A 275,161-nucleotide genomic window follows, 5' to 3' on the forward strand; every position below is an offset into this window, starting at 1 on the left:
AAAGGTAGGAACAAAGAGATCAGGGACCTACTGGCCTGGGAAAGAGACAACCCAGAAAGGTGGGGTGGAGGGGTGGCAGTTTGGGTGGATGGGGACGAGGAGTGAGGGCAGAGGGGGTTGTGCTCGCTGAGCCCAGAAGGACCCAGGCCGAGGGGTCGGTCACTGTAACACAAGCTGTTTAGACCCTGTCATGTCATCGAAAAACTGTGTTATGGCTGGCCGAGAGTCAAGTCTGATGGAGCAGTGGGGGGCAGGACCGGTGGCTTCCCAGGACCTCGCGGGCGGATTCCCTGTGGGAAGCGTAGGGAGGGGCAGAGGATGCTGAATGCTCCAAGGAGAGACCCAGGAGGTGAAGCCGTGGGAGCTTCTTGCCCTGAACAAGTCTGCTCCAAGGGAGAGGAGGCTCCCCAGAGTCCCGCTGGGCTTTGTGGGGAGCAGGTCCGGAGCATCGCCCGGTGACTCCGTGACAACTGGCCGTTCCCCTGCTGGGCTCCGGGCTCCACTGCTCTGCCCACTGATGCCAGACTTGATCCCTGGCTGGCTATTCTCCACAAAACACCATCCCTGGGCTGGCAGGCAACCCCAGCTGGATCATCCTACCCTGCAGCTCCCTTACAATAGCCCTCTGCCCCCTGCGGTGCACTCGGCGTACTGACATGCTCCGCTCCCAACGCCGGGGCACGTGGGAACCTAGTCTAGACGCTCCCCTGGGCAGGGAGCCGGGGTTAGCCGCTTGGGGAGACGTCTACAGCACTCATGAAATACAAAGTGCCAGGTGCCCTCCCTGCCCCCCTGGAGAGAGCAGCCTTTCCCTCCCCCAGGGCTGCGCCTCGCCTGACCCCACATGCTTCCAGTTCTCCTTGTGGTGAACTCAGAGGCTGGAGAACGGCGTCCGATAGCCACACTCTGAACAGGCCCAGCCCAGAGGGCAACATGAGCTTCCTGAGGTGCCTGAGCCCCTGGCCTGCCGGAGCCCAGCTGGGGCAGAAAGGGGCCGGTTCCCAGGACATCTTTGCTGAGATGGTCAGTTAGTGCCAGACGCGAGGCTGGTATGTTCTACTTCCCACCAAAGCCTTCCCCGCTTTGCCCGACACCTTCGCAATGGCGACTACTTGCCATAGCTTGACCCCGCGGGCCTGGGACTGCTGTCAGCCAGGCAAAGCTCCCTACACCCCGCAGCCAGCCGGCCCATGCTGGAGGGAAGCAGTGCTGGAATTCCCTCCGAAGGCAGCAGGCAAATCATGTCCTGCCCAGAAACCAGCTTGGCGTTCCAGCTGCCCTAGCGCCTCCAGCCACGGACAAGCTCCAGCATCCCCACCTTGTGTGGCCACGCGAAGCCCCGACTCTGCTCCTGCCTGATCCTCGCTGGACTGGAAACGTTCGCAGACGAACCCTTTCCACAGGCCGCAGCAGCTGTGCACAGCCTGCTTTCCACAGGGTTAAAACCACAACCATGAGCTAGCACAAAACGAAGTGAATCCTCCTGCCCGGAGATCCACCATCTCAATGCACTGGGGGAGAGGGGGGTGTCCAGCTGGTCCAACATCCCACCTGGAAAGGAGCAGCAGGGCACAGCTCACTGCCAGCACCCCAGGAGCCTGCCTGTCTGTGCCAGCTTCCAGCTTGGGCTGCACTCTGCTTGCAGCAAAGCTGCCGTTTCGTTACCTCCTAATTCACTCAGGAGATTTCTGCAAATTCATCCTAATGCCACAGTTCATCTCAGCTGCTCCAGCTGAGGGCCCTGAATCTCTCCTGGTGAGGCCAGGGCAACCGTGTGCAGAGCCATAGCCTGGCTCTCTGCACCCCCAGCTCTGCAGCACACTCCTTGCAAAGGCTTCCCTCCTCTCCAGCCAGAGGCACAATGGTCGACAATTCCCAGGGCCCCCTCTGCTTTGAGGGGCAGTGGAGTTCTGCAGGGAGAACCCTCCTTGTCCGGCGGAGCCTGGGCTGCACAGGCAGCCCTGCAGGAAGAGCCGGCCCAGTGGGTCTGACACCCCCCCACACCTACAGGAGAGCAGGAAGAGGATGCTGCCATCATCTGGGACAGGACCTGAGCCCTCCTGGAGCAGGGTGTACGCTGCATGGCTCCAGCCCCCTCCCACCCCCAAAGGGAGCAGCTGGGGAAAGCTGCTCCATGCACCGGCTGGGGGTGAGTGTCCTGCAGGATAGGCTGTGGCTGCTGGATTGGGGGGGGGCATGCTAGGTGGGTGCGCATGCAGAGCAGACGGCTGGCAGAGGAGCAGGCTAGGTGGTAAGGCCCTGGAGACAGGGCTAGGCACGCATGGTTCTGCACCTAGGCAGGGAGGAAACAGGAAGGGTGATGCAGGGTGAAGGAAGGGGATACCAAGCTCAATGTACAGAGACTTTGAGGGAGGGCTGGAGAAGGGAAAAAGGAGGGTGCTGCCTGCAGGGGGTGGGACACTGGACTCTGCATACTGGGGGAGGTCTAGTCATGGGGTCAGATGCATGGGTGCTGCATGCGGGGGCGGGGTGCATGTGCTGGGTGAGATCGGGGCAGGAGCTGTGCAGGGGGGCAGGGATCGGGGTACAGGATCAGGGTGCAGGGGATGGGGATCGGGGTGCAGGGGGTGCGGATCAGGGGTGCTGGATCAGGGAGCAGGGGGCTGCCAAGGGATTGGGGTGTGGGGAGCAGAGATTGGGGTGCAGGGGGCTGCTTGGGGATCAGGGTGCAGAGGGGCAGGGGGCTGCCAGAGAATTGAGAGTGCAGGGGGCGGGGATCGGGGTACAGGATTGGGGTGCAGGGGGCTGCAAGGAGATTGGGGGCAGGGATTGGGGGGCAGGGTGCTGCCTGGGGATTGGGGGGCAGGATCGGGGGGCGGGGGCAGCGATCTGGGGCTGCTGGGGGTCGGTATCCAGGATCGGAGGTTCAGGGGGGCAGGGATCGGGGGTGCGGGATCGGGGTGCAGCGGGGCAGGGATCGGGGGGCTGCCAGGGGTCGGGGACAGGGGGTCAGGAGGTGGGGATCGGGGTGCTGGGGGCAGAGATTGAGGGCTGCCGGGGATCGGGGTGCAGGGGGATGGGGATCAGGGTCCAGGGGGTCAGGGTGCAAGGGGCAGGGACGGGGGTCTGCCAGGGGTTGGGGTGCAGGATCGGGGTGCAGGATCGAGGATGGGGGGGCTGCAAGGAACAGGGGATCAGGGTACAGGGGGTTGGGGATGGGAGGCTGCCGGGGGTTGGAGTGGAGGGGAGTGCAGGATCAGGGTGCAGGGGAGCGGGGATGGGAGGCTGCTGGGGGTTGGGGTGCAGGGGGTGGGGATGGGGGGGCTGCCAGAGATCGGGGTGCAGGGGGTGGGGATCAGGGTCTGGGGGTCGGGGTGCAGGGGATGGGGGCCTGCTGGGGGTCGGGATGTAGAATCAGAGAATGGGGGGCGGGGTGCAGGATTGGAGGATGGGGCGCTGCTGGAGGACAGGGGGTCGGGGTGCAGGGGGCAGGTGCAGGATCGGGGTGCAGGGGGCGGGGATGGAAGGCTTCCAGGGGTTGGGGTGCAGGGGGCACGGGTCGAAGTGCAGGATCAGGGTGCAGGGGGTCAACATGCCGGATCGGGGTGCAGGATCAGGGGTGCTGTGGCTGCCAGGAGTCAGGGTGCAGGGGGTTGGGGATCGCGGGACAGGAGGTGGATGCAGGGGGTTGGGGATGGGGCGCTGCCGGGGGTCGGGGTGCAGGGAGTCGGGGGACAGGCGGAGGTGCAGGATCAGGGTGCAGGGGGTCGGGGATGGTGGGTTGCCAGGGGGCAGGATCGGAGGACAGGATCAGGGTGCAGGGGTCGGGGATGGGACACTGCTGGGAGTTGGGGTACAGGATCAGGGTGCAGGGGGGCGGGTGCAGGATCGGGAGTGCTGTGGCTGCTGGGAGTTGAGGTGCAGGGGGGCGGGGATCGCAGGACGGGGGCAGGTGCAGGATCAGGGTACAGGGGGTCGGGAATGGGGGGTTGCCGGGGATCGGGGTGCCGGGGGCAGGGATGGGAGGCTGCCGGAGGTCGGGGTGCAGGATCGGGGTGCAGAGGGGAGGGGTGCAGGATCGGAGTGCGGGGGGGCAAGGGTCAGGGTGCAGGGGTGCAGGATCAGGGTGCGGGGGGGCACGGGTTGGGGTGCAAGGGGTGCAGGATCAGGGTGCAGGGGGGCACGGGGGGCACGGGTCGGTATGCAGCGGGAGGGGTGCAGGATTGGGGTGCAGGGGCAGGGATGGGAGGCTGCCGGGGGTCGGGGTGCAGGGGCAGGGACCGGAGTACAGGGGGAAGGGTGCAGGATCGGCGTGCAGGGGGTCGGGGTGCAGGGTCGAGGTGCAGAGCGGGCACGGGTCGGTGTGCAGCGGGGAGCGGTGCATGATCGGGGTGCAAGGGGTCGGTGTGCAGCGGGGATGGGTGCAGGATCAGGGTGCAGGGGCAGGGATGGGAGGCTGCCGGGGGTCGGGGTGCAGGATCGGGGATTGGGGTGCAGGGGGGAGGGGTGCAGGATCAGGGTGCAGAGGGGGCACGGGTCGGGGTGCAGGGGGGAGGGGTGCAGGATCAGGGTGCAGAGGGGGCACGGGTCGGGGTGCAGAGGGGAGGGGTGCAGGATCAGGGTGCAGAGGGATGGGAGGCTGCCGGGGGTTGGGGTCCAGAGGGGGCACGGGTTAGGGTGCAGAGGGGAGGGGTGCAGGGTCAGGGTGCAGGGGGATGGGAGGCTGCTGGGGGTCAGGGTGCAGGGGCGGGGATCGGGGTGCAGGGGGTGGGGTGCAGGATCGGGGTGCAGAGGGGGCACAGGTCGGTGTGCAGCGGGGAGGGGTGCAGGATCGGAGTGCAGGGGCAGGGATGGGAGGCTGCCGGGGGGAGGGGTGCAGGATCAGGGTTCAGAGGGGGCACAGGTCAGGGTGCACAGGGGAGGGGTGCAGGATCGGGGTGCAGAGGGGGCACGGGACAGGGCGCAGGAGCAGGGATGGGAGTCTGCTGGGGGTCGGTGTGCACTGGGGAGGAGTGCAGGGGCGGGGATGGGAGGCTGCCGGGGGTTGGGGTGCAGAGGGAAGGGGTGCAGGGGCGGGCATCGGGCTGCCGGGGGGCAGGGTGCAGAGGGGAGGGGGGCAGGATCGGGGTGCAGGGGGATGGGAGGCTGCCGGGGGTCGGGGTGCAGGGGGAGGGGTGCAGGATCGGAGTGCAGGGGGATGGGAGGCTGCCAGGGGTCGGGGTGCAGGGTTGGGGTGCATGGTCGGGGATGGGAGGCTGCCGGGGATCGGGGTGCAGGGTCGGGGATCGGGGTGCAGAGGGGGCATGGGTCGAGATGCAGGGTCAGGGTGCAGGGGGATGGGAGGCTGGCGGGGGTCGGGGTGCCAGGGGCGGGGATCAGGGTGCCGGGGGTCGGGGTGGGGGGCGGGGATGGGAGGCTGCCGGGGGTTGCGGTGCAGGGGGGCAGGGTGGAGGGGCGGGGTGCAGGGGCGGGGATCGGGGTGCCGGGGGTCAGGGTGAAGGGGCGGGGATGGGAGGCTGCCGGGGGTTGGGGGTGCAGGGGGCCGGGGTGAAGGGGCGGGGTGCAGGGGCGGGGATGGGAGGCTGCCGGGGGTCGGGGTGCAGGGGGTCGGGATGCAGGGGGGGCACGGGTTGGGGTGCAGGGGCGGGGAGGCTGCTGGGGGTCGGGGTGCAGGGGTTGGGGTGCAGGAGAGGCACGGGTCGGTGTGCAGCGGGGAGGGGTGCAGGGTTGGGGTGCAGGGGCAGGGATGGGAGGCTGCCGGGGATCAGGGTGCAGGGTCGGGGATCGGGGTGCCGGGGTGCAGAGGGGGCACGGGTCGGGGTGTAGGGGCGGGGTGCAGGGGCGGGGATGGGAGGCTGCCAGGGGTCTGGGTGGAGGGGCGGGGTGCAGGGGCTGGGATGGGAGGCTGCCTGGGGTCGAGGTGCAGGGTCGGGGTGCCGGGGCGGTGTGCAGGATCAGGGCGCAGAGGGGTGCAGGGGCGGGGTGCCGGGGTGCAGGATCAGGGCGCAGAGGGGTGCAGGGGCGGGGTGCCGGGGCGGGGATGGGAGGCTGCCGCGGGTCGGGGTGCAGGATCAGGGCGCAGAGGGGTGCAGGGAGGCTGCAGGGGGCGGGGATCGAGGTGCCGGGGGCGGGGTGCAGGGGGCGAGGTGCAGGGTCGGGGTGCCGGGGCGGGGATCGGGGTGCCGGGGCGGGGTGCAGGATCAGGGCGCAAAGGGGTGCAGGGGCGGGGTGCAGGGGCGGGGATCGGGGTGCAGTGGCGGGGATAGGGGTGCAGGGGGCGGGGTGCCGGGGGGCGGGGTGCAGGATCAGGGCGCAGAGGGGTGCAGGGTCGGGGTGCCGGGGTCGGGGATCGGGGTGCAGGGGGCGGGGTGCAGGGGCGGTGTGCGGGATCAGGGGGCAGAGGGGTGCAGGGGCAGGGTGCAGGAGGATGGGAGGCTGCCGGGGGCGGGGATAGGGGTGCAGGGGTCGGGGTGCCGGGGTGCAGGGGCGGGGTGCAGGGGCGGGGATCGGGGTGCAGGATCAGGGCGCAGAGGGGTGCAGGGTCGGGGTGCAGGAGGATGGGAAGCTGCCGGGGAGCGGGGTGCCGGGGTGCAGAGGGGGCATGGGTCGGGGCAGGGGCGGTGTGCAGGGGCTGGGATGGGAGGCTGTCGGGGGTCGGGGTGCAGAGGGTCGGGGTGCAGAGAGGGCACAGATCGGGGTGCAGGGGCGGGGACGGGAGGCTGCAGGGGGTCGGGGTGGAGGGCGGGGTGCAGGGGCGGGGATGGGAGGCTGCCGGGGGTCGAGGTGCAGGTCGGGGTGAAGGGTCGGGGATTGGGGTGCCGGGGCGGGGATCGGGGTGCCGGGGCGGGGATTGGGGTGCAGTGATCGGGGTGCCGGGGGTCGGGATGCAGGATCAGAGCGCAGAGGGGTGCAGGGTCGGGGTGCAGGGTCAGGGATTGGGGTGCCGGGGCGGGGATCGGGGTGCCGGGGCTCAGGGTGCAGGATCAGGGCGCAGAGGGGTGCAGGGTCGGGGTGCAGGGTCAGGGATTGGGGTGTCGGGGCGGGGATCGGGGTGCCGGGGGCGGGGTGCAGGGGGCGAGGTGCAGGGTCGGGGTGCCGGGGTGTGGATCGGGGTGCAGGGGTCGGGGTGCTAGGGGTCGGGGTGCAGGATCAGGGCGCAGAGGGGTGCAGGGATCGGGGTGCCGGGGTCAGGGTGCCGGGTCGGGGATTGGGGTGCAGGGGGCGGGGTGCCGGGGCGGGGATCGGGGTGCTGGGGAGCGAGATCAGGGTGCAGGGGCGGGGATCAGGGTGCCGGGGTTGGGATGCAGTATCAGGGAGCAGGGGCGGGGATCAGGGTGCCGGGGGCGGGGATCGGGGTGCCGGAGGTCGAGGTGCAGGATCAGGGCGCAGAGGGGTGCAGAGATCGGGGTGCCGGGGGGCGGTGTGCCGGGTCGGGGATTGGGGTGCAGGGGGCGGGGTGACGTGGGGCGGGGTGCCGGGTCGGGGATCGGGGTGCCGGGGGGCGGGGTGCCGGGTCGGGGATCGGGGTGCAGGGATCGGGGTGCAGGGGGCGAGGTGCAGGGTCGGGGTGCCGGGGGCGGGGATCGGGGTGCAGGATCAGGGAGCAGAGGGGTGCAGGGTCAGGGTGCCGGGGGGCGGGGTGCCGGGTCGGGGATCGGGGTGCAGGGGGGCGGGGTGCCGGGTCGGGGATCGGGGTGCAGGGGGGCGGGGTGCCGGGTCAGGGATCGGGGTGCCGGGGTGCCGGGGATTGGGGTGCAGGATCAGGGCGCAGAGGGGTGCTGGGTCGGGGTGCAGGGGGCGGGGTGCCGGGGGTTGGGGATTGGGGTGCCGGGGGCTGGGATCGGGGTGCAGGGATTGGGGTGCCGGGGGGCGGGGTGCCGGGTCGGGGATTGGGGTGCAGGGATCGGGGTGCCGGGTCGGGGTGCAGGGGGCGGGGTGCCGGGGGTCGGGGTGCAGGGGGCGGGGTGGCGGGGGCGGGGATCGGGGTGCCGGGGGGCGGGGTGCCGGGGATTGGGGTGCAGGTTCAGGGCGCAGAGGGGTGCCGGGTCGGGGTGCAGGGGGCGGGGTGCCGGGGGTCGGGGATTGGGTTGCGGGGGCTGGGATCGGGGTGCAGGGATCGGGGTGCCGGGGGGGCGGGGTGCCGGGGCGGGGATTGGGGTGCAGGGATCGGGGTGCAGGGGGCGGGGTGCCGGGGGTCGGGGTGCAGGGGGGCGGGGATAGGGGTGCCGGGGGGGGGGGGTGCCGGGGATTGGGTTGCAGGATCAGGGCGCAGAGGGGTGCCGGGGGTCGGGGTGCAGGGGGCGGGGTGCCGGGGTGCCGGGGGCGGGGATCGGGGTGCCGGGGATTGGGGTGCAGGATCAGGGCGCAGAGGGGTGCCGGGTCGGGGTGCAGGGGGCGGGGTGCCGGGGGTCGGGGATTGGGGTGCCGGGGGCTGGGATCGGGGTGCAGGGATCAGGGTGCCGGGGGGTCGGGGTGCAGGATCAGGGCGCAGAGGGGTGCCGGGTCGGGGTGCAGGGGGCGGGGTGCCGGGGGTCGGGGTGCAGGGGGCGGGGTGCCGGGGATTGGGGTGCAGGATCAGGGCGCAGAGGGGTGCCGGGTCGGGGTGCAGGGGGCGGGGTGTCGGGGATTGGGGTGCCGGGGGCTGGGATCGGGGTGCAAGGATCGGGGTGCCGGGGGTCGGGGTGCAGGATCAGGGCGCAGAGGGGTGCCGGGTCGGGGTGCAGGGGGCGGGGTGCCGGGGGTCGGGGTGCAGGGGGCAGGGTGGCGGGGTGCCGGGGGCGGGGATCGGGGGGGGCCGGGGGTCGGGGTGCAGGATCAGGGCGCAGAGGGGTGCCGGGGCGGGGATCGGGGTGCAGGGATCGGGGTGCCGGGGGTCGGGGTGCAGGATCAGGGCACAGAGGGGTGCCGGGGCTGGGATCGGGGTGCAGGGATCGGGGTGCTGGGGGTCGGGGTGCAGGATCAGGGCGCAGAGGGGTGCAGGGATCGGGGTGCCGGGGTCGGGGTGCCGGGTCGGGGATTGGGGTGCCGGGGGGCGGGGTGCAGGATCAGGGCGCAGAGGGGTGCCGGGGCAGGGTGCCAGGGGGCGGGGTGCAGGGGGCGGGGTGGCGGGGTGCCGGGGGCGGGGATCGGGGTGCCAGGGGTCGGGGTGCAGGATCAGGGCGCAGAGGGGTGCCGGGGCGGGGATCGGGGTGCAGGGATCGGGGTGCCGGGGGTCGGGGTGCAGGATCAGGGCGCAGAGGGGTGCCGGGGCTGGGATCGGGGTGCAGGGATCGGGGTGCTGGGGGTCGGGGTGCAGGATCAGGGCGCAGAGGGGTGCAGGGATCGGGGTGCAAGATCAGGGCGCAGGGGCGGGGATCGGGGTGCCAGGGGCGGGGATTGGGGTGCAGTGATCGGGGTGCCGGGGGTCGGGGTGCAGGATCAGGGCGCAGAGGGGTGCAGGGTCAGGATCCAGGGTCAGGGATTGGGGTGTTGGGGCGGGGATCGGGGTGCCGGGGGCGGGGTGCAGGGGGCGAGGTGCAGGGTCGGGGTGCCGGGGTGGGGATCGGGGTGCAGGGGTCGGGGTGCCAGGGGTCGGGGTGCAGGATCAGGGCGCAGAGGGGTGCAGGGATCGGGGTGCCGGGGTCGGGGTGCCGGGTCGGGGATTGGGGTGCAGGGGGGGGGTGCCGGGGCGGGGATCGGGGTGCCGGGGGGCGGGATCAGGGTGCAGGGGCGGGGATCAGGGTGCCGGGGGCGGGGATCGGGGTGCAGGGATCAGGGCGCAGAGGGGTGCAGGGATCGGGGTGTCGGGGGGCGGGGTGCCGGGTCGGGGATTGGGGTGCAGGGGGCGGGGTGCCGTGGGGCAGGGTGCCGGGGTCAGGGATCGGGGTGCAGGGGGCGGGGTGCCGGGTCGGGGATCGGGGTGCAGGGGGCGGGGTGCCGGGGGCGGGGATTGGTGTGCAGGGTCGGGGTGCCGGGGGGCGGGGTGCCGGGTCGGGGATCGGGGTGCAGGGGGCGGGGTGCCGGGGGTCGGGGTGCAGGATCAGGGCGCAGAGGGGTGCCAGGTCGGGGTGCAGGGGGCGGGGATCGGGGTGCCGGGGGGCGGGGAGCAGAGGGGTGCAGGGGGCGGGGTGCCGGGTCGGGGATTGGGGTGCCGGGTCGGGGTGCAGGGGGCGAGGTGCAGGGGCGGGGTGCCGGGGGCAGGGATCGGGGTGCAGGGGGCGGGGTGCCGGGGTTCGGGGTGCAGGATCAGGGAGCAGAGGGGTGCAGGGGGCGGGGTGCCGGGGGGCGGGGATCGAGGTGCCGGGGGGCGGGGTGCAGGATCAGGGAGCAGAGGGGTGCAGGGTCGGGGTGCCGGGGGGCGGGGTGCTGGGTCGGGGATCGGGGTGCAGGGATCGGGGTGCAGGGGGTGGGGTGCCGGGGGTCGGGGTGCAGGATCAGGGAGCAGAGGGGTGCCGGGTCGGGGTGCAGGGGGCGGGGATCGGGGTGCCGGGGGTCGGGGTGCAGGATCAGGGAGCAGAGGGGTGCAGGGGGCGGGGTGCTGGGGATTGGGGTGCAGGATCAGGGAGCAGAGGGGTGCCGGGTCGGGGTGCAGGGGGCGGGGATCGGGGTGCCGGGGGTCGGGGTGCAGGATCAGGGAGCAGAGGGGTGCAGGGGACGGGGTGCCGGGTCGGGGATTGGGGTGCAGGGATCGGGGTGCCGGGTCGGGGATCGGGGTGCCGGGGGGCGGGGTGCCGGGGGCGGGGATCGGGGTGCAGGGATCGGGGTGCCGGGTCGGGGATCGGGGTGCCGGGGGGCGGGGTGCAGGGATCGGGGTGCCGGGGGGCGGGGTGCCGGGGGCGGGGATCGGGGTGCAGGGATCGGGGTGCCGGGTCGGGGATCGGGGTGCAGGGGGCGGGGTGCCGGGGGTCGGGGTGCAGGATCAGGGCACAGAGGGGTGCCGGGTCGGGGTGCAGGGGGCGGGGATCGGGGTGCCGGGGGGCGGGGGGGCGGGGTGCAGGATCAGGGAGCAGAGGGGTGCAGGGGGCGGGGTGCCGGGTCGGGGATTGGGGTGCCGGGTCGGGGTGCAGGGGGCGAGGTGCAGGGGCGGGGTGCCGGGGGCGGGGATCGGGGTGCAGGGGGCGGGGTGCCGGGGGTCGGGGTGCAGGATCAGGGAGCAGAGGGTGCCGGGTCGGGGTGCAGGGGGCGGGGATCGGGGTGCCGGGGGTCGGGGTGCAGGATCAGGGAGCAGAGGGGTGCAGGGGGCGGGGTGCCGGGTCGGGGATTGGGGTGCAGGGGGCGGGGTGCCGGATCGGGGATCGGGGTGCCGGGGGGGCGGGGTGCCGGGGGCGGGGATCGGGGTGCAGGGATCGGGGTGCCGGGTCGGGGATCAGGGTGCCGGGGCGGGGATCAGGGTGCAGGGATCGGGGTGCAGGGGGCGGGGTGCCGGGTCGGGGATCGGGGTGCAGGGATCGGGGTGCCGGGTCGGGGATTGGGGTGCAGGGGGTGGGGTGCAGGGGGCGGGGTGCAGGATCTGGGAGCAGAGGGGTGCCGGGTCGGGGTGCAGGGGGCGGGGATCGGGGTGCCGGGGGTCGGGGTGCAGGATCAGGGAGCAGAGGGGTCTAGGGGGCGGGGTGCCGGGTCGGGGATTGGGGTGCAGGGGGCGGGGTGCCGGATCGGGGATCGGGGTGCCGGGGGGCGGGGTGCCGGGGGCGGGGATCGGGGTGCAGGGATCGGGGTGCCGGGTCGGGGATCAGGGTGCCGGGGCGGGGATCAGGGTGCAGGGGGCGGGGTGCCGGGTCGGGGATCGGGGTGCAGGGATCGGGGTGCAGGGGGCGGGGTGCTGGGTCGGGGATTGGGGTGCAGGGGGTGGGGTGCAGGGGTCGGGGTGCAGGATCAGGGAGCAGAGGGGTGCAGGGGGCGGGGTGCCGGGTCGGGGATTGGGGTGCAAGGGGCGGGGTGCCGGATCGGGGATCGGGGTGCCGGGGGGCGGGGTGCCGGGGGCGGGGATCGGGGTGCAGGGATCGGGGTGCCGGGTCGGGGATCAGGGTGCAGGGAACGGGGTGCAGGGGGCGGGGTGCCGGGTCGGGGATCGGGGTGCAGGGATCGGAGTGCAGGGGGCGGGGTGCCGGGTCGGGGATTGGGGTGCAGGGATCGGGGTGCAGGGGGCGGGGTGCAGGATCTGGGAGCAGAGGGGTGCAGGGGGCTGGGTGCCGGGGGGCGGTGTGCCGGGTCGGGGATCGGGTCGGGGATTGGGGTGCCGGGTCGGGGTGCCGGGGGCGGGGTGCCGGGGTGCCGGATCAGGGAGCAGAGGTGTGCAGGGGGCGGGGTGCCGGGTCGGGGATTGGGGTGCAAGGGGCGGGGTGCCGGATCGGGGATCGGGGTGCCGGGGGGCGGGGTGCCGGGGGCGGGGATCGGGGTGCAGGGATCGGGGTGCCGGGACGGGGATCAGGGTGCAGGGATCGGGGTGCAGGGGGCGGGGTGCCGGGTCGGGGATCGGGGTGCAGGGATCGGGGTGCAGGGGGCGGGGTGCCGGGTCGGGGATTGGGGTGCAGGGATCGGGGTGCAGGATCTGGGAGCAGAGGGGTGCAGGGGGCTGGGTGCCGGGGGGCGGTGTGCCGGGTCGGGGATCGGGTCGGGGATTGGGGTGCCGGGTCGGGGTGCCGGGGGCGGGGTGCCGGGGTGCCGGATCAGGGCGCAGAGGGGTGCCGGGTCGGGGTGCAGGGGGCGGGGTGCCGGGGTGCAGGGGGCGGGGTGGCGGGGTGCCGGGGGCGGGGATCGGGGTGCCGGGGGCGGGGATCGGGGTGCAGGGATCGGGGTGCCGGGGGTCGGGGTGCAGGATCAGGGCGCAGAGGGGTGCCGGGTCGGGGATCGGGGTGCAGGGATCGGGGTGCAGGGGGCTGGGTGCCGGGGGGCGGGGTGCCGGGTCGGGGATCGGGGTGCCGGGGGCTGGGATCGGGGTGCAGGGATCGGGGGGTGCCGGGGGCGGGGATCGGGGGGGGCCGGGGGTCGGGGTGCAGGATCAGGGCGCAGAGGGGTGCCGGGGCGGGGATCGGGGTGCAGGGATCGGGGTGCCGGGGGGCGGGGGGGCAGGATCAGGGCGCAGAGGGGTGCCGGGGCTGGGATCGGGGTGCAGGGATCGGGGTGCTGGGGGTCGGGGTGCAGGATCAGGGCGCAGAGGGGTGCAGGGATCGGGGTGCCGGGTCGGGGATTGGGGTGCCGGGGGGGCGGGGTGCAGGATCAGGGCGCAGAGGGGTGCCGGGGCAGGGTGCCGGGGGGGCGGGGTGCAGGGGGCGGGGTGGCGGGGGCGGGGATCGGGGTGCCGGGGGTCGGGGTGCAGGATCAGGGCGCAGAGGGGTGCCGGGTCGGGGATCGGGGTGCAGGGATCGGGGTGCAGGGATCGGGGTGCAGGATCTGGGAGCAGAGGGGTGCAGGGGGCTGGGTGCCGGGGGGCGGTGTGCCGGGTCGGGGATCGGGTCGGGGATTGGGGTGCCGGGTCGGGGTGCCGGGGGCGGGGTGCCGGGGTGCCGGATCAGGGCGCAGAGGGGTGCCGGGTCGGGGTGCAGGGGGCGGGGTGCCGGGGTGCAGGGGGCGGGGTGGCGGGGTGCTGGGGGCGGGGATCGGGGTGCCGGGGGCTGGGATCGGGGTGCAGGGATCGGGGGGTGCCGGGGGCGGGGATCGGGGGGGGCCGGGGGTCGGGGTGCAGGATCAGGGCGCAGAGGGGTGCCGGGGCTGGGATCGGGGTGCAGGGATCGGGGTGCTGGGGGTCGGGGTGCAGGATCAGGGCGCAGAGGGGTGCAGGGATCGGGGTGCCGGGTCGGGGATTGGGGTGCCGGGGGGCGGGGTGCAGGATCAGGGCGCAGAGGGGTGCCGGGGCAGGGTGCCGGGGGGCGGGGTGCAGGGGGCGGGGTGGCGGGGTGCCGGGGGCGGGGATCGGGGTGCCGGGGGTCGGGGTGCAGGATCAGGGCGCAGAGGGGTGCCGGGTCGGGGATCGGGGTGCAGGGATCGGGGTGCCGGGTCGGGGATTGGGGTGCCGGGGGGGCGGGGTGCAGGATCAGGGCGCAGAGGGGTGCCGGGGCAGGGTGCCGGGGGGCGGGGTGCAGGGGGCGGGGTGGCGGGGTGCCGGGGGCGGGGATCGGGGTGCCGGGGGTCGGGGTGCAGGATCAGGGCGCAGAGGGGTGCCGGGTCGGGGATCGGGGTGCAGGGATCGGGGTGCAGGGGGCGGGGTGCCGGGTCGGGGATCGGGGTGCCGGGTCGGGGATTGGGGTGCAGGGGGCGGGGTGCCGGGGGGCGGGGTGCCCGGTACCTGCGGGGCTCTGTCCGGCTCCGCGCTGCTGCCCGGCGCCGCCTCGGGGGGCTCTGCGGGGCCGGGCCCGGGGGGGGGCGCGGCCGGCCGGGGGGGGGCGGCTCCCCCCGCCCGCTCCCTGCGCGCCCCGGTCCCGGCCGCCGCCGCCGCCTTGTTCCGCCTGCGAGTCATGCCCGGCCCGGCCCGGCCGCGCCGCTCCCCACAGGACAACAGCCAATATGGCGGCGCGGCCCGTCCGGGCCCTGCCCGGGGGCGGCCCGGCGCGGGGAAGCCGCCGCCGCCATCGCGGGAGCGGGCAGCGCCCGGGCAGCGCCCCCAGCGGGCGGAGGGGGAAGCGCGGGGGGGCGGGGAACGGCGGAGCCTGGCGGGTGGGGGGAAGTTGGGGGGGAACAGGGGAGCCCGGCGGGAGAGTTGGCAGGAAGGGGGGGGGAACAGGGAGCCTGGCGGGGAGGAGGGAGGGAAGTTGGGGGGGAACAGGGGAGCCTGGCGGGGAGGGAGGGAGGGAAGTTGGGGGGGAACAGGGGAGCCTGGCGGGAGAGTTGGCAGGAAGGGGGGGGAAACAGGGGAGCCTGGCGGGGAGGGAGGGAGGGAAGTTGGGGGGGAACAGGGGAGCCTGGCGGGAGAGTTGGCAGGAAGGGGGGGGAACAGGGGAGCCTGGCGGGGGAGTTGGCGGGGAACAGGGGAGCCTGGCGGGGGAGTTGGCAGGGAGGGGGGGGGAACAGGGGGAGCCTGGCGGGGAGGGAGGAAGTTCGGGGGGAACAGGGGAGCCTGGCGGGGAGGGAGGGAGGGAGGGAAGTTGGGGGGGAACAGGGGAGCCTGGCAGGGGAGTTGGCAGGAAGGGGGGGGAACAGGGGAGCCTGGCGGGGGGGGAGGGAAGTTCGGGGGGAACAGGGGAGCCTGGCGGGGAGGGAGGGAGGGAGGGAAGTTGGGGGGGAACAGGGGAGCCTGGCGGGGGAGTTGGCGGGGAACAGGGGAGCCTGGCGGGGGAGTTGGCAGGGAGGGGGCGGGGAACAGGGGAGCCTGGCGGGGAGGTAGGGAGGGAAGTTGGGGGGGAACAGGGGAGCCTGGCAGGGGAGTTGGCAGGGAGGGGGCGGGGAACAGGGGAACATGGCGGGGAGGGAGGGAGGGAAGTTGGGGGGGAACAGGGGAGCCTGGCGGGGAGGGAGGGAGGGAAGTTGGCGGGGAACAAGGGAGCCTGGCGGGGGAGTTGGCAGGGAGGGGGCGGGGAACAGGGGAGCCTGGTGGGGAGGGAGGGAGGGAAGTTGGGGGGGAACGGGGAGCCTGGCAGGGGAGTTGGCAGGCAGTGGGGTGGAACAGGGGAGCCTGGCAGGGAGGGAGGGAGGGAAGTTGGGGGGGAACAGGGGAGCCTGGCGGGGGAGTTGGCAGGAAGGAGGGGGGGAACAGGGGAGCCTGGCGGGGAGGGAGGGAGGGAGGGAAGTTGGGGGGGAACAGGGGAGCCTGGCAGGGGAGTTGGCAGGAAGGGGGGGGAACAGGGGAGCCTGGCGGGGAGGGAGGGAGGGAAGTTGGGGGGGAACAGGGGAGCCTGGCGGGGGAGTTGGCGGGGAACAGGGGAGCCTGGCGGGGAGGGGGGGAGGGAAGTTGGGGGGAACAGGGGAGCCTGGCGGGGGAGTTGGCAGGAAGGAGGGGGGGAACAGGGGAGCCTGGCGGGGAGGGAGGGAGGGAAGTTGGGGGGGGAACAGGGGAGCCTGGCAGGGGAGTTGGCAGGAAGGGGGGGGGAACAGGGGAGCCTGGCGGGGAGGGAGGGAGGGAAGTTGGGGGGGAACAGGGGAGCCTAGCGGGGGAGTTGGCAGGAAGGGGGGGGGGAACAGGGGAGCCTGGCGGAGAGGGAGGGAGGGAAGTTGGGGGGAACAGGGGAGCCTGGCAGGGGAGTTGGCAGGAAGGGGGGGGGAACAGGGGAGCCTGGCGGGGTGGGAGGGATGGAAGTTGGGGGGGAACAGGGGAGCCTGGCGGGGAGGGAGGGTGGCAGGGAGGGAAGTTGGCGGGGAGTGGGAGGAACAGGGGAGCTTGATGGGTGGTTGAGCTACAGGGAGGGGGCGGGGAACAGGAGAGCCTGGCCGGGGAGTTGGTGGAGGGGCAGGGAACAGGGGAGCCTGGTGTGGGCGGGGGGAGAGGATCCCCACCCAGGCCTGGGGGGCATGAGGGGGCACTCAGGCAGGGTACTGTTTTTTCCCTATGTGTGTACACTGCTTACCCCGTGGAGGCCTGGGGTCTGCTCTTGCTTTGCTCTGCCTGTCCCAGACCCATTCCGCTTTCGAAGGACTGCAGCTGGGCAGGGTTCAGCCACATGCTGGCCCCGGCTCAGCAGACCAGAGACTGTGCGCCATGGTCTGCCTTGGCAGCGGTCCTCTCCCAGGGACACAGAACCTGCATGTGCTGCAGGATCAGTTTCCCCTGGTGCCTGGGGGCTGGGCCTGGCCCCGCTGGGTGCCCCTGCATTCATCCTTTCCCTGAAGCAGAAGCCTCCCAGGGTATCCTTAGCACCAGGAGCCCTGTCCCATCCTGGAGCCGCCAGCAAGGCAGCGGCAGTTGCATTAAGCCAGAGAGGGCACTTGGCTGGCACTGCAGAGGGGAGCTGGGTGGGCCTTTGCCACCTTGCTGTGTCCCCCCATTCCCCTCGCTGCTTGTCCCCGTCACCAGAGCACCAAGCTCCTGTGCTGGGTGGAGAAGACACAGCCACAGTGTTCACAGGGCCAGCATTCCTCGCCTGCGCCAAGCCAGCTGCTTAGCTCCCTGGGCTGGGGCTGATTGACTAGGCAGCCAGGGCACTGGTGGGAATGAAAGCGCTTTCACACAAGGTGCCCCGCTCCTGAGCGCCTCTGGCTCCTGCCCGTGCTGATCAGCTGCGAGCAGTCAGGAAAGGGGCTGCCACTCCCTCGCACTGGCTTCAGCCCTACGTCCTGCCAGGTCATGGGTGAAACAAACAAGGTCAACCCTCTGCCAAGGCCACCCGCCTTTCCTCCAAGCTTGTGAGGAGCTGATATGGGGAGCCGGCAATGGGAATGCACACAGGCTGCAGGCACCCTCACAGCTGTGCAGGCTCTTGACCTGGGCCATCTGGGAACCCGAGCAGAAAGCTCCAATCCAAGGATGTGGAAAATCAAGTGTTTCTGTAGTAACCGAACCCCCAGGGAGAAAGGGGCCAGGAAGGAGAGAGAGCACTCTAATTGCACTGCGGCTCCCCCAGCCTTGAGAGCAGTCCCAGAGCAATACTTCAAGATTGCCCCGAGTTCCTGGGGTGCAGCTGTGTGCGGGGAGCGCACCTGCTGCCTGGCCGAGCCCTGTCACAGAAGGAAGTCACACTTACCTGTCTGCGCTATGGTAGAGATTCAATGGTCTCTGTAGGCAACAGCTCGGTGGCTTCCCTCACTACAGAGCTCACGGTGTCTGTAAGATGGGGGCACCAGGACGAACAGAGGATTGTTCCCTGCTTCTGTGTGTGGGTTGAAAGCAGACCCCTTGTGCAGTGAGAACCCAGCCTCCTCTAGCGGGCACTGGTTCAGCAGGAATCAGGCCTGCCTGTGAGTCCATCAGCATGGCCCTGAAGCAGCCACCTGAGGTGCCATGCTGGGCACCTGGCTCGCTACAGGAGAGCTCTGCTCAGGCCTCATTTTTATTCACCAACCAGACCAAGCTCACCTGACCCAAGCCAAAGAGGGTTGTCATTTTCTAGCCCCCCCCAAACCTGAGTCAGTGCCACCCCCAGCTCCTGCCTGGGCATTGCTGCAGTGTCTGTGTGCACTAGCAGCTGCATGCCCTGCTCCTGGCAGCCACCCCCACCCCCACATGCTCCGGGGTGAGCGGCACTCTGACTGCTCGGCACACTCACTTTGCAGATGAGCAAGGTGGCTGTGGCTGGCAGGGCCAGGGCCTGAGCTCCCACTGCACTGAGCATGCAGGCAGCAGGAGACGACCCAACTCACCCCTGAGAGGGACTGGCTTTTTTCTGACCCAGACTCGATGCTTGTAGTCCAGTCCCCTGATGTTCGGCTGCAGGGCTCTGCAGTGCTTCCCACACAGCCTGGGCATGGACTACATGACAAGGGTACGTGAATAGACCAGGGTGACTAGAAAATCCCATTTCATTACATAAGAATGGGGGTAGGGGGATTCAACCATTGCAAGGCAGCATGTTTAAAACTGACCTTTTCCATGCAGTGCACAAGTGTCCTGTGGCTCTCACTGCCACAAGCTAGCACTGTGACGGAGCAGGAAGTGGGGTGGATTTGCCCTGGGAATGTCGCAGGGGGGTTATATTGGGGATGGGGCACTTCCCTTGTAGGAAGCTACCTGAGCTGTACCCTGAGCCCTGAGGGGGGGTGGAGAGAAGTGACACCTTCTGCTGGGAGACTGGACAAAGGAGAGGAGGAGCTGGGGGGAGGGGGAGAAAGCTGCTGGAGGAGTTTTTGGTTTTCTGTCTTGGGCTGGGGGGTGCAATGCAGGGAACCCCAAGCTGGGGTCTAAGCTCCCTGAACCCCCCAGAAGGACTTGATTGAGGGGTCCTGGTTGTACCTACACGCTCCGCTTGGCACTGTGTTCCTGTGACTGGCTGGCTGAGAGTCAGGGTGAATGGCAGGACGAGGGGTGCAGGGCCAGACTCCCCCCCACGCCGTAACAATCACCAAGACAAAGACATTTGCGTGATTCCAAGAAAAACGGCGTGACCTTTATGTGGACAACAGGAACATCCAACATGGAATAGCAAGGGTTAAAAACAAACCAACATGAGCTGGGAAGGGGATCAAACCCCCAGCTTCAGTTCAGGAATCCCCACTAGCTAATGGGGATTTGCACAAAGCTTCCCAGGAGCAGGCTGCCCTAGCCCTGCCAGCTGCTGGGTTTCTTGACCTTCCTCTGAAGGAGTGGATGGTGGTCAGTGTCAGAGTATAATGGTGCAGTGGGACCCCCATCTGCTCTGGTATGGTAGGTCCTAGATTTCTACACGCACAATCCTATCAATCCCTGCGTGAGACGGATATTTTCTATTTTTCCCTCGGTGCCATCCCCACTTAGCATTCCTGAGGGTGAAACCACTGCCTTTGTCTTACCAATGCTCCCCCAGCCCAGGCCTTCCCCCAGGTCCCCTTGTCAGGCACCCATTGGGCTCCCGCTCAGAGCTGCATCATCTCTCCTCTCCCCTCTGGGTGTCCTGGGGCGAGACCCCTTCCCAGGTAGCACCCCAAGTCCAAATGAAAGGCCAAAGAAAAATCTTCAGACAAACAGCTCTTCCCTGACCTCAGGCTTCACAGGAGTTCCCTTGTGGCGCTACCTCAGGCTTCCCCTGCAGGAGCCTAACCTGCTCCAGTGGCATTCTGCCTCTTCTGTGCGCTGTCAAGCCTTACACCAGGGCTTCACGGCAGGCTGCCTCTGCCCGAGGTGCCCGTGGCCGGCCTAGCTCCACCCTTTCTCACCAGGAGGCAGTTCATCGGCCCCAGGCGCAGCCCATGACTGACTAGGGTTCTTTCTCTTGCTGGGCGGGGGTGCAGATGCAGAGAAGGGCAACAAAAATTATTAGAGGGATGCAGGAGCGGCACCGGGGTTTTTGGCGCCCTTGGCAGCGGTCTTTCCGCGCTCCCAGTCTTCGGGGCACTTCAGCGGCGGGTCCCGGAGCGAGTGAAGGACCTGCTGCAGAAGTGACGATGATGACCCAGAGCGCGGAAGGACCCCCCTGCTGCCGAATTGCCACCACAGGTGGCAAAATGCCACCCCCCCAAATCCTGGTGCCCTAGGCAACCGCCTAGGTCGGCTAAATGGAAGCGCCAGCCCCGGAGGGATGGAACAACTTCTGTACAAGGAGAGATTAAGAAGACTGGAACTGTTCAGCTTGGACAAGAGATGGCTAAGGGGGGATATGAAGATAGAGGTCTATAAAATGGTGCCTGGTGTGGAGGAAGTGACGAGGGCCGTGTTATTTACCCCTTCCCATAACGCAAGAACCAGGGGTCACCCAAGGAATTACTAGGCAGAAGGTTTAAAGCAAACAGAAGGAAGTATTTCTTCACACAGCGCACAGTCAACCTGTGGAACTCCTTGCCAGAGGATGTTGTAAAGGCCAGAAGTATAACTGGGTACAAAAAAAGGAGATAAGTTCCTGGAGGACAGGTCCATCAATGGCTGTTAGCCAGTAGGGGCAGGGACACAACCCCAAGCTCTGAGTGATGCTAACCTCTGTTTGCCAGAAGCTGGAAGTGGCTGTCAGGGATATTAATAATATATGGAGATATACCTAGCTCATAGTACTGGAAGATCATTGAGTCCAGCCCCCTGCCTTCACTAGCAGGACCAAATACTGATTTTGCCCCAGATCCCAAAGTGGCCCCCTCAGGGATTGAGCTCACAACCCTAGATTTAGGAGGCCAGTGCTCAAACCACTGAGCTATCCCTCCCCTGATTCCAGGACTTAAATTCTTATAGAGTATTTCCTGGAGCCCCCACATACCCCTCCCACCCCAAACATGCTATGAAAACTCCAGGGGGGTTGAAAATATTTACCAGAGTGCAGCTCCAGACAGCCCCAGCTGAATGTAAGCCCTGTATCACTCGCTAATGGCCCTGTTCTGTTCACTCCCTCTGGGGCACCTGGCACTGGCCACTGTCAGCAGACAGGACACTGGGCTGGACAGGCCATCGGGCTGACCCAGGCTGGCTGTTCTTACACAGACATCTAGGCTGCATGGCTCAGAAGGAGGCAGTCTCCTACTAGCAGGGCACCAATGTCCTTCACAGCACTTATATGTACTTGCAAGGGGCCTTCCCTGTCACTGCTGGTGCCAGAGGCTGGTAGGAAGGGAAGCTTCCTTGTGTACTGTGGTGCAAAGACCCAAGCAGGCCAGGAGTTGTCCTTGCCTCCTGGGAGTGGCACTGGCATCATGCAGGGCCAGCACATGGCTCGCTGCAGATTAATCACATTCTTGCTCTTGGAGCCACCAGCTGGTGTCAGAGGCGGCCCTGGCTTGGCTGTGCCCACAGCCTGTGCTGGGATGAACGAGCTCCGCCAGGCTCAGCAAGTCCTGACAAACTTCAGAAAACCAAAGAACTGCTCTGGGCTACAGTCCAGCCCACTGCAACACTCAGCCCTGCCCAGGGGCTGTCTCTCGTCTAGGGAAAGGTGCAGCGCAGCCACCCCACCTGGGCCTGCTCCCAGCGTAAGCTTGCTCCTGGGCGTGGGAGACGCTCCAAGTCCTCTGGCTCAGCCCCCACAGAGCCAAGCAGGCAGGGGCGGCTCCAGGCCCCAGCACGCCAAGCGCGTGCTTGGGGCGGCAAGCCGATAGGGGCGCTCTGCCGGCGCCGCGGGGGCGACAGGCAGGGTGCCTTCGGTGGCTTGCCTGCAGGAGGTCCGCTGGTCCCGTGGCTTCTGGACCTCCTGCAGGCAAGCTGCCGAGTGCAGCCTGCCTGCCCTGCTTGGGGCGGCGAAATGCCGAGCCGCCCCTGCAAGCAGGGGGGAGGCTATTGCCAGGGAAGGGACAGTGGTTACGGCTGTCGCACAGGCTGATGCCAGCTGACTGCATGAGTAACAGACATGACTAGACCGTGGCTCATGAGTGAAATCCCCATTCCCAGCTACGCTGCGGTTACACAACACCCAGGCCACCAGCACCCCCACTGCTCCCTGTCACCCAAAGGCAAGGAGTGTGTGTGTGTGTGTGTGTCACCTAAAGGGCTGTGTGTGTGTGTCTGTGTGTGTGCATGTCACCCAAAGGGGTGTGTGTGTGTCTGTGTGCGTGTCACCCAAAGGCAAGGGGTGTGTGTGTGTCTGTGTGCGTGTCACCCAAAGGCAAGGGGTGTGTGTGTGTGTGTGTGTCACCTAAAGGGCTGTGTGTGTGTGTCTGTGTGTGTGCATGTCACCCAAAGGCAAGGTGTGTGTGTGTGTGTGTGTGTCACCTAAAGGGGTGTGTGTGTGTGTCTGTGTGCGTGTCACCCAAAGGCAAGGGGTGTGTGTGTGTGTGTGTGTCACCCAAAGGCAAGGTGTGTGTGTGTGTGTGTGTCACCTAAAGGGCTGTGTGTGTGTGTGTGCGTGTCACCCAAAGGCAAGGGGAGTGTGTGTGTGTGTGTCACCCAAAGGGGTGTGTGTGTGTGTCTGTGTGCGTGTCACCCAAAGGCAAGGGGTGTGTGTGTGTGTGTGTCACCTAAAGGGCTGTGTGTGTGTGTGTGCGTGTCACCCAAAGGCAAGGGGTGTGTGTGTGTGTGTGTCACCCAAAGGGGTGTGTGTGTGTGTGTGCGTGTCACCCAAAGGCAAGGGGTGTGTGTGTGTGTGTGTGTCACCCAAAGGGGTGTGTGTGTGTGTGTGCGTGTCACCCAAAGGCAAGGGGTGTGTGTGTGTGTGTGTGCGTGCGTGTCACCCAAAGGCAAGGGCTGTGTGTGTGTGTGTCACCCAAAGGGGTGTGTGTGTGTGTCTGTGTGCGTGTCACCCAAAGGCAAGGGGTGTGTGTGTGTGTGTGTGTCACCCAAAGGGGTGTGTGTGTGTCTGTGTGCGTGTCACCCAAAGGCAAGGGGTGTGTGTGTGTGTGTGTGTCACCCAAAGGTGTGTGTGTGTGTGTGTGTGTGTCACCTAAAGGGCTGTGTGTGTGTGTCTGTGTGTGTGCGTGTCACCCAAAGGCAAGGGGTGTGTGTGTGTGTGTGTCACCTAAAGGGGTGTGTGTGTGTGTCTGTGTGTGTGCGTGTCACCCAAAGGCAAGGGGTGTGTGTGTGTGTGTGTCACCCAAAGGGGTGTGTGTGTGTGTCTGTGTGTGTGCGTGTCACCCAAAGGCAAGGAGTGTGTGTGTGTGTGTGTGTGTCACCCAAAGGGGTGTGTGTGTGTGTCTGTGTGTGTGCGTGTCACCCAAAGGCAAGGGGTGTGTGTGTGTGTGTGTCACCCAAAGGGGTGTGTGTGTGTGTCTGTGTGCGTGTCACCCAAAGGCAAGGGGTGTGTGTGTGTGTGTGTCACCTAAAGGGCTGTGTGTGTGTGTCTGTGTGTGTGCGTGTCACCCAAAGGCAAGGGGTGTGTGTGTGTGTGTGTCACCCAAAGGGGTGTGTGTGTGTGTCTGTGTGCGTGTCACCCAAAGGCAAGGGGTGTGTGTGTGTGTGTGCGTGTCACCCAAAGGCAAGGAGTGTGTGTGTGTGTGTCACCCAAAGGCAAGGGCTGTGTGTGTGTGTCTGTGTGTGTGTCACCCAAAGGCAAGAGGTGTGTGTGTGATCCAAAGGCAAGGGTGTGTGTGTGTGTGATCCAAAGGCAAGGGGTGTGTGTGTGCGTGTCACCCAAAGGCAAGGGGTGTGTGTGTGTGTGCGTGTCACCCAAAGGCAAGGAGTGTGTGTGTGTGTGTCACCCAAAGGTGTGTGTGTGTGTGTGTGTGTGTGTGTGTGTGTGTGTGTGTCACCCAAAGGCAAGGGCTGTGTGTGTGTCTGTGTCACCCAAAGGGGGTGTGTGTGTGTCTGTGTGTGTGTCACCCAAAGGCAAGAGGTGTGTGTGTGATCCAAAGGCAAGGGTGTGTCTGTGTGTGTGATCCAAAGGCAAGGGGTGTGTGTGTGCGTGTCACCCAAAGGCAAGGGGTGTGTGTGTGCGTGTCACCCAAAGGCAAGGGGTGTGTGTGTGTGTGTGTGTCACTCTCTCTCCTCCCAGGCCCTCCCTAGGGACCCATAACAACACTGCTCCCCAGTGGGTCAGTCTGAGGCAGGCTCTGTCCCACCCCACAGGCACGGCCCCTAGGGAGCTCCTGCCCCCAGCACCCACTCCCGGGCGAAGGGCCTGGCTCTGGGGCACGCGGGGACCTGCCCCGCTCTGCCGGAGTCATGCTCCGAGGGGGCTGGTCTCCTCCTGCCCGGCGGAGTGTGGGGCACGCTGGGCTCGGGCTGGCCCCGGCAGGCACCGCCCCTGTTCCCCGCCGGGCGGTGCCAGCTGCGGGCCCGCCCCGTGACAGCGGGCGGCGGCGGGGAGCCGGGAGTCCGGGACCGGGAGCCGGGACCGCCTCGCCATGCTGCCCGCGGCCGTCAGGAAGTGGCTGCACCGGCCCAAGGTGAGACCGGGAGTCCAGCCCCTCTGCCCCGGGGGGGGGGCTGCTAGAGCCCCCGGTCCCACCCCCGGGCTCCCTTCCCTCTGCCCCCGGGGGGGGCTGCCAGAGCCCCCCCGTCCGACCCCTGGGTCTCCCTCCCCTCTGCCTCGGGGGGGGCTACCAGAGCCCCCGGTCCCACCCCCGGGCTCCCTCCCCTCTGCCCCGGGGGGGCTGCCAGAGCCCCCGGTCCCACCCCCGGGCTCCCTCCCCTCTGCCCCGGGGGGGGCTGCCAGAGCCCCCGGTCCCACCCCCGGGCTCCCTCCCCTCTGCCCCGGGGGGGGGCTGCCAGAGCCCCCGGTCCCACCCCCGGGATCCCTCCCCTCTGCCCCGGGGGGGGGGGGCTGCCAGAGCCCCCGGTCCCACCCCCGGGCTCCCTCCCCTCTGCCCCGGGGGGGGCTGCCAGAGCCCCCGGTCCCACCCCCGGGCTCCCTCCCCTCTGCCCCGGGGGGGGGCTGCCAGAGCCCCCGGTCCCACCCCCGGGCTCCCTCCCCTCTGCCCCCGGGGGGGGCTGCCAGAGCCCCCGGTCCCACCCCCGGGTTCCCTCCCCTCTGCCACGGGTGGGGCTGCCAGAGCCCCCGGTCCCACCCCCGGGCTCCCTCCCCTCTGCCCCGGGGGGGGCTGCCAGAGCCCCCGGTCCCACCCCCGGGTTCCCTCCCCTCTGCCCCGGGGGGGGCTGCCAGAGCCCCCGGTCCCACCCCCGGGCTCCCTCCCCTCTGCCCCGGAGGGGGCTGCCAGAGCCCCCGGTCCCACCCCCGGGCTCCCTCCCCTCTGCCCCGGGGGGGGCTGCCAGAGCCCCCGGTCCCACCCCCGGGCTCCCTCCCCTCTGCCCCGGGGGGGGGCTGCCAGAGCCCCCGGTCCCACCCCCGGGCTCCCTCCCCTCTGCCCCGGGGGGGGCTGCCAGAGCCCCCGGTCCCACCCCCGGGCTCCGGTCCCACCCCCGGGCTCCCTCCCCTCTGCCCCGGGGGAGGCTGCCAGAGCCCCCGGTCCCACCCCCGGGCTCCCTCCCCTCTGCCCCGGGGGGGGCTGCCAGAGCCCCCGGTCCCACCCCCGGGCTCCCTCCCCTCTGCCCCGGGGGGGGCTGCCAGAGCCCCCCGTCCGACCCCTGGGTCTCCCTCCCCTCTGCCCCGGGGGGGGGCTGCCAGAGCCCCCGGTCCCACCCCCGGGACTTCCTCCCCTCTGCCCCGGGGAGGGCTGCCAGAGCCCCCGGTCCCACCCCCGGGTTCCCTCCCCTCTGCCCCTGGGGGGGCTGCCAGAGCCCCCAGTCCCACCCCCGGGCTCCCTCCCCTCTGCCCCGGAGGGGGCTGCCAGAGCCCCCGGTCCCACCCCCGGGCTCCCTCCCCTCTGCCCCGGAGGGGGCTGCCAGAGCCCCCGGTCCCACCCCCGGGTTCCCTCCTCTCTGCCCCGGGGGGGGGCTGCCAGAGCCCCCGGTCCCACCCCCGGGACTCCCTCCCCTCTGCCTTTGGGGGGGCTGCCAGAGCCCCCGGTCCCACCCCTGGGTCTCCCTCCCCTCTGCCTCTGGGGGGGCTCCCAGAGCCCCCATCCTACCCGTGGGACTCCCCTCTGCCCCGCAGGGGGTCTAGCAGAGCCCCCATCCCACCCCCGTGACTCTGGTCTGCCCCCAGGGGGACTCTGGCAGGGACCCCCCTGCCCGTTCTCTCCCCAGGGATGGCAGGGAACTCATCCCTGGGTCCTGTGGGGCAGCCAAGCCAAGGATCAGATGCCCCTGTGGCTGGCAGCGATTCTCTGAGGTGGAGGGGGCAGCCTGGACTGGCAATGCTGGGGTGGACTTGGCTCTAGGGCCCTTTGCCCCAAGTTTTGCCCTGTGGCACAGTGCCCTGTCCTGGCCAGGAGGTACTGCAGCCCCACACGGCTCCCTGGCGTAAGTGCCCTGGTCTGAACCAGGCCCCTGGCACTGCCAAGAAGCCTGTCTGCTTACTCCAGGTGCCCCTGTCCAGCCACCTCCTAGCCCCCATGCGTGGATCTCCGGGCAGCCCCAGCCCTGTGCAGGGCAGAGAGGGCGGAAGTGTCCCATCGACTCCTGGGGTCTGGCCCCTGTGAGTTCCCAGGGACACCCGTGGCCTGCATAGCTCTGGAGTGCGGGGGGCTCTGTCCCGGGCCGGAGAAGAGGGGCTTAGGCTCAGCACAGCCCGTGCTCCAGGGGCTGGACAGGCTTGGCCTGGCGCTGACCCAGTGGGAACCGTCCGTCCCACCGTTGCTGCGCTGCCAGCGGGGCTGGGCCAGGCCAGGGTGTGGGGAAGATGGTACAAGAGCATGTCTAAGAGGTGACTAAGGCAGGTGGGGGAGGGTCACGGCCACGGCCTACACATGCCTGAAGGGTGTAAACAGGCAGGAGCTGTTTGCGGGAGTCCCAGGCCTTCGACTCGGGGCCGGGGGAAGGGGGTTCTCTTCCCCCACCCAGGACTGGGTGGGGCCTGGCGCCCGGGGTCACGAGCCCCAGACTGGAACAGCGCCAAGCCAGGCCCAGGAGGGAAGAGCCCTGCCCTGGCCCTGGGGCCCAGCTCGGTGGGTGACCCACCAGCAGCGGCTGCGTCTCTCTTGGGGGCTGCGGGAAGGAACAGGAGGGCACAGCCGACCTGGCCGGCCGAGAGTTCCCTTTCCCTGAAGTAAAGCTCCAGGGAAGCCCCAGGCTGGGATTCCCCATGGCCAGCCCCAGGGGGGCCCAGTGTGCTTCGCCAGCCTCCGTTACCTGCAGCAGAGGCGCTGGAGGCAGGGGCTGTCCACGGGCAGCTCAGCTCGGCAGGTGGATCCAGGCCCTGCGCTCCTAGTACGTGGGCAAAGGAGCAGCAAGGTGTCCTGAGGGCGGGAGGGGCTGGCTTCCTGGGGAAGGGAAGAGCTGCAGGTGGCTGTGGCCACTGCCAGGCTTCTCTCTGCTTCTCCCCACAGGGAGGGCAGGGAGGGGATGGGATGGGGGCTGCAGTAGGCTGAGTGCTGGGTGGGTTTGCCTCCTCCAGAGCGATGCTTTGAGCCTCTCTTGCTGTCTCTGAACAGCGTAACTGGCACCTCCTCTCCCCCCAGCACGCGGCCGTTGTGGGCTGCGACTCTCTCCCACGTGGGGCAAAGCAGGGTGGGATGCCGCCCTCGCCTCGCTGGCAGCGTCACAGCAGGTTTGGGGGCTCTGGAGAGGCGAGCTGGTCCAGTGCCCGAGGTGCAGGAGTGAGGGTCTTGGCGCCAGGTGACCCCCTGCGTGCACGGCCCTGGGAGCCGTGTCTGTGTGATGGGGACAGAGGAGCTCCAGGGCTCTGTTCTCCTCTCCATGCCGTGGACCCTGGATACCGGTGGGGGAGAAGGGCCATGTCACCCCAGCGGCAACACGCGTGTGTGGAGCTCTGCTCCCAGCCACTCTACAAGGCTTCTGGTCCCAAACCTTAACGGTACAGCAGCCTGGGCTTTCCCCGAGTCTGACTGACTGCACTGGGCCCATCTCCTGCCCTCCCCACACCCAGCTCTACCCTCCCTCCTTCTTCATCCTCTTGAAGGGACATACCGCAGGCCAGGGGCTGACTGACCACCAGCCCTCACTACCCCCGGGGCACAGTCACCCTGTCACAAAGGCTGCTCTCTCCGGCTCTTGTGCCTGAGTGTGACATGCGCACACATCCAGCCCACCCCTACTGGGAGCCAACTTGAGCTCATTAACCCTGTTCTACACCAGGGGAAACTGAGGCACAGACAGGGGATGTGGGACTTGCCCAGGCCAGAGTGTGGTGTTTGGGTGGAGCCAAAATGAGAGTTCCAGGATTCCTGATCCCAGTTCTGTTCCTGAGCCACTCGCACAATCCAGTCCAGTTGTGGTATAAACACTGCAGGGTGGTTAGCTAATTGTGGAATGGCCTGGATTGAGGAAGTGTGTGAGCGGCCAGGCGTGCTGCATGGGTGTGACTGAGACTACTTGGCCTCTTACCTAGTTAGCTCCGTCATGCCTGCCTGGGGGTTTATGTGACCTCATGGCCAAGGCAGGGGCCTGCTGTGGCCATGACTCCATCCCTGAATGGCTCTGCACACGTGCACCGGTGCAGGGGTTACAGGTGAGCGTCAACTGACCCTGCAGCCCTCCCGCTACATCAGTCCTGCCCCAAACCCCACTGCAGCACCCCCGGCTGGTCATGGGTGACCCTGAGAAAACTCCACTCCAGAGCTGTAGCTCCTGCTGGGCTCGGATGGACGGATGAATGTTCCTGGGAGCGTCAGCGACAGTTGGGATCTGTTGTGCTGCCCTCAGGGCAGGGGCCCCTGGTTCCTCTGACAGCGGAAAATCTGCAGGAATGCTCCGGGCATTCCTGGCGGCATTCGCCATGCAACCCCTTCCCTCTCTGGAGGGTTCTGTGGGTTCTGGCTGGCGCCCGTGCTAGGAACCCAGCTGTCCGGTCTGCTCTGGGCCTTTGTGGCCAGGAGTGGCGGAGCACTGGTGCATTCTGCTCTCCTGGGCCCAGAGACCCTGGAGGGAGGTCGACAGCCCCAACGGCCCTAGAGGGCTGTTTGTCACGGCCTGGGACATGTTCACCCCAGGGCCAGGTGGGGGCTAGGGGCTGCTCTGAACTCAGCCTCCTGCTGATGGAACAGCTGCGGCCTGCAGCTTTGCACAGAGCTCTGCTGGCCCGAGGCTGCCTGGAGATGGTGTTGGCATGAAGCTCTCCTTGGGAGCAGCCTGGGGGGCTGAGACCCCGACCGAGGACAGCAGCTGGGTGCTCCTGGCCAGGCAGTCGGCAGTAACGAGGCCACCTGGCAGTCCATGTTGCACAAGATTGTATCTAGCTGTTAGGGCAGGGCCTTGGGAGCCAGGACTCCTGGATTCTGTCCCGGTTCGGGGGACACACGAGTGAGTTGCCGGCGCTCTGAGTGAAGGGCTGGGAGCACCTTTTGACAAGCGGGTTCTGTGGCGCGGTGTCACTCTTGCCACCCTGTCCCCACGCCATGATCTAGCCCCCCAGTAACGGGGAGGGAAAGGACACGGTGCCCCTTGGGAATTTCTGGCTCGAGGCCCATGGTTGGTTCACCAGAACATGCTGCCGCTGGTGCTGCTGCCTGGCCTGAGGAGAGCCCAGCTCATCTCACGCCCCCAGCTCTGCATCGCTTCCCTGTGCTCCCATACTTGGCAGCAGTGCCCAGAGTACCGCCCCACCCAGACCCCACCGCCTGTCCCTGAAGCAGCTTCCTGCCCGGGGGGGGTGGTGGTCCAGGGTGCTGTGCAGAGTCCTGGCCCCTTGTGCGATGGACTCGGAAAAGGCAGGTGCTGTCAGTCCTCCCTGTGCCCCTCCTCTGCTCACTGCCCTGCCGCCGGACACCCCTCTGGCCACGCGGTGCATGTCGTGCTGGCTCCACCAGAGCTCTTGGGCTGAACACTGCAGCGCGTCAGCCCAGCAGGACGGGGGCTGGAGCTGGGCCTGTCCCTGCCCCCCCGGGGTCCCCACAGTGCCTCCGGCTGGGGCAGGCTGGAGCCACAGCGCTCTGCTCCTTGGGGTGCCACAGTGACTAACGGAGGGTCCTCTTCTCCCTGTGCCTCTCGCCAGCGATCCGACCCCAGGCTGCTGTCCCAGTTCTTCTATGCTGACGAGAGGGTGACCCGCGTGGTGATGGAAATAAACGGGCTGGACGTGGAGACGGACCCTCAGCAATACTTGGTGCTGCTAAACCAGCTGCACCTCAGCCAGGTACCCTGTGAGCCAGGGCCCTGCCTCCTGCATGGGGCCCAAGGAGCGTGTCCTGCCCTCAGCGGGCTCTGGGGAGTGCAGGGAGCCCGTGCTCAGCGAGGGCGGAGGAGCTGGGAGAGATGGTGTGTGGCTCGGCAGGGACCTGCCAGCGACCAGCACCCCTCGCGGGTGAGCCAGCAATCTCAACGGAACGTCTCCTGCTCCCCTGCCCAGGCTCATCTGCTGACCCTCATCGAGCGGCTCATGGACGAGTGCATCCCCAAGGAGAGGCACTGCCGTGACTACCTGGCCAAGTTCCCGGAGGAGCTCCTGGTGGACAATCTGGGGACCCACGTGCTGTTTGCAGCTGAGGTCAGCCTGCGGTGAGCCCTGGGGAGCAGTCCGGGAGCTCCCCAACCCCAGAAATGCAGTTCCTGGTGCTGGCTGGACCCTCAGAACCCCCTTTTGGGGGGCGCAGGAAGGGTGCTGGGATACTTTGCACTGTCTCCCTCATGCTAGACTGGATTATACCCCGGAGAGGCATTGGCTAAAAACACGTACAGTCCCCAGATACCTTGAGGGGAGGTGCCATGCACGTGCTCCCCCACCATGGCCAGCTGTCACCCCCTGGGCTCCCCCAAAGCAGACTACGTGCAGTGCCACACTCCGAGGAGGCCGTCATTCCCCTGAGCCTGTGCTGAGCCCACGACTCCTGTCACATGTTCCCGGGTGGTGGGGTTCGGGGAGGAGGGCAGGGGAGGGGCTGCACTGGGCCGGCTCCGTCAGCTGCTCCTGTGCTCTCCGCAGTGTCTGGTGGCAGGCACCGTCCTGGAGCTGGAAGAGGCGGATGGGATGCAGCTGCGTCCCCTGGCCAGGAACCTGGTGTGCAGCTTGCAGCTGGTGCGGAAGGTGCTGCGGGAGCAGAGCCTGAGCCAGGCCAGCAGCTGCTCCGAGCCCGTGCGCATGGCGCTGCTCCGCTTTGACACGCTCTTCGCTGAATTCGAACTCAGGTACGTGCCAGGCACAGAACTCAGCTAGCCAGGTGCAAGCATTTGGGCAGGGCAGGGCAGGCCATTCGCCAGCAGCCCAGAGAGCGTCAGGCTGGGCATGGCGGGTCCAGGACGCCGGTAGCTGCTCGTCCCTGGTAGTGTGGGGTCTGTACCCTGCTGGGACAAGCTGCTCTGGAGGGAGCCAAGCAGGGCTCGAGGTGCCGTCGGGAGCCCTGGGCACAATCTGGGCCGCTGGCTGCAGGCCAGAGCGTTCCGTGGCACCCCGCTGGGTGCCCTGGGGAGCAGGACAGGGCCAGGGCTGCCTGCGGCTGAGCTGGGATTCATGGCCGGCCTGTCTCTTCTAGCTACGTGGCCTCGCTGGTCTCGGTGAAGTCCCCAGAGGAGCTCTACAAGCAGCAGGAGATCGTGGTGCTCTTCTGTGAGACAGTGGAGAGGTGAGGGGCTGTGTGGCTGGCAGGACACCCTGAGGGGAGAGGCTCTGGGCAAGAATTGCTAATCCCACCCCTTGGGGTGCAGTTCCCCGGGGGTGCTGGAGCCGGGGGTGAATGGGAGCCGAATGCCAATCGCCCAGCCCCAGCACCCCACTCCGTCGGGGGAGGGGAGCTCTCACCTCCACCACGCCAAGAGCTGAGCGGCTGCAGTGTCCCCCTGGCCGTCCTGGAAACAGGGTGCTTGGACTCCCAGTGTGGGGCTGCTGCCTCGGGGTGACGCTCACAGCCTGCTGGGGAATGAGAGGCGTCGGGTACGCTGGGACCCCCCAGCCTGTCTCAAGCCCGCTGCTTCTGCCCTCCCTAAGCAGAGCCTTGAAACTCGGCTACCTGACCCAGGACATGATTGATGGGTGTGAGCCGCTGCTGATGTTCACCATCCCCCGCCTGGCCATCATCAGGTGAGCGGGCAGCTCCATGCAGGGGCTGGGGGGCTGAGGCTGCACAAGCCAGGGCATCCCCCCAGGCGCTGGGCTGCCGGCTGTGGCCCAGGAGTTCCCTGGTGCGGGGCAGTGGCTGCTTGACTCCAGGCTGCCCCAGGTCGTCTCCCCTGCTGGTTCCTGCTCCCTGCCCGCCCTGGGCGCTGGGCAGTGCAGCTGCACTGGTACAGGCGCTTCCTTGCCCTGCTGCTGCAGAAGGGTCCCTGGCCTGCGGCAGCTGGAGCTGAGCCCCTCTCCCATTACCTTGGCTGCCCCAGGTGTGTTCTGAGCGCACCTGGAACCTGCTTCCCAAACCCAGGGCCTGCACAGCTCCTTGCCCCTTCCAGCCGCTCGCTGACCCTTTGGCTGCACCTCCGGCCTGGGCACTGGTGGGAGGGGAGCTGGGGAGCTGGGCTGGGTTTGCTTTGAGACAGGGCTGGGAGGGGGCAGCCCAGGGCAGAGCTGATCAGGCTGCGCCCTCTCCCTGCATGCAGTGGGCTCCTCATCTATCCCGAGGGGCCCCTCAGCCTGGAACGGACGCCTGAGGAGATGTCCAGAGTCTTCAGCCCCTTTCACAGCATGCTGAAAAAAATCAGGTAGGTGCACTGTCACGGAGCGTGGAGGAGTCCGGCCCTGCACCCCTCTTCCTGGGACTCACGGTGACTCTCCGCCAGCCAGTAAAACAGAAGGTTTATTGGACAACAGGAACACAGGTTACAGCAGAACTTGCAGGCACAGTCAGGACCCCTCCATCAAGTCCTGCTGGGGTTCAGGAAGCTTCATCCCCTGAATTCCAACCACCCAGCCCCAAACCAAAACTGAACTCAACCCCCTGCAGCCGGCCTCTTCCTTTGTCCAGCTTCCCGAGCAAAGGTGCTGACCCCCTCCCTGCTCCCTGGCTCAGGTTACAGGCCTAGGTCCTGTCCCTCACCGAAAGTCCTCCCGGCTTTCCCATCGCCCACACAGACAGCCCCTACTCCATCACATGCACTGGGCAGTGGGGAGCAGGGTGGAGAGGGGGAGCACCATGGGGCAGAGAAGGGCTGGACCATGGGGAGCAGAGTGGGGAAGGGGAACACCATGGGGCCTGGGAGGGCTGGACAGTGGGGAGCAGAGTGGGGGGGGAGCGCTGTGGGGCAGGGGATGGCTGAGCTGTGGGAAGTAGGGTGGGGGGAGAGCTGTGGGCTTTGAGAGGGCCAAGCCGTGGGGAGCAGGGTGGGGAGGGGGAGGGCTGGGCAGTGGGGAGTAGGGTGGAGAGGGGGAGTGCTGTGGGGCAGGGGAGGGCTGGGGAGTGCAGAGCTCCAGGGGGATTACAAAGCTTGTGTGTGGTGCCCTCTGGCGGCACGACCCTGGGCCGGTGCAGACTGCCTCGCTGGTGAGCGCCTGGTACTGGTGCCTGGGAAGGGGCCCAGCTTAAGCTGCTCTGGGGCCCCAAGTGGCCTGTGGCTGCCCTCTGGCTCCTCTCGTGCCCGGCCCAGCCCCCCAGCTGTGGGAGACCCATCCTGGCAAAGTCTCATGCCCGTCTCTGGCAGGGACCTGCTCCGCGTGCTGTCAGAGGAGGAGCTCGCCCTGCTGGAGAAGATCCTGTGCGCCGCCGAATTGGAGGGTCCTTGCAGCGCAGCCTCTCCAGAGCCCAGGGGCGAAGCGGCTCCGGACATTCGTCTCCCTGCCTCCTGGTGGTCCCTGGAGCCTGCCTGTAACTGCTCTCGGCACCGGCCTGCCTGCAGCTCCGAAACAGCTGCTAACGCAGACGCTGGAGCCCCAGGAACTGCCACTGGAGCCACACAAAGGGGCGTGGAGGAGGCAAAGGAGCCTGTGACCCCTGGCACGGACCCTCTCCCCGAAAGGCCCCTGAACATGAGAACTAGTGATGTGGATGCGGCCTACACTGGGTCAGCCTCGTCAGGCCTGTGGCCACCTGCTAAGGCTGTGCCCTTGGGGGAACCTGGCAGAGCTGGCGATCCCAGCAGGGACATGTGGCTGCAGGTGCACTCTGCCGTGCCAGCGGGAGCAGGGCACATGGGCAGTGTGGGGCCTCCCTGGGACAGAGGCCAGCAGTCCTGGGCATGCTCCACTGGCCATGGCCAGCTGGCACTAGTGGCTTCTGTGCCATGGGAGCCAACTCTGCCAGGAGGGTGTGTGGAGGCCTGTGTGCAGAACAGGTGGGCGAGGCCAAGCCAGGGCCAGGGTCTCCCCCCACTCCTGCCTGGTGACAGCAGCAGGTAAGTGGTGCTGAATGACACGGCCTAGAGCAGGTGCCCAGGCGAGGTTCCCCAGTGAGCAGTTCCCCAGGCAAACCGGAGCCTCCTCTAGGCCAAGCCTAGGAGCCCCCCTGGGTACAAGTCACCAGGGTGACCAGACCCAGTTTAGTGTCTGAGCTAGGGGCTTGTGTGCCAGGGGGTCAGGTGGGGAAGGCCCCGCAGGAGCAGCCCTGCTTTCGGACCAGACGGGAGGCTCGTCTGGGGGGCAGGGAAGGGGGACCAGCCTCTTCCCTCTTGTGTGACTGGCTCCTCTCTTCTGAGCAGGCCTCTGGGGCAACAGGCAGGCAGTGCCCGGGGCAGAGCGCTCCGCGGGGCTGTGCTGAGCGTGCGCCGGCCAGAGCTCCGCTCCCGTTACCACAGCGCCCAGGACATGATCCACACGCTCTTCGTCTGCATCTCTGGTAGGTGCTGGGCCCCACGGGCCAGGTGAGAACACTGGCCTCCTGCGCTGTCCCGCGCCGCTGTGGGGGAGCCATGGGACCACAGCACGGGGCTGGCCTGGGGGTGCTGTGGGCAGCGGCAGGCCATGTGAGGGGAGGTTGTGCCCGGTGCACAGAAAGCTCCAGCTAGAGTCAGCTCCTGCCATGTGGCAGCAATGGCTCTTGCTGGCAGGTGTGCCTGGAGGAGGTGTGTCGGGCAGTTCGGAGTGGCTCATCAGCGGGCACCATCTGCCCCCACCCGCTGGACCCTGCGAAGGGCCGGTGGAGCAGCAGGGGAGGCCACGGCACGCACCCACGCTCGCATGCGCTGGGCACCAGCGGACACTGCAGGCTGAGTGCCAGCACTGGCGCGGTGCCCAGGCTGTGGCGTGCCCAAGATGGAGTCAGAGGGTCACGCTGCCCAAAACAGCAGCTCCGCCTCTGTGCACAGGAGACTACATATCCCGTCCTGCACTGCCTCCCAACGGTTGGATTCAGCCTGCGCATTGCTGCTGGATCTGCAGTCTCTGCAGGCTGCATCCTTGGCCACCAGGTTGGCTCCAAGGTTTTTGCCGCCCCAAGCAGCGAAGCCAAAAAAAAAAAAAAAACAAACCTGCAATCGGCAGCGCTTCGGCGGCTGCTCTACCGCACCACTTCCCTCTTCAGCGGCGGGACCTTCCCGCCGAGAGGGACTGAGGGACCCACCGCTGAATTGCCACTGCAGAGCCGGACGCGTCGCCCCTTCCCATTGGCTGCCCCAAGCACCTGCTTCTTGCGCTAGTACCTGGAGCCGGCCCTGCAGGCCTGGGGGAGCCGAGCTCTGCAAGCACATCGCTGATGTCCATATAAAGTCCATTGTCGTCTGGGAGATGCTGGCATTTCTAAGTCACCCTGTGGTGAGCATGGGGCTAAATCCCACGGAGCTGCCTGCAGGCACAGTGCTGGCCAGCCCTTAGTGCAGTGTCCTTTGGTGCTGTTTGCATCCCACCCTGCTGCCTGTGGGGCCAGGCCACCAGCGCCTCTCGGGGGGCAGCTGCAGGCCCCTTGGCCCTGACTCTGCTGCTCTCTCTTGGGCAGGGGTGGCAGACCAGCTGCAGACCAACTTTGCCAGTGACCTGCGGAGCATCCTGAAGACGGTGTTCCACATCATGACATCCCAGCCCGAGGCCCCAGTGGTGACAGATACCAGCCGTGAGTGATCCTCCTCCTCCGTCAGCTGCAGCCTCTTGGGAGCGGGTGGCAGTGAGGGGCTGGCACAGAACACGCTCTTCCTGTCAGTCTTGTCTGTCACTCGCTGGTTACTCAGCTTGGTGTCGGTGCCAAGGAGGGAGCCCCTTGCATGATGCTGGCACCCAAATCTGCCCCTGGGGAGGGTACAGGGCTGGGGAGGCGCGATGGCCATACACACGGCTTAGGATGGGGTGGGATCTGAGCTACTGCAGAGAATTCTTTCCTGGGTGCTGGCTGGTGAGTCTTGCCCACATGCTCAGGGTTTAGCTGATCGCCATATCTGGGGTTGGGAAGGAATTTTCCTCCAGGGCAGATTGGCAGAGGCCCTGGTGGGGTTTTGCCTTCCTCTGCAGCGTGGGGCATGGGTCACTTGCTGGAGGATTCTCTGCACCTTGAAGTCTTTAAACCACGAGTTGAGGACTTTAGTGGATCAGACACAGATCAGGGTTTTTTGCAGGTGTGGGTGGGTGAGATTCTGGGGCCTGCGTTGTGCAGGAGGTCAGATTTGGTCCCTTCTGACCTTAAAGCCTGTGAGCCTCTGGTGACACCCCAGGCTGTGTTGCTGGAGACTGCCCAGGTGGGGCAGAGCAATTGCCCCGGAGCATGTGCCTGGCATCTAAATCTGCTGGACTGTCTGGGAGCCAAGGTGCAGCACCAGCACACACCATGCAGGACTAAGAGCAGCCTTGTGCCGTGGGGCCCCAGCCCCCTCTGCCTGTGGGGCGTGCGCCTGCTGGCACACTGCGGGGTTGTGAAGCAGGGAGCTGAGCAGCAGAAACCAGCCCCTCCCTGCAGCCAGGGGCGCTGCGAGCAGCTCCTGTGGGCAAGGCGCTAACGGTTCCCCTTGCACCCCAGAGGAGGAAGAGGCGGGAGAAGCTTCCCCTGTGGCAGACTGTGCTCTGTGCTCCAGCCACGGGGAGGGGAACGGGACCGGGACCAGGCAAGGAGACGGTAAGAGGGGTAGGATGTGACTGGGGTCCCTGCTGCCCTGAATTGGTGGCTAAACAAACTCTTGCTCGGTCTCTGCTGTCAGCTAGCAGGGTCCTGCTCCCGGCACCCCCCAAGGCCTGATCCCAGCCCAGCCTCCTACTCCAGACAGGTCCAGGGCTGGGTTTGCATATTCCAGTGAGGGGAGATCTGCCACAGCTCTAGTTATCCGTGGGTCCCCGAGCGCGCCCCCAGCACAGACTCTGACCTCACTTGCACCCTGCAGAACTGATCCAGGCCCCCTTCCTTTCAGGGGACAGGGCCTTAATGCCCCCTCAACGTAGCACCCCCCAGGCTCCCCTCCTGCACCTCTGCCAGCACAGTCCCCCTGCCCTTCCCCGAGTGCACCTGCTCTCCCGAGCCAGACCCCAGGTTCTGTTAGCCTCACCTCAGCCAGGCCAGCAGGGCCACCCCTCCCCAGCAAACCCCTTCTCCTGCCCCCAGGGACCTGCCTTGGGCTGCTTCTCCTTGAGCTTTTATCGCCCCCAGGTGCTGCCCCACTCTCCTAACTGGCCAAGCCGAGAGCACCTGTTCTGGCCCGGGGCCGGCACCCTGGGATGTCCTCACTGTGAAAGGTATCAAAGCCTTGGAGCAGGACCTGGCTCTCCAGCATGCTCCCCTCCCAGCTCTGGGCAGCCCTGGCTCCCTCGCCTGAGGATTGGTGCAGTGAGGCTCCTTCCCCTGGGCTCTCTCTGGCTGCCTTTCCCTCAGCCTGGCGCAGTGCTTAGGGTGTTAGCCTGGGACCCTGGAGCCCTGGCCTGAGTTCCCTGTGATGGTGGGCAAGTGGCCCAGTCCCATCAGCAACATGGAGACATGGCACTGCAGTGAGGAGCAAGCCAGCCTGGGAGGTGCTCGGGGGTCCCGTGATGGGGGCCGTCAGTACCGTGAGAGCTGCTCCACCTGCCCCCTGCTCTGCGGGTGGCCCTTGTTGCTGTCATGCAGCGGGATTTGATTTCATCATGCGTCTCCTTGGGGCCTGGCTCGTCTCACCAGCCGCCGTTCTCCTGTCCCTCTGCAGGCACCTCCAGGCTGCCCGAGTGGGTGCCGGACGGCACATGCAGCCAGTGCACAGCGTGTCAGTCACCCTTCACTGTGCTCCGCCGACGGCACCACTGCCGCAGCTGTGGGAAGGTAGGAAGCTGGGCTCTGGGCAGGGAGCTGTCCGTGCTGCAGGCCTGCGCTGGGTGAGGTCTGTGGTGCAGCAAGGAGGGTAAATGAAGCCCCACTCAGAGAGGGTCCTCCCCAGCCTTTGAGCGGGTAGTGGGGCCCATGTTGGGAAGGGCTCCGTTGATTCGCTGATGCAGGAACAGGCGAGTGCTCACAGCTGCTGCCCTTGGGCGCACTGGCTGCCCCTGCAGTGGGCCAGAGCTGGATTCGCAGGCGGTGCCCCTCACCCATGGTTTGGTTTCTTTCCCTGGCAGATCTTCTGCTCTCGCTGCTCCCAGCATACAGCGCCGCTCCCTCACTACGGCCTCCTGAAGCCAGTGCGTGTCTGCACTCACTGCTACACCACGCACCTCCCTGCCAGCCCCCAGCCCCTCAGCCGCCCCTGAGCTGCTCTCGGCTGTGTGCGTTGGCGGCCCCAGTGGAGTGGCTCATCACAACCCCTCTGCCTCAGAAAGCTACCAAAGCCTGCTCAGGGATTCCAGCAGCCTGCACCGCCTGCAGAGACCTTGTGGGGAGCTCCTGGAAGGGCTCTCGCTACTTCTTGCCACGGGGTTTTGAGCTTTGAGTCAAGGAATCCCTGTCTGAGCTGGAGGGTGGGCTGTGGAGACAGCAGATCCTCGTGTGGATCTGAGCCAGGCAGCTGCACTCCAGCTGCCATCTCGGCAGGAAAGGGAGCCCGCAGGGATGGTGCCTGGGCCGGTGTGCGCTGCACTCCAGCCAATCCTGCTGCTTCCTCTGACCAACCGCAGCCGATCCCACTGCTCCACGGTGACCCAGCTGGACTGCACTGAGCCATTCCTCCCAGGTCCTAGTTAGAGGCGTTGAGACAGGCAGGGTCTGCTGCCTGAAGTGATTGTAGCGACGGCCTGGTGCTGGCCACTAGCTTTGCCCAGCCTCTCATGCCACACACCCGAAGCTGGATGGGTTCAGCAGCTTGGTTAGTGTCCTAAGGAAGCTCTGGGCCCGGCAGAGCTGATGCTGTGGGGACTTGGCTCTGGGCCTGCCCAGCAGGGTGCGAAGTGCTGGCTCTGGTGCCAGTGGCCAGCCTCCTCTACAGCAGCAAGGCAGGGCGGGGGCTTAGGAACAGGGGGATGCCTCCTCCTCCCTTCTCTCCATCCCCCCCCCGTGCTGTGGGAGGGGGGTGCTGAACAGCTCAGATCGGCCCCTTGGGCCCTGCGGTCACTGGGACTGGTGCCAGGAGCTGGCCTGGCCTGGCCTTGCACACGCTGTTTAAAGCAGGGCCTGGGAAAACCTCAGTGTTATATCTCGAGCGCTGCCCAGCCTTCCCTGGGGCCAAGAGGGGCTCTGGGTGCTGCAGGGTCTGGCACCAGCAGTGACTAAACCCGGAGCACTTAGACTGCCCAGCTGAGGGCAGCAGCTACCAGGCGCAGAGAATAGACTCCAGGCCCCAGCATGCACAGGGGCCTAGCTGGGGGGTGGTCCTGCTGGCTGGCATTTGGCCTGGCTCCAGGGGCTGCAGGTGGTTCCTGAGCTGTACCTTGTCCCCTGCCAGGGTGTGGGGAGCGTTTCTCTTCCTTTTTCCAACCAAAGTGTTCACACTTACCCCTCCCAAGCCCCGGGGTGGGACAGGTGCCTCTGTCCTTGCGTAGTTCTGCTGCAGAGCAGGCTGGAGGGGCAGCTCGTGGCTCTGAGCTCCTGCCTGGGCTTGGGAAGCTGCAGTTGTCCTGGGCCCAGGCTGTAGCCTGCACCTGGGTAGGGGTTGTAGAAAGCTCTGCCAGCAAGAAGCCCCAGGCTGGATGAAGGCTAGTGCCCCGTGGAAGAGTGGCCACAACCACCCGTGGCTGGCGCAGTGTCACAGGCCCTCGGGCCAGCTCCCAGTCAGGCCCATGCCTGCCAACGTAGAGTCTAGTAACCGAAACGCAATCCAACGTCCCCCGTCGTCCCTGCCTGCATGCGCTGCGGCCTCCCCCGCCCCAGCACTCAGCCCTGCCTCATGATCACAAGGGACACCCAAGCTTTTATTAAAAAAGTGTAGCCAAGCCCCCGAGCTAGGCTGGAACATAGGCCAATGAGTGTCTCTAACGCGCATACTTAAAACAAACTTTGGCCTTTGTGTCTTGTTTCAGTGGCTCTTGTCCCTGTAACGACTGGCAGGTGGCGGGAGCTGGTTACCTGCACCCATGAATGGCCCAGGTTGTGACAAAGCAGTTGGTGATGGTGTCAAGTACTGCAGTAAACTGGGAACATTTGCTGCAGCTGGTCAGTTAGGCTTAAGCCCTGACTTGTGGCATCAGGTGACTGCGGGGGGTGGGATGTTATTACAACACCTCTTTTCAGGATCCAAGTTTGCCACCCAGAGAAAGGTGGGGAGGTTGGCTGAATGCAGCACCCCTCAGTTCCTAGGCTGGGCCCTGGAGGAAGCCAGGCACTGGCAAGCCCAGAAAACATCCCTTGTGCCGCATGCTTGTGGAAGTGGGACGTGGCCCTGTGAGATGACTGTACAACTGGGGGCCAGGTGCGGGGCAGTCCAAGGTATGCAGGTCCCTTGAGCTGTATGGTCCCGCTCAGCCTGGGTGACAGCAGCCTGGAGGCCTGGCTTGAAACGTAGGTGGTCACCAGTTGTCTGGATTTTGACCAGAAAGTTTAGTTACCACAGGCAGCGGGAGGCACCGGCTCAGTAACCCTTGCCCGCCGTGGGCCTAGTCTGGGGGGGCTTTGCCCCCGACCCTGATTTCTGTAAACACTGAGCAGGGCTTGCTTTGCTCAGCCTGTGTGGGGGAGGAAAGGGGGGGGCTCTGTCCTGCCTGTGCTGCGCTGGCTGCCTCAGCCCCACCCCCAAGCTGAGGCAGGCAGCGCTGGGATGCTGCCTCCTGCTGCCCACAGGCATGCCCGTCTAGCTGCGCTGTCCTGTTGCTGTACAGCAGTGAGTGCCTGGCCAGGGGACAGCGGAGAGAGGAAGGGGATGGGCAGGGGGAGGTTTTGGCTTCTGTGTCCAGTTTCTGGTCATTATCCTGCACCAGCCCCTGCTCAGCCTGGGTGTCTCCTACCTGCAGGTGTCAGGTGGGCTCCTTGGGGGATCCAGCAAGTGATGGGAGCGGGGCCTTGGGGGAAGAGGCAGGGCCTCAGGGGTCGTTATCAGCAAGGCCTGCAGGGTTTGTGCCATGGCGGGCGCAGCAGGTGCCGGGGGAGCCAGCTGGGCTTACTCAGGTTCCGCTCTGGCTCCTCCCATGAGCCAGGTAGCGGCCAGACCCGGGGCAGGGGTAAGTGAGGAAGGGCACGTGGCTGCCCCATACCGCCCTGCCCTGCCCTGTCTGGCTGGGCCCTGAGCCTGCATCGCCTCCACTCCTGCACTGGAGAGGCCAGCGCAGCGGCAGGCTGGAAATTGCCTGCCTCAGTGGGCTGCTGACCCTCCACTGGAGAAACCCAGGCACCATTCCCAGGGCGCAGGGCCTGGGGACACCTCCTTTTGGCTGTTGGAGAGAGCCGGGGCCAGCCGCAGGGAGCCAGCTCACAGGAGTTAGATTCCCAACAAGCCTGCCTTGGCTCCCGCAGCTGGGATGGCTGAGGAGGGATGTGAGGGCTTGTGGCAGGAACGGCTGGGGAGAGAGGTGGAGGGCAGGGAACTCACCTGTGGCTCCCCAGAGGGCTCTGCTCGTTGGCTCTCGGCTGAGCTTGGGACACTTGGGCTGGCAGAGTTCCCATTACACTACCCTCAGCCTCCTGTGCTGGCCCAGCTGCACATCAGGGTGAGCCCACAGGGAGCTGGGCTATGCCTGGCCCGGTGGCACAGCAGCAGCAGTGATGAGCTGTGAAGCCCAGGAGGCTCCTAGACGTGGCCTAGCAGCAAAGGCCAAATGTGAGGGTGTTTGCTCCCAGCAGCCCCGCCTGGTGCCTTGAAGCTGGAGGCCAAGGTCCAGAGGGCATGGAGGTTAGACAGTCTGAGATGTGAGCAGCTGCTGTCCACTCCCAGCAGCCAGGGAATCAGGGCCAAGGGCCTGGACTCCTTCAGGCTCTCTCACAAGCACTGACCAAGGTCAATGCCACAGAAGCCCAGGGCTGGGCCAGCCCCTCCCCTTGCAGCAGCCAGTAAAACCCCTCAGCTATGGCTGGTGGCAAATCCTCTGCCCCACAGCCCAAGCTGGGGCAGACAGGCCCATAGCCTGCATCTCCCAGGGATGATTCTTTACCCTTCACCTCAGAATCCCACAGCAGCTTCCATGCGTCTGAGGCTGGGACCGGCAGGGGGCTGTGAATGGCTTGGCTAGCTGGGCCAAGGCCGAGACAGATGTGGAAGGACTGGCGTTAGGAGGCAGTGACAGGTCAATTTCAGCACCGGCTCCCGCACATCTTGGTAATGCCAGATAGTGTCCTGAGTAAGGGCTCCCCCCTGACCTCTCTGGGCAGGTCCTGCAGGAGCTCACCACCCCTGCTCTCCTCCCAGGATTGTTTCTTCTGCAGTGCCTGCCCTAGCAGGGTATGCCCCCCCTCACTCCAGCTGCAGAGCCTCCTGCAGGAAAGCCCCCATGGGTCACAGGCAAGGGGTGTGCAGCACCTGGCATTCATCTTTCCAGATGAACCCCAGGCTGAGGCCCCCTGGGGCGCAGCCTGGCAGCACCTAGCCAGCTTCAAGGGAGCCTAAACCTCACTAGCTGACATGGGGAGGGAGCTGCTTGGCCTGGCTGCCAATAGCTACCAGGAGCTGCCAGGATGGGGCCTGTGGGAGAGGGGACAGTCACCCTTGGCCATGGGGAGCAGCCTGCTGCTGCAGGGGGGCTGCAGACTTGTGCCTGGGCGCCTTGCTCTGCCGCTGGGGCAATAAATACTGCACTGGGGGAGGAGCAGACAACCCAGCTCTCCCTCTGGACGGAGAGAAGCCTTCATTGTAAATAGGGAAGCAAGTGTGCTGCTCACCGTCCAGTGGGGAAGGGGGCTGCTCCTGCTTTGCAGACAGCCCTGGTAGGGGCCTGCCCATCACAGGTGCTTCAAGGGAGCATCTGTCTTTGGAGTCTCTGCAGCCCTAGAGAGCCTGCTCCTCAGCAAAGCAGCAGCCCCAGGAAGCTGCTGTGGGTCCCAGCATGAGCTAGCTGGCCAGAGCTCCAGGCAGGACTACAAGGTTGTCCCTCAGCACTCTGCTGACACGTGGTCCCTCTCTGGCCAGGTCAGTAGGCCTAGGGGCCAGGCACACCCATTTCAAGGCCACTACTGGGACCTGTGCTGAGCACCACTAGCCCATCACTGTCCAGCCCAGCCCCTGAGGGAAGTGGATTCTTTAATGATAGTTACATCTTAGAAAGGATCTAGCTGCAGCTGATTGTCAGACTCGTACAGTTTCAATTAAAAAATATAAACTCTAAAGAGGCTCCTGTCCGCTGTGAGGTGCGGGATGGAGCTGGCCAGTGCTACTCTGGACTCCTGCCAGCAGCAGAGGTGGCTGGCTTCTCACACATACTGCTGCTTCTTCTTGGTGGCCGCTTTGCTGGCCAGGTCCTTGGCTTTCTCTGTGGCTGCTAAGGCCGTCTCCTTGGCCTTCTCAGTGGCCTCCTTCGCTGTCTCCACCAAGGTCTTGGAGGGAGCTTCTCCTACAATGAGCAAGTGTAAGCCAGCTGTGTAGCCCAGCAGGTCTCCTCCCCTGCACTCCCCGCTGCCCAGGATCTCGGAGGGCTGCAGAACTGCCCACGGCCCAGATGGAAAGGTTCCTCTTGCTCTTGGGTAACAGGCTGATACAAGCAGTCACAGCCTCCTTGGGGCTGGAGCCAGTGTCCCTGCATAGCAGGCTGTGTGCATCACCACTGCCTTTATTGGCTTCAACAGCGTCTGCTTAGAGCGCACCCTTTATAGCCGCAGGATTTGCAGCAGCGAGGAGACCCAGCGGCACAGACAAGTGCCTCACTCGGCTGTGGATGGCAGGGGCTGAGTCTCCCTGCTGGATAGTGGGTGCAGCACACGCCCACTCTGACACTGCGGGAACCTCTCACCCACCTCCTGAGCACAGGGAGCCCTTTTAAGCACCCTCCCACACCTTGCTGCAGGCCAGCAGAGCCCCCCAAACCGTGGGATGTGCCTCCCCAGGGGGCACAGAGAAATGGGCGAGGGTGTGGTTGCAACCCAGGCTAGCTCCCATGGGGGCAAGGAGGGAGCACCGCCTACCACTGCTCCTGGCCCCACCCCCGGCTGTGGCCCCAACCTCGGCCCTCTTACCGCTGTCCACATCCCAATGCAGAGGGAGGGAGGGAGGGAGGGGAAACATTTGGGGATCACTGCACTAGAGGAATGCAGAGAGCAGGTCCAAGTTGGTCCTCCTGGCCACTCAGCCTAACACATCAGCGTGTGCTGCTGCCTGCCGGGTCCACAGGCCATGCCTGGGGTTTCCAGTGAGGCCAAAGGGAGTTGGGTGCCCACGTTAAAGGTGAGGTGGATGCAGGGCTGTGACATCAACCACCACCCTTGGCTGGAAAATCACGTTGCCATCCCCAGTCCCAGGCCCCGCCGGTCCGCAGAGGCCAAGGCACTCACCTTGCATTTTCGCTAGCACGTATTCAAACCCCTTGGTGCTCTTGGTCACGTTGCTCTTGAACCTGGCCAGGCCGAACTCCTGTAACGAGAGATCGGAGCTGCAAGCCTCAGCTGAGGAGTCCCGGCAGCTGGTGATCTGCTTAAGCTGCCTTTTTGAACCCAGCGATGCGTAAGTGCTGCTCCCTTCTTCCCTGTGCTCTGGAGATCCCTTTGGGCTGCCAGCTAAGCACCCTCCGGAATCAGGGCTGGTGTATCAGGCTGCCTGGGATGCGCTGAACATGGCAGCCACTCACCTGGATGGCCCGGGAGACGCCAAACAGACTGGAGGAGATCCACGCTTCCCGTCTGACTTGAGTCCAGCTGCTGTTCTCTGGGTTCACACAGTAAACACAGCGCTCCTCCACCACCTGCAGGAGACGACAGCAGCATCAGCCCAGGGCTCCCACTGCCCACGCGCCCTGGACATCGGGACCAGATGGTCCTGGGGTTACCTCAGGCAGCAGCGTTTCTGGTCCAATTGACTGCTTGCTGCCCTTGCCACTCACCATAAGACGTGCATGATTAATGTTCCAGGTGTACGTGGTCATGGTTCGGTTCTTCGGGTCCACAATGGAATCTTCCAGGATGTACACAGAGTGGGCGACATTAGCAGGAAAGAAGCGCTCTGCCCACCGCGGCATCCTGTTGGTCTTGGTCAGAAGCCGCCTGGAGAGCAGCTTCTGGTCTGCTGTCACCTCCCGGTGCACAATGTCTTCTGTCAGGACATGCTTGCTGGGAGAGAAAGGCAGAAGAGGAGGGTGGACGTCAGCCTGATGTCTGTGCCTCTGGGATCCACGCAGCCCTAGGAGTCAGTACTGGCCCCAAAGCAGCACTAGATGTAGCAGTGTGGGTGCTTCAGAGGCACACTCTCCTCCTACGCAGTACTGACGCCATGTCCCAGAACGGGGCCAGGTGTGCTGTCCTGCCAGAGGTGCTCTTTGCTAATGAAGAGAGACCCTGGACAGTTAATCATCTGAGATATCATTGGGTTTTCATGGGAAAGTAAAGCTGTGTCAGCGTCCCTAATTCCACCTCCCTGCTAACGCAGCTCGTGGGAGGAGAGGGGTTATCAGATGGGGGTAACGGACCTGGTGGGTGTCTCAGCAATGGCTGGCCCAGGGCAGGGATGGGACCCGGCTCACTCTGTGCTCAGTTCCAGCCCCAGCTGTGTGTGGGGAGACCACAGAGGGGGGACAGTGCTGACAGTGCATGACTAGGGGGCTTGGCCTGGCCTAGCCCACCTTGCAGCAGCCCCCAGCCCAGGGGAGATACTGCAGTGCTGGCAGGTGAGGAACCGTGACAAGACAGGGTGCATGCAAAGCACCATAACGATGACACCCCTAGATGCTACGGCCTAGCGTAACGAATCTACACATGTGCTCAGAGTTCCTGCATCTCCCGCCAAAACACACCCCAGACACTGGGCCACGGACACTTTGGAAAATGACAATAAGAAGCTGGCCACGCTGTCTCAGTTCACTTCCTGGCCCCAGGAGCTTTGTAACCTTGATGTGCAGCTATTCAACAGCTACTGCACACCACCCCAGAAATGGCTGCATGTCAGCGGTGGGCAGAGCAGCAGCTGGGTTTAAAGGCTAATGCACATTAGGATCCTTTGGGATGCAAGCTGATGGCCTCCCCCATGGAGGGTAGGAGGACCCCCCAGGGAACCTGCAGGAGGAGCCAGAGAGGCGGCCAGTGATGCTCAGGTGAGCAATGGAAGGAATTTATGACGCATGTGATGTGAGCAGCAGGAGGGGTCCCGCGGCAGGACAGGCTTGACCTTAGCCTCATGCTCAGTGACAGACGCGTCAGTTTCCATGTTCAGTGGGAGCGGCTGCCTGGAACGCGGTGCAATGCGAGAGCCCTGTGGTTCTGGCTGGTCACACCTTGGAAACAGGCAGGGGATCCCACAGAACCAGCTTCTGCTGGTTAGACACACCAAGCCAACTCTAGGGCGGATGGTCCTGGGAGCCCACACCTGTGTACGTGTGTGCGCCCCCCCTCGGTCACAAGCAGGACAAGGGCTGGGGAGAAATGTCTCAGACAGACCCAGCACCCCTCCCTCTTCAGGGAAGGGCCGGCGCACAGCACAGATAACCCCTCCCTGCCAGGAGCCTGCCAACAGAACTAGGCAGCAGACACTTCTGTGACTGGAAAGGTCGCAGGACGGCACCTCCAGTGCCCTAAGAACTATTGGGGGGCAGGTGTCGGGCCTGTTATACAGGGGCTCAGGCTAGATGACCACACTGGGACCTTCCACTGCCCCTTGCAGTCACTCCTTGGGGTCAGGCACAGCAAGCTGGGCAGGGCACCGCACGAGCGCTCACTGCCCAGGGCCAACTGAGCAGCAGCAGGACGAGGCCACAGCTCCAACCCGCCACGCAGGCCCCTCCCGCCCGTGACACGAGGGGCTCAGGCCCAGAGAAAACACGGCCAGCAAACAGCCCTGGAAACCTGCCCCCAGCTGTTTGGGGAGCGGGCTCCTTGTACCCACCCCCCTACCTCCACCCTCCCCAGGGGTGTGCGGGGTGGGTCCTGGTGGCAGAGACACGTGTGGGGGGAAGTGGGGCACCAGAGGGGTGTGCAGGGCAGGGTGATGCCAAAGGAGTGTGGGGGAGAAGGGACGCGATGGGGGGGGGGGGAGATGAGTGGCCAGTGCAGGGGATAGGAGAGAGATGGGGGTGATGTGTGTGGGCGGGTGCCAGGATGGAGGATGTCTCGATGTGTGTGGGGGTGCAGCGGGGGGGGGGAGGCTGTCCCGGTGTGGGGGGAGGCAGGAAGGAGCCAGGGGGCGCCTGTCCTGGGGGCTGGCCTGGGGGGGAGGAGCCAGGGGGGATGGAGGGGAGGAGCCGGGGGCGGTCTGACCCGGGGGAGGAGCCGGGGGAGGGGTGCTGGGGTCGGTCCCGGGGGAGCTGTGGGGAGGAGCCTGGGGGGGAAGGTCCCAGGGGGGGCCAGTCCCGGGGGGGGTGGTTGCTGGGGTCGGTCCTGTGGGGGCCGGTCCCGGAGGGTTTGTGGGGGAAGGTCCCGTGGGGGCCGGTCCCGAGGGGGGTGCGAGGGAAGGTCCCGAGGGGGGTGTTGCGGGGAGGAGCCGGGGGGGGCGAGTCCCATGGGGGGGTTGCAGGGGAAGGTCCAGGGGGGTGTCCGGGGGAAGGAGCCGGGGGAGCCGGTCCCGGGGGGGTTGTTGGGGGAGGAGCCGGGGGGGCCGGTCCTGGGGGGAGTTGCGGGGGAAGGAGCCGGGGGGGGCTGGTCCCGGGGGGGTTGCTGGGGGAGGAGCCGGGGGGGCCGGTCCCGGGGGGGTTGCTGGGGGAGGTCCCGGGGTGGGGCCGGTCCCGGGGGGGGTTGCTGGGGGAGGAGCCGGGGGGGGCCGGTCCCGGGGGGGTTGCTGGGGGAGGAGCCGGGGGGAGCCGGTCCCGGGGGGGTTGCTGGGGGAGGAGCCGGGGGGGCCCGGTCCCGGGGGGGGGTTGCGGGGGGGAGGAGCCGTGGGGGCCGGTCCGGGGGGGTTGTTGGGGGAGGAGCCGGGGGGGTCGGTGGGGGGAAGGTCCCGGGGGGGGTTGGGGGAGGAGCCGGGGGGGTCGGGGGTCGGGGCCCCCCCCCGCTCACCTGTAGGGGTTCGGGTACCGGGGGGGGTCGGTGGGGGAACGTCCCGGGGGGGGTCGGGGCCCCCCCGCTCACCTGTAGGGGTTCGGGTCCCGGGGGGGGTGGCGGGGGAAGGTCCCGGGGGGGCCGGTCCCGGGGGGGTCGGGTCCCCCCGCTCACCTGTAGGGGTTCGGGTACCGGGGGGGGTTCGGGGGGAGGAGCCGGGGGGTCGGGTCCCCCCTCCCGCTCACCTGTAGGGGTTCGGGTACCGGGGGGGGTCGGTGGGGGGAAGGTCCCGGGGGGGCCGGTCCCGGGGGGGGTTCGGGGGAAGGTCCCGGGGAGGGTTGGGGGAGGAGCCGGGGGGGGTCGGGGCCCCCCGCTCACCTGTAGGGGTTCGGGTACCGGGGGGGGGTTGGGGAAGGTCCCGGGGGGGGTCGGGTCCCCCCCCCGCTCACCTGTAGGGGTTCGGGTACCGGGGGGGGTTCGGGGGGAGGAGCCGGGGGGTCGGGTCCCCCCTCCCGCTCACCTGTAGGGGTTCGGGTACCGGGGGGGGTCGGTGGGGGGAAGGTCCCGGGGGGGCCGGTCCCGGGGGGGGTTCGGGGGAAGGTCCCGGGGAGTGTTGGGGGAGGAGCCGGGGGGGGTCGGGGCCCCCCGCTCACCTGTAGGGGTTCGGGTACCGGGGGGGGTTGGGGAAGGTCCCGGGGGGGGTCGGGTCCCCCCCCCGCTCACCTGTAGGGGTTCGGGTACCGGGGGGGGTTGCGGGGGGGGGGTCGGGGGGGTCGGGTCCCCCCCCGCTCACCTGTAGGGGTTCGGGTACCGGGGGGGGCCGGTGGGGGAAGGTCCCGGGGGGGGTCGGGTCCCCCCCCCGCTCACCTGTAGGGGTTCGGGTAGCGCTGCCAGAAGGCGGCGAACACCTGGTCCCAGGGCCCGCGCAGCAGCCCCAGGCTCGCGCAGTGTTTCCCCATCGGCTCCCGCCAGGGCCCCCCCCGCCCCGCGGCTCGGCCGCGCGCCCCTCGCTTCCGGCTTCTGCCCCGCACGCACTTCCGGCCCCGCCTCCGCCGCCCACGCACTTCCGGTCGCCGGAGCCCCGCCCCCTCCCAGTGCAGCCGGGACCGAGCCGGGCCGGGAGTGCGGGGCGCCGCGGGCACCATGCGGCCGAGGTGAGGCGGGGCCCGCCCCCCCCGGGACCCCCCCGCCCTGCCCCTGGGACCCCCTGTGACCCCCCCGTCCGGCTCCCCCCGCCCCAGGACCCTGTGAGGCTCCTGTCCCCCCCCGGCTCGCCCCCCCCGGCTCACCCCGCCCCCCGTGACACCCCCCCGGCTCCCCCCGCCCTGCCCCTGGGACCCCCCGGGACTCCCCCGGTCCGGCTCGCCCCGCCCCCCGTGACCCCCCCGTCCGGCTCCCCCCGCCCCAGGACCCTGTGAGGCTCCTGTCCCCCCCGGCTCGCCCCCCTCGGGACCCCCCCCGCCCCGGCCCCCCCCGGCTCGACCCCCGTGCCCCCTGCCCCAGGACCCTGTGAGGCTCCTGTCCTCCCCCGGCTCGCCCAGCCCCCCGTGACCCCCCCCGTCCGGCTCCCCCCGCCCCGCCCCCTGTGACATCCCCCCGGCTCCCCCCGCCCCGCCCCCCTGTGACACCCCCCGGCTCGACCCCCGTGCCCCCCCTGCCCCAGGACCCTGTGAGGCTCCTGTCCCCCCCCGGCTCCCCCACACCCCGTGTTGCTCCCTGTGCCCCCCCCCCCCCGGGTCCTGCCCCGCTTCTCCCCCGCGGTCTGGTTGTTGCTCCCCAGCAGCTTCTGGGCCGCAGGATTCCGGCCTCCCACGAGCTGCCCGGTGCCCTGCTCTGCACAGCTCCTCACCCTTGGGTGAGTGTGTCCTCGGCTGCCCGGCCCGGGGCCCGGGGCTGTCACCGGGGGAGGCTGGATCTGGCTTGGCAAAGGCAGCGGTTCCCTGACCACGGTGTAGTGTCAGCCTATCCCTCCCTTGGTGTCTCCCTGCTGCAGGTGAAATCCTCCGCGAGACTCCTTCTTTCCTTGGCTGCGTGCGGTGCCCGTCTCGCTCGGGCAGCTGGAGTGAGCCCAGGGCTGGCACTGCTCACACAAAGGGCCTGGACCCAGCGGGAAGCCCTGGTCGGGCACAGGCTGCCAGTGGCAGGAGAATGAGCGGGCAGCGCGTGGATGTCAAAGTAGTAATGCTGGGAAAGGAATATGTGGGCAAGACCAGCCTGGTGGAGAGATACGTCCACAACCGCTTCCTCGTTGGACCCTACCAGAACGTAAGCAGGGCCTCTGCCCCGGCTGCCCCTGGGACCCCCGGGGGGGCAGGCTGCCGCCCCCTCGTGGGGGACTTGAACTGCTAAAGGGGACCTTGATTATTATCACAAGGCAGCTGGGATGCCAGCAGAAGACTGGCCGGGTCCCTGGCTGCATCGGGCCTGTCATCCCACAGCCTGGCTTGTCTCGCCTATGCATACTGAGCTTTGCAAAGACTTGTTTGTAATGCCAGCTGAAGGTTTTGTTTACAGCCAAGCCCTTTGGGTCAGTGCTTGAGAATCAGTGACCATGGCTAGAAACAAAGTGGAACTGTCCAAAGAGCGCCACAAGAGGGTTAGTGCAAATGAGTTTGGGCGAGGGAATTGGCTAGGAGGGAGATTGGACGGGACTCCTAAAACCTACTGTCCCTCAAAGAGGCTCTTGGGATTGGCAAGCTGAGAGGCGAAGTCTGGGGGACCAGGAATACTGAGCAAACTGCTGCTTCCATCTCTATTTCTGTTTAGACGATCGGGGCTGCATTTGTGGCCAAAGTGATGTCAGTCGGGGGCCGGACAGTAACCTTGGGGATCTGGGTAAGTCTGATCTGAAATGGCTTCATGACCTTGCCAGCAGTTCTAGGTACTTTTAAAGTGGGGAAATCCCCACAGGTTTCTGATGGGAACTGCTGCTGCTTGTGGCAGCAAGGGGCCTGGAAGCTGGGGGCTCTGCATGGAGCGCTGCTGAGCAGCTGGCTTCTCACAGGGCCATCTCTAAGTCCTAGCTAGGGTGAACTTCCCTGGTCTCTTGTTGCTGGGGCCTCGGCTTGGCTGGGCGGCAGGCGGAGAGCAAGGCTGTGGGATCTCTCCAATGGGGCACAGAAAGTGATGGCTTTTCTATTGTTCTTCCTAGGACACAGCTGGGTCGGAGCGGTACGAGGCCATGAGTCGGATATACTACCGAGGGGCAAGGGCTGCCATTGTGTGTTACGGTAAGGGCTCTGCCCAGGGCGCCTGGCTGTCCCTGCAGCCACGCTGTTCTCAGTGCCTATGATCCTCACCCCAAGCATGCGCTGGTCACCGGTCTGTAGTGGGGAGCCATGCCCCGAGGGAGCTCCCTCTGAAGGAAATGAGCCCTCTGAGCAGGGAAGGCGGAGGCCCCTGGCAGTGTGCTGCTAGCTCCCGTCTATTTCTTTAATCCCTGGAAGGGGAGAATTTTCAGTGTTCCACCAAGACGGGGCTCAGCTAGAGGGTGGCACCTGCCCCCACCCTCAGCACCAAGGCAGCTTTCTGGCTGCTTGAGGGTCCCCAGTGCAGCTGCAGAGTGTTCACCCCTTAGCTGAACTCCTGCACTAGCCATCTGTTCATGCTGGCTGGGGGTCTTACTGTGCTCCCTGCAGGCATGGGGCAGGCCATGGCTTGGGGAGGGGCCAGCTGTGGAGAATGCATGGAGGCAGGGCAGGGCCTGACTGCTCCCATCTCATAGATCTCACAGATAGCAGCAGCTTCCAGCGAGCTAAGTTCTGGGTGACCGAGCTGCAGAACTTTGAGGAGGTGAGTCACTCTCTGCTCTCAGTCTGGGACCGTGGGCAGGGAAGAAGGGAGAGGTTCTGGAGCTGCTGTGGGGAGGGGGGTTAGTTCACACTTTCCTTCTGGAGCCTCTGAGCCGGTCGAACAGTTGGAGGAGGGATTTTTCTTCCTTTGAGGAGCTGTTTCCAGAAGCTGCCAGGGCACTGAGCCCCTGACACACTCAGCCAGCATGCAGCAGCCAACCCCATTCCTACCCAGCATAAAGCTTGGGGCTTCCCCCCATCCTGCTGCTGGCAGGGGTGTGTGCCCCAGGCCAAGTGTGCAGTGAGTCTCGCCCAGGTGCTGTGCTCCAGGCAGTGGGTGTGCGGCTGTATGGAACTAGGGGGGCAGGGCCATGTGGTGCAGAGAAATGATTGTGGGAAGCATGCTTGGGGAGTGTGTATGCGGGGGGGGGGGGCGGCGAAGCTGTTCTCTCTGAGCAGTCTCTGCACAGACAACTGTCCTGTTCTCTCCTTGCTCCAGAACTGCCGGATCTATCTGTGTGGCACCAAAAGCGACCTGTTAGAGGAGGACAGGAAGAAGCGGGGCATTGACTTCCATGATGTGCAGGATTACGCAGACGGTACGTCTCTGCCTTTCCTCTGAGCACTCAGAGCTGCCCTGCCGCTCGCTCTCCAGGGGAGGTAGAGCTCTGGAGTCCCAGGGACCCACCCCAGTGCTCTGCTCTTAGCTTCGTTAGTCCCAGCTCAGCAGGCAGACAGGAGCTGGGGCTCACCTGCAGAGCAGGAGCTGAAAGGGAAGGTCTTGGCTTGATTTGCCATTAGTTTCATGCACACTTGGGAGGGGGAGGAGTTAAGCAGGAGCTGCTAATGTCACAATGGGAGCCTGTGCCCTGCCACCAAGTCCCCACACACAGAAGAGTCTTGGGCTGGTCAGGGCCCTGGCTGGTGGGAGATGGTGCTGAGTGGTGAGGAGCCAGGCAGAAGCAGCACTTCCTGTCCTGGGGGGGGCTATGGGGGGGGAGCCCTTGCTTCAGGGTGGTTACCAGGAGGAATCCTGGGGGGCTGGCAGGCAGTGGTGGGGAACCTGCCCTCACCCTGCTGCAGACAGCACAGGCACCCTCTGGCATTAACCTCTTTGTGTTTCAGAGATTAAGGCTGAGCTCTTTGAAACCTCCAGTAAGACAGGCCAGAGCGTGGGTGAGTTACCCCTTGGCCCCTGGCGGGTGCTTGGAGAACAGCAGGCTGGCAGGGGGGCGACCGTACAGGTTAGGGGGGTCGCTGTCTTGGCCATCTTCCTACCTAAACATGCCCTGCACATCCACCCCCAGGTGTGCCCCAGAGCTGGCTGCTGCCAGGTTTTGTGGCACAGCAGTGCCAGTGTGGTAGGGGAGGGAGGGCAGTTCAGCAGAATTACTTGTCTGTCCTGTCAGGGCTAACGCAGGGAGCAGTCTGGGGAGATCCCCAGTCCCATAATGCCACGCTCTGGCTTGGCTCCGTTGGCTGCACCTAGGCATTGTAGGAGGCGGCCTGTGTGTGTCACAGCTGCCCGTTGGGTCTCGCCCCTTTGGCTGCCTCTGCAGTGAAGCAGATTCTGCCCCACTCCCCTAGTGCTGGAGGGTGAGTGCAGTTTATCAAGTGAAGGTCCCTGCAGCGGGTTGTCTGCCCAGCCCCTGCCCAGGGCTGCGGATTAGTGCCCCACACTGGGGATTTGTCTGTTCCTGGGAGCTCGAGGGCCCCGCCCCACTACAGCTTGTGCTAGGAGTGCAGAGGAGACGCTCATTCTCCCCTTCCTGTCCCAGACGAGCTGTTTCAGAAGGTGGCTGAGGATTATGTCCAGCTCATGGCCTTCCAGGTGATGACAGGTGAGTGGCAGGAGAGGACCCTCTGCCTTGAGTCCCACGCACCAGCCGAGTCAGTGGCAGTGCGAACCTTTTCCACTTGCTCTCCGGGTGGTGTAGGTTTGTCATGCTGCCTGAGGGGAACATACTCACGTAGTGGAGCAATCGGGTGTCACTTCCCCTTCGTTAATACTCCCAGTTCAGCCCAGGCCTATGTTCAGGGCATTTGCTTCCTCGCAGGGGAAGGGGTGGTTCAGAGATTGGGTGTTGCTTGAGCTCCCAGTGTGCAGGGAGTCCATGAGTCCCTGTTCTGTTCCCATGGTTCTGTTCTCAGTGCCGCAGCAGGTCCCTGCTGATCCAGATCCTTCATTTGCTGTTCTGCTGAGGCTCCGAGGTGAGATGCACCCAGCCAAAGCTGAGAGGAGAGGCTGGAACTAAGCCCAGTGAACGTGCGGAAAGCTACAGCCTTCAGTGCACCATCAGCACAGCTCACAGCAGTGGTGCTGGCTCGCAGGGAGATGGGTCTGGGGGTGCTGGCTCCCCCTTCACCTCCATTTGTCAGCAGGGACTAATGTCCCCACAGGCTGCTTTGAGGTGCACACGAGAGCAAGACTCCTGTGTGCTGGGGTGCAGGGAATGCTGGATTCCCCAAGGGCCTGCGCCAGGAAGAACAGGTTGATGTCTGGTGATGGTAAAGGGGGCATATGCCATGGCAGACTACGCTAGCAGGATGAGCTCCTAGTTCACTGGAATTTTAAGGGGCTGCTGTCAACCTAAAAATCCCATTTCCATCTGCACACACTGCACCTGCTGCTGTTCCAGGGTGACTAGAGCAGAAAGGCTGGAGAGAAACACTCTGTAGTTGTCACTGCGTGTTGCATTTCCTATCCCATGCTCTACTGGCAGGTCTGGCTCCTGCCATGTGTTCCTCAGCCCTGGGAGGGGGACTGGTGTGGAAGAGGCAGCAGTCAGGCATGTTCCTGGGCTTGGGCCCACAGGGGCCTAACCCAGAAGATCAGCAGGAAACCCGGCAGGAATTATTCTTTAGGTTGAGGGCTCCCTGATTCAAGGGGCTGTGATCAGAGAAGTGGATTCTAAGAACTGGTCCACTTGTGACTCTTCCCTAAGCTCTGTCTGCTGCAGTCTGGCACCCACCTTCATGTCCTTAGTTTAGTCAGAGGCTGGCATGGTGGTTACAGAGCCGGTCACAGGGGCTGGCTCTACGGGCTGAAACCAAGCATCCTGCTGAGCTGGACACAGAAGAGGCAGCAGCCCCCTTTCACTCGTGTTCTCTTTTCAGAGGATGAAGGCGTAGACCTGAGTCAGAAGAACAGCACCTACTTCTACAGCTGCTGCCACCATTGAACACGCCCCCTGCTGCCAACAAAAACCAGCTCGCTGGGTTTGCAGTTCCTGCTCTTTGGCCTGTTTGTTTTCTGCCTGCTGTACGTAAGCTGTAGGGAATGCCTGGCCCCTGGCAGCATGGAGTACGGGATCCCTCGTGCCTGGCTCTCCCCTCCACGGGACTTGACAAGCAAAGGAGACTCAGACTCTGTTCCACTTTCGGCAGGACTCAGCTGCCTTGTGATGGACACCAGGTGCCTGCACATTAGTGAAGAGTGTTTGGAATAGCTGCTTTCCCCAGCTGGTCCTTGCAGCTCAGGTCACGTCTAGCTGTGGCCGATGTGTTCCCTGGGATATGCTGCCTGATTCTTTGTAGGTTATTTAAATGGCTTCTATTAAGTTATATAAATGTAAATAAAGTGCACTGTGATCCATGAGGCTAGCTGGGTGTTCTTGGGGAAGCCAGGACAGACAGAGCTGGTGCTTTGGGACCTGTGGCGATGTTCTGCCTGCCACAGAAGGGAGGAATGTGTCCTTTCAGCAGCAGCTGGCCAGGAACCTGTGGGCCCCCCCAGGAGGCATGAAGGCATGGCCCCCAGGCCCATGGTTTTCACCTCCTCCAGCTCCCTCTCTGGGCGTTACCGTCGTGCCTTGCTAACCTCCTCGAGTCCTGGCGCCTCTGCACTTGTAGGTGAGCCTGGCTGGTGCCTCTAGGAACTGGCTCTCAGTTTCTCACTGGGTAAGTGCAGTGGAGAATAAAATGAGCTCAGGCACAAAGCTCTGGGGTTGAAGCAAAGCTAGAGATAGGATCAGGTCACCTCATTTATCCCAAGCTCTGCCTGTTTCTTCTCCAGTTCCACAGATAAGACGTTCTTGACTGATTTCCAGGACAGGCCCTTAGCTGAAGGCACGCTGAAGCTTGTGAGCCAATTCAAACCTTTGATGGCTCCCCCTAGCCACAGGGACCTCTGCCGCTTCTTGGCTCTGGGGAGCAAGTGGGGAGATTACAGCAGTCCATGCTTCCTTCAGCGCACACCCCAGGATCTCAATTCTTTTCCACATACCCAGCACTGTTCTTGATCAGCCAATCTTCCAGAAAAAGGCCAATATACCCTCCCATGATGCTGCTTTGTAAACACTGCAGCACGGCCACCCCGCCAAATGGGTAATGGTGTTCTCACTACCAACCTGAGCTGTCTTCTCATAGACACGTGAACGGCTGCAGACACCACTATGAACATTTCTTCCTGAGATGGAGGCTGGGCTCAAAACACCCTGTGAGCACCAGGAAGTGCTGGTGTAGCCGATTTTTTTGTGCACTGGCAGCCTCTTCCTGGTGGTCTTGGCCCCAAAGACCTGGATGTTGTGCTGTTTCTCCCCAGGCTGCTGTGCATTCTTTTGGAGAGGCAGAAGAGATTTCTCCGCATCTGCTCTCTCCCACTCAAACACTTCAGTGGGCAGTTGCTGCTGGAGTTGGAGCCTTTGGCTTATCTTGGAATGGAAATCTAGCATCCAGCCCGAGCTCTTAAACCTTGTTCCTGCCTGTACTATTGTACCTTGCCTCTGGCCGATCCATCCCAGCCAAGAGAAGCTGCTGCAAGCCTAGCCTAGACCCCTGACCTTTTTGCTGCAGGCCAGATACCCGTAGCAATGACTGGCTGTAAGTATCTGAGCTAGAGGCTAGCCCATCACAAGGGGTGCCTGAACTGCTGCCAGGTCATCCCAAGGTAACTTCCACTCACCCCAGTACCTCCTGCAGAGGAGGCAACAGGACGCACAACAGAGATTCAGTGCCTCCAATTTTCTGGACTCCAAATCATTAGATTAAAAAAATGAAAACTCCAATGGTGGCATTAACGTCACTCAGACTCACTCAATTCTGCTTTTCGGTTCAGCTCATTTGCCATGTAAACTTGGAGGCAGAGACTCTGCCATTGGGCACTATAGAAATAACCATGTTAGAATGAGCCTACCGTCACCTTCCCCTGAATGGGCAGCTTGCCCTACTGGGGGAGCAATAACTATCTCTAGAGCAGTGCTCGAAGCTGGGCGGGGAGGGAGGGCGGCTAATTTCTTCACAGCAACGTGTCACCAGCCAGGAGAGTCCGGTAGCTGAGCCGACCTCCCTGGGTGAGACTGGATGAAACTCATCCACGGAGGAGATGTACATCACTCACCAGCCGTCACTGCAGAGAGACTACAGGTAGAAGCTCATGCTGCTTGTTAACCAGCACCTGACCGACCTCAGGGAGACAAAACACACACGACGAAGTCAAGAGTAAAGTTAAACTTTACTTTACAGTAATTGTTTTCTTCTATATACAAAGAATTACAGTACATGTTCTGGGAGCACCTGGAGAAGGCCAACCCTCTTTTCATTATCATAAGTTTCACATACACAGCCAACATTCTAAGGGGAGCAAAGTGAAATTAATCAATGGTCCGAGACACTCCCCTTCTCCCTCTTCTAAAAATAATAGATATATACTGTAAATATATACGCCTCTCTCGCGCCATTGCATGTTCTTTGCACAGGACGTGGGGCAGGGGAGACCAGGCGAGTTCTGTGTAACATCATTACATTAGACAATCTTTCACAAACTCCCATGTGCTGTGTTCATCCACTGCTCCCTGCGTGCACACACAAATAAAGCACTGGCACAGTCATGGCAGACCACAGTGATACTTGGCAACTCCTTCCTGCAGTTGTTACTCAGGCACTATTCCCAGTTACTTCAGTGGAAGTTTTGCTACAGCATGGGCCCTGCACGGTGTCCATCTCTCCAACCCCAGGGCAGCCAGTGTGTTTGAGGCCTGACATGACGTTCAAGTAGGAACGCTATCACACGCATTCTTCATTCAGATCGTTAGCACTAATCACACTGGAGCAATTTGCCTCTACAGCCCCCCTCTCTGCTGCATGACCTTGTGGTGTTAGTCCTAACCTCTTAGTTCCTGCAGCTAAGGAAAAGGAGTGTAGTTTAAGCGCTGGCAGTGCCCCACATGGAGAAGAGCTGCTTCGCTTTTTACAAACATTTCTCCCCTGTACTTTTAAGCAGCTTCATACAAACCTGATCAATCCCTCGTTTCATCATTTATTCCTCTGGGCAAGGAGGGGGAACCCCTCCCTTGGTCACAGCAGACAAAGGCCCTGCAGAGGCACATCTTGCTCCAGTTCCTGAACGGTGGGGAGGGCTCAGAAGAGAATTTCCCTGCAGGCTCTGACACCTGTTCAGTCCTGGGGCACGCACTGCAGGCAGGGGGGGAAGGAGCTACTGGACTGATACAAGCCTAGTGCAGTGTTCAGGAGAACCAGTGCAACAGGAAAGGGCCAACCCTGAGGCTGAGCACAACTTTCCACCCCAGTTCTGCCATGGCATGGGGGCTAGCCCAGTGGGCAGGGGTAGCTGTGTGCACTTTACACCAGGCTCCCACTCTCCTAACAATGGCAGATCAAGGGGAAGAGTGCCAAGTGTATGCAAGGCCAGGCTGTTCTACCATTGCACCGGGAGCATCTCTCACTTGCTAACACACTAACTGCTTGTTAGAAAATACAGAGCTTTCAGCACCATTAGCCCCTGCCCATCTCAAAGCAGTGATCTTGCTAATGCTCTAATTCCATTCTCCTGTGTCTGACTGAGTGGTTCTCAAACTCCTGTATCATATGGGTCTGCAAGCAGCTTAACTGACTTCGTTCCAATCCTTTATCCTCCCTGCAGACACCAACAGAGCATGCTGACTGTTCAGTTTGCTTTACAGGTTCCCAGCATAAAGGTCCAAAATCCAGTTCCTCTAGGTCAATGGTTCTGAAACATCATAAAACTGAAGCCAGCTCAGTCCCCTACGGTAACACAGAGGAACATGCAAGTCCCAGCCCATGCATAGGTCTTTTTTTTCTTTTTTAAACACAGACTCGCTGGCCCCTTGGTCTGGTTTGAAGGCGGCTCAAATCTGGATAACATCAGAACAATGTGGGTGTTCCTGTGAGCCCTGTCCTGTCTGTTTCAGCCACTCTAACAAAGGCCCAGCCCCGCTACCAGAGAAGGAAGGATTCAGCTTGCAAAGGAACTGCAGCCGCAGGGCTGGGGGACATGAATTCAGCCTGGCTGTGCTGAGCAGCCAACCTCTGTACAATAGCACCACGAGAGCCCAAGTATTTAGCCAAGGGCAAATGTAAGATTACAACATTCCCTAGCAACAGGACACAGCACTATTCGTTTGTCGAGATTTCCCCAAGAGGTAGATCGAGTACTCCTAGGGCCAGCCTCCCACAGCCACTCCTCTAGCCCACGGTGCAGCATATCACTCTGCTGCCAAGATGGCAGAGGGGTCTGGCTGGCTTCACTGAGAACATCACATCAGGACGTCTCTAAAGAAAGGAATCTGCTTTCACTTTATTACCTGGTCACCAGGAGCCCAGCTAGCTTGCTCCATGCAAAGCTCCTGCTGAAGGTAACGGGAAAGTGAAGGAACAACTGTTGATGATCTCCCCTAGATCCGTCCCTTCTCCAAGGGCTCAAGAACCCAATGAGCAGGGAGGCCTGTTACATTGGACAAGTTAGTAACTGGATACCAACAGCTGCTTCCAATGGTACAGTCCAAGTACAAGGAGACGTGCTATTGTAGACAAGCCTCAGGCAACTGACACCATGTGCTGAGCAGCTGTTCAGAACCGATGTCTGCACGAGTGGCTCAGGATCATGGCAAGTCTGCTGTAACGTTCCCAGCTAGCAGCTAGTTCCCATGGTGTAAGGCTCAGTGTGATGCTGTAATTCAGGGCACTGTACAGTTGAGAGATGTACATTGAGAGTTAAGGTGAAATTTAACAGAAATCCAAACACGTTAAGGTGTTGAAATGCACAGTTCAGATTCCCAAACAACCCTGCCTCCACCCCGTAGGGATGTCAGCCAAGAACCATTCAGTTAGGATTGATGCTCATCGGTGCCTGTGATCTCCGATTAAACTGAACTGGCTTTTCCAGGCAGTCTTTTCCTCATTTTTCATTTCTGCCTTTACAGGGATGAGTTAAAGTTGTTTACACAATTTAACTGTGCATAGTCTCATCTTAACATGCTGTATTTCTTTTCTGTTTAACATTAACTTCAAATTCCCTGGGTTTAATAATGCTTGTTTAAAATGAATCACAACATCCCTGTATATTTGACCCTAATTTACTAATATGTATTCTCTACCTTAACTCCATCATACGTTTTTCTCTGTGGATTTGTTTTCTTTTTAACTACTAAAGTTTTCATATGTGATCAGTAAACAAAACTCACAAAGCAACAGCTACCAAGGGATATTTTTAATGATCTGAAGATACGTAGCATCAGCCTTAACCATCTTTTAAAATTGTAATTTTTATGTCCGGATTCACCAGTGCGCTGGCTGCTTTCTGCACTTGGGAGCAGTGCCGAGGTGGATAATTAAGCTGCATTTGCCATTGTTTTTCATCATCAGAGCAGTGCAATGCCCCCTACCCCTTCCCTCCATATTTCCTGGTGCAAACACACGCCCCCATTTCTCCCTGCTGGATAGATTTGGTGCAACAGGTAGGTTTTGAAAAGACCTCATTAGTATTAAGCGCCATTATTTTGCAGTTATTCTTCATAAAAGAAGGTTACTTATAGTAACAGGACAGCTTCGAGATGTCCCAGCAGGTATTCACTGTGGATGCACATGTGCTCTGGGAGCCCAGGACTGGACATTCTTCAATAGGGGTATCTGTTGGGCCACTCACATGCCCTGCATCTCCTTGTGCTGTGAACCAAGGGGATAAGGGGTTGCATGGACCGACGGCCTCTCCAGTTCCTACTCTACCATGAATCCCGTGAGGATCCAAAGCTGGAGGAAGAGGCTGGGTCTGCAGCAACCACACAGAAGAAAGAACCTTCCCTTTTGGTCCCAATGGCTACTCACTGTGACTGAGTCCCAGGCAGGTGGCCAGGGCAAGAGGAGTTCTGCACACAGCTCACAAAATGGCTGAGTCGAAGGAAGCGTCCTCAGCTGAGGCCTGATTCAGTGACTAGTGTCCTGTGAACACGTGACCGGAGCGCCAAGTCACCACTCTACTAACTTCAGAGGGGTCCCTTGGCAGGATGCCACTGCGGCAGCTTGTGCGGTGGTCGAATGAGCCCTGACAGCCTGGAGAGGAGGGGTTCCCGCCCTCTCAGAGCAGAGAAGGATGCAGCTGGAAATCCATTCTGAGTGTCTTGGAGAAGATATTGCTTCTCCTTTCATCCTCACAGCTTTGGACATACAGCCGTGGAGATCTCCTGCAGGGCCTTGTCCCATCCCGACAAAACAACCGACCTATCCAGCATCCAGAGAGCAGCCTCCTGCCCTCACTATTCCTGTGAAAATCCAGGTAATACACAGGCAGGTGAACGGCTGGTTACAGTAGAAGTCAGCTGGAACTTGGGATACAATCTCAAGGACACTGTCTCTGTGAATGACAGGATCAGGCAGGTCTGCCACTGGGCCCAAACTCACCCATTCTCCTGGCCAAGGTAACAGCTTTAAGGATGGTTACCTCCAAAGAGCAGGACTGAGGTGGAGGCTCAGGGTTCAAACAGTGGTTTCATGAGTTGGAAATGGACCAAGTTCAGGTCCCAGGACAGAGGTACTGTGGGAACATTCTGATAGTGCCTTTTAAGAACCTGATTCTTGTGGGATGGGTGAGAACTGACCAGTCCTCTCCTGAGGATGAAAGGCATCGACAGCTCTAAATAAACCCTTAATGAAGTGATGGACAGCACTGCTGACTTCCAGGAGAGGAGACAGTCCAAGACAAGAGGAATGCCAGACTCCTTTGGAGGCAAACTGTGCCTTTGACACCACACGGAGAGCTGCTTCCACTCAGCAGCGTAACACTTCCTTATAGAGGGTTTCCTGCTACTGAGAAGCATGGATCTTCGAGTAGGATCTCTCTAAGTCTGTTGCCCATCCAAAAAACAGGCTGTCAGATGAAGAAATATGGGTTGGGATGGGTGGTCCTGTCCCCATTCTGTGACAGTAGGTCCAGAAATGGCTGTAGGCAAATGTACAGCAAAAGCAATAAATCAAGTACTTCCTGTTGTCCTGGGTTGCCAAAAAGTCACAAAATGGGGATCCCCACTGGATCAAGTGGAGCTGCCCTTCATGGTCTGCGTGAGAATGCCTGCCGAGGCTGTCCGCTAGGGAGTTCTCATTCTCCCCAGTAGGTGCACTGCAGAGAGGATGAGCTGATGCTGGATGCACCAGCTCCACGCTGGACAGCCTCCCTGCAGAATGATGCAGACCTTGTTAATATAGCAAAGAGTGGTCATGTTGTCTGATCGGACCTGGACAGGGTGGCTCAGATAAAGGGGAGGACTTGTATGCATGCTTTGTGGACGGCCCAAAGCTTGAGCAGGTTGATGTGGCATGTGAACTCTTGCTAAGTCCAGGAACTCTGATCTGTGTAGTCATGCAGGTGGGCCCCCAGCCAAGTCAGGCTGCATCTGTCACAAGTCTTTGGCAGTGGGGTGGGTGCAAAGGGAATCCCCACAAATACCGACTCCCTTTTCCTAACAGGCGAGAGATACCCGAATGCTGGAAGGAAGGGCGACTCTCTTGTCTGAGGAGTGCTTGCGTTGATTTTCCTCAGCCAAGCCTGGAGACTGCAGTGGGGAAGCCTGGGGATGGGTGTAGGTGCGTGTCACCACAAGGCCTAGGACCAGACTGTCTGATGACTTAGAAGTTGGATACTGAGGTCTCTCATTGTTAGGAATCTGTCCTGTGGTAAGTAAATTCTGGGTGCAAGCAAGTCAAGAACACCTCCAATAAATTCTGCAGTCGTGGGGGTTAAATGGACTTTCTTGGGTTTACCTGAAGTGCCAAGGAGAGGCACAGGTCAAGCAAGGCAGCGAATGCTGTATGCACTGCCTGATACAATCATCCCTTGAGGAGCCAGTCACCTAGACAGGGATGTGCGTGGTAGCAGTGATGGTGTAGGTGTGCTGCACTCCTGTCAGGACTTTCGTAAAAGCTGCCAAAAGGCCCCAGGGGGGCACCAGGTACTGGAAGTGCTCTGACCCCACCATGGAACGCAGGAGTTTCCTGTCTGCATGTACGTGAAAAGGCATCCTTTAAATCCACGTCATCATCTGGACTGCTGAACGGCAGCTGCCAGAGTCCAGGATGGGTCCCTGCCCCTCTTCCTTTTGGGGATCAGGAAGTATCTGGAGTAAACGCCCTTTCCCTGGCATTGAGCAGGTACCAGTTCTGTTGCTTCTAGTTGGATTGGGGATTCCACTTCTGTTTGAAGAGCGCCTGGTGAGAGGGGACCCTGAAGAGGGATGAGGATGGGGATTTTGCAGAAGGGACAAGGGACTGGATTGTGTAGCTGGCTGAGATGATGCCAAAGGGCCATCTGTCAGAAGTTAAATGTTGCAATATCAGAAGAAAACAGGTTAGATGGCCACCAAAAGGAGTGGGGAGACTGGACAGACAAGCACTGGAGGTGCGAGGCTCTCGACTGTCCCCACGATGACCAGACTTACTGAGAGACGTCTGGCTCAGCAAGACAGGGTGCTGGAGTCCTGAGCTGGCAGGGAAAGCAGGAGCAGAGGTAGTCATGGCACATCGGGTGGCAGCTCCCAAGGGGGTTCTGTGATCCAAACCATCACATGCCCCCAAATGATAGATCTTCCAGAGTGGCTTGAATCTCCTCAGGGAGACCCGACGCCTGCAGCCATGATGCCCATCTCATGATCGAGGCAGCCACAGAGCAGGAAGCCATGTTCACTGCATTCAGGGATGCCTGCAGAGATGACCCGGTTACAAGCTTTTCTTTATCTGGGACAGCCTGGAAGGTGGCTGGATTGTGCCAAAGGTTTTCAGCAGGCCAAAGATGGCCCCATTTATAGAGAGCGCTTTGAAGTGGGTTTTAGAGCGCTGGAATCTCCTGGTACCGCCAGTGCTGGCTCTTGCTCCTTGTGAACTCTTGGTGCCCCTGGTCCGGGGCTTGGATTCTCACTCAGCCCCGAGGGCTGGATTCTCACTCAGCATCCCCTTCTTTGACGACTTATGAGAGGACTTGTCAGTCTTCTGAGGAGTGTGTCTTTCTCTACCCTCTTCATGCATCCTCAGGTCTGCTGGAGAGCTCTATCAGTGCCTGCGGAGTCTGAGTTGCCGGGACTGCCCAGCACAAGGGGAAGAGGAAAGAGAAGCAGATCTCACACTTCGATGGGATGTGAGATTCCCGGAGGCAGCAGAGACAGGTCTTGTGAGCACTGGTCAACAGGAAGACTTGGCATGCAACACAGTGCTTGAAACCTGGGGTCTTGGGTGCAAATGCCTCTGACGTAGGGGGAATAAAGTGGAGGGAACCTCCTGCCCCCACTAACAGCTACTTGAAAAGCCCTAGCTAACTAATGAAAGGAGCCACATAACCAATAAACCATTAAAACTATGTTTAATGTTTACTGAGGCTAAGAGACTAACAAAGACAAGAGGGCCTGTCCCAAAATGCGAGCGGTAGCAAGGAACTGGAGAGGCAGCTGATCTGCACTGTCACTTATATGCCCTCAGTTCATAGCAGAGCACAGATATGGACCAACGGACACGGCTATTGAAGCATTTCTGGTCCTGAATGCTTGGAACATGTGCACTCCAGGGCCAGACCACAAAGACGTACCGAGTGTTTTCTCCAGCAGCAAGAGGCTGGTGCACAGCATCTTATCCTACAGAGAAGCTCACCAAAGGCTGCCCTTCCAAACAGGCACACTCACCCACTGGCCTCCTCATCACCGCTGCCATCGCTCTGAGTGGCACCGAGGCCACAGGTGAAGTCCTCATGGGAGGCAATGGCTCTATGCAGTCAGGGGACTGAGAGGAGCAGATAAGTAGAGGTGACGACCATCTTGCTAAAGGCAGCTAATGACCTCAGTCCCTTGGAGAACAATGGGAGCCTGCAGCTATTTTGCAAGAGGGCTTTTACTGACTGGAGGGTTTCTATGAACCTTCTTCAGCATCTCTCAAAGGGGAAACTTTCAGTTACGAGCAGACAGAAAACACGTCTCTTAACCTGAAACTCTTCTTTCCAAAAACCGCCCCTGGCACTAGATCTACTCAGGAGCCACCTCTTGCAGCAACACCTCAGCTGAGACAATTTGGGGGGAAAAATGTCTGATGCCTCTTTGTTATGTAGAATGCGTTTGTCCTCAACAATGAGGGTGAATTCCTGCTGTAAGTCCAAATCTTAACTCCACCTTACCTGCAGCCCCTCTACCTGGTACCGATGGCTCTAGTGTAGATGCACCCTGAGTCTCTCTTTCTCCATTAATCATTTGATCTTGGCAGAGCTCACTGTTTCTCTCTCTACTATCCTACAGGAGCACTAACATGTTTGCAACGCTATTTTCTATATAAAGAATCCAGTGACTTGAATTACTGATGCAAATTCTAAAAGGTAGCAAAGGAAATAAATGGCATTTAAACTGCCCCAATACAAATGTCTCCTCTGGCATCCAAGTCAGCAGATGCAGCTGGCTGCCACAATCTCAAACAGTGGAATTCAATTTTGTTTCCTTTCATGTGGATTTACCAGGCAGACAGTGTGCCAGTCTGACCCTGAGGCTGAAGTCACTTTAGTCCTCCCCAGATAGAAGCAGCCTTGGTTCCAGCAGAGCATGTCTCAGGGATCGCATCTAGAGGCAAGAGAGCATTCTGTCTCAGAGATCCCTTCAGGCCATGGCCTGTTTGCCGAGGTTGCCAACAGGGTTCGGACATAAAGCTGTTAATTTCTTCTCCATCATATTAACTTACAGAGATGTTCCCATCCCTCCTCTAGCCTGGGATAACACAGAAGTGGCCACCCAGCCACGGTTCTTCAGTGCTCTGCAGCTCGCTAGCGAGGGGCCGGGGCACATCCCGCTCCCGGGGAGTTCAGCCCCATGCAGAGAGGAAGATCCCACTAACTGCACAGCCCCTTCCACCTGATACAGAACAACTGCTTCCTGGTTTCTTCACTTCTCCTAACTCTCTCGGTGTAAGAGTGTTTATTTGTATTAACTTCTAAACTGACACAAACACTGCCTGTAAGTGATATTTCCCAGTGCAGATTCGTATTTACCCAAGCAGGTGCACAGCTATTCTAAAGTCAGCTCTGTGAAACGTGTCAGTTGGAAGATGGGTGGACTGGAAAACTGGATCTGTACAGAAAAGGTCTGGAGGGAGAAGAGAAGAGAAATAGTGGTGTAGTCAAGTGAGTGGTGTAAGGCTGTGGGCTTAAAATGTCATGCAATGTCTCAATCTACTTTCACTATTCAAATGGGAGCTCCTAAATAACTGCTGAGAGTGCTGGAGGGATTCTGCTGCTGTGAACCTCACCCTAGATTTAAACACATGATTTATGAGAATGATTCTTCAAACCTGCACTCACTGAGAACTTCTCCATTGTAAAGACTTAAAATAGCCTGCACCAAAAATATTCACAGTTTATTTTTCATGAAACAAATAACTAGGTAACATATGACATTGCAAAACAGAGTTGGACAAAGCAGTGCAGATGTCTTTTCTTGTTCTAGCTCCTCTGGCTGGGCGGCTGGCACAGAGGACACTCTACTCACACAATCTACATGATGAAGTCCAGCTCATGGGAAGGGCTATCAATGTCAATTAGAGATTTATTTTCCTTCTCACACATGATAAATACTTAACATACGGAACCTCATTACCGTTTTTTTTTGTAATTTTGTTTTTATTTTAAAAACTTAATAAAATGCCCTTAGTTTATCCTCTCTCAATGGCTCTGAGGAGACATCCTGATTCCCCTTGTGCACACGCAAAACAATAGCTGCTTGCATCTCCCCCAGCTCAGCAGAGATCAGGGACCGACCTGCAGGTCTTCACGGAAAAACAGCACACACACTATGATTCCATAAGCCATAAAGCTTCTCCAAGTCACAAGCTACACTGAGGGGTCTGACACGATTCAGACTGGAGAAGAGACACACGACAGCACTGCCCAGAGGGGACACTCTCTTGGGGAGCTGAGTTTGGAAAGGAGAATGGAGCAGGATTTGCCTTGTTACAGAGATCTCTCTCCCTATCACAGAAACCCGCAAAGCTAATTATTGCTCTCTCGGAGCAGTGAGAACACGCGAGCTGAACGCCAGCCCTGACCTGTTCCTGAGTCAGAGGAAAGAGGCTAGTATAGAACTAAGGCTCTCCCCCTCTGGGGAGAGACCTACCGCTCGCTCTGAAACAATGGGGGACACAGGCTGAAGCTGGACTCCTGCTGCCCAGGTCAGTGGAGCTCAGGCGTGCCACGTAGGTAATGAGTTGGGAGACAGTACTGATCAGACAGTGCTTCCCGATGGCATAGCACACTGCATTGACTGTAGGCAGCATGAACGCAGACTGCCCGGCTACTCCTTCGCAGGTCACAAGCGTCACTGCCTAAGTCCCTGCCTGTAATTCTACCATATCAATGCCACAGCAGAGAGTATTTCTGCCTTAGCAGGCAGGTAAGGTCACTGCCTCCATCAGGTCTACTCAAAATACCAGCCTGGCAAGTCACCAGGCATAGCTACCACTAGTGGAAAAGGGGGAGAGAGAGAAAGAGGAGAGAGAGGCCAGCCAGGTGCTAGAGCCATTGTGTTCCAGTGTGAGAACTATTATCTTGAGGGGCTGGTTTTCTGACACACAGACACTTCAACATAGTCCAGGTAATTCAAGTCTCCTGTGGGGATTTTTGGCTGGAAATACAGAGGCTAACCAAAGGGAAGGGTGTTGACATGGTCTTCCATTCTGGATACAGCATGCCTTCTGAAGTAGCTTCTTGACTCTGCACTATGGAGTGAATTCCACAGAATTCACTCTGCTAGGCTACCAGCCACTCTGCAAACAGGACTCCTAAGCATGTGGTTGAGATGGGGGAGGAAGAGACTATTTAGTTTGCTAGTTCATGGTAACAACCAAAGGTGGAGAAGGAACTGCCTGGGGCGTTCAGAGGGCAGCATCTCTACCCTGTCAAAGGCAGTGTTCCGCATCCAGTAGGGGCCTTACTCATGCTCCACCCTGCTACAGCTGCCTCCAGAGCTCACAGCTTTGTATGTGCAGTGGAAATTCCGCCTGTCCCACGTTACAGAGCTAAGATCCAAGAGTGAGAATCCTGGCAGACGGTATCTTCAGAAACCTTCTCCCCCTACCCCCAATCACAGGGCCTGCGCAGGAGCAGTTCTCTTGCTCACACTGGAATGAACTGTACAGTCTGGCAGGAGCAGGCTCCTCCACTAAGTCCACAGGACTCTGCCATTTTACAACAGCACCTGTGTTTTGGTGAGCCTTGCACTGGTGACAAATACCAATGTGCATACTCAGGCAAACACTTGCAAAGGAAAACCCTGTGGGGAAGGAGAATTGGGCAGCACAAGTGCTAAATCCCTTCCCCTCTTCAGAGTCTAGCAAAGACATATGTCCAATTACTCTGTGCACCATTAATCATTTGAAACATCTGAGATCCCAGTTCAGACTAGTTGTTCTGCTTCCATTAAGAACAGTTAAGAGAAAGAAAATTGCTTCCTCAAGGCCATTTAGCTGTTTTGGAAACCCCTTGTGGATGCAGACCTCGCATGCAGACGCGTTAGATCAGTAACGTGACCATTTCAATGGAATTAGAGATTTTATCTGGAGTGGACTCTTTATTTCAACGTTACCGTTTCTAAAAGGAAGAGGAAAAGGTCGCTGCTGCTCACTTTCTGTGGCTGGGCCATATTCCGGTTTAGCTAAACGTCCTTGCTTATGTCATGAGAGCGCCTGGGCTCGAGGCTGGGCTCAGGGATGTGAACAAACAAAACAAAGAAAATCCCTCTCCCCAAACAAACCGACTGCAACCTGCCTGCCTCATTCATTGACTTCACTTCGGTTTCGATTCAGCCAATTCCTGACTGGGAGAATCCTGGTTACGGACTAGCACTATGTTTTGCTCAGGCAAAGGGGCCTGCCCCAGGGGTGTCTGTGCTTTTCCAGAGAGCCAAGGGATCTGCTCAAATGTCTGAATGTTCCTGGCAAGCCATGAAGCCTGCTCTGGGGGCACTGGTGCTTCTCTGGCAGGCCGGGGGGTCTGTTCAAATGTACGTAACCTCTCTGCGGTCCAAGGTCTCTGCTCTGTGGGTGCTGATGCCACTTCCCGGTCAGCCTGAGTCGGCGGCTCAGCTGTCTGTAATTTCTCTGTGGTGCGAGGGGACTGCTCTGCAGGCATCAGTGCTTCCACAGTGGGCCAGTGGGGTGGCTCATATGTCTGCAATTTCTCCATGGGCCAAGGTGCCTGCACCATGTGTGTCACTGCCTTCCCTGCAAGCAGAGGGGTCTGCTCCTCAGGTAAACAAGTTCGCTCCACCGCTGTGGCTCCCCTCTCTTTTGGCTGAGCATTCTGATCCCCGGGCCTCAGTGCTTTCTCAGACAGCAGCAGCCCTGGAGCTGTGGAAGGCCTGTCCAACGCCTGACGCTGCGGGGCCCCGGCGGCGGAAGCCTCATCTGACAGCAGGGGCTGCCGAGCCTTGATGGGAGACTTGTCCATCAGCTGAGGCCGTGGGACCCTAGCGAGGGCGGGAGACTCGTCCAACAGCTGAGGCCACTGAGCCTGGGTAGCAGCGGGGGACTCGTCTGAGGGAAGAGGATGCAGGTCCTTGGTTGGAGACTCATCTGCAGGAGGAGGCGACGGAGCTCCAGCAGCGGAAGGAGACTCATCTGAGCGCAGAGGCTGCTGGCCTGTGGTGGTGGCAAGAGGCTTGTCCGACTGCTGAAGCCTCAGAGATACAATGGTGGGTTGTTTATCTGACTGTAACCTCAGGGCCACGGCAGAGCAGGTCTTGTCCGACGGCTGCAGCCTCAAGGCCACAGCGGAGCAGGGCTTGTCCGACGGCTGCAGCCGCAGAGCCAGGGCAGAGCAGGGCTTGTCCGACGGCTGCAGCCGCAGAGCCAGGGCAGAGCAGGGCTTGTCCGACGGCTGCAGCCGCAGAGCCAGGGCAGAGCAGGGCTTGTCCGACGGCTGCAGCCGCAGAGCCAGGGCAGAGCAGGGCTTGTCCGACGGCTGCAGCCGCAGAGCCAGGGCAGAGCAGGGCTTGTCCGACGGCTGCAGCCGCAGAGCCAGGGCAGAGCAGGGCTTGTCCGACGGCTGCAACCGCAGAGCCACGGCGGAGCAGGGCTTTTCCGACGGCTGCAGCCGCAGGGCCACGGCGGAGCAGGGCTTGTCCGACGGCTGCAGCCGCAGGGCCACAGCCAGAGGCAGCCTGTCAGAAGGGGAATGCCTGAGGCCCAGGACTGCAGGATGGTGGTCAGAGGGTTGAGTGTTTTGACGGTTAGCCGGCGGGACTGTGGGAGGCACATACTCACGAATTTCCCCTGGCTCTAGAGGGTTGGGTCCGCAGGGATCATGCTCTGTGCATGATAAGCGTCCATCCAATTTGGAGATAAAGAGCATGCCCTCCCGGTGCTGCTTGCAGAAGGAGCTGGGACACATCTCACAGAAGGAAGCTGCTTCTTTGCCACACACATCACACTGATGCCAAGGGCACTCCCACTTCCCTGCAGCACAAACAGAAGAAAAGGCATCTTAGGAGGGAATGTAACAAAGCTACCCAGTTGGAAAGCTATGGCCCAGGGTTGGGGAGACCTGCTTGTAATGGCTTTCACTAAAACAGTGCCAGAAATTCCCCTTCTCTGCTCCTGCACCAGTTGCCTTGCAACCATTACACCAAGCACAGAAGGAAACCCAGACTCCCCATAGCACAGGGCTAATGCAAGGAAAGTTCTGCTTTCGAGCTAACCCCCCTACTGAAAGGTTCCAGAAGTTTCCAGTTTCAACTAGGGCTGAATGAATTTGAGGGCAACTTCCTCCCTTCACACTGACGTGAGGGAAGACGCTGGAAGACAAGGAACTAAGGGCTTGTCTACACTACCATGCAGGGTTGATCTAAGATACGCAACTTCAGCTACATGAATAGCGTAGCTGAAGTCGACGTACTTAGATCTACTTACTGCCATGTCTTCACTGCGGTAAGCCGACAGCTGATGCTCTTCCGTTGACTCCGCTCACGCTCCTCGTTCTGGTGGAGTACCGGAGTTGACGGGAGAGCACTTGGCGCGATTTATCGCGTCTAGACTAGATCGATCACTGGACTGATCGTTGCCCTCTGATCCAGCAGGTAATATAGACAAGCCCTGAGTTTCTTTTGTCTACCCCTGTGGGCACAGGACAATAGTTCTTTACAGAAGCAGTTTAGAGTTTCATTCACTGCTAGTATCAGAACCATCCTGGAGAAGAACAATCACCCCCAGTTGTGCAGCTGAGTCAATTGCAGGCCTTTCTGTGGATTCAACCCGTAGTGCTCCCGAGCCGGGCACACACTGCACTTCTTGTCAGGGGCTACCAAAAGCCTTTCGTTTACAGATCCATAGAATCTAAGCCCAGAAGGGACCATTAGATCACCTGGTCACCACACACCATGGCATTTTACACTGCTACCCCTGTATGGAATCCAGCCACTTGTGTCTGGCTAAAGCATCTTCCAGAAAGGCACCAGCCTGGCTCTGAAGCCATCAAGAGACCGAATATCCACCAGGTCCCCCAGGAGTTTGTCCCACCGGTTAACCACCCTCACAATCAAAACTGGGTCCTAATTTCTCATTGAATATGGCTGGTTTCAGCCACCCACCATTAGTTCTTCCATTAGATTACAGTGCCATGTAGTAGCCAATCTTTTACCTGTGAAGGTACTTATACTCCATAACCAAGTCATCTCTCAGTCTTCTTTTTCATAGTCTAAGCAATTGAGCTCTGTATGAGGAGAGAGTTAAGGCATCTTCTCCAGCTCTCAAATCATATTTGTGGCTCTTTTCTGAGCCTTTTCAATTTTCTAACATTCTTTTAAAAACATGGACACAGTATTCCCAGTATCTTCTCAGTGAGGCCACATATAGAGGTAAAATCAGCTGCTGCCTCCTATGCACTACTGCTGCTTACACATCCCAGGATTGCAGCGGTTGGTTTTTCACAGCATTGCCCTGGGAGCTCATGCTGAGCTGCTTGCTCACGGAGAGTGCCTAAAATCTTTTCAGAATCACAGGTGCCCCACTCGGTAGCGATGGCCTGCATTCCTTGTCCCTAGATGTATAATGTTGCATTTGGCTATATAAAAACCCATTTTGACTGAATGGGCCTGCTTACCAAGCAATCCAGATCCTTCTGTCTGACTCCCTGCCCTCATCACTATTTACCACTCTGCCAGTCTCTGTGTCACCTGCAAATTTTATCAGAAGTGATTTTATATTTACTTCCAGATCGCAGATCAAAATGTTGAATAGCGTTGGGCCTAGTACCAGCCCCTACAGCCCATAACACACCTGCACTCAGTGACGATTCTCCATTTATGGTTACTTTGAACTCTGTCAGTTAGCCAGTTCTGAAGCCATGTAATCTGTGCTGTATTGCTATTGTAAAGTGCCCATTTTCAAAACCTGAACATCAAGTGGTCCTGTAATAGGGTGGCTTGCCCTTGGGATGGAGAGCCTGGGGCTACGCCAACCTGGTAACAGGACAAACCCCACCCATAAGGGCCCAGGGGATTTCCTGTATACAAAAAGCTGACAGGGCCCAGCTGAGGAAAGAGCCTGCAAGGAGAAAGGTGGTCTCTGTGGGGCCCTGAGTCAGAAGGCCAGTCACTGCTGGAAAGGAAGCTCAAAGCGGGGAGACAGGATCGCCAGGCTAGGAGGCCTGGGACAGACCCGATCAAAACAGGGAAGAGACTGAGAGCCCCAGAGAGGAAGTAAAGAGGCAAGGTAGGAAATGGCTGAAGGAAAACTGCAACATGGGAAAAGGAGAGTACAGGGCCCTGGGCCAGAGCCCAGAGTCAAGGGAGGCACTAGGTTCCCTTACCAGCCCCAGCAAAGGGGGCTGCAGGCTGAACCTCAAAGACAGGTTGAAGAACAGAGCCATAGAGGGCAGGATAATTGGTTTTTGCCTTTCAGACATGTTTGGGAAGCCTTAGTTTGGACAAGTGTGGCACCAGAAGGAGTGGATTTAAGACGGTGACCCAGTGGGCAGACTGAGTTACTACTCCAGCACTGGTGACCACTGGCAGGGGGCACGAGCCATGCGGGAGAGCTGCAATACCGTATCTGGTCCTGAGGGGGTGCCTGGGGTGAGCGGACTCGCTTACAGGTACTAGTCAAACACCTCACAAAAGTGTACTTTAAATATAGGCAGTTACCTTTATCAACCAAACTTGTATCTCGTTAAAGAATGAAATCAGGTTTGTTTGATAAGACCTATTTTCATAAAACCACATTGACTTGCATTAATTATATTCCTGTCTTTTAATTCTTTATCAATTAAAACCTGTATCAGCTTTTGTTTTATTTTGCTAGCCAATAAATAGCTGCATCATCCCGTTTGCCCTTTCTGAATATGGGCACAACACTAGTACTCCTCCAGTTTTCTGCAATTTCCCCAGTATTCCAAGATTTATTAAAAATGAACATCGACAGACCAGAGATATCCTCAGCCAACACTTTCAGGACTCTTGGGTGCTGAATTAAAAATGTTTATCCCTAGCAGTTGTTGTCTAACACTCTCCTCAGTCACTAATGGATTGGAAAATACTTCTTTATCCTCATGTGATACAAGTCCTTTATCCTGCTTCTTTCCAAATACAGAAGAGAAATATTTATTAAATACTTCTCTCTCTTCTGCATCAATATGAACAATTTTACCATCTGCATCAAGTAATGGGCCAATACCACCACTGGGATTTATTTTGTTCCTGATATATTTTTAAAAAATCTCCTCACTGACCTTAGCCCTGCCAGCAATGGGTTTTCCCTTGCTATCTTTAGCTTCTCTTATCAATTTTCTAAACTTCATAACTTCTAATTTATATTATTATTATTATTATTATTATTATTATATTTCCCCCTTTTTTCGTATTTGTTATATATTGATATTTTATTTCTAATTTGCCACTGAACCAGGATGGACTTTTAACCAAACTTCTTCTCTTTCTTGATTATGGAGTTGTGGCTTTTGGGTTATCTAATAACTCTCACTTTTCATTCACATTTTACTGCCTAAATGTGTTTCTGCTTCCCCAGCTCCCAATTTTTCTCGTAATTTTTCTCTGCTTCAGGAAATGAGCCCTTTTGCAGCACCCAATGTATATATTACTGGTTGGGACTGTTCTCTGTTCACTCACAATGAATTGTAAACAGGTCATGATCACTGGTCCCTAGGTAACCACCAACTTCCAGTCCAGTGATCAACTCAACTTTATTCATTACACTGAGGTCCAATATAGAATTGCCTCATGGTGGGTGTGATATCTCTTGTCTTGGAAAATTACAATCTATAATTTTTCAAAGCTCCAATTGTGTATTACTGCTGGTGAGCAGAGAATCTGCTTTCCCCAAGCCAGGCCTAGGAGTGCAGGTCTGTACAGTGACCTTCCCAAGAGCAGAGCCCAGAGGAGTTGCCCCAGGCATTACTGACCTGCTGGCCGTTTGGTCAGATTAAGGCAGTCTGCATGGTACACTTTTGGGCAGCCTGTCTTCTTACACGAAACTAGCTGCCCTCCGTCTCCACAGCTGAAGCACTCATCCTCTCGCTCTTTCATGATCTCTGCCTGTGACCTGCGCTTCATCTGCTGCCGTCTTTTGAACTTCTTGGACTTCTCCTCTGTCAGGTTAGGGGGATTCTGCAAGTAAGATCATACAAATTAACACTGGTCTCTGCCCCCACTCCTTTCTTTCTGCTCCCTCTGGCTGATCTAAGCAAGTGGCACAGGCCATGCTGAAGTATCTTCCTACAGGAGAGCTGCCCATCTAGCATACAACTGTCATCTCCAAAACAAGGCAACTGGGGATACTCTGCATGTTCAAACAGAGGAAAAACTGGAATGAAATCCAAAGCCAAGTAACAATTCCATCTGTACACAGCATGGCCAAGCCACTTGAATTCCTGAGTTTCATGCCAGACTAACTTTCCTCCCTAGGCATGGACCCAATCTCGTCTTTTTTTTTTGGTAAACGAGAATCAAAAACTGGTACATTGGTGATTGAATGACAAACACCAGGCAGTGAGATTAAACAAAGGGAGAGATGTAAGTGTTTTTACATATTAAAGAATTAAAAGTAGATTTGCTTTATCTTACCCTGAAAAGTATCAAAGCCATGGACCGTGATTCGGGGACATTAGCTTCCTGTTATGGAGTGCACATTTTAATACCTGAAGAGCTTTTAAAACCCCTCATGATACATGCCGGGCAGGGGGTGCAGCAGAGGCAGCTGAAGCCCCGGCCCTTTAAATAGCCCCCAAGCCCACCACTATTGAAGGGCTCTGGAGGCTATTTAAAGGGCCCGGGACTCCCCTGCTTCTACCCCACCCCGGACCTTTTAAATAGCTGCGGGAGCCCTGGGGAATGCATGGGGGCTGCAGGGCTCCGGCAGCTATTTAAAGGACCGGGGTGGCAGAGGCAGCTGGAGCCCTGGCCCTTTAAATAGCCCCCAGAACCCCCCGCTACCCCAGGGCTCAGGGGGCTATTTAAAGGGCCCGGAGCTCCAGCCGGGGCCGCGGGGCTCGTCGTGCTCCGGCCGGAGCTCCAGCCGGGAGAGTGGGTCCACGGGGCTTGTCGCACTCCGGCCGGAGCTCCAGCCGGGGCCGCAGGGCTCGTCGCGCTGCGGCCGGAGCTCCAGCCGGGAGAGCGGGGCCGCGGGGCTCGTCGCGCTGCGGCCGGAGCTCCAGCCGGGAGAGCGGGGCCGTGGGGCTCGTCGCGCTGCGGCCGGAGCTCCAGCTGGGAGAGCGGGGCTGTGGGGCAGCCGTGCTCCCGCCGGCGCTTTGGTCAGGGGAGTGGGGCCATGGAAGTCCCCGGAGCAGACTGCAGCTGGGGTAAGTAAAAAAAATTTAAAAGGCGCCTAGAGTGCGGGGCCCGATTCCCAGGAATCGGGTGAATAGGCCGAAAGCCGGCCCTATTGGTGAGTAATGAAAGGATTTAATGACACACATCATTCCCCACTACAAGAAACCTGACCACCATCATGGGAATAACTAAAAGACCAGCTGAATTTGAAACTTCAAACTTTAACGTAAATAAGCCTCTCGGCCAGGTTTTGTCCTGCCCCTGAGTGCAGGTATGTGGGGCTGGGTGGGGGGGAAGCAGGAGGTGAATGCCATGCGGGGACTGACTGCATGGAACATAGGGTATTTGAATAGCAAGGGCAGCTGCAAAAGCAGATGATCACTCTAAGCAAGACCCTGCAATACTCTCTTGCTGTAAAATATGCTCCTCGCTAAAGAATTATTCTGCACATTGTGAGGCCTGCTCTACACCTGAAAATCAGCTCTAGCTCCATTTCTCGTGGCTGGGAAAAATTCTGCGCGCTGTGCAACACGTAGTTCGGTCGTCCTAGCCCCCAATGTCAGCGTGGCTAGAGTGACGCCAGAATTCTCTGTAGCTTAGACACCTCCTACATCAGTGGAAGGGGGAAAGGCGGATTAACTATGTCCATGCACAAAGCCCTTCTATTGGTCTAGGAGGCATCTACGCTACAGAGGCACAGCTGTGGCACTGGAGCCTCTGCAGGGTAGATGTGGCCTGAGCTCTGACTTTTTTTTCTTTTTTTGTAAAGTCTTTATGGTTTTAAAGAGTGCCTTTAAAACAAACAGAAGGGCATGGAAGACCTTCCATATGAGGCAAGGTTAAGAAGACTGGGACTTTTCAGCTTGGAAAAGAGACAATTAAGGGGCGATATGATAGAGGTCTATAAAATCATGACTGGGGTGGAGAAAGTAAATAAGGAAGTGTTATTTACTCCTCCTCATAACACAAAAACTAGGGGTCAGCAAGTTTAAAACAAACAAAAGGAAGTAATTTCTTCACACAAAACATAGTCAGTCACTCTGTGGAACTCTTTGCCAGAGGATATTGAGAAGGCCAAGACTATAACAGGGTTAAAAAAAGAACTAGATAAATTCATGGAGGATGGGTCCATCAATGGCTATTAGCCAGGATGGGCAGGGATGGGGTCCCTAGCCTCTGTTTATCAGAAGCTGGGAATGGGTGACAGGGGACTGATCACTTGATGATTCCCTGCTCTGTTCATTCCCTTTGGGGCACCTGGCATGGGCCACTGTCATAGGAGAGGATACTGGGCTAGATGGAGCTTTGGTCTTACCCAGTATGGCCGTTCTTATGTTCTGTGCTGTCTTCCTGAGTCTGCAGATAGCCTGAAACAATCCCTCTGAGGGAGTGACCTACCTCAGTCATCAGACTGAAATGTTAATTCTAGATCCCAACAATGGCAAGTTAAGTGTAAACACAATTAGCTATTTCACTGCTGATTGTTTTATCAGAAACATCCATAATGTGCTTATCATAAAACTCCAAACCAAACCCCCAGGCCCAAATCATCAGCTGCTCCCATCCAACTGCTAAAACCTCCAGCTTCCCTGATTTCTATGATGCAGCAAAAAAACCCACAACAGTTACCCACCTTTAGTAACTGTTGTTTTTCGAGATGTGTTGTTCATGTCCATTCAAAGTAGATGTGCGCGCCGCGTGCATGCCAGCCAGAAGATTTTCCCCTAGCAGCGTCTGTAGGGTTGGCCCGGGCGCCCTCTGGAGTGGTGCACCCCGGCGCCCTATAAAGGGGCCCGCCATCCCTCCACCCCTCAGTTCCCTCTTGCTGGCACTCTGACAGAGGGGCAGGAGGGTGAGTGTTGGAATGGACATGAACACCACATCTCGAAGAACAACAGTTACTAAAAGTTGGGTAACCGTTTTTTCTTCTTCGAGTGGTTGTTCCTGTCCATTCAAAGTGGGTGACTCACAAGCCTGACCTCAGGAGGTGGGGTCAGAGATCACTGCTGACTGGAGTGCTGCACGACCCAGCCTGGTGCGTGATGGCACAGTAAGACGAGAGCGTGTGGATGGAGGACCACGTGGCCGCTCTACAAAGCTCCTGAGTCGGAACCTGAGCCAGGAACGCCGCAGAGGAGGCCTGCGCCCTGGTGGGGTGAGCCGTGACCAGAGGGACAGGGGTCTTAGCTATGCAGCAGCATTCCCGGATGCAAGTCGCGATCCACCAAGAGATTCGCTGAGAGGAGACCGGGAGCCCCCTTTTGCCTTCGGTATGAGAAAATACCGGGAGTAGAAGCCGTTGCCCCTGAGCTCCTGGGGGACTTCCTCCACCGCCCCTGCCTCCGTGAGGGACTTCACTTCTTGAATTAGAAGTGAGAAGGGTCCCTGAAGAGGGACGGGGAGGGAGGTTGGTGAGGCGGGAGGGAGGAGAACTGGATAGAATATCCCCTCTCTACCGTGCAGAGCACCCATTTGTCCGACGTAATTCGGGAACAGGCACGGTAGAAGTGGGACAAACGTGACCCAAAGGTAGGGGTGGAAGGATCCAGAGTCTCCACTGGTAGGTCGTCCTTGACCGTACCATCAAATAGGGGGTCTAGACCCAGATGGTGGTCTCGATTGGCCAGATGCCCAGCTGGAGGGGTGGCGCTGGTGATGCCTCCTGCCATTTCTGCCCCGCCTGCGCCCCAGCTCCTGGCCAGTCTGTGGCTGGTATGGGCGAAGGGCCGCCTGCGGCCTACATTGTCTGCTCTTGGTCGCGGGGGTATGCAAGCCCAGTGAGCGAAGCATGACCCTCGAGTCCTTTAAGCTATGGAGATGTTTGTCCGTTTTCTTCGAAAACAGCATCTGCCCTTCGAAGGGGAGGTCTTGAATCATCTGCTGGACCTCATAGGGCAGGCCCGAGACTTGGAGCCAGGCTCCCTGCTGCACGACCAGGCCCGTGGCCAGGGTGCACAAGGCTGAGTTCACCGTGTCTAAGGCGGCCAGGAGGGAGGCTTGAGAGATCAGTTTGCCCTCCTCCACTACGGCTGAAAACTGTTATCTTGAGTCCTGGGGAAGGAGCTCCACAAACTTCGACATGGCCGAACACGTGTTGTGGCCATATTGGCTTGCTATTGCCTGCTGGTTGGCAATGTGGAGTTGTTGGTCCCCTGTGGAGTACACCTTCCTGCCAAAGAGCTCAAGTCTTTTTGCATCCCTGCTCTTCGGTGTTGACCCCTGAAACCCTTGACGCTCCCGCTGGTTAGCCACATCTACTACCAGGGAGTCCGGGGAAGGGTGGGTATACAGGTGTTCGTGCCCTTTAGAGGGGACCAAATAGCGCTGCTCCATCCTCTTGGCAGTAGGCGCCAATGAGGCTGGTGTTTGCTATAGGGTGCGGAACGTATCCGCTATAGTCTTTATCAGTGGGAGGGACACCCTGGATGGCCGTGAGGGGGCCAGAATGTCCACTACAGGGTCTGCGTCCACCTCGATCTCCTCTGCTTGGATTGCGAGGCTTTGAGCTGCTTGCCGAAGCAATTGTTGGAGGATTCGAGTGTCCTCTAGGGCCGGTGCCGCAGCCGTGCCCGAGACCGCCTCGCCCGGGGAGGAGGATGAGGCGATTACATGGGGCAGCCCTTCCTCCGGTGCATGCGGCCCCTTGGGGTCCTGCGGCACACGGTATTGAGGTTACGGTGCCGGTTCCGAGTCTAAATGAGGCACTGCGGCGGGTACCGGGGTCGCCAGTGAGTGACTTGGCATATCATGCAGTGCCGGCGGAGCCCGAATGAAAGCCGTTTCCGGTGCCGCTGCCCGGTTAAGGGATGCTGAACTTGATGATGGCACACCCCTGCCCGGTGATGGTGCCGGTGAGGGAGGCAGCTGCGCTGGAGCCACCGACGTCGAGGACACCGAAGCCGACCCTGACCGAGGGCCAAATGCCTGGCCTACCGACTGATGGTAGCCCCAGGCAGTCCAAAACGGCCACTGCGAAGGCAGCTGCCATTGTTGCTGCCAATGCAGTTAACGTTGGTGGCTCACCCCCGACACCAATCTCCTGCTCCGCGACCAGCTGGAGCGATAGGAGTCTGCCTCTGAGTCTCAGGTCTCTGAGTACGAGGACCTGGGGGGAGCAGCACCGAGTGCTGAAGGAGAGCAGTGCTGAGGCGGCAGGGAGCTTCTCATCTGGTCCTGTGCCACCTTCACAGTGCGGTGCGGGGAGGGAGGCGACAGCATGGCCGGCTTGCCTCTAGATTGCACTGGTGGACGGGCCACAGTAGGCAACTCCCTACGATGTGGGGAGGCTCATTAGGCCTGAGGCCGCCTTGAACGCCTCCGGCGTTGATGGGGGGCGTATGTCTCTGCTGAGGTCCAGGGAATTAGGCTGGTCCGAACTCGACCACCCTCTCTGCAGTGCAGGAGTCGACGGAACTGCCCAGCCTGTCCGCTTACACCTGCGGACGGTGTCGGCCTCGGATCCTGGTGGCGTGACCGATCCCTCACCGGCCTCCTTCTCTTGGTGGGCATCGGCGAAGGTGAGCGGTGCTGCACTGAGGCCGACTTCCTATGACCCGACTCTGTCCAGTGCCGGGTTGTCAGCAACTTGGGCTGGGCCTTAAGTCCTGATGCCGGGGCACTCTGCGCTGAGGACAACGTGCTGGGCCTCGCCTCAGTCGGTTCTGGGTCCGAGGGTGGTCGTAGAGTCCTCCTGATGGAGGCGGCTCTAAGTCTTTGAGCCCTGTCCTTAAGAGTTCGCGGGCGGAAGCCTCTGCAGATAGAGCATCGGTCCTTTTGGTGGCTCTCTCTGAGGCACCTCAAACACGCAGAGTGTGGGTCACTCTTGGGCATGAATTTCCCGCAGTTCTCGCAGAGTTTAAACCCGGGGGACCCGGGTATGCCCCAGCGGGCAACGAAGACTCTGGGGGGGGAACCCCCCCACCATGAAAACTATATACAAAGATCTATCTAACTAACTATAAAATAACTGAATACACAGACTAAACAGTAAGGATAGGACACTGACAAAATGCTATGCAAGAGAAGTTCCAGCTAGCCGTCACCGGTGGTAAGAAGGAATTGAGGGGGTGGAGGGTTGGTGGGCCCCTTTATAGGGCGCCATGGTGGCGCCAGTCCAGGGGGCGCCCGGGCCGACCCTACGGACGCTACTAGGGGAAAATCTTCCGGCTGGCGTGCACGCGGCGCGCACACCTACTTTGAATGGACATGAACAATCACTTAGAGAAGAATATGAGGCACACCATGCACCAAAAATGTGGCGACAGCACACAATAAACTGAACTTAGTATCAATGTAAATAACAGAGGGGCTCAGTGTGCGATTCAGCTCATCTGTAATTAGTGGAAAAGCTGTGGTTTTCACTGAAATGAGGCTGCTGAAGAATTTCCAATCTGTGACACCACAAGGCCACAAAACCTGGGATCCCACTACAGAATTTAGCTCCAGCTTGCTGTGGCGAACATAGGGCCTGGCCTGTAAACCTGTGAGGCTTTGGTGGTGCAGCACCAAACTCAACTCTCAACGAGGCAGTTTCTCAGTTGCAGCATGTGCCCACTAACTCCACTGCACAGAGCTTACAAGCTGCTTGGGGAAGCACGTGTAACTACTGAACAGCTGCGGCTCAGACTCTGCTGGCGAAGACTGCGAGCGAGGCCAACAGGTTCTGCATGTTTTCATTAAGAAGTCCCCATCCCAAGCAAACACTAATATTCAAAGTAAAAAAATTAAATTCCTGTTAGTGCCACATTAAGGTTACGAAATCAAGTGCTCAAAAATCAGGAAGCTTCAAAAGCTCATCTCTGGTGCACGTATAGAGTGTTTCTGTTCCTATTTTACTAGTAAACTTTAATGTATTATTGCTAAACCCATGGAGAAAAATACTTACGTACTCTCCTAGTGCAGACAAGGCCTCTGCGTGGGTCCTGCGCTCTGGAATCTGGTTCCTACGCTGATTTAACAAAGTCTAAGATGCTCCGGTAACAAAGTGAGGAACTTGCACATTTGCCCATCTCAACCCCAGCAGGATTTTCACAACCACTTTGAAAATACGGCGGCATTTATCACGGCTTTTCTGTACCCTGCAGCAAGCAGGCCCCTCCAGCTCCAAGAATAAAGAGAAGCCAGAGAAGGGCTGTCTTACCTTTGGCCGTACTCCTAGGAACCCGCTGCAATTTGGAGCGCCACATTTGCAAACTGTCTTTCCATTCCCCAGACATTCCAGGTTGTAGTTGAAAGTCAGCTCAGTTCCTGGCAATAAAAGAAATCAGTGGCAACATCTGGACTGTGACAAACCACCCAGCAGAAAGTTCTGCTTCTCCTCCTGAACTGAAGATATACCAGAACCTACTCACAGCTGGCAGAAATGTGGAGGGGCACCAGCTTCTTCCCCTCCCATAGGGTAGATCTACACGGATTGGCGAGTAGATGCAGACCACATCACCTGCCACATTCCAGTTTTGACATTGAGTTTGTTTGCTTGCCAGTGGCAAGCCAGGAATCATATTGCTGGGCTCCGGGCAATTATAACTGTGCCACTCTGCTCAGGGGCACAGACACTTGCTGAGACGGGAGGAGGTGGAAAGACAGGAAGCAGGGGGAGCTGCTACGGCTCGATGGGGGTTAGGGGGAGCTGGAGCCCGGCTGTGATGGGGCATCACAACAGTTCCTGCCATTTGTAGGGCAGTTCGTCAGTATCTGGCTTCCTCTGCACTGGCGTCCCCCTGCTCAGGGGCCAGTGCACCATCCCCCAGCCTATCCCAGCTGCAGGGCGCTTACACTCTTTCCCCGCTGCACAGTCCCTGTACACCAGCGCTGGCTGGCCCAGCTGCAATAGCTGACTGGGAAAGGAGAGCAGTTCCTACCTGCTCTCCAGCGGCCAACCCGATGCTGTGTGCCACTGCAGCTCCTCTGGCCCCTCCTCCAGGTCCCTCGCACCTCTGCCCCCCACCACGCATGTGCATGGAGAAGGAAACACACAAGGGCCTCGCTCTTGCCACCACAAGATATTAGGGGGTGGAAAACATGGGGCAGGTGGTGGAAACATACATCAGCGCCTCCCCCTCCCCCCGCAATATTTCCATTGCAGGGGCTCTTCGCTAATCCCCCAGTTCTGCCGCCCTTGCCACGCTTATGTGTTCCCCCCTTTGCGTACTGAGGCTTTGTTCCAGACCCTCACTCGAGACCCTTCTCTTTCCTGACACAGGCTCCCCACCATCGAGAACTCTGGGTCAACAACAGAACAAGGTCCCTTACCAGCTTTGATATTGACAAGAGCAAAGAGCCCAACCCGCGTATCGCCATTCACGGACCATTTCTGAGTCTCACAGTTGGGCTGGCAGCAATGGTTCATAAATCGAGCGTAATTGCCCTTCGGTCCAGCATCGATGATTCGATCCTAAAAGCACAAGGAAAAGCAACTTTTCTAACGTAATGTCTCCTGCTCAAGCCACCCCCCACAGGCCCTGCCCTGCCCCCAAAACGTGTTACCAAATCCTCTCCATGCTGGCTTTCAGTGCCTGGGTATGTGTTCTACAACGCCCTACGGGCAGTACCTTTTCTGTGTGCACTTCTGACACCTGACACAATCCAAACAAGCTTCTGCACTCTGCTTCCCTTTGCTGGGGCTTGCAGGCAAAGTGTAAAATGCAGAGAACTGCCCTTCCCCGACCCCCCGAGCATCTGTTCCTTCAATGGACATGGAGGCCTCCTCCTGAAAGAGGCTGCTTTTCCTTCCTCAGGGGGTAAAACCCAGGGCTCATATCAGGCCAGCATGCTGCAGCAGGGCATACCAGCACCACTCCTGAGCTGCTCTCTTGTGTTCCATAATCATCATCTTATTTATTATTTGTATCACTGAAGCACCAAGGAGCCCTAGGTGTGGACCTGAACCCCACTGTGTTAGGCGCTGTACAAAGAGAGTCACAAGATGGTCGGTCCTGCCCCAGTCTATGTATAAGACAAGAAACAACAAACAGACAGACAGACGGGGCGTACCAGTAATCAATCAGACAATAATAGTCAGCATGACAGGTGGCAGTCTCTGTGCACCGCCAGTTCAACCCTTGCCAACCTTTTTACAGCTGTCACAGCAAAGGAGATTTTTGAGACTGTATCTAGAGGTGGATAATGAGGTGGCTCCTCCCAAGTATGTGGGGCAGCACAGGGGAAAGCACAAGGGAGCTTGTTGGAATATTTAACACGTGGGGAGCACAGGCTGACATCACGGGCCAATCAGAGGTGAGCACTGATGGCTTGATAGCGAATATGAGATGAATGGAAGGTTAGGACAGGCCATGAAAGGCCCTGAACGTGAAGACAAGCAGCTTGTGTTTGATGCCCTAGAGCAGGGGAAGCCAGTGGAGGGTGCAAAGGGAGTTGTGACATGGTCAAACCAATGGCTAGGAAAAGACCTTAGAAGGCCTGTTCTGAATGGATACGAGCAGGGCAAGGTCACACTTGTCAAAGTCAAAGAGAAAGAGGCTGCAGTAATCAAGAAGATGAGAGCCTGGGATGAGCATTTTAGCTGGACAGATGGCTGGGAAAGGCTGTCTCTTAGAGGCGCTATGCAGAAAGAAACAGCAAGATTTAGACACAGCCTCAGTGTGAGGCCCTAGCAAGAACGCCAAGCCGAAGAGGACACCAGGTTATGGGCTGGAGTGCAGGAAGGATATGACAGTGGGGTCCACAGTGATAGTTTTCATTTGCCTTCGACGATGCTGGCTGGCTGAGCACTGATCAAGTTGTAACACTAAGCTAATGAACACGGCATTTCTATGGTGCAATTATCTCTGGCCCCACTTCAGGTTTGGGACCGTGCAATGGTGCAACAATGTTGGTGAGAAGACCTGAGATGCTACTGAAAGGAGGCTTCAGGTTTTACCGGGACAAACGCTGAGCTCCGGGTTCCGTCCTGTCGGATCTACCCTGCTATGGGCCAGGTCAACCATCAATACCTAAGTGGGGAACGTGACCCTTTCAGGCTTCTGGGTCAGCTATGTGCAACTACTGGAAAAGTCGAAGCCCAAGAGGGCTTTTGAGGAACTCACTCGGGGCCTGATTGCTCGTGGAGGCAGGTGCGAGTGTATCTCAGTCAGAGCCTTGAACACCACACACAAGGCCTGTCTGTGCATAGAGACACTGCATGGCTGCAGTTGATAAGCACTTTAAAGCTCCTGAGATACTACTGCTGTCTCTGAAAGGCAAAAGAGAAGGACAGAGAAGCAGGCAAGACAGCAAGAGTGCAGAGAAGTCTACAACTATGACCAAAGCCTCTGCTTGGTGCTCAGGTGCTTTGAATTCAAGTCATGAGGAGCCTCAGAACCCAGTGATGCCACCTAATAGTGGAAGAAGAGCAGAGCATGCTGTTGAGCACTCTTCTGACACCTGTGATCAAGGGAGGCCTGGAGCCAGTGGAATCCCATGCTCCCGAACAGTGCCCTAGGGGTCTGTCTACACCACAGTGTAAGCCCAGGGTTAGCAGACTCTGGGTTTGTTAACCTAGGGCTTGAATGCATCTGCAACCCCAGGTTAGGAACTGTTGAAACCTGAGTCCCAACCTGAGGCTCCAGCATCTACACTGCATTATGTGGGCCTGAGTCCAGTCACCCATATCCCAGGCTTCCTAGCATCCTCCAAAAATGTGGGCCCTCTAGCCCCTTGCTCATGGTGTGATGTGGGAAAACTTGACTGTCCAGAAGCAGCTGGATGACTCTATAGTTGCTCCAAAGACACCAGGAGAATTCACCTTTGCTGGGGTGGGTACAGTGCACAAGGCCAGGACCTGAGGCTGAGGGTAGACCAAGGGTGAGACAGGGGAGGGGAGCAGTGTTGTGAGGTCCGTGATTTGACAATCAGCAAGTTACAGGCCTAGCAAGGTCCTTCTCTGACCATAGCCAGAAAGGAAACGTGCTCTGGTGAACAGACGGCAGCCTCAGGATCTTAGCAGGGGTGGCTTGAAATACTAGGCTGGATCCATCATGGACCCAGGAACAGAGAGCCAGTAAGAGCAGAAATCATATTCAGAGAAATCCTATTGCCTGTCTGCCTATATGGCCCCTGTGACCATCACAGCTGAGCACTGGGGAACCATGGAATGGTAGGATTGGAAGGGACCTCGAGAGGTCAGTTAATCCTGTCCCCTACACTGAGGCAGGACTAAGTGTTATCTAGACCAGCACTTCTCAACCTGGGGTCTGCGGACCCCGCTGCTCAACTCCTCCCCCTCCCTCCCGGTGCCTCCTGCACACGGGAAACAGCTGTTCAGCAGATGCAGCTGGTGCTGGAAGGGAGAGGGAGGAGTGGGGACAGAGTGCTTGGGGGAGGGGGAGGGGCAGGGCTGGGGCCTTGGGGGAAGGGCCTGAGGCTGAGCAGGGGACTTGGGGTTAGCAAAACAATTTAAATAAAAATGGGAGTTCTCAGGTTGCTAAAGTTTGATAGCAGCTGATTTAGACCACCCCTGACAGGTGTTTGTCTAAGCTGCTCTTAAAAGCCTCCAATGATGGGAGATTCCACAACCTCCCTAGGCAATTTGTTCCAGTGCTTAGTCACACGGTCAGAAAGTTTTTCCCAAAGTCTAACCTAAACCGCCTTTGCTGCAATTTAAACCCATTGCTTCTTGTCCTGCCCTCAGAGGTTAAGGAGAACAATTTATCACCTTCTTCCCTATAATAATTTTTTATGTACTTGAAGCCTTATGTCCCCTCTCAGGCTTCCCTTCTCCTGACTAAACAAACCAAAATTGTTCAGTCTTTCCTCACAGGGCATGTTTTCTAGACCTTTCATCATTTTTGTTGCTCTTCTCTGGACTTTCTCCACATCTTTGCTGAAGTGCGGTGCCCAGAACTGGACACAACACTCCAGCTGAGTCCTTATCAGCATGGAGTAGAGCAGAAGAATTCATTCTTGTCTTGCTTTCAACACTCCTGCTAATACAGCCCAGAATTATATTTGCTTTTATTTTTTTTGCAACAATATTATATTGTTTACTTATATTTAGCTGGTGATCCACTATAACCCCAGATCCCTTTCTGCAATACTCCATCCTAGGCAGTCACTTCCCACTTTGTATTTATGCAATTGATTGTTCCTTCCTAAGCAGAGTACTTTGCATTTGTCCTTATTGAATTTCATCCTATTTATTTCAGACTTCAGAAAGGGGTACAGTATTCTGGAAAGATTAAGAGCCATTGGTCTAAGATACTGGCAAGAGAGAGGCCCATCACGTACCTTGTCCAAAGTCAGCATATAGAAGTTGGTAATGTCATGCTCCTGTGCGTAGCGGATTCGTGCCCGACACTCCTCCTCATCAATCAGCTCTCCCACGTATTCGTTAACAAACTCACCCTGCAAAAGAAAAGTAACAGGCAGCTGCTCAGGACTTGCTGCTGATGGAAGCAGAACTCTTTGGAGGAGGAAGGCAATTCTGTGCTAACAAAGCTTGCTAGCCATGTCCTCTCTGGATACTTTCATTTAATTAAAGACTAGACCCCAGGTACTTTGCAGCTCGTTTCACCTAGATTCTGCAGCAACTACATGCATTTCAAAAAATTTATTCAGTAAACTAAATAGGACCATTAATAATATAGTCACCCATTACCCCCTGTTCTATTTGAAAATAAAACATTTAGGGACAGCATAAAGTAATGTGAATTTGGATTCAGTGTGTTACAGAATTCCATACTGACACCTGCTCCATAACTGAATTACAGTTGTCAGCAGAACTGATACACAGCCACTGTCCAGCAACATAGTCCAGCAACATTTAGCTTTGCAACATCGCAGAGCACAGGGCACCTGGTCTGAACACTGCTGGCATTTATCCCACGCAGTAAAACCTGTTCAAGAGGCCACCAAACACGGTGAGTACAATGCTGCGTCACTTTTACCAAAAGATATCCCCAGTTCAGCATCTGAGTTTCGCTGGTTCCTTGTGTGGTGGTTAGAGATAGGTTACATGGAAGGTTTTCAGGGATAACCAGCTACACTGCATCACGGGCAGCAGTTAGGGCAGCCCACAGAGGCCAGGTCAGGGGCTGAGTTTGGCCTTCCTCTCTCTGGGGATGCCAACCCCTCCTTGGCTAGGCTGTTCTGCTGTCTAACAACCCTTACACATACATCTCTGTCCTCTATTCAACTTATTGTATATACTCGTTCATAAGCTGAATATTTTTGGCAAAAATGTGACGCATCTAAGAGCGGAGGTCGGCTTATAAACGGTCTACAGCAAAATTTGATGATTTTAAACTCTATGGAATCATTGCCTTGAATATTTAATACACTGTTGTTTTGTTTACCTGGGGCATTCACAGGCACGGAGCCCCTCAGTTCCCTGGGGCTGCGGTTCCCCGTTCCCAGCCAGTGGGAGCTGCGGGAAGGCAAACAGCAGCCACTGGGAGCTGAGGGGCTCCGTGCCTGTGAACACTCCAGGTAAACAAAACATCCCGACCCGCTACTGGCTTACCCTAACAGGCCAGGAGCCAAAGTCTGCCAATCCCTGAAACATAGGGGTCGGCTTCTGAAAGGGTCACACAGTTTTTGGTATTTTTATCTAATCATCTTGGGGGGTCAGCTTATAAACGAACGGGCTAATGAACGAGTATATACGGTAAATTGTTCTCTGCTTTCCTTTGTTGTTTAACACAACCCTCTTTACTATGGAGAAAATCCCTGCGACCAGCAGCAGATCTAGACTTCTGGATTTTAGAAAGATAGGTGTTTCGGCAGTAGGGGGATCCTCCACATCCAGATATGCTAGCGTCAGCCATCACTACAGCTCTGCCAAGGACACTGCCCTTTTTCTGAGGGCTTCCCCAACAGACAAGAATTATGACCTGGGTTTCTAAGTAAGATCCCCATGTGAAGAATGCCTGGAGGTTCCAAAATGGAAGCTCAGAGCTCCCTGTCTAGGAAATCTCAACCCAGTCTTAGTGCCCACCACTTTAGTGTCTGCGGGCCATATAAGCAGATGGACTGAACCATCTTCTAGGCTACTATGGGGACTATTAGATCCCAACGCACTTCCCCAGCTAAGCTAGAACACCCCTGCCACCTGGATGAAAGCAGGTCAGGAAACTGAAGTCACTCATGTCTCTTCTATCTGAACTCTTTGGTTAGACTATATTTAAGTTATGGAAACCATAAGAAGACGTCTGTTAAGGCTGGCTCAGTGTTACCACAGAGTAAAATGAAGACACATAATGGGTACCTTTTTAATGTCCCTTTTGGCTTGCAAGCCCCAGCCTCGTGCCAGCGTGCGGAAGATTTCTACCTCTGGGTACTGCCTCTTGGAGAAGCACTGGTTCTGACAGCGCTCCCCAGCCGGACAGACCAGGGGATGGCACTCATACAGCAGCATGCGATTGATGCACTCTGAGTCCAGACCACAGGGGTTTTCATCTGTGTGTTTGCAGTTGCACCGTGGTATCTCAGACAGGTCTGCTGTGAAGATCTGCACCTTGCCCACTGGTCTGTTTACCTTGGAATGCACACATACAACCTTAGCTAGCTAGGAAACAATAGCATGACAAGGAACAATCAACGCTGCATTTAACCCCACCCTCTGAGCATACAGGCCACAGCGCATATCAGTTCTAGCAAAGGATCAAAGCCCACACAGGTCTAAGCATACATGGAACTTGTAGGCATCCCTCTAATTCATTCACCCCTAGCCTCTGACTGCACTCAAGAGGTGCAGCTTTACCACTCTCGCTGCCACTGCCAGTCTTTGGCACACCCCATGCATCTCCCTGTGAAACAACACATTCTCCACGTCCGAGTGACAGGCCTTAACATCACTTCTCCTTGGGGCCTCTTGGTTTGGAAGAAGTTACCTCCCAATAGTTCTGTGCCATCCACCACCCAGACTGCACACCTGTGACAGGTTGCAGGGACTCTGCCTGAGCACTGGCAAACAAGTAGTTAACTCCCTACCCAACTATCTTGCCCAGTAAAGGCAAGAGTGACCAGATAAGGCTGAGGTCTGAAGGCCCATTCTGAAACTCAAGAGTTAAGCCAGGAAGCTCTTTAAAAACATCTCTGTGAGGAGGCAGAGGGCAGCAACAGATGGAGAAGAGACTGGCTTGTTTGTAGCACAAGCAGGGCCTTTGACTTGGTTAAAGGCAAGGAACTCAAAGGCGGGCAGTAAACAGACACCCTCTTGAGAAAAGTCCTTTGTGGCTCTTTGTACCAACTTGCGATCCCTTCTGAATCCACTCCTCTGCAATGAACACCAGTACGCTACTCACCTGTAACTAGAGCTGTTCTCCGAATCCCTCTAGACCCACCTCCAGCGCACTGGTTCTCAAACAGTGGGGTGGGACCCAACTGCACAAAAACTGTGTTTTCCTTTGCCACTGGCTAAACCCACATAGGGGAAGAGACATTTCCGGGACTGTATATGACTGGTCTTTAGCTACATAAAGATGCTCCGAGACGTCTCAGTAAAGCAAAGCATCTCTGTCACTGATGTCCAGCAGTGACAACAGCTGCTACATGAATTCAGGTAGCAGAGAGGACAGATGGAGTGCCCCAATATACTGCTGGAAGCTGAAAACCTTTCTGTCAATCCTCCCTGGGCGTAGCTAATCAGCCTTCAAAGGCATGCTCCACAATGCAGGACTCTGCAAGCAGCGAAGGCATTTCTGTGTGCCCGGACAATGCAGTTGCATCATAGGCACATTTAACTTACGCAATTTTAACTATACGTGCTCGGCAAAACAAAACAAAAAAGAGAAAACTAACCATTTAAATACTGCACCTGTAGTGCGGGCGCTTCCGCCCGCCATTGCACTCAATGAGCATTTGACTATACACGATTTTCGCCTTATGCGCTGACTTCAGAACCTAACCCCCGCGTAAGATGTGACTTCCCTATAAATATCCTGCACCAACAGCTCAGTGCTTATGACCCAGGCCTCCCCTCTAGCTCCCACCAGCTGGTGATGATGTGATGTCCTCACCTTGATATGTTTGTAGGGAGGAGGCTTCTTATCGTTCTTCCTGTCTTCCTGCAGCTGCCTCAGTTCTTTCTGTGCCTTCAGCTCTTCAAACCTCACAGCCGCTTCCTGCAGAGCTGAAAGAAAATAGATGCTGTGTTACAAGAAGCCCCTTGCGCTAGTGTTGAAGACAGGTAGCCTGAGTATTCTCCATGGCCACGTTTGTGCTCAGCTGTTTGTATGCACGTTTCTGAATGGGCAGGCCACGCTCCAGTGACTTGCTACCTTGCTCCAATGCGAGATGTTCCCCAGGTGGAGTAACAGCACCCCATTGGAGGGGTCACTGAAGAGAGCTACCAGGAACCGAGCTGGAAGAATTAGCAGCCCCACTGAGGGAGGTGGGGGGGTGAGGGCGGCGGGGGGGTGAGGGCGGCATTAGTTCTGCCCCCTGAGATGCTGGCTTTCCATCACTACTTGTATTGGAGGGTCCCCTCCAGCACAACACACTGCTGTATCCAACACCCACAAGCAGGAATCAGGAAGAGGCCAGACTGAAGGGGCACAGACTAGCTGTAAGGTGGGTGCCTGTGGCTGGAGGAATGCAGTATGGATTGTTAGTGGCATATCTTGTCCTTGAGGAGTTGTGTTAGGTGTACGGTGTAGTCTGCTTTACAACAACGTTGTGTGTATATGCATTATTCTCAAATTACAGATAGTGAACATGAGGTGCAGTGGCTCAGCCAAGTTCACAGAGTTTGTGGCAGAATGGGAATAAATTGGAATTCAGGAGCTGGGTGTCTCTTGTTACCCTGGCATAAGCTCAGACCTCTGACTACTCTGGGTGGGATCACTTATGGGTCTGAGGCACAAATCAGAGGTACTCTGCAAGCCTTGCTTCAACCTTGACTCTGGGAGGACCATCATTTTTCCACCCCATGGATGCCCTTCGTGGGACCATAGAGGAACTGGCCCAAAACAATCTCAGAGCAGACAGCTAGTGCCCCCCAGAGCGTGAGGAAATGCGTTACCTTTCTTATAAATGCCATCCACTCCCTTGCCCATCTTGTCCTTGCTGCTCACGTCGCCTTCCATGTAGGGAAACACCCGAGCCTGGTGCGTCCAGAGGTAATCATTGGACCCAAAAAACAGCACAGGAAACTCGCCAATGTCATGTTTCATCTTTTGGATATTTACAGGAATAGTTCTAGGATGGCAAACCTCAGCTGGCCACCACCTGTCACAGGGGATAGGGACAGGAAGAGTAGGTCAAAGCTTTGACACTACTGCCCCTAAAAGCTGGCAACAGCGATTTTTCATTCTCTAGGGGCACTGAGAAGGAGAAAAGGAACTTTCCTGCAGCTTCCAGTACGTCACACAAAGCAGCAGTGCTGGGCAGAAGCTTGGCTTGGGGAAGAGGAAAGCGGCAGGTGGAAGAGGAAAAGAATGGGGAGGAATGGCGTGTTCTACTGCCAGGTGCCTACATGGAATTAAAACCAGACCCAGCTGCATAAACACGAGTAGAAACCAGCACTCTCCAGATTTCCCCAGCATAGTCAGTGCTGCATGAGGAAGGGCTTTAACATGGACATCAACCACCTTTATGTTTACCCACCTGTAGCGCCCAACTTTTACCCAGACCACCTCCTTGTAATGGGGTTTCTTGCCAGCTTTGCAGTCGTTACAGTACCAGCTTCCCTCCGGCATCTCGATGTTCAGACACTCGCGGTGAAAAGCAGCTGGGCAAGACTCACAGCACAGAAGGCTGCCCCCTGCATCCAGGGGCGATACAGCAGTGAGAGCCACATCACAAAACCACAGGCCCCTATGCTCCCAGACAGAATCAAAGCGCCGGGAAGAGGGCCAGGCTCTTACATAAAGCTCGTTCCACCTGCCCAGCCACCCGAGCTCTCTCCATCGCTACCAAACAGCAGCACAAGGCCATGCAGAGGGCCAGGCCAATGGTTAGGCACCACTGAAGTCCCTCAAAACAGGATAGCAGTAGCCTACAGGCTTTGTACTCTGTATCCTTCACCTCGCCCAGGCCCGGCAGCAATGGCCACATGCAGCTGAGGCTCTCTCTCATCTCCTGGGGTTCCTGCAGGGAGGCATTCGCAGGAAGACTAGGTGCAGCAACCACATCTGAAAACAGACTCAAGCTCTTCTGCAAAGCTGTTCCAGGGGCAAAGTTCTTCCATCAAGATGATCGTCTCATTTCCTGCCCTCCAGCTTCCCCCAGCCTGGATACAGAGACCTGGGAGCACAGCTGTCCAGTGTATGGAACAGCATCTCTAACATAAACAAACCCTAATCCAGTGAGGTCTGGTGACAGCAAGACAAGTACCCTGACCTGTCACTGGACAAGAATGGGGGCCCCAAACTGGCCTGCCCTCAGTAGCTTTATCCTGCTAAGTAGCCGGTTCCTGCATTCTGTCTCTACCCGTGGCACCCCAGCACAGGCCCCGCCCCATGGTGCTCACAGTGGACTAGGCAGAGAACAGAGGGTCTCACCTTCTGAGCAGACAAAGCACCAGCTGACATTGACGTGCTCATGGTTTCTGCAGCCCCTCCGTGGAGAGAAGTGATTGGGGCAGATGATGCTGTTGGAGGCGAGGATCACGGTCCCCGCAGCCAGACAGAAGTCATTGGCGTGGTATGCCACCGGACACCGAACACAGCGCATCAAGCGACCTTGCAGTGGAAAAGGTTGGACACAGGTAAACACTTGAGGGAAAGTGAGAATTATAATTTGCTCCTAGAACTTAGTTTTGTCAATATTTAGGCTTACAACAAAAGGTGAAATGAGCCACTTGGTGAAGGGACACCTTGCCTCTAATTACACCAGTTTCTCAATAACTCCTTCTTTGCATTTAAACTAACTGACAGAACAGCCTGCACCAAATAGTGGGTGCTGCGCCCCGTGCAGAGGGGCTGGAGAGCAAGTCTGTCTGGCACACAGCCTGCAGCAGAGGCTCCAGGCATTGCAACATGGCACCGGCTCCCAGCTGGCTCCCCCCGGCTGTCAGGTGGGCATCGGCTCACAGCTGTGATTGGCTCATTTTCACAGCAAGAAGCCTACCAGCTGTGAAACTGACATTCTCGCAGAGATGGCGTTATGGTATCGGTGTAGGGGGCCGCTTGCTGCAGCAGAAAGAGTCCTGTGGTGCAGACACTGACATAATTAGGTGACATCAGCTGCCTCACCTTGACCTAATTCTGCAGGGCAGACCAAGCCAGAGGAGCAGCTGAGACAAACCTGAATGGCACTGCCATCCTGGGCGCCAGGTTGCCACATCCAGACCAGAGAGCTGGCTCCAGCCTGAGCATCCACACTGCACTATAAACCTGTGGCGACAACTGCTGGACCCAGGTCTCTCAGCCATGTCAGTGTGTCCGTACTGACCTACACAGACCTTCTGACTCAGGTCTGTGTCCACAATGCAAACTGACAATGAATGCACCTGAGTTTCAGAGGGACTTGAGCTCTGACCCACCCCCTAGCAGGGTCCTAGGACCCAGGTCCTGAGTCAGACTGATGGATCTGTATCTGTGGATGGAGCAGGGTCTTCGATTCAAACCTGAATCGGAGCCCAGGCTCAGCGTGCAGGGTAGACATACCCCTAGAGAGCAGCAAGTCACCGTTTGGCACCTTCCCCTGCTGACCAGATTTACACAGCTCACAGCAAATGTCCCACGATGAAAGATTAAGGAATAGGCACGGGGCGGGAGACATCGAGCACCTCAAACTGCTCCAAAATGAAAGATGCTTTGGACACAGGAAAGGGGCTCCTGCCTTTTTTCCTGACTAGCCCCAGTAACTGCAGGCACAGAAGGGTTTCTTTACCTTTAGATGCAGAAAGGTTTGCTGGGTTAGCGGCATGACAAGTCATACAGATGTGCAGTGAGCATCGAAAGCCCTTGTTCTGCATGACTGTGGGTGGGTACTTCTGCACACACTCTTCATGGTAGTACTTCCCACACAAGGGGAGCAAGCATCGCCTCACGTCCTCCCCACTGCTCTTGCACACAAAGCAGGTGTGGACGCCTGGTGGAGAGAACACCGGTCACATGGCGAAGGGGAAGGAGAACTCTCTAAGAAAGAGTTACCACCTCCAGCCAGACTGGCCGGCTCCTTGGGAGCTCCTGGCCTGGACAGCACAGCTACCCAACCCTCTCCATGCTCTCCGGCCCTGGCCATTTGTCTCATGCCTTCCGCCAATTACACACTTCAAAGCAACCCCACGTGAGCACCCAGCAAGCGGCCTGCCCTCCCACCCAGCGTCATACCTGTTGAACACTCATTGCAGATAAACTTGCCCTTTGGCATTTCTGAGAGCCCGAGGCACCGCAGGTGAAAAGCACCACAGCACTGCGCTTCACACAGCAACAACTCCCCCGGCTTCTCACAGATCTGTGTGGGGAGGGAACACAGCATTACTTCTGGGACAAACTCCTGGCTAGACACACACGGCATGCAGCTGGCAGGCTGGCTGAGACTGCCATAAGAAACCCCTGCAGAAATCCCTTCATGCCAGCTCACAGCGTGCCACCACTACCACTGCTCCCTGAGACTCCATTGTGAGGCAATGGCTTAAAGAGATCCCACTTCATTCCCAGCCACCTCGCTCCCATCCCACCACTGCAGGGACATGCACCGGAGCCCGCTGCAGAGCAGTCATGCCGCATCTACACACAAGGGAGGTGCAAAGTGTCCAGTCTGCAAGTGCAAGTGAATAACTGGACAGCCAAGGCTCCTGACAAGAGGGGCCATCACCAAGGATCCAGAGAACATTAATTAACTCAATCAGATCTGCTTCAAGGTTACCTTCTTAGCCTGGGGATTAGTGTGCTGCATAGCTGCCCAACATCACCATCGGTGCTGCTAAGGTGCACTCAAAGATCTTAGCTCCCTACCTGACAAACATTCTCCTTGAGGGCTGCTCCTCCTCCTCGCTCCCCCTGCATCCTTTTGGATGAAGGCACTCCATGGTCATTCTCAGACCCATCCTCATTGAGCTCCTTGGGGCTTGTAGCACTCCCATGGATAGGTATCTCCCCCTTTAGAAAAGAAATCCAGAATTCAGACGGGCAGTATTCCCTGGCCCACCCTCTGGACTGTTAGTTTGGCTATCAAACACATACAGGTTTTCAGGCGGGCTGCAAACAGTGCCTCTAACTCTCATCCTGCCTGCAGAGGACCCTTAATACCCTGGGGAAAATGCCCTCCACACTGCTCCACTCTGAGGTTTCATGAGGGAGGAAGTTTTGGTTTGTGCTTTAACTGCAGGTATTCAATTTGGCTAGCTTGCTGCCATGACTCATCTTCACGGGGCTCTCTCTTTGGATTAATTCTGCCCCAGCCTGACCCGACGGAAACACGCGGTTTTGTGCCAGAACAGTCCTGGAGCCGCCGCTATGGCCAGAAAGCTTCCTCAAGGCACTGTGTGCACATTCCACTGGATGAGATGCAAATGAGCAGAGCATGGTCAAATTAACCATTATTTCATTCTGCATGTCAGAGCGCCAAGAACACATGGACAGTATTTTAACTAGGAAGGTTGGCTGGGGCGATGCTAGAGAACCAGCTTGCTAGTAACCGATCCAGTGGAACTGTGCCAGTGCAGCGAGTCCACCCAAGCTGTTTCGTTTAGGGTGCACTTCTATTCTGCAGCCACATGCAAGGCTAGATTCTACAGCCAGAAGGGACCCTTCTGATCATTTAGCTTGATCTCCTGCATAGCATAGGCCACAACTGCCGGTGGCACTAAAGCATCTTTTAGAAAAAATCTAATCTTGCTTTAAAGACTTCAAGTGATGAGAATCCAGCACATCACTCAGTGAGCTAAGTCACCAATTCCTTGCAAGGGCCAAGACGAGCAGCAGCAGCTGCAGAACTTCCAAACCAGGGAGGAGAGACATGGTGGGGAAGGTGATATCTTTTATTGGCCCAGCCTGTGTTGGGGAGAGAGAGCAGCTTTCGCGCTCACACAGAGCTACTCTTCAGGTCTGGGAAGGAGTCTGTCTGCAACTCCATGGGGAGCTGGCCCCCACCCTATAGCGGCAGACCACAAGGAAAGGAGAGTTCCAATTCTCCTATGGAAGCCAGGTCCCCTGGGCACTGCCTGGGGCTGGGAATGTCCCATGCATGCCATGGAGATGAAGGTGTGCATGGCAATCACCAAGTGTGGCAGGGCATGGGAGCAAGATGGCAAATGTGCCTGAGATTCTTGAGAGATCTGAGGAATTGGGCTCACTGAACTCTGTTGGAGAGCAGGTGCATTGCATGTGCCTATCCTGTGCCCATTGCCTTCTAGCCCAGAAAAGCGGTCACTCCAAGGTGACCAAGCCCTAGCGGAGCCCTGTACCTGTTTCTGACAGGCAATAAGATGGCCTGGAACATGCATCACACAAGGATTTTTGAGAACTCTGCTCTTTTCAGAAGCAGACAGACTCACACTCTTTCCACAGCATAGACAGCGAGGTGTTACAGAATCACTGCATACCCACTGCTCCCCTGAGTACATCTGCACACTCAGAAGGCAGAGTGGTGGTCCAGTGTGCATTTGGAAAGCTCAAAGCAAGAGGAAGGTGCTGCTGACATGCCAGGACAGTCAGGAACACGAGTCCCCTCCCAGCTGTCTGCTGTATTCTGCAAAGGGTGAGGTATTCTTGCAGCAATCATTTGCAGCTAGACTGAAAAGCAATGCCACCCAAAGTAGTGACTTGCATTTGGTGTGAAAACAAAACCTGAGACGCTGGGGCCACATCTTTTGTCTGGGCAGAGAAAGCAGCGGGGACGGACCATGTTGAGGTGTGCAAATGTCAGCGTTCCATACTGTTAAATACCATTGCTAGGGCTGCAGGTTTGTCATGGTGGTAACAATGTCACAGATACTGTGATTTTTCTGTTTGACTAGGGCTTTTCCTTGTGTCTGTGACTTTACGGAAGCAGGTTTCCCAAATGCTGGGTCGCTGACCTGGTGTGGTGCGGAGGGTGAGCCCTGGGGAGCAAGCAGTAGCTCCTGTCCCATGAGGCTGAACCTGGTTCCCTGCTGTGGGAACTGCAACCTGGGGCATGGGTTGGCACCGCTGCTCAAGTTTGGTCTGGCCACCCTCTATGATGACAGAGGGCCAAATCAGAGTAAGTGGCACTGCAAACTGACATTCAGGGCTGCAGTGCCACTCACTCAAATTTGGCCCGGCTGCTGTTCTGTTATCATGACCGAGGAATTGGTGGGCCAAACCTGAGAGGGACTGCAACCCCTGCACCAGTGCAATGGCTGGAAGGGGAAGCCAAGCCCAGTCCCAGGGTACAGGAGCTGTTGCTAGGGGGTGAATGCAGGGTGGATTCCATTTCCAGACCCCTTCCTGGGGCCCTCTCCTCTGCACCAGGCCAGGATTAGGGTTGTGGTGCGCAGGCAGAGGGTGCTGTCGGGGGTGGTCAGTGTCCCCTCGGGAGGGTAAGGGGGTGGGGCACACGTGCAGCAGCAGAGGGGAAGCATGCTGGCCTGTTGGGAACTCCCCAGGGAATCTGGACCCTGGGTGGGGCACAATAAAAGACAATAAGAAGTTGGTGGGTCACCATGCTAAAAAGTTTGGGAAGCACTGTCATAAAGCGGATTGAACTTGAATACTTGAAAAAATGCGTATTTTATATAAAAAGCTAGAGAGAGTAGACTTTTCCAGCCTGTGATGTCACACACCATTTCCCCAGACCCCTTCGGTTCTTACTACATTTCCCAGGGCTACTCTGTGATTTTTGATTTAAACAACACCATGAGAGATCTGCAGCCCTAATCAATGCCTCCTTTGCTAGTGCGTTTCTCCTTGTGTAGACGCCACCGTCACTGTAGACATTTTTAACCTGACAGGAGTTTGCAGAGAGGAAGTAGGGATGCACTGACAGCACACTAAAGTACGGGACAGAGATAAATGGAGCAAATCATGTTTATTAAGCACACAAAAGTGGAAGCCCAGCAGCAATTACAAACTAGATCAAAACCATAATACTACACACCAGGCACTTCTGCGGACGACAGGGGTACGAATGCATGGCCCGGGGAGCCTGAGTCGCTCTGTCCAGCTCGTTGGCAGAGACAGAATGCCATGGGAATGCACAGGAAGGAACAGACCAGTATGGCACAGACCAAACCCAGCTGCCACCATCCTGTACTGCAGCACTATATGAGGTGGTGGTATGTACAGGGCTGATGCAGGGGCCTCTTAATGGGATAATGGCGCCAATTGCCTGTGTCTTTGAATGTGCTTTCTCAGGCGTTCATTCCCTCCGGAATGCTTGCTCCTGCCTCCTCCTTTCTCTGCCACGAGGGACGTATTACGTCAGAGTCCTCTTCTCCCCACTTGGCTCCTTCTGCCTGGAAGCTGCACATATGAGCAAAGTCCCCTTTGCACATCCCCCTGCAGCTCCAGGGACAGATCCTTTTGTTCTCCATTTCCCCCAAGGACTGGTGAGACATTCAGTCCTCTAACATTCTCAGACACCCGATCCCTCTCCTGCTCAGCGATGCAGCAGTGGTCCCTGTAACGAAGAAGAAGAGGAGGGTTAATAGGTTTACTGACACTGGAAACCCTTGGAATACCAAGGATTTCAATAGTTCTGGTTCCTGCTCACCTTGGGATTCTAGTGCCACTCTCAGGACCTATCTGAGGAAGTGAGGGCAAGGATTTGGGATATTCTCCTAGGTAACACATGAGGACATGCTCAAGGAGCTGGAGAGGCACCATGCATTTCCCTGAGGGATCTGGACATTAGTATTACTCCTGATCTGATTAGTAAGGCCAGTCATCTAGCAGGGCAAAGATCACCAGAGATTGCTCTGAAATCTGGGGACTGCTGCCCCATGCTTGCAGAGGGGCACTACAGGCTTTAGACAGGGCCACCATTCCAAACCTGTTGCTCGTGGTTGACCTCGAGCAGTTTGCTATCAATAATGCTTATGCCTGCATTTCATGCTTTCAGTGGAAAGCAGAACGAAATAGTTGTGCAGCTAGACCAGAGCAGAGCAGATAGATAATTGTGCACTGCTTTCTTGTGGGGTCAATAGAGACAATGTAGCCTGTGGGGGGGGCCATGCTGCCCCAAGGGTGGTTTACTGCAGTAGAATGCTCCTGCCAGGACATCTCCTCTATTTCAGGGTTTGACTGAAAAACCCATCCTGCTTGGCTGCCCTTTTGAGTCCAGGCACATGCATGGCTAAACCGTCACTGTACACTGAGGGCCTGAACAATGCTCCATGCAGCCAAATGTAGAAGGGGTAGCTGAACCTGCTGGAGTGGAGCCATCTGGGCAGGGGGTGGAGTAGGAAGTCACTATGTGCACAGTGGAAGGGAGACTTCTGCTCCTCATGAGTTTGCAACTGAACATTTCTCATAAGAACCTGACTCACTGCCGCTCTCCCCCAGCCCTGGGTCTGCCAAACCAGCCCTGGTCAGCAAAAGTAAAGAACTGCCACGTACCTCGTACAAACGGCAGGCCTCTCTTCCTGAACCTTCTGCCGTTGTCTCTGCAGCCTTCGATTCACTGAAGAGTCCTGGAGAGCCTGGTATGTTCACAGGCATGGCCTGGGCCTGAGCCATATCCTGGATTTGCCCATGCCAGTGCTGTCACCCACCTGCCTGGCGCTGCCCAACAGCACGTCAGGTTTCACAGGCAAGCGAGTGCAGAAAATACGGTCTTGTTCAGCATGAAAGGGGCAGGTTTCCTGTGCCCCAGAGCAGCTGTTATTCTTCCACACTTTGCTGTACTGGACCTTCACATGCGTCAGTCTCTCCACACTGTGCACCCGAGTGAGGGCTACCCTGCTGGCAAGTCATTTGGACACCCACTCACAGTCCAGGGCACTCAGAATTACAGATCTCCTTGTCACCCTTGATCTTCGCAAGTGTCTCTGGCCAGCTGGCAGCATGCTCACACCATGGCTGCAAGGAGACCTGCTCTGAAACTGGTGTGCTAGAACACATAGCACTCACAAGAGGAAGCTGCCAGGAAACAGCGCACAATGAGCTGTACAGGGCCTCAGAAAACGTGTTCCCAGGACAACAGAAACTACTGCAGAAAGACCACCGCTGCCATGACTGGGGCCCAGTGAGGAAGAGGTGGGAGGACAACCTGCAAACCTGTGTTTGCTAGCTCCACTAGCACTGCACCAGGGGAGACTGCAGGGCAGCGGGCAGCAAAGTGGCTTGCCTTGCTCAAGTGAACCACTGGGAGCCATTACAGCAACAGAGAGTGATAAGAAATGCCGAGAACTGGCTCCTGACATACATCCTGACCACTGGGTACTGTTCACGTTGTGTCATTTGAAGTGGGAGGCCCAGAGGTGTCCCTCCTCTCCTAGGCCATGTCTTGGTGAGACCCGGCTCATTCCTAAAAGGCAAAATGTGGCTGTCAGAGATACTGTTATGAGCGGTTCTCTGGCAGGGCGCTTTCACATATCCGAAGAGGGAGTGACCCCACTGAGGGCAGGGGAAACACCCCAACTCTGACCTCTGGATTGGGGGCAGAATTTTAACAAGGGTGTGCCAGAAAGCAACCAAGAGCCCTGACCTCGCGAATGGCTCTCAGGACCGTATTCCACAACTCTGCAGCTAATGCTGGAGTGCAGAACGCAGATGAGAGGCAAATGCAACATATGATGTCCACACTCCAGAGTTCGTACTGCTTATCAGTAAGCAAAAAGGCAGCATTCCAAGATGCAGCAGCCAAGGCCTTTCATTTGAACAAAAAACCTTCCAAACTGGCAAAGCAAAATTCTCAATGAAATTCTGCTCTGTCATTGCCTAGTACCGTCTCTCACGGTGAAATTAGCTGAGCAATAGCCCAAAATTAAGCCCAAGCTTCAGTGGTCTTTAAAAAACAGCTGCTAATTCAAAGTGATACATTCCATTTAAACTCAGAGCAACACTCTTCTCTCCTATCTAGCCAATCAAATGCAGCAGAGTTTGTTTTTCAGACGACATTTTGAGGAAGGAGAGGAGTGGTCGCTGAAGGTGAGAGGGCAAGGAAAAAGAGAAGAGCAGCTAGTCCTACAGGAAGAGGGGAAGAATCAATGGAGATAACACCAAATATGAGCCCCAGGAGGATACGGGAAGGGTTGCAGAGGATTGCAAGGGTGAATAGGAATCGAGAGGACTTGCAGCCAGTGGGAGCAGGGGATAGACCGGAGAATCACACTGTCACCAGGAAAAGGCAGGTCTACCTGATTGGAGACTCCTTACTGAGAAGAACAGACAGGCCTGTAACTAGAGCTGATCCGGAGAACAGAAGGGTGTGCTGTCTGCCGGGTGCTAAGATACGGGATGTGGACCTGAGGCTGAAAAGGATCCTAATGGGAGCGGGAAAGAATTTGTTGATTGTCCTTCATATGGGAATGAATGATATGGCTAGATTCTCGCTGGAACTTATCAAGGGAGACTATGCCAGACTGGGGAAGACCCTTAAGGAAATCGAGGCTCAGGTGATCTTCAGTGGGATTCTGCCTGTTCCTAGAAAAGGGCAACAAAGGTGTGACAAGATTATGACGAGCAACAGATGGCTCAGGCAGTGGTGCTATAAGGAGGGCTTTGGGATGTATGGCCATTGGGAAGCATTCACAGACAAAAGACTGTTCTCTCAGGACAGACTTCACCTGAGTAAAGAGGGAAATAGACTTCTAGGATGGAGGCTGTCACAACTGATTAAGAGAGCTTTAAACTAGGAATGTGGGGGAGATGGTTGGGAGATGGCCAGGTAATCTCCACGCCGGAATTTAACATTGAGAGGGAAGAAAACAAAAGTAAGACAAGACTCAGTCATGGGTAGGAGAATGGACATAAGGAGGAAGGGTAGTGTAGATATCAGTATAATAGGTGATGCTAGTGGTAGACTGTCTGTGCCTAATCGGGTAAAGAATGTCAGTGAAGCCAAATGGCAAAAATTAAGATGTCTGCACACTAATGCGAGGAGCCTAGGTAACAAAATGGAGGAACTAGAGCTACTGGTGCAGGAAGTAAAACCAGATATTATAGGGATAACAGAAACATGGTGGAATAGTAGTCATGACTGGAGTACAGGTCTTGAAGACTGTGTGCTGTTTAGGAAAGAAAGAAATAAAGGCAAAGGTGGTGGAATAGCATTGTACATCAATGATGAGGTTAACTGTAAAGAAATAAGAAGCAATGGAATGGATAAGACAGAGTCTGTCTGGGCAAAAATCACACTGGGAAAGAAAGCTACTAGAGCCTCCCCTGAGATAGTGCTTGGGGTGTGCTACAGACCGCCAGGATCTGATTTGGATACGGATAGAGACCTCTTTAATGTTTTTAATGAAGTAAACACTAATGGAAATTGTGTGATCATGGGAGACTAACTTCCCAGATATAGACTGGAGGACAAGTGCTAGTAACAGTAATAGGGCTCAGATTTTTCTGGGTGTGATAGCTGATGGATTTCTTCACCAAGTAGTTGAAGAACCAACAAGAGGGGATGCCATTTTAGATTTGGTTTTGGTGAGCAGTGAGGACCTCACAGAATAAATGATTGTAGGGGACAACCTTGGTTCGAGTGATCATGAACTAATTCAGTTCAAACTAGATGGAAAGATAAACAAAAATAGATCTGGGACTGGGGTTTTTGATTTCAAAAGGGCTAACTTTAAAGAATTAAGGAAATTAGTTAGGGAAGTGGATTGGACTGGAGAACTTGTGGATCTAAAGGCGGAGGAGGCCTGGAATTACTTCAAGTCAAAGTTGCAGAAACTATCAGAAGCCTGCATCCCAAGAAAGGGGAAAACATTACTAGGCAGGAACGGTAGATCAACTGGATGAGTAAGCATCTCAGAGAGGTGATTAAGAAAAAGCAGAAAGCCTACAAGGAATGGAAGATGGGAGTGATCAGCAAGGAAAGCTACCTTATTGAGGTCAGAACATGTAGAGATAAGGTGAGAAAGGCCAAAAGCCATGTAGAGTTGGACCTTGCAAAGGGAATTAAAACCAATAGTAAAAGGTTCTATAGCCATATAAATAAGAAGAAAACAAAGAAATAAGAAGTGGGACCACTAAACACTGAGGTTAAGGATAATCTAGGCATGGCCCAATATCTAAATAAATATTTTGCCTCAGTCTTTAATAAGGCTAATGAGGAGCTTAGGGATAATGGAAGGATAACACATGGGAATGAGGATATGGAGGTAGATATTACCATATCCGAGGTAGAAGCCAAACTCCAACAGCTTAATGGGACAAAATCGGAGGGCCCAGATTAATATTCTTGGATGAAGTTTAAGGAACTGGCACATGAAATTGCAAGCCCATTAGCAAGAATCTTTGATGAATCAGTAAACTCAGGGGTTGTACCATACAACTGGAGAATTACTAACACAGTTCCTATTTTTAAGAGAGGGAAAAAAAGTGATCCAAGTAACTATAGGCCTGTTAGTTTGACATCTGTAGTATGTAAAGTCTTGGAAAAAATTTTGAAGGAGAAAGTAGTTAAGGACACTGAGGTCAATGGCAATTGGGACAAAATACAACATGGTTTTACAAAAGGTAGATCGTGCCAAACCAACCTGATCCCCTTCTTTGAGAAGGTAACAGATTTTTTAGACAAAGGAAATGCAGTGGACCTAATTTACCTCGATTTCAGTAAGGCATTTGATACGGTTCCATATGGGGAATTATTAGTCAAATTGGAAAAGATGGGGATCAATATGAAAATTGAAAGGTGGATAAGGAACTGGTTAAAGGGGAGACTACAACGGGTCGTACTGAAGGGTGAACTGTCAGGCTGGAAGGAGGTTACTAGTGGAGTTCCTCAGGAATCGGTTTTGGGACCAAATTTAAATTTAATCTTTTTATTACTGACCTTGGGAATGTGCTAATAAAGTCTGCGCATGATACAAAGCTGGGGGGTATTGCTAACACGGAGAAGGACCGGGATATCCTACAGGAAGATCTGGATGACCTTGTAAACTGGAGTAATAGTAATAGGATGAAATTTAATAGTGAAAAGTGCAAGGTCATGCATTTAGGGAGTAATAAGAATTTTAGTTATAAATTGAGGACACATCAGCTGGAAGTAACGGAGGAGGAGAAGGACCTCGGAGTATTGGTTGATCATAGGATGACTATGAGCCGCCAATGTGATATGGCTGTTACAAAAGCTAATGTAGTTTTAGGATGCATCAGGCGAGGTATTTCCAGCAGAGATAAGGAGGGGTTAGTACTGTTATACAAGGCACGGGTGAGACCTCATCTTGAATACTGTGTGCAGTTCTGGTCTCCTATGTTTAAGAAGGATGAATTCAAATTGGAATAGGTTCAGAGACGGGCTACTAGGATGATCCGAGGAATGGAAAACCTGTCATATGAAAGGAGACTCAAAGAGCTTGGCTCGTTTAGCCTAACCAAAAGAAGGTTGAGGGGGGATATGATTGCTCTTTATAAATATATCAGAGGGATTAATATTAGGGAGGGAGAGGAATTATTTAAGCTTAGTACCAATGTGGACACAAGGACAAATGGATATAAACTGGACACTAGGAAGTTTAGATTTGAAATTAGACGAAGGGGAGTAGTGGGGGCAAAAGACGTACCTGGCTTTAAGACTAAACTTGATAAGTTTATGGAGGGGATAGCATGACGGGATAGCCTAATTTTGGCAATTAATTTGGCAACTGATCTTTGATTATCAGCAGGTAAGTATGCTCAGTGGTCTGTGATGGGATGTTAGATGGGTTGAGATCTGAGTTACTACAGAGAATTCTTTCCTGGGTGCTGGCTGGTGAGTCTTGCCCACATGCTCAGGGTTTAAATGATCACCATATTTGGGGTCAGGAAGGAATTTTCCTTCAGGGCAGATTGGCAGAGGTCCTGGAGTTTTTTCGCCTTCCTCTGCAGTATGGGGTACGGGTCACTTGCTGGAGGATTCTCTGGAGCTTGAGGTCTTCAAACCACAAATTTGAGGACTTCAATAACTCAGACATAGGTTAGGGGGTTGTTATAGAAGTGGATGGGTGAGATTCTGTCACCTGCATTGTGCAGGAGGTCAGACTAGATGGTCATAATGGTCCCTTCTGACCTTAAAGTCTATGAGGTTAAAGGGTTCCTTGATAAAGTTTGCAACGCGTAGGAGGACTAACAGTACCTCAGAACTGGGAGCTTCCCCCAGTGCATCTTCACTCCTCCCTTTCTTGTACTGCGCTGTGGATGGGGAGTATCGCTGTCTCTTGCGCTTTCTCTGCTTCTCAGGGACTCTGTCAAGAGCTGATGGGAGAGATATCTGTCAGGTCAGACAATGGAGAAATAACGGTTCTCCTGGCCATGAGCAGTGCAGTGAATTTTGCAGTTCAGGCTGGGAAGCTCTGAACTTGTCCCACGGCACTAACAGATAATGAGGCCAGGTCCAGTACAAGCCTGCAGGCAATGCCTTGGAATGCAGTTCCCAAATGGCTGCACTGGTGACGCCTCCTGTTCCTGCAGCCCCTCACAGGGGCATGGACCTGGGAAATGCGGATTCAGATTGGTTTTGGCATGGCAGCAGAAAAACTCAAACAAAACCATTCCTGCTCTCCCTGAGACTCCAGGAGACTGCAGCCAGCTCAAAGTACTGCGAGAGCTTTAGAGATTTTAAAGTTATTAATCCAAATGCTGATCAACTGTCCCCCTTCCCTAGGTGTTGCAACTCAAACCTCCTTGACTTTGGCTCAAGGGAGGAAAAAAGTGCAATACAACTGCAAAATTCTCTGCTGCTAGATCAGCCCCCGCTGAGCCTGGTACAGGGCTCCCTGTGGCACAAGGCCCCCACAACAGCCGCAGGAGACACACTCAGTAACACCCTCACTTTGGGCCAATGGCTAGGGGTGTGAATCCCACACTGGGTCTTGGCCTGCAGGGGCATGGAGCAGCAGAGATGCTGCCTTGCATGGAAGGTGTTTGTGTCCAGTATCTCCACCTCCCACAGGAAAGGGAAGATGCGCTGCCATCTTCTGACAAATGAAAGCAATCAAATGGGGAGTCCAGTGCATTACTCCTTCGGTCGCTGCCCAGGCAGCGCAAGAGCTATTACTGAGCACACAACATCCGTATTCAGTCACAGCAGAGTGTAACATGCTGGCTTGGCACCTGCATGGTGACAGGTGCTAGAGAAAAAGCCAATCTGGCTCCACAGGCCACCGTCTTTGGGGAGGGGGCGGGTATGGAAATTCCCACTGCCTCCTCCCTTCCAGGATACATGGCTTTCAAAAACTGGCTTTCAGAAGAGACAGAAATCCCTACATTTCAGTACTCACAAAAACTCAACATCAGTAACAACTTGGCAGGACCTCAGGAAAAAACTGCACTGAGAAACCTCTATCTGAGCAAACAGAAAGCACCCATCTAACCCCAGTCCCACTGCAGGCCAGTGCTCTGGATACAGAGAGCCGCTCACATCTGTACCGTGCTCTCTTCACCAATGTCACCCTTTACAGGGCTTGGGGGGTGTGTGTGTGTAGGGGTGCGGTGGATGGTACAACTTTGAACAAATCACTTAGTTCTCCTGAGAGGTAAATGCCCTCTGCAGACCCTGACTGGGCATGATATATACACATGCTCTTCTGCCACAGGCACTAAGTAACGTGGTTTGCCAAGAGCCCTGGTACAGACCACCCCAGCTATGGCACCAGCAGCTCCTGGCTTCACTGCAGATGCTTAGTGTTTCCTACCTTCTCTGAGATCCAAAAACTGGGGTGTGGCATAAAATTCAGAAAGGTCACTCTCCAGAGGGCCAGCATCAAAACACTGGGAATAAACAAGATTGAAACAATTTACCAACTGCATTCAGAAACGAGCAAGGAGATGTGTTTTCCTGAGCAACTCAAGAACATTTTTATGAACTGCTCTTACAAGTAATATTTCAGATTCCAACGAACCGAAAGAGATCAGAGAAAACAGGATCCTGTCAACTTTCAATTCATTTGCTTTGTGTTGGACAAATCTCTGCATATAGCAAGTCAACACTGGCTGGCCAGCTGGACTGCTCTGGCTGCTGCTGCTGATCATGCTGAGCAGTGTCATCTCACTGCTTCCTTGTGCTGCCCATCTGTTTGTTGAATCCACTTGTTGTCTCTCATCGTACACTTAGCCAGAGCCTGTCTCTTTGCCATATATTTGTACAGGGCTTAGGACAACGGGGAACTGATCTCGTGGTGCTACTGCACCAATACCATTAACAATCCCGTTGTCTGGGGGGCTTCACGCAGCAACAAGGGAGAGAGAAACATCTTTCGAAACAGAAAATGCAATTACAAACCCACAAAAATTGGCAAGGGCTCTTGAGTAGGCACAAAACCTACACAATTCTGGTCTCCTGTGTGTAAGAAAGACGAATTCAAACTGCAACAGGTGCAGAGAGGGGCTACTAGAATGATCCTTATGAGAGGAGACTCACAAAGCTTGGCTTGTTTAGCCTAGACCAAATGAAGGTCTAGGAGAGATCTGGTTCCTCTCTATACATATATCAGAGGGATAAACACCAGGGAGGGAGAGGAGTTATTGAAGTTAAAGGCCAATACTGGCACAAGAACAAATGGATATCAACTGGCCATCAACAAGTTTAGGCTTGAAATTAGATAAAGGTTTTCAACCAGAGGAGAGAAGTTCTGGAACAGCCTCCCAGGGGAGCAGTGGGGACAAAAAAACTAACTGCCTTCCAGACTGAGCTTGCTATAGAAGGGGCACTACGCTGGGATTGCCTCTAAGGCCATATGGCTCATCCATTACCACTATTAGTGAACAGCTCCACAGGCCAGAGGTGGGGCTCTGAGTTACTATGCACAATTCCTTCCCACGTGTCAGGCTGGTGGTTCTCGCCCACTGATCACCATATTTCGGGCTGAGAAGGAATTTTGCACCCGGTTAGATTGGCAGAGACCATGGGAGGTTTTTCGCCTTCCTCTGCGGCATGGAGCATGGGTCACTCACCGGTTTAACTTAATGTAAATGGTGGATTCTCTGTCACTTGAAGTCTTTAAATCATGATTTGAGGACATCAGTAACTCAGCCAGAGGTTAGGGGTCTATTGCAGGAGAGGGTGGTGAGGTTCGGTGGCCTGCAATGTGCAGGGGTCAGACTAGATGATCATGATGGTCCCTTCTGACCTTAAAGTCTGAGTATTTTTATCTCATTTTTTGAAATCATGTTGCCTGGTGAACATTAGAGACCAATGAGTGATTTTCCTTTAAACATCAGAATTCAGGGCCATAGAGAGCTACTTGAACCTTTCATACCATCGGAACCCCATCAATTTAAAGAACAGGTTTGATGAGACCCAGCTAAGACACAGTCTGATGGTCACTAGCTCGCAGAGGAGAGTAATGAGAGAAAGGTCATCATCACTTCAGAGAAAATTTGGTATATGAAAATTTTGAGGCTAGGACCTCAGGATCAAGATAAAGCAGCAACAGAATAGAAGACATGGAGACTCCCTGCTCTCCAGCTGGAAGTCTACTGTACAGCACTTCCACCTGGGTGTCCTGCTGAGCTCCTGGAGTTTCCTTTGCCAATGCAAATTAAAGGAGAGGGATGTTTCACAGCAGAAACTATCCAGTCTCCATTAGAAGCAAAGTCGTTTCCCTCCTTATCTAACTTCAATTGTTTTATTCACCGTAATGCACAAACCAAAATGTGGTGACTCAGCACAGGGCTCATATGGCAAAACTTGACCTGGTGCTGAAAGGTTTTTGTTAGTACTGTCGGGAAGCGATGCTAGTTAGGATGAATTTGAGAGGAGATTTTGTATAACATGTTCTGAATCAATCTGCACTAAGCATTTCCTACAAATCATGAGCTGTCACCGTAGCCAAGGACATACTGCTACCCCAAGAGCCTGAGATCCACATTATTACATCTTAGTTCATATCTGCAGCCAGCCAGAGACACAATCTGGTGTCTGGTATTTAACTGCCAGCTAGCATTCAGGGTCCACTGGAAGGAATGTACCTTCTTTGGAGGAGTCCACCCCTCCTTCTTTGGTATAAACACAGCATCCAAATCATTGGATTCCAAGAGCTTCTTGGTTGGCTTCCTCTGACGCTTCCTCTCCAAGTTCCCTGCAATAAAGTTCTAGTTAGGAAAAATACAGTTTTTTTAAGTGGATTCAGACTAACAAAATCCATTATCAGATACCAACTGACATTTAAAACCTCATCTGCCTGCTACTCCTTGTGTCTCAGACTGCAGGCTCTATGAGGCAGTGACTATTCGGTATTTTACACGTGTGGAGCACCCAGCATTACACACCTCAACCTGGCTGTGCTCTTTAGGTTTTACCATAATATTGACGTTTAAACAACAACGCCAAACTCGCAGAAAAACCGGAGCTGTCAGGTCAGACAGCACACGCCAGCAACGCAACTTGGAGAGAGCCAGGCAATCAGCAGCTACATCATTCAACAGCCCACTGACCACCCCTCAGCAGTCCCCTTCTCTATCTCATCGAGTTCCCTTCCACCACCCACGTATCTCCACCTCCATCCAGAACACCAGCTGTTTGCACCGTTATGTGTTCACATATTACCATCAAGTTGATATGACTTCAAAAATTACATTTTATGAACTTCTATATTTGATTCTGTATTGGTGCATTTAGGTGAATGAGGGTCCAGCTGCTGGTGTAAGTGTTTGGGGCAGTTTCTTCAGACCATAGCAACAGTGCTTCTGGTCTCACAATCAGGGGGACAGATGAAGCCTAACTCAAGCATCTGCCTCGTACAGATGCAGCAACTACACTAGGATCCTGTTTATCGGACATCAAAAAACTTTCAGATTAACAGGAATAACTGTTGCAAGCAGCATCCATGCAGAGATAAACATGATCAGAAAAAATGGTTACTCACCTTCTTTTAATTGTTGTTCTTCGAGATGCGTTGTTCATCTCCATTCCAAAACAGGTGTGTGCGCGCTGCGAGCAAGCCAGATGGAAAACTTTTCCCCGAGCAGGCATGTTCTGAATCAATTTGCACTGAGCATTTCCTAAAAATCATGAGCTGTCACCATAGCCAAGGACATACTGCTACCCCAAGAGCCTGAGATCCACATTATTACATCATAGTTCATATCTTCAGCCAGCTAGAGACACAATCTCTCAGGTCGGTCTGGGCACCCCCATGGAGTCACACCTTCATGGTACCCAACATAGAGCTCTGCCAACTCACCTTCTTGCTGGCTGCTCCAACAGAGGGGTAGGAGGGTGGGTATTGGAATGGACATGAACATATCTTGAAGAACAGTTACAAGGTGAGTAACCGTTTTTTCTTCTTCGAGTGCTTGTTCATGTCAATTCCAATCAAGTGACTCCCAAGCCTAAGTTCAAGAGGTGGGGTTGGAGTCTTCAACTGACAGGAGCACTGTTCATCTCGGGCCTGCTGGGTGACCGCATAGTGCTGGCGAAAGAGTCTATGGAGGACTACGTCACTGCTCTGCAGATTTCCTGGGTGGGAACCTGTGCCAGGAATGCCACTAAGGAGGCCTGAGTCCTGGGGGAGTGCACATTGATTGAAGGAGCAGGCACCTTTGCCAAGTCGTAGCACTCCCAAATGCAGGACATGATCCATGATGAGATACGCTGAGAGGAGACAGGAAGACTTTTCATTCTGTCCGCCACGAATAACTGGATGGACCTTCAGAACGGCTTCATTCTCTCGATGTAGAAGGCTAGTGCTCTGTGGACATATGAGTGAAGCCTCGAGCCAAAAGGGACAGCTCCATGGTTTGAGAACTGACCTGCTAAACCCAAGGTTGGAGTTCAATCCTTGAGGGGGCCACTTAGGGATCTGGGGCAAAAAATCAGTACTTGGCCCTGCTAGTGAAGGCAGGTGGCTGAACTCGATGACCTTTCAGGGCCCCTTCCAGTTCTACGAGATAGGTATATCTCTGCTTCCTGGCACTGGACTGTGGCTTAGGGTAGAATACAAGGAGGAAGATGTCCTGGTTGATGTGAAACTGGGAGACCACCTTTGGGAGAAAAGCCGGGTGAGACCTGAGCTGAACCTTGTCCTTATGGAACACAGTGTAACGGGGCTCTGATGTTAGGGCCGAGCTCAGACACCCTCCTAGCTAAGGTTATCGGCACCAGAAATGCCACCTTGAACGAGAGAGAGAGAGCAGGGAGCACATTGCCAAGGGCTCAAATGGCAATCCCATAAGATTGGAAAGGACCAGATTAAGGTTCCAAGCTGGGACAGGCTGTCGGACCTGTGGGTATAGCTTGTCGAGACCTTTATGGAAACAGCTGACCACTGGGTTGGCAAAGGCCGAGCAGCCCTCTGCACCTGGGTGGAAGGTGGAGATGGCAGCCAAGTGAACTCTTACTGATGACATCAACAGCCCCTGCTGCTTGAGAGGAAGAAGATGGTCCAGTATAAGTGGCACTGAGGTGAGCGTCAGGGACAGGTGCTGCTGCTCCGACCAGACTGAAAATCTCTTCCACTTGGCAAGGTTGGTGGCTCTCATGGAGGGTTTCCTGCTGCCAAGGAAAACTTGTCTGACTTGATTAGGGCAGGAGAGCTCCCCTGCGTTCAGCCATGGAGCTTCCACACGGTGAGTTGGAGCAACTTGAGGTTCGGATGTTGGAGGCGGCCGTGATCCTGCAGGATTAGGTCCAGGAAGAGTGGCAGGGTGACCAGGGTTTCCATGAACATTTCCAAGCACGATGTGTACCAGCGCTGGTGGGGCCAGGCTGGAGCTATCAATATTACCAAAGCTCAGTCCCTGCAAGTCTTGAGGAGCACCGTGTGAACAAGAGGGACGGGTGGGAATGTGCATAGGAGATGGCCTCCCCATGGGAGGAGGAGCGTGTCCGTGATGGAGCCTGGGCTGTGACTCAGGAAGGAGTGGAATCGCTGACATCTCCTGCTGCGTCATGTGGCATGCGAACAGATCTATTTGGGGAAAGCCCCACTGATGGAAGATTGAGTTAATGACATCTAGGCGAAGGGACCACTTGTGGCCATGGAACTACCTGCTGAGATTGTCTGCCAGTTCGTTCTGTATTCCAGGGAGGTACGATGCTTGCAGGTTTATTGAGCGCTCTACACAGAAGTCCACACAGCATGAAGGCTTCCTGGCACAGGAGAGAGGAGTGTGAACCCCCGTTTGTTGATATAAAACATTGCCATGGTGTTGTCTGTCAGGGCTGATACACATCTCCCTGCTAGGTGGGCTCAGAAAGTCTGGCATGCCAGGCACGCCGCTCTCAGCTCTCTGACATTGATGTGCAGAGCGAGATCCACCTGAGACCAGCGGCCCTGTGTCTTGAGCTCTCCAGATGTGCCCCCCAGCCCAAGTCTGACACATCTGTCACTAGCAAGAGGGATGGCTGGGGGCTGGTGAAGGGGACCCCCCTGCACATACCACCTGCGGCTCAAGCCACCACAGGAGGAAGTCAAGTACTGGGCAAGGCAGGGTTACGATCCTGTCCAAATGGTCCTGACCGATACACTGATGCTAGCCACGACTGAAGAGGCCGAAGTCTGAGTCTCACCTCTGTACTAAGCAGGTACACGCAACCATGTGTCCTAGAAGTTTCGGGCAATTCCTTGCTGTAGCGGTGGGGAACTGCCTGAGACCTCGAATGTTGTCTCTATTTGGGGAAAGCCCCACTTCGGGAAGGAACGCTCTGGCCTGTGTTGAGTCTAGTACCGCCCTTATAAACCCTAGCCTCTGAACCGGGGACAGCTTTGATTTACTCTTTTTCGGTAGGGGGCCTGGTTCATTGAATGTCATTCTTATGAAGGTGACTTGACCCTCTACCTGGCCCTTGATCAGCCAGTTGTCGAGGTACGGGAACACCTGTACACATCGGCTGCGCAGGAACGTGGCCACGACTGCCACGCACTCGGTGAATACTCGAGGTGCCGCTGACAGGCCGAATGGGAGGACTGTGTACTGGCAGTGGCTGTTGTTCACCACAAACCTGAGGTATTTTCTGTGGGACGGAGTTATCGCTATGTGAAAGTACATGTCCGTCAAGTCGAGGGTGGAGACCCAGTTTCCTGGACCCAGTGAGGAGATGACGGAGGCCGAAGAGACCACGCGGAATTTGAGTTTCTTCACGAACTTGTTGCGTTCTCGCAGATCTAGGATGGGCCTGAGCCCTCCCTTGGCTTTCAGTATTAGGAAATACCGGTAATAGAAGCCCTCACCCTTCTGCTCCTGGGGAACCTCTTCCACTGCCCCAAGCAAAAGGAGCGAATGCACCTCCTGTGTAAGGAGTTGCTCGTGACAGGGCTCCCTGAAGAGGGACTGGGAAGGGGGATGGAAGGGTGGTTCAAGGGCAAGAGGGCACAGAATTGGATGGAGTATCGCCTCTCTACCGTGCGGAGCACCCAGCAGTCTGAGGATCATGCACGGTACAAAGGGGATAGTCGGGACAAGAAGGTAAGGTGGGGTAGATCCAGTTCTTGATCTGGTACGTCGTCCTCATGCGTGCCTTCAAACAGCCTGTTTCTGGCCTTCTGAAGACTTGGTCAGGCCTGAGGATGGGTGCGGCCTCTTCCCACCTCTCCTATTCCTCCTCCAGGAGCTGTCCTGTCCGTTTTGCTGGTAAAACGCGGATGTTGTGGCCTGAAATTCCTGTGTGGCATCACCAAGATCTAGACCTCTTGCTGCTGGACCTATCCGAATGATTGAGCTCCAAAAAAAGATGACCACGAAGGAGAGGTACTAGCTGGTGCAGAAGAGCAGTGCCAAACCTCTGGGAACTGATATTGTCTGTTGTCCCCCCACCCCACCCCATGGGTGGTCAGCATTAGGGAGTGCCGTGCTGGAGATGGGTAGCAGCATGTCATCATCACCCGCTTGCCCCTAGAGGGAACAGGCAGCCTGGCTGACACTGGTGCCTCGTCCTTCCTTGGGGAAGGTGGAGCTGTCAGGCAAACAAGGTCCTGCGCTGCCTCAAAAAAGTCTCCGGAGTGGAGGGGAGTTGAATGTCCCGTCCTTGACAGTGCGGAGAACAGTAATAGGCCGGCCTCGACTGGACTTCTTACAGGCAGGAGTCAACGAGCCCCTGGATGCTGCCAGGCCCAACGTAGGCTGGATGGGCTCAGGCCTCCCTGCCGCTGGCTCCTTAGGCTTAGGAGGGGAAGAGCATCCTCTCTCTTGCCTCTTTCTTCCGGAGCACCGGGGATACAGATCGGCACCTACCAGAGTCTTATGTTCAGTGCCGTGTCGGCGCCGGGAGTCCTTAGTTTCCTTTCTAGGAGCTGACTCGCGCCACCGGCACCAGTGCACTGCACATGGAGGAGGGACACTGCTAAAGGCGCTTGCAGAAGCAAGAGCAAGGGAAGTTCCAGCTAGCCATCACTGGCGGCAAGAAGGAACTGAGTGGGTGGCAGGTCGGAAGGGCCCTATATTGGGCGCCATGAAGGTGCGACTCCAGGGGGCGCCCAGGCCGATCCTACGGATGCTGCTGGAGGAAAATCTTCCGGCTGTGGTGTACGTGGCATGCACACACCTGATTGGAATGGACATGAAACAAGCACTCGACAAAGAAGAGGGCGTTCTGAATACCCAGGTTTGGATAGACACCTAGTATGTGGAGAGCACATCACATTATGGACAATGCTAGGAAATGTGAAGTGAGCAGCTGATTCATTTGGTTACCAAGTTTATAATTTATGCTTATTTGCATATTACACATTAGTGAGTTTAACAAAACAGAAATCAGAAAGCTGTTCTTCAGCTTCCCAACACAGATCTGAGTCAGAATTCCTGCCGCTGGATGCAAAGCAGACCTGCGCATTTCAGAAGGGAGGCATGCTGCGTATCGCTTACCTGATTTCAGGAAACGTTCCTCTGCCTCCAGAGAACAAGCAGAAACTTCAGACACATCAGGGGAAGATAACATTAGCTCCGGCAAGTCTGAATGTCCATCTACGAGTAGGTCAGTGGGCTCAGAGGAATGGGACACTGGCTCTTCTAACAGCAAATGTTCTGCTTCAAGAACTGGAGGAGCATCTTTGGTTGAAGAGGAAGATGGAGTTGACACCGGAGGGTTCCGCTCCAGCTGCACATTTCGGAGATCACTTCCACGCCTGCATCGTGATTGAAGCCTTTCCCCTCCCTTGAACTCAGACCTCTCCTGGGAACTCACCTAGCAGCAGATACAGATGGAAGTGGGTTTAACCTGTCCATTGCTACGCACAGCAAGAACACAAACAACATACTGCAGGGATACAAACCAGAGCCCGAGAGCAAAACCACAGAATGGGAGTTAGCAGCACAATGCTCTCACCTACCCTTTGCAATTGCTCCTGGCCCTTCTTTGATTTTTTCTTAGGTGCAAATATCTGATCATATTCTTCTGCATATTCCAGAAGCCGTTTGCTCGGCTTTCTAAGGCGTTTCTTTTCCGAATATGCTAAGAAAAAAGAAAACAGCTTCAGGATGAAATTTCTGAGAAGAGCAAAAGGCTGGCATGAAATCTCCTTCTAGCCTGTCTGCAGAGGTTGCTCCAGCACTATTTTCCAGAAGCACCATGAAGAAAAGGCAGTGTAATCCAGAGGAGAAAAGTCCTTCACTTGATTCTCTTGGACAAATCGTTATCTTTAAGGCCTGTCTGCACTGTGACAGAAGCCTTGTGGCACAGCCGCAGCTGGCTGGGTCAGCTGACTCTCTCAGTGGGCTATAAAAATGCAGCATAGACTTTCAGGCTTGTGCTGGAGCCTGGGCTCTGGGATCCTGCCCCTCCCATGGTCTGAGAGCCCTGAGTCTACACTGCAATTTTATATCCCACAGCCCAAGCCCGAGTCAGCTAAGCCCAGCCAACTGTGGAACTTTCACTGAAGCGTAGATTCTAGTTCCAAACTTATTAACCCTTTCTTGGCACAGTGGGTGAGATTTTCAAAAGTGCCCAAGACAGTCGGGCACCCTGAACTCTCACTGGCAGTCAGAGAGTCCTACCTCCCCAGGAGATGCTACACAGGCACTTCTGGAAATCTCAGCCTGCTCTCCTGTTCCTAAGCTCCCCCCTCCACTGAACCTTTTCTCACCATTTCCCTGTTATTCCAGAGTCTCGCCCACTCGTTAAGACTGAAGCTGTTGCTCTTCTTAACATAGTTTAGAGTTAAGCCAAGTTTCACTGGCAGCTGCCTTGGAAGCCCCTCTTCTTCCCACCTGTATCCCATGCAGCATCCTATACCCGGGAGAGCCTTCAGGTGTCTCTCTCCCTCTCCTGCAAAGCCACTTCTTCCACTTCGCTTCACAATACGCCACGCTGCTATGATGCTGCCTGATCTGTTTGCTGCCTCAATCAGACTGCACGTTCCTCAGGGCACAGACCTGCCTTCCATAGTTTGTAAAGCATTGTAGTATTACAGAAGAATAAGCTTCCATTCATAGATTCTGAAGCAAGGAGGAACACTGTGGTCATCCAGTGTGACCTTCTGCATAGCACAGGCCAGAGACCGGCCCCACAATAACTGCTAGAGCAGAACTGTTAGAAAAACATCCAGCCTTGATTTAACAATTGCCAGTGACGGAGAATCCACCACAACCGTCAGTAAATTGTTCCAGTGGTTAGTCACCCTTCCTGTTAAAAAACCATACGCCTGATTTCCCATTTGAATTTGTCTAGCTTCAATTTCCAGCCACTGGATCGTGTTAGCGCTCTCTCTGCTAGACTGAAGAGAAAATTATTAAATATTTGTTCCTCATGTAGATACTTCTAGACCGTAATCACGACACCCCTCAAACTTCTCTTTGTTAAACTGAACAGATTGAACTCTTTGAGTCCACATGGACTCCTCCTGAGGGTCGAAATGACAGCCTGGACCTATACAATGAATGCTTCCGCTGGCATGCACAGGCAGAAATCGTGGAACAATAACATCGCTTGCCTCACAACCTAAGTCGTGCAGAACGCAATGCCATCCAAAGCCTCAGAAACCACCCTGACATTATCATCAAAGAGGCTGATAAAGGAGGTGCTGTTGTCATCATGAACACGTCTGACTACCAAAAGGAGGCCGCCAGACAACTCTCCAGTACCAAATTCTACAGGCCACTTCCCTCAGATCCCACTGAGGAATACACTAAGAAACTGCACCATCTACTCAGGACACTCCCTACACTAACACCAGAAGAAATCAACATACCCCTAGAGCCCCAACCAGGGTTATTCTATCTACTACCCAAGATCCACAAACCCGGAAATCCTGGACGCCCCATCATCTCGGGCATTGGCACTCTCACTGAAGGACTGTCTGGATATGTGGACTCTCTGCTCAGACCCTATGCCACCAGCACTCCCAGCTATCTCCGTGACACCACTGATTTCCTGAGGAAACTACAATGCATTGGTCAGAAAACACCATCCTAGCCACCATGGATGTAGAGGCTCTCTACACAAACATCCCACACACAGATGGAATACAAGCTGTCAGGAACACTATCCCTGATGATGCCACAGCACAACTGGCTGCTGAGCTCTGTGCCTTTATACTTACACACAACTATTTCAAATTTGATGACAATATATATCTCCAGATCAGTGGCACTGCTATGGGCACCCGCATGGCCCCACAATATGCCAATATCTTTATGGCCGACCTGGAACAATGCTTCCTCAGCTCTCGTCCACTCACACTCCTTCTCTACCTACGCTACATTGATGACATCTTCATCATCTGGACCCACAGGAAGGAGACTCTGGAAAAATTCCACCACGATTTCAACAGCTTCCACCCCACCATCAACCTCAGCCTGGACCAATCTACACGGGAGGTCCACTTTCTTGACACCACGGTGCAAATAAGTAATGGTCACATTACCACCACCCTATATCGAAAACCTACCGACCGCTATGCCTACCTTCATGCCTCCAGCTTCCATCCCGGACACATCACACGATCCATTGTCTACAGCCAAGCACTGAGGTACAACTGCATCTGCTCTAATCCCTCAGACAGAGACCAACACCTACAAAATCTCCACCAAGCATTCTCAAAACTACAATACCCGCATGAGGAAATAAGGAAACAGATCAACAGAGCCAGATGTGTACCCAGAAGCCTCCTACTGCAAGACAAACCCAAGAAAGAAACCAACAGGACTCCACTGGCCATCACATACAGCCCCCAGCTAAAACCCCTCCAACGCATCATCAAGGATCTGCAACCCATCCTGGACAATGATCGCACACTTTCACAGGCCTTGGGTGGCAGGCCAGTCCTTGCCCACAGACAACCTGCCAACCTGAAACATATTCTCACCAGTAACTGCACACCGCACCATAATAACTCTAGCTCAGGAACCAATCCATACAACAAACCTCGATGCCAACTCTGCCCACATATCTACACCAGCGACACCATCACAGGGCCTAACCAGATCAGCCACACCATCACTGGTTCATTCACCTGCACATCCACCAATGTAATATACGCCATCATATGCCAGCAATGCCCCTCTGCTTTGTACATCGGCCAAACTGGACAGTCTCTACGGAAAAGGATAAATGGACACAAATCAGACATTAGGAATGGCAATATACAAAAACCTGTAGGAGAGCACTTCAACCTCCCTGGCCACACTATAGCAGACCTTAAGGTGGCCATCCTCCAGCAAAAAAACTTCAGGACCAGACTTCAAAGGGAAACTGCTGAGCTTCAGTTCATCTGCAAATTTGACACCATCAGCTCAGGATTGAACAAAGACTGTGAATGGCTTGCCAACTACAGAACCAGTTTCCCCTCTCTTGGTTTTCACACCTCAACTGCTAGAACAGGGCCTCATCCTCCCTGATTGAACTGACCTCGTTATCTCTAGCTTGCTTGCTATCATATATATACCTGCCCCTGGAAATTTCCACTACATGCATCTGAGGAAGTGGATATTCACCCACGAAAGCTCATGCTCCAAGACGTCTGTTAGTCTATAAGGTGCCACAGGACTCTTTGCTGCTTTTACAGATCCAGACTAACACGGCTACCCCTCTGATACTCTTTGAGTCTGTCACTCTGAGGCAGGTTCTCTAACCCTTTCATCATTCTTGTAGGTCTACTGTGAACCCTCCCCAATTTATCAACATTCTTACTGAACCGTGGACATCAGAACTGGGCACAGGATTCCAGCAGTGGCCATTCCAGTGCCCAATACGGAGGTAAAAAAAAACTAATATTGAGGCAATTCTGCGCCAAAAAAATAAATACTCTGCACACAATATTTTAAAATCCGTGTATTTTATGTCAAAATAACACAATATATTCATACCATTTTCAATTATTTGCTGACAAGTATTTTGAAATAAATTACCAAAAGAATTGAAAATGGTGTGATTATATTGTTATTGTGTTTCTGTGTTATTTTGACAATTAAAATAAGCAGAACCTAGCAAAAATTTTAATTTTTCAGTGCAGAATTCCCAAGAGTACCATGGTTGTGTGTGGCACAATCTGGACGCAGACAGCTCGGTGGGGGGGTCTGGGTGCAGGGGGGAATCTGGATGCATGCAGGTTCAGTACGGGGTTCTGGGTGCAGGGGGAATGGGACTCTGCAGGGGAGTCCAGGTGAAGGTGGTTAGAGCTTAGTGGGGGAGGGACTGAGGGAGTGGGGGTCAGGGTGCAGCTGGCTGGGACTCAGTAGGATGGGGGTCTGGGTGTGGGAGGCTCACCAGGGTGGAGGTTTGGGGGGCTCAGTGGTGGAGTTTTGGGTGCAGGGGGCTCAGTGGGGAGGGGTTCCAGGTGCGGCAAGGGGTCACTGTACAGAGAGCTGCTCCACATCCACCCAATCCCTACGCATCCAGACACCTCACACACAAACTTAAGCCCCCGCTGCTGAGCCTCACCGCCCCACACCTGGAACCAGCCCCCGCCCCCCTAGCGCAGCCAGACAGACACAGACACACACAGACACACCCGTGGTACAGTTTCCTGCAGCTAGCGGAGGAGGAGGGGGAACTCAGTCCCAGGCGGGGGGTGGGAGGGGAGGAGGAGGATGGAGATGAATGTTCCTGGGTGGCCAGGCATCCCCAGACCCCTCTCCTCTGAATGATTTACCTCTTCCCCTATGAGCTGCCAGGGAGGGGTGAGTGAGTACTGGTGCAGCTTCTCTTTGCTTCCCCACAGAAACCAATTTATCTTCAAGGAAGCAAAGAGAGGCTGTGGGGTGGGGGACAGGCATTTTTCTGCTGCGCTGCAGAGGCACAGAATTTTCCCAGAAGTAACTAACCTCCCTATTTCTACTTGAGATTACCCTGTTTATGTATCCAAGGATCACCTTAGCCCTTTTGACCACAGCATCTCGCTGGGAGCTCATGCTCAGCTGATTATCCATCACGACCCCCCAAACATTTTTCAGTCGCTGTCTCTCAAGATAGAGTCCCTTATTGTGTAAGTACAGCCTACAATTTTGGTTCCTAGATGTATCATTTACATTTAAGTGTATTAAAACGCATAGTTTGCTTGGCCCCAGTTCACAAAGAGATCTCTATCGCTCTGTATCAGCAACTTGTACTCTTTATTATTTTCCACTCTGCAATTAGTGTGCCATCTGCAAACTTTATCAGTCAAGATTTCTGTTTTCTTCCTGGTCATTGATAAACATTTTCAACAGAGTAGCGCCAAGAACCAGTCCCTGCTGGACCCCTCTAGAAAGACACCCACTTGATGGAGAATTCCCCGTTTACTATTACATTTTGGGACCTATTAGCCAGCCAGTTTGTAACTGATTTAATGTGTCATGTGCATTTTGTGTCATTCTAATTTTTAATCAAAATGTTCTTACAATCACCTTACAGAAATCTAAGTATATTACAGCAACACTACTACCTTTTATCAAAAAAACCTGAAATCTTATCAAAAAAAAGATAGCAAGTTAGTTTGATAGGATCTATTTTCCACAAACCCATGTTGATCTGCATTAATGACACTTCCCCCATTCAATTCCCCCATAAAATCTGTGTCAGGCTGCCAGGCCTATAACGACCCCACTCAACCCATTTAGTAGTTTTAAATATTGGCACATTAGTTTTGTGGAACTTCTCCAGTGCTCCAAGCCTTACTGACCATTGATACTGATAGTCCAGCAAGTTCCTCAGCCAGCTCTTTTAAACTCTTAGCTAAACCTCTGACAAGACTCCTAACAGCCTGTGCTGTATTGCCGTGCAACACACCTAAATCCTGTAAGTGGCAATGAATAGCTTTAGCTCGACCCCCCCATTTCTACGCAATAGGCTGCTGGAGCAGGATGGCACAACACTTACTCCCCACTTTGCTCTTTGAGACATGCCACCACTGGTTTTTGAGCAATGCTGTTCTACTGACTTTCCATCTTTTCTGGTTAAATCATTAAACAGCCTTCTCAGGAGATTCCCGTTAGTCACTGAATGTTTAAAATCTGATTACTTCAGTCTCTGCAGAGCTCAGAATCTTAGGAACAAGTCAAGAACATCTTCCTCCTTCATGAGCTTTTTATGCACCTCCATGTGTGCACAGGAGGGGCTATTCTATTTATTTTTTAACTGAGACACTTCATAACAAAGTGAGAACAGTGGGAGGCCGGGCAGCATCTCTGTGCCTTATTGAGGCTTCATGCTTACGTAAGTAAAAAAAATAATCTACCTTTGCCACAAGTGAAGTGACAAACACTGTTTGCTTACAACAGCTATCTCCAGCAGGCAGCAATGCACCATGTAGGGTGCTGTCAGGGTGAGGTGCAGGCCCTGGTGCATAGCTGGCCTGGAAGCCAAGCACATTCTATGCTATCATCACCACCACCCCGCACACAGCAGGTAGCACTGAACTATTAAATGGTTATTTAATATTGTAGCTTACAGGATTGATCTGTACAGAGACTCAATTGAACAGTCAGACCACCTCATTCGCCAGCCAGATTACTTTCTTAAAAATACCAGCTGTTAGCAACTTCCAGTCGTCTTCCCTTTTGGCTCATTTGGTGTAGCAATTACACTGGTACCAGAAATATGTCAAATATTCCATTTGAATTGGGAGGGCAAATAATACTGTAGCTGAGAACTTCTGCAGTTCAGAATACAGCCTGTAATTATAGTTATGCAGGAGCGCTACTATAGTTAAGGTTGCAACATGACATTTGTTTAAAGGTGGACCATTCTAAGTCCTCTGAAATCAACATGCTTAGTCAGATTTCTTTGAAATTAGGTGTGCCTCAGGAGAGCATAGGGTCGGATTAGCAACCCAAATTTGGAGTCATTTGAGCCAAAGGTTCCAGAGATTTAAGCCCTAGCAATAAAACAGCCATTAAAAAAACCCAAAACCATCTAAGTGGCATGTCTTTACCTAGAGATCAAACTACTGATGTGATGCAGATCAGAATGGTCTCAGTGGAGTATGACCCAAGGTACTGCGTGGCACCCCCTGAATCTCTGGGGACCTAACTTGTGAAGTGTATTTAAGAAAATGGACATTTTTACACATAGCTAGAGGGTTTCTACTCCTGCCATTTTATATGCTTTTAAGCTCAACTCTTGTAAGTGCTCTAAAATCCAAATGATTAATTGAAGTGCTCTGAAATTTGGGGTGCTTCACAGGGGTTTAGCACAGTAATAGTGATCCAAATTTGCAGTCATTTCTGAGAGATTCCCAAGTTACAGCCCCTCCCCCCAAAATAGTTCCTTTCTGCTGCCTTATAGTGTTAAACTGAGCAGTACAAATGACTGCATGAATCACAGGCCTCCCTGAGATTGATGGCTATGAACTCACCCTTCCACAGGCACATCTAGGGGTAAATTAACCAGAAGCCGGCTCCAAAGACGAAAACATTTTGAAGTGAGTGGCTGCAATTTGAGAGTCGTGGGTAGCAATTTAATTTTTGGGGAAATGTAATCACAATATTTGAGGGGGAAATTAGACACTTGTTTGCTTCATGGGAGGGGTGAGGAAGTGGGGGTGCGGGGGAGAGGGATTTGGGCCTGCAGAGAGGGGAGGGAAGATTCTGGGGCAGGGGATAAATGGGGATGGAGGGTAGGGGGAGGCAAAAGGGGTTGGGGACCAAGGAGGGGGGAGCCATAGCACCCCACAGCTCTGCCAATGAACTCCGGCTCTCTGCACCACCTCCTCTGCCAGTGCATCCTGTGACCCAAGAACCCCTGTGCCAACTGGCAAGGGGCATGAAGGGGTTGCCAAGCAGTTACAGGAATCTCCTGAGTCTGGCATGTGCACCCTAGTTCAGAGAATGTTCGGCGAGATCTCAAACAAAAGCCGGAGTCAATATTATGGCGAAATGGATGGACGGTTGTGTGAGGAGTTACATAAATATGAAAATACAGCCTTAAAGTCGGTCTCTAAGGAACCGGCCCAGCAAAGGGGAAAACCAGATTTTTGGTCAGACAGGAGTTAGTGAAGAGGAGCACAAAGAGGAGGTTTGTGAGGGAGTTCTCCAGGTGAAGGAGGACCAACTACAGATTGGGGGGGCAGGGTGTCTGCTGGTTTATTTGTCTATTTGTTTGCTATTTGCTTGCTCACTTGACAATTATTATGTGGGCTGTTTTGGGGGCCGTGAAGAAGTAAACAACACTTCCTTAGTCACTTTCTCTGCACCAGTCATGATTTTATAGGCTTCTATCACATCCCCTCAACCTCCATCATCTTTTCCAAGCTGAACAGTCCCAGTCTTTTTAATCTCTCAACCTACAGAAGCTGCTCCACATCCCTGATCATTTTTGTTGCCCTTCTCTGTACCTTTCCCAATTCCAATATATCTGTTTGGAGATGGGGTGCCCAGAAATGCAAGGTGTGGGCACACCAGGGATTTATATAGTGGCATTATGATATTTTCTGTTTTATCGTCTGATCCCTTTCTTAACAGTTCCTAACACTGTTAGCCTTTTTGACTGCTCGGAAGTCAAATCCTACTGAAGAAAATCATAGAATATCAGGGTTGGAAGGGACCTCCAACCCTGGAGGTCATCTAGTCCATCCCCTTGCTCAAAGCAGGACCAATTCCCAACTAAATCATCCCAGCCAGGGCTTTGTCAAGCCGGGCCTTAAAAACCTCTAAGGAAGGAGATTCCACCACCTCCCTAGGAAACCCATTCCAGTGCTTCACCACCCTCCTAGTGAAATAGTGTTTCCTAATATCCAACCTAGACCTCCCCCACTGCAACTTGAGACCATTGCTCCTTGTTCTGTCATCTGCAACCACTGAGAACAAGCTAGATCCATCCTCTTTGGAACCCTCTGTCAGGTAGCTGAAAGCAGCTATCAAATCCCCCCTCATTCTTCTCTTCTGCAGACTAAATAACCCCAGTTCCCTCAGCCTCTCCTCGTAAGTCATGTGCTCCAGCCCCCTAATCATTTTTGTTGCCCTCCACTGGACTCTTTCCAATTTTTCTATATCCTTCTTGTAGTGTGGGGCCCAAAACTGGACACAGTACTCCAGATGAGGCTTCACCAATGTCGAATAGAGGGGAATGATCATGTCCCTTGATCTGCTGGCAGTCCTCCTACTTATACAGCCTGAAATGCCGTTAGCCTTCTTGGCAACAAGGGCACATTGTTGACTTATATCCAGCTTCTCATCCACTGAAACCCCCCAGGGTCTCTACCAATCTGACCTGGGGGAAAACTCCTTCCTGACTCCAAATATGGCGATCAGCTAGACCCTGAGCATGAGAGCAAGATCCACCAGCCAGACACCTGGGAAAGAATTCTCTGTAATAACTCAAAGCCCTCCCCATTTAGTGTCCCATCGCCAGCTTCTGGAGAGAGTTGCTGCTGGCAGTCGCAGGTAGGCCACAAGCCCCTGTAGGCAGTCTCATCATACCAGCCCCTTCATAAACTTATCAAAGTCCTTCTGGAAGCCAGTTAGGTTTTTTCTCCACTGCTCCTCTTGGGAGGCTGTTCCAGAACATCACTCCTCCGATGGTTGGAAATCTTCACCTAGTTTCAAGCCTAAACTTGTTGTTGGCCAACTGATATCCATTTGTTCTTGTGTTCACATTGGTGCTTAATTTAAATAACTCCTCTCTCTTCCTGGTATTTATCCCTCTGATGTATTTACACACAGCAATCATATCTCCCCTCAGCCTTCATTTTGTTAGGCTAAACAAGTCAAGCTCTCCGAGTCTCCTCTCAAAAAAGACGGTTACTCACCTTTGTAACTGTTGTTCTTCGAGATGTGTTGCTCACATCCATTCCAGGTAGGTGTACGCGCCGCGTGTGCACATTCGTCGGAGAAACTTTTACCCTAGCAACTCAGTGGGCCGGCAGGTCGCCCCCTAGAGTGGCGCCATCATGGCGCTTGATATATACCCCTGCCGGCCCACCCGCTCCTCAGTTCCTTCTTGCCGGCTACTCCGACAGTGGGGAAGGAGGGCGGGTGTGGAATGGATATGAGCAACACATCTCGAAGAACAACAGTTACAAAGGTGAGTAACCGTCTTTTCTTCTTCAAGTGATTGCTCATATCCATTCCAGGTAGGTGATTCCCAAGCCTTACCTAGGCGGTGGGGTCGGAGTGAGAAGTCGCGGCCTGGAGCACTGCCGAACCAAAGGCCGCATCATCTCTGGACTGCTGGACCAGGGCGTAATGGGAAGCGAATGTATGGACCGATGACCAGGTCGCCGCCCTACAGATCTCTTGTATTGGCATGCGGGCGAGGAAAGCCAGCGATGATGCCTGTGCTCTGGTGGAGCAAACAGTCACGTGGCCCGTCGGAACTTGGGCCAGGTCGTAGCAGGTCCTGATGCAGGAGGTAACCCATGAAGATAACCTTTGGGAGGAAATCGGCAGCCCCTTGACCCGGTCCGCTACTGCCACAAATAACTGAGGGGACTTGCGGAAGGGTTTGGTCCTGTCCACATAAAATGCTAGTGCCTGTCGGACATCTAGCGAGTGGAGCTGCTGCGGGACGAATGGGGCTTGGGGAAGAAGACTGGGAGGAAAATCTCTTGGTTCACATGGAAAGCTGAGACCACCTTGGGAAGAAAGGCAGGGTGAGGCCTCAGCTGTACCTTGTCTCTATGGAAGACGGTATACGGTGGGTCCACCGTGAGGGCCCTCAGCTCTGACACTCGTCTAGCTGAGGTAATAGCCACAAGGAAGGCGGTCTCCACGAGAGGTAGAGCAGGGAGCAAGTAGCTAATGGCTCGAATGGAGGGCCCATGAGCCGAGTCAGGACCAGGTTGAGGTCCCATGAAGTGGCCGGAGGGCAAATTTGTGGATAAAGCCGCTCCAGCCCCTTCAGGAATCTCGCCACCATAGGGTGAGAGAAGACAGAACATCCGTCCACTCCAGGATGAAACGCGGAGATTGCGGCTAGGTGGACTCGGAGGCATGACAATGCCAGACCCTGGGTCTTAAGGGACCAGATGTAGTCCAAAAGAGTGGTGACGGGAGTCTCCATAGGGCGAAGAGCTTTCTCTGAACACCAGCAGGAGAAATGCTTCCACTTAGCTGTGTAAGTCGCTCTGGTGGCAGGCTTTCTGCTGCCCATGAGAACCTCGCGAACCGGGGTGGAACATCGCAACTCAGAGTCTGTCAACCATGCAGGAGCCATGCCGTCAGGTGAAGAGACAGAAGGTCTGGGTGACAGAGCCTGCCGTGGTCCTGAGTGATCAGGTCCCGATGAAGGGGCAGGGCAACTGGGTTGGCTACTGAGAGGTCCAGCAACATGGGGTACCAGTGTTGTCTGGCCCATGCTGGACCTATGAGAATCACCCGGGCTCTGTCTCTACGCACCTTGATGAGAACTCTGTGAATCAGCGGGATGGGCGGGAAAGCATAACACAGGTGGGCTGTCCACGGGATCAGGAATGCATCCGCTAGAGACCCTGGCTCCTGACCCTGGAAGGAGCAGAATGTTCAACACTTCCTGTTCACCCTGGACGCGAAGAGGTCCATCCGGGGACGACCCCACCTCTGGAAGAGTGAGAGGGCGACGTCCGGATGGAGGGACCACTCGTGCGAACGGAAGGATCTGCTCAGCCGATCCGCTAGGGTGTTCCGCACTCCCGGGAGATAGGAGGCGGAAAGGTGAATCGAATGGGCTATGCAAAACTCCCAGAGACGTATTGCCTCGAGACAGAGTGGAGAGGACCTGGTGCCGCCCTGCTTGTTGATGTAAAACATGGTCGTTGTGTTGTCGGTGAAGACCGCGACACAACGACCTTGAAGGAGATGGACAAACGCTTGACAAGCAAGGCGGACCGCCCTCAACTCTCGTACGTTGATGTGGAGGTTGATCTCTTGTGGTGTCCACAAGCCCTGAGTTCTCTGGGTGCCGCAGTGAGCCCCCCAGCCCAGATCGGAGGCGTCCGTGGTCAGGGATGCCGAAGGTTGGGGCGGATGGAACGGGAGCCCCGCACAGACTACCGATTGGTCCAGCCACCAGCGAAGAGAGTCCACCAGCACCCTCTGAGGGACGGTGACGACCGTGTCCAACGACTGTCTGGCCGGCTGATACTGCGCAATGAGCCATGATTGAAGAGGTCTCATGCGGAGTCGGGCATATGCTGTTACAAACGTGCAGGCTGCCATGTGGCCTAGGAGGGCCAGGCACGTTCGCAGAGAGGTCAACGGGGCCGCTCGCAAACGTAGAATGATGTCCGACAATGACTGGAACCTGGGCAAGGGTAACAAGGCCCTGGCCAGGGTAGAATCTAGAACGGCCCCGATAAACTCTATCCGCTGCGTGGGGAGTAGAGTAGACTTGTCCACATTGATTACGAGGCCCAAGGTCGCAAAGAGGGTGCTGATCCTGTCGACATGGTCACGGACCTGCAGCTCCGACGTGCCTCGGATCAGCCTGTCGTCCAAGTAGGGGAAGACGTGGATGCGGCAACGTCGAAGGTGTGCGACGACGACTACCATGCATTATGTAAACACTCTCGGGGCCGTAGAGAGGCCAAACGGAAGGACCGCAAATTGGTAATGTTGGCGGTCGGCCACGAAGCGGAGGAAACGCCTGTGTTGGGGGGCAATCGAGATGTGAAAGTAGGCGTCCTGCATATCGAGGGCGGCGTACCAGTCTCCGGGATCCAGGGAAGGTATGATGGTTCCAAGGGATACCATGCGGAACTTCAACTTCACGATATACTTGTTGAGTTCCCGCAGGTCGAGAATGGGCCTGAGGCCGCCCTTGGATTTGGGGATTAGAAAGTAACGGGAATAAAACCCCTTGCCCTTCTCGTTTTCTGGAACTGCCTCTATGGCTCCCTTGGCAAGGAGCGCGTGCACCTCCTGACGGAAGAATTGCTCGTGAGAGGAGTCCCTGAAGAGGGACGGGGAAGGTGGGTGGGAGCGAAGAAAACTGCAGGCAATAACCGGCCTGCACCGTACGCAAGACCCAACGGTCCGACATTATTTGGGTCCACGCCGGGAGGAAAAAGGAAAGGCGGTTGGAAAACTCCGGGGAAGGATCCGGAGGGGAAACTGGTACTGCGCCCCTAGGCGCACCTTCAAAATGAAGGCTTAGGTCCTGGAGGGGCCTTGGTGGAGCCTTGGTTCTGCCCCGTTTGCCCACCGGACTGCCTGCGGCGGTTGTTCCTGCCTCGGCGCCTCGAAAGGTCCTGCCATGGGCGGAACTGAGAGTATGGCCGCCGCCGCTGCTGCTGCTGGTTTTGCTGCCTGAACGGCCTACGTTGTGTCGCCGGCGTATGCATGCCCAGCGACCTTATTACGACCCTGTTATCTTTAAGATCCTTCAATCTAGGGTCTGTTTTATCCGAAAACAGGCCCTGGCCTTCGAAGGGGAGGTCCTGGATTGTGTGCTGGAGCTCCGGCGGAAGGCCAGAGACCTGCAGTCAAGAAATCCGGCGCATCGTGAGCCCCGAAGCTAGGGTCCGAGTGTCCGAGTCGGCAGCATCAAGGGAGGCCTGTAGCGATGTTCTTGCTACTTTCTTGCCCTCGTCCAGGATGGTAGAAAATTCCTGGCGTGCATCCTGGGGCAAGAGCTCCACAAACTTCCCCGCTGCTACCCAGGAATTGAAGGAGTAGCGGCTGAGGAGGGCCTGTTGGTTTGAGACCCGGAGCTGCAGCGCCCCCGCCGAATAGACCTTACGGCCCAGGAGGTCCATCCGCCTCGCCTCCTTCGACTTGGGCGCTGGGGCCTCTTGCCTGTGGCGCTCCCTATCGTTCACTGACTGGACCACCAACGAGCAGGGGGTCGGGTGAACATATAAGTATTCATAGCCCTTTGAGGGGGCCATGTACTTTCGCTCCACCCCTCGAGCCGTCGGAGGGATGGAGGCTGGTGACTGCCAGATGTTAGTGGCATTAGTCTGGATCGTCTTTATGAAGGACACGGCCACCCTGGTGGGCGCATCGGATGAAAGGATGCTCACCACCGGGTCCTCAATTTCCGACACCTCCTCCGGCTGCAAGTTCAGGTTCTGTGCCACTCGGCGGAGGTGGTCCTGGTGTGCCCTCAAATCCAGTGGGGGGGGGGCTGGAGGACGAGGTGCCCGCCACTGCCTCATCCGGAGACGAGGACGAGGAGATCCCCGGCAACAAGGTGTCCACGGGGGGATCCGTGAGGGGCTGCACCTCCGTTTCCAGAGGGAGCTCTGGGTCCCAGTGAGTACCGTCCGTTTCTGGGGAGTGAGGGGGTCTAGACGCCGTCGCCTCCAGTGGTCTGCGCTCCGCCACAGGGCGGGGGGTAATGTGTTGCGGACCCTGGGCCTGAGAGTATGCCCATGGGGTCCAAAACCCCCACTGTGGAGGCCCTCGTTCTTGTGGCGGAGGGTCTTGGAACAGGGCCGCGTGCCTGTCCTGTGCCATGGCATAGACACTGCCAGTGTGGGAGGAAACCGACGGCTCTCTAGAAGGCCAAGGGGGCGCTGAGCTTGGTTGATATGCAGCTCTATGCGCCGTGACTGACGCTCCCCTCGGTGCCGAGGCTCGGTGCCGCGACCCACATCGGTACCGGGAACGGCGTGATGATCTGTGCCGAGATCCTGACCGGGAGCAGGAACGATGTCGGTGCCAGGAGCGGGACTGCGACCTTCTGTGAACGCGGTGCCGGGCCGGCAGCGGAGACCAGGACCTACCACCAGCGCGGTGCCGGGAGGTCGACCGGGTTCGGGACCTGCCACCGGTTCGGTGCCGGGAGGTCGACCGCGGGGCCGAACGCCGAGGCGAACGGCTCCTGGAGTCTCGGTGCCGGTGGTGAGATAAGCCCGACCGGGACCGTGCGGATGGTTATCGGTGCCGCGAGTACGACCGGTACCGTCTGGGCGACCGGTGCCGGGACTCCGAGCGGCGCCCCGAGCGTGAGCGTTCGCGCCTCCGGGGTGATCGGTGCCGGGACTCGGGAGACAGCGCTCTAAGCATCGGCTTACCCCTGGAAGTTATGCATCCCGGGGGTGCCGGCTGAGGCTGAGATGGCTCCGTTAGTGCAATTAAGTCCAGAGCCGAGGCGAAGGTCTCCGGCATCGATGGGACCCTTAGCTCGACCCCTGATCTTACGGGGGAGCTAGGTGGAGCTGGACTCGATGGACCTTCTGGGCCCGGAGTCGACAGCAGTCCTGCAGGCAGTGCCGCAGCAAAGGTAGGTGCCGGGCGGTCCGCTCGGGCCTGCCTTGATGGTGTCGCAGACGCTGAGGGACGTAGATCTGCTCCCGGTGCCGGAGCTGGTCGGTGCTGGGGAGTCTTGCCGGTGCCGGCGCGGTCCGGTGCCGGAGTAGAACTGCCTGACTGCGCCGCCGGTGCCAGAGACAGGGCTGCTTCCATGAGGAGAGCGCGAAGTCTTTGGTCTCTCTCCTTTTTAGTGCGAGGCTTAAAAGCCTTGCAAATGCAGCACTTGTCGCTAATGTGCAATTCCCCAAGGCACTTAAGGCACGTGTCGTGGGGATCGCTCGTAGGCATCGGCTTCTTGCACGCTGAGCACTGCTTGAAGCCCGGCGAGCCAGGCATGGGCCCGGTGCCGGGTACCGGGGAGGGCAACGGCTCACCCGCAGGCAACGTTCGATAACTATTTACAGGATTCTAACTAACTATTATACTTAACTAAGAACTATCTACAATCAAACGACGAAGACGAACAGGAGAGCTAGGGACGTGGAGGTCAGCAAGCCGCACTCCACAGTTCCAGCAACCGACACGGCGGTAAGAAGGAACTGAGGAGCGGGCGGGCCGGCAGGGGTATATATCTAGTGCCATAGTGGCGCCACTCTAGGGGGCGACCTGCCGGCCCACTGGAGTTGCTAGGGTAAAAAGTTTCCGGCAGACGTGCACGCGCAGCGCGTACACCTACCTGGAATGGATATGAGCAATCACTCGAAGAAGAAGGTAGGTTTTCCATTCTTCACACCATCCTAATAGCCCTTCTCTGCACCTGTTCCAGTCTGAATTCATCTTTCTTCTGAGGTCTCACCAGTGTCTTGTATAATGGTAATAACACTTCCCTGTCTCTACTTTAAATACCTTGCCTGATGCATCCTAGGATTTCATTTGCCTTTTTCAAGGCTGTATCACATTGGCAGCTCATAGTCTTCCTGTGATCATCCAATACACCCAGATCTTTCTTTTCCTCTGTCGCTTCCAGCTGATAAGTCTCCATCTTACAGCAAAAATTCTTGTTGTTAGTCCCTAAGTGCATGACCTTTCACTTTGTACTATTAAATATCATCCCCATTTCTATTACTCCAGTTTTCAAGGTCATCCAGATCTTCTTGTATGGTATTCCAGTCCTCCTCCATATTGACAATAACTCCCAACTGGGTGTCATTCACAAATTTTATTAGCACACTCCCATTTTTTGTGCCAACACCATTAAGGAAATATTAAAAAGATTGGTCCCAAGAATGATCCCTGAGGAGCTCCTCTAGTAACCTCCCTCCAGCCGGACAGTTCACCTCTCAGTATGCCCATTATAGTCTCCCCTTTAACCACTTCCTTATCCATCTTTCAATTCTCACATTAATCCCCATTTTCTCCAATTTAACTAATAATTTCCCATGTGGAACTGATCAAATGCCTTACTGAAATCCAGGTAGATTAAATCTACTGCATTTCCTTGACCTAAAAAAATCAGTTGTCTTCTCAAAGAAAGATCAGATTGTTCTGGCACAATCTATCTTTTGTAAAACCATGTTGTATTTTATCCCAGTTACTGTTTACCGCTATGTCCTTAACTATTTTCTCTTTTACTTGAGGTCAAACTAACAGTTCTGTAGTTTCCTGGATCACTTTTCTTCCCTTTCTTAAAAACAGGAACTACATTAGCAATTTTCCAGTTGTGGCGTACGATCACAAATTTTACAGATTCATGAAAAATCCTTGCTGTTGGGCTTGCAATTTCCATGGGCCAGTTCCTTTTATATTCTTGGATAAGGATTATCCAGGCCCCCCCATTTGGTCCCATTAAAGCTGTTTGAGTTTGATTTCCACCTCAGATTTGGTAATTTCTATTTCCACATCCTCATTTCCATTTAGCCACCCTGACACTACCCCAAGCCCCTAAGTAACCTCACTAAAACCTGTTTAAAATGGATGGACCCCTTCTGGCATAGAAAGGAGTCCAACAAATTGTCCCTCACCAGGGTCTTCAGCCCCATCCTTGGGCCCTTTACATCCTGCCCTTCAATCAGGCTTCTAAGCAAGCTTGTCCCCTTCTTGGTGCCTAGGCCACTTTCCCACTGGCCAATGGGGGAGATCTGGGCTCTCCCACTACTCTGGGTCCCAACCCAGGGACCCTATACACAACAGCGACATTCAGCTACCTTCACTTTGGTGCTGTTATTCCCTGGGATTTCTCCCACATAGCGCCTCTCTCTTCACCCTGGCCTCGGGACAGAAGTTCTCAAATCATCTTTGTCCTTGTGGAACGCAAGTACCAATAGAATCTTTCTTCTGGTTCTCTTCTTGAGCTCCTGTGACCAGCAATGAGCCCCCTTTCCTTGCTCCTCAGGTCCCAGCCAGCAAGAGCAGCACCTTTTATCTGCTGCTGCTGGGCTCTAATTGGCTGCTTCTATGCCGCCTCTCTAGGCAGTCCTGGAGGACCCACTTTCACCACTCCTTTCCTGGGGCTGGCTGTGGTAGGACCGTGGGAACTTCAGCAGGGGGCCTCAAAGGCCCAGGTTCACTCTAACACAATCCCCTAAGGACCAGTCAGAAGCAGAGGGACAGGAGGGCAAGTAGTGAAGCACCAACCGGGACACACATCTGGCAGAACCACAGTTACTGCACAAAGTGAGTAATCTCCTCCTCTTCTTCGAATAGGAGGTGCTCCACTTCAGGTGGCTTCCGAGCAGTAATCCCCGATGGATTAGGGAGCTTCGAAACAGAGACCAGAACTGCAGATACACTGCAAAGCCAAGTGCTGCGTCAGATCTGAGGGCTCGGATCTGGGCCTAATGTTTCTGAAACGTATGTACTGAAGCCCATATAGCAGCCCTATACATTTCAGATACCAGTATGGTCTTCTTTAGTGCCAGAGATGTTGCCTACAAACTGGTCAAATGTGCTATCACCGTTTGGTGAATGATATTATGATGCTGGCAAACCAGGTGCCAGCTTAGGTCAGAATCCCAGGCCAATTCACTTACGTGTTAGAACAGATCAAAGTGTTAAATGTATAAGTGTGTGTTCAAATGTTTAAACTTCATGAAAACGTGTGGAATGTTACTTGTATTGTTTTCACTTATCTGTTCCTGTTGTAATGCAACAGCAAACATTTACAGGGTGTATACCTTGTAATTAAATAACCCATCAAAGATACCTTGTGAAATGCTAATGAAGGACCTAAGGACTTTAACAGAAAATGCTAATTTCAAAGTAAGTGGCGTTATGTATAGCGGTTGGGGTCAAAAGACTAAGGGCACATTTTCACTGGCAATGTTAAAGCACTTTAACATGGCTTGTCTAGTCACCAGTTTAATAATAATTGGAGATATACCTATCTCCTAGAACTGGAAGGGACCTTGAAAGGTCATTGAGTCCAGCCCCTTGCCTTCACTAGCAGGACCAAGTACTGATTTTTGCCTCAGATCCCTAAGTGGCCCCCTCAAGGACTGAACTCACAACCCTGGGTTTAGCAGGCCAATGCTCAAACCACTGAGCTATCCCTCCCCACCATGAGGGGCGCAGCTCCCAGTGCTAGGGCACTGTCTACACTGGCACATTATAGCACCGAAACTTGCAGTGCTCAGGCGGGTGTTTTTTCTGTACTATAAAGTGCCAGTGTCGACAAGCCCTAAGTACATTCCTCACACACATCATCAAAGGAAAAGCCCACAAGGTTAGAGACGCTATCAGCTCACTTCTTGTGTGACAATACTATAAATATGGATTCAAAGTAAGATCTGTTATCTCTGGACTGTTTGTACTCTTACAGGGAAGTGTGCCAGATGCAAAGCAGAGATCCCAAGAGACAATCTGGATACCCTGGAAAGACTTTTGAGGAACAAGCAGTTCATTACATTACTGCCACCATTTGGAGATACAAACTGTGATTCACCTATACAGATATTTTATCTGCTTTAAACTCTCCATAACTCTCATTTGTCTGGGTGGCCAGACAGACTGGAGAGTCTAAGGGGACTATCTGTGACGCCAATGTAAGACTGTTTTGTGATCCAGGAGTTCACAATTGTCATTGGCTTAGTGAAATCTAATTATAGAACATACCACCAGTTTGGGGTGTCAGCCCTTGTTTTCTGACCATCTGCCCTGAGGTAGGCACTCACGGTTGTGAGCTACTCCAGATGGCACGACAGACACCTATCTCCATAGTCTCTGAGTAGAGATAAAGGACCCTGTGGACTTATCCACGAAGGAAACAGACTAGGTGACTTCCTAAATTGCTTGGTCCTATCTAAGTAGAAGACCAATGCCCTTCTAACATACACAGGAAGTACACGGGATTCCTTTAGAGAACTACATGGCTTCGGGAAAAACACTGAGTGGATTGATTAAGGTGACACTCCAAAGGAACCTTAGGTAAGAATTTAGAGTGTGGAAGTAGAGACCTTGTCCTTTAAGGACACCATAAATGGGGGATCTGCCATCAAGGCTCCAATCTCCCCAACCTACACATCCGATCTGCGATCCTTGAACAAGGTCTGTGGATATAAAGCAGTTATCTGCAGATTTGCAGGGCTCTAAATATAAAATTTGGATCAGCATCCATCCATGAGCCGCAAAAATGATCCATGGATGCAGATATCCACAGGTATAAAGTAGATATCTGCAGATTTGCACAGCTCTACTGATCTGCAGACTGGTTTTCTGAGTTGTCCATGTGTCCTGAGTCCTAAAGGCACTCAGGTGCGCTACCCATCCCAACAGTTATGCATCTGTTATTAATGTCACTGAGGGGGCTAGGCAACAGAAAGGAAAAGCTGCACAGACACAGAGTTGATCCTTCATCAGTTGAGGGAATCCCTCCCCTTGTAGAGATACTGTCACCTGTCTGTCCAGGTGCGTCTGACAGGAGAACAAGTCGTTCTGAGCCAACCCTGGAAGCAGTGGAGGCATAGCCTTGCATGATCGGCCACAAAGTTGCAAGCTGCCATGTGTCCCAGGAGCTGAAGACAGTTCCTTATTGTGGTTCAAGGGCACCCCTGAATTGCCCATACCAGAACAGACAAGGTTACAAATCTGTCTAAAGGAAGATAGGCTCTGGCCATCAACAAGTCTAAATATGCCCCTATAAACTGTATCTCCTGTACAGGGATGAATGTGGACTATTTTCACCATCCTGAACTTCTTAGGTTTTACAATCTTGTTGAGAAGCCTTAGATCTGAGATCAGTTTCCACCCACCATCCTTCTCTGGCAGAAGGAAACACTCTTGAGTCAAATCCCTTGCCACTGTGAGGAGGAGGAACTGACTCTATTGCTGCTAATCAAAGGAGAGAGTTCACTTCTTGTCTCAATAAAAGCTCATAAGAAGGGTCCACGGAAGGGACTGGGAAGGGAGGTGGAAGAGAGGGAATGATGTAAAATGGATGGTATACCCCAATGTTATGACCTCTTTCACCCTCTTGTCTGTAGTGATCTGCCTCCAAGCATGGAGGAAATGGGCAAGGTGGTCTCCAAAGCAGGGGATGTGAGCCAACTGATGTAGCTATAAATCCAGAGGTGCGGGAGGAGTCAAACCCTCAACCGACCCATCAAAACTGTTGCTTGAAAGATGATTGGGTGGTCATGGACGACGGTTGGGCAGTCCTCTCTCTCTCTCTGAAATCTTTCTCTCTTTATGAGGGATTCAGTGGATCCATTAAACCCAGAACAAGGAGCAGGACGTGATCTCTGGGCAGTCTGTGACCTACTAAACCTTTTCTTATTTGTAGGTGTGTACGTGCCCAGGACACAAAGTAGCACTAAAGCCCTTGGCACATACAGGGACTCACCAGTGGTCTCCCAGAACAGTTTACGATGGTCAAAGGGGAGATCCTCCATCGTGTTCTACACTTCACTCAGAAATTAACCACTGCCAGGAAGACAGACCTGACAGCAGCATCCAGAGCATCTACGGGTGCCCAAAGAGCAGTTCTGGCCACCAAATGGCCCTCTGAGATAATGGACTGGAATTGCTTCCAGATGTTCAGTAAAAGCAAGGAATCTGTTATGATTTGTAGAGTTATATTTGGACATGACCATCTGAGAGTTGTGATCCTGAATTGCAAGGTTTTGCCCAAAGAGATTCAGGCTTTTCTGGTCCTTGTCATATGGGGTAGACAAGCTACAGCTACACCTACACTAGAAATGCTAGAGGTGCCACTGTAGTGCTTCTGGTGAAGACACTCTAAAGCAACAGGAGAGAGCACTCCTGTCAGTTTAATTACTGTACCTCCTGTGAGAGGCAGTAGCTATGTTAGCAGCAGAAGCTCTCCCATCGATGTAGCACTGTCTACACTGGCGCTTAGATTGGTATAACTTATGTCGCTCAGGGGTGCGGATTATTAACACCCCTGTACATTTCAGCAACTGTGTGGTTGTCAGTGAAATGAACGGGGCATACTGCAGCACCGCTGGAAAAGGGCAGAGCTAAGGTTGCCTGGGTTGTTCGGGAAAGTGGTGTTACTATGCTGACAGAAAAACACCTGTTGGCATACGCTGCATCTACACTAGAGCTCTGCTGGCATGGCTGTATCAGGAAAGCTTGTGAAGTGTAGAGAAGGCCTTACGCTGGCTGCTGCAGACAAAGATTAGCCGTACTCTCTCAAAGCGCAGCTACTGTGAGGAAAGCTAGTCTCGTCCACAAGCCACCAACCATTCTTTGCCAACCTCCCAGCGTGGTTATGGACGGGAGAAAGGTCACAGCACATACACTTTTCTCGGCCTTCCTAACAGCCAACCTTTGTCCGATACCATGGAAGGGGAACAGCTGCCATGTGTGTCTTCTTCACAACATGACACATTTACTCACCACACCACTACACGGGTGATCTCACAGTGTTTTCTGTGCTCCACTATATACAACAAATCTTCAGCCCCTTGGTCTGACAAGAGGCAGAATCTATGTCCTTGAGGGCATACTCAAAGCCTATGCATTTCCCCAGGGGTGGGGTTACAGCCGGGTAGGCGGCAGTGGGGAAAGGCTGGGCTGGGGTTAGGCTTCACTGTTGACATCACTCTAATGTTAACTTATCATCAGCACACCTCTCCCTGCAGTTAGAGCTTTCCTACCCAATGCAGCTGTCAGACAATGTCCCTGGAGGCCACCTAAGTAGCCCTCTCCCGCCTGTCCTCCGTTCTGCCTCTTGCTTATGAGCACCTCCATGTGCTATCTGTAAGGCTACGATTTAGTCAAGGGCATTTTTAGTAAAAGTAATGGGAAATAAACAAAAATTAACAGCCCCGTGACCTGTCCATGATTTATACTATAAATACCCCTGACTCAACGGGGGGGGGGGGGGGGGGAGGGGCAAGGAGCACTGCTGGGGAGGGACCTGGGGAGCAGCTGCTGGGGGGTGCCCAGGGGGCAGCGGCACCCGCTGCCGGGGGCCACTGGAACATCAGCTGCTCCAGCTGCCTTGGGGACCACCAGCAGCAGCTGCTCCATCCGCCCTGGAGCCACTGCTTGGTAGTACCGGTACCAGCTGCCCAGAGCAGAGGCTGGTGTGGCTGGCCGTGGGGCTGTCCAGGTGTCTGGCTGCAGAGCTGCTTCAGCAGTGGCAGGTCCCAGGGCCAGCTACTTGGGCGGTCCTGCAGTCAGCCACACTGGCCTCTGCAGAAGTCACAGAGGTCGTGGAAAATCATGAAATCCGTGACTTCCACATCCTCCATGACTGACAGAAAGCCCTCGTTATCTGCAAGGGCCCTCCCGTCTCTTTGCCAAGCCCTCTCTCTCACTTTGTTCCAGCCCCTCCTACCATTTCTCCTTAACAATATGAGGGGTTCACATTCTAAAAGGATCACCAAATCATCAGGACATGGATGCCCTTCAAGAACCCTCGAGACCTTCGCACTCACGTTTCTCCCTTTGTTGGTTGGTGACTGTTTCCTGTGTCACTGCTGATTTACCTGGCACCGCCTTGGGGTGGGGATTACATCTTTGTTTTTGTGAAACACCAACACACTGCTGGGTGCTCAGAAACTATGTAACAACAAACAGAGTATTCAATGAATTACTTAAGATGTCACCATTTTGAGACGGGACCGTCACCTGGTCACCAGTGAATTATACAGCTGTTGAGCCTATCTACAGCAGCCCAGTGGGGCAGCAGCTGCCTGTCTGTTTTGAGCCATGGCACGCACCGATGGCAACAGGAAATAACGACTAACACAAAAAGGGCAAGTGGCAGAGTAAACCGACATGAACAGTAAACACACAGCAAAATGAGTGGAAACTAAACTCAGATTCTAGAATTCTTGCCGTTATAAGAATTGATGGTGGTTTTGTAACACTGGCTCCTGGATCAGACTTCTGCCCCACAACGCAGTTTGGGGGATCAGGTCTTTTCAAGGGAGGACAAAATGATTAAGATTTTATTTTCACTGCCACCTAATAACCTTCATTTGAAGGTGTTTTAATTTACAGCTGCTTCCTCGATGATGAAGACAGTTGTGTTGGACCCTATTTGCCCCCTCAGTCCCCTGGTTTACCACTACTTTTCTTTCAGATAAAGCCGTCTGCACAAGGTGAGGGAGAAAACAGACAATTTTATTTAGAGTCTAACACTGGAAATGGGCTAAATACAAATATAGAAAAATAGAAACGGTAAACTGAATCAGGCTTGAAACAAAAGTTACTGCAAAATCTTTACATACAGGAATTAAAAATCTAGTATTGTACTGAACTGTAAGTGATAAACACAACAAAACCGTAGACATTCCTCTGCCTTTGTCCCCGCATTAGCATTGGAGATGCTATCCCTTGTCAAAGTTGTAGTTTGACCTGTTATCCATTCCCAGGGAAGGGCCCCTGCGCCTTTGATCTAAGCACTCGACCATCCACTCCACACACTAACCACATCAGAGTTCTCCATCCAGGCTACTATAAAGCTCTGTTTTGCTCGGAAAAGTGACTACATAAAATTGGCCTTGTGGAGGTCCCATGTTCATTGTGTCTCAATGACTCTCTATTAATTTTGCTCAGATTAATGCTGCTTTCCTAATGCCAAAAAAGACGGTTACTCACCTTTGTAACTGTTGTTCTTCGAGATGTGTTGCTCACATCCATTCCAGTTAGGTGTGCGCGCCGCGCGTGCACGTTCGTCGGAAACTTTTTTACCCTAGCAACTCCAGTGGGCCGGCAGGTCGCCCCCTGGAGTGGCGCCGCCATGGCGCCCAATATATATCCCTGCCGGCCCGCCCGCTCCTCAGTTCCTTCTTGCCGGCTACTCCGACAGTGGGGAAGGAGGGCGGGTGTGGAATGGATGAGAGCAACACATCTCGAAGAACAACAGTTACAAAGGTGAGTAACCGTCTTTTCTTCTTCGAGTGATTGCTCACATCCATTCCAGTTAGGTGACGCCCAAGCCATACCTAGGCGGTGGGGTCGGAGTGAGAAGTCGCGGCACGGAGCACTGCAGTTCCGAAGGCCGCATCCTCCCTCGACTGCTGGACCAGGGCGTAGTGGGAAGCAAAGGTGTGGACCGATGACCAGGTCGCTGCCCGACAGATTTCCTGGATGGGCACACGGGCGAGGAAAGCCAGCGACGACGCCTGCGCCCTGGTAGAATGCGCAGTCACACGGCCCGTAGGGACATGGGCCAAGTCATAACAGGTCCTGATACAGGACGTAACCCAAGAGGATACCCTCTGGGAGGAGATAGGAAGCCCTTTCATACGATCTGCTACCGCCACGAAAAGCTGGGGGGATTTTCGGAAGGGTTTGGTCCTCTCTATGTAGAACGCGAGAGCCCTACGGACATCCAGCGAGTGGAGCTGCTGCTCCCTGCCTGAGGAGTGAGGTTTTGGGAAAAAAAACGGAAGGAAAATCTCTTGGTTGACGTGGAAGGCTGAGACCACCTTGGGCAGAAAAGCAGGGTGTGGTCTCAGCTGCACCTTGTCTTTGTGGAAGACCGTATATGGGGGGTCTACCACAAGAGCTCGGAGTTCTGACACCCGTCTAGCTGAGGTGATAGCTACTAGAAAGGCAGTCTTCCAAGAGAGGTAGAGCAGGGAGCAAGTAGCTAACGGCTCAAAGGGGGGCCCCATGAGCCGGGACAACACCAGGTTAAGATCCCAGGTCGGAGCAGGGGGACGGACGTTAGGGAATAAACGTTCCAGCCCTTTAAGGAATCTCGACACCGTCGGGTGAGAAAAAACGGAGCGACCGTCTGCACCCGGGTGAAAGGTGGAGATAGCTGCTAGGTGGACTCGCAACGACGATAAGGCCAGACCTTGCCCTTTGAGGGACCAAACATAGTCTAAGATTTCGGTTACCGAAACTTCCATAGGGCGGAGATTTCTCTCTACGCACCAACAGAAGCGTTTCCATTTCGCCGAATATGTGGCTCTTGTGGACGGTTTCCTGCTGCTCAAGAGCACCTCCCTCACAGGCGTGGAGCAGCGCAGCTCAGAACCAGTCAGCCACGCAGGAGCCACGCCGCTAGGTGCAGCGACTGCAGGTCTGGGTGACAGAGGGTCCCGTGGTCCTGGGTAATCAGGTCCGGATGAAGGGGCAGGGGAACTGGGTTGGCTACGGCCAAGTCCAGCAGCATGGTGTACCAGTGCTGCCTGGGCCATGCCGGGGCCACCATGATCACGCGAGCCCTGTCTCTGCGCACCTTCAGGAGGACCTTGTGGACCAGAGGGAACGGGGGAAACGCATAGTACAGGTGGGTCGACCACTGGATGAGGAAGGCATCCGCTATCGACCCCGGCTCCCTGCCCTGAAAGGAGCAGAACGCTTGGCACTTCCTGTTCCCCTTGGACGAGAAGAGGTCCACCCGGGGATAACCCCACCTCCGGAAAATGGAGAGAGCGACGTCCGGGCGAAGGGACCACTCGTGTGACAGGAAGGATCTGCTCAATCGATCCGCCAGCGTGTTCCGTACTCCAGGGAGGAAAGAAGCCCTGAGGTGAATGGAGTGGGCTACGCAAAAGTCCCAGAGTCGTATCGCCTCGAGGCACAGGGAGGAGGACCTGGTGCCGCCCTGCTTGTTGATATAGTACATGGTCGTCGTGTTGTCCGTGAACACGGCGACACAACGACCCTGAAGCTGATGACAGAACGCTTGACAAGCAAGGCGGACCGCTCTCAACTCCCGCATGTTGATGTGTAGCCCCACCTCCTCCTGAGACCACAGGCCCTGTGTCCGCAGGGTCCCTAGGTGGGCCCCCCAGCCTAGATCTGAGGCATCCGTTGTCAGGGATACCGAGGGCTGAGAGGGGTGGAAGGGAAGACCCGCACATAATATGGACTGGTCTAGCCACCAGCCGAGAGAATCTAAGACCTTCTGGGGGATTGTGACTAACATGTCTAACGGTTGCCTTGCCGGCCTGTAATGACTGATAAGCCACAGCTGGAGAGGCCTCATGCAGAGCCAAGCGTAATCGGTCACAAAGGTGCAAGCCGCCATGTGGCCTAACAGGGTTAGACATGTCCTCACTGACGTCTATGGGGCTGACTGCAAACGTTGAACGATCGCCACCATGGTCTGGAACCGTTGCAGAGGCAGCAAGGCCCTGCCCACAGTGGCGTCCAGGACGGCCCCGATAAATTCCACCTTCTGAGTGGGCCTCAGGGTGGACTTGTCTGTGTTTATCAAGAGGCCCAGACTTGCAAACATGCCGGTGATCACGCGGACATGGCTGTTGACTTGTTGTTCCGACGTGCCCCGAATCAACCAGTCGTCCAGATAAGGGAACACGTGGACACGGTTGCGCCGAAGATGCGCCACGACAACTGCCATGCATTTTGTAAACACCCTCGGGGCCGTGGACAGGCCAAATGGGAGGACTGCAAATTGATAATGAAGAGCCCCCACAACGAAGCGGAGGAAGCGTCTGTGGCGCGGCCAAATGGCAATGTGGAAATACGCGTCCTGCATGTCGAGGGCGGCGTACCAGTCTCCCGGATCCAGGGATGGAATAATGGTCCCCAGGGATACCATGCGGAACTTCAACTTCACGAGGTATTTGTTGAGCTCTCGCAGGTCGAGGATAGGCCTGAGGCCCCCCTTGGCCTTGGGGATCAGAAAGTAGCGGGAATAAAACCCCTTGCCTTTCTCGCTTTCCGGAACCGCCTCTATAGCTCCTTTGCTGAGGAGCGTCTGCACCTCCTGCCAAAGGAATTGCTCGTGAGAGGGGTCCCTGAAGAGGGACGAGGAAGGAGGGCGGGAAGGAGGAAATGAAACAAACTGCAGGCGGTATCCCGTCTGCACCATGCTTAAGACCCAGCGGTCCGATGTTATTTGGGACCACGCCGGGAGGAAAAACGAAAGGCGGTTGGAAAACGGGGGGGAAGGATCCATAGGGGAAACTGTTACTGCGCCCTCGGGCGCACCTTCAAAATGAAGGCTTAGGTCCAGGCGGGGGTTTTGAGGAGCCTTGGTTCTGCCCCCCTTGGTTCCCCGAGTGCCTGCGCCTTCCATTCCTGCCGCGGCGCCTGTAAAGGTCCTGCCGCTGGCGGAACTGGGAAAACGGCCTGCGTTGTTGTTGTTGCTGCGACCTAAAGGGTCTACGCTGCGTCACGGGGGTGTGCATCCCGAGGGACCGCATAATGACCCGGTTGTCTTTCAGACTCTTGAGTCTGGGGTCTGTCTTGTCAGAGAACAAGCCCTGGCCTTCGAAAGGAAGGTCCTGTATAGTATGCTGGAGCTCCGGCGGAAGGCCGGAAACCTGCAGCCAGGAGATGCGACGCATCGTAACTCCTGACGCGAGGGTACGGGCAGCCAAGTCCGCAGCGTCCAAGGAGGCTTGCAAGGACGTGCGTGCGACCTTCTTGCCTTCGTCCAAGATGGCCGCAAGCTCTTGGCGAGCATCCTGTGGCAGCAGCTCCTTAAATTCGTCCACTGCCACCCAGGAATTAAAGGCATATCTGCTCAGCAGGGCCTGCTGGTTGGAGACCCTGAGCTGCAGCGCCCCAGCCGAATACACCTTACGGCCAAGGAGGTCCATCCGCCTGGCTTCTCTGGATTTGGGGGCTGGAGCCTCCTGGCCATGACGCTCTCTATCATTCACGGATTGAACCACCAGGGAACCCGGTGTCGGGTGCACATGGAGGTACTCATAGCCTTTAGAAGGGGCCATGTACTTCCTCTCGACGCCTTTCGCTGTCGGAGGGATGGAGGCCGGGGACTGCCAGATGGTGTTGGCGTTGGCCTGGATGGTCCGTATGAAGGGCAGGGCGACCCTGGTGGGAGCATCAGAAGAGAGGATGGTTACAATTGGATCCTCTATCTCCGAGACCTCCTCTGCCTGCAGACTCAGATTTTGAGCCAATCGCCTGAGGAGGTCTTGGTGCGCCCTGAGATCCAGCGGGGGGGGGACTGTTGGAGGAGGTACCCGCCACCGCCTCATCCGGGGAGGAGGATGAGGAGACCCCAGGCACGAGAGTGTCTAACTGAGGGTCTTCCTCAGCCCTCGCCTCTGCCTCAGGAGCCACAGCGGAGTCTTGCTGCTTGGACCCTTCCTCCCCTTCCGGGGAGGGAGGGGGGCGAGACAACGAGGCTTCAGGAGCCCTACGCTCCGCAGTCGCCGGCCTAGCAGGGAGCTGCTGGGGGCCCTGGGCCTGATGGTATGCCCAGGGTGTCCAGAATCCCCACTGTTGTGGGCCTTGGTCCTGCAGCGGCAGATCACCGAACAGCGCCGCCTGCCGGTCGGTGCCCAGCGCATACCCGCTGTCCGTCTGGGAGGATACGGACGGCTGTCTAGAGGGCCATGGAGGGGCCGACCCTGGATGGTAAGGGTCTGCGCGGGTCGGCACGGAGGATCGTCTCGGTGCCGGGGACCGGTGCCGGGAGTCATATCGGTGCCGGGATCGGGATCGGGACCGGGTTCTGTCGCGGTGCCGGGATCCTGATCGGTACCGGGCGCCGCTTCGGTGCCGGGACCTGCCACCGGCTCGGTGCCGGGAGGTCGACCGAGACCGGGACCTGCCACCGGCTCGGTGCCGGGAGGTCGACCGAGACCGGGACCTGCCACCGGCTCGGTGCCGGGAGGTCGACCGGTGCGGCGAGTAGCGTCGGGACCTGCTCCTGGAATCGCGGTGCCAGTCTCGGCGACTGGAACCTGACCGCAATCGTCTCGATGTCGACCGGTGCCGCGAGTGCGACCAGTACCGCTGAGGGGAGCGGTGCCGGGACTGCGAGCGGCGGCGGGACCTGGAGCGCCCAAGACGTCGGGACCTGGATCGTGAACGAGATTTTCTGGGCGGTGCTGACATCATGGGCTTGCCTCTGGACACAACCCGCACCGGAGGTACCGGGGGTGGCAGCCGAGTGGGCTCAGTCAGGGCTATGAGGTCCCGAGCCGAGGCGAAGGTCTCCGGTGTGGATGGGACCATTATCTCAACCCCAGATCTCATGGGGGAGCTCGGCGGTACCGGACTCGACGGACCCGCTGGGCCCGGAGTCGACGGTGCCGGCGGCGCCGCGGCCGATGTCGAGGCCGGGCGCTCTAGCCGGGTCTGCCTGGCCAGAGTATTGGACTTCGACGGCCTTGGTTCTGACTCCGGTGCCGGAGAGGGTCGGTGCCGGGGAGTCTTCTCTGTGCCGGTGCGATCCGGTGCCGGCGCCGAGATCACGGCCTGCGAAGCCGTCGGGTCAAGTGCCGCCTCCATGAGGAGAGTCCGGAGCCTTTGATCCCTCTCCTTCTTTGTCCTTGGCTTAAAAGCCTTACAGATGCGGCACTTGTCAGATCTGTGCGATTCCCCGAGGCACTTCAGGCACGCTTCGTGGGGATCGCTGGTAGGCATGGGCTTCTTGCAGGCCGCACACTGTTTGAAGCCCGGCGAAACAGGCATGAGCCTGGCGCCGGGTGCCGGGAAGGGCTAAGCCCCCGGCGAGGAACTACTTAACAACTATTTAACTTAACTATCTACTTAACCAACTAATTAACAACTATAATGGACTAGAGATGAACGATAGATAAACGATAGAGAACTAGGAGAGCTAGGGACGTGGAGGACAGCTATGCCGCGCTCCACAGTTCCAACGACCGACACGGCGGTAAGAAGGAACTGAGGAGCAGGCGGGCCGGCAGGGATATATATTGGGCGCCATGGCGGCGCCACTCCAGGGGGCGACCTGCCGGCCCACTGGAGTTGCTAGGGTAAAAAAGTTTCCGACGAACGTGCACGCACGGCGCGCACACCTAACTGGAATGGATGTGAGCAATCACTCGAAGAAGAACTACAAGATTCATAGATTCTAAGGCCGAAGGGACAATTGTGTGGACCTCCAGTAGAACAGAGACCAGAGAACTTTCCCAAAATAATTCCTAGACCAGATCGCATAGAAAAATACATCTAGTCTTGATTTAAAATGGCTAGTGATGGAGAATCCACCACAACCCTTGGGAAATGGTTCCAGTGGATGATTACGCTCAGAGTCAAAAATTTGCCCTTCATTTCCGGTCTGAATTTGTCCAGCTTAAGCTCCCAGCCATTGGATCACGTTGTACCTTTCTCTGCTAGACTGAAGAACCCATTATTAAATACCTGTTCCCTGTGCAGATACTTCTAGACTGTAAACAAGTCATCCCTTAACCTTCTCTTTGTTACGATCAATAAATTGAGCTCCTTGAGTCTGCCACTATAAGGTATGTCTTCTAATTGTTTAATCATTCTTGTGGCTCTCCTCTGAGCCCTCGCCAATTTATCAACATCCTTCTTGAATTATGGGCACCACAACTAGACACAGTAGAGGAACAGTGGTCTCACCAGTTCCAAATACGAAAATAAAATAACCTCGGAATTCCCGTTTATGCCTCCCAGGATCGCATTAGCCCTTTTGGCCACAGTGTTGCACTGGGAGTTCATGTTCAGCTATTTATCCACCACGGGCATCAGATCCTTGTCAGTCACTGCTTCCCAGGAGAGTCCCCCATATGTAAGAATGATCTACGTTCTTTGTTCCTAGAGACACATTTCTAACCACATTACATTGTCTATTGTTTGCCTGCACCCAGCTTACCAAGCGATCTAGATCGCTCTGTATTAGTGACCTGTTCTCTTCATTATTTTCCACTCTCCCAATTTGTGTGTCATCTGCAAACTTTACTGGTGATGATTTTGTTTTCTTCCAGGTCATTAACACAGATATTAAATAGCACAGTGCCAAGAACTCATCCTGGCAGAATGCTGCTAGAAACACTCATTCACTGATAATTCCCCATTTATAATTACATTTTGAGACCGATCAGTTAGCCAGCTTTTAAGCCATTTAACATGCACTATATGTTCATTTTTCTAGTTCTATAACCAAAACGTCATATGGTACCAAATCCAGTGCCTTACAGCTCACTCTGGGATCTGAAAGCCAAGCTGGGTTCTTTCTGGTTCATGCATCACCAATGGAAATATAAGTCTGCAGAAAAACCTCTACCTCAGCTACACCTGAGCAACTCCACTGAATTTCCTCAGTGTTGTCAAACTTTTCAGAACTATTGAATGATGGGAGCCCCTGCAGACCTCATGAGCTCCTCTACATTCCATCCCTCTGCAGATACCTCCCTCCTGCTTCCCAGAACACCTCACCTGAGCTGAAGCTTCCATCTACCCTCTCTTCCAGATCTAATTCAACCCCTGCCTCCCACGTGGTTCTCTCCTTCCTGGTCCTCGCCTCATGGACAATATGAATGTCAACACCGCAACATCCATTTCAAAATAGCCTGTAGGTTAGGAACTCCACAAGCTTTCCAAATAACCCCTTGTAATAGTTAATTAACTCCCACCCTAAAACAAAGTCGGGGCATCAGCCCCTGTTGAGACCAACAGAACAAAGCAAAAGTGGTCACTAGGCTCAACTGTGTAAGAGAAAATGAGCCAAAACTAAACTGTTCAAAGAGCAGAACCTGTTTTCCTCCAGACTTTCTGGAACCAGCCTACCCAGTGTAAGAGTACGTTGTAACCTTTCAGGAAGAGGGTGGAGGTGAAAACCAGCTTATAAGAGACACTCACTTCTCCCTTCATGATGGAGAAGCTAATCTCTCTCCACAATATGACCAAAAAATCATCATATAATCAAACAACCTCCTCTCTACTCCACACTTTACTGGGAGATGTCTAAGAACACAACACCAGAAACTGCGTGCAGCTAGCTGTCCTCAATGTTCCGTTTAGACCAGTCAATAACAATGTTTTATATTTTTAAAGTACAGGATTGCAGAATGCACACACACGGCCACACATGCACACGCGCATACACACACACTCTTAGGTGTAAATCGAACTCCTTACCTTGTGAAGAGAACTCAGACTGGGAAGCAAAACGGCAAAGCTCTGATTCTGAATGCACCACATCATTGTTTGGCTTATCACATACATTCAAACTTTTCACAACTAAGTCTAAGTGATTCTCCCAGTCCTGGTCTGTCAGGTTTCCCTCAAGCCCCGGGGAAAGGGTGGGAGGCCTGTGCTCCAGGCACTCCTTTCCCTTTAGTGAAAAGTCACTAGAATTCAGGCCCCCAAAGGTGCCCCTGGAGCTCTCTTCGTCCCTAGATCTATGGACATGCCGACTGGTTCTAGCACTGCTTTGGTTAAATCGCTGCCATCGCTTCTTGGGTGCTACATGGTTTACATCATTAGACTCATCCCCCAGGGAGCTTTCTGAATCCAACTCTAGGCCCTCACCATTTTCAGCAGAAGTGTAACATTCAGTATTTTTATCAGGTTCAGGCCTCTTCCTGACATGATCTAAATTGTCATCAGATGAACATGCAGAGTCTTCATCAGTGGAGTGTTCCATTAACTCAAGAGACTCTTTCCTTGCAGTTTCTTCTATTTCATTATAAACAAGACTAGTAACCAATCCCTGCATATCCCTGCACGGGAGGGATGCTTTCTCTGCTATATTACTGGAGACCTGATTTAGAAGCTTGCTCAGCCCTTCTAGTTTTAAATCCTTTCTGACTGATGTTGCATTATCTGCTAGTTTGGATGACTGCTTAGATTGTGAACAGTTGTGTCTTGAGATGCAGTTTGTGCCATTCGTACTGGAAAGAGCAGGATCTGTGGGCTCCCTTTTGTTACTACTCTGCCCAGTTATCTTGGCTGTAGTGCTGCACCAAAGAGAGGATTCACTCGCACTGGGGTTCTGACACGTTGATTCCAGAACGCAATCCCCATTTTGTTCTGATTTATAAGTGGGTCCTTTTGTAACCAAAGCCTTCAAGCCACTTGCAGAATTACTTCCAGAGGAACTGCTCATGCCAGCATTTCGATACGGGACCATATTCTGAGATGACATCAGCTGCTGCTCTTTTGTCTTACTATCATGCATATCTTTCAACATCATTAGCAAGGTGCTGAATTTGTAGTCTGGCTCAATGGGCAAACAACTCTGCCCAGAGGCAGAAGAGAAGAGTAAGGGTGCTGTGGTCTTAGGTGCCCCATAGCCACTAGCTTCATCACCAAGGGACCTAAAGGACAGTTCCTTCAGCTCTGAGAGGACATGCTTCACCACAGCAGTCTCTATTTCGGCAGAATCCCTGGCTCTCTCATGCACATTATTTAATGGTTCCTGACTATCAACTTTCCCACTCTTGGTGGGTGGACCAGTGAAACCTTTGGTGTCAGAAGAGCAGCAATTCACACCACATTCCTCTTCTAGGAGAGGGGGTTCTGTCCCAGCAGCATTCTCCTTGTGTTTGCTTCTTATACTTATGAGCCGGGGCACTTTGAGGTTTTTCAGGTGTAGATTCAGTTGATTTGTAATCCCAGTGTGGGAGCTCTCCCGACAAACATTCTGGGGCGTAGGGTGCTTATCTGCAAGGGAAAGATGGTCATTTCTCATAGCTGAAGTACACTCTAGAGCAATAACAGGCGTCTCAGTGTCCGAGGCTGCTTCTTGGAGCTCCCCATCCACAGATTCAGCATCACTTCTGCCACCAACAGGGCCTGCTGGAGTTCTGTGATCTCTAGATGACCTTTTCCTAGCTCTTCTGTTGCTGTTTTGAGAGAGATACATGGAACATTTACTGTTTCCCCTCATCCCTGTACAGAATTCCTTTTCTTCTTTATCTGCAGAGTCACTAATCTCCAGAGCACTGCAGGCTGCCTCAGAACTTTGGTCCCCGGTATCTAGATCACTAGTCCCATCATCTGAGAAGGAAGTCAGCGAATCTGACTCCCTTTGCTTTTTCTCCTCAAGAGAAGTGTCAGCTGCAGAATAGTGTACCTGTAATTTGGAACTGCAAAGAAGGCCTACAGGGCTTTTCCCTCTCTCTGCAGAGCTGCTAGAAAGCAAATCCACTCTCAGTGTGTTCCGCAGAGAGTCACCATGAGGAGCCTGATACTCCTCTTTCAAAGCTGTCTTTTCAAAACGTCTCTCTCCAAAAGAAGAGAGCAAGTAGTTTTCCACGGCACCATTGGCTGCTGTTAGGCTGTTTGCTATCCGACAAAGTTCATGTGATGCATGTTTATCCGGCAGGTCCCCAGCAACCCTGTTTCTAACTATGTTCTCTGGTGCCTTTCCTCCAATTTCTCTCCTAGATGCTTCCAGTCTGGTGCTGCTCTTTTTTACTCTAGTCCTTTTCCTGCTCTCTGAGCTCTTTTTCACTTGTGATTTAGTGCATGACCTTCCCTTCTCCCTGGCTAAGTGTTTGGAGTCAAACGTCAATGATTTAAAACAGCCATTCAGCTGCCTGTCAGGTTCCATTACAGGGCCATTAGTGCAGGATTCCAACAGCACATCCTCACTGTTCAGCTTGCTGGAATTCTGACTACACTTCTGATCCTCAGTCTCCTTGAGAAGGAATTCTTCCGCATGTCCAACACTGACTTCCCATTTCGCCATAAACCTTTGAGGAACCTGAATGTTTGAAAGAAAACAAAGAGAGGTTACCTTCAAACAAACATTGAACAGAACCATCAAGTGAAACACCACACAAGAGATGCTCTAGTGTATGCAAAACGCAGCAGCAGTCTCCAGGACTGGAATAAAGCACCTCATGGCTCCTGGACAGCACATCCATGGAGCACAAATGCATAGGACTCTAACTGAAATCATCTATGAACTCCCAGCTGCAGAACTGTTTGGATCACAATATTAGTAAATTAATGGCCTGTGTGCTTTCCTAGTGTTACTGAAGCTTCTGCAATAACAGCCTTACAGTGTTCTGTAATGTGTCACACCAACACTCAAGCCTGAATCATGTCTGACATCCTTCTCCCAGCAAAGGAGGGAGGGGTGCAATCCCCCCCAACCTGTCACTACTGACAAAAGGAGTGACTGACAGCACTGGCCTTCCTCAGAAACTGAATGCACTGGCCTCCCAGCATGCATCTAATGCAGCAACCTGCACAACAGCCATCAGGAAGGAGAATCTGACATGGGACCCCTGCATGGCAGGGCAGAGCGCCAACCACTGGGCATCAGAGGGGCCTCAGCACGCATCTCTCTAAAACATGCCATAAAGGAAGTGCTAGTTTGCTCTGTCCTGACCCCTCTTGCTTCCATTTATTTCACACTGCATCTCAACTTGTTCTCCCCACAGCATCCCCCTTCTCTGCCACCCCACGTACAAACCCGCCACTTTCACAGGATGTGCCTAACCCTAACACACTCTGCTGTTCTTTCTGCTTATAAGGCTCCCAGGATCCATGTTGAGTTTTGTACCCTTAACACAAGAAAAGGTGCCCAGGGCATTGGATAGGCACCTCCTGTAGGTGCCCGACTGAACACAAGTCGTTTTAAAGAAGACTGGCTTTCAATCAGGGTTTGTTGCTCTTAGCTGAGCAAAGACAAACTGTAGATTTTCATTACTACTCCTGAACCAAAATGAATCCCAGGTCACGGGAGCAGTTTGAATTCCCACCACTTTTCTTTTAAAGGGTGATCTACAGAATCTCAACTGACTAAAGAATGGCGAGTAACCCAGTGGCACAAGGCAGCCAGATCCTTTGCAGCTCTGCAGGAGATCCGGGTAGGAACCCCCTTGCTGATACAAAGCCAGAATATCAAGTAGGCAATGTGTTTGGTTTACATAGGTGCAGCCATGCCAGCACTATACTCCAGCAATTCACAGAACTGGACTCAAGCCATGGACCTCCTGAGTCTTGGGGCATGTGGCTGGGAACAAAGGGAGAGAACTGTAAACACTGAATGAAGAGGTGAGGAATATCCCCCACACAAGAGGAACCAGGAGAAAGGAAAGCAGAAGAGTAGTGAATCCTCTGGTGCTTTTTACTACAATCACCCAATGACTTACAGTGAGACAATTCTATCCATCCCACTAACAAAGCAGCCACGACTGTCAGCAGTTAAACTATCAGTATAAGATAAAACTGCTTCTCTCTGGCTCCAGTGGCCTTCTGTATTCCTTCACTTTATAAAGATGACTGAAGACGTTCACCAGTTCAGCATTATTAAGGTTGCAGGGCAAGACGGTTGTATCATATTATGTTGTACAAAGGCATGTCTGCTCCAGGGTTGTACCTTTGAAATAGAGCAGGGGTAGGCAACCTATGGCACACAAGCTGATTTTCAGTGGCACTCTCACTGCCCGGGTCCTGGCCACCAGTCCAGGAGGCTCTGCATTTCAATTTAATTTTAAATGAAGCTTCTTAAACATTTTAAAAACCTCATTTACTTTACATACAACAATACTTTAGTTATATATTATAAACTTATAGAAAGAGACCTTCTAAAAATGTTAAAATGTATGACTGGCACGCAGAACCTTAAATTAGAGTGAATAAATGAAGACTCGGCACAGCACTTCTGAAAGGCTGCTGAACCCTGAAATACAGGCTGCTTCATGAGCAGATGATATGCCAGACTAGGGGTAGACAACCTACGGCACGGGTGCCGAAGGTGGCGTGCGAGCTGATTTTCAGTGGCACCCACACTGCCCGGGTCCTGGCCACCAGTCCAGGGGGCTCTGCATTTCAATTTAATTTAATGAAGCTTCTTAAACATTTTAAAAACCTTAGTTTAGTTATACATTATAGACTTATAGAAAGAGACCTTCTAAAAACGTTAAAATGTATCACTGGCATGCGAGACCTTAAATTAGTGTGAATAAATGAAGACTCAGCACAGCACTTCTGAAAGGCTGCCGATCCCTGTGCTAGACTATGCAACTCCCTCCCAAAGTCTGATCGGTGAGGCACTTTCTAAGTCAAATCAGAAAGAACTCTAAGTGCTTATACAACTTATTACAGAAGCAGAGTTCAAAACCCTATCCTTGTATTGTACATAGTGGTCTAATACAGACTGGAAGCATGGTCTGTCCCTGAGTCAGCCAGGAGAGGTCACTGGAGAGCACAGCAAGCTACTTCCAAATGCACACTTCTAATCATCATCGATATTTCACATCAATAGAACTGTAATGCTGAATAAAACGGACAGATAGTGAGTATGTCAAACTGTGACAGGGTGACAACTTCTCCACCTCTCCGAATACTCTCTACAGTAACTTACAAACTACAGACCCTGCCCTTAAAGAGGAGCAAGTCTAGAAAACTCCTTGTGGCTTAAAAAAAGACGGTTACTCACTTTTGTAACTGTTGTTCTTCGAGATGTGTTGCTCATATCCATTCCAGTTAGGTGTGTGCGCCGCGCGTGCACATTCATCGGAAAACTTTTACCCTAGCAACTCAGTGGGCCGGCAGGTCGCCCCCTAGAGTGGCGCCATCATGGCGCTTGATATATACCCCTGTCGGCCCACCCGCTCCTCAGTTCCTTCTTGCCGGCTACTCCGACAGTGGGGAAGGAGGGCGGGTGTGGAATGGATATGAGCAACACATCTCGAAGAACAACAGTTACAAAGGTGAGTAACCGTCTTTTCTTCTTCGAGTGATTGCTCATATCCATTCCAGTTAGGTGAATCCCAAGCCTTACATAGGCGGTGGGGTCGGAGTGAAATGTGGCAGAATGAAAACTGCTGAGCCAGGGGCTACAGCATCTCTTGACTATTGAACCAGGGCATACTGCGAAGCAAAGGTATGGACCGAGGACCAATGGAGCTGCGCGACAGATCTCGTGGGTAGGAACACGAGCCAGCAAGGCGGCAGATGAAGCCTGAGCCCTGGTAGAATGCACGGTGATGTGGCTTGAGGAAATATGAGCCAAATCATAACAAGTGTGGATGTCCGCCATCACCCAAGATGAGATCTTCTGAGAGGAAAACAAGCAAGCCCTCCCTTTGGCCCGCTACCGTAACAGAGCTGGGGCACCTTACGAAATGGTTCTGTCAGCACAATATAAATGCGAGCACTCCGCAGATGTCCAAGGAGTGCAATGGTTGTGCCCATTGCGTTGAGCTGTGGGTAACATGAAAGGCCGAAACCACCTTAGGTAGGAAAGCCGGGTGCGGTCATAACTGCACCTTGCTTTTGCGAAACCTAGTGTACGGCGGAACCACCGTAAGAGCTCTGAGCTCGGAGACCAGTCTGGCCGATGTAACAACTACGAGGAAAGTTATCGTCCAAGACAGGTATAGCAGAGGGCCAGTCGTGAACGGCTCGACTGGGGGAGACATAAGCCTGGTTAAAACTAGGTTGAGGTCCCAGGCCGGGGCTGGGCGGCACACCCGAGGGTGCAAGCGCTCCAAGCCCTTGAGGGACCTCGAACCCATAGAGCGTGAGAACACGGAACGTCCACCTTAGCCTGGCTGGAAGGTAGAGATGGCTGCTGAGTGTATCCTCAGCGATGACACCGCCAGGTCCCGCCGCTGAAGGCCAGAGGCAGGCCAAATAGAGGGGATCGAGACCTCAGCAGGAGCAAGATCGAGCGTATTGCAGCTGTAGAAGAAACGCTTCCACCTGGCCCGATACGTAGACCAGGTGGAAGGCTGCCTGTCACCCCGGCTCAGTTACGCAGCAGCCACACCGTGAGGCGAAGAGGCTGCAGGTCCGAGTGACGAAGCCTGTCGTTGCCCTGAGTGATGAGGTCTGGGTGGGGTGGAAGGGTAATTGGGTCTGTTATTGACAGGCCGAGCAACGTGGTATATCAGTGCTGCCTGGACCACTCTGGAGTGATCATGATGATGCGCGCTCTGCCCCTGCGGAGTTTGAGCAGGACCTAATGAACCAGTGGGAACAGTGGGAAGGCATCATGGACTTGGCCTTTCCACGGCATCAGGAATGCGTCCAAGATCGATCCCGAGGAGAGACCTTGGAAGGAGCAGAACATCTGGCATTATCTGCTCTCGCGGTGAGCGAACAGGTCCATGTGAGGAAACATCCCCACTTCTGGAAAGCAGAACGCCTCACATGGGGCAGAGTGATCACTCGTAAGACAGGAAAGACCTGCTGAGTCAAAGCGCCAAGACGTTCCGAACGCCTGGGAGAAAGGACGTCACCAGCTCCATCGAGTGGGCCATGCAAAAGACCTGGAAATGGATGGCCTCCTGACAAAAGGGGGGAGGACTATGTCCCTCCCTGGATACTTATGAAGCACATGGCCGTTGTGTTGGCTGTAAACACCGAGGTACAACGGCCTCGCAGCCGCCGCTGGAACCCCTGGCACGCCAGGCGGACTACTCTCATTTTTGGGGCATTGATGTGGAATGCCAGCTCCCGAGAAGACCAAAGGCCTTAAGCTCGGAGGTGACCATGAGCACTCGAGCAGAGAGATGATGCATCCGTCGTCAGGGGCAGTGAGGGCTGGGGCGGATGAAACCGCATCCCTGCCCACACCAGGGAGGGAGTTAGCCACCACTCTAGGAAGCCTAAGGTGCTCGAGGGAACGGTGACTACCATGACCATTGGCTCCCTGTCCGGGTGGTACGCCAAGGCGAGCCGGACTTGGAGAGGACGGAGGCAGAGCTTGGCGTGTTTGGTTACAAACTTGCGGGCAGCCATGGACCCAGGAGACTGAGACAAGTACGAGCCGAGGTCGTTGGGAAAGCCTGCAGACCTCAGATGATTGCTGCCATCGCCTAAAACCGCAGTTGGGATGAGCAGGCTCCGGCTAGGTAGGAGACCAGGATAGCCCCTAGGAAGTCCAACCTCTGCGTGGGAACCAGAGTGGATTGCTCTATAGGAATCATCAGGCCTTGACCTGTGAATAAGACCGTGACGATGCCCACGCGCTGAGTGGTTTGTGTCTCAGAGTCTCCTCGGATAAGCGAATCGTCCAGATACGGAAAAACGCATATCCGACATCAGCGAAGGTAGGCGGCGACTATGGCCGTAAACCAGAAGTACCGACAGTTGGCTAGAAAGCGGAGGTATCTCCTGTGCGGAGGGAAGATGGCCTTGCGAAAGTACGCGTCCTTCATATCCAGGGCAGCATAGTAGCCCCCAGGAGGCAAGGATGGAATAATGGTTCCCAGGGATACCGTGCGGAACTTCAACCTTATCCTAAACCGGTTGAGTCCGTGCAGGACCAGGAAGGTCTGAGACCTGCGTTCGAGTGGGGGACTAGGGCATAACGGGATTAAAACCCCTTGCCCCTTTCGTCCGCTGAAGGGGGACAAGGCTGGAGCAAATTAGAGGTGGTACCTATGCTGCATCGTGCGCATGACCCAGTGATCTGAAAATTAACTGGGGCCATGCCAGGAGAAAGCGGGATTGGGATCCCGGCCTGTGACTGGTACACCACCCTCAGGCGCACCTTGGAAGGTTCGTCTTTGGTCCCAGTGGTAATTGCGAGGGACCTTGACCTTGGCTCGTTAGGGGTCCTGATGTTCGTCTGCGACCACCTTGGCCTCGCCGTTTGCCAAAGTCCTGTCTCTGGCTAGGCACAGAGTATGGCGGCTGGGGACAGAAAGGCCTGCATTTGGTCGCTGGCGTATGCATGCTGAGAGAGCGCCTTAGGACCCTATTGTCCATCAGGCTTCGCAGCCTGGGGCTGTCTTTGCCGCGAAGAGGCCTTTACCAACAAAGGGTAAATCCTGAATGGCATACTGCAGCTCCGGCCAGAGGTTTGAAACCTGAAGCCATGAAATGCACCTCATGGCAACACCAAATGCCAGAGTCCTGGCTGCCGAGTCTGCTGTCCAATGAGGCCTGGAGGGACGCTCTGGGTACCTTCTTTCCCCCGTCCTCCAAGACGGCAGTGAACTCCTGGCAGGAGTTTTGAGGGAGAAACTCCATAAACTAACCACCTTCACCCAGGTGCTATAATTATCGCAGCTAAGCAAGGCTTGTTGCTTTGCTACCCAGAGCTGCAGGACCTCCGCAGAGTACACCTGGCGGCCAAGCAGGTTCTTTCGCCAAGCCTCTTTCGGTTTCGGGGCTGGCGCCCGCTGGCCATCGTATCAGAATCGTGGTCCTGAGCATAAAATCTGCGCATGTGGGATGACACGGATGCGTGTCCGGACGGCCATGGAGGTACTAAAAGAAGGCACAGGCAGAGTCTCTGACTCTATCGGACCTTGCCCAACGCGGCACCGGGGACCGGCACCGGGAGGCGTACCGGTACCTGGAACGAGATCCAGACCCCCAACCAGAACGGTGCCGGGAGGCCGACCGAGATCTCGAGGCTTGGGAAGAGGCTACAGGAGTCAAGGTACCTGTCGCGGTGCCGGGAGTCGGAACGGTGCCGATAGCGGGTCGGCGAACGGGATACCGACCGGTGCAGCGAGTGCGACCAGTACCGATGAGGAAACAGCACCGGGACTGCAAGTGGTGTCGGGCGTGCCGACAGGACCTGGAGTGTCTGCGGGACCGTGATCATGAACGGTGCCGCTCTGCTGTGCTGACAGAGGACGGTCACATGAAGAGACTGTATTACCCGCACCGGCGGTGCCGGGGTCAGGCAGCATCGACTCTGTCATGGCAATGAGATCCCTCACCGTTGGTAACGTCTCCGGCGTGGAGGGAGCAGCAGGCTCAACCACAGTGCATCCTGGGGAGCTGCCAGGCACCGGATTCGACGGCCCTCGTGGGACCGGGATCGATGGTACCGAGGTCGTCAGAGCTTCGGTAGGTGTCGGTGCCGGGCGATCCGAGTTATATGAGCTGTCTGGCTGCGGTGCCGTCAGCACGGAAGCAGCAGGAGCAATAAGCTCAACCACGGCGCGTGCCGGGGAGCCGTCAGGCACCGGATTCGATAGCCCTTGTGGGACTGGAATCGACGGTGCCGACGTTGTCGGTGCCTCAGAGGCGTCGGTGCCGGGCAATCCGACTTAGACGAGCCCTCTGGCTGCGGTGCCGTTGGCACGGAAGCAGCAGAAGCAGTAGCTCGACCACGGCGCATGCCGGGGAGCTGTCAGGCACCGGATTCTACAGCCCTTGTGGGACCGGGATCGACGGTGCAGACGTCATCGGTGCCGCAGCAGGTGTCGGTGCCGGGCGATCCTACTTAGACGAGCCCTCTGGCTGCGGTGCCATTGGCACGGAAGCAGCAGGAGCAGTAGCTCAACCACGGCGCGTGCCGGGGAGCCGTCAGGCACCGGATTCTACGGCCCTTGTGGGACCGGGATCGACGGTGCCGACGTCGTCGGTGCCGTAGCAGGTGTCAGTGCCGGGCGATCCGACTTAGACGAGCTCTCTGGCTGTGGTGCCGCTGGCACGGAAGCAGCAGGAGCAGTAGCTCAACCACGGCGCGTGCCGGGGAGCCGTCAGGTACCAGCAGGAATCGCAGGCTCTCTCGACCTCGGAAGAAGGGAGTGGTGCTGAGTCGACTTCGGTGCCGGCGACGGCCGGTGCCGACAGCCTTGGTAGTACCGGCGGGGTCCGGTGCCGAGGAGGCGCTTCTGCCAGCCGCTTGATCATCACTCGGCGCCCAAGGTGGAGGGGTAAGTGAAAGTCCCACTCCTTTTTGTTCTCGGCTTAAAAGCCTTGCAAATGGGGCACTTAGCTGTCAAGTGGTACTTCAAACAGGAGTCGTGTGGATCTCCCTTCGGCATCGGCCTCTGACAGGCCGAGCCCATTTTAAAACCCGGTGAGCCGTGCATGGGCTCCGGCACCGGGTTCATGGAAGGGGTTACTTCCTGAACCCCGCTAACTAAACTAACTATGTTAGCAAAGAAAAAACATATAACTATACAAATATATACGAGAACTACGAGTAGCTAGGGAAGTGGAGGTCAGCTAAGCCGCGCTCGACTGTTCCAACGACCGACACGGGCGGTAAGAAGGAACTGAGGAGCGGGTGGGCCGGCAGGGGTATATATCAAGCGCCATGATGGCGCCACTCTAGGGGGCGACCTGCCGGCCCACTGAGTTGCTAGGGTAAAAGTTTTCCGACGAATGTGCACGCACGGCGCACACACCTAACTGGAATGGATATGAGCAATCACTCGAAGAAGAACTCTGATTATCACAGGAATTCTGCACATCAATTTACCAGCTGTGCCTCACAATTATCACTGCGCAAACACAGTTTTAGGGTGCATTTCCAGACATAGAAGAACAATTTGACTGCAAATGCAAGCTACTTTTTAATCTCAGCAAAGAGTGAGCAAAGCAAGCTACCAAGAACAGAAGCTTTACCTTGTGCTTGTAGCCTTTTTCTTTTTGCTTCCCTCTTCTCCGAAGGACAGGTAGCTCTTCAAACTGATATCTGCCTTCAAAAAGTACAATAGCTTTTCCTGCAACCCAGGCTTTCTCAGAAGGGTCTCCTAAGGCATCTACGTAGTACTCTCGATATGGTCTCCGACTGGAAACTATTTAAAGAAATTAAACAGGATTATTGTCTTGCTTAAAACAGCATACTAGTGTGGGAAAGAAAGCACTAAGTGGCATCATGTTTATTAGCAGATTCTCCACACATTCTCCTAACATCTTCCTAAAATCCTAAACAAATGCCAGCTAGGAGAACTCCTAGTCAGAAGGTTGGTTGGCATGCTTTTGTCTTAGTTTTCCTTGCTTTTGGTTGATATTTTGCATGTTGGAGTGGAGTTTGCTGTTAAATAGTTGATAGTCAGGCTTAGGGGACTCTTCCTCACGGGAGCAAAGACTTGGAGTTTGGCGCAAACAAGCCAACCATCTCCCTCTGTGGCAGGAAATTAATGTAGAGTGCAACATACACCGCTGCCTCGATATAATGCCACCCGATATAACACGAATTTGGATATAACGTGGTAAAGCAGTGCTCTGGGGTGGGGGGCCTGTGCACGTCGGTGGATCAAAGCAAGTTCAATATAACACAGTTTCACCTATAATGTGGTAAGATATTTTAGCTCCCAAGGACAGCGTTATATCAATGTAGAGTGTACTTCATTTTAATCTCCTTAATCACCTCTTTTATTCTGTTTAGCCATGGTGGCATTTTTTTGGTCTTTTTTTTTTAAATTGGAAATATATATTTAGTTTGAGCCTCTGTTATGGTTTTATAAAAAATTCCCATGCAGCTGGCAGGCATTTCACTCTTGTGACTATTCCTTTTAGTTTCCATTTAACTAGCTTCCTCATTTTTGTGTAGCTCTCTTTCTTCGAGTTAAATGCTACTGTGGTGGCTTCTTTGGTATTTCGCCCCCCTACAAGGATGTTAAATTTAATTACATCATGGTCACTATTACCATATCCTGTGCTCCACCTAGAACTAAACCAAAAACTGCCTCCCTCCTTGTGGGACCCAGGACTACCAGCTCCAAGACACAGTCATTAATAGTGTCTAGAAATGCTATCGCTGCATCCCGTGCTGGGGTGACATGTACGCAGCCAATATGGAGACAGTTGAAATCCCCCATTATTATTATTGAGTTTTCTATATTTATAGCCTCTCTACTCTCCCAGGGCATTTCACAGTAACCACCACCACCACCACCCTGGTCAGGTGGGCAGGAGCATAGCCCTGCTGCTATACTCTTATTATTCAAGCACGGAATTTCTATCCCGAGAGACTCGATGGTACGGTTTGATTCATTGAAGATTTGTACTATATTTGACTCTACGCTTTCTTTCACATACAGTGTCACGTCCCCCACCAGTGCGACCTGCTCCATCATTCCTATACAGTTCGTACCCTGGTGTCACCACGCCCCATTGATTATCATCACCATGACATCATCTGAAGGAGGGTCCCAACTATGGCATTGTTTCCTTCTGCTCCAGTTTGATGTTCTTCCCTGAAACTTTCCTCCTCCTCAACAGCACAGAGGCTGTCAACCTGGGCATGCAACTGCATTACAATGTCCCAGAATGTCTCATCTACGTTCCCCTCTGTCTCGCCACTCTGGTCTCAAGAGCCTGTACTCAGTCCCTCAGGGCCCTGAGCTGCTTAAATTGCTGCATATTTAAACTGTATGTTTAGATATTATCCAACACTAGGGTGAAGGATTTAGGGGAGGGAAAGGCAGGTAGAGAGACAGAATTGAGAATGTGGTGAACGATGCTGAACCTGGGGGGAATGTAATATGCTGTCTGTGGAATTACACATCATAGAACTGGCAGGGACCGCGAGACGTCATCTAGTCCAGTCCCCTGCACTCCTGGCAGGACTAAGAATTATCTAGACCATCTGTGACAGGATGGCGCTCCGCTTCCTGCTGCAGGTGAGTGCAGGGAGGTTGGGGAAAGGACGACCCCCATACTCATCTGTGGCAGGAAGCAGAGCACTGTAGCTGGGAGCTTGCAGAGTGGAGCAGGCTGGGACTGGGCTGCTCTGCTTCCGCCGCTGCTGGTGAGTGCGGGGGGGATCTCTTCCCCCAAGCCCCCTCCCCAAAGCGATACAGCTGAGGCCAGGGTGAGGGAAGCAGAGTGGGCTGCTCCCAGACCCCCGCTAATCCCCCAGGCCACTCTGGGACTGCAGGGCCCCCAAAAGTGCCCTCCCACAGCTCCTGCCCCCCAGACCCGGGGGGGGGAGAAGCCCCCGACCGCCCCCAAGACCCTCTGCCCCTTATCAAATCCCTCAGCCCCGGGCTGGCCCGACACCCTTAACACACTGCTCAGAGCAATGTGTCGAAGCTTTACCATGTTATATGCAAACCCGCGTTCTATTGGGTCGCGTTATACTGGGGTAGAGGTGTACTTGAAACTGTAAAGTCCCCTCTCAGTCTTCTCTTCTCAAGACTAAATACATGTAATTTTTTCAATCTTTCCTTGTGTAGATCATGTTCTCTAGACCTCTAATCATTTTTGCTGCTCTTCTCTGGACTCTATCCGATTTGTCCACATCTTTCCTGAAATATGGCGCTCAGAACTGGACACAATACTCCAGTTGAGGCCTAATCAGTGTGGAGTACAGGAGAATTGCTGCTCGTGTCTTGCTTACGACACTCCTGCTGCTAATATACCCCAGAATGATGTTTGCTTTTTTTGCAACAGTGTTATGCTTTTCACATATATTTAGGTTGTGATCCACTATGACCCCCAGATCCCTTTCTGCAGTACTCCTTCCTACTCAGTCATCACCCATTTTGTATGTGTGCAACTGATTGTTCCTTCCTAATGGGAGCACTTTGCATTTGTCCTTACTGAATTTCATTCTATTTACTTCAGACCATCTCTCCAGTTTGTCCAGATCATTTTGAATTTTCATCCTCTCCTCCAAAGCACTCACGACCCCTCCCAGCATGGTATCGTCAGCAACTTTACCAGTGTACTCTCTATGCCATTACCTAACACACTGATGAAGATATTGAACAGAACCGGACTCAGAACTGATCCCTGCAGGACCTCACTCGTTATGCCCTTCCAGCTGGACTGTGAACAACTGATAACTACTCTCTGGGAACATTTTTCCAACCAGTTTTGCAACCACCATCTAGGTTGTATTTCCCTAGTTTGTTTATGAGGAGGTCATGCGAGACAGTATCAAAAGCCTTACTAAAGTCAAGATGTACCACATCTACAGCTTCCCCCCCATCCACAAGGCTTGTTACCCCTGTCAAAGGAAAGCTATTAGATTGGTTTGGCACAACTTGTTCTTGACAAATCCATGCTGACTGTTTCTGATCACCTTAATATCTTCTAGGTATTTGCAAATTGATTGCTTGATATTTGTTCCATTATCTTTCCAGGTAATGAAGTTAAGCTGACTGGTCTGTTATTGCCCAGGTTGTCCTTATTTCCCTTTTATAGATGACACTATATTGGCCCTTTTCCAGTCCTCTGAAATCTCTCCTGTCTTCCATGACTTTGCGAAGATAACTGTTAAAGGCTCAGATATCTCCTTAGTCAGCTCCCTTGAGTATTCTAGGATGTATTTCATCAGGCCCTGGGGACTGGAAGACATCTAACTTGTTTAAGTAATCTTTAACATGTTCTTTCCTTATTTTAGCCTCTGGTCCTATATAATTCATTATGTTAGGTGTCCAATCGCTACTCACCTTTTTGGTGAAACAAAAAAAAACATAATTTAGCACTTCTGCCATTTCCACATTTCTGTTATCTCCATCTCCTCCACCCCTTATTGAGTAAGGGTCTACTCTGTCCTTGGTCTTTCTCTTGCTTCTATAATGTATTTGCAGAATGTTTTCTTGTTACCCTTATGTCTCCAGCTAGTCTGATCTTGTTTTGTGCCTTGGCCTTTCTAATATGTCCCTACATACTTCTGTTACTTGTTAATATGCACCCTTTGTCATTTGACCTAGTTTCCTCTTTTGCAGGACTCCTTTTGAGTTTCAGATGGAGATTTTAACAGTCTGAGCTGAGTCACTAACACTGCATGGTCTGAGAGTCCAGGCCTTTCCGGCCAGTGAGGGCCACAAAAGTTGCAAAAAGCAACATTGCTAAACAGCAGCCTGTCCTGTGTATAGAGCATTACCCAGATGGACTGACATTGCAAAGGTGTTCAGTTACCAAGGGAATGTGGGAGAGAGGCTGGAAGGAAAACAAGGAGAAAGAATACTCAAATATACAGGTTCCCCCCATTCATGATATGCTGGAATAAAATAGTCCCCTGCTGTAGCTAACTTTACATGGACAGCAGCTTAAATACATCTGAGTGAAGTGCAAGGTCAGTTTCAAAATCAAAGGGTTTCTTCTCTGTTCACCCGGCCTCTCTGCTACCTCTGTCACCACTGACCACTCACCTTGATACTCCCTCTGTCTTGGGCTCACAGGACTCTGTCCTTTCCTGGCCCTCTCCTCTTTCTAACCATTACTCAAGGAGAATCCTCTTCCTGTTTCCTTCCCCCAGTGCATGTGCCCCAGGGATCTCTCTGTGGTCCCCTTCATTCTCCTCCTCCACACTCACCCTTCTCTGCTCCCCGGGTCCATTACCTCTGGGGTCCAATGGACCTCAGATCTACCACATAAACTCCCCATGGATGTCCCTTCACTTCCTTATAATAAACAAGGCAAAAACTACACTTCTCATCTTCCTCCCAAGCCTTTGTACCAGGAAAACTGATCTACTGTTTCGTAGGCCCCTCCCTCGCATCCAGCAGCTAAAACAATCTCCCTGTCCCACTGTTCTGTTCCTCTTCCCACCACCAACCTCCTTGAGTCCATTCACTGCCTCCCTGTTTCTTTCCACCTATAGTTCAAATTCCTCGCCCCCACTTGTCAGGCTCTGTACAGCTGTGCCTGGCCCCATCCCACTCTCAACTCCTGCAGTTCTCCATGGCACTCTGCCCAACCCTCTCATATCTTACTCCACCCTCTCTTCTCCCACCTTGTCCTTTGTGCCCCTTTTCACGCTGCTCCCTATGCCTACAATGCCATCTCTCTTGGTCTGTGCAGTCCCCACCGCTCTACTCCTCAGAACGTGAATCTCTTGCTTAGCACAAGAGTGGAGGTCAGTGGTACAATCGACTCCCCACTTCATCCTAGATCTAGATCAATGTCCATTTTAAAACAAGAGAACCTACAAGATCCAACCGCTATCTGACCCCCATCATTCTCATTTGTGTTAACCTTCATCTCCTCATCCCTATACTTCCCTTGCTATCTTCATATCAGTATCTGTCTGATCTATACTGTGGGTTTCTCATGGCAAGGCCCATCTTTTTTAACTTCTATGCACTGCCCTGCGGTTAAAGGGCTACCCAAGAACTGCAGCCACTGTGGCACTCAGTGTCCTTAACTGTGTCCTACAAGTGGGTACGGTACCTTTCATTTTTGAGTGACAGTCAAGCACTGGATCATGACAGATTGTGCAGGGCCACCACGGTCGTCTGTTGAACTTAGCCCAGACTAGATCTCCAACGTCATACTTCACTGGAGCAGGTTTCTTCTTCGGATTCTTTGGACAGAAATCAGAACATGAGGACTCAAGTAAGCGACAGATACCTTTCAGGAGAGTCTCACATCCGGCTGGAACATCGAACAATCACAAGTGGTGACATTTCTATTTTTTAAAAAGTTAATATTTCTTGCTCCAACATCTTTCACAGGATACCAACCATTTCCTCCCACTCACTCTTCCCAATCCACTGTAGCCAGACATCACACCGTTCAGCAGTGAAAGGTTTCAGCTCACACCCAACACTGATTACTATCCAGCTCAGTCAGTTCACAGACAAGGAAGCAGATATCTTGAGATATTTCTGTCTGGAAGGTGGTGATCAGAACAACAGATGCACAGTATCTGCCAATTATTAGTAAGGGAAAAGTGCTAGGCACATACAAGCTAATACTACTCTACTTCTCAGATAATGCAGGAAATGGAGTTTGCTGAAAAACACTTTATACTACACTGAATGCATGTATGGTCATGATATCTTTGCCATTTCTCCTGCAGTCTGCTTTACGCATGCAGAGCCACTGCTGCTCCCCCCCCAAAAAACCCACGAGAGTGAGAAAGCAGGCAAGTCCACATTGTCAGTCTGTCGCTTTTAGGAAAGGAACCAAACTATAAAATGCGAGTGCAACTGGCTGAGACATGGCTCACTGGGAGAGGCAGCAAGCCAGGCACCAAACCTGCCACCAGAAGCCACACCTGAATTTCTGTTTCTTGTTAGGAAATTGAATGCCCAAATCCACATGGTATCAGAAGTGTACATATGGGCAGGCAGGCTATTTCAGAGGAGCCGGGGCCAGCCTACTTGGGACAAGCTCCACTAAGAAAAATGAGCCGACCCAGATCCACTTGCGAGTTGTTAACAACCAACGCGGCCAGGCAGCAGTTAAGTAATTAAGGAACACCCAGGCCTTATAAAGGTTCTAAGAGCTCAGGCAGGGGGGCCCCAGAACACACAGAGGCAGTTCCTGAGGAAAGGGGCTTCTCAGGGGAGCTGGTTAGAGAGCGCACCAGAAAGGGGGACCTAGGAAAGAGGCTCCTGGAGAGAGCGGGATTCAAAAGTGCTACAAGGGGCAAAGCCCTAGGGAGACCTGGTCCCAGCAAAAGGACCTTACCAGGTAGGAGCAAGAAGTCCAGATCGCTGGGGAACTACATCCCGCTCCAGAGATGAGCTGCAGCAGTTTGACCTCTGTAAGGCCCCGAGCCCAGAGAAAGAACCCTTCCCTAAATGATGGCAGGAGCCTGACTCCAGAAGACGGTCCCTGGTCAAGAGGGCCTTACTGGTGAACAGCCTGGACGAATGAGACGGGATGGACTCGGATGGGGAAAACAGACTAATATTAATTCGCCCTCTGCCCATTAGAACACTGGGGATGACAACTAGCTTGCCTGTCTCTTCAGCCTTTGATCCAATGAAATAGCAAAAAACCTGCATTAATGCCGAGCTAAGGCAGCCCTGAGGTATCCTGTGCCCTTCCTGAACGCTGAGTTCAGCAAAACTCAAACTCCTGAAAACCAGGAAATAGAGTTAAGGTTAAAAGCCCTGTGCAACCTTAACTCTGCTTCCTCTCCCCCTTGGAGCTCGCAACAGCCACTGGGAATTACCTGCATGCTCTCCAGCTACACTCAGTCTGTTGAGGATAGCTGTACTGAATGATGGAGGAATATGTTGGAGTGGCTTGGAAGAGCTGTGACTGTGATATGAGGAGATCTGGTCTGAATCAAACAGAGGTGGATCTGTACCTTGAGGTTTCAGTCTGCCTTATGGCAATCAAGTTGTGTGGGGTTGTGTCAGCAGCAGGGCACCGGGGTGCACTTGCCATGAGTACTACCAGCAGTGAGATGGGATAGGACGCAGTCCGGATTATATGATGGGGTAGGGGAAAGTGTAGGGTTAGCTGGTCTGTTGTGTGAAGGTACCATAAAGGCTGCAAAATGTGACACGTGGTGTTTGGTGGGGGGAGCAGGCACAGCGTTTGAGCACAGGGCAAGTTAAGGTAGAGCCTGTTCATTACAAAGTGGGAGTGCAGGTGTTATGGATGTGTTTGAGCATCACTCCAAGAGGGCAGAGTTAAGGTTGTGTGGACCTTTACCCAAGTCTGTATGTCCTGGTTTTCAGAATCTGAGATCTGGTGAACTCAAATGTTCTAGAAGGGCACGAGCTCACATCGGGCAGACTTAACTCTGTCAAGTGTTTTGGCCATTTAATTTCTTAGGTTTTGTTAGACAAAGAAATGTCTGTTGGCAGGAGTTAGTAGTCACTGAGACAGTTTCAGTTCTCACCCAGATTTGCAGCTGATATTACCTAGCCACAGGAGCCTAAGTAGCTGGCTTTCAAACAGCGCTTTTCATAAGCAGATTCAAAGAACCTTCCACTTTACAAATGGGAAACTGAGTCACAGAAGTTACAGGACTTACCCAAGGTCATCCAGCAGGCTGTGGCACAGCTAGCAATAGTCCCAGTTCAGTGGTCTTTCCACTGGGCCATATAGCTGCTGTGTGATTCAGTAGTCTCCTTCGCCCCCACCACCGGTATATTTGTTAGAGTGCAATGGGGACAATGGTGGGTCAGAGCCAGGGAGGAGAAACCTCGCCCCCAAAACCTTGCCAGTTTTATCATATGGCTGTTAGAGTAACATTAAGCACATGAGAAGGCTGATGTCTCTCTCCAACCCTACCCACCATTCTCCTGAACATGGATCGCCCCATGCTGCCAACATCTCCAGCTCCCCCTCCCCACCCCATCCCACTGAGCCACTAGCTGCACTGCAGAGGCCAAATCACATGTAAGACATTGCTCCTTGCTGTCTCTTGCCCTGTGCTGCTGCACATACGCATCACAGGCAGCAGCTCACTAGAGGGCCGTCCAGCCCCCCATTCCCACTCCCTATCCCGAGTGGTCAGCCAGGCTTCCGCCATGCCCCAGGCCCACCCGCTCCACCACTCCTCCAAGCCACCCCACACACAAAGGGGAGGAATCTCTTAACTACTCACTTTTTGGATTTCAGATGTTTAAATCTGTTACCTAAGGTCCTGTCCCCCATGAGATCCAGGCTCACATGGAAGGGCAGAAGGAGGGGCTCAGACCCTTTCAGGGGGGTTGAGCTCCCCGAGATCCCACACGCACATGAAGGTGAGAATTCAGACTGACATCCCCCACCCATAGCCCCCCAACTTCCTTGGCTAGCCCTGATTCACCAACCATCCCTCCCCCTTACCCTGTACTTAAGCTCCCCAACCACCCATTCATACCCCTCTTCATATTACCTCCACCTCGCACTGCACACCTAAATCCTCATCTACTTTTGCTCCCCAATCACCCCTCCCAGTGAGCATTCACATGTGGAAATTATTTGCTTTTCAAAAATAGTTTCAGCGCCTTCTGAATATTCTTCTGTGCTCAGATTAAATTTCTCCTAAATAAATACATCAAATTTGACAGAGGCAGATTTTTCCCACATGTGTACAGTTCATTCTCAGATTTCCTCCCAGGATGGGTTCAGAGCTGCAGACTCAGAGAGGTGTTAAGTGGCCCATTCATCTCAATGAGCTGTTTTCAGCTGAAAGAGAGCACCTGATGGAGATGACTACAGCCTGAAACAATAGCTATGAGACATGTGGATTGTTCCACTCATGTCAGTGGCTGTGCTCATTTCTTCCTCCCCCGCCCAGGCAGGAGAGTTTCTGACTTGTGTCAAGCATACCTGTTCTCAGCTCCTACCCCAGTCTCAGCAGTATGTTCTTGGTGCGTGCTCTGAGCATGCCTTTCTCAGCTCCCCAGAGGGGCAGGGCTTCCCCAGCTCACACAGGGGCAGCAAAAGGGCTTAGATACTCCTGGAAAAGCAAGCCCACCTCCAGAACATGGCTCACATGAAGGGGAGAGGGAAAGGAGGGGTCGACTCACCCAACTCCTGGTGTTGATGGGAGGGCTTCTCCCATTGACACAGCTACTGCCTCTCGGGGAGGTGGAGCCCTATGCCAATGGGAGAGCTTCTCCTCTTGGCATAGGTAGCATCTGTGCCACTATAGTGCTGTAAATGTAGACAACCCCAGAATAATCTGCTGCACTTAGATTACATGGATGGGAAAACCCCAATGTTAAGGTAGCTGTGCTGCTGTACCACAGACGTACCCAGAGGGCCTGTCTACACATGGAACACTGCAGCGCCACATCCGACGGGAAGGTTTCTCCTGTCGGCACAGGTAAAACACCTCCCTCAGAGGGGGTAGCTAGATTGACAGAATAATTCTTCTGTCATCTTGCACTGTCTACATAGGGGCTAGGTCTGCTTAACTACATCCGAGTGACGGAGCTATGCAGAGGGAAGTTTTCAGTGTAGACTTTCTGGAATCTGGAATTCTGACCAACATGTGCCAATGACACTATGGCTAATTGAATTCATCTGAAGGAAGTGTATGTTTCTAGCAAATCTAATATTTCCTCTGCTCTCTTACCATGAAGTAGTAATGGAATTAAATGGTGTTAGAGTTAGGCCTGGTCTACACTAAAAAAATCAAGTTGACCAACTATGTCATTCAGGAGATGTGAAACATCCACACCCCATAGCAATGTAGTGAAAACCACCTAACCTCCAGGGTAGACAGTGCTAATATGCTTCTGTTGACTGACCTATCTCCCACCTCTTGGGGAAGTGAATTACTATGCTGATGGCTGAACCCCTCCCACTAGCATAAGTTGTGGTTACACCAGCATTTCTCAAACTAGGGTCTGCAAACCTGTGGGGGTCCCCTGGCCCTGCTGATCAACTCTCCCCACCCCTCCCTCAACTCTTCCCCTTCTCTCTATCTCCCAGAGGCTACTGAAGCCAAAGCAGGAGATTTTAGGCACTAAAAGTCCATCAGCGCAGCAAGGCTAAGGCAGGCTCCCTGCCTGCCATGGCCCGTGCTGCTCCCAGAAGTGAGCAGCACATCCCAGCGGCCCCTGGGGGTGAAGTGTCTCCATGCACTGCTCCCGCCCCCAGCGCTGACTCCACAGCTCCCATTGGCCTCAAGGGTTAACACTCTCACTCTACAAGGCCGCAGGAATGGAGGGAGATAAGTGCATTTCCCTTTTCAGTATACTGCCTTCTTAATTAGATCAGCTTGCTGAGACCACAGCTGCTGCAAGCTCCCTCCGTCCTGAACCCTGGTGTGTCCCCCCTGCTCTGCAGAAGATGGGGTAAACAGGATGCAGGAGCAGGGGGGAGGGGGACACCCAGACATTAGCCCCCTCTTCCTCCCCCCCCCACGCATAGCAAGCAGGAGTCTCAGGGAGCAGCTCCAAGGCAGAGGGCAGGAGCAGCACATGGCAGTGAGGGAGGGACAGCTGCAATTGCTAATGTTAATGTTTTCACCTCTCTTAGCCAGAAGGCCAAGAAATGATAATGGGCTGCTCTTCCTGCAAGCAGTAAACAAAGCAGGAGGATGCCAGACAACATTAGAAGCATTACACAACTTTAAAGGAGCATATTTCCTAATTGATCAGCAACGTAACAACAAAACGATGTAACTGGGACGACTTTAAGTGAGTTACTGTACAGACCACATTGCTCAGAATCTTATAACTCAGCCACCCAGATACCACACTAACGAGCAGTCTACTCATCCAGAGAGGCAGCACAGCCTAGTGGATAGAACACTGGACTGGGAGACAGGTGATTTGCCATTGCCTGTTGTGTGATCTTGGGCAAATCCTTTCCCCTCTCAGGGCAGTTGCTTCTCCTCCTACCCTGTGTTTGTCTTGTCTGCTGTACTGTAAATTCTTTGGAGCAGGGCCGGCCTCCCAGAGTGTGCGCGCCACCCACTGGGGTGAGGCTACATCAATATGTCTATGGCAGGGCAAAAATCTCTCCTAGAGACAGGGCTTAGTACAACTCCTCAAAGGCAGGTTCTAACATGGGCTCACTTCTCTAGTGAAAGCACCCTCATAAAAATGATCCAGGTTTTAGGCAGCTATGGAATCGTTACCTCCATTTCATTACACTCTAGACGCCTTTCAGCAGCCTTCAGTCCACCCCACAATTATTTTAATTCTTCACCAATTTATTTTCTTATTTTTTCAGCACCAGGGGTCAGATGTTGGTCTTATAATTAAGCATCGTCAAGGCTCCGTCAAGGCTCTCACGAAGGGAAACTGAGCTAGTGCAAACTGGTACAAGCATCAGAGCCAGCTGTCCCAACACCAGCTGCCTCTAGGCACTGTCTCTTTCCCGCCAATTCCCACAAAGCCAAGACAAAGAAGCAGCAATAAGACTCCTCTATATTTTCAAAAAACATATTTCCTGTTAGACAAAGAATTAATGTTGGAAATTAAATAGCAGTGACTAGGCACTTACAGAAACAGAGGCAGCTCTTCTGTTAAATTGTGCCATATAAAGCCATACTTATGGTCCCCAAAAGTAGAGATTTTTCTGGGTCAGACTGCCACAAGTTTAATTCCTAGTGCAATATAATTACGACATACAGTTTTAGGTTAAAACTGATAGAATATATTTGTCCCTGGAACTGCAAGACTTTAGAGAGGGCCACTAATTTTTTTAAATGCCAATTAAACTGATTTTTTTTAAGGGACATGGGGAGCCCAAAACACTAAACTTCTAGACACAATTTCCATTCCTGGTAATCTAGCAATGAACCCCATTCTACCACCTATCAGCATGGGAGAGAACATGGAATTTTAACTAACAAAGCTGGTGCCCTGCCCCATACAAGGTAGATCATACATCTTTGGCAGCGATGGACAGAACTCACTCAGTGAATGGAAACAGAGTACATGGGGAGGGAAATCATATTACCCAGCTCTCTGAAAAACATCACAAGGAACACTGTGTATTAAGTCTGACATTTTCTTTCAAGTTGGGTGAGCACTGCCTGCTGTATAGTCAATCACTTGGAACACATTACATTGATTTGTGCTGAGACTGGCAATAATCCTGGATTATATATAAAATTACAGGTAATTTTTTCAGATTATTTGTGGATGAAGCAAGAATGCCTTTTTGGTGGTTTTAAGTGGTCTACATCTGTCAAAGCACAGACCCAAAACTCAACTGTGGAGAGAGGGTCACTGTCCTAGAAGCACAGCCTTGCAGGACACGTGTACACTTCCACCCTGAACAAATGCAATCCCGTCACACTACGATTTTGGGAGATGAAAGAGCTGTTGTAATTCATTGAGTATCACTGTGGGACATCACAATATTGTTCTGAGGAGGCTCTTACAGACACTATAGCAATAATGTTATATAAAAGTGTATGAACTAAGTAACTCCCCAGACCTGCAGTTCCCATAAATTGGGTGTAAAATAAACAGTGAGCAAAGAAACTTCATCCATCTAAAGGATTTTATCAGAATGACACAAACACAGGAAAACTCCATGAGTCTTGCTAATCTTCCTTTTAAAACAGACAACTTATTAAGCAGTGGTAACTACTGTGCATGTCCCATAACCACTCTTCATAGCATCACTGGGAATTGCTGTTCATCTCTATTAGTCTTGCTGGAAGGAGGATAAACCACAAATCCACACAAACTAATGCACACGCTGATAGCTATCAGGTCATTTCTGCAGCCATTACCCTCTCACTCTGACAACTGCAGCGCGCTCAGATCATTAACACAGCATGGGCAAGATCTGATATCCCTAGCATTTTATTGGCTTTTTTCAGCCTATTACAGGCAGTGACCCTCTTGCTAAAGACGCAACAATGAAAGACTGCAGGCCAAGTGGCAGCTGAACGTAAGGCAACAGGCCAAGATTTTCCAAAACTGGGCACTATAGTTAGCCTCCTAAATCCTTACTTAGATTCTTGAACAAGTCACCTGATTTTCCAAAGTGTTGCACAGTAAGCAGGTCCAGTTAAAGCGACAGGCACTTCCACTTGATATCGGTGGCATGTCTAGCTGGCAACTGGTTTCAAGCGGAGTGCCCCAAGAGTCGGTCCTGGGGCTGGTTGTGTTCAATATCTTCATGAACGATCTGGAAGATGGCGTGGACTGCACCCTCAGCAAGTTTGCAGATGACACTAAACTGGGAGGAGTGGTAGATACATTGGAGGGTAGGGATACAGAGGGACCTAGAAAAATTAGAGGATTTGGGCCAAAAGAAATCTGATGAGGTTCAACAAGGACAAGTGCAAAGTCCTGCACTTAGGATGGAAGAATCCCATTCACTGCTACAGACTAGGGACCGAATGGCTAGGAAGCAGTTCTGCAGAAAAGGATTTAGGGATTAGAGTGGACAAGAAGCTGGATATGAGTCAACAGTATGTCCTAGTTGCCAAGAAGACTAACAGCATTTTGGGATGTATAAGTAGGAACATTGCAAGCAGATCGAGGGACATGATCATTCCCCTCTATTCAACACTGGTACGTCCTCATCTGGAGTACTGTGTCCAGTTTGGGGCCCCACACTACAAGGATGTGGAAAAATTGGAAAGAGTCCAGTGGAGGGCAACAAAAATGATTAGGGGGCTGGAGTACATGACTTACGAGAAGAGGCTGAGGGAACTAAGATTGTTTTGTCTGCAGAAGAGAAGAATGAGGGGGGATTTGATAGCTGCTTTCAACTACCTGAAAGGGAGGTTCCAAAGAGTATGGAGCTAAGCTATTCTCTGTGGTGACAGATAACAGAACAAGGAGTAATAGTCTCAAGTTGCAGTGGGGGAGGTTTAGGTTGGATATTAGGAAAAACTTTTTCACTAGAAGGGTGGTGAAGCACTGGAATGGGTTCCCTAGGGAGGTGGAGGAACCTCCTTCCTTAGAGATTTAAGGTCAGACCTGACAACGCCCCGGCTGGGATGATTTATTTGGGGATTGGTCCTGCTTTGAGCAGGGGGTTGGACTAAATGACGTCCTGAGGTCTCTTCCAATTCTAATCTTCTATGATTCTCTGAAAGTCGGGTGACTTCTTGAGGTGCTGAACTCTGCACCATTTTAGAAAATCTTGGCCAAGAAGTCTCCATACTTTAATTCTGGTTCAACGAAGACATTCTTTTATGGTTACAATGCTCTAAAATAGTTTATCTACATGTTAACATTGTTACTATTGTAAACTTGTATTAAATGCTTATGTTGTGCTCCAGGCCTGCCTAAGTTTTCCCAGTGGCATCTTCACTTCCTGGACAAGCTTTGCTGATTTCATGGCATTTGCTGCTTCCCACATGAGAGGTACTCCAATATAGTGGAAAGTCAAGTGATTCCTGTATGGATTGTTTGCAACTCTGAAGAGCATCTTGATGCTTGTAAAGGTGATATATAAACCGGATCTGAAAAAAAAATTCTACTCGTGCAGGGCAAGTATGATCCTTCCTAGACAGGCACCATCAAATTCTGCAGATTTTAATCTTTCAATTAAAAAAAAAAAGTAAGATTCTCACCCTCATGTTGGTGCCGATAGCCATCCAAACATGAACTGAGGGCTTGCCTTCACTACTGGGGTAAGTCAACCTAAGTTACGCTACTCCAGTTACGTAAATAATGTAGCTGAAGTCAACGTAGCTTAGATCAACTTACCCTGGTACGTTCACTGTGCTGCATCGATGGGAGACACTCCCCCATTGACTTACCTTACGATTCTTGGAGAGCTGGAGTACTGGCGTCAACAGGAGAGCGCTCTGCCATCGATTTAGAAGGTCTTCACTAGACTGGTTAAATTGATCCCTGCTGCATCAATTGCAGCAGCATGGAACTCTCTTTAGTGAAGACTAGTCCTGAGTCTAAACTGATGCAACAGCTTCTTCCTAAGTCTGCCAATAGTCAGCTTCAATGTCTATTCCACAGCAGAGGAGTGAAGTTAACAAGACTGGTTAGCTTTATAGTGGCCTATTTAGAACCAGCCAGGTAGCAGGGAAACTATCAAGAATCAGGTAGGCGACTGGTGTCCAGAAAAATTACAGGCAGTGACAAACCCAGGAGTTATTCACTGAGGAACTGGACTTAGATAAACACAAGACACTCAGGATCAGGAAGGCACAGGTCAGCAGACAGCTCTACCACTGCCTTGCTGCAGCCAGGATGATCTGGGGCCAGAGGGGAGAACAACGAATGCTCCTTCCTTTCAGCAGACAGTGGGGTTGGGAGCCTTGAAAACCAGCGCCCACCCAATGGTCGTAAGGTTAAACCCTAAATGAGACGCAGAGAGAACAGACACATCGGCCTCCAAGCATCAATTTACAGTGGCTGTGACTTCTTATTTGGGTGCTACCCCTCATGTTGGGTATTTACTCCTCTGGCTATTAGCTGTTTGATTAATTTTCCAAGTCCTTTGTGTGAAGGTATTGATGGGATGAAGGAATGTGTTAGTGTGTGGATGCATGTGGGGAAGAGACAGTAGCACTGGTGGATTAAATTGAAAAGAGAAGCAGAGTATTGAGAAATTTGGGGGAGGAAGGTGTAAGAAGAACAGACAAACGGTAACGGGCAGAGGAGGAAAATAAAATGATGCAGGGATCAAAAACAGAGTCTAAAGGCAGAGAAAAAGGAAACCACAGACACAGACTAAAGCAGGAAAAGAAAAGGCGCTGATCTACTGTAGGAATGAAAATAAAAAGTGGAATAAAGACAGGATGGGAAAGGTAAAAAGCAAAGGACAGGAATCATTTTGGGGAAATCCTATGGTCTATGTTCTGCAGGGGAAGAGATGATCACCATGGTCCCTTCTGGCCTTAGAAGTTGTAAAAGCTGCATAGAAATGTGTACTGAATAGAAAGATGATTGAAAATATGTTTCCAATGAATAGGCAACAACAGTACACAAGTGTTTATTTTGTTTCTTTAAACCACAAGAATAGGTTGCATGAGGCCATAGTGGCACAGGTATCTCCATCTGGCTAGTAAGCTTAGTCAACAGACTAGTACATGCCACTTCCTGTAGCCCTGTAAAGCCAATACATAAATAAGTGTCATGAGTTCAAAAAGGCAGCCACTATTAGCACTAAGCTGAAAGCTTCCACTACTTCATTTCAAATGGACACGATTGTGTATTCATGTTACACCTTTCTCTGCAAGACTGAAGGGTCTATTATTAACTATTTGTTCCATAACTCTTTTAAGTCTCTTGGCTGCAGGTTATCTGGACTAGCTGACTTTGAAATGTCTAACCTTAGCAGCTGCATGTGTCAGATAATGTCAGCTGCCTATCCAACTTGGAGTCCAGTGTTGCTGGAGCTAGCAAAGACAAAGAGGCACTTGCTGCGGCAGGTAACTTCTGGGAAAAAAAAAAGCCCTAAAGGCTCACAGGAGCTCAGACTGCTAGGCTCAGCAAAACCAGCAGCTTTCATTTACATGAAATATGGCTGCCCCACCTACAATCCAGAGAGACACGAAGCTCATGAGCACAACTGAACTATGGCCAACCTGAAGTTACCAATTCACAAGGACTCCCAGAACCTTACAAAGACAGTCTGAAATCATTCAAGCTTCTTTGGGAGCAAGCTAAAGCTTTTAAGGGGTCCTCATTCAATCCTGAGACACACTGGAAAGAAGACTGGGACAATGCTAATGCCCAAAACAAACGAATTGCTGGCTCCACAAAAGAACTTCCTTGCTTCAACAAACCCCAGAAAAAATGGCTCACAGTAAACTGTTTAGAACATTGCATGGCACATGCTGTCATCTCTTACAGCCTTTGAAAATGAAACACAATCCACAACATGTCTGTGGACATTATTCTCAAACTAAGACACACAACGTAAATCAGTGCTCGCATCGATCATTTGCTGGTGACATCTCAGTCTTACACCAAGCTCCTCCTGAAGCTACCCACTACAATAGAACCTCAGAGTTAAGAACACTAGAGTTAAAAACTGACCAGTCAACCATATGCCTCATTTGAAACTGGAAGGATACAATCGGGCAGCAGCAGAGACCAAAAAAAAAAAAAGCAAATACAGTACAGTGTTAAACGTAAACTATTTAAAATAAATAAAGGGAAAACAGCATTTTTCTTCTGCATAGTAAAGTTTCAAAGCTGTATTAAGTTAACGTTCAGTCGTAAACTTTGGAAAGAACAACCCTAACATTTTGTTCAGCGTTACGAACGTTGCAGAGTTCTGAATCGCCTCCATTATTGAGGTGTTCGTAACTCTGAGGTTCCACTGTAGCTCACTAACCTGGACTTGGTTATCCAAACAATGCTAATCACCTCTCGGAGTACAAAAGAAGATGTGATTCCAAGGAGCATTATTTCTTTCAGTACGGAGAAACAATAGAACAGAGAAGAAAAAAAAAGGCAGGCTCGTGAAAACGTTTGTTTGGTATGACTTGCTTTTTCTTTAGTGAATTTTCTGTTTTAAATAAGCATTCTGAAATCTCTTTCAATCAAATTGAACCTACTAGCCAAAACACACGTAAAGGGAAGAAAAGTAAATTATTACGTAACAGGTAAAGAAATGTTTGAATCCAAGCAAAAAGAGCTCAACTATTGAACTTTCTGCACATGAAGTAACACAAAGCACATTAAGGGTATGGCTACATTTGGAATTTCAAAGCACTGCCCCGGCAGCGCTTTGAAATGTGAGTGTAGTCAGAGCGGCAGCACTGGGAGAGAGCTCTCCCAGCGCTGCATGTAAACCACATCCCTTACGGGTGTAGCGTGCAGCGCTGGGAGCTGCGCTCCCAGCACTGCTGCCCTGATTACACTAACGCTTTACAGCGCTGTATCTTGCAGCGCTCAGGGGGGTGTTTTTTCACACCCCAGTTGCAGCGCTGTAAAGTGTGAGTGTAGCCAAGGCCTAATACTAAGGCCTTGATTTGTATTGTTTTAATATACCAGTACAGATAGAGTGATACAACCGCCCTAGTATGTTCACAATTACACCAATATAAACATGCTCATAGCACTACAGCGTATTACCACAGGAGAAGAGGAGTAAGCTATACCAGTGTAAGCACTTTTGTATTGGTATAACTGCAACCACACTACACTAGTTATACCGCTATAAGTATTTCAACTTAAAAAAAAAAAAACTCTCTCACCCCCCCCCCCATCAAAATAGTTATATAGGTATGAAATCTGTGTGTAGAGCACACCTAGAACAAAACATTGACATTACAGAAGCCCAAACAATCTTAAAGAGCCTCACTTCTCTAGCCCCAGGGCCTGATCCTGGAGAACTAAAATCAATGGGATTTTTGCCATTAGCTTGGGCTCCTGAGGTCAGTGGGAGTTCAGAGCTGCCCAGCATGTCAGAATGAGGCCCTTAGTGACTGATGGTCTGAAGTTCTAAGCTAAAGAACCCAAATGTGCACCAACAACTGGACAGGAGTTTTCCTGTTCTACCCATCATGCCTGATTGGATGGCTCAGGGTTTTCACTCTTTTATAAAAGCCAAGCAACCTGCATTAATCTCTGTTCAGCTTGGTGGTAACTGTAGCAGTAAAAAGTTAACATGCAACTGCTTTATATTAATGTCTGAAAAGCTACAGCACAATTTACAAAGAAGTGTCACTGAACCCTGGATAGTTCACACAGTTCTGAGACAAAACAAAGAGCACAGTAAATGACATACCTGGATTTTATTCATATTATACTAGCAGATTACAATCTTACATTTATTCTTTTATCGGAGGCCTATTTTCAGTATTGTTGGTATATATTTTTTAATTAGTGGGCAACACCCAGACACCAAGGGGCAAAGAGAGAGAGAGTATATATAAATTGAAAATGACAAATCAATCAGATGACTGGGTTATTTATAATAACCTGAAGTTGTATGTTCCAAGAGAGCTTGAAAATTCTAGAGCCAAAATATTCTGATTTAGGTATGAAGGAGATGCTAAAAAATGAGAGTTCTCTGATATGAAGGGATTTGGGTTAATTGCATCACTATTTTACCAGTGGTGATCTTAAGTGTACTTACATATTCTGGATCAAGTATTACCAATGGGATACTGAAGTCTGCACCTCAACATTACCATAGTAACCAGAAATCCAACTGACACCATGCAACAACTGCAGGAGTTGGAGGTTCTCGGTCCAGTTTCCTAGTGGTCGGAAGTCCACACCACAAAAAGGACTCCTGCAAGTGGCACTTTTAGGAGCAGCCTCAGGGGCAAAGCCAATAACTGAATGCACAGGAAGACTTTTTGGCCCGAGGGCCACATCTGGGTATGGAAATTGTATGGTGGGCCATGAATGCTCATGAAATTGGGGGTTGGGGTGCGGCAGGGGGTGCGGGCTCTGGGGTGGAGCCAGAAATGAGGAGGCTCCAGGCTGGGGTAGGGACACAGGTGTGGGGGTGAGGGCTCTGGCTGGGGATGTACACTCTAGGGTGCAGGCAGGTGGAACCGAGGGGTTCGGAGGGCGGGAGGGGGATCAGGGCTGGGGCAAGGGGTTGGGGCCCAGAAGGGGGTTGGAGTGCAGGCTCCAGGCAGTGCTTACCTCAAGCAGTTCCCGGAAGCAGCAGCCTGTCCCCCCCTCTGGCTCCTACGTGGAGGCACGGTCAGGCGGCTCTGTGCACTGCCCCATCAGCAGGTGCTGCCCTTGCAACTCCCACTGGCCCCATTTGCTGGCCAATGGGAGCTACAGGGATGGCGCTTGGGACTGGGGCAGCGTGCAGAGCCCCCTGGCTGCCCCTACGCAGAGCAGCTAGAGGGGGGATGTTCCGCTGCTTCCGGGAGCCCCTCAGAGCAAGCCCCCGACAGAAGCTCAAGGGCCGGATTAAAACACCTGAAGGGCTGGATGCGGCCCCCGGGCCGTAGTTTTCCCACCCCTGATGTAGTCCCTCCAGGTTAAAGATAAGAGAATAGCAGTGGACCAATGTGGGGATGCTTACACCTGCTGTTGCTGAAACCGCATGTTTTCAGGATAAAGAAGACTTCATTTTCCTGCTCTAGCACCTTTATTAGAAATAAATTACTGCAAAAATTAGAGAAACAGCATACAACATTTCCTGCATTTTGAATAAATGCCTTATGGAAGAGTCCTCTCACTAAACACATGTGCCAGTATTAGAGAACTCATAAAAATAGGTCACAGTCCTGCTCACCTTCCCCCTTCCCTTTATTCACAGAGTTGAAGACCAGAAGGGACCACCAGATCAACCAGTGAAATTATTAAGTGAGCTATACCCAAATAATCCTGGCAAGTGATCTGCACTCTCATGCTGCAGGGGAAAGGGAAAAATCCCCAAGGTCACTGCCCTTCACCCTCCCTGGTGTTTACGCTCCCAATGTATTTATAGGGAGCAATCAGATCCCCTCTCAGCCTTCTTTTTGCTAGACCAAAACAAGCCAAACTCTTCCAGTCTCCTTTCAGAAGACAGGCCCTTGATTTCCCTGATCACCCTATTGGCTCTTCTCTGCACCTGTCCCTCTTTAAATTCATCTTAAATATAGGTGACCAGAACTGTACACAGCATTCCAGATGAGGTCTCACCTATGTCTTGTATAATGGCATTAATACTTCTCTCTCTCTACAGGAAGTATCTTGCTTAATACATCCTGGGACCACACTGGCCTTTTTCACATCCCCATCACACTGGTGGCTCACAATCATCCAGTGATCAACCCACATACCTGGATCTCTTTTTCCTTCTCTGTCACTTCCAACTGATAAGTCCACAGCTTAAAGCAGAAATTCTTATTATCTGACCCGAAGTGCATGACCTTGCACTTTGTGCTATAGAATTTCATCCCATTTCTATTACTCCAGCCTTCAAGATCATCCAGCTCTTCCTGTATTGCATTCTGATCCTTCTCTGTATTGATGATGCCTCCTACATATGTATCATCAGCCAGTTTCATTGGCACATCCTCATTTCATGCCAAGGTCTTAATAAAAATAACAGATAAGATTTGTACCAAAAATCAATCCTTGAGGAACTCCACTAGTAACCTCCCTCCAGTCCGATAATCCATACTACTCGTTGCCTCTCCCCTTTAGCCACCTTATCCACTTTACTTTGCTTGTACTGATCCCCATCTTCCCCAATTCAGAAATAATTTCCCCCATGGTACCATGTTACTGAAGTCAAAGTAGATTAGATCTACTGTACTTCCCTTAGTCTAAAAAAATCAGTTACTTTCTCATAGAAGCTAATAAGGTTAGACTGCCATAATCTAACTTTGTTAAACCCACGTTGCATTATATCCCTTTTACCATTTACCCCCATGAATTTAATTTATGGCCTTGAGGGGACCATTTAGGGATCTGGGGCAAAAATCTGTCTGGGGATTGGTCCTGCTTTGAGCAGGGGTTGGACTAGAGATGACCTCCTGAGGTCCCTTCCAACCCTGAGATTCTATGATTCAGTCTTAAGATACTACCCCCAAATAGATAGCTTTATTACAAATCCTTGCTACTGGACAAGCAATCTTGTGTGCCAATTCTTTCAATATTCTGGGGTGGAAATTATCCAGTCTCCTGATTTGAACATATTAAGCTCTAAGTTTTTCTTCCAACTTCCTTGATGTTAAATACAGACCATTTTTTAAGGCAAAAATCTGCATAGATCCAACATTAAGGTTGCACAGTTAAGTGTGAAAAGTCAGGAAATGGAAAACATTCAGATAGCAAGATTAACTTGGCTGCGTTGCACTTCCTGCAAGTATCACACAGCTACAGAACAAATTTTATGAGCTACACAGTAACATTAAGCTACAGATTTAGCCAGAAAAACAGGAATAGAAAAGATATGTACAATGTAGCCAAGCGAGCACTGCTACTGAAACCTTGACTTCTGCATCCCATGACTGAATGATCTGGAGTGTGCAATTACATTACTGCAGCTTTTGGCATGAAAAATGCAAGCTAGGAAGTCAAGTGTGCACCTGTAGATTTCAGAAAGGTTTTCAATGTGCGCGTGTAGCATGACATTTTCAATAAGTCTTATATTTGTGAAATCAAGCTTTTTTCCAATCCAAGCAAAAGCATTATTCCTTAATGAGGATTATGTACAAGCCAAATTTTAAGTTTAAAACTTCGGCTACTTCTGTTGTATTCCAAAAAAAGAGAAGTCCGAATTCTTTATATGACCGGTACAAACTCACCCCGTTTGGTTACTTCTAGAACAGACTAGTAAATAATGTGCCCTGGAGAACAACAGGGCCACAGCCTTCAATTTCTACAAATTTAAGTTTTAATTAAAAAAGATGAATCTCCTAGGCCTTATGGTTGTGAAGGTAACTTCATAAATGGACAATGAATGCACAGACAGCTCTGGTGCTGCTGCAGAGTAGACGGAGAGCAGAGTGAAATAAACAAGACTAGTCTCTTTCACTGCTGCTATTCAGCAATCTGGACAAGTGAGACACTCATCCAGAATAATGTAAAGTTCAAGCAGCTGCCTGGGAAAACAAGAAACAGCATCAGAGGCAAGGGCAGGCATTAATTATCGACAGAGAAGGGAAGACCAGTAACATAAAAATCCTTCCCTGCCCCTTTCTGCAGCAGGTAGGAGGTTCTGGGGCAGAAACAGAGTAGCAGAGGCCCTCCCTGACCTCCTGCTGCTACAGAGAGCAGACAAGTTTCCTTCTTCCTTCTAACAGCCAGAGTGGAGCAGAGCACTGAATTTAAAGTTCCATGAAGGTCCCAAGGACAGCACCCTGCTAGATATCCTACAACCTCAATCTTGCAGCAGTTCCAGGATAGTTAGATTTTCATCAGAACATTGCCCAAGGACAGAATGAGCAGGAGTTCTCCATTCCAGTCTTTTGTATCAAACTCTGGCTACCAAGTGGTAACATTTTAAAGTGCTACTTCCCCCTTCTCACGCAGCTCAAAACTTACACATGCAAAAAATCAGAAAATTTAAGCCCTCAAATAAGTATTTTGGAAAATTATGAGCCTATGAGACTAGGGGAGAGTTACTAACGGAAGCTACTTTGCTATTTTAATTACAGCCATCACTACAAAGTGCAGGAAAATTCTTGACTTTTTTAAAGTGACGTTACTGAAGTCCCATCAAAATAATGTTAATGCCCAATCTCAAATGTAGCTCGTAAGTGTTCAGCATCATGCTCTTTTAAAGCCACTGGAAAGGGTTATTATACTATTACAAATTAACAAAAAACAAAACCCTACAATTTTCTTTTGCAACAGCAGAGATCACGTCAAGACACATTTCACCCACCCCAAACCCTGAAAGGATGTAAAACAAGGAAAAAGGCTCAAACATTCCTCGCCACCTTTCCCGTGCCTATAGTGTTGTGGATAACATGCTCCAAGAGGCATTTACTTCTGTCTCCAGTGCATACCAACTTCATCCAACTCGCTATCTACTCCACACACACACACACACACACACCCCAGACTCACTCCCTCAGCCAGCATAAAGCAGAGTTCCCCTCCTTCCAACCTGCCACTGTGACATCAACTTTCAGAGTGTCAAACTCCTGAAGTGTTACAACACACTTTCCTTTTGGTCTTGCTAGCTCTGCACGTGGAAATAGCATGACTGTACCTGTGGAAGTCCTGACTGACACCTCCCGACACGCCCCCACCTCAAACACAATACTTCTGCTAACATCCAGGTCACAAGCACACCTTGCAAGCTCAGTGAGGCTCGCCAGTCTGCAAAAGAAAGCAGGAGTCAGCTGAAAGGGGTCGGAATTGGTTGGCAGAAGAGGCACCTTGAGGGAGGACACATGGCAGGGCTTCCACAGGAGTGACTGAGCCCCTCATCTCCCTGTCGCCTGACAACCACAGAGATGACACGAACTAATACATGATCTTCAATGTTCAATATACTGACCACAAGAGGCAATGATTATTTCAAAATGCCCTAGACCTCCTCCTCTCCTGGAAGCATTCTGCATCCCATCCTAACACAGAATGGGGCTGTCTCTCTCTGCAGTGGCTACACACACATCAGTACTGAGATTTCTGAGTCAGCTCTAGGTCAAAGGCAGGAGCACTGGTCCTTTTAGCTCAAAACAGCACCAGTTCAAAACCAGAAGTACAGAGTTCATTCCCCAATAAGTGACCCGACAGGGAACATCATTACGCATCATCTAGCCTCTAGAGGGTGACAGAGCCACATTGTTAGCATAGGTCACACTCACCCTGACTGGGGAAGATTGTCTGAGCTGCAGGAGTACACAGCAGTGTAAACCCCCAGACACATCTGTGGGGACTGAACCTAGGACAGCTGGATTGAAAAGTACAAGGGCTCTGCTGCTTGAGCTAATAAAGGATCAGGATAGCCAGTATCCAATTCAAACCATTATCTTCGGTCCAGCCTCTACAGGAGGACAAATAGTCCTGCTCGGCTAGGGTGGATTACAGCTGCCATCTCCTGAAATCCTGCTGCCTGGCAGGGAGCAATATGTCTGAAACATCTGTCGTCCCACGCCCTCTGTCCTTGCGCTGAGTAACTCCTATGCTGTTCTCTACTGGAGTCATCAGTAATAATGTCAAACCTGAGCCTTATATTGTATCAATGTCAATGTTCAAAGAAGTAACTTTTTAAACCTTAAATAATTAATCAAAACATATAACTTATCAAATATTCTTGCACTGTGCTCCTTGCAAAGAATCACACATTTAATTGCATTACTGGCTGCTCTAGTACATCTTCAAAAGGAATCCAAAGAAAACGTTGAACACTAGAAACATTTTAGTTACGTGGCACTTTTTAAAAGTTACAATTAACATTTTATTCACTACAAACTACTACAGGAAATTCTAGCAGCTCAGAAACTACAAGCATTTGCAACTGATCCTCTAACTCAAGACAGACTTTTTATTAAAATGGGAATCCTGGCATAACCTTAATGATGGTAATACTACTGCCCCACTGTCAAACGACTTAACCCGCATCTCCCCTAGACAAGACTGGATAGGACAGGACAGATGGATCAGCACAGACAGGACCAAACACAAATCACCTTTCCAGTATTAAAGTGACACCATCAATATTCCATTTTTTTTTAATGAGTTTAAAATAGTTCCAGGTCCCATGCCGTCTCTGAACCCTTCTGCCCTTTTTGTGGTTTTACAATCATATTTTTTAAAATCTGCACCTCATTCCTGGGTTAATAATGACCCACACAAAGAACAGGAAGAATTTACTGAAGGACTATTCAAGAGAAACAATGAAACTTATTGTATACAAAAGTGCTATCAAATGCATCAAGTAACAAGATTTTTTCTTCTAATCTTTCAATGACAGTAATCCTCAATGTTATTTATAACAGAGGTTCTCAATCTTTTTCTTTCTGAGGCTCCCTCAAAACACTATAAAAACGCAGGGGGGAGGGGTGGTGCTCAGGGATCCTGGGTTCAGCCACAGGGGGAGGGGCAGCCTTTAGCCCTGCAAGGCTTGGGGCTCTTGGCTTCAGCCGCCAGGGCTCAGGGCTTCTGCCCTGCAGGATACCGGGGCTTGTGGCTGCCAACTTTCACTCCACAGGGTAGGGGGTCAGGCCCCATGGGGGGTACTGGGACTCACGGTTTCAGCCCTGGGGAGGTGCCAAAGCTTGGAGCTCTGGGCTTCAACCCTAAAGGGGTGCAGGGAGTTGGGGCTACAGGAGCAGAGCCCATGGAACCAGAAACTGGTCCATAAACTCCTGGTGAAGAACCACTGATTCATAACAATACAGGAGTCTGATTTCTAAGTTGATGGTGTCCCTTTAAGGAACACTATGAACTACCTGCAGTTACTTCAAGAAAATTCCACTTGGGTTCTTCTTGTGCCTCAATTCATTAGTTCAAATTCAGAACTCATTAGGTATAAAACAAACCAAAAGGCTACATCTCCCCATTGACCCTAAAGATCTGGGTGTATTTCTGATTGTATTTGCTTTAGTGGTACTTTAAAGAATGTCCAGTTTATACAGCGGAAGTAAGAAAAACAAGAGATCACAGAACTGCTCATACAATCAACTGTCTTAAAAGAAAACCACAAGTTCTAACCTACCTCTGGAAATAGTCCACAAAGGGTTTCAAAGGCAGCTCTTACATGAATTTGTTAATTTCTTGCTACTGTGTGGCTTTTTTTGGGTCAAAATATTTGGGTTTTTTTGCACTATGTCTTTGAGATTACTGTTCAATAATCAAACTGAAACATTAATCTCAACCCTTATATAAAACTTACATGAGTTAATAAGACCAGAACTACAGTCATGTTCAGTTAAATAAATTTGTAAAAGTTTTAGAAGAAATTTTCTAGGAAAAAAATCAAATAGCTAAATAATAAACATAGTACTAAAAGAAGCTGAGTCCCAACACATGGTGAAGAATGAGATACAGGTGGGAAGAATAGACAAGGTAGTATTTTGTTTAAACAAAGTTTTTGTTACTCTTAACAAATATTAAAGTAAGAGGAAATATAGTAAACAGAAATTTGTGTGAAGATTTTGACATTAAATTTGACTTCAAAATAAAGTTCTGAGCCAGAAACACACATCACTTTCAGGACTCCGAGGAACTTAATGTCAATGGCTTTTGTGACCCGTTTCTAGCAACCTGAAAGACAACACCTGAGGTTTTGCTATTCACAGCTGTAGCATCTGTTCAGCTTCAAACAGTTGCATGACCCTGTATGACCAGATCACTAATCATATACTTTTTGAGGTGCATTATGTGTGATATAAATGTATATACCAAGTGATAACACATTGTTTACAGCCACAATGCAAAGGAAAACCTGTAGTTGACACCTAATTTCCTGATCGCCACAAATATCAGGTGGAAACAAAGAGAGGTGAAACTGGAATAAAGAAGATTACTGCTAAAGAGTGCAATACTGCCAAGATCAGATCTATTGCAATGGAAATCTCCACTTCCTGAATAACTATTCACAAGCCTGTAGAAACTGAAAAAAAATTGTAATTACAGCAGCCTCTGTCTATTGTATTTATCTGCCCCACATATAGTATCTATGTGCCTTACAATCTTCAATGTATTTATCCTCACAAAAGCCTTACAAGGTAAAGCACTGCTATTATCCCCATTGTACAGATGGGAATTGAGAGACAGAGATGCTAAGTGACTTGCCTAGGATCACACAGGATGTTTGTGGTGGAGCAGGAACTGAACCTGGCTCTCCCAAGGCCCAGGCTAACATTCTAACCACTGGACCACCCTTCCTTCTGTACAATCATCACATCTGAAGATTTTTGCATAAAATGTAAACAGCATAAAACATGAATACATACATTAATAGATACAGTGTAGTCACTTCACAAGTGTGGTACCCTGGCAACTTCCATGGCAGTCTACTTCACAGAAAGCATAAGCTCCAGCCATTTCCAAGACAGAGTCAGCTCTTTCAATCCAGACAAATTTCAGTGTTAAAAAGAGGTCATTGAAAGAGACAGACCAAGAAGAGTGGCCAGTGGATAGCCTCTTATTTTCAGAGGGTATATGTGCATGGAGCATGTTGCCTGTTTTCATTATGGAAAGATAAACTGATCTGATTACTGCACCGGGGGAAAATCAGGGCTGACAGAAGGAACTTGTACTCTCAATACACACAAACACTTGCACCTAAGGGATAGTGTAATATCATAATCATTTAAAATTTAAATCAACATGTAATCTTAATTGTTCATCCTATAATGAGGATTTTATACTAGAAGATTCTTCTAGAGATCTCTCCAACAGCAGTATACTTAACAAGATACTAGTTTAGGAATAAAGGCATTAAAAAGCAAGGGGGGAAAAAATCACAGAACAGAAGCCATTCATTATACAGCAGCAGCAGCAACTTGTATATTTAGGTTGCCTAATGCTTTTTATTATAAAAACTACTGTTATTATTTTCAGAAGAGTTCTCACTCCTCCATGGTTTGCAGTGGGATTTTGAAGTTTAGCAGGGACTAGTTCTGGAGGTCAGACGTGCTTTTTGCTGGTCTCATGAAAATCCTTTCAAATTTGGCCAAGTTACAAGCAGCTGAAAACTGCCGTTGCTTGTCCATGTTTCACAGAACATAGCTATTTTCTGGCAACAGAAGCCTGCCCCCTCATCGTTCCACTAGCACTGCATATGCACCCTTGATGTCTCAAGGGGAGGGCAATCACTGAATAACTCTCAGTGGTGACTTAAAAATTTGGCCTTGGGTCTGCCAATACGTTAGCTCCTCATCAGTAAAACAGGACTACTACTATCGTCTCTCACTGAGGAGCATGACAATACATTCATGAATGTTTGTGAGGACAAGATATTACAGTAACGAGACCCACAGACGAGCCTATGAGGAAATTTAGTGCAGGGTTTGGATGACGTGCAGTAAAGACGACATAAGGCCACACATTAAATGATAAGGAACACCGAACAGATGCCTCATTCCCTGAGCACTGGGCATCCTCTACCCTGATCCCCGTCAAGTCATGTGGAAAATATATCACGTGACCATGTAATTAAAGACAGTATCAGTGAACATACACTAAGGTTGCATGGGCAACCCTAAACGCAGCATTTCCTAAACACCTGAAAGTTATTTGGATTGCCATATTTTTTAAGAGTCTGGTGTACTTACTATAATTAACGTTAACAAAACATTGAAGTGAAGGGAAAATAATATAACAAAATGCATATAAATCAAAACAAAATTTAAATGAAGGGTTTTTTATGAGAACAAATTTACTGGCCCTGCAATGCTCTGCACATAGATATCACCCTGCATCTACACAGAGCCCTGTGGAAGCCAATGAGGCTTAGAGGCTTGCAGGGATACACCATGCACAATGCCTTGCAGGATCAGGGCTGTACTGTCTATATAAATTCCCACCATTCTCTCACCAGATTTACTCAACTTGCAAAGATCAGAACAACAACTGTGTTTAGAATTTCTGAAACTAGTAACTATCACATATCAAAATGACAAAAACTCAGTGGAAGAACCAGACATGGCTATTCATTTTAAAGTTAAACAATAACCTGAAGTCCAGTATAAGTAACATATGTGGCAGGGGAACACAACAGCAACCATCATGTTGAGCTGACTTACCATGCCAACAGTTTTGAGATGGTGTTACTACACTTTGGTACCCTTACAGCACCTGCAGTAACTCCGACGGATAAACAGAGAACTTGTATACCCTATACTAACATACACTTAACATTTAAAAGACATGAAGAAAGGTGCACATCTCTGAATACACCTTAACTCTAAGGAAGCAACCCCGTGCCCATGTGACATGTACAGTGTGCAAAGAGATCAGAGAACTATTAACACATCATCAGGCAAAATGGTACACACTTTCTAATCTCACCTATATAATAAAGGAATTTAGCATGCACCAAAGTGCCTATTTTTAAATATGACTTTTTGTCGCCAACCAAAAAATCCACATCTTTTCCCATCAATGCCATTGGGGGAGCTACTGTCATCTTGGAAACTGTCATCCCTTTGAATGTGAGTGCCCAAAGCTTCATTTAAAAAACAGCTGAACACAGGCACAAACAAAAGGCCCTATCTTCAAACAGGCTTTATTCTTAACAAAACAGGAAGTCTGAGAAGCTGTGGGCATGCTCAAAGCAGTTACCATCATGAACAAAAGCTCCCTGCAAGTTCTTGTATAAGGTGGAGCTCAGTCCTTGGGGGCAGGGTTGAAAGGGTTTACAGAGTAGTCCCTCTCTGAAAAGCAGCTCTAAAAATAGCAATGCAAGCTCCTAATTTTTAAATCTTTCAGAAACTCCAAAGAAAATTGGCTCAAATTACATGTAAATAGGTGGAGTAAGGAGTTAGATGCTAGCATCACAAACTCAGCTTGAGATCTGAGAATCAAGCTTGGTTATTTCTATCTACGATCATCTGTAGTAATAAAGATTCTGCAGCTGGACTGCAGTTAACTATTATTTTGAGAATGCAATGCAGACTAAAATCTAGCTTCCTCACCCAGACCTGCAGGACTATCATACATAAATTCTCACGAATTTACTTTTGCCAATAAAGAAAGCAGATAAGACCTCCACAATGAACAGAGGAAGATGATCTGTTGGTTAAAAGCAGTTTTTAAAAATATATAGAGATTTTTTCCAAATACAAACTACTCTTTAACTGTACTGAATTATTTTAAGGATTCAGCAAGACACAGCAAAGAGGACTGTATTTTATTAGAAAGCCAAGCCTTTGAGCCTCCTGTTTGTACATAAAAAAGCATTACAAATCCAATACAAAAATTAATTGATTTGATTTCTGCACCTTTCCAAATTCTGCAGTGCCTATGTAATTACTGATCTCCAACTTGAGCAAGTCTGTGCCAAGTGCTGTTGTGAAAACTCCTCTATGCTGTTTACGAAGTGAGACCCCTCCCATTGCTGCATCACTGAATACATCTGCTGTAGGTAACTCCTTTGGTTTTCAAAACAAAGAAAGTTGCAGTAAACAGAAAAGAAACAGAGCAGCAACAGGATTTCCCCAAAGACCTAGAAGGATAGTGGTCCCTTGTGCTACCTTCCCTGAAAGCTTTCTTCACCCAGAGCTCATTGCAAGATTTGGGCCTAAAACAGCAGCATAAATAGTTAAACTGACAGTCCCAATTTTCCAAGATCATCCCTTTCTATGGCCACAGAGACCTTTCCAAAGTCTACTCCCCTACCTTTGAACACATCTTAGGAGAACCCTCTGCAGGTTTCTGAATTTATAGCTCCACTTCCTACAGCAAAGAACACAGAACTGAACATGAATCAATGTTCAAGAGTACTGTGCACATGCATAGCACATCACACTACAGGATCTGTAATGAAATGAACAAAGTCTTCAGGGGGTGGATGTTGTCGTATTAAGTAATTTCCTCAGCACAAGTGTCAGAAAATATTTAAAACTCAGACACAAGACATGCTTCAAGCAAGGGGAAGTTTTAGCCAGATGCTCTTCAAAAAATAAAGAGTGGCATGTGCAATTTGAATAACATATTTCAGTGCTGCAGCAATTATTTATAAAACACACACTTAGAAATGAAGGAAAGTGACCTACAAATGATAGGTGGCACATGTAAAATACAACAACAACAACATTACACAGACCCAACTGCTTATGGAACTCAAAAGGAAGGTTTTAAGCAGTTTTGCTTCTAGGGAGTTCTGAAAATTGACAGAGTGAGAAATCAAGGAGATACAATCAAAAGTAATGGGATTTTTTTCTGCTCTCGGAATTATTTTTGGGGAAGTTTTCTGGCCTGTGTTACATAGAATGTCAGACTAAAGCAGGGGTCAGCAACCTCTGGCACACAGCTTGCCAGGGTAAGCACCCTGTCGGGCCGGGCCAGTTTGTTTACCTGCCACATCGGCAGGTTTGGCGGACTGCGGCTCCCACTGGCTGCGGTTTGCCGTCCCAGGCCAATGGAGGTGGCGGGAAGCCGCAGCCAGCACATCCCTTTCCTGCACCACTTCCCAACACTCCCATTGGCCTTGGACGGTGAACCGTGGCCGGTGAGTGTATGCAGTTGGCCGAACCTGCCGATGCGGCAAGTAAACAAAGTGGCCCGTCCCGACAGGGCGCTTACCTTGGCGAGACGCGTGCCAGAGGTTGCCAACCCCTGGACTAAATGATCACAATGGTCACTTCTTGTGTCTATGAAATTAGAAAGGAAAAATGTAGCCTGAATAGCTATTAAGCCATGAAGTAGTAAAATCCAATGGCTTGGGTTATTTAAAACTAGACTGGACAAAGCAGTAGAAAAAGTACTGTAGGGAACAATTTTGCACTTGTAAGGGGTGGACTAGCTGGTCCAATTGCTCTTTTCCATCTCCAGCTTCTAAAGTTTTAAAGAGATAACTCTACTCGCAATGTCAAAAGATTGTATCTGAGAATAAAGTTGTTAATTGCAAATGGCATTTCCAATCTTTAAAACATCATCCTGTGGGGAGAAACCCCCGAGGCCAGTAACTGTATCAATCCTGCTTTTATACCGGTTTAACATCTCAAAAAACTTGAATGTTTCAAGAACTGTTCCACACTGAAGAGAGACTAAAAATGGCACCACCCGGTTTCAGTGTCTATCATCTCAACCACTGCCAGATCAAATCCACTCAGTGTACAAGTAAAACAATTTTTTTCTAACCATCAGGACCTGCAAACTAAGCCTAAGAGGCCAATTGGGCTCTTCCTGGCTCACACCTTACAAATAATAAATATTCTGCAATGAGGCCTTAGTTAGAAACTCTGCTGATGTAGATAAGCAGGTAGAAAACACAGCTCCATCATAACTGTGCTGGTCAGCAGCACTCCCATGAGTAAAGACTGTGTCAGTTAGTAAAGTAAGCATAAGGACAATGACTACATATAGGGACAGGTCTTGCATGTAAGAAGGTGCCATCTTTAAATAAAACTTTCCAGATTAAAACCACACTTGCCAATTTTTTTTAATTTAAGCAAGGTGACTGCCATTGCCAACAGGCAGCTCAGAGATGTCAACTACTACAAAAGGTGTAGAAACTGGAGGATGCTTAAGGTGAGCCGAGGGGTTCTTCTTTGCCAACCTCCAGGACTTTGTGCCATGCAAAATGGCAGCAGCTTTGTGTCACCTGTACAGGCCCCGACCTCTATCCCCCCCCTTTGTTTTGTGAAGAGAGATAAGCACTAGGAACCGGCATGTTTCCATGCACCTGCCATCCTGTTGGCGCCACCCCCGCACCCCGTCCCTGCAGGGACCAGGAGCGCACAGCTCTCCCGTAGGGCGGCTAACCGGTACCAAGGGCTGCTTACAAGCTGCATTCCCGCGGCTGGCTCGGGTATGTCTATGGCGCTCCGCAGGGTGCCGGCACTCGGATCGGGATCTTCCTGATCGGAGCCGGCGGTGGTGCTGAAAGGCTGCTCCGCTTTCCCACGTGTCTGCCCCACAGGCCCGGGCACCGGGCGCAGCTCCACCCGCTCCGTCCTTTTCCCCACTGCGGCCTCCCGGGGGGCCTGGGGCGAGGGGGAGCACAGCAGGGCCGAGATGGGCTCCTGGGGCCCGCGGCCTGCAGGCCCGGCCCGGCCCAGCTCTGCCGCCGGCTGCTCGCAGCAGGTGGCTCCGGCGAGGCTTCTCCGGCCGAGCTCGGCCGGGGCCTGGGGGCTGCCGGCGGCCGCTCCCCCGTCGGCCTGCGGGCCGGGCAGGGCCGCGGGCTCTGGCGGGCGCGGGGAGGCGGCGCCGTGGAGGTACTCGGCGCTGATCATGGAGGCGAGGTCCTGCAGCCGGCGCAGCGGGATGTAGCAGGAGGCCGGGTCCTGGCCGTAGGCCGCCTTGGCGGGGAGCGGCGCCGTGCAGCCATTGGGCGGCTCAGGGCCGGGGCTGCCCGCGCTCTCGGGCGCGGCCAGGGCCCGCGGGCCGGCGAAGGGGGCCAGGCCGCCCCTGCGGCTCACCTCGCAGGCCGGCTCCATCCCGCGCCGCGGGCATCGACCTGCGGAGCGAGCAGAGCACAATGGTCAGGCCGGGCCTGCGCCGCAAAATGGCAGCCCGCGCCCCTCCCCCGCCGGGCGGCCGGCCGGCCGGACCCGACCCGTTCCGCTCCGCTCGGCTCGGCTCAGCGCGGCCTCCCGCCGGGCCGCCCTCAGCGCCCCTCAGCCGCGCGCGCGCGGCCCCTACCTGCCCCCTCCCGCGCCCGGCCCCCGCGCGGGCACAGAACGTGCAGGCCCGGCCCGGCCCCGCAGCCTGCCTGCCTCCCTCCCCCGCACGCGCGCGCCCGGCCGCCCGCCGCCATCCCGCACGCGCGCGCGCGCGCGCCTCCCTCCCTGGCTCTTGGGGTTCCGCGCCGGCCAATCAGCGCCGCGCGGCCCCTCCGAAGCCTCGTGCCCGGGGCCCCCGGCCGGGGCCCGCTGCTGCCTCCCCGCGGCGCCTCCCGAGCCCGGCCCCGCCCCCCCCGGCCCGGCCTCGCGCGCCTCCTCCGTGCGCCCCGGGGCCCGGCTCGTGCCGGCCTCGTCCGCGCCTCACCCGAGGCCGGGCCGCACGCGGCTGCCGAGCGGCGCCAACAAAATGGAGGCTCCGGCCGGGCCCCCTCCCCCGCCCCGCTCCGCCCCGCCCGGGGCAGCCCGCGGCCCAGGTGCGGCCTGGCCGGGCTCGTCCCCACAGGCGGCCCCGGCCTGGGCCCGGCCTGTCCGCACCGGGGGCGCCGCGGCCATCAGCGCCGCCCCCGGCTGCCCCCCGGCCGGGCGGCCCCGCGATCCTTGCCTGGCGCGGGGCGAGCGCGGAGCGTCCTGCGCCGGGCCGGGCCCCCGAGGCCTGTAGCTAGCGGCTCGGGGAGGGGGTTCAGCCCGCCCGGCGGACGGCCCAGGCGCTGCCTGTTCGCCTCGCAGAGTGAATCTGGCAGCCGGGGGCCCCTTTTCGGAGGTTCCCGAGGGCTGCCGGTACCTCTGCAGGGAGCGATGGGATATTCTCCAGGCCCGAGGAGGGGGGGTGTCCAGCCTCCCTCCTTCCTCGGCGCACTTACACCAGGGGTGTCAAACTGCCTTGCGGAAAGGGCTGAGTTCTAGGTGGTGGCATACTTTATGGGCCGGGGGCAAACCCAGGAGCATATTGTCCCTTCAGGGCAAAGGGGAGTGGCAGCAGGAGCCAGGTCTGCACAGAGATGAAGGGGAGAATTAAACCTTCAGTGCCTATTGTCAGTCATCACTCAGTGAAAAATCTTTGCCCAAGGGTGTCTCTGCCCTTTTTCTCTTCCTCCCCCAGCTGCCCTTCTCCCCTGTGTGCCTGTCCTTTTCTCTGTATTTCCTTCCCTGCAGCAACTCCAAATTCCCATCCCCCTCTGCCATTCTAGCCAGCAGTGATTAAATACTTATTGTTGACACAGAAGTGTCATCACTGGCCTTTAAAACTGATAGTCCAATTAGATTAATAGGGGACAGTGGACTTGGCTTTTGTGCTGAGTCCCAGTTGCAGGCTCTGTGCACACTCAGGCAGAGATCACTGGTTGTGGTCCTGCAGCCAGGAAGGTTAGGCACTTGCTCTTTTGTAAATTTACAGCTGAGATTTTAGAGAATCTGAACATGCCACATATGAGTCACAGAAATACATAATGTGGGCAGGATCTGGCCAGCAGGCTGAATGTTTGGCGGTCCAGATTTAAACCCTGGAAGTTCATGTGTCTCCATCTTTCCTAGAGTTTATGCCTATTTGGACCCTTGGCTTCTGCTAGCGGCAGAGTAGGCTGGAGTTTGGTGTATGGGCTGGGGAATCGTGGAGCTTGTCCCACCATTCCTGGGCCTCATTGCCAGCTCTCTATGTGTGGTTTCCATATGGCACCAAGGCCTTCAGGCTCTTTGCTGCCAGGGGATCTCTGTTCCTGCTTCCCTCTCACAGGCTCCATAACTCACGGGTTTCTCCTTTGTTCTCCCCACTCCTGGCTATGGCATGATTCTTTCCTGCCATGTCACCCAGTTCCTTACTGCCAAGTCCCTGTCTCTGCTGCGGGGAGAGGGGGACTGCTGTCACTACACACTGGGCTATGGACTGTGGTGCAACCCTTCTCTTAAAGAAGCATCAGCTGGAACATGCTGAACAGCAGAGGACTGGAGAAGTGTTCTACTTCCCCCCACCAAAGTGGATGGCTTTTTCTCTCTCTCTCAGGAGCAGGGGAAGCCACCTGATTGGTTCTATTCACATGGCTTCTGCCTCACACTGCTTAAAGCAGGAGGTAAGCAGGGGGTCGGATGACTTGGCAGAAGGCATGTGCTGCAGTCCACAAGGGCTTTTCCTCAAGAGTCCCCAACTTGGGAATCAGCCACGGCCCACAAATCTAGGGGTGAGGCCCAACCTTCCCATGGACACTGGGAGAAGACCATGTATTGTCCCCCTCCAGTACAAGCAGAGGTTAACCCTTTGTTCATCAAGTAGTGCCTCTGTCACACACATTACTACCACTGCTAACATCCACACCTCTGTCATGGTTTGCGTGGAGAGACAAGGTGAGGGAGGTAGTCTCTTTTATTGGACCAGCTTCTGTTGGTGAGAGAGACAAGCTTCCAAGCTTATCGGACTCTTCTTCACATGTAGGGACCATACTCCCAGTGTCACAGCAAAATGCCAGGTGGATGAGTAATTAGTTAGCACGTATGTAAGGGACCGTTCAAGGTAGAGTGGCCCATTAAAAGCTTTGCAGTCATAGGACAAACGGGGTTATTTGGTTACAGATTGTTGTAATAAGCCATAAATCCAGTGTCTCTGTTCAGTCCATGAGTTTTAGTGTCTAGCAAAGTTCCCAATTTAAGCTCCCAGGCTTGTCTTTTTAAGGTATTGTGCAGGTTTCCTTAGAGGACAAGGACTGAGAGGTCAGAGGTGGAGTGATCGCTTTGTGAGAAGTGTTCACTCACAGGTGATGGGGTGTTTGTTGTTTATCATTTTCCCGTATGAGTTCATTAAAGAGTGTAGTGATTGCACCCACATAGTTATTGGAGCATTTAGTGCCCTGGACGAGGTACGCAACTCTACCCTGAACGGTGTCTTACAATATGTGCTAACAGCTTACGTTAAACAATCTGTTCCACCCTGCATTTAGCTGTGACTTGGGAGCACCTTTTCCAGACCTGAAGAAGAGCTCTGGGTGGCTCAGAACCTTGTCCCTCTCACAGAAGTTGGCCCAATAAAACATACTTGTCTAATATCCTGGGACTGACATGGCTGCAACAACATGTATACGACCATGGATTGCATAGTCCCACAACTACTCACCCATTTTTCTCACCACCTTATTCTCTTTGAGGATTCTAGCTCCAGCATTGACCCTGGTTGTCAGAACGTAGCACTCTGATCTCCTTACAGTCCATCTTCTCATCTCATGACCTCTCCAGCTTTACTGCTCTCAACACTGATTCGACAGGTACAGTGCTGCAGTGCTTACTGAAGACACTACCTATGCTTATGAGAGCTGCTTTCCTCCCATAGGTACTCCAGCTCCCTGGGAGGTGGTAGCTATGGTGCTGGGAGAAGCCCTCCTGACACCCCACTGTTTACATTGGGGGTTAGGTCAGTCTCACTACATTGTTGAGGGGTGTATGCTGACCTAAGGGTAGGCTGGGGCACAGATTCAAAGGACACAGACGCCAGTCCTGCTACCATTTCGTTTTCTGCTTGAACCTGAAGCTAACTTTTCTTTGTTTTGGGGGGTAATCTGTCACATGCATTTCCAAAAACTTATTCCCATGGTAAAGCTAAAAATTGTATTTGTAAACACCCCAAAAGGCACTCAGGGCTCTGTACAAAACCAGTGCATTGGTGGAGAATCATGGTTTTCCTCTTTCCTTCTGTAATACTTTTGTTGAAGAAATAACACAGTAAAATAAAGACAACAAAAAATCTAAGTTTATAACAAAGCACTCCCAGCTTCATTCACTACAGTCACTAAAAGCCCCCAACTATATTAGCACCAGATTATTTCTCAGCTTGTTTTTAACCTGCTGCCTGTTTATTAAGCACGGACAGAGCTCAGCTGTGTGCTAGAACAGAGCAGAGATGCAGACCAGCATTTTCAAAGTAAGCTACCTAGTCCAGCTTTAGCCACCTAAAGGAAGTGATTTGGAGAGGTGCTGGGCACTCCCAGCTCCTGATGGCGGCATGTGCTCAGCTTGTCTGACAGCAAGGCTGCTTTTATTTAGGTGCCTACACTGGAGCATTTCAGGCCTGGTCCTCACCACCAAGGCCTCGGTGGATCCTGCAGACACACTCACCCCCAGGTGCTGCTTGCAGTCAATGGGGTTACTTGCCTGTTGAAAGGGGAGCATGTCCATATGTGTTTGCAGGACAGGGCCTATGTTGTAATGTTTAGCAAAGCAGACTAGAGTCTCTGGGCCTTAGAAATGCATTTCCTTCATTCCCTCTGTAGTTCTCACTGTAAGAACTTAAGAACAGCCATAGTGGGTCAGACCAATGCTCCTTCTAGCCCAGGGTCCTGTCTTCTGACAGTGGCCAGTGCCAGATGCTTCAGAGCAGATGAATAGAACAGGGCAGTTATCGAGTGATCCATCCCCTGTCGTCCAGGCCCAGCTGCTGTTAGTCAGAGGTTTAGGGACTCCCAGAGCATGGGATTGTGTCTCTGACCATCTTGGCTAATAGCCATTGGCCACTATCCTCAATTAATTTACCTAATTCTTGTTTTAACCCAATTATAGTTTTGGCCTTCACAACATCCCCTGGCCAGGAGTTCCACGGGCTGACTGTGCGACATTTCTTTTAAACCTGCTGCCTGTTATTTTAATCGGGTGACCGCTGAAATCTCCCTCAATTTCCTGGGATTCAGGAGTCAGCCCGGGCTGAAACCTGGTTTAAAAGCTGCCACTGCACATAACTGTGACTTATGCTCCAGTTCTTGGCAGCCGCAGCAGCATCTCCTGCGACCTCCCCCGGCTCTGTGTTTTCATTGCTAGTCACAGCTTGCTACTCCCTGCCTGCAGCTCCCTCCCAATCCCTGGTATTGGAGCCCTCTGGCGGCCCGTCCATCAGCTGCCTGACAACCACAAGTGAACAAGCTGCTCCTTGCGTGCCATACCGACACCTTCCTAGTCACCACCTGCATCTCTGTATCATTCGCAACCCACCCACAGGCTGCTTAACCTGGCGCTCTGTGGGCAGGGACGGACGCACTGCACCAGGCTAATGGGGCCCAACCTGCTCGGCCTCTATGGGCCACAGCCGTCCAAAGATTCAGACCGTAACCTAATGGGGGGGTTGGTCAGACATGTCAGATGCACTTTGTCTTCGCCCCTTTGCTGAGATGCCCCTGAGAAAGTCCGTGCCCGGAGCACAGCCTTTGAACCATCTCCAGTCTCCCCCTCCGGTACATGACACCAGTGTGTGGTCAGCTGGCCAGGCTGCCTGCTCCCTGGGAGTGGGGGTTATTAGTGGTGCTGCCTTCGCTGCGCACTGACACACTGCATCAGGGGAGGAGCCAGAGGAGCAGGACCACTGGGCTCCCCACCCTGAGAAGGACCATGGGCCTCTGTCTGGTCTCTCGAGTGGCTGCTCTCTGGGCAGGGAGCGTAGCTCACTGGGGCTTGTGAGATTTTTCCTTGTTGGGAGCACGGGTCTTTGAACGTTTTTAAAAAGCTTTTCCTCCACAGGAGGCTCTTTAGCACACACACGGCTTCTCTCGGCCTCCTCCAAGACCCATGCCCCTGGCTATGCATCCATGCATAAGAGCGCTGGCAGGTGCAGCCGCCACACAGACTCAGGCCCTGAGCACCGCAGGAGGGCCGAGGTTAATGCTGTCTCCATGCCAAGGGCAGGCCAATGCGGGGACGTTCCTGCAGCCAGGCTGCCTCCCTCTGGTGGCCCTGTCACCTGCAATGCAGCTAATCTGTGTGTTGGGCTAGATCCTTCCCAGCCTTTCCCTCTGGCGCCAGCAGGTCCCGTCCGTGGGTGCAGCGAGTGGCAGGGAGAAGGGCTGTTGGTTTCACTTGTGTTAAGCCATTAATGCAGGTCTGTCTGGAAGCTGGCAGAGAAGGGTGTTGGGTTCTATCCAGCATTGTGTTTCCAGTACAAAATAATGTTCTCTTGGTGTGACAGATACACTCGAGCCAGCTGCTCAAATCCAGGGTAACGAGCGACACCGTCCACGTGGCAGCAGCCAGGTGGGTTGCTCACCCGGTTCATTAATGGGTTGTGCCGGGGTAAGTAGGCTGTTAATGGCCAAACTGGGGGTGGGGTGGGGGTGCGGCACAAAGATCAGTGAGCAGCATTATAATGCACACAGCAGGATTAGCCAGATCAATAACAAACACAGGTCAGGCTGGAGTAACTCAAGTGAGGCCCCTGGGGGAAAACCATCCTAGCTGCAGCTACCCTTGCGCCGGGACCCCCTTGGAAAGCAGGAAGCCCTTGGAGCAATGGTGGGCAACATTGCAGGTGACACTGGGCTGCTCCAGGCAACTCTCCATGAAGTGCACTGGCCACCCTGGGCTTCGGACCAGCCACTCCTGCCCCCCCACAAAGGCAGGCCTCTTCATGCCCAGCTGCTCCCTGGCAGGTTGAGTTTGCTGTGGACAGGTGCAGCCAGTCTCCTCCTCAGGGTGACCTGTGTGGAGAGAACACAAGACCCTGCTCACACCTGCCACCGAGAACAGCAACAAGCTGCAGAGGACCCAGGCCGCCTTCCCTGACCTGCCAGCTGAGGAGCCTAAAGACTCCAGCATGTGATTGTAACCTTCAGATGGGCTGCTGCACCCCATGTCTCAGTCCCAGCCTGCAGTGTCACGAGGACCCTTGCCCCCCACCCCACCCTGGGCTCCAGCTCCATCCTGTGGGGTTTCCCCATATCTAGACTGTCATGTGACACTGGTGGGGTCATTCTGTTCCCTCCCACCACTACAGAAAAAGCCAAAGCAGTGCTGTGGAAACGGCTGGGCCAGGCTAACCTCCAGGCTGCTGCAGATCTATGCCAGTGGCACGGGCTGCGGGGCTGAGGTGAGGGACTGTGGGGCAGTCCCAGTCCCGGTGCATCTGCCTCTTGGCCTCCCAGCTGCTCCAGCTCAGGCCAGAGCTCTGTCTGCTCAGCCACGCTGCCACCACCCCCCAGAGCAGCCAGCTGAGCCCTGGCCACAGGTGCTAACTGCAGCTGCCAGTCAGCCTCCAGGAACCTGACAATTTCTGGTGACCAGAGGTTTTCTCCACCCATGCTGACAAGCAGCAGGGAAACATTTCTCAATGGAGTCTTCAACCAAGCGCCGAGGCAGGGATACACAGGGCTCCCGCCAGTCGGCCCCGGTGGGGCTAGACCAGACACACCCAGCCTCATGCACACTCACACGCACCGACGCAGTAGGTATTCACCCACGAAAGCTCATACTCCAAAATGTCAGTCTATAAGGTGCCACAGGACTCTTTGCTGCTCACACGCACCTTCGCCCAGTCTGCATCTGCCCCTCCTCCAAACTGCGACTGGCTCGGCTCACTGATGTCAGCGTATGGGACCTGCTGGACACCTTGTCCTGAGCCTTAAGAGAAACGTCCCGCATAGCTTCAGAAACAGCTACTGCATGTTCCCAGTAACCACCCCTCCCTTGGCAGAGCTGCGCTGCTGTGCTCCCTGCAGCTGTGCAAAGACATGGAGGGTTTAGCTCAAATCCAGGTCTCTTCTGCCCTCACTCCCCACCCCCCGATCCTACAGCCAGTCCAATGCTGCAGGGTAAACACCCAGCTGCATGCTTGCTGCTCACCAGGAGAAGAGGTCAGCAGCATGTAACTATTTGCTCCAGCGGCTGCCAGATTGGCCCCTGCCAGGACCCAGGGCATCCTGCTGCCACAGGGGTTGTGCGACTCCCCCTCTTTGGGCCCAGGGCTTCCTCAACACAGCAGCCTAGTGTTGTGCCACTTCTGGACCATGGAAGGAAAGTGTCCCTAGGCCTGTCAGCTGCTGCTATTGCCTCATCAAACGAGGAGCTCAGCAAGAAGGGCAGGTACCCCGCCACCCCCACAGAGCTCTCCTGTGCTGCGGTGGGGAGCAGGGCTGCAGCCCCAGCTACCTTCAGCTAGCCCAGCCTGGGGGCGGTGTCACGGAGTTCCCGGGCAATGCTCTGGAACTGCTCCCCACAAAGCCAGGCAGGACTTTGGGGAGCCTCCTCTCCCTTGGAGCAGACTGTCTTCGGGGCAAGAAGCTCACATGGCTTCACCTTCTGGGTCTCTCCTTGGAGCATTCAGCATGTGCCCCTCCATACGCTTCCCACAGCGAGTCCACCCAGGCGGGGTCCTGGGGAAGCCACAGGGTTCTGCCCCCCCCACTTTGCAGTCAGACGTGACTCTCAGCCAGCCAGTAACACAGAGGTTTATTAGATGACAGCGGACTAAAACAGAGTTTGTAGGTACAGAGAACTGGACCCCTCAGCCAGGTCCACTCTGAGGCCCAGTGAGGCAGACACTCCCGTCTGTCCTCACTTCTTGTCCCCAGCCAGCCCCAAACTGAAACCCCCTCCAGCCCCTCCTTTCTGGCCTTTGTTTCTTTCCTGATCTCTTTGTTCTCCCACACCTTTAGCCATCCCCTTGCAGGGTGGGAGGGCCTGGCCATTAGTTGCCAGGAGAGAGAGAGAGTCGGCCAGAACTGAGGCCCCCACACAGCATTCAGAGGAAATATTAACACCAGCCCCACTTCGTCACAGGGCGATCTCTCTGAGATTTCATGTGGCCAATTCTTGACTTCTTAGGAGAGCCTCTGCCTCCAGCCCTTGGACTCCGAGATGTTGCCCTGTCCTCCCCTTGGTTTCCTGAGCCTGCAGCACCCACAGCCAGCACAACATGTTACCTCACCTGCAGCAGCTGGCAACTCACCAGTATGACTTCCACGGACATGTGGGAAGCCCTGGCTCAAGGTTGTCTCCAGGGGCTTCTCCCTAGGTGGGTCCTGGTCCCCAAACTGACCAGAAAACAAGTCACAGGGCCTGGGGAGATTCACAATGGGGGGACACACTCCTATGGAACCCTGCCTGGGGGGAGCCTCCTGCAGCCTCTGGGAAGCAGGCCTAGGGTTAGGGTTAGGGTGTCACAGAACAGCGGGTACAGCCCCATGCACTCTGCACAGGCTGAGCAGTAAATGAGCACAGAGGCTATGGACTAGACCCATCAGTCCCCAGAGTGCCCCCACCTGGATCCCCAGCCCCAGAGTGGGGTACTCCCAGGATTCCTGTGGGCGCCTCCCTAGGCTGCTCACATGGCCTCTCTCCTAGACCACCCTGCCCCGCCTGCAGTCCACACCACGTTGGCTCCTCTGCAGTGGGAGGAGAGCAGGCCTGGTTTTCTAATCCATCCGGCCAGGCACTCCACAGTTGTGCTGCAGACGCATGGGGCAAGGGCTCCCCAAGGTGCGAGTATGTCTCTCTCCCATGAAATCAGTCCCACCATCCGGTCTTCTCACAAATCCACCTGCCTCTGGACCCTCCCACACTTCCATTCTCCTGCCCATAGGGTTCTTCTAGTGGTGTGGGTGGCCCCTGGTGAACAGACCCCTGGGCCTGAGGAATTCTGGGATACATTGCACAAAGAACTCAGAGTCCTTCACCGCAGGAGTGGATGAAGCAGCTACTGTGGAAGGGACCTGAAAGCCCAGTGCTGGGTGATATGGTGCTGGTAGCTCATCCACTAGGATAACAGCTTACTACTGCTACCAGCTAGCTGAGCTACTTCTCTGGCTCCAGTGCTGGGGGGCTGAAGGCTCTGGATCCAAACTCTGCTGAGGACTGGGGATGTGGTACAAGGATATACCCCAAAGGTTCTTTTAGAGACATCGCTACCATGGGACTCTATGGAGCTCCACAAGGGCAAGGGAGGGGACCAGCTCCTCCATGTCCTGTGTGCTCTGTCAGTGTTGGAAGCTGTCTTGCTAACCAGTGGCCCTCGCTGGGAGGCGCTTTTGCTGGCTCAGCCAGAGTTTTACCCACCCTGCAGCAAAGTGGAACAATTTGTGTGCTGACTCCAGCCGACAGCTCATGTGGCTCTGCACAGAAATAGAGGCAAGACAGCTCCCTGGAAGCTTGGGGCCTTGCTTCACAGTCCAGAATTGCAGGAGTGGCTGGGGAGGGAGAGGCTGGGCCCCAGCTGGCATCAGGTGAGCACTGCACCTGGGTATCCCAGGGATCTCTGGCAAAGTAAGCCGATGAGCAGCTCCCCGGGGTGACTGTTTGGGTTGCCCGGAGCGGGGTCCATCGCCCCTGCTGGGATCAGCCCTGCAGACACTAGGGGCTGGGCAGTTCTAGGCCTCCTTGGCTTGGGGCAGCACCGGAGACACAGCAGGAATTCTCAGTGGCTAGCTGGAGACAGATCTGATGGTGGGGTCCTGGCAGATGAAGGGAGGAGGGGCTGTGTACCAAAGGGGTGGGGGGAACACAGCCCAGGCCTGTGCAGAGGCAGAAGCAAAGGCTCAGTTCCCAGTCTATGTGCTGGCGGGACCCTTCCCTGGCTGCGTGCTGGGAGCAGGAAGTGATTGTTTGCAGCCCTAACCCCGGGCACCAAGTTCACAGCTTGGGTTTATTTCTGGTGCGGTTGGGATGTTACCAAGGGTGAAGCTGTCATGGGCTGTCACCCTGCCTATCGCTGGTGGGAGGATGAGGCAGGAAAGACATTTCGGTGGTGGTGGGGCAGCCGAAACTGCTTGGCAGAATGCAAGCTCACAGGTTCACCAAGAAGAGCGCAATGAGGCCGAACAAAAACACAGCAACCCCACAGAGAGATCTGCAGGCAGCCGGCCCCGGCCCTGGCACTCGCTCACCCGGCCCCAAGCACAGCCAGCCCCGGCCCTGGCACTCGCTCAGCCTGCCCCGAGCACAGCCAGTCCTGACCCTGGCACTCGCTCAGCCGACCCCGAGCACAGCCAGTCCTGACCCTGGCACTCGCTCAGCCGACCCTGAGCACAGCCAGCTGCGGCCCTGGCACTCACTCAGCCGGCCCCGAGCACAGCCGGCCCCGGCCCTGGCACTCGCTCAGCTGGCCCCGAGCACAGCCGGCCCCTGCCCTGGCACTCGCTCAGCCGGCCCCGAGCACAGCCAGCCCCGGCCCTGGCACTCACTCAGCCGACCCTGAGCACAGCCAGCCCTGGCCCTGGCACTCGCTCAGCCGGCCCCGAGCACAGCCAGTCCTGACCCTGGCACTCGCTCAGCCGACCCCGAGCACAGCCAGTCCTGACCCTGGCACTCGCTCACCCGGCCCCGAGCACAGCCAGTCCTGACCCTGGCACTCGCTCAGCCGACCCCGAGCACAGCCAGTCCTGACCCTGGCACTCGCTCAGCCGACCCCGAGCACAGCCAGTCCTGACCCTGGCACTCGCTCACCCGGCCCCGAGCACAGCCAGCCCCGGACCTGGCACTCACTCAGCCTGCCTCGAGCACAGCCAGTCCTGACCCTGGCACTCGCTCAGCCGACCCCGAGCACAGCCAGCCGTGGCCCTGGCACTCACTCAGCCGGCCCCGAGCGCAGCCAGCCCCGGATCTGGCACTCGCTCACCCGGCCCCGAGCACAGCCAGCCCCGGCCCTGGCACTCGCTCAGCCTGCCCCGAGCACAGCCAGTCCTGACCCTGGCACTCGCTCAGCCGACCCTGAGCACAGCCAGCTGCGGCCCTGGCACTCACTCAGCTGGCCCCGAGCACAGCCGGCCCCTGCCCTGGCACTCGCTCAGCCGGCCCCGAGCACAGCCAGCCCCGGCCCTGGCACTCACTCAGCCGACCCTGAGCACAGCCAGCCCTGGCCCTGGCACTCGCTCAGCCGGCCCCGAGCACAGCCAGCCCCGGCCCTGGCACTCGCTCAGCCGGCCCCGAGCACAGCCAGCCCCGGCCCTGGCACTCGCTCAGCCAGCCCCGAGCACAGCCAGCCCCGGCCCTGGCACTCGCTCAGCCGGCCCCGAGCGCAGCCAGTCCTGACCCTGGCACTCGCTCCGCCGACCCTGAGCACAGCCAGCCCCGGCCCTGGCACTCACTCAGCCGGCCCCGAGCACAGCCAGCTGCGGCCCTGGCACTCACTCAGCCGGCCCCGAGCACAGCCAGCCCCGGCCCTGGCACTCACTCAGCCGGCCCCGAGCACAGCCAGCCCCGACCCTGGCACTAGCTCAGCCGACCCTGAGCACAGCCAGCCGCGGCCCTGGCACTCACTCAGCCGGCCCCGAGCACAGCCGGCCCCTGCCCTGGCACTCGCTCAGCCGACCCCGAGCACAGCCAGCCCCGGACCTGGCACTCGCTCAGCCAGCCCCGAGCACAGCCAGCCCCGGACCTGGCACTCACTCAGCCAGCCCCGAACGCAGCCGGCCGCGGCCCTGGCACTCACTCAGCCGGCCCCGAGCGCAGCCGGCCCCGGCCCTGGCACTTGCTCACTCGGCCCCCAGTGCAGTGGGACCAGGATCCCTGCACCCAGCCCCCAGCACAGCCTGCCCCAGCCCCAGCATTCACTCACCCGGCCCCCAGCGCAGCCTGCCCCAGCCCCGGCACTCATTCACCCAGCCCCCCCAAACAGTCCCTATAGCCTCACATGACTCCCAAGTGACAGATCACTGGCATCCCCTTGCCATGATTCTGCAGCGGTCATTGCAGCCAATAGCCCATTGAGAAGCTGGAGACCAGCTGGCTCCTCATGGGACAAGCCGTGAAGGCCGGGCCTGAGGAGTCCTGGACTCAGCCTGGAGCACGCTGAGCAGGCTGACAATATGCCACTGATGGAAAGAAGAAACTTGCGAGAGCCCCCTGGGCGAATGGGCAGCACCAGGGGCCTGCCTCTCCTGGGTCCCATCGGAGGCTCAGTGGGGCCAGCGCTCCCTGTCGCCAGCAGATGGTGCTCGGAGCTTGTGCAATGCCAAGGGCGCAGAGCAGGGCTCTGCTGCGGCTTTGGGACACAGCTCCAGGTGAGGGGCTGCACCAGAGCGCAGAGCCCTTGCTAGGGCGGGCAGCAGCTGCCGCACGGGTCCTGCCAGTCCAGAGCCCACCTGGCTGGGAAACCTGCCAGGACACAGCCAGGAGCATGGGACTGGGCCAGGTCCCACACGCAGACCCATCCCATGGCCCCTCACGCAGACAGTGTGATGAACATACAGCTGGACCCGACTGCCATCCTGTCACACGCCATCTCAGCGCCCGTGCACCACCCCATGCAGGCAGGGCTCTGGGAGCCTGGGCGAGTCACCTGGGGGTGGGGGGGAGTGGCAGGGGCCTGGAGAGCAGCTGGAGAGCACCACAGGCAAGTGCGGACAGCTGGGAGCTCTGTCACCTGGGCAGTGTCTGGTGGCCAGGCCCTTCTGGGGGCCTGGCGATTAGCACCGCAGCAGGGGGCAAGTAGCTCTTCTCTGACCCTTGGATGCACCAGTCAGGGTGTGCACAGTGAAACCTGCCATGGGAACGTGCCCAGTGGCTGCCACAGCCCTGCCCCTCCCCACCTGACGGCCTCTCGCTCACGTGTGAGGCTCGGGCTACAGCCAGGGCCAGTCTGATGGCTCCAGTGGGGCAGCTTTCCCCACAGCCACCTTAGCCAGCTCCACAGCAATCCCTGAGTGCCGAGCCAGGCATGGGGAGCATCACCTGCAGGCAGGCAGCTCCCCCACCTGGCTTGCCCCTTGGCCAGGCCAGCCCTCACTCACTGCCCGCCCACAGACCCTCTTCCCCTTGGCCGTGGGCTGGAAGGGTGCAGGGCCAATCGGGGGCAGGGGGGTATATGGCCTGGGCCTGAAAGTCAAGGGGGCCTCTGCCCATGTGCCTTGGGCGAGTCTCTTCCCCTGGCTGGCAGCGAGGGGGCACTGGGCCATGGCTGCAAAATGCTATGGGTTGGTGCCCTGGCCAAAGGGCTGGGTGCGCCTCAGTGACCCAGAGAGAAGATTAGCTGCATTCCTGGGATGCTGCCTGCTGTCACCCCTTGCCCCATGGAGCCAGAGGCTGGGCCATGGTCACGCTCGCCTCCCTGTGTCCTGGAGCCAGGTTGAATGGGGATCCTGTGCCCATCATATCATGGGCAGTCTGCAGTGCCCCAGGCCTTCCCACGGTGCTCAGGTTGTGATGGGGAGGCTGAGAGCTGGGGCTCGGATGACAGCCTGGGCGCTGCTGGAAAGCACACCAGCTGGCTGCCTCACTGCCCCTCCTCAGAGCTAGGGGCTCTGAGAGCTGGGTGGGGAAGAAGGGGCGAGAATGCGGGAGCGGCCCCTCTTGGCCAGGCTGCTGCTGGCTGGGCCTGTGCCAGCCCCCTGGAGCAATGGGGCTCTTTTGCCCCAGAGGCTCCTGTTCCTGGAGTGCTGGAGGGGCTTGGGTCACATTCAACCTTGCCAAGCCCTGGCTTGCCACCACACCTCACCACCACACAGCCTCTGGCAAGGCCTGGCATTCTTCTTCAGTGGGCCAGCCGCTCCAGAAGAGGCTGGGACGCATGGGGGTCACTTGGCAAGACCCAAGAAGTAGTTTGTCATTTAGACGCCCTCAGTGACGTTCTGAGCAGCCCTGGGACGGGAGCCAGAGCCAGGAGCTGCTCGCGGGAGCCAGCAACGCATTCTGGAGAGAATGTGGGGAACTGGGAAGAAGGGAGCTGCCCCTGCCAGCTCACCAGGCCAGCCAGGGCCAGAGACCCCCTGACAGGCCTGGGAAGGAGTCTGGGCTTGGGCAATGCAATGTGGCTTGTCCTGCCCCTGCTTCCAGTGCCAGGAGCTCAGGCAGGAGGGGTGGGGAAGAAGGGGCAGGGCAGGAGGGGTGGGGGCTCAAGGGGGTCTCAGCATCTTACTCCAGTGAGGAGAAGCCAGTGCCCTCTCCCTGGGCACAGCAGCTGCCATCCCTGCTCAGCAGGGCTGGACTGGCAGCCCCAGGGCTCTGCGCACCACACTGGCCATGCTGCACACACCCCCGGGGCCCGTTGCCCATTTCTGGGGAGCACTCAGCGCCCCAGGGCCGCGGGGCTGGATGCACGGCACAGTGGTGCACTGGATAGCAAAGGCCTCTCGCAGCCCTGCCTGCCTCCACCAGCAACCCGCGCAGACAGGCCGGGAAGCCCAGTGAGCATGCCTGGGGCCGGCTGGGGAGCAGAACAGAATCCCTCGCATTAGGAGCTGGGCAGGAAACCACAGGTCAGAGCCCAGTTGTGGCAGGAAGCAGCAAGGGCTATGGAGGGGCGGTGGGCAGGATCCTTGGCCCTGGGGTCAGCCACCAGCGCTGGCTCCGAGAGGAGCGGGGCCCCCTAAATGACCCCAGCAGTGACCCCAGTGATTGCAGTAGGGCCCAACACTGGCTGGGGGCCAGGAGCCGGCAGAGCCTGGCTGCCAGCCTCCACCTCTCTGCTTGGCCTGTCCCTCGCCAGAGCCCTGCAGAACCCAGGGCCAGGCCAACCCTGTCTTGCCACAAACTTTGGGCTGGTGGGGCAGCTCTGTGGCCAGGCTGGAGACAGGCGTGTGCGACCCAGCGGAGGATGGGCAAAGGTCCCTGTCTCAGGAGAGAACTGGGCAAACACCACACAGCTCCCCTGGTCCTGAATGGGGCCATTGTCCCAGCTGGTCTGGCCACTCACCAGCTCAATGCCCGAGGACGTGCGCCCCGGCTTAACCCTGTCCAGCCTGCGCCCCCAGGAACTGCTGGGAGAGGCTGCAGGTCCTGGGTGCAGTTTTCAGGCTGGGCGTGTGCTGCCTTCCTGGGGCGCGTGGTGCTAGGAGCTGGGAGGGGGACAGAGTGAGGGGGTCCCCTGCCCTCCCCTACTGCCCCTTCACACCAGGGCTTGCAGGAGGAGCGTTGTAAAATTAAATCACTTCCAAGAATAGTAAGCAGGCCTGTTCCCCGCCTTTGCTGTGTGCGTCCCTGCCTGGGGGCTGCCTGGGCCTGCCCTGGTCTAGGGGGTAGGGGGTGGCCTGGGTCTGCCCCACCCCTCCTGCCCAAGCCTCTGCCCACCCCTCCTGCCTGACCACCCTCCTCATGCCCAAGCCGCTGTCCTAGACCCTCCTGCCAGAGCCCTTCTCCTGCCTGAGCCCCAGCCCCTCCTGCCTGAGCCCCATGCCTGCTGCTGCCCCCCCCCGGGGGCTGGACCATCCCCATTTCTGTGGTGAGTGCCGTGTGGCACCCAACTTCTCCTGCAGCCTCTGCCCTGCTCCGAAGTGCATCCGGCTGCACAGAGGAGGGGGGCGGTGCTGAGCTGGCTAGCCCCCCGGGGGGAGGGCTCAGGCAGTCCTCCTGTGACTCCCTGGGTGGGAGAGGTTCTTTCTGCCCATGGGAGCAGGGGGCAGGGTGAGTCCAGTGGACATGCAGGACCCGCAGCGGGGGCAGGCAGGCCAGCGTCCCAGTGGCACGTGAGCAAGCCAGGCGCTGGGAGGGTGCATGTGGGAACTCTGCTCAGGAAGCGAGCAGGATTTACTGGCTGGGCTGTAAATCCTCCTGCACAAAAGCTGCCTGTTCCCAAGGCAGGATGGCGGCAGTTCGTGCTTGTTCTGCCAGCCGAGCCTGGCGGATTAAGGACAATTGGTTCAGCCGTGACAGCAAAGATCAGGAATGTTAAACAATAAAACTGCCTCCAGTTGTTCTGGGCTTGCTGGGCTCCCCCGTCCTGCTCAGCTGGAGCCCCCACGTTGCTCCCACTCCCCCCCAGCCTCTGCCCTACCTCGCCTGGCCCTGCGGGTGCGGGATGCCCACCACGGCTGTCGGCAGAGCCACCGGCTAAGGAGCAGCCCCCAGGCACAGACACAAACGTTGGCTGGGAGGGACGGCAAGAGCTCAGCATGTCCAGACCCGGCGCTGTGGCAGGGCCCCATAGACCTGGACACCCCCCCGCCCCCGGCAGGGTTTTGTCAACCCATGTTAAAAACCTCCAGCGAGGGGCCTGCCCAGCCTCCCTGGACGCCTGGGCCCCAGCTTAGCTGCCTCAGAGTTAGGAAGTTTTTGCTACTATTTCCCTGTCAGCTCCCCGGCTCCGGAGTAATGGTCGTACCTTGCTTGTGCCCCGGGGCCCCAGATCCCCAGCCTCTTTGGCCCAGCCCTCTGCCCACGGGCAGGCTGGGCGCAGGGCCCACTCAGACGAAATGCCCCATTAGGTTAACCTGGCCTCTTTTCCGAGCCTTTGACACTGCTCTGGACTCTCTTCAGCTAGTGGTGGCTCCTGGCTATGCTGGCTGCAGAGAGCCTCGCTGTGCGGCGAGCACCGGGGCCCCCGCCAGCACAGGCCCTGCTCTGCCTCCGCCAGGAACACGGGGGGCTGGGATGGGTCTGACCATTCAGCAGCCCTGCAGGCCCCGGGGAGGCACCCGCCCAGCCAGGGCAGGCAGGCGGGGAGGTAGTGTGTGGGGACCTGGGCTCTTTATTCTAGTGCACACCAAGCCAGGCAGGACAGGCTGAGACAGGGACTAATGCCCAGTCAGTGAAGCATCTGGCAAGTGCTGCTGGCTGTCAGGGCTCCTGCCCTGTGCTAGGCTCTGCCTTCCGGGCTCTGCACCAGACTCCCTGATTGCCACATCCCTCCCACCTGCCCAGCGCTGCAGCACAGGGGGACGCAGCCCGGCCCCACTCCTCACCCACAGCTGGGCTCGCAACAGCTTGCTGGCTGGCTGGAGTTCACCACGTGCTTTGTGGGGTCAAGATGCACTTTGTGGGGTGGGCTGCCCACCCCAGCCCATGGGGGCGAGATGCACTCTCTGTGAGGTGGGCTGCCCTCCCCAGTCCCATGGGGTATTCCTGCACTGACTGGCTGGGGGATTTAAGGCCCTGGCTTTCCCAGAAGGCTGCATGACCGGGGTGCCACCCGAGCGCCCTGCTGCTGGGCACTGCCGCTCTAACTCCAAGGGACGACAGTGGCTCTAAGATGTTCGTGCCATGGCAAACGCACCCATCAGACACCTTTCACCTGGTTGTAAGGACACCAAGCAGGAGGCAAAGCTGTTACAGCCTCTGAGGCTGGCTTCCCCTGAGCCCCCAGCCCTCCTTCCGACCTGGAGCTGGAGGGAGTTTGGAATGAAACCTCTGGGGACAGGCTCAGAGCTGGCACCAATGATGGTGGTTCCTGTGCTCTGGGGGCGAGAGACGCATTGGCTGAGCTGGGCTCGAGCTGGTGTTGTGACAGTCGGAGTCTGTTTCACCTAGGGGGCAGGATCCAGCTGCAGCTGGGGCAGACACGCAGGTCCCGCTCGCAGGATCAGGACAAAGCCGGCCCCAGGCCCCAGGCCCAGGCGCTGGAGCAGGGAGGAGCCATGAAGGGGAATCTCGCTCCAGGAGCCTCCCTGGGATCTTCCCCAAGTCTCTGACTGTAAGGACCCAGGAAGGGGGTGGGTGGAATAGCTCCGCCCCTTGTTATTTGTCCATCCATTAGGCCTCCTTTCCAACACACCAGTTTTGGTTCATTAATTGCTCCTTCCAGGGCTTGTTTTTACCAGGCAGGATCTCAGCACAGGCTGTGAGCTGGGCCCCGAGGCCTTTTCGTTTAGAAGAATTCTGGCCGGCTCCTTGTTGTGCCTTTTCCCATCACCAGTGGGGAGTAGAGGGTCTGGTGGCATCTCATGACCCTTGACAGCACGTCTCAGTGCTGAGCTCCCCACTCAGCCCAGCTCCTACGCCAGCTCCATCAGTTCCCACACCAGCTCCCACGCCAGTTCTGCCAGTTCCCACTCCAACCCTGCACCAACTCCCATGCCAGCTCCCACACCAGCTCTGCCAGTTCCCACGCCAACTCCCATGCCAGCCCTGCGCCAGCTCCGCCAGCTCCCATGCCAGCTCCCACGCCAACACTGCACCAGCTCCCATGCCAGCTTCCACACCAGCTCCTGCACCAGACCTGCGCCAGCTCCCGTGCCAGCTCCACCAGCTCCCATGCCAGCCCTGTACCAGATCCCATGCCAGCTCCGTCAGTTCCTATGCCAACTCCCAAGCCAGCCCTGAGCCAGCTCCCAAGCCAGCTCCACCAATTCCCACGCCAACTCCCATGTCAGCCCTACGCCAGCTCCCATTCCAGCTCCCACGCTAGCTCCCATGCCAGCCCTGCGCCAACTCCACCAGCTCCCACACCAGCCCTGCACAGAGCAGCTCTGCTCAGCTCAGCGGGACCTTGGCTGTTGTATTTCACTCCCTGGGGACCATGTGAGCCCATGGTCGCTCAGCCCAGTGGGAGCAGTGAACCAGCATGAGGGGGGAACGGCCAAGCCAGCTCAAACTCCTGCTCCGTGACTCTTCTCTGCAGCATTCTCCCCTCCCTCTCCCCCGGCTACCTGAGGCCAGGCAAGCTCCTGCTGCACTCGGCAGCTGGGCAGGGTGCTGAGCGCACAAGCAGTCCGGCTAGCGTGGCTCCTGAGAAGGCGAGGTGGGAACCCTTGGGAGGGTTCTCAGGGCACAGGCCTGGGAGGGCTGCGTCCTGCCTGCTGTGCTGTCTCTGGGACGATAGGCAGGGCATGGCCTGCAGTGGGCCAGTGGCTGCTGGGGGGGCTGCTCTCAGCATGTGTGCTGGGGCTGCTTGGGCTGGGGGCAGGAGCATAAGCCCCTGCGAGCAACTTGGGGGGGGCCAGAGGTTGTGTCCTGGCAAGGTGGCATTGGGTTGCCGCATGTGCTGACAGCCAGCGTGCTGGGGAGCGTCCCGCCAGCTCATGCATGCACCAGACACTAATAGGATGGGTTCAGCTAGGCGGGCTCCTCTGCTCGGGCGCTCAGCCCCCCGCGTTCAGAGCCACCGCTCGGGCCTGACTTGCCTCCAGTTGCCCCCTTGTGCTCACACGCGCCGGAACCCACAGAGCTAAGGGGTTTCCACCCAAGGGGAAACACTGAGCACAAACAAGCAAACGTGGTGCCTGCCTGGGGGCAGCCTGGCCTTGTTCCCTGGCCCAGCAGGCTTCTGCCAGGGCTAGTTGCCCCGCAGGGAGGAGACGTGCCTGTTTGCTGCACACACCCTGCAACCTGCATGGGGAGCGGGAACGGGGGCAGCACATTTGCTGAGGGGCCTGCGAGCTCCTTGTCTCCCTGCACCCGGCCCAGTGCTGGCATTAAACATTCATTAATTCACCTCCTCCCGTCTGCCTTTGCAACTGGCCCCAGGTCCGTTTGCCAGGGGCCTTGGTGGGCCAGGACCAAGGGAATGAATGAGGAGCGAGTGATGGGGGAGCAGCACAGCACAGAGCAAGCCGGGCACTTGAGGCAGGGCATTTCCGAAACCACGTCCTTCCCCTTCCCGAGCCCCAGCTCCCCGGGCAGGGCCAGGCGGCTGAGCATGCCACAGGTCTTGGGGGAAGGACGCGGAGCGAGCTGGGTGCAGTCAAAGGAGCAAGCCGGTGCTGGCGGTGCAGGGGGTGAATGCGGCCCAGACACTGAGATGCTGCGTCCCCCGCAGCTTTCATTAGAGCTTCCTGTGCCCTGACGGCTAACTTCCCTCCCCCTCGCCAGCCAGAGCTGTGCGGGCGGGACGAGAAAGCCCCTGCTGGCTGCCTGGGCAGCGGGCCCTGGTGCCTGGCTGATGCCCTCAGTCCCGGGCTGGGACTAACGCATGGGTTCTGCACATTAGCAGACAGCTGGTTTCTGCTGTGTGGTAGCAACACTGGGACAGGGCAGTTTTCACACCTGCTGGTGGCCTGTCTGCCTTTTGCCCCAGTGTGGCAGGAGCCACAAGCTGGGATGGGGGGGTCTCCAGTGGGGAGAAGGTGCTGGGCTAGACGAGTCCCGCCAAGCTGTAGCGTGGCAGTGGCCAGAGGCCCTAGTGCTGGAGGTGGGACATAGGGTCAGTTTGACGTCTGTATTTGGGGGGGCAGCTCCAGTCATGACAGTAGGGGGGTGGGGCAAATTCTGTGCCAGCTTGAGGAGTTTGGGGAGCAAACGCCTGACCTGCCCCCTCCAACCTACACCGCTGGGGAGTGGGGCAGGCTCCCCTTGCTGCTTGGCAGCCCTTTGTCCCCTGGTGCAGCGTGTACACAAAAGGAGCCTGGCTTTGCTAGGACTAGAGAGCTCCCGGCCCTGCCCACTGCCAACCTCCTGTGCCCAGCCCTGCTGCCAACCTCCCATGCCCATCCCTGCCCACCACCAACCTCCCACGCCCATCCCTGACCACCACCAACCTCCCGCACTCGGCCCTGCTGCCAACATTCCACGCCCGACCTGTCCACCACAAACCTTCTGTGCCCAGCCCAGCTGCCAATGCCCTGCACCTGGTCCTGCCTGCCACCAACGTCCCGCGCTCAGCACTGCCCACCACCAACCTCCTGCGCTCAGCCCTGCTGCCAACATTCCACGCCCGACCTGTCCACCACAAGCCTTCTGTGCCCAGCCCAGCTGCCAATGCCCTGCACCTGGTCCTGCCTGCCACCAACTTCCCACGCCCGGCCCAGCTGCCAACGTCCCGCGCTCAGCACTGCCCACCACCAACCTCCTGCGCTCAGCCCTGCTGCCAACATCCCACGCCCGGCCCCACCCACTACCAACTTCCCACACCCAGCCCAGCTGCCAACATCCCATGCCTGGCCTTGCCCACCACCAACCTCCCGCGCCCAACCTGTCTGCCACCGCCCACCCACGCCCGGCCTGCCAACCTCCTGTACCCAGCCTGGCCTGCCACCAACCACATGCACCTGGCACGGTGCAGCCTGGTGCCAACCTCCCGTATCCAACCTGGCCTGCTGCCACCCACACCCAGCCCAGTGCCAGCCACCTGCACCCGGTCCAACCCACTGCCACCACCCAGCAGGTGGGCAGCAGCCAGCAGTGGCCGTGCATGAAGCCCAAGGTCTCTGGCAGGGCAGGCAGAGGAGAGAGGCTGCAAAAACCTTGGGGAACAAAGGGCTGGAGCATGGGCAGGCCGGCTGTGGACTGGGCACTCCCTGCCCAGGAGCAGCGCTACCCTGCCACAGGGGTGACCAATTGCAGCACAGGTGGCAAATCCTGGAAGCTGGGAGGTGTTCGAGGAGCAGCTGGTGACACTCCCTCCCTGAGCGCCAAGCTCTGCTCTCGGGGAGACCTGGCTGCCAGTGTTCTGCCCGTGCTGGGGTGCAACGACGAGGCTAGAGAACGGAGCAGCCCCATAGGAGGCACTGGGTTAGCAGCACTGCATCTAGAGCTCGCCCTGGCCTGTGCCAAGCACCCCTTTGCCCCCGTCCCACGACGGAGCAGAATTAGCACCATGTCCCACAGTGCTGGGCGAGCGTCTGGCAAGGCATGGGGCTGCCCCACTTCACACCCGCCTGGGCACACCCCAGCCCATCAACTGCAACAAGGACCCTCACCTGCCCCCCTCCCCGGGGCTGGGGACACAACGCAGCCCCAGTGCCTGTTCCCACAACCCCAGGGCAGCTGGCCACAAGGACACAGGGTCCCCGCTGCCTTGAACTCTCACTGGCACTGCCCCATGTGCATGGGGCCGGGCGAACAAGGGGCAGGGCTCAGCTGCTGTGTGTTATACGGCCCTGGGCAGCCTGCAGCTTAGGGTCCTTGGGCCACTGTGGTTCCCATTTGCTGTATAATGTGGGGGGGGGGGGACGCTGCACAAGCTGAGATCAAGTAGCTGAAGCAGCAGCCTCTGCACACCCCCCCCCCAGCAGCGGGGCAGCCGGGGCGCAGCAGATTCCCATTTTCCCAGCAGCCCTGCTCCATGGGGAGCCCCTAGGGAATTAGTTACAGTTGCCTATGACCAGGCAGTGGCCTGCAGGGCTGACCTGGCCGAGGGGCCAATGCTTGCCCAGGCTGGCAGCACAGCTTGCCCGAAGCCAACCCCCATCCCCCAGCCTATTGGGGGGGGCTGTCCCCTCCACTGGAGGGAAAGGGCAGGCTGCAATCGCAGCTGGGAGGATGAAAAAGGATCCTGAGGCTAACAGCCCAGCGAAACCCAATCCTGCGGAGCGGAGGGGAGGCAAGGCCCTGGGGACTCCAGTGAAACCTAAAACCAGCACGCAGCAGGGCTCGGGGCAAGGGACAGCTGCAGCCCCCCCACTGCTGAGGGCCCGGCTCTGGACCGAGCTGTGGAGAGGGAACCAGGCCTTACCAGCGTGGTTTTGAAGCAACGGGCCGAGCTGGAATTCATCCCCAGAGCTGGAGCTGCCTCATTCCCACCCATGGAGCACTGTGGTGGGGGTACAGGAAGGCAGCAGCTCAGAGCCCCATAACTGGGGGCTGGCCAGGTGGGGAGGGGGAGGGGCAGAGACACTCCAGGCTGCTGGTGCTCAGCCCAGACATTTTTTCCCAGCCTGGGAGCAAGCTGGCAGCTGCTGGATCAGTTTCAGGGGGACGCGGGTAGCTTTGTTCACGGTGGCTTAATAGAACAGCGGCTAAGGCAGAACAGATGCAGCAGTTCTTTGTGCATGAGCAGGCCCCGGGCCACCCCTGCCTCCTGCCGTGCATAGACACAGGTGCACATAAGCACGCTCAGAGCCAGCCAGCGCATCCGAATACAGATGGCACCTGGTGCCCCTTGTCCCAGCAGAGTCACCCTCTCGGGGCAGCACAGGGCTCCTGGCCCATGGTGGCCATGGCTCTGGGTGTGTCGCAATTCGTGCCCTGGAAGGTGGCAGCCAGCGGCAGGGGAGGGCACCCCCACCAGCAGGATCTCCTTCCACCACAGCCTGTGGGCCAGGAGCACTGGCTCTGCCCCTCCTGTGAGGCTGGGGCTCCCCTGCCCACAGGATACACAAGAGGGTTTGAGGGCAGTGCTAGGCCCAGGGGCCTGCCTGCCTTTATGCAGCCCAGGGCTCAGCCAGTCCCTGTCGCGGCAGGGTGCCCTGGCCCCTGAGGCAGCATGCTCCTCTGACTGCGGGCTGCAGCACGCCCACCCCAGGCAGTTCTGGCACCCGGAGCTGGCAGTGCCCAGCATTGCTCTGCCCTGAGCCAGAGAGGCTCACAGCAGCCAGGTTCTCTGGGGGGCAGAACAGGCACCTCTGACCAGGGAGCCTTTGGCCTCCCAATCCTAGGTGCAGGCAGGGCTGAGGCGGGATCTGTGCCCCGGCCCCCAGGGACATGCCACAGCTGCTGAGGGCGAAGGTTTCTCTCCCTCCCAGCCACAGATTTCCCAGTGGTGTCACAGGGGGAGGGGTGCCTCCCCTGCCCCATTGAGCAAGGTGACCCCCAGCCCCAGGCAGCATTTACAGCAGCCTCAAAGCCAGCTGGGTTTTGCTATAAATTAGCCGTGGCACTGGCCTGCTGCTTGGCTGACCGCCCCCAGCCCAGCTCCTCCCTGGCCATGGCTAGCTGCCGCCTGTGATTGCTCTTGGCCAGAGGGGCAGACTCTGCCCCCCCCGTCCCCCCAGCTCCCAGTGGGGATAAGCCCCAGGGGCTGAGCCAGCTTTCTGACAAGCCGAGGATGAGAGCAGGCCCCAGGGCCGATGGGCCAGGACGAGTCCCCGGCCCGAGATGGTGCCCAGGCCAATGGAGCCAGGTACTTGCTTTGGAGGGCCCACAGGCAGAAGCAGGAACCTGCAGCGAGGGTGAGATGGGGGTGGGCGGCTCCATGGCCAAGGGGGAGACCCGGCAGGGGAGAGGCCCACGCCTGCAGGACGCCTGCAGGACACAGAAGCCGGAAGCTCATGCTGAGGGCCTGGCAAAAACGCTCATACCACCGCAGAAGCAGCACAGGGCGAGGAAGGAGGGGGTTCTGGGACACATCTCCAAGCCCCGGTTCACCGTGGGAAGAGTCTGTGCTTGGCCCAACACCCGGGCTCGGTGCACGGAGCAGCAGCCCCTGGCTCCCCAGAGGCAGCCAAGAAACCTCCAGCAAGAGGCTCTATTCCAAAAATAATTTATCAAGGCATTAGAGACGCTATGTACATAAATATTCCTCTCTCTGGCTATGTACAGGGCTGGGTGGGATGCAGGGGGCGGCTGGCCAGCCCTGGGCAGGGGGCTCTCAGTGGGCCGGGGGTGCCTGGCTCCCACCAGTTCAGTATCACAAAAAAAAATGATTAAAAAACTACATCAAAACAAAACAAGCAGAGAGTTTCCAGGGCGAGGCCAGTGGGTGGCCCCAGGCAGCCCCTCTGGGCACCGAGCCCATGCCCCGGCCTGCCCCCCCGCCCATGGGCTGACACGAGTTCACTCTGCCCTGCAGGGCGTGACATCGGGTTCAGGGACGGCTAGCACGGTTGGGGGCTGGGCAGCACGTGAAGGCCCAGGGTGCCCTGACTGCCTGGAGGGCAGATGCCAGCAGGAGGCTGGGGGGGCCACATGGAGGTCCCCAGGCCAGCCGAGGACAAGCCCTCACAAGGAGCAGGTCCGGCGGCTGGGATGGAGGGGGCGGGGGCACCCGTTCGCCTTGGCCCAGAGACTCCTGCTGCTCAGCTCTCTCCAGCATCCTGCGGCGGGGAGGAGAGCAAGGACCAGCACAAGAGCTGCCCGGTCATTCCCAGCCCCACTGCCAGGCTGTACAGCCCCCAGAGCCAAGGCCTGGGCAGCCACGCCAGTGCCGGGTGGCCCCTCACGTCCTCACGCTGCGGTAGGAGAAGAGGCAGGGGGTGATAGGCAGAGGGTCGTGGGTGAAGACGGAGTCGTCGGAGGAGCAGGTGCTGGTGGTGTCCTCGCAGGAGGGGGAGTACTGCTCGAAGGGCACGGACAGGTCCAGGTACTGTGGGAGGGAAGAGCCATCAGCATTGCAGGGAGTATGCCCACCCGAGACAGGGCAAGGCCAGACAGGCCAGGAACCCCCTGGCCGCCCTGCCTGCTCTGCAAACTCACCTCCTCCGAGACAGCTGCCAGGATCTTGTCCAGCCCCTCCACCAGCTGCTTGAAGGTCGGGCGCTGGGAGGGGACAGCGTGCCAGCACTCCCTCATCAGCATGTACCTGGCAGGGCAGGGTAGGGCAGAGAACTGTCAGCCAGAGGAACCCGTCCCCTTCCCCCCCATGCCAGCGGGCAGTGCGAGTACTCACAGCTCATGGGTGCAGTTGGAAGGCTTGTCCATGCGGTGCCCTTCTTTCAGCAGCTTGAAGAGCTCTTCCACCGGGATCCCAGGGTATGGGGAGCCCCCCAGCGTGAAGATCTCCCACATCAGAATCCCAAAGGACCACCTAGGAACAGGGCAAGGATCAGGCCCGGCGTGGGGCCTGGACAGGAACCATGGGCAGGGCACTGTCACCCAAGCACCATCATTCCCAGAGTCACAGCCAAGCCGTGCCATGAGCCCGGGACAGCGAGCTGGGAGTGCCAAGCTGGCCTGTGTTACCCAGGGAACGGGGCACAATCGACACCTTGGGTGTGCACGGGGCTGCCCTCGGGCCTGATGCCCCCAGCCGCCCCCCCCCAGGCCTGGCCCCTGGCAGCGCAGCCAGACTCACACGTCGCTCTGGTGCGTGTACACTCGGTCAAACAGGGCCTCGGGCGCCATCCACTTCACGGGCAGCCGGCCCTGCAGGGAGATGAAAAGCCCTCAGCCCACGGCTGCTGCTGCTGCTGCAAGGCGACATGCCTCCCCACCCCCGCCCCACTCGGCACCTCCCGCCCCACTCTGCCCCCCTCAGCACCTCTCGCCCCCCTCCCAGCCCTCGGCACCCCCCACCCCACCACACTCACATTGCTGGTCTTTTTATAGTAGTCGATGTCGTGGATGTCCCGGGCCAAGCCGAAGTCAGCGATTTTCAGCACATTCTCCTCTGTGACCAGCACATTGCGGGCGGCCAGGTCCCTGTGGATGCACTGCAAGGAGGGGGCAGCTCAGGGCCAGGGTAGGGGGGCCCCTCCGACACCCGCAGTGGAGGCCTGGCCAAATACGTCCCTCCCACGACCTCCAACCCACCAGGAGCCCCCGCCAGCTGCCTGAGCCCGTCCCAGGAACTGGATGGCAGAGCTGGGTCCCAGCCAAGGCTCCAGTGATGGGCTGGGCGAGGGGCACGCTCTGGACCAGGGTTTGTTAACCCTGTAGTGGCCTCTCCCAAGTGCTGTGGCCCAGAGCAGGGAGCCGTGTGGGGAGCAGTTCCACTGAGAGCGGTTTGTGCCACGGCCTCGGCTATGGGCAGCCCCCCGGGTTTCCCTGCGTTTGACAGCACGCATCCCTCTTCGCCCCACATAAGGCCCAGCAGAGAAGCTGGAGCAGGCCAGCTGGCTGGGACTTCCCCAAAGGTACCCCCCTCCGTCCCTTCCTACAGGAGGAATGCTGCTCATTCTGCCGGGAGCCAGCCAGGGCCACCTCCCAAACACAGCTGGCGCCCTGGAGCCGGGGCCTTACCCTCTTGGACTCCAGGTACTCCATGCCGCGAGCCACCTGGTAGCCGCAGGAGACCAAGTCCGTGAAGGAGAGCTGCTCCTCAGGCATGGCGCTGACGTCGAAGGTGTAGTCAGGAGTGGGGGGGCGCCGGGCCCGCAGGAACTCCCGCAGGTTCCCCTTGGAGGCAAATTCCACCAGCACGTACAGTGGCCCTGCGGGGACGGACCATCAGGTGGGGCTTAGGGTTGCTGGGGCCTCCCTCTCCGTCGCCCTGCCCAAGCACAACCCCCTTCCAAAGGGCAGCAGCGCCCCCCAACCTCAAACGCAATCTGCACCCCTCCGCCCCGAGTTCAGCAGCCCCTCGCCCTGATCCCCCAGCATGGCAGTGAACCCCCGTCCCTTGAATAGAACCACCCCCGCCCCAGCACAGCAGCCCCTCTCCCTGTCCCCCAAGCGTGGCAGCCCCTCACCCTCCTGTGTGCAGACTCCCAGCAGGTTGATGATGTTTTTGTGCTTGTCCATCAGTTTCATCATCTCCATCTCTGAGATCAGGTCGGCCAGGTCCTTGTCCATGGCATTGTCTGGGGACAGAGGGAGAAGGTGACGTGCAGGGCAGGGAACCTGCATTGCCAGGGTTCAGCCCTGGGCCACCGCCCTGCGCAGCCCTGTTACCTTTGAGCATCTTCACAGCCACAGTGAGAGCTCTGTCTGGCCTGGCTCTGTCCAGCCCATAGGCCTCTGCTCGCACCACCTGGCCAAAGCAGCCTTCTCCCAGGGGCTTGCCCAGCACCAGCCTGCGGACAGAGAGAGGGGAGGAAGCTACGGCTCCGCGGGGTCCAGGCAGAGCTTGCAGTGAACCGAGCACACCGGAGAAACCCAGGCAGGCAGGCAGTGTGTGTGTCTGTCTGCAGGTCCCCTGCTCAAAGCCTGCCTGGAGCACGGAGGAAGGAGCCCCGGCGGCAGGAGGCTGAGAAGCTGGAATGAGCTCTCAGTAAAGCAACCCAGAGCCCATGTCCCAGGGCCACACAGGGAGCCAGGCCCCGGGTCTCCTGCCCTGCTCCGCTGGGCCCTCTCTCTGTGAACAGCTCTTTGAGGCAACAGGTGCCTGAGCAAATGGTAACACAGGCCCAAGTGTGTCTGTCCGTGTCCCAATCCCAACCCTCCTGCAGCAGGGTGCTGCCATGTGACCCGCCCCCAGGCCTGCCTTCACGTGGCCCTGGAGCGAGCCGAGAGCAGCGCAGGACCCTACTTGTCTCGGGGGAACTCCCACGTGGAGTCCAGTGGCAGGTCAAGCTCTAGGACCCCGGCCAGCATTGGGGTGCAGCTGGATGAGAGGCGGGTGACGCGCATCAGGGACGTGCTGGACTTTCCTGAGCAGCTTGAGTCCAAGGAGAACTGTGGGACAGCCCAAGAGACCCGCTGTCAGCACTAGGCCAAGCTGGGGAGCGCGAGGGGGAGAGGCTGCAATGCAGGGCATGGTTGGATGCGGGGAGGGGAGGAAGAAGAAGCTGCAGTGCAGGGCATAGCTGGATGTGGGGGGAGAGGGAAAGAAGTGGTTGCAGTGCAGTGCATGGCCCTAGCAGGAGGTTACAGCTAGATGCAGTGCAGGGCACGGCTGGATGAGGGGGGAGAAGGGAAGACGAGGCTGCAGTGCAGGGAGCGGCCCCAGTGGGAGATTACAGCCAGACGCAGTGAAAAGAAGCGGTTGCAGTGCAGGGCATGGTTGGATATGGGGGGGGGGAGACAAGGCTGCAATGCAGGGCATGGCCCCAGCGGGAGGTTACAGCCAGACGCAGTGAAAAGAAGCGGTTGCAGTGCAGGGCACAGCTGGATGCCGGGGCAGAAGGGAAGACGAGGCTGCAGTGCAGGGCACGGCCCCAGCAGGAGGTTACAGCCAGACGCAGTGGGAAGAAGCAGTTGCAGTGCAGGGCACAGCTGGATGCCGAGGGAGAAGGGAAGATGAAGCCACAGTGCAGGGCGCGGCTCCAGGGGAGGTTACAGCCAGACGCAGTGGGAAGAAGCGGTTGCAGTGCAGGGCACAGCTGGATGCCGGGGCAGAAAAGAAGATGAGGCTGCAGTGCAGGGTGCAGCCCCAGCAGGAGGTTACAGCCAGACGCAGTGGGAAGAAGCGGTTGCAGTGCAGGGCACAGCTGGATACCGAGGGAGAAGGGAAGATGAGGCCGCAGTGCAGGGCACGGCCACAGTGGGAGTTATAGCCAGACGCAGTGGGAAGAAGCGGTTGCAGTGCAGGGCATGGCTGGATGCCGAGGGAGAAGGGAAGATGAGGCTGCAGTGCTGGGTGCAGCCCCAGCAGGAGGTTACAGCCAGACGCAGTGGGAAGAAGCGGTTGCAGTGCAGGGCACAGCTGGATGCCGGGGCAGAAGGGAAGATGAGGCTGCAGTGCAGGGTGCAGCCCCAGCGGGAGGTTACAGCCAGACACAGTGGGAAGAAGCGGTTGCAGTGCAGGGCACGGCTGGATACAAGGGTGGGAGGAAGAAGCAGTTGCAGTGCAAGGCACAGCTGGATGCAGGGGGAGAGGGGAAGACGAGGCCACGGTGCAGGGTGCAGCCCTAGCTAGAGGTTACAGCCAGACACAGTGGGAAGAAGCGGTTGCAGTGCAGGGCACAGCTGGATGCCGGGGGAGAAGGGAAGATGAGGCCGCAGTGCAGGGCGTGGCTCCAGCGGGAGGTTACTGCCAGATGCAGTGGGAAGAAGCGGTTGCAGTGCAGGGCACGGCTGGATGCCAGGAGAGAGGAGAGAGGAGGCCGCAGTGTAGGGCGCGGCTCCAGCGGGAGGTTATAGCCAGACGCAGTGGGAAGAAGCAGTTGCAGTGCAGGGCATGGCTGGATGCCGGGGGAGAAGGGAAGACGAGGCTGCAGTTCAGGGTGCAGCCCCAGCAGGAGGTTACAGCTAGACGCAGTGGGAAGAAGTGGTTGCAGTGCAGGGCATGGCTGGATGCTGGGGGAGAAGGGAAGACGAGGCCGCAGTGCAGGGCGCGGCTCCAGCGGGAGGTTACAGCCAGACGCAGTGGGAAGAAGCGGTTGCAGTGCAGGGCATGGCTGGATGCAGGGGGAGAAGGGAAGACGAGGCTGCAGTGCAGGGCGCGGCTCCAGCGGGAGGTTACAGCCAGACGCAGTGGGAAGAAGCGGTTGCAGTGCAGGGCACGGCTGGATGCCGGGGGAGAAGGAAAGACGAGGCTGCAGTGCAGGGCGCAGCCCCAGCGGGAGGTTACAGCCAGACGCAGGGCAGGACAGGGCAGGACAGAACAGGAGCCCACACACACTACATCCGGGCCCTGGCCCTGGCCCTGCAGACTCAGCAGGAGGCTTTGCCCAGCGCAAAGCGTCCATGACCCGCCGGGGCCTGCATCCCCCCCGCCCCCCCCAGCCTCAGACGTACCTGTCTGATGAGTGGGAACTTGGAGAGCTTGTGAACGGCCACAGGCTGCAGGGGCTGTTTGCTGGCCTGGGTCTGCATCCGGCACCAGCACCACGATGACAGCAGCCATGGCCACGGCCAGGGAGCCCGACGTATAGATGATGATGTCACTGTACTTGGTCTCGGGGCTCTCCACCTCTCGCACCAGCTCATCTGCTGGAGAGCGAAGCCAGTGAGCCCAGGCCCTGCCCGCCCCCGACACCAGGGGCCTCCCCGTGTTCCCGCGGGGCACTTCGGGCCCAGCTCTCCCAGCCCCCTGGATTACCTGGCAGCACAGTGAGCCAGGCTGACTGGTAGGACAGGCCGATGGAGTTCCCGGCCAGGCAGGTGTATTCCCCAGCATCCTCCCTGGAGACGTTGTGCAGGTACAGCACCTCCACTCCGAGCTGTTTAATGTCGGCTGTCTGTGAGAGCAGAGCCACAACGGTCAGGGCCGCAGGGCACCGGGGTCCCGGCAGGCGGCTGTTTCTTTCCCATTGCGGTGGGGTGCTGAGCTCCTTGGAGCCAGGCTGAGCCTGCCCCACTTGGCCCCAGCCCCTGGAGAACACCCTGCTGCCCCCCTCAACCCCAAGTCTGCGTCCAGTCCCACCAGGGCCTGGGGCAGTGCATGCCCCGGAGAGCCAGCGCCTGCCCCAGGAGGGGCTGCCCTGGGGGCACGGTGCCCTCGCTGGCCTGGCTGTTACCTTGAGCACTTGGACGTAGGGCACCCCGTCGGGCCCGAAGCTGCTGCCATTCACCTCGATGTGCCTGAGCCACTGGATGTGAGGCTGGGCGTCGCTGTACACCTTGCAGAAGAACTCCACATCACTGCCCACCACCGCCGTGGTGTTGGCAGGTAGCCCGGCCTGCAGGATGGGCCTGTGCGGGGACCTCTCTGCCGGGAGGGAGGAAGGAGCAGCATCGCCCAGCTGGACAGCCCTGCAGCGGGGCCAACTCCGCCCAGCACGCACCACGCGCCAGCTGCTGAACGGGGCCCCGGCCAAGTAGGCAGAGCAGGGCACCTGGCTTGTGTCACCGACTCCCTCCGTGGCCGGGCAGTCACAGCAACTCTGTACCTCATCCCCAGGAGCTCCCTTCCCCCCAATCTCTCCCACTGCCACCCCCAGCCACTACATTCCCTCCCCGCTGCTTGCTCAGGCCAGAGTGTGTCTAGCCTGCCTATCCACCTTCCTCCTCGCCCTGGGAACGTGGCTGCTGACCCTCCTTGGCCATTACCCACCTTGCAGCCCAGCTGGGATTGCCCCAGGCCTGCAGCAGACAGAAGAGGAGGGGCAGAGAGGGGCACGAGGCAGGTCCTGGCTGGGGGTTAGGTGCGTCCATTCGATGCCAGGACCTGGAGGATCTCCAAAGCGCTGTGAAGCTTCGGGATCAGTGACCCTGCGCCCAGGAGTCTGGTCTACTCTGCTCCCAGGGGGCTGGCCCCCGCCAGGGACAGCCCCTCGTTAGCACAGCCCCTGGGGGTCTGCGCCAGGCAGAGCTTGAGTGGGGAAACCCTAGAGTCCGTGTCTCCCTCCCATCCTGCAAGCCCCAGCGCAGGGAAAGGCCTCACCTAACACGTCCAGCAAGTAGCTGGAGCGGATGCTGCCAGCCTGGTTCTCCACCAGGCAGGTGTAGTTGCCCCGGTCGGAGGGCACCACGCTCTCCATGACCAAGCTCCAGTGCTGGGGCCGGAGCTGCAGAGAGAAGGGGACAAGCAAGTTGTGAGTTCAATCCTTGAGGGGGCCACTTAGGGATCTGGGGCAAAAATTGGTCCTGCTAGTGAAGGCAGGGGGCTGGACTCAATGACCTTTCAAGGTCCCTTCCAGTTCTAGGAGATTGGTATGTCTCCAGTTATTATTATTATTTTATTATTACCAGGTGAGGGGAGGCAGATGGCACCCGGTGCCCAGCAGAGCTCCCAGCTACCACCCAGCCTCCTGCGAGGAGCCCGCTGTGCCCCCCCATGGAGCTGGCAGGCAGAAGCCTTCCCCTTGTCCCAGTTACAGGACGGCTCTGATCTCGGCCAGGGCAGACGAAGGCATCTGAGCTCCGATCGGCTCCCTGGATCACTCTTACCCGGATGCCGCCGATGCGGTGCTCGCCCCGGAACTCCCGCCCGTTCTTTAGCCAGCGGATGCTGGGGCTGGGACTCCCTGACGCCGGGCAGCGGAACTTGACCGTGTTTCCTGCAGGGACGGCGTACAGCTTCTTATCCATCCGCTGCGGCTGCGTCCAGTATGGGGCTGGGGAAGACATCGCACGATTGACGGCCACTAGCCACGGCTTGGGAGAAGCTCCCAATGCCAAGTACCAGGGCTCGGCGTGTGCACGGAGCTGTGCCCAGGGACCCAGCCCCTCCCGCGGTGAGGCAGCTCCGCTGCCGGTCCTCACAACCAGCTCCTGCAAAGCTCCCATGTATCGAACACTGCGACAGCAATGCCATCCGGGGGTGCAGCAGCCTCCCCCAACACTGCCCTCTGCCCCGGAACAGAGCTTAGCCCAGGAAACCTGTGCTGCTGGGCACAGGCCGGGGCGGGACACGGCCTGCCATGGGTGATAGAGGCTGCCAAGCACGTGGGGGCTCATGGGAATGGCCTGCAGAGAAAGAGGCATATGGGCAGGGTGCCCTGCGCTCCTGGCAGCTCGAGTGACCCAGCACCAAACTTCTTTTCCCTCCCCTCTTGCTCCCGCAGAGCCGGGGCCATGGGACAGCCCCTGCTGCAGGCAGTTGGCCCCGAGACTGACCTCTGCGGTAAGGTGGCTCCTCGTTTGAATCACCGAGGGAATGATCCCCTTTGCTGTCTTCATCGTCATCACCCGAGGCCAGCGAGTCTGAAGGAAAGCGTTACGAGAGGGGTCACCTCCCTCCTGCCTGGGAGCTCCCGGCACTCCAGCCCCAGTTCCTTGGAGTGGAGGCAGAGCACTGGCTTTGAAGAAGCCCCAGCTCTCCCAGCAGGGGGTGCTGTGGGGTGCGGGGCAGGAGCGCTGGCTGACTGGCTGGGGGGGCGTGTTCCCAGGTACACTGGTCCGGCTCTCCCAGCAGGGGGCGCTGTGGGGAGCAGGGCAGGAGTACTAGCGTGGGGGTGGGGGTGTTCCCAGGTACACTGATCCGGCTCTCCCAGCAGGGGGCGCTGTGGGGAGTGGGGCAGGAGCACTGGCTGGCCGGGGGAGTGTGTAGGGGGTGTTCCCAGGTAAACTGGTCCGGCTCTCCCAGCAGGGGGCACTGTGGGGAGCAGGGCAGGAGTACTAGCGCGGGGGTGGGGGTGTTCCCAGGTACACTGATCCGGCTCTCCCAGCAGGGGGTGCTGTGGAGAGTGGGGCAGGAGCACTGGCTGGCCGGGGGAGTGTGTAGGGGGTGTTCCCAGGTAAACTGGTCCGGCTCTCCCAGCAGGGGGCACTGTGGGGAGCAGGGCAGGAGTACTAGCGCGGGGGTGGGGGTGTTCCCAGGTACACTGGTCCGGCTCTCCCAGCAGGGGGCGCTGTAGGGAGTGGGGCAGAAGCACTAGCTGGCCAGGGGAGTGTGTTTAGGGGGTGTTCCCAGGTACACTGGTCCGGCTCTCCCAGCAGGGGGCGCTGTAGGGAGTGGGGCAGGAGCACTGGCTGGCCAGGGAAGTGTGTAGGGGGTGTTCCCAAGTACACTGGTCTGGCTCTCCCAGCAGGGGGCGCTGTGGGGAGTGGGGCAGGAGTGCTGGTGGCAAGCAGCAGGGTGGACAAACTCTCATCTCCCCGGGGCAGGAAGGGCCCGTCTGCCGGGGCTCTTACCCACAATGGAGATGGTGAAGTTGCGCAGACTCTGTCCAGTGTCCTGTGCCCGGCACACATAGAACCCCGAGTCCTCGTAGGTGACCTCGGTGATCTCCAGCATGCGCTGCCAGATGCGAACGCGTCCGCCTGGGAAGAGCTGCTTGGCCTCCTTGTACCAGGCGACGCCCAGGCTGTGGCTGGCATCGCAGTGCAGCTTCAGCACGTGGCCGGGGTCAAGCAGGAGATGCTCCTCTTCCGTGTCCAGCAGGCGGCTCTCAAGCAGCGCTGCCCAGCAGAGAGGACACAGCTGAGCACTGGGCCCGAAGGCAGCTCAGCCCTGCCCAGACAAGCCCCCGGGTCCCAAGCCCAGGCCACATGGCCTGCTCTCTCCTCTGCGCATCACTCCAGGGCCAAGGCCTGGGCACCAGTCTGGCCTGCACAGGGTACGTCGGGGGGATCCCAGAGCCAGGCTGCCTGTGGCATTGGCTCCCCATTCCGGAGGGTATGGGGCACACCCGGCGTTAACACTGAGGGCCAAGGGCCCAGGATCCCATCAGGGCAGGTGCCATCACCCCTGCCCGCAGCCTTCTCCCATTGACAGCCACCCCAAACTCTGCGCTGGCCCTTCATCTCCCACTGCAGAGCCTTCTCGCGTTCAGTCCAACCCCCCAGCCCGGCTCTCCAGGGCCCCCAGACAGAGACATCCCCTCAGCTGGCTGCTTGACAGATTCCCAAATGGACCCCTCAGGCAGCCAGGGTCCTCCCCGGCCAGCCCCTCTTACTCTCTGACCTCCCACTGGGCCCAGCCTCAGCCCCCTTTGCAGGGCTGAGGAAAGAACTGGTGCTGCGTCTGCTTTAGCTGTAGTTGGTGCTGCTGGAGGAGAGGAGCCGGGTGTGGCTGCTGTCCCAGAGCTGCAGCCGCCAGCCCAGGGGAGCAGCGTCTAGCTCCCCCTCCAAACCGCGCTGGCTGGGCTGGAGAGGAAGGGGGTCCCAGCTGGGCATGGCCAGCGAGAGTGATGGATTTTCACACACAGCTGCCTCCAACACTTCCTGCCTGCCCTGTTTGTCTAACCTGGATTTGAACTGTGACATCCCCACAAAGCAGGGCCATGGGAACCTGGTGGATACGCACTCACCCCCACCCCCCTCGGCTGCACCAGTGACCCCACCCAGCCCTCTTGCCGCAGTTTTCCCAGCTGATCTCCAGACCTGACACCACCAACCCCTCCAAAGGGCCCTGCCTGTCCCTGCTCAGGGCTGCTCTGTTCTGCTGCCTGCCCCCTCCGCCATGAAGGGGGAGGCTGCCATGGCACATGGGGGTGAGGTTTCCTTCCCACCCTGGACTGGCTCCCGGTCAGGGTCCAAGCGGCTCCTGCCAGCCCGGCCGAGCGAGTCTGATCTGCCCCAGGCATGGTGACTGAGAACCTGGAAGTCAAGGGTCTGCCGGGCTGGCTACTTTGTGTGTAAATGGAGCAGGTTTGATGTGCAGTCAGAACCAATGAGAGCTGAGCCAAGTGCCCCAGAACCACTTTAACTGCGACACGCCCTGAACAAAGCCAGGGAATCCATACCGAGCGCCTCCGGCCACCAGCCTGGAGGAAGGTTTGATCACTCAGGCAGTTTCTCCATAGCTGGTGGCGCTTGGGGCTCAGTGGCTGACACCAGAGTGGAGGTGTCAGGAACCTAAACACACCCCCAGCCAGCAAGACAAACCACCACTCTGGATCTGCCCCCTTTGGGGTGAAAAGGCTCCTCCCAGCCCAACCCCGAGGAGCCGGACTCTGGGCCCGTGGGGAAGGGACAGGGCCAAAGGCTCCACTAGCTGTGGACTTTGAAAAGCCAAGTTGGTGCCCCCTGAACTCCCCCTCCCCCTCTCCAATCTCACAATAGGTCCATTGTGAGGTCTCCGGGTGTTGCCAACTCTCAGCCTTGTGAGAGTCTCACTGGGCGCCACCAGGGGACCCAGGGACCAGCCCTGCTGTGAGCAAGGGCCAGTCGAGCTGCTCAGCCGCCCTCACCCAGCCGCACCCCAGGCCTGGCTGCAGCATGGTGCAACCCGCGCAGCTCCAGCGGCACTGACTGCCATGCTCTGTCTGCACCAGGCCAGGCACAGCAGCAGGCCCTCAGCCCAGCCCAGAGCCGCACTATGGATACCCAGCCTCTGAACAGCGTCCCCGCCCAAGCTTGCACACCCCGTGCTGCGGTGCCACTCCCGCACAGGCCGTGCGCCGCGTGCATCCGCCAGCCCTGCCCTGGGTACCCAGTGAGAAGAACTAGGCTCGGACCCTCCTTGGCCTGTTGCCTGCGATGGCCATTTCTCCTGCTCCATGCAGCTCTTCTCAGAAACCCCAGACCAAGGGGCGAGTCAGCTCCCAGACTCCCTCCGGCCTTCCTCCCAGCTCCCCTCAGCCCGGGCTCTGTCCCGCCCCAGCCAGGCCCCTCTCTGGCCTTTCATACCTGGCTCCATGGTCCTTCCTGGGGAGGCAGCTGCTTGAGCCCCTGTTGTCACCACTGCCAGAAGGCCCAGCAGGGCACAGGGCAATGGCTGCATCTTCCTGCCCTTCCTCTCCTGGCTCAGCCTTGAGCCCAGGCCCTCACAGCCTGAAAACACAGGGCCAGAGTGAGCCGGTTACCCTACCACTGCCCCAACCTCCTCCTGCCCCCCCAGTGTTCCAGCCCTGGGGAACCCCCAGAGCCTCAAACCCACCCCATCCCCCATGTGTACCAGCCATCAGCCTCACCCCCCACCTAGTGTTCCAGCCCTGGGGAACCCCCAGAGCCTCAAACCCACCCCATCCCCCATGTGTACCAGCCATCAGCCTCACCCCCCCCCAGTGTTCCAGCCTTGGGGAACCCCCAGAGCCTCAAACCCACCCCATCCCCCATGTGTACCAGCCATCAGCCTCACCCCCCCCCGCCAGTGTTCCAGCCTTGCGGAACCCCCAGAGCCTCAACCCCACCCCATCCCCCATGTGTACCAGCCCCCGGGGGAACCCCCAGAGCCTCAAACCCACTCCATCCCCCATGTGTACCAGCCATCAGCCTCATTCCCCCCCTGCCAGTGTTCCAGCCCTGGGGAACCCCCAGAGCCTCAAACCCACCCCATCCCCCATGTGTACCAGCCATCAGCCTCACCCCCCCCCCAGTGTTCCAGCCTTGGGGAACCCCCAGAGCCTCAAACCCACCCCATCCCCCATGTGTACCAGCCATCAGCCTCACCCCCCACCTAGTGTTCCAGCCCTGGGGAACCCCCAGAGCCTCAAACCCACCCCATCCCCCATGTGTACCAGCCATCAGCCTCACCTAGTGTTCCAGCCCTGGGGAACCCCCAGAGCCTCAAACCCACTCCATCCCCCATGTGTACCAGCCCCCGGGGGAACCCCCAGAGCCTCAAACCCACTCCATCCCCCATGTGTACCAGCCATCAGCCTCATCCCCCCCCCAGTGTTCCAGCCCTGGGGAACCCCCAGAGCCTCAAACCCACTCCATCCCCCATGTGTATCAACCCCCAGGGGAACCCCCAGAGCCTCAAACCCACTCCATCCCCCATGTGTACCAGCCCCGGGGGGAACCTCCAGAGCCTCAAACCCACTCCACCCCCCATGTGTACCAGCCATCAGCCTCATCCCCCCCCAGTGTTCCAGCCCTGGGGAACCCCCAGAGCCTCAAACCCACCCCATCCCCCATGTGTATCAACGCCCAGGAGAACCCCCAGAGCCTCACCCCCACCCCAACCCCCATGTGCACCAGCCATCAGCCTCACCCCCCACCCAGTGTTTCAGCCTTGGGGAACCCCCAGAGCCTCAACCCCACCCGATCCCCCATGTGTACCAGCCCCCGGGGGGAACCCCCAGAGCCTCACCCCCCCCGAGTGTTCCAGCCCTGGGGAACCCCCAGAGCCTTAACCCCCCCATGTGTTCCAGACCCCAGGGAACCCCCAGAGCCTCAACCTCACCCCCTGAGTGTTCCAGCCCCCGGGAAACCCCCAGAGCTTCAACTCCCCTCCATCCCCCCAGTTCCAGGGTCTCCCTTGCACCCCAGTTCCAGCTCCTCCCTGCACCCCCAGTTCCAGCGGCCCCCCCGGACACCCAGCAACCCAGTTCCAGCGGCCCCCTCACACCCACAGCACTGCAGTTCCAGCGCCCCCCCCCCGCATCCCCAGTTCCAGCGGCCCCAGTTCCAGCGCCCTGGGGGGAGCCGCGGGGCGGCCACAGTTTAATGGTTAATCCGGCCGACAAAGGCTCCTGCGCCCGGTCACAGATTTACAGACCCCGCAGCTGCAGGACTCGGGCAAAGTCCGCCCGGCCCCGCCCGGGAGCTCGCAGCGCCCTGCCGAGTTCAGCCAAGCGGCCCGAGAAAGTTTCCCTTTTCCGCTGTCCCGCCCGGCCCCCGGCCGCCCCCTGCCACCAGCGCCCGGTCCGCCGGCTCCCCGCCACCAGCATCCCGGCTCCCCCCTGCCAGCAGCGCCCGGTCCCCCGGCTCCCCGCCACCAGCGCCCGGTCCGCCGGCTCCCCGCCACCAGCATCCCGGCTCCCCGCCACCAGCGCCCGGTCCGCCGGCTCCCAGCCACCAGCATCCCGGCTCCCCCCTGCCAGCAGCGCCCGGTCCCCCGGCTCCCCGCCACCAGCGCCCCGACTCCCCCCTGCCAGCAGCGCCAGGTCCCCCGGCTCCCCGCCAGCAGCGCCCCGGCTCCTCCCTGCCAGCAGCGCCCGGGCCCCCGGCTCCCCGCCAGCAGCGCCCCGACTCCCCGCCACCAGCGCCCGGTCCCCCGGCTCCCCGGCACCAGCGCCCCGACTCCCCCCTGCCAGCAGCGCCCGGGCCCCCGGCTCCCCGCCAGCAGCGCCCCGACTCCCCCCTGCCAGCAGCGCCCGGTCCCCCGACTCCCCGCCACCAGCGCCCGGTCCGCCGGCTCCCCGCCACCAGCGGCCTGGCTCCCCCCTGCCAGCAGCGCCTGGTCCGCCGGCTCCCCGCCACCAGCGCCCGGTCCGTCGGCTCCCCCCCGCCAGCAGCGCCCGGTCCCCCGGCTCCCCCCTGCCACCAGCGCCCGGTCCGCTGGCTCCCCGCCACCAGCGCCCTGCCCCTCACCGCCGCCGGGCTCCATCCCTCCGCATTCCGGGGCTGGGGAAGGGCCTGATCCTCTCCCCGGGCCCCGCAGCCGCCGCGCCGGGGGTTTGGGCTGCAGCTGCCGGGAGCCCCTTGCGCGCAGCCGGGCGGCTCCTTCCCCGGGCGCCTGGTCGCGCTCTGCTGCTCTGGGGCTGGGCGGGCGGAGCGCAGCGCAGCGCTCAGGTTACACAGACCAACAATGGGCCGCCCCCGCCCCGCCCCTGCTCTCGCTCGGGTCAGCCTCATTCCTGTCCCCGGGCGCCTGGGGGGCCGAGCCCTGCTCCCTGCGGGCTCTCAGCACGGAACGGGCCTTCCCTGGGAGGTCCCAGCCCAGCCCAGCCAGGCAGGGAGGGGGAGCTGAGAGGGCAGCACCCAGGGGAGGCAGCACCGCCTGTCAGGAGCCCTTTTCCCCTGCTGCCAGGGGACAGCGCTAGATAACCTCGGGAGGTCCCTTCCCATCCCATGATTCTATGATCCCCTTGCCCTGGGGTCTTCTGCCTGTTGCCAGAATAGCTGTGTCCCTGGCCCACCCCCTCCCAGTGTGTGCAGAGAGCATGCAGCATTGACACAATGCGCCCTGGTCTCTGGAACTCACTGCCACAGGACCTCAGCTCAGGAGAGCCTGGCAGAGCCCCAGATGGGAACATGCAGAGGGACAGACCTCACTGGCTTCAGGCCCTTAGCTCAGCGGCTGAGCGAGCAGCTTGCTAGCAGGGGCAGAAATGCAAGCTCAGGACCAGTCTCACCTGGGCAGGCTGGAGAACCTCCCTCCACTCACCCCGTGGTGTGTGCGTCGAGCCCACCAGCTTAGGCATGGGACTCGAGCAGATCTCGGAGAGCCCATCTGGGTGGATGCCAGGACTCCAGGTCCTGGAGAATCCAGCCCGTTCCATAGTAATTCCCATGGCTCGTCACCCTCCGCTGGGAAAATCACATCTTGTGTCATCTGGAACTTTCCTGCCTTGGTCTGTGACCTGGCGGAGCTGTCACAGAGTGTGGGGGAGTCTGGTCCTGCACCCCTCTTCCTGGGACTCACAGTGACTTTTAGCCAGCCAGTATAACAGAAGGTTTATTGGACAACAGGAACACAGGTTACAGCAGAGCTTGGAGGCACAGCCAGGACCTCTCAATCGAGGGGTGATAAAGGCCGATTTCAGCCTGGCATCTGCGTCCAGCGGCACTTGCCAGTAGCCCTTTGTAAGATCCATGGTGGTGAGGTACCGAGCACCTCCCAGCTTGTCTAGGAGCTCGTCAGGCCTGGGCATGGGGTAGGCATCGGATAGTGTGATAGCATTGAGCTTTCGATAGTCCACACCGAACCAGATCAATCCATCCCTTTTGGAGACCAGCACCACGGGCAAGGCCCAAGGGCTGGAAGACGGCTGGATCACCCCCAAAGCCAGCATGCCCCTGACCTCTCTTTCTAGGTCCTGGGCAGTTTTCCCGGTGACCCGAAAAGGGGAGCATCTTATAGGGGGATGTGACCCGGTCTCCATCCGGTGGACAGTCAAATTAGTGCGTCCAGGCTGGTTGGAAAACAGCTGTTGGTACAGATGCAGCACCCCCCTGATCTCAGCATGCTGGGCCAGGGTCAGCTGATCAGAGAGGGGAATTGCCTCCAGGGGGGAACCAGCTTTTGTCCCAGAGAATAGAGCCACTAAGGGGTCATCTCCCTGCCCCTCCCAATGTCCACACACGGCCAACACCACATTCCCTCTGTCATAGCATGGCTTCATCATATTCACATGGTACACCCGGCGGTGATGAGCCCGGTTAGACAGGTCCACCACATAGTTTACCCCATTTAGTTGCTTGATAACCTTGAAGGGCCCTTCCCAGGCAGCCTGGAGTTTGTTTTTCCTCATAGGGATGAGAACCATCACTTGATCCCCAGTGGCGAAGGCGCGGACCTGTGCCGTGTGGTCATACCAGACCTTCTGCTTCCTCTGGGCTCGGGCCAGATTCTCCCTGGCCAGGCCCATGAGCTCGGCAAGTCTTTCCCGGAAGGTCAGGACATACTCCACCACTGACTCTCCATCGGGAGTGGCCTTCCCCTCCTATTCGTCTCTCATCAGGTCCAGGGGCCCCCTTACCGGCCTTCCATATAACAGTTCGAAAGGCGAAAACCCAGTAGATTCCTGGGGTACCATCCTGTACGCGAACAGCAAGTGAGGTAAGTACTTGTCCCAATCCTGCAGGTGCTCATCATCTTCAGCGTCCCGTTGAACCTTTCCACCAGCCCATTGGACTGGGGGTGATATGCTCAGGCCCAGTTGTGCCGGACCCCACATTTCTCCTACAAGCACCGGAGCAGGGTCGACGTGAAGTTGGACCCCTGGTCCGTTAAGACTTCCTTGGGGAACCCCACCCGGCTGAAAATGGTCAGCAGCGCATCTGCCACGGTGTCTGCTTCGATAGAGGACCAGGCCACCGCGTTGGGGTAGCAAGTGGCGAAATCTACCACCAGAATGTATTTCTTCCCCGACCGGGTCGTCTTGCTGAGAGGTCCCACTATGTCCATGGCCATCTTCTGGAAAGGTTCTTCTATGATGGGTAACGGCCTCAAAGCCACTTTCCCCTTGTCCCGGGCCTTCCCCACCCTCTGGCAGGGGTCACAGGGTTGGCAGTACTGTCGGACATGGGTAAAGACTCCAGGCCAGTAAAAGTTCTGTAGCAGCCTCTGCCTGGTGCGCCAGATTCCCTGGTGCCCTGCGAGAGGGATGTCATTGGCCAGGTACAGTAGCTTGTGGCGAAACTTTTGGGGAACCACCAGCTGCCTCCGGATACCCCATGACTCCACTTCCACAGGAACCTCTCCTTGCAACCTCTCCTCATGGTCTGTACCGCACTGAGGTCGGCCAGGTCCCTTGGCCTCTGCAAGGAGGGATCTTTCTGCAACTCGGCCTGGAACTCCGCAGCTGGGACAGGGATGGGGACCGTCTCTCTCTTGCTGGCTGGGTCTGAGGCCGCAGCCTCTCTGAGCCATGTCCCTGGGCGTTCCCTTCCCACCAGGTTAAGGTCCTGCACCTCGGGCAGAGTACCTTCCCCGTTGTCAGGGCGCAGTGCCCTTCGCCGACTCTGACTACGGGTCATGACCAGGGCACCCTGGGCATTGCTTGGTCAGACCTCCAGGTCACCCCCCCATTAACACCTCCATGGGCAAATGTGGGCATACCCCCACATCCTTGGGGCCCTCCTTGGCCCCCCACTTCAGGAGTACCCTCGCCACGGGCACCTTGAATGGGGTCCCACTCACGCCCATCAGGGTCAGGTAGGTGTCGGGCACCATCCGATCTGAGGCCACCACCTCGGGCCGGGTCAGCGTCGCTTCTACGCCTGTGTCCCAGTACCCAGTGACCTTCTTCCCATCTACCTCCAGAGGAACAAGGCACTCTCTCCGGAGGGGCAGCCCTGCACCCACCCTGTAAACCAAAAACTCAGAGCCTGGAGCATCCAGCCCCCCAGAGGAGCTGACCTGGGGACCTCTTCCCTCCTTCACAGGTGGTACGCGGCCAGCCCCCGTTTCCTGGGAAAGCTGCCCCTCGTCCAGCTGGGTCTCTACCAAGTTAACCCAGTGTGGGTTTGGTCTGCTCAGTCTGTCCTCAGTCTGGGGCATTGGGACCGTATGTGGCCCCTCTGGCCACACTGATAGCAGCTCATGTCCCGTTGGTCCCCTCGAACCGATTAGTTGTCCCTGACTCTGGGTGTTCCCTTTGGGAGGGGATTCTCCCTATTCCCCCTTTGGGAGGTCCCAGGATGACTCTCTCTCTGCATCACGGCGGGCCTGTTTCTTTGGGACTCCTCCCTGCCACCCCCCGACCGGCTCTTCACAAACTCATCGGCCAGCCGCCCTGCATGTCGCAGGTTCTCTGGCTTTTGGTCCCTCAACCACAGCCTCAGGTCGGATGGGCACCGCTCATACAGTTGCTCCAGTACCAGCAGTTTAACCAGGTCCCCCTTCGTCTGGGCCCCATCTGCCCACTTGCTGGCGTATCCCTCCATGCAGATGGCCAGTTGCAGATATGAGACCTCAGGGGTTTTATCCTGACTTCGGAACCTCTCCCGGTACATCTCAGGAGTCAGCCCAAACTCGCGCAGCAGGGCCTGCTTGAATAGTTCGTAGTTCCCTTTCTCCTCCTCTCCCAGCTGGCGGTACAATGCCACGGCCTTGGGGTCCAGTAAGGGGGTGAGAACCCGGAGCCTGTCTGCCGGAGCTACCTGGTGCAGCTCGCAGGCCATCTCAAAGGCATCCAGGAAGTCATCCATGTCCTCCCCCTCCTTACGCTGGGCCAGGATGCACTTCTCAAAGCTCCACGCTGTCCTGGGCCCCCCCTCGCTCACCGCAGCTGGGGGCCCGCTGCCCCTCAGCCTTGCCAGTTCCAGCTCATGATGACGCTGTCTCTCTTTCTCCTCCCGGTCATGTTCCCTCTGTCTCTTTTTCTCCTCCAGTTCCCGCTGTCTTTGTCTCTCCTCATGTTCTCTCTGTCTCTCTTTCTCCTCCCGGTCATGTTCCCTCTGTCTCTCTCGGTCATGTTCTCTCTGTCTCTCACAATCCTCCAACTCTCTCAGTTTTATCTCTTTCTCCCATTCCAGCCGCTTCTGCTCCACGGATGCCGAGCGTCGCCGGGAGGATCCCCTGCTGGCCGGGGGGGTCACGGTGCCCTCGGTAGCCACTGGGCTCCTCCTCGCCCTTCCCCTAGGCATAGGAAGGGGGCATAGGTGGCGGGTTATACACATTTGTGGTGCCCAGGCTCCAGGAATATTCAGGGCTGGGGGGCCCTGCTCCAGCAATATTTGGACCTGGCTCTCTCCCTTGGCCCTGCCTGGATCGGGCCCTGGCCCCCGCAGGTCTCCCCCATCCCCCGCCACGTCCCTGCCTGGAGCAGGTCCCAGTCTCCGCCTGCCACCCCTCCCCCTGCGTGTCCCCCGCCGCCGCGCTGCATCCCTGCCTGACAAAATCAGCACGTGCCTCCCCTACCTGCTCATGCTCCCGGCAGAACTGCTGTCCACTGCCCGAGTCCAGCGCCTGCCCTCCACTAATGGCAAGGCAGCCTGCCCTTACCCTGCCCTAGCCCTGAGCCTCTCCAATGCCCCAAACCCTCAGCCCCAGCCAGAGCCCTCATCCCTCTGCACCCTAATCCTCAGCCCCAGCCAGAGACCTCATCTCCCTGCACCCTAATCCTCAGCTCCAGCCCTGAGCCCCCCCCAGCATGAACCCCTCATCCTCAGCCCCACGGCCGTCACCCCACACCCCAACCCTCTGCCCTAGCCCTGAGCCCCCTCCTGCATCATGAACCCGGTCACGAAGTCCCCGGGCGATGCTCTGGAACTGCTCCCCACCAAGCCAGTCAGGACCTTGGGGAGCCTCCTCTCCCTTGGAGCAGACTTGTTCAGGGCAAGAAGCTCCCATGGCTTCACCTCCTGGGTCTCTCCTTGGAGCATTCAGCATCCTCTGCCCCTCCGTGCGCTTCCCACAGCGAGCCCACCCCAGCGGGGTCCTGGGGAAGCCACAGGGTCCTGCACCCCCACTTTGCAGTCAGACGTGACTCTCAGCCAGCCAGTAACACAGAGGTTTAGTCGATGACAGGAACAGGGTCTAAAACAGAGCTTGTAGGTACAGAGAACGGGACCCCTCGGCCGGGTCCATTCTGGGGGGCAGTGAACCAGACCCCCCACATCTGCACTTCACTCCTCGTCCCCAGCCAGCTCCCGACTAACCACCCCTCCAGCCCCTCCTCTCTGCTCAGCTCCTTTCCCGGGCCAGGAGGTCACCTGATCCCTTTGCCTCCAACACCTTCAGCTGGCACCTTTGCAGGGGAGGGGCCCAGGCCATCAGTTGCTAGGAGACAGAGTGCCAGGCATTTAGGTGCACTGGCCCTTTGCTCTGCCAGATACTTAAGAACTGCCATGGGGACACTGAGGCACCAACACAGTATTCAGAGAAAACATTAAGAACTTTCCCAGTTCATCACAAACCCCTCATCCCCAGCCCCAGCCAGAACCCTCATCCCCTCACACCCTAATCCTCTGCCCCAGCCCTGAGCCCCCCCACATCATGAATCCCTCATCCTCAGCCCCACAGCCCTCACCTCTGCACTCCCTCCTATCCCCAAACTCCCTCTCAGAGGGTGCAGCCCCTCCCCCTTCCCACACACCCCGTCCCACCCCCAAACTACCTCCCAGAGCCTGCACCTCTCACCCCTTCCTGTGCCCCATCCCCAGCCCAGAACCTGCACTTAAACTCCATCCCAAAGCCTGCACCCCTCACCCCCTCCTGCACATCCACTCCCTGCCCCAGCTTGGAGCCTGCACCCAGCACTCAAACTCCATCCCAAAGCCTGCACCCCTCCTGCACCCTAATCCCCAGCCCAGGATCTGCACCCCAGACCTCTGCCCCCCAAGCCCTCTTCCAGAGCCTTAGGCAGGTAGGGGCGGAGTTGGGGGGCGGGTTCTGGGCACCACCAAAATTTCTACAGACTTCCCACCCATGGAAGGGGGGGTCTCGGGAAGCCCTCAGCTGCCGGCTGACCACTCCCAGCGGGGACAGACACTGGTGCCTGCGCTGCATCTGCCCAGCTGCTTCCCTCAGAGACAGGGCTCCGTTCATTCATGCGATCTCCCTGCTCCAGCTGGGCAATCAGCTGGTCCTTGGTGAGCCTCCCCGGGCGCAGCCCCCTCTGCTTGCACAGCTCCAGCAGGTCGGACTTGCGCCGCTTGGCATACATCTTCCTGCTGGCCACTCACAGGCCGGGGTGCTCGCTGCTCCCCACGGTTTCCAGGGGGACCCCAGTGCACCAGCCCTTCTTGAGGTCACCACCTCTCTGCCAGGGTCGAGCTATAGACTCCTCCACCCCGGCTCTGTGTGGACTATCAAAAGCTCAATGCCATCACCGTATCTGCTGCCTACCCCATGCCCAGGCCTGACGAGCTCCTAGACAAGCTGGGAGGTGCTCGGTACCTCACCACCATGGATCTTACAAAGGGCTACTGGCAAGTGCCGCTGGACGCAGATGCCAGGCTGAAATCGGCCTTTATCACCCCTCTGGGGCTCTACGAGTTTCTGACCCTGCCCTTTGGCCTCAAGGGAGCGCCGGCCACCTTCCAGCGCCTGGTGGATCAGCTACTGAGGGGGATGGAGAGTTTTGCTGTGGCGTATATTGATGACATCTGCGTCTTCAGCCAGACCTGGGAGGACCACATGTCCCAGGTTAAACAAGTCCTGGACCGACTCCGAAAGGCTGGGTTAACAGTAAAGGCTGAGAAGTGCAAGGTGGGGATGGCTGAAGTATCTTACCTGGGCCATCGGGTGGGGAGCGGCTGCCTGAAGCCGGAACCAGCCAAGGTGGAGGTGATCAGAGACTGGCCTGCTCCCCAAACCAAAAAGCAGGTTCAGGCCTTTATTGGGATGGCGGGGTACTATCGAAGGTTCGTGCCCCACTTTAGTGCCATAGCCGGCCCCATCACTGAACTGTGCACGAAAGGGAAGCCAGACCAGGTGATCTGGACTGAGCAGTGCCAGCAGGCTTTCCGGGTGCTGAAGGAGGCTCTGGTTAGTGGCCCAGTTCTGGCAAACCCAGATTTTGACAAGCCCTTTATGGTGTTCACCAACGCCTCAGACACGGGACTGGGGGCGGTGTTAATGCAGGAGGATGAAAAAGGGGAGAGACACCCCATCGTGTACCTAAGTAAGAAGCTGCTACCCCGGGAACAAAGCTACGCGGCCATCAAGAAGGAATGCCCGGCCATGGTATGGGCCCTTAAGAAACTAGAGCCATATCTCTTTGGGCGACACTTCACCGTATACACCGACCACTCTCCCCTGGCCTGGCTGCACCAGATGAAAGGTGCCAACGCCAAGCTCCTGAGGTGGAACCTGCTCCTGCAGGGCTATGACATGGACGTGGTCCACGTCAAGAGAAGTGCCAACCTGATAGCGGACGCGTTGTCCCGGAGAGGGGGCCCTGAACTTCCCCAGGTGTGACATTATTGATATAAACTGGGACCATATAGAACATGGTTTGCAACCAAGGTCCTGTAGCGGCACCAAATCTTGTGTAAAGGGGGTCATATAAGGTGTTTAGGACCAGGTTATGGGTTACTGGTTATGATTATGCTGTCTGTATGTCTGTATCATTTTGTAGTTGAAGTTATGAGTATTGGATCTATACTGTCTGTATTTCAAATTGGTGCTGTAGTTCTGGGTGACACCCCAGATAAGTTGGTGTTAGCTCTGCTTAGCCTGCCTGATGGCCCATTAAGGACCATCAGCTACACAACTGACCCATTGAGAGGAGACAGATACGCCTTGTAACTCAGCAGGGTGTGCAGGGACTTGCCCATGTGACTGCAGACTCCATTTTGCTGTAATTTTCCACAATAAGAACAAAGAAGTGTTCTTACACCTGGAAGTGCCTTTATAAGGCTGATATCTCATCTCCATCTGGTCTTCAGTCCTGCTTCTTACCTCTGGAGGGACTTTGCTACAAGCTGAAGCTCTGCACAAGGGACTGAATGACCCATCCCAGCTGGGGATGTTCTCCAGAGACTTGATTTGAACCTGCAGTTTACTCCATCACTGCTACAAGCCTGAACTAAGAACTTTGCCATCACTGTATGTAATTGATTCCATTTGACCAATTCTAGCTCTCATCTCTACCTTTTTCCCTTTATAAATAAACCTTTAGATTTTAGATTCTAAAGGATTGGCAACAGCGTGATTTGTGGGTAAGATCTGATGTGTATATTGACCTGGGTCTGGGGCTTGGTCCTTTGGGATCGAAAGAACCTTTTTCTTTTACTGGGGTGTTGGTTTTCATAACCAGCCATCCCCAGGACGAGTGGCACTGGTGGTGTTACTGGGAAACTGGAGTGTCTAAGGGAATTGCTTGTGTGACTTGTGGTTAGCCAGTGGGGTGAGACCAGAGTCCTCTGGGTCTGGCTGGTTTGGTTTGCCTTAGAAGTGGAAAACCCCCAGCCTTGGGCTGTGACTGCCCTGTTTGAGCAATTGGTCCTGAATTGGCACTCTCAGCTGGGTCCCGCCAGAACCGCATGGTCACACCAGGTCACTGGGCAGAGTGACCCCGCTCAGTTCAGTCTCGAAGGGGGGAGAGATGTGGTGGAGTAGGGGCTGTCTGTGTGGGGGATGAGAGAGCCGGAGAGGACTTTAGGTGAGGGACAGGACCTAAGCCTGTAACCTGAGCCAGGTGGGGGGAGGGGGTCAGTACCTTTGCCCAGGAAGCTGGACAAAGGAGGGGGTTGGCTGGAGGAAGTGCAGTTCAGTTTCGGTTTTGGGCTGGGTGGTTGGAATTCAGGGTATCCTAAGCTGGGATCCAAAGACCCTGAACCCCCAGAAGGGCTCAATTGAGGGGTCCTGGCTGTGCCTACAAGCTCTGTTGTAACCTGTATTCCTGTTGTCCAATAAACCTTCTGTTTTACTGGCTGGCTGAGAGCCACTGTGAGTCCCAGGAAGAGGGGTGCAGGGCTGGACTCCCCCACACTCCCTGACACCCCTGGGGGACCCTGTTACTGCAAAGTCCTTCTCACTGGGCACACACTCCCAGGGGTTAATCACCTCTGAAGTCGTCCCTTCGTTTTACTGCTCCCCAGTCACTTACTGCAGGAAGCGCCGTCCACGGGGTGCAGTATCTCCCGCCACTGCCACCAGTTGTCACGGAATTTGGGGGAGTCCAGTCCGGCACCCCTCTTCCTGAGACTCTCTGCCAGCCAGTAAAACAGAAGGTTTATTGGACAACAGGAACACAGGTTACAGCAGAGCTTGGAGGCACAGCCAGGACCCCTCAATCAAGTCCTTCTGGGGGTTCAGGAAGCTTAGTCCACAGCTTGGGATTCCTTGAATTCCCACCACCCAGCCCAAAACCGAAACTGAACTGCCCTTCCTCCAGCCGGCCCCTTCCTTTGTCCAGCTTCCCCGGCAAAGGTGCTGACACCCCTCCCCACCAAACACGTAACCGAGCAGGTCCCTGCCCAGAAGAGTTCCCAGTGCAAGGGCTGGTCTACAGGACTGAGCATACTGCAGTGCTCCACAGCTGGAGTTAGCCAGGAGCATCCCAGGGCCGTCCCCACACCCACGGAGTGAGGCCAGGACAGCTCCCCACGCAGACAAGCTCTAAATTTGAACTGAGACCACTAGCCACTGGGACAAACTCCCCAGGGCCGTGGGAGATTCGCCGTCTCTCGGTAGCATCCAAGCCTGGCTGGTGCCTTCCTGGCAGACGTGACTGGGCTCAAGGCAGGGGAAAGGGGGTGAAACCCTCCGGCCTGGGCTAGGGACGAGAGCAAACAAGATGGTCAGATGGCGCCGTTTGCCCTTAAGCTGTAGGCATGGGAGAGCCCAGGTGGGTCAGGGGACCCAAGGAAGTGAGCTGTGTGCTCTGTAGGTATCACGGGGTGGGGCATAAGGGCCTGACCCGCCCACCTGGCTCTGCTGATGGGGGGGCTGCAGCCCTTGATCACATCTCCCTGGATCCGAAGTCACATTCCAAAGGGATCTCAGCGACCCCCCCCCCACGCAGCTGCCTCTTATCTCCCCCTACCCCAGGCAGTTCAAACTGGGCTCTGCCTCTTGCCTCAGGGCCCTGGCCCTGCCTTCTGCTGCATCTCAATGGCCTGCCAGGAGGGGCCCTTAGCCTGGCTGCGTCCCACAGGTCTGTGCACTGCCTTCGCTCCGGCACATTAATGACTGGGGGCCCTGGGGCCCGGGGCCCTGCTGCTGCATGGGGCAGACTCCAATGGTACTTTTATTAACAGCTCCTCCAATAGGCCAAACTCTGCTGGGCCTTTTGATGTGCAAGCCCCACAGGTCTGGACATTTGCCTGGGCCAGGGGAGTGGACGTCTGCAGGCCACCCCAGCCCCCAGCTCAGCCCCTGGGCTCCCCAGGGAGGGAAGGGCTAAGGGGGAACTGCCACAGTGTCCTTCTCCCATCTCCGATCAGAAATAGGAAGCCAGCTGCAGTGTCTGTGCTGGCCTGACCTGGTGCTGCTGCCCCCCCTTCCCCCTCGTGCCCCGAGAGCGGAAAGTCACTGAGCAATAGGAACAGGGTCTAGCTCCTCTTGTGGAGACCCCAGGAGCCACAAGTGGGTGGCCACTTGGCCTGCTCTGCCCTGGCCAGTGTAAACGGCACAGCATGTGGCCGGTGTGGGTCCCATGGATCCCGCAATGCCACCAGCGCCAGAGCCAGGCATGGTTAGAGGGCATCAGCACGCTGGTACGGCTGTCCTGGGAAAATGTGCCAGGGCCGGCTCCAGGCAGAGAGAGGTGCCCCCAGATCTCCCCAGGGCCTGTCTTCTCTAGAGGGGTCCTTGTGTGGCGACCCCCAGGGCCACGGTAAGGAGCCCCATGTCGGGGCAGGGAGAGCTGTGGCTTGGGTAGCCAGGAGGGGCCCTGCCCATGGAGGTCCTCAAGGGAGTCTCTCTAGTGGGGTTCTGGAGTCGTGGGAAGGGTTTGATGGCAGCCCCCCCTCACCCCAGCCTCAGGCATCCTCCCCTGGAGTGAGGGGAAAGGTACCAGCCAGGCAGCAAAGTCCCAAGGGGGTCCCTGATGTGCAGGCACCTGCCACAGCCACAGCGATTCCCCAACGCGGGCACCCGCTTGTTCTGTTCCAGATCACACACAGACACCCCACCACTGTACAGACACACAGACACCCCTTCCCCTGCACACACCCCTCCCACACACTGTACACACTCAGACACCCCCCCACTGTACACACACAGACACTCCTTCCCCCGCACACACCCCCACACACTGTACACACTCAGACACCCCCCCCCACTGTACACACACAGACACCCCCCACTGTACACAGACACAGACACTCCTTCCCCCGCACACACACCCCACACACTGTACACACTCAGACACCCCCCCCACTGTACACACTCAGACACCCCCCACTGTACACACACAGACACTCCTTCCCCCGCACACACCCCCACACACTGTACACACTCAGACACCCCCCCACTGTACACACACAGACACTCCTTCCCCCGCACACCCCCCCACACACTGTACACACTCAGACACCCCCCCCCACTGTACACACACAGACACCCCCCACTGTACACAGACACAGACACTCCTTCCCCCGCACACACCCCCCACACACTGTACACACTCAGACACCCCCCCACTGTACACAGACACCCCCACACATTGTACACACACACACACCCCTTACCCTGCACACACACCTCCCACACACTGTACACACTCAGACACCCCCCCACTGTATACACACAGACACCTCTTCCCCCGCACACACACCTCCCACACACTGTACACAGTCACCCCCCCACTGTACACACACAGACACCCCTCCCCCCACTGTACACACACACAGACACCCCTTCCCCCGTGCACACCCCCACACACTGTACACACTCAGACACCCCCCACTGTACACACACAGACATCCCCCCACTGTACACACACACATACAATCCTTCCCCTGCACACACACCTCCCACACACTGTACACACTCAGACACCCCCCACTGTACACGCACAGACACCCCACACACACTGTACACACACACAGACACCCCTTCCCCCGCACACACCCCCACACACTGTACACACTCAGACACCCCCCCACTGTATACACACACAGACACCTCTTCCCCCGCACACACACCTCCCACACACTGTACACAGTCACCCCCCCACTGTACACACATAGACACCCCTCCCCCCACTGTACACACACACAGACACCCCTTCCCCCGTGCACACACCCCCACACACTGTACACACTCAGACACCCCCCACTGTACACACACAGACATCCCCCCCACTGTACACACACACAGACACCCCTTCCCCCGCACACACACCTCCCACACACTGTACACACTCAGACACCCCCCACTGTACACGCACAGACACCCCCACACACTGTACACACACACAGACACCCATTCCCCCGCACACACCCCACACACTGTACACACTCAGACACCCTCCCACTGTACACACACAGATACCCCTTCCCCTGCACACACACCTCCCACACACTGTACTACTCAGACACCCCCCGTACACACACAGACACCCCCCTATTGTACACACACACAGACACCTCTTCCCCCGCACACACCCCCCCACTGTACACACACAGACACCCCCCCCAATGTACACACAGACACCCCTCCCCCCACTGTACAGACACACAGACTCCCCTTCCCCCGCACACACACCTCCCACACACTATACACATTCAGACACTCCCCCCACTGTACACACACAGACACCCCTTCCCCCGCACACACACCTACCACACTGTACACACTCAGACACCCCCCACTGTATACACACAGACACCCCTCCCCCACTGTACACACACACAGACACCCTTTCCCCGGCACACATACCTCCCCCACACTGTACACACTCAGACACCTCCCCCACAGTGTACACACACAGACACACCCCTCTGCCATTGTACACACACAAAGACAAGATGCCACACAGACACTCCTCCCCCACTGTACACAGACACCCCTTCCCCCGCACCCCCCCCACTGTACGCACTCAGACACCCCCCGTACACACACAGACACCCCCAAACACACACACTGTACTCACACACAGACACCTCCCCCAACACACACTGTACACACACAGACACTCCCCACACACTGTACACACACAGACACACCCCTCCCCCACTGTACACACAGACACCCCTTCCCCCGCACACACATCCCACACTGTACGCACTCAGACACCCCCCCGTATGCACACAGACACCCCCCCACACACACTGTACACACACACAGTCCCCTCCACACACACTATTTGCACAGATGAACCAGCCACTAGGTGCTGGGTGGGACCCCCATCCCACACCCTGGCTGCTGAGGCCTGGGAGGAAGGAGCCTACCCAGGCCGGAGCTGGGCTGGAGTGAGCGGCGCTAGGAGCAGGGCCTCCTTATAATTTATGACAGTTACTGAAAGGGGAAGTGATTTGCCCAAGCTCACGGGACAGGGCTGGGAACAGACCCAGTGCTCCCGACTCCTGGCCCGGCGCCCTGCCCTTGGACCCAGTCTCAGAGCCTGTCTCAGCGTTCAGCTCAGCTCGCTGTTGGATTTGCCCAGTCACTGGGCTCCGCTTGGGAACCTGGCTCTCTCTGTATGACCCTGCAGAGACCACTCGCTGTCCGCTCTGCACTGAGGCCTTTTCAAACTGCTGCTGTTCGGGCGGGGGGCTAGGGGGGAAACTGTGCTTTTATTTTCAAGACATTTTCAAACCCAGGAAAATAGAAACAAATGAGAGTTAAAATGTGTATGGAATCTGAAGTGCTGGCCAAGTGGATTTAGTGCCGGGCCTCAGCTGAGAAGTGTCCTTTCCCCTTGGATTTTTCTAATCTCTTTGGGCCTGTGTCCGGTACAGCCGGGTGACTCTGCGTGACGGGCAGGTCGGGCTGTGTCCAGTACGGCCGGGTGACTCCGCGCGACGGGCAGGTCGGGCTGTGTCCCGTACAGCCGGGTGACTCCGCGCGACGGGCAGGTTGGGCTGTGTCCCGTACAGCCGGGTGACTCTGCGTGATGGGCAAGTCGGGCTGTGTCCGGTACGGCCGGGTGACTCCACGTGACGGGTAGGTCGGGCTGTGTCCCGTATGGCCTGGTGACTCTGCGTGATGGGCAAGTCGGGCTGTGTCCAGTACAGCCGGGTGACTCCGCGTGACGGGCAGTTCGGGCTGTGTCCAGTATGGCCGGGTGACTCCACGCGACGGGCAGGTCGGGCTGTGTCCCGTACGGCCGGATGACTCTGCATGATGGGCAGGTCGGGCTGTGTCCGGTACAGCTGGGTGACTCCGCGTGATGGGCAGGTCGGGCTGTGTCCCGTACAGCCGGGTGACTCCGCATGACGGGTAGGTCGGGCTGTGTCCCTTACAGCCGGGTGACTCCGCGTGACGGGCAGTTCGGGCTGTGTCCAGTATGGCCGGGTGACTCCGCGCGACGGGCAGGTCGGGCTGTGTCCCGTACGGCCGGATGACTCTGCATGATGGGCAGGTCGGGCTGTGTCCGGTACAGCTGGGTGACTCCGCGTGATGGGCAGGTCGGGCTGTGTCCCGTACAGCCGGGTGACTCCGCATGACGGGTAGGTCGGGCTGTGTCCCTTACAGCCGGGTGACTCCGCATGACGGGCAGGTCAGGCTGTGTCCAGTACAGCCGGGTGACTCTGCGTGACAGGCAGGTCGGGCTGTGTCCGGTACGGCCGGGTGACTCCACGCAACGGGCAGGTCGGGCTGTGTCCCGTACGGCCAGGTGACTCTGCGTGATGGGCAAGTCGGACTGTGTCCGGTACGGCCGGGTGACTCCGCGTGACGGGCAGGTCGGGCTGTGTCCGGTACAGCCGGGTGACTCCGCGTGACGGGCAGGTCGGGCTGTGTCCGGTACGGCCGGGTGACTCCGCGCGACGGGCAGGTCGGGCTGTGTCCCGTACGGCCGGGTGACTCTGCATGATGGGCAAGTCGGGCTGTGTCCGGTACAGCCGGGTGACTCCGCGTGACAGGCAGGTCAGGCTGTGTCCGGTACAGCCGGGTGACTCCACGTGATGGGCAGGTCGGGCTGTGTCCCGTACAGCCGGGTGACTCCGCGTGACGGGTAGGTCGGGCTGTGTCCCGTACAGCCGGGTGACTCCACGTGACGGGCAGGTCGGGCTGTGCCCGGTACAGCTGGGTGACTCCGTGTGACGGGCAGGTCGGGCTGTGTCCCGTACAGCTGGGTGACTCCGCGTGATGGGCAGGTCGAGCTGTGTCCCTTACAGCCGGGTGACTCCGTGTGATGGGCAGGTCAGGCTGTGTCCGGTACAGCCGGGTGACTCCGCGTGACGGGCAGGTCGGGCTGTGTCCGGTACAGCCGGGTGACTCCATGTGACGGGCAGGTCGGGCTGCGTCCGGTACAGCCGGGTGACTCCATGTGACGGGCAGGTCGGGCTGCGTCCGGTACAGCCGGGTGACTCCGCGTGACGGGCAGGTCGGGCTGCGTCCGGTACAGCTGGGTGACTCTGCGTGACGGGCAGGTTGGGTTGTGTCCGGTACAGCCGGGTGACTCCATGTGACGGGCAGGTCGGGCTGTGTCCAGTACAGCCGGGTGACTCCGCGTGACGGGCAGGTCGGGCTGTGTCCGGTACAGCTGGGTGACTCTGCGTGACGGGCAGGTTGGGCTGTGTCCGGTACAGCCGGGTGACTCCGCGTGACGGGCAGGTTGGGCTGTGTCCGGTACAGCCGGGTGACTCCATGTGACGGGCAGGTCGGGCTGTGTCCGGTACAGCCGGGTGACTCCGCGTGACGGGCAGGTCGGGCTGTGTCCGGTACAGCCGGGTGACTCCATGTGACGGGCAGGTCGGGCTGTGTCTGGTACAGCCGGGTGACTCCGCGTGACGGGCAGGTCGGGCTGCGTCCGGTACAGCTGGGTGACTCTGCGTGACGGGCAGGTTGGGCTGTGTCCGGTACAGCCGGGTGACTCCATGTGACGGGCAGGTCGGGCTGTGTCCGGTACAGCCGGGTGACTCCGCGTGACGGGCAGGTCGGGCTGTGTCCGGTACAGCCGGGTGACTCACAACATTCTTTTTACTTCCATTGTCTGTTAGTCACTGTTAGAGCCAGGACGTAACAGTGCTGGATTCCACACAATGCAGCAAGGCAGAGGAATGGAGTCAGGTCCTTAACTACAGTATGAATCCCCTGGTTAATGCGTGTGCAGCTCCTGGCGCGAGCAGTGGGTGTATAAGTGCTGAGTCTTACACCAGGTAGTCGTTATTCCACACCCAGTGGGTGCTAGGTTCCAGGCAGACAAATAAAATATGCAGCCCCTGCCCCAGATCACTCCACGTCCGGAGCCAGACACGAGTGGACACAAAGCCGGGAGAGGAGAAGGAGGAGAGAAGTTCCGGCAGGCACCGGTGGGCGAGGCACATGGCACCCTGCTGCGCACTTGTGTTGATTGCTCCAAACTCGTAAAGCCAGCGTCTCCGTGAGGCTGGACATGAGCCGACATCACTGATCAGCATGTAGGTGCAGCCGGGCTAGGGGTGCCTGGGAAACATCTCCACTGGGCCAACAGGGTCACACTGGCTCGTCCTTACTGAGGTTCTGGGTGATGATAATCAAATCCACCTCAAAAACCGGGAGACATTTACACGCAGAGCCCAAGGGCAGGACCTAGCAGCCTCAGCAGCATGCCTCTAGTGACAAGGGCATTGTGCGGCCCAGCCCCTCACGAGCTCTCGCGTGCCCCAGCTCATGCCTGCTCCCGGCTGCAGGCCCAGGCCGCGAGGGCACAGCGAGCGGGGGCAGCCGGGCCTTGCCGATGGTCCTGGCTGCCGAGGAATTCTCCGGGTGCCACCGCCTGCCCCCCTCGCCAGCCCAGCGAGCACATGGCAGAGGCAGCTCACTGGCTAATTGCTGGTGTAATTAGCTGAGGCATTATTGTTGCCAATGCCATAAAGTGGCTGTGACCCTCATTAGGAGCCCATTAGAGACTCTCATAAACTCTGGAGCAGGGAGCCTGGGGTTTAAACAGCACTAATCCCACCAATAAACATATTTGCTGAGACTCCCTGTCGGAGCCACCAGGGCTAGGGCGTGGGGCAGGGCAGTGAATCGGCCCCTCCCTTAGCCCACGTGTCCCCAGGACAGCCACTGCCCCACTGCCTCTGTAGCCTGCCCTGCAGTGTGGGGGCCTTGGCGTGATCCCCACCTGCTTGAATCTGCCGGGGAGAAACCTGCCTATGGATCCCCCTAGTGTAGATAGGCCATGGGGCCCCTCCCTGCACCCTCACCCGCCCTCCTCCTACCAGTGGGGGACGCCCCCCCCAGCCTGCACGAGGACGTGTGCAGCCCAGACCTTGGTTTTGTTGCTGATCCTTGGAGCTTTCTTTGCTCTTCTGGGTATTTTCTCTCTTGGGGCTGCTGCAGCAGGGCTGGTGAGGTGAGGGTGGTGTGGGGCTCCCTGGGCACCCCCCCACATACAGGCTGGAGAACAGCCGAGTTCTGCTGCCCTGGGAGCACCCTGCCCCCCACCTCGCGACTTCCAGCTGATAGCAGGACTCAGTGTGGGTGCAGTCCCCAGCCAGGACCACCCGGGGGGGGGCAAGTGGAGCAATTTGCCCCAGGCTCCGGGCCCCACAGGGGCCCCAACGAGAGATTTTTGGGGCCCCTGGAGTGGGGTCCTTCACTCGCTCTGGGTCTTCAGAGGCAATTCGGTGGTGGGGGCCCCCCACCGCCGAAGACCCCAGACCCCCATAATCTTCTGGGTGGCCCTGTCCCCAGCTGGGGGCGGGAGGCCTGGGGCACTGGGCGGTGCTCGTCCAACGTTACAGGGCCCTGCGCTTGGGCCCGCCTGTGTCTGTGCAGATGAGGCCAGGCCCTGCCAGACATGGCCCCAAGATCCTGAGGCCAGGACTTTGCCGGGGCTTCCCCACAGCCCCTGGATTCCCAACGCTCAAGGCCAGCAGAGCCTGTGGCTAGCCTGCTGTGTGCAGAGCACAGGCCATGGGCCCACTCCACTGTAGCGCCCGTGGGCCCTACAGCCGGTCTCTAGTGACGCTGCCCATGCCTGGGCACAGGGGCTGCTGGGCCAGGAGCTGGTTCTGCCAGGCTGCAGCACGTCATGTGACAGGGATCGTGTCAGTCAGCTCCTAATGGGGCTTCATTCAGGGGAGCAGGGGGCAGCGGTGCTGTCATTAGTCCCTGTCCTACAGCCCTCCCAGTGCAGCAGGGGCCCTGAGCGGGCTGGGGGCGGGTCCATGTGTAACTGCTCCCAGCGCCGGGCACACGGGCGCCCCGGCCGTCCGCACGTGGAGGAGGCAACCAAGGCAGCAAGGAACGCCCCCACCTGCACCCCGTGCTCCCCAGGAGGCCCAGCAGGGAGGTGCAGGCAGGGTGCCTCGGGGATCCAGGCTCGGTGCCCATGCTGGCAGTAGGTCCTGGAGCCACACCTTTCTGTGGGCACAGCCTGGCTCCAGGTACCCCACAGGAAAGGGCAGGTGCCCCAGCTGGGACGAGACGTGGTGCCTCCTGCCAGGGCTCAGCAGAGCCCAGAGGCAGAGTCGGCAGCGTCACAGAGGTGCTGGGGCCCCTCACAGTCTGCCAGGGCGTGCTGAACCTGGCACACGTGGGGACCTAGGACAGGCCTATGGGCCAGCCAGGGACTGCATGTCTCCATGCCGACTCTGCTCCAAGCCAGGGCAGCCCAGCCCCTCGCTCAGCCCTGGCCCCTTCCACCACAGCTCGTCCCCCGGCCCCGCCAGGGCCCTGCCAGAGTCACTCTCCTTCTCCCCTGAACACACGGGACCACCCGGCCCCACCTCAGACACCCCAGCGCTGGAACCCTCTGGAGCCGGCCCCAGGGTGTCTCCATGGCCCAGCTGCCCCCAATTGCACCCCCACCGCCCCCAAACAACCCGTCCCTCCATAGGCCTGCGCCCCTCAGACAGCGCCCCCGGCCCTTGTGCCCTGCCCAGCTTCCCTTCCGCGGGGGGCTCTCTCTCCAGCCCTGCGGCAGCACAGGGCCCATGGGTGCTCCCCCCGGCCAGTAACAGCCCAGGTGCCGGATGCCAGCTGTCTCTCCCCACGTGCAGAGAACAGCTGTGCCAGGCCCTGGTGCTTGACCCCGGCGAAGCTGGCTCAGTGCAGGGGTGATGGGCCGACAGAAACCACTTGAAGCTACCTGGAGCCCTGAGCCCTGGAGGCTGGTTAGAGGCAGCCAGGAGGAAGGGACACAGGCAGGGCTTTGTAAGCACCACCCACCTCAGGCACCAGCCCAACGGAGCAACCCTGCCCCGTGGGCCTGGCACTGCCACAAGCACCTGGACATGCCTCACGGGCACCTGCAAACCCCCCTTCCACGGACACCCCCCAAACCCTTCTCCATTGACACGTGCCCAAACCCCCCTTCCACAGGCACCCACCAAATCCCCTTCCATGGGCACCTGCAAACACCCCTTTCACGGGCACCCGCCCAAACCCTTCTCCATGGGCACTCCCCAAACCCCCCTTCCACGGACACCCTCCAAACCATTCTCCATTGGCACCTGCCCAAACCCCCCTTCCACGGGCACCCCCCAAACCCCCGTTCCATGGGCACTTGCCCAAACCCTTCTCCATGGGCACCCCCAAACCCTTCTCCATGGCACCCCCCAAACCCCCGTTCCATGGGCACCCACCAAATCCCCTTCCCCGGGCACCTGCCCAAACCCCCGTTCCATGGGCACCTGCCCAACCCCCCCTTCCACAGGCATCCCCCCAAGCCCTCCTTCCACAGGCATACACCCAAACCCCCGCTCCACAGGTGCCACACAAAGCCCCCCTGCTCCTATGCAGGTGCCCTGCTGATCTGGCCAGGTGCAGGGCCGGGCACGTGGCCACGCCACGGGGGTGGGGTGTCCCAGCTGGGCACAGCTCAGCCCTGCAGTCCGGGTACTAGGGTGGGTGCACACTGCCTGGCTCCATTGCTCTGCCAGTTTGCTCCCAGCCAGGGCCTGGGATAGGGGCTCCTGCCACCCAGGAAAGGGCCGCGATGGAGAAGTGCATGCTGGGACTTGTAGTGTCTGCAGGCCGCAGCTCTGGCTTGGGCACAGCAGCTGCAGTGGAGAGCCCGCGGCTGCCAGCACTGCGTCTGGCTGCTGCAGGACTTCCCCCGGGGCTGAGGGGAGGCAGGTGGGGGAGCTGGACGGGGGGTGCTCCTGGGGGCCAGGCTGAGGTAAGAGTAGCTCATGGCCCTTCCCGTCGGATGGGAAGATGTAACTGCCTGTCCCGCGCCCTGCGGGCCTGGCCCAGCAGCCCCTCTCTCCCCACAATCTATTGCAAGCCTGGATCCAATTGGCGCTAGGTGATCTACCCCTCCCCCCTCAATTACAACCAGATTTTAATGGTGTGGTTGGAGCTGGAGCCAGGCGTCTATGGCAGGGGGAACCAGCCTCCCCCTCCCTGGAGCCATGGCGGGAGGTCAGAGATGCAGCTGGAGCCCTGCGTGCTCACAGCTCGCTGCTGCTCCCCGGCGCCGTGCCAGGCCGTGGGTTCCCCGGGCCCTGCTCCCACTCGCTACTGACTGGCTCCTTCTGCAGAGCAGCCGCCCTGGTGAGACACATGGGCCCTGCTGCCCCAGCCGCCCTCCCCGGACCCCTGGAGGCAGCTACGGGCCGGGGCCAGGGAGAGGGGTAGGGCTGCCTGCTGGGCGCAGGGATGGGCACACGGGCAGGGTCCCTGCACCAGGTGCTCTGAGGGAGGTGTAGGACCCCGCAGGGCAGGTGGGGCGACCCACCCCTCACGCTGGTCCCTACTAGTCAGAGGCCAGGTGAGCCCCGATGTGCTGGGCCCAGAAAGAAGGGGGAGGCACCTTTGCCCTCCCAGCCAGGGCAGAGCTGAGTGTGGGGAACGCAGCCCTGCCCAGCCCCAGGCAGCTGGGGGAGCTCCCGGGGTAGCCAGGAATGTGTCAGGAAACAGGCCGTGGGGCAGTTCCAACCCACACCTGCAGGGGCAGAGCTGGGGCACCTCATCTTCGCCCCCCATGTGGGAAAGCTCCTTCCTCCCCAGGGCAAGGAGCCTCCTCTGCTTGGGGCTCGGCCTGGACGGCAGAGCAGGCACCTCCTGCCTTGCCTGAGGGGCCCTGAGCTGTGATCCCCACTTGCTACTCCTTAGCTCTCAGCCCCACACACTGCCCCAAGGACTAGGAGCCTCACCACTGGCCTCTGCCCCACACCAGTCAGACCCACGAGGACTGGGATACCCCACCCACCCCCTGCTCCCCACTGCTCCCTGCCCCCAAGCACCCTCCCCCACAGGAGGGGCACGTACGGTGTGTTCCCAGATCTCTCTGCAGGCTGGACAGTGGAACAGACTGTTTTGCACAGGAGTTACTGCGTGTGCAAGGGACCGTTGGAGGCGGCGTGGTCCGTGTGCACATGGGCGTGCGTGGAGCAGGCACAGGGAACAATGTGGCTGGAGGTGTCGCGGTGCGAGCGTGTATGTGCAGCTGTGTACGATGCGTGTCTCTGCAGTGTGTGCAGCTACACGCACACGTCTGTGTGTCTGACACGCACCATGTGTATGCGTGTGCCCAGGGAGGGGCACAGGGGCTGAGGCTGCGTCCAGCCCAGGGAGTTTCTGCAGGGTTTGCTCCACCAGCCCCCCGACACCCCCCAGCCGTACCTTGTCCCTGCTCCTCTGTGTAAAAGCCCCAGGCTTGTGCTGCAGCAGCAGTGAGCTGCCTGGTGCCAACAATATTTCTCTTGGGCAGCAGCCGTGGCCACGGGGAACACAGCAGCCCTTGTGCTGGCCTGGGCCGTGAGCTGCGGCTGCTTCCTCTCTGCCGCTCCCGGCTCTGGGGCCCCTTCCTTCGGGAAGTTTCTCTTGGCCTCTCCTGGCTCCTTGTCTGGGAGACCAGCCCCCCTTGCCCCGGAGCCCCAGGCCTGACGTGAGCCATCCAGGGCACCCCTGCCCACGCCATAGGCCGGGAGTGCACAGAACAGGCCTGGGCCCTACAGCCCCAAACACCATGTCAATGGGGTGGCCCAGCGCCAAGAGAACCGGCCCAGCCCAGGCCAAAGGCTCCCAGCTCCCGCCAGGTGTTTGGCCTTGAGAAGTGTCAGCTTTACGGCCTTTGGCCACTTCCCACAATCCCTGTTACCAGCAGGGCTGGGGCGCGGGAGGCTCCTGCTGTGAGTGGAGGGAGCCGAGACCCCAGCCCGCAGCACGTGGGGAACCACAGCCGGTCGGTGCCCTGAGGAGCTGCAGACAGCTTGGGGGAGAGGCAGAAGGCTGGTGCCCTGCCCAAGTGCCATCCCCAGGAGCCAGGGGTCCATGCTGGGAATTCCCTTCTGCCCCCTCCCTGCCTGGATTGGAGCCGGGGCCCTTCGCTGTGGTGGGCAGGTAGGGGCACCGGTGCCTGTGGACTCCCCCCGTGGGATGAGCTCCCAGCAACAGAGGCTGCACCCGGGGCCTAGGCAGCACGTTCAGGCCACTGAATGGCGACTACAGAGTGTTAGTCATAGAGCCTGGGCCCATGCCAGCCCCTCTGCCTCTCCTGGGGTGTCACTGTCCCCTCACCCCCCTCCAGGCCCCAGCTCCCCCAGGGACTGTTGTCTGCAATAACGGATTCCCTGTTAAGGTTTAACCAGGCGCCATCCCAGCAAACATTAACCCAGGGGCTGGGGAGCCCAGCCCGGCTAGCTGGGGGAGGGGAGGCAGGTGGCCCGGGGAGCTCCCGGCAGGGCCAAGCCCAGCGCCTGTCTGCCCTGGGCGCGTTGGGCTTGGCCCCTCTCACTTCACGGAGAGGCCCCAGCCCTGCGAATTTCCAGGCTTTCAGGCAAGACTGGGTCCCCCGGTATGAGGGGTGCACAGAGCTCACGTCCGCTTGGTCCTCACCCCCCGTCCGGCACGGCTGCTCCTCACCGACAGGCGCCAGAGCCCCAATCCCTGGGCGCCCCCTCGAGTGGGGCCTTCACCCCAGAGCCGCTGGCTGCATGGGAGGGGCAGAGCCAGGAACTGCCCTACACTGTGGCCTGCGAGTCTGGGGGCCAGCCTGCTCTGCCAGGACGCGCACCCCACTGTCAGCTCAGCTCTTGCCCCGGACGCCCTGCAGTGAGGGCTTGGGAGGGGGAGCGTTGGCTCCCCCCGGGCTGGGGGGCTGCCCTGGGGCAGGATCTGAGGCCATGCCTGCCACTAACAGATGTAATCACAAACAGGCTCTGTTATCCCCCCCCAGTCTGCATCTGATTTACACCCTGGAGATGGCAAAGCCACAAGGGCTGGGAGTGTTTATGGAGCATGGCCCGTTGCAGCCCCCACCCCTCGCAGGCTGCTGGCCGCCGGAGAAACAGGCCCGCGGGAAGCGCAGCGTGTGGGCGTGGAAGGAGCTGGCTGCCGAGATGGAGCTGAGGAGAGGGCACTTCCTCAGGGGATGTGGCTGCTCCATGGCTCTGTGCCCTGGGAGCGGGAGGTGTCCCTGCAGGATCAGCCCTTTGCAGAGAGCCCCCGTCCCAGCCTGGCCCCAGCAGCTCCCGCACAGCCGAGAGCAGAGAGATTCCTGGACCACTCGGCACAGCACGGCTCGAGCAGGAGAGGAGAGTCCAGGCCACCGGGCTGGGAGCTGGCTCTGGGCTGGGGGATTTACAGCATTTGAAACAGCAAGAGCCCCTGGCCTGGGCTAAACAGACACTGAGTACGCAGCTCCCCCTGGCACCGTCCTGCTGGTGCCCCTCACTCCCAACTCGCAGCCCCTGCTAGCCAGTCCTGGGCTCCCCCTGGCCCTGCCGATGCCCCTCACTCCCGACTCGCAGCCACTCTAGCCCAGCCCTGGGCTCCCCCCAGCTCACTCCTGACCTGCAGCCCTTGCCAGCCCAGTCCTGGGCTTCCCCCTGCTCTGCTGGTGCCCCTCACTCCTGACCTGCAGCCCCTTGCTAGCCCAGCCCTGGGTCCCAACCAATTCAAAGAGAAATGGTGCCAACAGAGCCCCCCCACCCTCAATTTCAGGATCGCTCTGATCCCTGAGGGGAGAGCAGCATTTTGGGGGAAGGGCACCCCACAATCCCTCACTTCTTCTATTCAGAGGCACTCAGCAAAACCTGCGCTTCACACCCCAGGCCAGGGACCTCATGGATTTAGCTCCTGGGGCAACAGCTCCAGCAGAGTCACAGCCAGAGCATTCCCTGCCCCCAATCCCCAGCCCAACCCCCTGCCCAGACAGATGAGCCCATGGCCGATGGAGAAGCAGGCTGAGGTGAGAACAGAGGGGGTGGCTGGGGGCCTGAGCCCCCCCTACTCCTCAACATCCCATTGCCCAGCCAGGATCACCCACTGGGGCAGCTCCAGCCAGCTCAGGGACCCAGGTCTCAGTGGGAGGAGGGGGGTGGTGTATCTGTGTCCCTGCCCCCCCAGCGCAAAAAAGGCCCCCCCCTGTGAGGCCTGGGGTAGCCCCCTCCCATAAGCTGCCACTGGAGGGCTGAACCTCAAACAGTGCCAGTGCCCCAGGCTCAGCCGGTAGCACTCGTGGGCCTGGGCAGGGACTGCTGCCATGCAGGGAGGGGCCCAAGGCCCTGCTCACCTGGGCCTGTGAAAACTGAGTTCAGCTGAGTCACCCCCTGCCCAGGGACTGCCCCCAGCTCCCACCCTGCGAGCTAATGCAGCGGGGCTACTCCAGTCCCACCAATGGCTCGTCGGACGGGCCCTGGCAGAGGCCCTGCAGCCCGGGGACACTCTGCGGGGAGCTGCGGGTGCCCGTCTCTGCCTGGGATGCAGCAGCTCCAGGCCACGAACAAGCCCCACCCAGGCCAGAGTGTCAAGTAGGGGAACCTGCTTGTGTTTGCCCTGGACTGAACCCAGAGGACTAAGTTCCCTGCCCTGTTGTACCCTCTGCCCCCAGGAACGGGTTTTTCAGCCCATCTGCCTGCTGCGCTGGGGGGAGATTCAAGCCAGGGACTGGTGACTGGCTGGGCAGAGCCCACTCGCCCTCTGGAGGGGGGAGCAGGACTGGGTGACACTGCAAGGGAGCCAGGCTGGGGGGCGGCAAGTGCCTTTCCTTCAAAGGGCCCCTGCGCAGAGGGGGCACGAGGCGCTTGGGGACAGGGATTTGATGGACTCTGGCCGCCCTCCTATGGGCAGAGGAGGTAGAGCTCTGTCCTGATTGAACACCCAGCTCCAGGGGCCGAACCAGACGCGGTGCAGGCAGAGTGTGGGCAGCAGTGTCTGCTCCTGGCCTGCAGCCCCTGGGCTGTCCCATGATAGTCCTTTGCCTGGCAGATCCCAGGGCCAGAACTGCCCAGATCTTAGCACAAACCCAGTGGCTGTGGCCTGGCCCAGCTCACACATGCACAGATTAGCCCCAGGGCTTGTGCACAGCTGTGGGCAGCAGGCCGCCAGGTCAGCACTGCTCTCTGCAGAACACTCAGCACCAACCGTTAGGATACAGATATTCAGGCCTGTCTGCAAAGGCCTATACTTTAAGAATTTAGGTGCATTCTTATCATTTAGCTAGTTATAGAGGCAGGGCCGGTGCAAGGATATTTTGCGCCCTAGGCGAAACTTCCACCTTGTGCCCTCTGCCCCCACCCCTCCCCCCAGAGCATTGCTTATTATAAACGTTCAAAAATGAATACTGTATAATGTGGCATTGTTCATTAGAATTATTACATATTCGGCTTGAAAATTTATTAATTTCATTATTTAGCCTACATATTTAATGAAAATAATTGAATAACCTGACAGGGTGTGGGGCTGGCTGGCTCTGGGCAGGGCAGGGGATGCGAAGCTGGCTGGAGATGGGGTGTGGGGTTGGCTGGAGACAGGGGGTGCAGAACTGGCTGCATGCAGGGCAGGGGCTGCAGCAGGGGCTGGATGGAGACAGGTGGTGTGGGGCTGGCTATGGACAGGGCAAGGAGTGCAGCAGGGGCTGGCTACATGCAGGGCAGGGAGTGAGGGGCTGGCTGTGGGCAGGGCAGGAGGTGTGGGGCTGGCTGCAGGCAGGGCAGGGGGTGCGGGGCTGGCTGCGGGCAGGGCAGGGGGTGTGGGGCTGGCTGGAGGCAGGGCAGGGGATGAGGGGTTGGCTGGATACAGGGCAGGGGGTGCAGGAGGGGTGGCTGCGGGCAGGGCAGGGGGTGAGGGGCTGGCTGGAGGCAGGGCAGGGGATGAGGGGTTGGCTGGATACAGGGCAGGGGGTGCAGGAGGGGTGGCTGCGGGCAGGGCAGGGGGTGAGGGGCTGGCTGGAGGCAGGGCAGGGGATGAGGGGTTGGCTGCAGTCAGGACAGGGGGTTCAGCTGCCATGGATGGAGCTGGAGCACAAAGAGCAGCTGCAGAAGGAAGAGCTGTTGGACAGAAGCTTCTGTGAGGAACCGGCTCTGTCCCATGGAGAGGTACCACTGCGGGATCTGCATTTTAAATAGCGCCTAATTGCTGCCACTATCTCTTTCTTTGCTGGGCAATTAGATGACAATTAACTTGGAATAGCCCAGAGGGGTCAGAGCAGAGCAGGAGGGAGGAGAGACTTTTAGGTTTCAGTTCTGTGCAAAGCCGGTTAACTTCTCTTTTCAGCTGCCTATAAACAAACCTAGTAGAGAAAAGAGTTTCTTCCCCACATCCCCTCCCCCAAAAAATCGGTTATGATTTTAATGGATCCAGAAGTAAAATAATTCTGTAATCAGAAAGACAAGTTTCCTGCTTTCCCTTCCACAAAGTTCTATTTCCAACCCAGGTAACTTATTATCTATTATGTGTAGTAACTATCTTCTCACGTTTGAATGATACACTGTAGTGGGGTCGGAGTTCTTTGGAAATCCCTCAGCTCTTTTGCGGTGTTGGGAGTCAATGCTAGACCCTCGGTTCATTACTTTTACCTTACTTCACGTGCCTATCTTTTGGTCATTCATTTTTGAAGTTAAATTAGATTTTCAAAACCCAGCTTTAAAATGATGTTCATGCCGACAATTGCAATTTAATTGTCTAAACGGGGAAATCGATGCCTTGAAATTATGGGATCTAATTTTAAAATTGTATTAAAAATGTGGCATTATAAAGGGGAAATATTTTAAAAGGTTTATCCAGCATCCCCATTACTGTTACCCAGGATTCTGCTTTAAGCAGTAACACAGGAGGGAGAGGGCAATGGACAGATTAGTGTTCAGTGGTACTTCAAACAAAAAGACATTTACTCTTAAATTATCTTGTTGATGCCTAATTGAGGATCTAATAGCATGCATCAAGTACATCAAAACTTCGCTGAATAAGCTTGTTAGCATTTCTAAGGGGGACACTGACCATTCCAAACAGTGATAAGTGGTGCCTGCGGGCGGTCGTGCAGGCATGACTGCGGCAGCTCAGACTCCCTCTCTGTCCCAGCAGCAATGCTGCTCAACCATTTAAAAAAAAATTGAGGGTGCTTTTTGGCACCCTCAAATCTCGGCGCCCTAGGCAACTGCCTAGTCTGCCTAAATGGTTGCACCGGCCCTGTACAGAGGTATAAAAGAAAGAATCAGAATCACTGTCTGTGTAATGGCCTTCTCTTACTGTGACAGTCTGAGGCCTTCAGCTAAGATGTAGTTAGGCAGCCATAAGCTGGGAAGTGTATGGTCACATCCTCACATTCCAAACTAGTCATATTGAAATAAAGTGCTATTGGGAATACAATCCTGCCCTGATATTCCTATCACCTCCAGAGAAAGGGAAGAGCCTAGAAGATGTAAAAGGAAACTTAGTTTGATAGCATCCTGTCCGGCAAGAACTCTCTTATCAATAGACATAGCTGGAGAACCCTTATGTCTGTATAGATGTAGTTGTGAAATCCTCACTTCTGTATTGTTTTGTATGTTTATTTGCACGGTCTCTGTCTGGTTCTGTAATTGTTTCTGTCTGCTGTATAATTAATTTTGTTGGGTGTAAACCAATGAAAGTGGTGGAATATAATTGGTTAAATAACCATGTTACAATATGTTAGGATTGGTTAGTTAAATTTCAGTAAAATGATTGGTTAAGGAATAGCTAAGCAAAACTCAGGTTTTAGTATATAGTCTGCAGTCAATCAGGAAAGGGGGCGGAATGGGAACAGGGACTGGGGATAGGGGAATTAAAATCATGTCTTGCTAAAGGGGAAAATGGGAACAGGGGATGGGAACAGGAACAGGGACACGGGCAAGGCTCTGTGCTGTCAGAGATGGGAAGGGGGACACTAAGGAAGGAAACTGGAATCATGCTTGCTGGAAGTTCACCCCAATAAACATCAAATTGTTTGCGCCTTTGGACTTCGGGTATTGTTGCTCTCTGTTCATGCGAGAAGGACCAGGGAAGTGGGAGGGTGAAGGAATAAGCCACCTAACATCTTGGTGCCATGACTCGGATGCATCGCATCAGATAGGTGAGTGGCAGCCTGTAAGTCTCCCTCCCCAACAGTCCGCGTGGCTGCTTGGAGGGGGCATAGCGAACTCTTGTGATGGTAGTTGCAGGTTCTGGCAAGCCAGGGTAAAGGATTTTTTGGATAAGGGAGAACCAGGGCCCATTCCAGGTGCAGGGATCAGCCTGGGATGAGATTCAAAAGGAAATGGAGGAAGTGTTAGGGGACCCAGAGGAATGGGGGGTGGCTGAGGAGCCCACCCCCCTTTGGTATATGGGTAGTGGAAGAAGGTCCCTGCCCATGGGGACTGGATGCCTTCCAGGGAAAGGAGGCACTTCAGTCCACTGTGAGAGGGTTGAAGTAAGCGCAGCATTACGGGAAGCTGCCAGTAACCTTTCAAGTTTGGGGCTGTTTCAGCAGAGGCTGCTGAAGGGTTGTAAATTAGTTAGAGTGGTTAAAGATAATTTGGCACACCAGGGTTTAGAGTCAGAAGCACAGTTAACAGACCAGCTTTAGAGACAGGAGCTGGGACTTGGTCCTGGGGGAGTGGAGGGAAGAAAAAAAAGGTTTCAAAGTAAAAAATGGTGGGGTTTGCAGAAGCAGGTAACAACTTCCACTCTTCTCCCAGAGCCAGGATGAGAACCTGAGGGAAGGGTTCCCAGCTGTTTCAACCCGGGGAGCCTACTCTTGGTTCAGAGCTAACTATATCCTTTTCTTCCTTTCCTCCTTCTTTTCCTGAGTTTACTTAATTTGCTGCTGGTAGCCTGTACTTTAAACTGACCTAACAGGCTTAATTGGTTTCTTTCATCTCTTCCCCTCCTCTCCCCCTGCCTTTTCCACACCTTTGTTTTTCTGAAGTTTTAATGGAAGGTACTTTGAATACTTATGTGAACTGTTTTTGGGGTTTGTTTGTTATTTGTTTTGTTTGGGGCAAAGGATGATGGTCTGCTGTATTCCACTGGAATTTTTGAAGTAAAAGATCCATGCACAACTGTCACGGAGTCACCGGGTGATGCTCTGGAACTGCTCCCCACCAAGCCAGTCAGGACTTTGGGGAGCCTCCTCTTCCTTCAAGCAGACTTGTTCAGGGCAAGAAGCTCACACGGCTTCACCTCCTGGGTCTCTCCTTGGAGCATTCAGCATCCTCTGCCCCTCCGTGCGCTTCCCACAGCGAGTCCACCCCAGCGGGGTCCTGGGGAAGCCACCAGATTCTGCACCCCCACTTTGCAGTCAGATGTGACTCTCAGCCAGCCAGTAAAACAGAGGTTTATTTGATGACAGGAACAGGGTCTAAAACAGAGCTTGTAGATACAGTGAACCGGACCCCTCGGCTGGGTCCATTCTGGGGGCAGTGAGCCAGACCCCCAGGTCTGCCCTCGACCCCAGCCAGCTCCAGACTAACAACCCCTCCCAGCCCCTCCTCTCTCCTCAGCCCCTTTCCCGGGCCAGGAGGTCACCTGATCCCTTTGTCTCCAACACCTTCAGCTGGCACCTTTGCAGAGGAGGGGCCCAGGCCATCAGTTGCCAGGAGACAGAGTGCCAGGCATTTAGGTGCACTGGCCCTTTGCTCTCCCAGATACTTAAGAACTGCCATGGGGACACTGAGGCAACAATACAGTATTCAGAGAAAACATTAAGAACTTTCCCAGTTCGTCACAGCAACCATGGAGACAAATGTTTTACTGCCTTTTCAACAGTCTCAAGGTAAAGACAGCACAGGTTAAGGCAGCTGTGTGGCAATAATTGTACTTGGTGGCTGAGTTGTTACAGACAAATTGCACTACCTTAAAGAACTAAATGTACGAGTAAGTGATTTTAAAAAGTAAGTTAAAAGTTACAAATATCTTTTGCAAAAATTAATAACACAGTGTTTGGAGAGCACTCAGCAGGAGAATCGAACATCCAGGAGATGCACCAGCATCCTGCCAGGCTGGGGCCCGCCCGATCCACCCCCTTCCCCGGCTGCATGGCACTGGCCCTGCAGGACTGGGACAGGCAAGGAACAGCACATGGGCCAGGATCACACAGAGCAGAGGCAAATGTGGCTGCCTGGCTTTGGCAAGGGAAGAGAGTGAGTCCAGTTAGCTGGTATGCCATGGCTGCTAAGCCCCCTCCCACTACTTGACCCAATGCCCCATCAGCCTAGGGCCACGGCTTGGAAGTTCCCAAGAGACAGGGCAGGGTGTTCCCAAGAGCAGGCCCTGGGCTCCAGGACTGACGCTCCTGGCGTGGAAGCGAGTTGAAACGTGGACAGTTGCAGAGGGTGATGCTGGGAGACCTGCAGCCAGCTCTTGTCAAGTTCCCATCTCCCCTGGACACGGACATGCCCAGCCGGAGCAGCCTGGCTCACCTGCCTGTTCGGACACGTATCACAATGAGCAGAAGGGGGTTAGTGTTTCAGCTTAGGTGTGTGCATTGCAGCCTGTGTTAATCTCACTTGTAACAGCTGCAGCTCGCAGGCCAAGGTGATAGTGGAGCGTTGGCACAGTGGAAATCATCAGCTAGGAAGGACATGAAGGGCTGGTTCCCCACAGGTGCCAGGTCCACCCCACAGGGAAGGCCCAGCGACACCAGAGGAACAAGAGTGGAATGTTAAAGAGAACAAGACCTGGTTGTCTCTCCCCCCCCCACCCCGTGAACAGCCGTACTGGGTCAGACCAAAGGTCCATCCAGCCCAGTATCCTGTCTATCAACAGTGGCCAGTGCCAGGTGCCCCAGAGGGAGTGAAGCTAACAGGCAATGATCAAGTGATCTCTCACCTGCCATTCATCTCCACCCTCTGACAAACAGAGGCTAGGGACACCATTCCTTACCCATCCTGGCTAATAGCCATTGATGGACTTAACCTCCATGAATTTATCTAGTTCTCTTTTAAACCGTTATAGTCCCAGCCTTCACAACCTCCTCAGACAAGGAGTTCCACACATAGACTGTGCACGGTGTGAAGAACTTCCTTTTATTTGTTTTAAACCTGCTGCCCATTCATTTCATTTGGTGGCCCCTAGTTCTTGTATTATGAGAACAAGTACATAACTTTTCCTTATCCAATTTCTCCACCCCAGTCATGATTTTATAGACCTCTATCATATCCCTCGTCTCCTCTTTTCCAAGCTGAAAAGTCCTAGCCTCTTTAATCTCTCCTCATATGGGACCCTCTCAAAACCCCTAATCATTTTAGTTGCCCCTCTCTGAACCTTTTCTAGTGCTAGAATCTTTTTTGAAATGAGACCACATCTGTACCCAGTATTCCAGGTGTGGGTGTACTGAGATTTTAGGGTGACCAGATGTCCTGGTTTTATAAAGACAGTCCTCATTTTTGAGTCTTTTTCTTTTATAGACACCTATTATCCCCACTCCCCTGTCCTGATTTTTCACATTTGCTGTCTGGTCACCCTACATGGTTTTATATAGAGGCAATAAGATATTCTCCATCTCATTCTCTACCCCTTTTTAATGATTCCTAACATCCTGTTTGCTTTTTTGACTGCCTCTGCACACTGCGTGGACGTCTTCAGAGAACTAGCCAAGATGACTCCAAGATCTTTTCCAATTAGTGTGATGAAGTGGGAATGTTCTTGATGCTGAGTGGGGAGTTTTGACCTGGGAAGGTTGCAGGGGAGTTGGGATAGTCTGCACTGGAGAAGGGAGGATACCTGAGCATGTCACCTCAGACCACAGGATGGGGGTTGGAGGCCAGGTGACACCTCTGTCCTGGAAACTGGACAAAGGACACAAAGGCTGGGGGAGGAGCAGGGGAAAGGCCAGAAAGAAGGCTGGAGGGGGGAGCTTCAGTTTGAAGCTGGCTGGGAAATGGAGGGGAGCCCCAATGGGGCTTGGGTTTCCCAACAGGGCTGTGGCCTCCCTGGGCCCCCCCCAAGATGGACTTGACTGAGGGGGTCCTGTTGTCTGTACTGGCAAGACCTGTCTTGGACTGTGTTCCTGTCGTCTAATAAACATTCTGTGTTACTGGCTGGCTGAGTCCCGGTGAAGCGCAGGAAGCCAGGGGTGCAGGGCCTTGTGTCCCCCCCACACTCCATGACAATTTGTTGTAGCTAAATTAGCCCCCATCATATTGTATGTAGAGTTGGGGTTATTTTTCTCCACTGTATGTTAATCCCCCTGCCCCCCCCGCCAGTCTTGCAAGTGAATTTCTCCCATCAGCTGGGTGTGCAGGTCACAGCAGTAGGGGGAACGGCCTGAGGAAATGGGGCTGATTGCAACTGGGATGCCGGGGACAAGGAGTACTAGGCACTGACCAGAGCCCTGGTGCTGGACAGAGCCTGATCCCTGGTGAAGCTTCACCAGGGAGCTCCCTGGTCAGAGTTCACCTGTTTCAGTTTTGTAAATGTGATGAACTGGGGCTGTTCTCATTGTGGTCTGTGAATGCTGAATGGGGAGTGTTGGCTTGGGAGGACAGTCTGCACTGGGGGATGGGAGACTGGCCTTAAGGGAGGAGACCTGAGTGTGTAATGTGAGAACACAGGCTGGGGGAGTTTTTCAGCTTAGAGCTGGCTGGGAAATGCAGAGGGGCCTGATAGGGCTCTGGCCTCCCTAGGGCCCAGAGGGACCTAACTTAGGGGGCCTGTTGTCCTGGTTTGGACTGTGTTCGTGTTGTCTAAATAAACCTCTGTGTTACTGGCTGGCTGAGAGTCACGTCTGACTGCAAAGTGGGGGTGCAAGACCCTCTGGCTGTCCCAGGACCCCGCCGGGGCAGACTTGCTGTGAGAACCGCACAGAGGGGCAGAGGATGCTGAATGCTCCCAGGAGGTGAAGCCATGCGAGCTTCTTGCCCTGCAGCCAGTCTGCTCCAAGGGACAGGAGACTCCCCAGAGTCCTGCCTGGTTTTGTTGGGAGCAGGTCCAGAGCATCGCCTGGTGACTCCATGACAAATAACTCCTGTCTTTTCCCTGTATAATAAATGTGTAAATAATTACAGGCTTGGCGACAGGCCTTGTCCTTAATGTGAGATCTAGGGGGCAATAGCCCAGAGGTAAGCGACTGGCCCTCAGGGGGTGGGAGCAGCCTGAGCATTGCTGAGATTCTTGGCGTACAGAGCAGTGCACCCAGGGGTCTGACTCAATGGCCAGGCTGGGGAAGGGCCGCAGTTTACAGTGGAGGGCTGGCTGGCTGGTGAAGTCTCAGCAGGGAACTCTCAGCCAATTTCGGGTTTGTGCCCTGCATCCGAACAGTGCCAAGAGCATCTCCTCAGGCAGGCTTTCCACTCCCTGGCAGCTGCAGGCACTTGGCTGGCTTAGTTACAGCAGATCGCTCCCTGGCCAGCACTTTCAGCTCGAGCCCCACAGAGCAAGCCCAGGGCCCTCAGCTGGCTGTAGTAAGGCCCCCTGGAAACCCAGTTGGCAGCAGTTCATTGCAAGGCTTGGCTCTGAGGTCAGGCCGTTGATAAGCTAATCACAGGGGTGATAGTACGCCAGCCTCCTGGCCCTGGTGGAGAGCGGCGTTTCCCCATGGAGCAGGCTTCCCACCCCCGGCAGCATAGGGAGCCCTAGGTGCCTGCCCAAGGAGAAGCAAAGTGGCCAGAGTGCTGTAAAAATGCTCCCATGCCCCCCTCCAAGGGAGGCAGCCAAGGAAACACACAGGTTACATGACACCCCTTCCCAGCTCTGCACTGGGCCGGGAGGAGGCCTTACTGGAGCCTGGCTTGAGGCAGCTGCCAGCCATAACCATCCACTGGGGAAGCAAGTTCTCAGGATATTGAGCCTGGGGGAGCTGCACATTTTCCCTCAGGATACCCAAGGGGGTAGGTGGTTTTTTCAAATGGGCATGAAGCAAATGGAAATGCAGGGAAGTCAGCCCATCCCTCCCCCCAGCTGAGCCAGTGTGAGGATCAAGGTATAGGTATCCCAGTACTGGTATTTGCCTGTCCTTCAAGCTGTGAAACACTCTCTTATCAAGACATAGCCTCTTGGCTACCACAAATAAAATGCAAATCAGGGCAGGATAATCCAGATTCTACACTCCGAGCAAAGCAAGGAAGCCACATTCCCCCTCTGCTCTCTCACATTGCACATGCCCCTTGTGTGCTGTGCGGTCACCTTGCACACAGGACAAGGCCTCAGCACAGAGCCAAGCCCTGAAGAATCAAGGCCAGAGTCCAGTACCTCAAGATACCTGCTTGACCCATCAGTCATGGATAAACTAGCCACCTCACACAGCTGGGTGTATGCTGAGTGCATCTCTCAGCATGGCAGCACCGTGCAGAGGAATGCTGTCACCCCATAGGGCAGCTGGCAAGCTCGACGCCTGGGCATATGGTGCAGAGTCCTGGGCACAGCCGGGCAGGAATGAGGAGACCCTGGACGAGGCTAAGTCTGGTCTCAATGCATGAAAACATTGTCTCATTATGAGTGGGCTATACACATGCCGAACGCCAGCACGGCTCTGCCGTCTGTCCCACCACTCACGGTCTCAAGCCTGTGAAGAACAGGACGTAGTCTCTCACAACTGCCCTGGACAACCCAGCTGGAAAACACAATTGGCACAACTTTTGCAACAGTGAAAGGGGAAGCAGCTTCCAGATTTGGACTCTCCCTTAACTCACCCAGTGGTTTCCCTGACTGGTAACCAGCTACAGTCCCCAGCCACAGCAGTGTGTAAGAAAACCCATCAGTGATGGGTTCCAGCCCCAATATGCCCTGGGCTGCAGCAGCCCGAGATGGCAAGCTGACCCTAGCCTGCTTTTCTGCCACGAGTATGAACATGAACTGCAACAGCAAATACACACACACACACACACACACACAAACAGTACGACTCTATCCAGAGCTCATCCTGGGGAAACAGCAGCTCCCTAGACACTGGGTATCAGACGAAGCAGCACTGACAGTGCACGCACAAAGTGAGTTGTACCCCAGACTGCGCGGGAGCAGAGCCCACACGGCTCCTGGTTTTAACGCACAGTGCCTGCCTGCCTGCCACTAGGAACTCGAGACTGGCACAATGAGACTAGAGCTAGCTAAGAGCAGCACAGGATGGGGGTGTGCATAATGCACAGGGCGTTTCCCTCGGTTTGTTAGTTTACTGCTCATTAGACAGTCTGACGTTTGGACGGGCTTTTCAGCAGGACACTAAGCCAGCCTACAGATGCCGCAGTACGGCAGGACTGGACAGCACTAGGCAGAGCAGCTGCAGCCTGTTCTAGTGCGAGAATGCAGGTTAGGCTGCGGAGGAGAGCTGCAGCCTGGACTGGGGGCTGGAAGGGTGCTAGCTCAGAGATTAGCATCCAGCTGGTCCCCTTGCTTTGTGTTCATTTCCCCAGTGCTTGTCACCTTGGATACGCCTTGGAGCCCAGGTCAGCTCCCAGCCTTATGCCAACGTGAGCTGCTTCACGCAGGACTCAGGGAGAAAGTCCTGGCCTGGATTTGTAATCCCAGCCACCTGAGAAGGAGCCTCCACAAAGCAGTAAAGCCTCTTGTCCAACCCCCCTCTCCCCAGCCTTGGCATCCACACAGCATCCACAGCTGTAACACTCCCGCCCATCAGCCCCAGGAAGTCACTGTCCAAATGCGTCGCAGAGGGTGGGCATGTCTCCCTCCTGTAGAGGGCTGGACATCAGCAGCACGATAGACCTGCACAAGATGTGGGAAGCCCCAGAGCCAAGACAAGCCTCATGAGAGATGAGATGAGGGAAGACAGCCAGATGGGGGCTTGCCAAGGCCTGGAATAGGGAAGGGGTGTCGGACAGAACGCGTGGACAGCCCAGTTGGGAGTGTGCAGCTTTGTGCAGAAGCTTAGCAAAGACTAAAAGGAAAATACCTCAGCTGAAGGAAAAAAAATACCACACAAATGTGATCTGAGATTCAAAGCCAGCTTAGCCCTTCCTTCAGGGGTCTCCTCTACCGAGTTTGGGAGCATTCTCCCAAGGAGCTCAGCCTTGCTAGCAGCACATCAAGATTTGCTACCATCTTTAGGTCTTGATGGAAGATCACCTGATTCATCCATTTCCTCTGTCAGACGGACATGAATGTTTGACAAAAGAAACTTTTGCAAGGAGGGTTTGAAAGTGTCCTTCCTTTCAAGTGAAAAGTGCCAGGAGTGGAGGCCAATGGGGTCCAGAGAGTTCTCTGGAGACCCATCAGCTTGTACTCTCTGCTTCTTTGAGGGCCTGTCAGCTCCCTGTTTTAGCAGCAGGTTTTGTATGCCATACACAGTAACTATGTAAAGAGACCACTAAATTGGACACTCCAGAACCAACATCTGCAGAGTTCCAGACATGCCCTAATGGCAGTCAGTGGACCAAGAAACTTCGTGCACAATCACAACTGGGGGCGGGGGCAGGAAGAAACCTAGCTCTAGGATTTCCCAGTCTAAGCCTGGGCAAGGCTAATCTGTCAGTGTAGCGAAGCGTCCAGTCCACACCTCACCTCCTAGCCATTTCCCTGTGAGAGCCAGGAGCCTTCATTCGGTGACAGACACCCCCTGGCACAGGATGTTGGCTCATCAGACGCAGGAATTCCATGCTGTTTGTTCTAGGTGAGGGAGGTGGTGTCCTTGAGACAGGCTATTTGCAGCTGTTGGACCCTGCCTGTACCAGACACATCCTCGCCCCACCAGCCACACAGGAAGAGACTGCACAATGAGAACCGCTCTTGGGGAGCAAGGTCCTGCTGTCCAACGTCTGCTTCTGCTGGATCCTTCGTCAAAGAGATGTCCAGCCTTGGGGCTGATCAACAGGCGCACGTGGGAGGGAATGGCTTTGCTTATCCAGAGGGATAATGAAGCCACTGTGGGCTGGCAAAGAATGCTCGTTCTTGGGCCCCTGTCAGCTCCAAGAACAGGGCTGCAGATTGCTCTAGAAGTCCTGGCTGAAGTAACTGTAGCCCCCGGGGGCAGTTGACTCTTCCCGAACATACTGCTGCCTTGGGAACCGTCCTACGCTGGGCACTGCTCCTGGCATCCTGCACAGTGAATGGAGAGGAAGAAAGGGAGAGTAAAGATAGTCAGAACCACACTGGAGTCTGTCAGCTATCACTGCAAAACAAGCATTGCTGTCATTAGCCATGCCCCTAGGCAGCTGGGCAGCACACTGAGCTCGAGGAGGCAATGTGCTTTCACCCAGTACTCGTTAGCCACTGTGTGTTCACAGCGCCATTGCAATGTCTGTCAAGTGTTTCCATTATAAACCAAGTTTCCTTGTTTTCTTCCCAGTTAGGTTGTAGAATCCAGCTTGGAGCTGGCAGCCAGCAGACCAGGGCTTAGACCAATAGCCGCTTAAAACAAATCAGGTCCAATGGCCGCAAAGACCAGCAACACCAGAATCTGTGCTCCCGGGAGCTAAAAGCAGCTTCCTGCTTAACTATGCTGTTGTAAGGATTTTTTTTTCTGTAATGGGGATAGTTATTGCTCTGTGTCACTAGGGAAAGAGCAGAGTTTTTCGGAACACATTTCGTTACACTGTTCTTTGGGCTAGCATTGAAGAGCCCTGTGTTGTGGCAGACAAGTGTCTCTGTGGGTGTTCTAAGCTACAGAAAGGGCTGTGTGCAGTGCAAGGAGCTGCGGTGGGTCCCACTTTGTTTTCTGTGAAGAACATTGCAGATTTGAGGGCTCTTCAAAATGGCTACCAACATTTAAGAAGTCACTAAAAGCAGCCCTGGCTTAAAAAGGCCAGCAGGTGTTAGTCCTATTTCAGCAGCAGAGGCTGTGGAGCTCATTTCCAGTGCACACCCCACACCTCTGCCTGGAGGTGCAGTACCCCAGTGCGAGCAGCCAGCTCCAGCTCACCAAGTACACATGGAACACAAGCACTTTTGAAGGATGTGTGCGAGACCACAAGCACCCACATTCCAACTGGAGGGGGACACCAACGGCCTCCTGCCTCCCCAAAGTGTCCTGAGCTTGTACAAATGCAAACAAGGTCAGAACGAAGGCCAAAATGCTGGGCAGGTGAAGCCCTCAGCACCTTGCACTGCAAAGGCTGGGCCCCTCCTCAGTGCAGCATCCTGCCTTGGACCGCTGTCAAACCTGTCAGAGGAGTCTGCCTGTGCTGGAGTATCCCCCGTAACCAAATCCATGGAGGGGCTGCTGTTCCCTGTGGTACAGAAGGGGGGTGAAGCACCTTCCTTCTGCCTGTCCCCATTCCCAGATCTTTCTTAGCATCTCTGGGACACTTGGTTGGACGGCAGGTTTCCACCATGGAGATTTCCTACTGCTGACCTCCCCTCCCTTTCTAAGGAACACTTCACCCTAGCAGTTTGGCCTTGTTACGAGCACCCTCTAATTTAAAGCTCAGAATCAGGGCTCTCAACTGTGGAAGAGTCTAGTACAAATGTTTGTGGTTTAACATACTGAATGTTTGCCTAGCAGCCTGTGCTTGTGGAAGCAGTTCTCAGGTCAGTAATACACTACACAGAGCAGGTAATCTGATGTGCCTGGTTACAGTACACTTAGTGCTACTGTCTATGATTGAATGTGCCAACTCCAGACAGGGCAGCAGAAAAAGCTGGAGCTGCGAACAGCTCTCCGGCTAGGTGGCTTTATTGCTCCAGAAATGTTGCTCAACAGAAGGAAAACACAAATAAAGAGTATGGAACTTTCTCTGTAAATCCAGATTTGCGTAAGCCAGGTTCTTCTTCGAGTGATTGCTCACATCCATTCCAATTAGGTGTGCGCGCCGCGCGTGCACGTTCGTCGGAAACTTTTTACCCTAGCAACTCCAGTGGGCCGGCAGGTCGCCCCCTGGAGTGGCGCCGCCATGGCGCCCATATATATCCCCTGCCGGCCCGCCCGCTCCTCAGTTCCTTCTTACCGCCGTGTCGGTCGTTGGAACTGTGGAGCGCGGCATAGCTGTCCTCCACGTCCCTAGCTCTCCTAGTTTCTATCGCTTGTTTATCGCTTATCTCTAGTTCTATATAGTTGTTAATTAGTATTGTTAAGTAGATAGTTTAGTAAATAGCTGTTAAGTAGTTTCTTGCCGGGGGCTTAGCCCTTCCCGGCACCGGGCGCCAGGCTCATGCCTGTTTCGCCAGGCTTCAAGCAGTGTGCGGCCTGCAAGAAGCCCATGCCTACCAGCGATCCCCACGAAGCGTGCCTGAAGTGCCTCGGGGAATCGCACAGATCTGACAAGTGCCGCATCTGTAAGGCTTTTAAGCCGAGGACAAAAAAGGAGAGGGATCAGAGGCTCCGAACTCTCCTAATGGAGGCGGCACTTGACCCGTCGACTTCGCAGACCGTGGTTTCGGCACCGGCACCGGATCGCTCCGGCACCGAGAAGACTCCTCGGCACCGACCTTCTCCGGCACCGGAATCAGTGCCTAGGCCGTCGAAGTCTAATACTCCGGCCAGGCAGACCCGGCTTGAACGCCCGGCCTCGACATCGGCCGCGGCGCCACCGGCACCGTCAGCACCGTTGACTCCGGGCCCGGCGGGTCTGTTGAGTCCGGTGCCGCCGAGCTCCCCCATGAGATCTGGGGTTGAGATAATGGTCCCCATCCACACCGGAGACCTTCGCCTCGGCTCGGGACCTTATTGCCCTGACGGAGCCTACTCGGCCTGCCACCCCCGGTTCCTCCGGTGCGGGTCACGTCCAGAGGCAAGCCCATGATGTCGGCACCCGCCCACGGACAGTCGTTCGCCATCCAGGCCCCGACGTCTTGGGCGCTCCAGATCCCGACGCCGCTCGCAGGTCCCGGCACCGCTCCCCTCAGCGGTACCGGTCGCACTCGCGGCACCGGTCGGCATCGAGACGGTCGCGGTCAGGCTCCAGTCGACACCGGCACCGCGACTCCAGGAGCAGGTCCCGACGCTACTCGCCGCACCGGTCGACCTCCCGGCACCGAGCTGGTGGCAGGTCCCGGTCCCGGTCGATCTCCCGGCACCGAGCTGGTAGTAGGTCCCGGCACCGAAGCGGCGCCCGGCACCGTGACAGATCCCGGCACCGAAGCGGCGCCCGGCACCGTGACAGATCCCGGTCCCGAAGCAGCGCCCGGCACCGTGACAGATCCCGGTCCCGGTCCCGGCACCGTTATGACTCCCGGCACCGGTCCCCGGCACCGAGACGATCCTCCGTGCCGGCCCGCGCAGACCCGTACCATCCAGGGTCGGCCCCGCCGTGGCCCTCCAGGCAGCCGTCCGTGTCTCCCAGACGGGACAGCGGCTATGCGCTGGGCACCGACCGGCAGGCGGCGCTGTTTGCTGATCCGCCGCTGCAGGACCAAGGCCCCCCACAGTGGGGATTCTGGACACCCTGGGCGTACCATCAGGCCCAGGGCCCCCAGCAGCTCCCTGCTAGGGCCGCGCGACTGCGGAGCGTAGGGCCCCTGAAGCCTCTTTGTCTCGCCCCCCTCCCTCCCCGGAAGGGGACGAAGGGTTCCAAACAGCAGGACTCGCTGCGGCTCCGGAGACAGAGGCGAGGGCTGAGGAAGACCCTCAGTTGGACACTATTGTGCCTTGGGGTCTCATCACTCTCCTCCCCGGATGAGGCCGGGTGGCGGGTACCTCCTCCAACAGTCCCCCCCCGCTGGATCTCAGGGCGCACCAGGACCTCCTCAGGCGATTGGCTCAAAACCTGAGTCTGCAGGCAGAGGAGGTCTCGGAGATAGAGGACCCAATTGTTACCATCCTCTCTTCCGATGCTCCCACCAGGGTCGCCCTGCCGTTTATACGGACCATTCAGGCCAATGCCAATACTATCTGGCAGTCCCCGGCCTCCATCCCTCGACAGCGAAAGGAGTCGAGAGGAAGTACATGGCCCCTTCTAAGGGGTACGAATATTTACATGTTCACCCGACTCCCGGTCACTGGTAGTGCAATCGGTGAACGATAGGGAGCGTCACGGCCAGGAGGCTCCGGCCCCCAAATCCAGAGAAGCCAGGCGGATGGACCTCCTGGCCGTAAGGTGTATTCGGCTGGGGCGCTGCAGCTCAGGGTCTCTAACCAACAGGCCCTGCTGAGCAGTACGCCTTTAACTCCTGGGTGGCAGTGGACAAATTTAAGGAGCTGCTGCCACAGGATGCTCGCCAAGAGTTCACGGCCATCTTGGACGAAGGCAAGAAGGTCGCGCGCACGGCCTTGCAAGCCTCCTTGGACGCTGCGGACTCGGCTGCCCGTACCCTCGCGTCAGGAGTTACGATGCGTCGCATCTCCTGGCTGCAGGTTTCCGGCCTTTCGCCAGAGCTCCAGCACACGATACAGAACCTTCCTTTCGAAGGCCAGGGCCTGTTTTCCGATAAGACAGACCCCAGACTTAAGAGTTTAAAGGACAACCGGGTCATTGCGCGGTCCCTCGGGATGCACACCCCCGTGACACAGCGTAGACCCTTTAGGCCGCAGCAACAGCAGCACCGTCGGCCGTTTTCCCAGTTCCGCCAGCGGCAGGACCCTTACAGGCGCCGCGGCAGGAACGGGAGGCGCAGGCAGTCGGGGAACCCAAGGGGGCAGAACCAAGGCTCCTCAAAACCCCCGCCTGGTCCTAAGCCTT

At 56.3% G+C, this 275,161-nt stretch overlaps 8 protein-coding genes across 16 annotated transcripts in view; 3 read left to right on the forward strand and 5 right to left on the reverse strand.

Annotated features, from left to right (window-relative positions):
* Positions 1-14,280, reverse strand: part of FAM193B (family with sequence similarity 193 member B) — a 44,963-nt gene extending 30,683 nt beyond the window's left edge. The window contains exon 1 of the mRNA XM_030573236.1: positions 14,222-14,280. The gene's annotated coding sequence lies outside the window, so the exon portion shown is untranslated. The remainder of the gene's footprint in view (positions 1-14,221) is intronic.
* Positions 14,281-24,150: 9,870 nt separating this feature from the next.
* On the forward strand, positions 24,151-39,923 carry LOC115656250 (lateral signaling target protein 2 homolog). 4 transcript variants are annotated; one of them, XM_030572712.1, is made up of 13 exons: positions 24,151-24,228; positions 29,793-29,933; positions 30,147-30,284; positions 30,720-30,922; positions 31,267-31,356; positions 31,719-31,811; positions 32,324-32,425; positions 33,362-34,051; positions 34,355-34,491; positions 35,587-35,700; positions 36,595-36,690; positions 37,745-37,857; positions 38,148-39,923. In XM_030572712.1, exons 1-13 carry the CDS (start codon positions 24,187-24,189, stop codon positions 38,277-38,279), a joined length of 2,091 nt encoding a protein of 696 aa, XP_030428572.1. In that variant the 5' UTR covers positions 24,151-24,186; the 3' UTR covers positions 38,280-39,923. The 4 variants fall into 4 exon arrangements, with proteins under 4 accessions (XP_030428572.1, XP_030428574.1, XP_030428573.1 ...); XM_030572714.1 differs by having other exon boundaries at positions 33,362-33,721; XM_030572713.1 differs by having other exon boundaries at positions 31,722-31,811.
* Positions 39,924-43,104: 3,181 nt separating this feature from the next.
* Positions 43,105-48,999, reverse strand: PRELID1 (PRELI domain containing 1). Its single transcript, XM_030572716.1, has 5 exons — positions 48,859-48,999; positions 44,913-45,138; positions 44,661-44,774; positions 44,368-44,446; positions 43,105-43,433 (listed from the first exon to the last, which is right to left on the reverse strand). The coding sequence occupies exons 1-5, from the start codon at positions 48,948-48,950 to the stop codon at positions 43,294-43,296; spliced, it is 651 nt and encodes a 216-aa protein (XP_030428576.1). The 5' UTR covers positions 48,951-48,999; the 3' UTR covers positions 43,105-43,293.
* Positions 49,000-49,057: 58 nt separating this feature from the next.
* Positions 49,058-55,381, forward strand: RAB24 (RAB24, member RAS oncogene family). Of its 2 annotated transcripts, none has more exons than XM_030571696.1 (9): positions 49,058-49,145; positions 49,985-50,256; positions 50,758-50,826; positions 51,143-51,221; positions 51,716-51,783; positions 52,282-52,381; positions 52,908-52,958; positions 53,561-53,623; positions 54,900-55,381. In XM_030571696.1, exons 2-9 carry the CDS (start codon positions 50,140-50,142, stop codon positions 54,962-54,964), a joined length of 612 nt encoding a protein of 203 aa, XP_030427556.1. In that variant the 5' UTR covers positions 49,058-49,145; positions 49,985-50,139; the 3' UTR covers positions 54,965-55,381. The 2 variants fall into 2 exon arrangements, with proteins under 2 accessions (XP_030427556.1, XP_030427557.1); XM_030571697.1 differs by lacking the exon at positions 49,058-49,145 and adding an exon at positions 49,739-49,846.
* A 7,271-nt stretch (positions 55,382-62,652) lies between these two features.
* On the reverse strand, positions 62,653-193,583 carry NSD1 (nuclear receptor binding SET domain protein 1). Of its 2 annotated transcripts, none has more exons than XM_030571698.1 (22): positions 193,505-193,583; positions 165,148-165,280; positions 159,643-159,815; positions 148,888-151,066; positions 116,019-116,140; positions 115,555-115,873; positions 109,723-109,832; positions 107,448-107,523; positions 105,890-106,008; positions 95,662-95,805; positions 95,035-95,158; positions 94,592-94,792; positions 93,259-93,438; positions 92,363-92,519; positions 91,779-91,984; positions 90,775-90,887; positions 89,022-89,291; positions 87,044-87,160; positions 83,072-83,213; positions 81,960-82,066; positions 74,455-74,659; positions 62,653-70,496 (listed from the first exon to the last, which is right to left on the reverse strand). In XM_030571698.1, the coding sequence occupies exons 1-22, from the start codon at positions 193,520-193,522 to the stop codon at positions 68,827-68,829; spliced, it is 6,885 nt and encodes a 2,294-aa protein (XP_030427558.1). In that variant the 5' UTR covers positions 193,523-193,583; the 3' UTR covers positions 62,653-68,826. The 2 variants fall into 2 exon arrangements, with proteins under 2 accessions (XP_030427558.1, XP_030427559.1); XM_030571699.1 differs by lacking the exon at positions 193,505-193,583 and adding an exon at positions 192,869-193,122.
* A 10,629-nt stretch (positions 193,584-204,212) lies between these two features.
* Positions 204,213-215,217, forward strand: LOC115656106 (extensin-like). Its single transcript, XM_030572406.1, has 4 exons — positions 204,213-204,539; positions 204,940-205,872; positions 213,896-213,954; positions 214,488-215,217. Exons 1-4 carry the CDS (start codon positions 204,213-204,215, stop codon positions 215,215-215,217), a joined length of 2,049 nt encoding a protein of 682 aa, XP_030428266.1.
* Positions 215,218-218,206: 2,989 nt separating this feature from the next.
* FGFR4 (fibroblast growth factor receptor 4) lies at positions 218,207-232,979 on the reverse strand. The gene is given in 19 exon segments (XM_030573363.1): positions 218,207-219,044; positions 219,155-219,260; positions 219,348-219,485; positions 219,753-219,823; positions 219,988-220,110; positions 220,640-220,830; positions 221,089-221,199; positions 221,291-221,412; positions 221,868-222,013; positions 224,018-224,098; positions 224,100-224,209; positions 224,322-224,460; positions 224,740-224,930; positions 225,606-225,729; positions 226,112-226,278; positions 226,781-226,867; positions 227,798-228,064; positions 230,237-230,380; positions 232,865-232,979. Coding segments are annotated over 19 exon segments (2,481 nt in total). The 5' UTR covers positions 232,881-232,979; the 3' UTR covers positions 218,207-218,897.
* Positions 232,980-266,543: 33,564 nt separating this feature from the next.
* The window catches only part of ZNF346 (zinc finger protein 346), a 22,622-nt gene continuing 14,004 nt past the window's right edge, over positions 266,544-275,161 (reverse strand). For 2 of the 4 annotated variants that reach the window (XM_030572813.1, XM_030572810.1), the window contains one exon: positions 269,541-270,644. In XM_030572813.1, the coding sequence (XP_030428673.1) occupies positions 270,619-270,644 (26 nt within the window). In that variant the 3' untranslated portion in view covers positions 269,541-270,618. Of the gene's footprint in view, positions 268,210-269,540; positions 270,645-275,161 lie in introns of those variants that run through there. The other 2 variants (XR_004001621.1, XM_030572811.1) reach the window with 2 other exon arrangements.

Source organism: Gopherus evgoodei, chromosome 8, assembly GCF_007399415.2.
Source record: "Gopherus evgoodei ecotype Sinaloan lineage chromosome 8, rGopEvg1_v1.p, whole genome shotgun sequence".
NCBI classification, from domain to species: Eukaryota; Metazoa; Chordata; order Testudines; family Testudinidae; genus Gopherus; species Gopherus evgoodei.

What these genes read in the sequence shown, in the direction of transcription:
- LOC115656250 (XM_030572712.1), top strand. Translation starts at nt 24,187, where the DNA reads ATGCTGCCCGCGGCCGTCAGGAAGTGGCTGCACCGGCCCAAG. An exon ending in AGTGGCTGCACCGGCCCAAG is followed by an intron (nt 24,229 to 29,792) that starts GTGAGACCGGGA and finishes GCCTCTCGCCAG; the next exon opens with CGATCCGACCCCAGGCTGCT. An exon ending in GCTCTTCGTCTGCATCTCTG is followed by an intron (nt 34,492 to 35,586) that starts GTAGGTGCTGGG and finishes TCTCTTGGGCAG; the next exon opens with GGGTGGCAGACCAGCTGCAG.
- PRELID1 (XM_030572716.1), bottom strand. Translation starts at nt 48,950, where the DNA reads ATGGGGAAACACTGCGCGAGCCTGGGGCTGCTGCGCGGGCCCTGGGAC. An exon ending in TTAATCATGCACGTCTTATG is followed by an intron (nt 44,775 to 44,912) that starts GTGAGTGGCAAG and finishes CGTCTCCTGCAG; the next exon opens with GTGGTGGAGGAGCGCTGTGT. An exon ending in CGTGCTAGCGAAAATGCAAG is followed by an intron (nt 43,434 to 44,367) that starts GTGAGTGCCTTG and finishes TGCTCATTGTAG; the next exon opens with GAGAAGCTCCCTCCAAGACC.
- RAB24 (XM_030571696.1), top strand. Translation starts at nt 50,140, where the DNA reads ATGAGCGGGCAGCGCGTGGATGTCAAAGTAGTAATGCTGGGAAAGGAA. An exon ending in GGCTGCCATTGTGTGTTACG is followed by an intron (nt 51,222 to 51,715) that starts GTAAGGGCTCTG and finishes CCCATCTCATAG; the next exon opens with ATCTCACAGATAGCAGCAGC. An exon ending in TGTGCAGGATTACGCAGACG is followed by an intron (nt 52,382 to 52,907) that starts GTACGTCTCTGC and finishes TTTGTGTTTCAG; the next exon opens with AGATTAAGGCTGAGCTCTTT.
- NSD1 (XM_030571698.1), bottom strand. An exon ending in CTGTCACTCAAAAATGAAAG is followed by an intron (nt 159,816 to 165,147) that starts GTACCGTACCCA and finishes TTCTTTAAATAG; the next exon opens with TTTCCAGTCGGAGACCATAT. An exon ending in ATATGCTGACTTTGGACAAG is followed by an intron (nt 83,214 to 87,043) that starts GTACGTGATGGG and finishes TTGTGCTTTTAG; the next exon opens with GATCGAATCATCGATGCTGG.
- LOC115656106 (XM_030572406.1), top strand. Translation starts at nt 204,213, where the DNA reads ATGCAAGCTCACAGGTTCACCAAGAAGAGCGCAATGAGGCCGAACAAA. An exon ending in CCCTGGCACTCGCTCAGCTG is followed by an intron (nt 204,540 to 204,939) that starts GCCCCGAGCACA and finishes CCTCGAGCACAG; the next exon opens with CCAGTCCTGACCCTGGCACT. An exon ending in TGCCTGGGCAGCGGGCCCTG is followed by an intron (nt 213,955 to 214,487) that starts GTGCCTGGCTGA and finishes TCCTGTGCCCAG; the next exon opens with CCCTGCTGCCAACCTCCCAT.